Source organism: Cupressus sempervirens, chromosome 9, assembly GCF_028749045.1.
Source record: "Cupressus sempervirens isolate cs-2001-9-10 chromosome 9, ASM2874904v1, whole genome shotgun sequence".
Classification (NCBI taxonomy): domain Eukaryota; kingdom Viridiplantae; phylum Streptophyta; class Pinopsida; order Cupressales; family Cupressaceae; genus Cupressus; species Cupressus sempervirens.
Window position 1 is genome coordinate 131,752,126 of NC_143126.1, and position 237,464 is coordinate 131,989,589.

General features: G+C 36.2%; 2 protein-coding genes and 1 pseudogene across 3 annotated transcripts; all 3 read left to right on the forward strand.

Moving 5' to 3' along the window:
• Positions 1–59,749: 59,749 nt before the first annotated feature.
• LOC149537875 (uncharacterized) lies at positions 59,750–60,232 on the forward strand. Its single transcript, XM_089802392.1, has one exon. The coding sequence runs from the start codon at positions 59,750–59,752 to the stop codon at positions 60,230–60,232; it is 483 nt and encodes a 160-aa protein (XP_089658518.1).
• Positions 60,233–60,459: 227 nt separating this feature from the next.
• On the forward strand, positions 60,460–61,164 carry LOC149537876 (uncharacterized; annotated as a pseudogene).
• Positions 61,165–87,382: 26,218 nt separating this feature from the next.
• On the forward strand, positions 87,383–210,927 carry LOC149537877 (Peptide chain release factor 2). 2 transcript variants are annotated; one of them, XM_089799273.1, is made up of 7 exons: positions 87,383–88,196; positions 114,071–114,283; positions 135,790–135,891; positions 136,392–136,529; positions 160,410–160,714; positions 209,857–210,010; positions 210,116–210,927. In XM_089799273.1, exons 1-7 carry the CDS (start codon positions 87,783–87,785, stop codon positions 210,245–210,247), a joined length of 1,458 nt encoding a protein of 485 aa, XP_089655399.1. In that variant the 5' UTR covers positions 87,383–87,782; the 3' UTR covers positions 210,248–210,927. The 2 variants fall into 2 exon arrangements, with proteins under 2 accessions (XP_089655399.1, XP_089655400.1); XM_089799274.1 differs by lacking the exon at positions 114,071–114,283 and having other exon boundaries at positions 87,402–88,196.
• The last annotated feature ends 26,537 nt before the right edge of the window (positions 210,928–237,464 follow it).

Sequence of the window (237,464 nt, forward strand, 5' to 3'; positions counted from 1 at the left end):
ATTCCATATGTCATGGTCTTAATTGCAAGTTATTTTGCAAACACTAGGAATCCTTCTAGGAGGGAATATAGGCTTTTGGGGTTGAATTTGGCTTTGCCCTAACAGTTGAAAGATATTTGTTGACTGTTAGAGTATTTTTAGAGGAGTCTAGAGTTAGTCATTAGGTTCATTATGAGGTAGTGGAGTTTTCTCAGGGGTAGGACTTAATTTTGTGAGTTATTGAGTCCTTGTTTTTATGCTATCTTTCTGCATTCAACCCAAGGGGTTGAGATTGTACTTAATGAGTTTTACAACTCATTTTTTAGTAGTTCTAATTATGTAGAGAAGTGGATGTGACTACTAATTTGAGTCCTTAACCTTTTTTGCAGAATTTGTAATTCATCTTGGGAAATTCAATATAGGTGACAGAATTTGTGTTCATGTTATTTTGGTGTTAATTGTTAAGCCTTTTTTCTTCTTGCAGTTATGTGCGTGTATCAGAATGATTTGATGAAGTAATTTGTGAGCTATTATTGTTCCTTATTAGTTTGTCTCATTTCAACACCTGGGTGTAGGAAAGTAAGTCTACCTATAGGTTGTAGTTTGTGTTTTTAAGGGTAAAATAAGTTAAAGAGAGGCATCTGTATGTATTCCTCCTTTTGTTGATTTACTTTTGAAACCTTATTACAAATTATTTATGCGGGTCTTTACAGAAAGATGTGTTTTTTGCATGTACTCCAAGTAGCTATCTCATCCTTCTCTGTTAAGTGTGATTGAGTTTTCATCATCATTTTGGTGTATCACCATCTCCTAGTTTAGGTTATAGATTTAGGTTCATTTTTAGCAATTTCTTCCCTTTTCCCTGAGTTTAAGCTAGATCTTGGAAATATCATTGAATATCTAATAGGAGATGACCTAGAATCCAAAGGTCTTGTTTCATTTGCATGTCCCAAGAAATGAAGTGATTCCCGTGTTAAGTCAGAACTACTAAACTTTCAAAATTCAGTATTGGGTGCAAATTCTAATACTTAACAGTTTTTGCACACCCGATGGGACACGAAGATCATAAGTTCTCATAGTTCTCATAGTTCTTGTTGGTTTTCATATGCATCTGATAGGTTGCATACCTTTGAGAGGTTATTATTTTGCATATCTGGTGACTCTAAGTTCATATCTACTAGTTTTAAGCAGATTTAGATTTTAAAATGGATTAACATCCTCTATTTCATGAAATTCTTCCTCCATTACCTGAATTTCAGTCATCTCAAGATAGTTGTACTGTTGGTTTTAAGCTAGGATTCAAAGGATAGCATTCATCTTATGCTTACCACCCACCCAACCCTGTTGAAGGATCTTATAGGCATCAACATGCATACCAGCAGCCTCATGAACAGATGCATTTTTTGGAAGAGCAACACAGATTTTTCATGCAGTAGCAAGAGTTCAATTTTTAAGCTCATGACCAATAGTAAGAGGTGTTGGCTATTCAATAGCAACATCATGAAAAGATGGAAGAGAAAAGAAAATACTATGAAGAGCTATTGGAGACACAGAAAAGACATGCAAACACAAGAAAAGGAGCAATTTGATGCCAGATGGAAGCAGTATGAAGAGGTCATTATAGGACAACAACAAAGTCAGGCCACCCTTACAAGCAATCTGACAACATTGCAGCAAGTTTATGAGGAAGAGATGAAAAATATTTTTGCTGCTGTAGCTGCAAAAGAAGAATATTTTCACAGAACATTAACAGCCAATGAAGAGTTTCATGCAAGAGAGTTAGAAGCACAAAAGTTGCAACATGAGAAGAATGTTCACCAAGCATTAAAAGATAATGAAGAATTTTATGATAAAAAGATAGAGGAGTATAGTAAGAAAATGGAACTCTTAGTTAATGAATTCATAAAGAATGAGAAGGCTCATCAGATGGAAATCAGCCTGCTTGAACAGGCCCTTTGCGAAGAAAAAGAAGGAAAATGTAAGCACAAGGCTATAGTTGAGATAAAAGTTGGTTCATTCAATGAGCTACCTTACTTTGTTGAAGAGGACATCATACTTGAAGTATTTCCCATATTTATTTCAGAACATCAGGTTGAGAGAGTAAAGATTACATAAGTTTTGTTTTTTCTAGATTTGGACAATCAAGGGATTGTTCAGAGTAAACTAGATACCAATTCATTGCCCTTGCTTCAAGAGGTTTCCATAATTTCTCATGTTGTTTTGAATACATCAACTGTGCTAAAAGATGAAGAAGATTTCAAAGAAGACCAATTCTAGAATGATCTGGAAAAGTTCTGTTCAGAACTACATGCGAAGCCATCCTTAACAAGAACAGTGGAGTATGAACAGACTAACAAGATAACAGATCAGATTTTATCTCAACCTGAGATAGTTGTTTTAAATCAACAACAAGATGTTTCAACAACAGGCCATCGTCCTAAAATAATTAATCATGAGCAACTAATCAGCGAACAAAACTCTGAGTTTGTTTGTTCTAGAGGCTGTCCTATTAGACATCTGGCATATGAAATTGAGTGAAGGAGGAGCTGGTGCATACACACCTAATATCAACTTCTCATCAAATGATGTTGTTGTAGGAGTGTGGTGTATTGCGGAACCATCCAAAAACAATGATGCTTTCAGTTAGCTTGATCAAGTAAGCACAATAATTATCAAGCTAAAGGTGGTTCATAAAATGGTTGAGATTTTATCATTGTTTCATCTCTTCATGGCTATCAATAAGCATATTTTTCATCAAGGGTTAAGGAGGAAAGGGAATTATTTCTCACAATTTGTTAATGGTTTTGTCCGACCGATTTTCACTACTGATTAGTTTAGGGTAGGTTAGGTGTCTATATTTTCATTTTGTTTTGTTTTTCCCTTATTGTTGTCCAAGCACATGTAGTTTTTGTTTTCTGTTCTTGGTTAGTTTCTTGTCTCATTTTGTAATTTAGGTTAGTCAAGTTGCTGGTTTATGTTGTTAAGTAGTCATTATCCATCCATTTCATTCATGCAAGCATAAATGTATGTGATTGAATGCATACTTGTATCCAGTACACACATACATACACACATATATATCACTACAAATAAATATGTCCAGTTGCCAGCCATACATGCATGCATATCCATGCATCCATTCATCTCATACATAAACTAAATGGTCGACTATGATGGTTTTGACTCCTAAAGTTGATACTTGAGTTTTGACCCTACATACCCGTCAACCTAATAAGAGTCCTACTAAGCTCATGTGCTTGCATCCAAAATTAAACCAATAACTTTAGAAGTCGCTTTGTCTCAGGTCTAGGTGCTAGGGATGCATAATTCAAACTCTGTGCCCAATGAATGAGAGCAAATTGGTCAAATGTCAAGCAAGCAGACATATAGAAGAGGTCACCAAAAATGTTACTAAAATTTTACACATGCTGAAATTTTTACTATAAGTAACATCACAAAAGAATTGCAGAAGAAAACATTCATTTTCTATTCACATTTCATCATTTTGCAATCATATATAAAATCATGAGAAAAAGGAGATATGATGTTTATTGTATAAATCATCAACTGATATGTACAATTTTTATTTTTACAAAGTATGAAATGAATGGAAAAGTGCTGGAAATGAAATATCTCACACAAACTGTGAGTCTAACTACTATCTTTCATACATATTGAGAATAAGAGAAACACAACATAGGAAGATAGAGTTAGAGGTAACCAAACATTGCCTTTTCAGCGTTTGATTGGTTAAGTGTTCTTTGATGATGCTCTTGGTCCACCTCTCGATCAAGTAGCTCTGGGTCTTCATTCTCCTACATGGGAAAAAGTGGGGTTAGATCTTTTAAGATCTAGGCAATGACTAATTATTTGCAACTATTTACCCACATATGCAATATTTTTCTCATTCTGAATACATATCAAAAATAGTATTCGAAGTGCTCAAATGGAAAAAGTTAATTCTAATATGAAACCTTTCATTATAATCAAAGACAAGCATACTAAATGAAAATCATAGAAAAATAGTTTATGAGTGTCATGAGCCCGTGCTCGAACCTCATATATGATATGCTATAGGAGAGGCTTAGTGCATCAAGATGTATTGATAACATTGAATGCAAGAAATATTAATAATTATCTTTGTGAGATGAAATCAATGGGAAGGATCCTGATAAAATGCCTTTCAATAGAGAGAAGAGTGACAAGTCACTATTAAGTAACAAGGCTATAAATTTTCCCAAGAAGATGTTATCAAGGAATATCAAAACAAACTTATAGAGTTTGAAAATCGGTAAGCATTAAATAAAATATAGTGATGTTGCACAAAGGTTTTTAAATCAAGAACATGTATGTTAATATCACAAGTAGTAGTAAGGCATCACAGTTGGTCTTGAAGGATTTGACTGAAAATGGGAGCTGATTATATTTATCATAAGCATATTTACTACAGGTTCATTTGCCACTTTTGCTAAACTACACCCGAAGATGATACCTTATGAGTATGGATTTAGAGTGTTCCTAATAATATTTTGTTTCATCTTAGTATCTAGATATAGAACCAAGGCATTCATTCACACGGCAATAACACATTATCTTCTCATTATTCTGGGGGCTATTGTTGCTTTTCTAAGTAATGGTTGTATTAACCCAATTTGGGCAGGAGAAGATCTACACAAACTGATAGTGAAGAACTTATTGGATGTTGCAAATTCCTTTGAAGGTTGCATGGTTGTATACTCTCAGAGATACAGGCCTCTAGTGAACTTTATCATGTTTTCAAGAATGAACTACAGCAAGTGAGTGTTGAAGGTGCAAACGTTTTACATGAACTGGGCCATAACCTCAATAACATGATTAAATTGAAGAGTAAAGATGTGTTAGCTGAACTTCACAAAGTAGCGAAAGAGTTGCAAGCAAAGATTGACACACACTCTTATCTTCTGGTAAATTTTGCAAGATGGTGCATCCACATGTAAGGAATATATATTTTGTTCACTGAAAAACAACAAGCCCTTCAAAGTTCTAAAATTACAGCAAGTTCATCAATGGTATCCAACAAGAAAATACCTCAAAATAAACAATTACATTAAAAACCCCACTCGGGTTTTGTAAGAAATGAAGTATAATTTCTAGGAAAAGGAAAAAACCATATGCAACTTTTGTAAATATCAAAGGAAAGTAACCTTCAAGTTGTTGGTCAGGTAGCGGCCATGGCAAGCAATGTGATTACAACAATGCATGGACCACAGCTTTTGGGATTATCCTATTATATTCCTATCACAAATCTTCAATCATTCTAGAAATTTTTTGTAGATCATCTAGAGATTTATTGGTCACTTATTTTAAGGAATTATCAATTATGGAGACAGTTTCGTTCCCAAGGAAATTGCAACTCATATTCAAGTATCCAAAGCAAAGAAGATTTTTACCTAGCCAAGTCGTTGAATTTGGAAATTCCAAGGCAATTGTGATCCCTGTTGAGGAGAAATTAGAAACCCCAAACAATAGGAAAACAAATATTCTTGAAGATTACAACTATACATTGAAGCCCAAAAGGAAACAACAAACTCTAATGGTGGCTCGAACTCTTCCAATTCAACAAAGAAAAATGAATGGAAAAGAAACAAGAACACTGCCATGTTATACTGAAACTTGTCAACTACATCAAAACCCTTGCAGCGGCTTGAATGATATGTAAGCACCAAATAGAAACAACTAAAAAACTAGTAAAATCTATATATAAACATTTCAAAAATTGAAATGTATAGGAACAACAGTTAAAAATGTGTTTCCAGCTTTACTGTTAAAAATGGCGACCAAAAGGAACAGCAAACAATTAAAATACTTTGAAGTATCTTTTATGCTCATGGTAAAAGGAACCAGCAAGTTTACCTTCAAGCTCGGTGGTAGCTCAAACACTTGCAAATCTTTCCTGTGGTGGGTGAAGGAAATCGTGCAACAAACTCCAGCATAAAAAAACTCATGGCAGTTGTTCACCAAGAAACCCTCCTTGCTCTTGAAGTTTCTAGAATGCAAAATGAAAGAAAAGACCAACTTTAGGGTATTCGAATAATTTCCATGCCTTTTTCATATTGTATATGGTTTGGAGTCCGCAGGTCAAATAATGGGATTGTAATCCCTTTCATTTGTTTTATCATGAATATGGATTGTGGGGGGGTTTTATGTTTGCACTTTAAGTTCCTTTAAGGGTTTGTTTTATTTAAAACAAAATATTACAATGATTAATCATTTTAATGTTTTTGCTCATTTAAATACAAATACAAGAAGTATTTTTGTTTTATTTTCTTTTTGCATAGTCTAACATTGTAAAGGGAATCTTTAAATGATGAAACTGTAAATCATTTAAAGAATTTTCCTTCTTTTTTGCAAAAAGAAAGTGGCTAGATTAATTCCATATGTCATGGTCTCAATTGCAAGTTATTTTGCAAACACTAGGAATCCTTCTAAGAGGGAATATAGGCTTCTGGGGTCAAATTTGGCTTTGCCCTGATAGTTGAAAGATATTTGTTGACTGTTAGAGTATTTTTAGAGGAGTTTGGAGTAAGTAATAGGGTTCATTATGAGGTAGTGGAGTTTTCTTAGGGGTAGGACTTAATTTTGTGAGTTATTGAGTCCTTGTTTTTATGCTATCTTTCTGCATTCGACCCAAGGGGTTGAGATTGTACTTAATGAGTTTTGCAACTCATTTTTCAGCAATTCTGATTATGCAGAGAAGTGGATGTGACTACTATTTTGAGTCCTTAACCTTTTTTGCAGAATTTATAATTAATCTTGGAAAATTCAATACAGGTGACAGAATTTGTGTTTATGTTATTTTGGTGTTAATTGTTAAGCCTTCTTTCTTCTTGCAGTTTTGTGTGTGTATTAGAATATTTGTTGAAGTAATTTGTGAGCTATTATTGTTCCTTATTAGTTTGTCTCATTTCAGCACTTGGGTGTAGGAAAGTAATTCTACCTGCAGGTTGTAGTTTGTGTTTTTCAGGGTAAAATAAGTTAAAGAGAGGCATCTGTATGTATTCCTCCTTTTGTTGATTTACTTTCAAAACCTTATTACAAATTATTTATGCAGGTCTTTATAGAAAGATGTGTTTTTTTGCATGTACTCCAAGTAGCTATCTGATCCTTCTCTGTTAAGTGTGATTGAGTTTTCATCATCATTTTGGTGTATCACGATCTCCTAGTTTAGGTATAGATTTAGGTTCATTTTCAGCAATTTCTTCCCTTTTCCCTGAGTTTAAGTTAGGATCTTGGAAATATCACTAAATATCTAATAGGAGTTGACCTAGAATCTAGAGGTCTCATTTCATTTGCATGTCCCACGAAATGAAGTGATTCCCATGTTAAGTTAGAATTACTGAACTTTCAAAATTTATTATTGGGTGCAAATTCTGATACTTAACAGTTACTCCTTCAAAATAAGATATAAAAGAGAGGAGAGTTTGTTTCAAATTAAAAGGAGGAAGAAAAGGAAAAGAGAGGATTTAAAGAAGGATCATAGAAGATGAAAGGAATGTGAATAAAATAAGGAATTGAATTTTTTAGAAGACAACAATGATGAAAGGATGCGACTTTTTGAAAGAGTTGTAAATATGAAGGGTTGTGACTTTTCACGTGGATTGTAATTATGAAGGGATGTTACTTTTTGAATGGATTATGATTACAAAGGAGAATATAAATACAATGAGATTTCTTCAAAAGGAGTAGAAGGAAATAAATAATCTTATACGACTCTAAGATATAGTATATATATATATATATATATATATATATATATATATATATATATATATATGTATATATATATATATATATATGTATATATATATAAATATATATGTATATATATATAAATATATATGTATATATATATCATATATCGATAAGCATAACTGTTTTAGTATTAATATCATTTATAATAATGATATTGTAATCTTAACTATAATAGCAAATATATATATATATATATATATATATACATTTCAACCCTACTACTATTTGACTAAGAAGAGTATAGAATTACCAAGGAGGGGCTTGCATAAATCCAATTCAATGGATTTTATCTATGATACATCAAAGTAAAGATAATCACATGGTACACATGATACATCATCATAGATGACATATACATCCATCATAAAGATCAAACATAATAAACTAAGTGCACGGTTCCTCCCAACCGTTAATAGCATCATTAGACCATCGTGGATCCTAGCCATCCCTCAGTGCATAACATTCCAAATCACCTAAGAGATCATCGGTATTAACATAGTAGGAATGTCACTCCTAATATATACAACATCATATGTAGAAAGTAATCTAACATGCAAATAAAAGCATAAGATAACATCATCTAACATATGCTAATCATCAATGAAAAGGATACATATCCACCATCACGAAGGACGCATCAGTCACGATGTCTTAATGAATCTCAAATGATAAGAGTGGAAAATACACTACCACCCAACCACATGGTACCTAAGTGGTCCACTCCCACCGTGCTGAGGAGACAATCTCAAGTCCCAAATAGGCTAAAAAAATCACATAGCACAAATCTCTATAAGTCCAGGAATCCTAAAAGTATACTAACTCAAATGTTCCAAACACAAAATCTGACATCTAATCCCAGAGGCACACAATGACATGTAGGAATCTACTATGCAAGCAGGAAAGTGTCATCGCAATTATCATGTACAAGTTACCCTGGCAGTTAGGTAAACTCCACGGGTCCATACTGATTTCATGCGACCACTAGTATCCTCTCATACTGACGAGGCATACTACGGAATGCAAGGTCGCAACCATGCATCTCACTACTCCCATCCTAGCCTGTACAAGCACTCAAGGCATGGGCGAGAACAAAACGCTTATCTTTTTAGGTTCATTCAATTAGTATTAGGTGTGAATGTTATCACTTATTAGTCCAACTTACAATGAGTTACCCTGGAAGCCTCTTAGGGCCCCGACCCCCATTGCAAGCCACTTCCCATCACTACATGCAGATATCCTACCCTAATGCTCATGGAATCATAAATCTCAAAATCACAAAAGATAATCCATAATAAAATCATCAAATATGCATAAAAGCATCAAATCTCCATGAGCAAACATCCATAAAAAATCATGAACACAACAGCTCTCTATTGGCAACTGAAGTATCACTGATAATCAAAGTATCCAATGGTTCTCAATAACCAAAATATATCTCAATCATACTGATCGAAGACTCCAAAAATGGTTGAGTCAAACATGTCACAACATGACATCATCAAGAATAAATCCACATCACAGTCTCATCATGGTGACTAGAAAATAACCAAGGATAACTGATCGATGAACAAAAATAATGGTTAAGTCAAGTATCTCATACATAAGAATCTCAACTATAACAATCAGTAATGACATCCAATACATAGAGCATTCCATCACATAACCATGGTTGGGTTTATAAAGATCGAGATTAAAACATCATCATGACATCACAATCACATAACCCCCCCAAGCCTCTGGTAGACATCCTATAACTGGTCAACACTAGTCAACCCAAAACCCAAACAATAGCATAACGTATACACAATGTAAACACATGTTTTGGTTTTGCTTTATTTACAAACTTGAGTTTAAATGCAAAAGTCTTGGTTTATGTTTCCAAGTTTAGAGAAAGAATTTGGAGGAACATTTATACGTTTTTGAATGAATAGAAATCCATTCTTCAATTATAATTTTAATCTAAACGTCCCCCATCAATCTAAATTCAATATACTTAACAATTAATTTAAACCATGAGCCTTCAATTATCAGTTATACAATTATAAAACCAATTATTAATAATCATATTTACATATTATATACATACTTATATATATATATATATATATATATATATAATTTTACCATTAAACAAAATTGAATTAACAAATTCGATTAATGCCAAAAATTTTAATAACAATTAAAATCGATTATGGCAAACGTTTTACAAATAACATTATAAAATCGGATGCAATGTTTTATATAAGCAAACGTTGCATCAAGCAATATGTAAGCCTCGGCACGCATGCAGATACCCTGCGGTTGCAGGCCCTGCGGCGGCAGCGGGTACGTGGTACCTACTGACGCCGCAGTTCTTGCAACTGCAGGTACCCTGCTTTGAACAAGTGCGGGTGCACGGGCATCCGTTCCCACTGCGCATACGTTTTTTATTTTTTATTTTTTTTTAATAACATTTTTTCATAAAAACATTTCCATGCGATATGGCATTTTATTAATATGAAACTTCTATCGCAATTTGGCATTCGATTATTAAATAAACAAATGCATATATATATATATATATATATATATATATATATATATATATATATATATATAAGGATATATATTTGTATATGTGTGTGTGTGTGTGTGTGTGTGTGTGTGTGTGTGCGCGTGCAGATAAACAGTTTATTTAGAAATTTTAATTTTCAGAATTTTCCTATAAACTTTTGATCTCAAATTTATCCAATAAATAATCTAATGGGTATGGCTATGAATTTAAACCCTAGCCCCATGTTCTTTTTAGATTTATGCATATAAAATTCTCAAATAAATTAAACTACCCACATAAAGAACCCATACAATAAAAAAAATATGAAATTCTTCAAAAGACATATGGAAGACACGAAGAAGACAGGGAATGCATGATGCGAAAATAGCATAAGTAAAATCACAAGAATCTATCCGGATTCTGATGCTATAACGCTCTTCCTCAGAAAACCCACAGAGCAAGCTTCTCCCTTCTTCAGAGTTCTCGAGTCCTCCAATGCTCCAATTGCACTCCAACCGCTGTGTCTAAGCCTCTATGAATGCCTGAATCTAAAGAGCTTTCAGGAAACATCTAGAATGCTTCTAGAAATAGCTGGAAGGTGTCACCAACTAAGCATGAGTCTTTTCCAACCTTCAAGATGAGCCATAGGGTTGTAGACACCATGTGCTTAATTGATGCACTAACCCCCGTGTTGTTGACACTTTAGAAATAGAAAAGTGCGTTAACTCCCATGAAAGCTTATAACTCCAATTCACTTTTTATATAATTTCTATTTAAATATTTATAACTTCCATTTTAATTTTTATAACTTTCATTTTAATTTTTATAACTTTTATTATTATTATTTATTTGTTACTTTATTATTATTTTATAATTATTATTAATTTTAATTTCTAATTTTCTTTTATTTAATTCTTTTTCCTCAATTAATTCCCATCCAATTAATTATAATCAAAATATCAAATAACATGATATTTTATATTAATTTTCTCAAATAATTAATTTATTAATTAAATCTATTTATTAAGACTTAATTAATAGAAAATTCACCATAGACCTCCAAAATAAAATATGAAAACCCATCACAGAGCAATTCACACAAAATCAGTCTAACGGGTTAAAAATCATGAATCATGTCATCCGACACATTTGGTGGGTAAAATATCCAGATACTTGTCCTACCTCACTAGGACAATTGGCTTAAAGGTTTGGGATTTGGACTTGAGAATTTATCTCCCTTCTCTTATCATTGAGATTGTATATTAGGGTACGCTCATCCTGGCAATTCAGGGAAGTCGATACCCGATACCTGCAACCTGCAAAAAAACCATGCATGTACATACAATATATAATGCTAAGCTAAACAAACAATGGCAAGAAGTAGTGCATCGTGTAGATCTTGACTAAGCAGGTGACTTGACTCCCTTCCTTAACCACATCAGAAACGCTATACAATAAGAAAACACGCACACCATACACATGCAAGTATGGGGTAAGTATCCATAATAAAACACATGAGATAATAACCGTCAACTAATCATCAACAATAGCTGAAAACAATATAATGATCATCATGTATGCATGAAATGTAAAGTCTAAATGATCTCATCACATAACCTCTGAATCCATAACATAATGTCTGATAGTGTCAAAACAATACCACTAATCCATCAACATAAAACTAGTCCATCATAGTCTGATAATAATAGCAACAATATGTCCAGAAAAGATGTGAACGAGGGTAGGCACTACAAATTATTCCTTCTAGATTATCTCAACTCTATATTTACTTTCCAAAATTATTCACTTTCTAATTATAAGGAAAGGAAAAAATATACTTTTTGTTTCTTCTTTTCTAAGAGTCACAACCTTTCATAATAAAAATCTTTTGAAAAGTCACAACACTTCATAGTTATAATCCTTTCGAAAAGTCACAACACTTCATAACTAAAATCCTTTGGAAAAGTCCAAATACTTTAAAAGCTCCAATATTTGTGAAGAGTCATAACTATTCATAATCATGATCCTTTCAAAGGTTCGCATCCTTTCAATATCATTGATACCTTTTCAAAAAGTCACTTTCTTATTTTCTTCATACTAGTTTCCTCTTCCATTTTTCCTTTTTGAACTCCTCTCTTCTTCTCTTTCTTTTTTCCCTCTCTAAAATAAATTCTCATCCCTTTTATATCTTAATTTTAAGGAGTCGTGTCCATTTGTTAAATCTCTCTTGATTTTTAATTAGATTTATTTAATCTATATTATTCTATGTTATATTATTTATTTACTTACTTATTTGTGTTTATTATTATTTATTATGAAATTCTATTTAGAAAGGTAACATACTTTCTACAATATTGTCTCTTGTATTTAATTTTATTTCTTTATTTACTTTTGGAAAATTTATTATTTTTTAATTATTTAAAATATCATACTAAATATTATTTCATTAATAATATAGATTAAATAATTATTATTTCTTAGTTTTATAAATATAACTTTATTATTATTATTTATTTAATAACATTTTATTATCTAATTATTATTAAAATTTTATCTTAAAATGGGGATACAACAGTCCGCCCTTCCTCAAATTGTTTGTCCTCAAGCAATTATATAACTTCTTCTGTTGAGTTGAGATTTATAAATTTCTTTTAGTCCAAATGTTTAGGTTGCTATCATGGATATGTTTGAATCATTTCTAATAGTCATTAAATTTATACGTTAGTCTTTCATACAAATATTTTTTATAAATCCCCTTTAACCCTACAGGATGGCAAGATCATGCTCTGATACCACTCTAATATCCCCACTAATAGGGTTAGTTCAGGACAAGTAATACTTGCAAAATAAATGTTAGAATCACAATAATAATAAAACTAAATATATTATTCTACCCTCTAAGTTAACCTCAATCTTAAGGACGTCTCCAAATCAGGCTTCTTAGCTTATAGCTACCTTGTCGTCATCTCGAGAGTGCACCCCTTAAGATTCTTCTTGGACGGGCATCCTCTATCCAAGGCCAATGACATATGCATATGTTTGACAACATTAGAATATTCTGGTATGTCAATTATCAGCCATGGTGAACAATGGAGATCTTAAATATCTCACATGCTCCATGCTTTGATATCGACTCTCAGGCATGGTAGACAATGGAGATCTTAAATATCTCAGATGCTCCATGCTTCAAATTTTATTAGTATCCATAGTAGTAACATCATAGGTTAACACAATATTATCCACAAGTATGATTCATTAATATAAATAAATTCATAAATATAATTAACCAAATATAATCCATAAACATATCTTTCTTACCTTCTTTTCTTGGTCCATGTGGCTCTATCCTTACTCATCCCTTCGATGAATTATTCCTTCTAGATTATCTCAACTCTATATTTACTTTCCAAAATTATTCACTTTCTAATTATAAGGAAAGGAAAAAAATATACCTTTTGTTTCTTTTTTTCTAAGAGTCACAACCTTTCATAATAAAAATCTTTTGAAAAGTCACAACACTTCATAGTTATAATCCTTTCGAAAAGTCACAACACTTCATAACTAAAATCCTTTGGAAAAGTCCCAATACATTAAAAGCCCCAATATTTGTGAAGAGTCATAACTATTCATAATCATGATCCTTTCAAAGGTTCACATCCTTTTAATATCATTGATACCTTTTCAAAAAGTCACTTTCTTATTTTCTTCATACTAGTTTCCTCTTTCATTTTTTCTTTTTGAACTACTATCTTCTTCTCTTCCTTTTTTCCCTCTCTAAAATAAATTCTCATCCCTTTTATATCTTAATTTTAAGGAGTCGTGTCCATTTGTTAAATCTCTCTTGATTTTTAATTAGATTTATTTAATCTATATTACTCTATGTTATATTATTTATTTACTTACTTATTTGTGTTTATTATTATTTGTTATGAAATTCTATTTAGAAAGGTAACATAGTTTCTACAATATTGTCTCTTGTATTTAATTTTATTTCTTTATTTACTTTTTGAAAATTTATTATTTTTCAATTATTTAAAATATCATACTAAATATTATTTCATTAATAATATAGATTAAATAATTAGTATTTCCTAGTTTTATAAATATGACTTTATTATCATTATTTATTTAATAACATTTTATTGTCTAATTATTATTAAAATTCTATCTTAGAATGGGGATACAACAAAGGACATTACAATGGTATCAGGGATACGATCTTTGTATCTTTAAAAGATTCAAGTAAACAAAACACAATAACAATAAAATCTTTAAGAAGTGTATACATATGCTTTGTCTTTTCAATGTGTATACTTTGTATCTTCATGCATCTATGCATATACTTTGTGTGTGCATCGTATATAAAAATATATTTTTGGTGTACTCCATGATGCCAAAGATATGAATTTCTAGGCAAAGTTGACCAAAGATCAAAATCAATTTAATATAAGGAGGATTATGTTGTAGACCTCATGGGCATTCAATTTGCTTGAGGGCAAACAAATTTAGGAAGGGTAGACTATCATGTTCCCATTTCAAGACAAAATTTTAATAATAATAATATAAGATAATATTATTAAATAATTAATAATAATAAAATAATATAAATTATAATTAGTATTTATATATAAAAATAAGAAATTGGAATAAAATATTATTATAATATATAAAAATAAATAATAATATAGTCTATTATCAATGAAATAAGATTTAAAAATAAATAAAATAATAATAAAGTTACAATGGATGAATAAATAAATAATATAATATGTTAACTAAATCTAATGAAAAGTCAAGAGATATGTAATAAAGAAACATGACTCCTTCAAAACAAGATATAAAAGAAAGAAGAGCTCATTTCAAAAAAAAATGAGGAAGAGGAAAATAGAAGAGTAAAAGAAAGATCATAGATAAGATAAGATAAGACAAGATAATGATATTAATGTCCAACAAGAGACCAAAAATGGTCTATGGGACTAAAAGATACAACAGTGTAGAGAAGAATAAACTAGCAGGGGCACCAATCGACGTCCAAGGAAAAAACACTAAACAGGAAAGCAAGAGAAAGGGAAGAAACAAGAAGAGAGAGAGAGAGAGAAGGATCATCAATCATTTCTTAGTACAAAGAAATCTTACATAGAGGGATAATGTCATGTCCCCTTTTCAAATAATAAAAAAATAATAATCTTTGCTAAGGCAGGCAGGCCCAAGAAAGTGAAGTTTTAGAAAAAGGGGATTAATCTTTGGAAACCGTTGGACTAATAAATGAAATTATTATTAAAATATGTTTCATTAACCTCTCTTGGACGTGAGTTATGGTTATGCCCTCTTTTAAGGGGTTTGGAGGCATTTTGGGCTGATTCCAAAACTTGATTTTTGCTCATTCTTTGTTATTCTTCAGAGGCTGCCAAACCTGTGGAGAAGGAGACCCAAGAACGGGAGTTTGCAGGTTTCCAGGGAGACCCAAGAATGGGAGTTTCTAGGTTTCCAAGAAGGCTAAGAATGGGAGTTTGAAGCTATTCCATGTGCATGCTCATACAGAGTTTGCCTTTGTGCTGAACAGTGCAGATTTGTGGGTTTTCGGGTGTGTTTTTTGTATGAGTTTGGTGTTTTCAGTTGAGTATTTCATATCAGTTTGGGTTGCTGTTGTATTTTAGACTTTAAGATGTTAAAATAGAGCTCAATATATGTATTGGAATGTTATTAAACTTCTGAGATAGATTATTAGTGTTTTTGTGGTGTTTCCGAGCATTTTGGTGTTAATTTCGGGAGCCCAATGAGCATAGTTTTTGTCCTACATTTGTGAACTGTTGTGTAAAGGCTATACGGATATGGAAATTTCATTTTGTATGCTTTTATGTTGCTCAAATTTCTGTAAAAATTTCCACTTTTAGATTTATTAATAATTTGTGAAGTTGTGAAGCTTTTGGCACTATTTCTAGCATACCCGATTTGGGGTTTCTTGAGAAATTTGGTGGATCTTTGTGATATTAGTTGTTTGATCTTAAAGATCTGATTAGAGGCATGAAATATCATGTAAAATCAGAAAAGGTAAATTTTAGTGGTATCAGAGCCATGATCTTGCCAGCCTGAGGGTTTGTAGAAGTTTGCATGTCAGTTTTGACAACTACCTAGATCTTGCATTTCAGTTTTGAGAACTACCCAAATCTTGCATGTCATAATTTATGGTTGCATGTTGCTTCTAATCAGCTGCATGTCAAAATTTATGGTTTCATGCTACTTCTAATCATTTTCATGTTAGTTCTTGGTGAATTTGGTGGTTATAGAAGTTTGCATGTCAGTTTTGACAACTACCCAGATCTTGCATGTCAGTTTTGACAACTACCCAGATCTTGCATGTCAGTTTTGACAACTACCCAGATCTTGCATGTCATAATTTATGATTGCATGTTTCTTCTAATCAGCTGCATGTCAAAATTTATGGTTGCATGCTACTTCTAATCATTTTCATGTTAGTTCTTGGTGAATTTGGTGGTTGCATATTGCTTCTAATCAGTTGCATGTCAAAATCTATGGTTGCATGCTACTTCTAATCATTTGCATGTTAGTTCTTGGTGTTTGAAGAAGTTATATCCTATTGGGGTTACACTCTACTTTATCTAGAATGGACAGGTGTAGTACAGAGTCTCAGAGGACACGATCTTGGACAATTGATATCCAGAGTCAAAACAGTAGAAAGGATGGTTATTTAGACATTTGAGATAAACTTATGAAAATAAGCCATGACATGTCTGAACAGTTGGTTGAGCACCACCATATAATGAATGACATGTTGTCCGACCCAGCTAAGGTGGATAAGTTGACTGGATTTCTATTTGGCAAATTTTCTCACAGGACAGATGACACAATTCCCAAGAACTTGCATGAGGAGTTTGAGAAACTAACTGATAGCCAGGTAGAGGTCTCAAATTCTACTCTAGCATAGGAGGTGGTGGTAAAGGATATTACACAGATTGATAGTAACGGTTAATTTGATACTCAAATTAAGACAATTGTTTACAGGTCATCAAAGGGTGATGCCACAGGTATTCATGATGGTATAGTTACAACAGGCAGTGACTACAGTGTAGTGGGTTCAGATGATGATTATGAGGATGTTGTTGTGCAGGATGGTGAGATACCTGGTAGAGATGAGCAGACATTGAGCATTCATGACTTTGCTGAGAAAGAGTACCAGGCATAGTTAGATGCTTCATTACATGAGGTTGAGGCTGGTAGTACTTCACATGATTTTTCTAGCCAGTTGAAGGTGAACAAAGATAGTATTGTGACTTCATTATCTCATCATGACAGGTATGTGGAGTTAGTTGGTATTGGTCATATTACACAGGTGAGGAGTTTGCTTGAGTTACCAATTGATTCTAGTTTACGGATATGGACTCGAGATTGTTATATTAGCATTTGGGATTCAATTGACTGGAGATCTTTAACACTTTTTGGTAGCAGTGTTTGTTTGGGTGCTATCATGGATTTGATTAGCAGATTACATGGTGTTGTCTTTTCTTGTGCCAGTATCTTGTCTGATGTTGGTATTAGTTTTTATACACCGATGTTGGGCTTTGTTCATATATCCAGTCGACCATACTTGTTGGAATGTGTTGATGATATTTCATATTTGGCAGTGTGTATAGATGAGTCTCAGGATCATATTGGCATTGATGACATCCAAGAGGATGTAGTGGGCAGTTTTGAAGACTTAGTTTCCTTGGGTATAGAGGAGTTGGACAGCAATGCTAATGTTTTTGATACTTCGTATGTTGATATGAGTTTTAGATTTGATTCACAGGATATGGATGGTAATACTCTAGAGACTAGTAACTTTGAGGATACTCCTTTAGATAGTGCGTCAGAGGAGGTTTGTAGGAGACAGTCAAGCCAGTGCCATCATGTGTCTAATCAGTTGAGAGTTAGTGACCGAGAAATTGCTATCACTTGCCAGCATTTCGATGCTGCTCGTCAGTTGTTAGCAGTTTATGGATGGGGTTCTCCTACTAGTGATGAGCAGGGAGGCAGTTATCTTTCCTTGACAGAGTTCCACTCTTTATGGGAGGCTATCCAAATTCTGAGACAGGATTATATGCAGTTGGTAGCCGACAGAGATTATCTTATGAAGTGGGGCAGTACAGCATATGATGCATTGTTGGCCAAGGAAGATGAGGTGAGTGAGCTTACTGAGCAGCTTGAGGTGACTTCTAAGATTCTTGAGAGTACACAGTTGGCTTTCAAGGAGTTACAGTTTCATTTGGCTAAGGTGACCATGGAGTTAGAGTGACTACAATCTTTACCTGATTCTATCCAGTCACAAGCTGTGGTGTTTGGTGATCCGAGGATGTCCATGGCCGAGATTGTCAGAGATAGTGGAGATGGGGATGCATCCATTCTTGATACTAACATTGGCATATCAGGTTCATTCCCACTAGAGTCAGGTTCAGTTGAGTTGGGTGTTGTAGCATATTGTTGTATGCCTAACATGGTGGTGGCCTCTAGTATTGATGGCACAGAGACTAGAGATGTATCAAAGATCATGTGTCATGTTGTTGAGTCGGCAGTTGGCATGGTTCCTGCTAGTAATACTACTCCCTTGGTGATATCTTCAGAGGTAGTAGTCAGTTCCAACATGGTTAATGATCAATTGCAGTTAGTTTCATCTGGATTATAGTCTGAGCCACTGACTGAGATTGGTGCATTCTATCGGCATTACACTGTGAGGTACGCTCATCAATTTACCTTTGATGACCATGTTGATGAGATAATGATGCAGAGATGTACTTTGGTTCCTAGTGCTTATCATCAGTTATGGGACAATTTGATGCCTCAAGATGAGAGTTGTGATGGGCATGACATGGTGATAGGTTCTGCAGTTGACAGCTTGATAATATGTGACTTAGAGCAGGAGTTTGGGAGTGATGCTTCAGTGGGTGTTGTTATTGATTCTACTCCTTTGGCTATGACATCTCCTAACTTAGCTAGTGATCAGTCACAGTGGGTTGTATCACTTGTTCGTGGTGAGCTGTTGACTGAGGTTGGTTTTTTTAATCAACATTATATTGCAAGGTATGTACATCAGTTAGCATTTGATCCTTGTTTTGAGGAGTTGATGGCAAGAAAATTTGGTTTGGATTCCATTTCTTACTCTTTATCTTGTAATGTCTTTTCACCATCAGCAGTGCATGGGAGCTATGGTTATGAGATAGTGGTCGGTGATTTGTAGAGTTGTGTTGACTGCAGGAGTTGTATAGTGTGTGGATTCTCCATACTTGGTACAGTTTCATTCGAGAGCGTTCACCATTGTTGCAGAGTTGGATTGTACATTCCGTATAGGCCAGTGGGATGCGTTGATGGTATTTACTGTGTTGGTAGTTTGATTTGTCCACTTTACTTGGGTTCTGATGTTCTAAGAGTTTGTGTCTTATGGGTTTTTGACTATGGTAGTGGTGATTTTGGAGTTTGGTTGAGCTATAATTGTCATTTTGATTATGGATTCCTCTTGGTCATATTGCAGAGGATATTGCAGGAGCCTATGTTAATTGGTAGTAGTATAGTTCATGACTACATTTGGGATCCAGGTGGATTGATTGGTTTATTTTTCAACCATTGCTTGAGGACAAGCAATTTTTGGGAGGGGAGGACTTTTCATGTCCCCTTTTCAAATAATAAAATAATAATAATCTCTGCTAAGGCAGGCAGGCCCAAGAAAGTGAAGTTTTGGAAAAAGGGGGTTAATCTTTGGAAACCGTTGGACTAATAAATGAAATTATTATTAAAATATGTTTCATTAACCTCTCTTGGACGTGAGTTATGGTTATGCCCTCTTTTAAGGGGTTTGGAGGCATTTTGGGCTGATTCCAGAACTTGATTTTTGATCATTCTTTGTTATTCTTCAGAGGCTGCCAAACCTATGGAGAAGGAGACCCAAGAACGGGAGTTTGCAAGTTTCCAGGGAGACCCAAGAATGGGAGTTTGCAAGTTTCCAAGAAGTTTAAGGATGGGATTTTGAAGCCATTCCATGTGCATGCTCATACAAAGTTTGCCTTTGTGCTGAACAGTGCAGATTTGTGGGTTTTCGAGTGTGTTTTTTGTATGAGTTTGGTGTTTTCAGTTGAGTATTTCATATCAGTTTGGGTTGCTGCTATATTTCAGACTTTAAGATGTTAAAATAGATCTGAATATATGTATTGGGATGTGATTAAACTTCTAAGATAGATTATTAGTGTTTTGTGGTGTTTCCTAGCATTTTGGTGTTAATTTCGGAAGCCCGATGAGCATAGTTTTTGTCCTACATTTGTGAACTATTGTGTAAAGGCTATACGGATCTGAAAATTTCATTTTGTAGGCTGTTATTCTGATCAAATTTTTGTAAAAATTTCCACTTTCAGATTTATTAATAATTTGTGAAGTTGTGAAGCTTTTGGCACTATTTCTGGCATACCCGATTTGGGGTTTCTTGAGAAATTTGGTGGATCTTTGTGATATTAGTTGTTTGATCTTAAAGATCTGATTAGAGGCATAAAATATCATGTAAAATCAGAAAAGGGACATTTCAGATAAGGATCAAGATGAGTAAGGGTCAGGGATGACTCTGTCTTTATCTTTGAGTAGCAATGGGGATAAGGTGTTGCTATCTGAGGAATCCACGCTGAGGTCTAACCAATCTGGTGTGTCTGGAGATGGGCATATGCGGTCATTTCCTACCCTTGGAAGTGGGCATGGATGGAAAGAAGTTAGTGATGAGTTGATGCAAGGTCTGGTTCTGAGGGAACAAGGGCTGTAAAGTGTGATCTTTGAGCTGGGAGGTCTCCTAGAGGTAGAGCGTTAAACACCGTTGGTCTAAGTAACTAAAAAAAGTCGAGAGGGATCTACAATCTCTAAATAGGCAGTGGAATCTACCTCTAATCTCATAGTATATGGGGCACCTAAAGATAAAATGGATTTCCATATTCATCTTGGATATGGTGCAAAGGTAGCATACATGTTCCTCTTTGGTCAAGTGGTGATAAGTTTAGTAACAAAGTCAGTGGGATTTAACTCTAAAAGACACCAAGGTGATATGAAGAGCATGGATCCAATGACAACTCAAGTAAGAGGGATGAACAATAATACAATCGTGGGTTTCCAGAAAGTGCTCCAAGTAGAAGGCCATCCAAGGGTGTAAACTGCGAAGAGGGCCAATCTAAGTTGCAAAGATGTACTGCTTATAAATGTCGAATCTAACGTGTCCATTCAACTCTTGTTGTAAGGGGAGGAGGTTGGAGGGAGCATCCAAGGAGAAATGGCATGGCCGAAGATGATCAATGTCAATCTCAATCGAGCTTAGTAAGATAGTAGCCTGGGTATACTAGGAATGAGCCCTAGTCATCCCCACCAAGCTAGCAATGTCCATAGAGGAACAATAAGCAAGGTTCGAGTATCTATGTCGGCCCTCAGTCAAGTCTGTGAAGCCTCTGAGATGGTGAATGAACCAAATCAAGTTGAAAATGATGCAGAGTCTGAAAGAGTGGGCTCTGAACTCAGCCAAAAGAATACTGTGTGGAGTGTAATAGAGGCAACAGATAATTCAACAAAGGAGGAGGATATTCACCTACTTGATTGAGGCCCAATCTGAGTCAAGGAGAGATAGTCCCCAAACCACAACACCATAGAGAACTATGGGTCTAACCAGAGATTCTAAGAGAGATAACTTCGACTTAGTGTCCTAGAAGTGGTGTCGGAAGCATTGTCTCTCTAAGAGGGCAAGGGAGCCCATGCCCTTGGCCACTCTAGGAAGGTGGGTCAGTCTCATGCTAAAATGGGGATTGGAGAACTAAGCCTCAAGATAAGTGTATGAGGAGACAATCTCAATCTGCTGATCCTGGAAGCTAAAGTAAAGATGTGAAGTCTTTAGACAATTGAAGACCATAACCTGAGTCTTGCTCAAGTTCACCGCCATTTGGCGCTGGTCACAAAATGAGGCCAGTCCATCAATAAGCATCTAGAGCCCCTCCTAAGAGGAATCCAAAAGGACCACATCATTTGCAAACAAGAGAATGGAGATCAAAACCTAGCGCAAGTAACAACCATCCTTAGGGAGCAAAGCCTCGTGGAGGGAGGCCTTGAGCTTATCAATATAAATGCCAAATAACATGACTAAAATAAGAAATTAAATTTTTCAAAAGACAACAATGATGAAAGGATGTGACTTTTTGAAAGGGTTGTAATTATGAAGGGTTGTGACTTTTTACATGGATTGTAATTATGAAGGGATGTGACTTTTTGAATGGATTATGATTACAAAGGAGAATATAAATACAATGAGATTTCTTCAAAAAGAGGAGAATGAAATAAATAATTGTATATGATTCTAAGATATATTATATCTATATGATATACATATTTATATATATGAATATTGATCATATATCGATAAGTATAACTATTTAGTATTAATATCATTTACAATAATGAGATTGTAATATCAACTATAATAGCAAAATATAAAAACTATATATCTACATTTCAATCCTACTACTATTGGGCTAAGAAGAGTATATCATTACCAATGATGGGTTTGTATAAATCCAATCTAATGAATCTTATCCCAATAGAGGCTAGGTGTTAACGTCCATAAATCTTTGTGAAACAGACTTGGATAATTTTGAGGGGGTCCAAAGAAGGTGTCTAGGCAACTTGGATAACATTTATACCCTTGATTTCATGAACCAAATAGTAATAGGATTTGGATATGTTGGAAGGATAATTATTTCCTACTTTTAAACATAAATTATTGAGATGCCTATAGTGCTAAATGACTCAATTGTGTAATTTTTATGTCCAACTTTAACATGTCACATTACAAGTGGTATCCAGATCTTGAGAATGGAAATACTCATGTCCCCTTTCTAGAAAGAAATAAAAAGATAACAATTATAATAATAACATAAAATATTATAATCATACATTAATGTAATATAAAATTCGAGTTACATAAGATTATAAATATCATCATTGACAACATACCTTGAAATAGGCTAAACAATTAATAATTTTTCTAACACATACAAAACTCTTCCTAACTCACCAAGTAAATGATTAATGCTAATGTGAGTAGTATTGATAAAAATAATAGTGTAGAGTTTATAAATAAAAATGAATAATAATGTTAGGAAATGAAATGAGCAAGAAGCAATTGACCATCAGATTTAATAGAGACTTCTCACAATACGCAAGTAATGCTCATATACAAAACACATTTATTTGACTGACAAATGAATAATTATTATTTATATTATGAATCACCTCTAAAGAAGTATTGTAAAGATTACTTTTTTTAAAGAAGAGATCAGAGATTGAAATATTAAAGCCATGTAGATATATCAGATATTCATGAATGCTTTAAGCAAGAGAAATTCTTACTTTAAGGAAGAGCGATCATTATAGTTACTTCAAAGAATTATAAAGATAATTTACCAAGCATATCGATCATGGTATTGAGCCAAGTAATTAGTGCCACCAAAGGAATGATATCGACTAGCTAATCCATCATTAGTTATTCAAAGAGATGCTTTATTAATAATGATGCGATGAAAAGCCTCCCATTTAGGCTACGAGGAAAAGACGCCTCTCATACTTTCCTCCACATTGATACTTAAATTAATCAATGAATATAAAATGGGGAGATTGGAGAGGAAAAGAGAAAGGATCAAAAAACAAGAAGATAGTCACAGATGAAATAAGCAATGATGGAACATAAATAAGAGATAGCACGTGGTCATCGAAGGTGGTAGACTGATAAAGAAAAGAATGTCAATATATCCTTGTCAAAAAGTAGCAAATAGAACAAAGGATAGAAACACCAATAGCTTTGAATACAAAAATCTAATTGCATTCATCGAAGGACTCGATAGTCAAATTAATGTCATTATATGCAACAAGTTAACAAGTAGTGGTAAGGAGATTCTTAGATAAGAAAAACATAAAACACAAGTGCCAAACAAAAATCCTCGAAAAAGTCAAAAGAACCAATATATCGAAACTATGAAATTAAATAAGCAGGGAGGAAAATCAAATGTGAAACTGAAAACCATGATGAGGGATAGGGAGTATGATACATTGATGTCAGAAGAAGCCATAGACCATATACAAAAGGAGCAGTGTAGAAGATTAGAAGAGAGGAGCAAAAAAAAAGGTATGACTAAGATAGGGAAAATAATGATAAATTATGATTGAATATCCAACAGTGATAAAAGCTACGTGACGGTGGAATTCTAAATATAATCAATATCTTTGATACCTAAGGAGTAGTGAAGTGCACAAGCGAAAAATTCTATACATTAGACAATATAGAAGATAATGCAGAAGTGTTGGGAATATGGGAGGAAGTTAACAATAAATATAATTGAGGATCAAGGAAGACAAAAAAACACATGAAAGGATAACAATATCAGAGAAAATGATTCAATGAGGGGAATATAAACATAGAGAACTCAAGATAGAAAGTAAAATAAACAAGAAAGATCCTAATGACCAAAAGGTAGTATTTAGTAGTTGGAACGAACATGAGAAACTATTGTTGCAGAGTTATTTTGTATAAGAGGAAGTAGAGAATAAAGTAATAATATTGAGAAGAACATATAGTTGCAGATTTACCAGATGTATGCATCCTTTGATGATTACATTAGAAAATTAGAAGTTATATAGAGACTACTGATCAAGGATTAATAGTCATACATAAGAGAAGAGTTTTACAACTCCCATAGAGACCAAGTAGATCTTTGTAGAGGGTATTCGATAAGAATCTCAAGTTTCTCATAAGGGGGCTCAGAGACTAGAGGGCATTCTCAATTGAATATCAAAATCTAGAGAGAGATTTGTAGAGAATCTCTTAGAGGTAATATATTGTAGTGGTTAATCATTTGCATATGTTAGAGAAGAGACTTGGTTAGAGGTGAGATCTCTACCAAGTAATTTCTAAGAGATCCCAGAGGCCTTAGGGAAGCACTCCTTATATGGCGATTGCCTGATCGAGAGTTAATTCTCATTAGAGGGTTAGGTGATCTGAGAGAAGTTTTTTCCTAAGGATTGGGAAGGTTAGTCAGGTATATCATTTAAACCTTGTAATTTATTAGCTTATCATATTTTCTAACCTATTTTAAGATTTGGATATACATCTTATATTGTTTACTAACATTCTATCATAGGTTTTGGCACTATCCCTTAAAGCTAGTACCAGGGACATTATATAGATGAAGCTTAGATGAAGAAATTCTATCATATCATGGTTTCCAAGGATGCCCTAGTAGATACTAAATAGACAGATGTAATGGAACATGAGATTTCTCATGAGATTTGGATAAAATTGCAATCACTTAATGAAGGAGACAAGTTTGTGCAACAAGCAAGGTTACAAAGCTTGAAAGAAAAGTCAGAATCTAGGAGGATGAGTGAAGATGAGAACATCAGGACTTATGTGAAGAAGATGTTAAAGAATGAAGGATCTTTGCAAATGTAATGATACCATGTGTTTTATGTGTTTTCCAAGTGCAGATCCTGAATGTATATATATAGGAGTAAAAGAGACATGTCTCTATGTTAATCAATATTGGCTATTGTAAGTTAATTTCCATTAGACATTAGTAACAACAATATGCGTGTGTGTGTCTATGTCTAATTGAAAATTAATCAAATGCAATAATGTTACCAATAACCATAGGGGATCAACTCTAGATCAATTCAATCCGACTAAAGCTACAACATCAACTCTCCCTCTTATCTAGGGAAGATAAACACTTGACTTAGTATTACCTCAATGTAATATAAGAATATATTTAATTAGAAAATATCCAACATTTTGATATCGTTTATGATATCTAAAGTAATAGCCTCTTAATTGTCAAGTCACATGACATTCACAAACTACTCTTTGAATAAGGCCTCATGAATGTCAAGTTGCAAGATATTCACCAAGTACTAATAGTAATGGCCTCCTAAACATCAAGTCGTATGATATTCACTATGTACTATAAATAATGGCCTGAATATCAATTTGCATAACATTCACCAAGTACTCAAAATGTTCATAAGATATGTGCACACACATTCTCAATAATGCTTATCATATGATACATTTATGGTCTATTTAAGGAACTTAATCCACCATGCAAGATATACTCTATTATGGTATGTTTCAAACTTCATAATATGTCTATCACAATAGAAAACTATGGTCTATTAAAGGAACTAAATCCACCATATAAGTTATAATCTATTATGATCTGTTTTAGACATCATAAAATGTCTATCACAATAGAAGATTAAGCTATTGAAAGATCGTCACCTTTCAATAACTTCTACAAATAAAAGTGATAATCACTTGGAAGTCGTCACTTCCTCATGATGTACACAAGGGTTAGGCCCATTAAAATCATAGAGATACACACATGGGTTTTTAGACTCCCTCTAAATATCAATCTTCAGAGCTCTTCATCCAATGTTGCCTCTAATGAAGTGGCAGACTTCCTCTGAATTTGAAATCAATCTTCCTTTTTCTGCAAGGACATCCTTGAAAGAAAGGAAAGGATAAAAGCAAATAGCTCTTATAGCAAGTATATAAATACAAATAAGATATTTAACCATAGTGAGTAGATAAATTAAATACTTAAGGATAATAAATACTTATCTACACATCAACATCCTTGACTATTTTTGTCAACACTGATGTGTTCATCTTATGGCTTTATTTGAATTATTGATGCCATTGTTAGATGTATTATTTGCAATAAGGTATTCCAATTCTCCTCCCTGTATCGTGATATTGTTTCTTCTCCTTGTACTCAAGTATGAGCTTTTTCATTTTTTTGAATATCAAAATCATTTTAAAAGTATATTATTCCTCTCCACTTTGGTATGGGGTCCACCTCTTTATCCATAAATATTCTCTCTTGGCTTATTGCGGTTTGTATTTGTCCTACATGGCTATCTCTTTTCCATGAATCTTTTGCCGACATTTTGATTTTTGTGTTTTCTTTTATGGTGGGTCCCCCTTACCTTGTGTGGCTTGTGAAATCATTGAGGAGGGGTCTTACTTGTATCCTCATAGATCCAATGATTCCTGATTTTGTAGTCCCTTTACTAGTGAGTCCCTTCTTATATAATGGATTAATGCGTCGATGAAGGATTAACCAATCCTAGAACCACAATGTTGATGTGCCTATTACTTGTGTTGCCTATGTGATGTTCTTATCTACACATGACATCCACTTGTGTTGACTGTGCCGATTTAGTAGTTTATTGTATTTACTCTGTGCTGACTATGTCCATTTGCTAGTCACTCTCACCCACTCCATTGGGTATGAGTCACCACCTTCTTATCGAGTTTGATATATAATCATTTTCCATTGATAATATATCCTTATTGATAATATAACAATCTCTACATAATTGATATGTATATGAATCTTTATGAAACCTTCCATATGTGACATTGTCAACAAAGGAAGACCCACTCAAAATGATCCTTTTGATCGACAATGTACCATGTCTAAAAACACAAAAGACACATTCAATATTTTTGAGATAATGGGAGGCACAATAGGAGTGATAGTAATCTTGAACCTCTTTATTGTCTCCACTAAATCCCCAACATTGTTAACCTTCCACATAGGACTAACTCTGAGAGAGTAAAAAAACACATGATCCAATGCATAAAATATGAAACAAAGGTAACCAACATAGAACATCGCTGCTATGAAAGTAATAATTAGGATTTTTCCCCTTCAAACAAGGTAAAGAACAAATTAAAAACACTAGCAAGGCTTTTCTTATATGCCATTAAGGAACCACATAAATCTTATTGTAGGTTCCAGTATTTATTCATACTATGCTATTATTCAATCTTCATTTTTATACTCTCAAGTTCTAAAATTCTTTCTCAAGACAACAATCAGATGTATTTCTTACATTTATAGTTTGGCTCTAATACCATGTTAACAAATGAAGGATCTCTACAACCGTAATTGAACTATGTGCTTTATGTATTTTCCAAGTGTAGATCCAAATGTGTATATATAGGAGTAGAAGAGACATGACTCTATGTTAAATCATAATTGGTTATTATAAGTTAATTTCCATTAGAAATTATTAACAATAATACATACACACACATACACAGATATGTGTGTGTATGTCTAAGTGATGATTAATCAAATGCACTAATGTTTAACCAATAAACACAGGGGATCAACTCTAGATCAATTCAATCCAACTAAATTTACAAAATCAACGGAAGATAAAATAAGTTTATTGTGGAATTAGAGTTACTGGTGGAACCATTATCGAAGATGAGGTTGTGTCAGATTCTTATATTATTGTCATCTTTCTATGACACCAAGGTTGCAGCTATTGAGGAGATCAAAACATTTTAGAATGTGACAAGAGGACTACTTTTTGGTAAGTTATCTTCTTTTGAAATGAATAAACTTGAAGATGCTTTACTTAAGGGAAAGGATAAGATTGATCATGATGTTTCTACAAGTTCTACTAGTTAGGCAAGATTTGGTAGACATGCTAAGGAATAAGAAGAAATTAAAGAAGAGGAAAGGAAACAAGAGGAATTGGTAGCCATAATTGCTAAGAGGTTACTGAGAGGTAAAGGTAATTATGAAGGAAAATTTCCTTTGAAATGCTTTTCATGTCATAAGATTTTCCATTTTGCATCTAGATATTTGTAGGGAGTTGCTAAACATAAGCCAAGGAAATTTAAGCCCTAGATATTAGAAGAAATGTTATTATGCTTCTACTAAAGGTGCTACTAATGATGAATATCAAAACAATGAGGATGAAATTTTCTTAATTGGTATAAAGGATGAAACCCCTATGATTGACCTTGAACTCTTTTTCCTTCGTATTCACATGTACTAGAATTTTCATCCCTCATTCCTTTTTTCCCTATTTATCTTTCCATGTCTTTTCTTACCTTAGTTTCTCAGTGCATTCATATTAGGGGTTACCCATTAATCCTTCCATATACCTTTCTTCATTACCTTGCATTCACTTTGCCTCATATGCTTATTTAGCCTTAAATGTCTTGGTCATTTTTTTCATATATGGAGTAGGAGCCATTAGGTTCCCAATAAAAAAAGTACTTAAGACTAAATTAACATAATTATGTTAGATTAGGTGAAAAACTAATCTGATACCATGTTGGAGTTGAGGAAAGCCAACTCCGAAGACGCCAAGATCACCTACATGCAAATCTGTCAAAGAGAAGCCATAGAAGGGAAGAGCATGGAGCATGGGCAAAACCCGAAAAGGGAAACTAAAGCCTAAGAAAGCTAGGGTTGCACAATATAATTAATAAAATATTAATTATATGCACCTACAAGATAGCTTAAGAAAACTAGAGTAATAGGCAACTTAATTAATTAAATCAAAGTGATTTAATTAATAAGTTAGAACAAATAATTACTCTAACACCCCCCCTTAAGCGAAGCTTGGGAGGAAGCTAACCTAGCACAGCTATGAAAGAGAATTGGGTCCCAGCAACAAGGTCAGATCAAGTACCCAATCACAACAAAATCTCTATAAAGAGGAGAAATAGAGAAAACCACATGGGAAAAACCCTACTCCAAAAAGAGATAGCAAAGAATGTTCCAGAAGAAGGAACAAAGAGATCAGAAGAGAATCATTGAAGCATGAAGAACCGCAAAACTCTATCAAAATGCTAATCTGTAGAACCTCCATGGAAATAGAAGGCACGAACCATCAACCAAAGGAACCTCCATGGAAATAGAAGGCACGAACCATCAACCAAAGAAGCATAGAATATCAATATAACCTCCCCTTAAGGCAGGTGAGGTGACAGGCAGCTGAAAAGATGGGCCAAAAATCTCCTACAACACAGGAGCCAAACACATTGAGAGTGAGGTACAAACACAAATAAAGGCACGTGTCATTGACACTACATGAGGAATTAGAGAAAGAGGGCCTATAAGCGGCAAACAACTATCCCCCCCATGGCACTTTATATAATAGTGCGAGTACAACGAATCACAATGATGAAAAGGATCCCGAAACGCAGGAGTGGCACTTTATCTCAGTGCGTTGCATAAAAATGCTTACAATGAATATCAACAATGATCAAAAAAGACATAAGGCTGAAACAACAAAAGGTAGAGCCCAAAATGAAGCAACTAAAGCAACAAAATCGATCTCCGGAGCTAAAACAAACAGAATATCCACCAGAATGCTAAAATGCAAAAGACTGAATAGGATGTGTCTGGAATAGAATCTGGAACAACAACTAGCATCAATGGAAAGAGCATAGAAAGAGCTTTCCAACGATATAAAGAAATCCAAAATTGGATATCTGAAGCTCAAGATACGCCTCCCGGAGTGCAAAATAGAAAATTCAGCTTTGACTGCCAAAATAGGCAACCAATCTGTATCAAAAGTCCAAATAACTAGAACCATCATGACGGGCTCGAAAAGAGCTTTCCGACGATATAAGATTCATCAAAAAATACCTCCGTATGACAAAGATACGGCCAAAAAACCACAGACAGCTTTTAAAACAAAACAAATTTAGAAATGATGATTTGAAAGCCGTCAAATTTCAGCCCAAAGATGGATGATGTCAGCACCTGCGGCTGTTAGACCTGCTTCAGTACCTTGCTGATGTCACTTCTCTGTCATACTTTGCTGATGCAGCATCCTTTTTTGGAAGATTTTGAAAATGTTTTTTTAAACAAAAAACAAAAAACTTTGAAGAATTTTTGCAAAAAAAGCAAACGCTTTTTTTAATAAAAACTCATGAGCCTTTTTTTAAAAAAGCCTTTTGATTTTATGATTTATTTTTTTAATAAAAAAATAAATATTTTCTTCGGAAAGCGTGCCCAAATCTGGTAACAAATTTTTGCATCAAATTTCAACTGTGTCCAAATTGGACAAATTTTATATGGAAACAGGGGTTTTTGGGTGCTACGAATCCAACGGTGAGGTCCATTTGGGCTCAAAATGCACCAAAAAAATGACCCCTCCAAATCCAATACAAAATAACTCTAAAAATTGAAACCCTCTGAAAAATGCAACTTCTGAAATGCTTCAACAAACCACGAACACCGAGCAGCAAGCTTGCTCTGATACCATGTTAGATTAGGTGAAAAACTAATCTCCCAAGAACACTTGCATGCATAAACCTGTCACATGGATGAAGCAAAGAACAGAGGCAAGGAAAAATCAAGGAGGCCAAAAAGCCAGATCCATCTTATGGACATGCAAAGAGCAATATCTCATATAATCCAATAAGTGAATGAATAAAATACAAAGAGGTGAATCCTTATAAAGGAATCACAAAACCCGAAAAGGGAAACTAAAGCCTAAGAAAGCTAGGGTTGCACAATATAATTAATAAAATATTAATTATATGCACCTACAAGATAGCTTAAGAAAACTAGAGTAATAGGCAACTTAATTAATTAAATCAAAGTGATTTAATTAATAAGTTAGAACAAATAATTACTCTAACAAATTAATATTTTGGTTTCAAAATTGGGAAATCAACTAAGATTAGGGGAACAATTCCATAACCCAAAGGCACAATTGACTCCAATGACCTTTATATAATATCTCATATAGATTATCATTAGTGATAAAATAAGTGGAAAATGTAATGCCAACATGACACAAGGAGAAATGATAGCTAGTGCCAAAGGCTAACCTAGTTACCATGCAACCTCATAAAGATAAAACAACAGAAATGAAATAACCAAGAGACAACACTAGAAAGAGAGGAAGCAATAGATATTTATTGATTCAACAATTTACTTCATACATGTTGGGATGTAAGGACTTTCTAATTATGGCCAAATATAAAGATTCAATTATAGAACATATTCCTCATACATCATGCATGATCTACGATCTAGAATCCATACTCTAAAACTCTACCGAGCCCCTTGCCTAAACCTAAGACTTGACCCCCTTATTTATACTTGCCAAAAAAACTTACAAAAGATTCTAGATCTATATTAGATAAAGAAATGGCCCAAAATAGCTCCAATTTCTTCCCAATGACCAATCCCACACATTAATTCCAGATCACAAATTAAATACATAGGTCAACTCTCAAAGAAGAATCAAATAACCAACTCAATGAACAAATAGAAAAGCATCACCAAAAAAAATTAGACAAGGCACCAAATTAATGCTTGGTGAATGAAGAAAAGGATCACTCAATGAACATGCACACCAAGCCAAATCACATGAACAAACCAAATCCATCGAGCCAATTGCAACAACAACTACCAAACAAGTTCAAGGAAGTAACTGAGCACATAGAGTCTAAACTAATTAGGATAACCAAACAACCTAGGATGCTCCTTTATCTATTTTCTAAGTTCTCTTTTGAGACAAGTCACATGAAAGATATTGTGCATCTTAGTTCCTACATAAAAATCCAATTCATGTAGTAAAAAATTCTCATCCTTCTTATAATTTTGTAAGATTCCTTAAAATGTGGATTGAACTTTTCACATATCCTTTCCATCAAAGATTATTTCTTGTATGACTATAATCTTACAAACATCATGTCTTTAACCTTAAATTTCCTTTTAATCCTATAAAGTTTGCATACATTTGTTGTGAATTTTGAGCTTGCTCGTGATTTCTAAATATTTTGGATCTATATGACCAAATCACCCACCTTAAATATTGTGCTATTAGATAGAACAAATCTAGTAAAGCTTCAAGCTTTGTACTTGGAAAAATCTAGGAATGATGTTATCTCTATTTAATGTGTGGTATCACTAGTTCATTAAATGGAGCCATTTGATCCATTTTTTAAAAATTTTAATATAATTCTTAGATAATATGTTTCCTATTTAATCTTTATTATCTTACTCTAGACATTTACTTATAGGTGATACCTAGTGTTGTGTGTGAGCTCAATTCTTAATAAAATGAATAGATATTTCTTTAAAATGATGAAATGATTGTGAAGAGCAAGGGTTTTGATAACACCAAAAGATCAACCTATCAATGACTGGTACAACCACTAGACTTATAGAACACAAGAGGTAGTTAAGTGATGTCACAAGTCCCAAAGGGGAATATTGGGGGTTAGTCCAATAATTCCTCCCTTAGCATTACCCAAGGAGAATCAAACCCATGACCAAGCTCTAATACCACTTACTAGAATAGCCAAGGTTGTCGTTGCACCAAAAATAACTAATTAATGCCCAATATAGCCACTAGACTTATAGAACATAGAAAGCAGTTAAGCCATGTCACAAATGTTAAAGGGAAACATTGGCAGCTAGTACAAAAATGACGATCTCTATCACTTATGATTGTACTTGGTAATTCACAGAGCTTAAAAAATTCCTTAATTATTTTTTAAGAAAATTAGGACAAATTAAATTTTGAAGAGAAAGTTTCATAGTGCACGAGTTTATCTATAACAACATGTATACAATATTTACCTTGGGCTATAGGAAGTCTAATCATGAAATTCATTAAAGCACTTGAATAACTCTTTGATATGATTGAGGATATTATATTTTAGTCACTTCCAAGTGAATCTCTCCTTGATATTCTTGTAGGTATTGAAATAGGCTAAACATCCTAGAAAGGGAAAGTTATGAAACATCTTCACTAACTTTCCTAAAAGATATGAGCAATACAAATCTATAGATCCCGTAGAACACCTGCATACAAGAACCTATCATAGAGAAGAAAAGAAAAAAGAACGAGTGTTTGGCTCTAGAAATATGCAAGAATGTGTTTATCAGATAAAAGAATAAGTAAAAAATAGAAGAGATCAATCCTTGTAGAAGGAGATCATAAACCCTAAGAGGTAAATGAAAATTTAATAATTAATGTTTAATTATTAAATGACAATGCATTTGTATAAAATGAATCTTAAGAAGGGAGTAAATATAATTTAATTAATATAATTATTTATTCATTATTTACTCTAACACCCTCTCTTAAGGTGAGCAATAATGCAACTAAAAATAATGAAAGGAAAAGCAAAAAAACTACAATACTAGCATAAATGAGTCTTGATAACATGGCTTGATGAGGTACCCAACACAACCAAATCTCTATAAAACAAAGAAATGGAGAAAACCATGTGGGAAAACCCTACTCCAAAAGGAGATAGAAGACTACTAAAATAAAAATAGAAGGAAAGAATGACTCATTACTGAGACCCCCTAAGGACAACTTCCTTCACCCCAAACATAGAACACAACTAAAGATATTGTTGGGATGCAAAAGGTTCAGCGAAGATGTCAGCAACCTGCTTTGAAGTGAGAATATACTCCAAGATAAGAGAGCCATCCTGAATCAAATGCTCAATGAAAGGCATATGAAGCTTTATGTGCTTGGTCCACTAATGCACAACTGGGCTATGGGAAATGTGCATAGCACTTTGATTGTCACACCAAAGAAAGGTGGAACTATCAAGAGGAAAACCAAAATTTGTCATCAACTTCCAAAGCCATAAAACCTCTTGAGTAGTTAGTACAAATTCCTTGTACTTTTGCTATGTAGATGATAATGTGCGAGCATGCTACTTCTCGCAAGATCATGTGATAAGACTAGAACCAGACAAAAAAACAAAGCCAAAAGTAGACCTCCAATCATCACTATCACTAGCCCAATCTAAGTCTGTGTAACAAAAATGTGAGTATTCCTTGATGTATAGTGAATGCCATAACATTTAGTACCCCAGATGAACCTTAAGATACATTTGACAACTTGACAATGACCCTCATGAGGATCATGTGAGAATCTAGAGACAAGTCTAACTACAAAGGAAATATCAGGATTTGTGTGTATCAAGTACAAAAAATTGCCCACAAGGTATCTGTATAAAGTGGAATCCACTATAGGAGTAGAGCAAGTGGTAGATAAAAGAAAACCTTACTAAAAATTTGTGGGAGAAGGCTTGCAATGAAGCATGTTGAATCTCTAAAGTATATTATAGTGCCACTCATGTTTGCAATCTATATCTTGTTTATTTTGATTAGAGAATACTTGTACTCATGTTATTTTTACATTTGAGATAACCTAATGGTCAGATGTTATATTTTGATTTCAGTATCATAGATGCTAGATTTATATGTTGTGGAGTTGATCATATTTGCATGATGATGTAATTTTGAGATGAAAATATGTTTTATGATGATAATTGGTTATCCGGTATTTGGATGTATCCCTAATTAGGTTATATGTGGATTTAATGTTATGGTAATTTACTTCATTCTTTCTTTGTTATGCTTTATGCAAACGTGAGTGATGTAAATGGATTTTTTTAGTATAATTAAATAAATAGTTGTATTTGGATGTTTAATGCATTTATTGCTTCGGTTATGTTATTATATGCAATTACAATTGATCATGTATTTTAGTGTACAAGATTTATATCCCTAGCAATGGCACATGAAGTTAGTGATTCAACCATTCATGTTTACCAATGTCGTCCCTGTGTGATCCATGTATCTTATTTAAGTGTTTAATTTATACCTTCCAGTGATTTGATAAATCCAAACTCATTTATATTATGTAATTAGACCTATAAACTTGTCTATGCATTTAGAGGTTCGCATTGTCATGAAAGTTATTAAGGAATTTTTTATGATTTTGAGTTTTTGGGCTTTAATTTTATTTATTTTAATTTCTGGCAGCTTTGCCATAGATAAATTCCAATTACTTGGAATAGCCTATTTTTGTTTGGGTTGACACGGGATCTAACTAAGTTTCCTGGTTAATTACCCTAATCAGTTATTCACTCAAAAATTGAATAAGTACCCAAAGAGGAAATTAATGTTAGAATCTGAAAAGATTAATAACCCAAAAAACTAGTGCAAAGAGTAAATATCTAAACTATGAATGCAAATAATACAAAATCAAAATAGCAACACAGAGTTAGTCTCCAAGAGAGTAATGCAAATGCTAGAAGCAAAATAGCATTAAGAGGATGCAAAAACAAGAGATGCAAATACAAGCCAGGTAGCATGCTTATATAGGCTAGGAAGAGGGAGGAGGTGGCAACACCAACCAATGAGGAGCAACCATCTATTGGACTAAAGATAGCAAAGTATCTTCCCAAGATAGCTAATGGATGCTCATATGTAGGAAGGCGACACCTCACAACCATTCACCTAATAAGACATGCTTTATTAACCTAAGCGAGATTATTAAAAATGTAGGAAAAACCTAGCAAAATAGGAAAAATAAAAAACTACACTAACACCCCCCCATTACCGAAGCTTAGGTGGATGTAGAAATGGGTCCCGGCAAGTCAAGCCTGATGAGGTACCCATGTACATAAAATTCCCCCAAAAGAGAGAGAAAAGAGACTCCCCAAAGAAAATTAGGACTCCAAGTGAGAGGAAGAGGCCCCCCCAAAAGATGAAGCATCCCACACCCCCAGCAAAGCTTGCAAATTTTGTCTGATAGATCCACTTACATCGAACAAGTTTTCTTCCCTTAGGAAAATGGACAAGATCCCAAGTGTGGTTACTCATCAAGGAACTATACTCTTCCTGCATAGTTGTATCCCACTCAGAAATACCAAAAGCCTCATGAAAGGACTGTGGATTTGAGGCAGTAGCAATGAAGATATGTAGAGCATCTTGGAATTGTGAACGATTCTACTTGGTGTCTAATGGATCTCCAACCCAATCACACTCAAACTGCAAGGTCTGTCTACCCCAAAGTGGACCAGAAGATGGAGAATCTAGAGGAGAATCATCAACCTATAAATGATGACTAGGAGAGGAAGGAGGTGAGTCCTTTGAATCACTCTCTGCATCAGAAGTGGAGGTAGAAGACTGCTCAAGTGAATCTGACCCATTAGAAGATCTATCATGTATTCCAAGTGACTCCAATGTCAAAGTAGAAGGAAACCTTGTGACCATGCTCTGATGGTTAAGCTGATGCAAGTAGTGGAAGTTAAGATGGCCAAACCACTCATGCCATAATCTACTCACATCATTAGAGTGAGTGAGTGAAACAGTCAAAGGAGGATCAGGAACAAAGTGAGAAAACATATAGAGTTGTGATTGATGATCTGCTCTCCCAATTGCAATTGTAGAATCATTGTGCAACTCACGTATCTCCACTAAACTATGAGTGAACTCAACCCGCTTGCCTAAACTAGTGTGAGTGATCTGGTATATCGATAGGAGATTAGTTGACAATGAGGGTACACAAGGAACATCATGGAATGTGCCATCCCCCACATCAACAGACCCTCTCTAACACACCTCAACGGGAGTGTTATCACCCATCAAAATAGAAGGCATAGTACACGGCTCCAAGGATGCAAGTTCTTCCTTAGATGAAACCATGTGGTGTGAAGCACCTAAATCAAGAACCCAAGTGGATGGTGAGGAAGCAACTGCAAAAAGTGCCTTGCCCTTTCCTTTCCCCTTGCTGTTTTCTTTTTCCTTGTTAGACCCTTCATTAGAAATTTTTTTGATAGACTCAGGAACACTGATATTATTCTTCTCAAGAATGTATGTCAAGTGATCATGTTGTTTCTGCAAACATTTATGTTCATCATGACCAGGTCTTTCACAATAGGCACATTTGACCTTTTCTTTCTTAGGCTTATCGCCCTTGGAAGATGGTGTATCAACAGTTGCTTTTGAAGAAATCGATATCTGATCCTTCTTCTCCTCGCTATTCTTTTGTTTTTTGTCCTTACTATTGTTGTTACTACTTTGTCCTTGTTGTTCTTTTGTGCCTTGGTTGGCAGCCAAGGCATGTGACTTAGAGGACTTAAGAGTGCCCATCTGGATTAGCTTGTCCTTTTCTCGAGTGAAATTGAAAGAAAAATCATCTAAAGATGGCATGGTGAATTGAGTACCAAGTGCACCCTTAGTAGCATAGAAGGTAGAGACAAACACAGAATATTCTAAACTTGGCTTAGAGAGAATACTAAGAATTAGTTGTTCATCTTTCTTTTCAATTCCACATTGTTTTAACTACAGCCTTAGTGATTTCAATTTGGTGAAAAAATCTTGGATTGTGTTGAAATTGCCTGGACTCAAACTAATTAATTCATTTTCCAACATATGACCCCTCATTGAATCTTGTGTGCCAAATAGTGTTTCTAGCTTTGTCCATACTTCATTTGGTGTATCCAAAGACTCAATGTGAAATAGCAAGTCAGGAGAAATAGACAAACACAATGTTCTATAGGCCTCATCACATTTGTTAAACCACTTAGGCTTATCTTCATCTTTAGCAGGTCCAGTTTCAAGTCCCATAGTTATCCTTTTTAATCCAACTTTCCTTAAGTGAATTGTCATGCGTGATTTCCACTCAAAATAATTGTATGGAGTTAGGATGGGCATATTTGTTTGATCCATGATGAAGAAATGCAGAGAAGAAATGCTAAAAAGAAGAGAACCCAGCCACGACAATGCCCCCCCTTTTTACTCAATCAAAGAACCCCCCCAAAGAAATATGATTTGGCACTTTGTTTTAGTGCATTTACAACTACCACTAGAAAGAAATACTTAGTGGTCATTACAAACTCTCATGAAGAGCATATGTTGAAAGTAAAATTTAGGCACAATAATCAAGGAAACAAATAGCACCACTTTGATCTACTTGAAAAATCATGCACTTTCAAAAAAAGAATCGCCTCGATACAAGGTCGTATGAGAAAGTTATGATCCTCTGAAGTTTCCAAAACGAGAACTGTGCACAGTCATGACCGAGAATCTGCAATTTTTGAAGAATTAATGCATGAAAATCAAAAAACAACTCCACTAGTGGATAGAGCACAAAAAAATAGGTAAGTTCATAACAATAATCATCAAAATTGAAGTTCGTATGAACAAGAACGAGACATTTGAAAACTGCGTTCAAATCTGTGATTGTTGTAGTGTAAATCAGATGCCTTTAACAGTAAAAAATGGCTCCAAAAATCAGAAAATGACCCCAACAACCAGAATATGATATGCAAATGCTAGATCAGCTTTCTAAATCCATCAATGGCATGCTAGAACCTGCAAAACTGATTGAAAACTCCAAATATGCAAGTTGGTTGTCAGATTTGAGATTGAAACCCCAGAGAAAAATCATTTTTGTCGAAACTTTTCTGATTCTCAAAATCATCCAAAGATGCAAGAGAAGAGCATACTTCATTTTTCAAAAAACTACAATAAAGTTTATTAGCCCCCTCCGAATCTCTCAAATAAGGAAACTAAAATCTATTCTTGCACATAGAAAAGCTCTGATACCATGTTAGAATCTAAAAAGATTAATAACTCAGAATACTAGTGCAAAGAGTAAATTTCTAAACTATGAATGCAAATGATACAAAATCAAAATAGCAACACAGAGTTAGTCTCCAAGAGAGTAATGCAAATGCTAGAAGCAAAATAGCATTAAGAGGATGCAAAAACAAGAGATGCAAATACAAGCCAGGTAGCATGCTTATATAGGCTAGGAAGAGGGAGGAGGTGGCAACACCAACCAATGAGGAGCAACCATCTATTGGACTAAAGATAGCAAAGTATCTTCCCAAGATAGCTAATGGATGCTCATATGTAGGAAGGTGACACCTCACAACCATTCACCTAATAAGACATGCTTTATTAACCTAAGCAAGATTATTAAAAATGTAGGAAAAACCTAGCAAAATAGGAAAAATAAAAAACTACACTAACAATTAATTCCTCACTTCTCACTTTTGGAAATTACTAATTTGAGAGCTTTTTTCCAAAATCTTCTTCTAGAGGATTGCATTTTTGTTCATTGTGAGAGCTATAGGTGTGGGATCATTGCAAGATCAGTATCATTGGGTCCATCTCAAGGAGACCTTGGTTTACCATGACTTTTGGTAGCTTTTGTGGGATATTTATTTTATCTGGTTGTTTTTCATTTTAGCCCTTTTGGTTGTCAGGTAGGGCTCTCCCATTTTTGTGTTTCAACTCCATTTTTTCTTTCATTTCTGGTAGCTATACATTAGGAGGTTAAGAACTAGTGTTCCCATCCATTTCTGATTGTTAGTTCTGCCCGGTTGGACGAGTATGAGCATTTTCCTAATTATCAGGATGAGAGTTTGGGGTTTCACACAATTATGTTGGTTGTTTTCGCATACAATGTTCGAACCTAAATTTTATTGGATTTTTGTGGCATTTGTTCTTAAAAACTAAATGGGTTTTATTTTTTAAGTTTTTGAGTTTTGGGGTTTTTACCTCAATTTTTGTGCCACCCAGTTTTCTCGAGTTTTCTTTGCATGATGATGGTCATGGACTTGGATTATCTGTAGGATGTCAATCAAACCATTGATGTACTTTTATGTTGCATTGGGATGCATGCCACATATGTACTCTTGATTTTGTTATTGATTGTGAGTGATTTTACTTGTGTTCTCATCCAACCCTTGTTTTATGATCTTCGTGATGGTGATGCGCCACACACAAGCACATGTGCATGTATTTATCGGATGTCTTGTGAGGCCTGATCTCTCATTTTTATTTCAATGGAGTTATGTTCATTTGGGGTTGGATTAGGAATATGCATTCTTACAACCACTCATCATGTGATGAGCATGGGTATGTAGGGTAAGTCGGTGGAGAGGCTTCTCTCGTAACTTTTGTAATGTTCTCGATGAGGTGTACATGTAAAAGTTTCTAATAAGTGATAACTTAATTCATTCATAGAAAATTAAATAAGATAAGAAATTTATGGTCAGCCTCCCGAGGGTGGTGTTGAGGGGAATGGTTAGTTATTCTTATGGTACATAGCCTCCCGAGGGTGTACCGAGGGGAACAATTGTTCTTGTGTTTACAAATTTGGTAAAACCAAGTTACCAACTCTCCACTAGAGTCCCTACATAGTTGACCCATAGAGTGTCTAACTAGTACTTGTTATACTTGCATTATCTCATGATCTTGGTTGTAGTCCTCTTTACTCTCTGTGGTTAGATCAATATCTCCATCAGCATGATGAGAGTGGACCTATGGGTTTTGCATGGTTTGGAGGTGTAGCTACCTATACCATTATTGGGGACTAGTGTATAGAGACATTTTATTATTCTAGTGTGATCAGTGCTTGATGATCACTTGGTATATTAGGGATTCTAGAGTATGCTTCCTTGTAATTTATGCTTTCATTGGAATGCTTGGATATCATGTTTAGATGATGTTGGTTTATTTGACGCATTCCTATACTATGATGTTTAGCATATGATTAGATGATGTGATTTTCTTAGATGGAGTATCTATTGCTTATTGGTTTAGCATGTTAGATTTCATGTTCTTATGATGTTATTATGTTTTAGTACTGACATCCTCATAAGACAACTATGACTATCTAGTTGGCAGTTTGGGATGTTACGCATAGGGTATGGCTAGGACCTTCGAGGTCTCATGATGCTAATATGGTTGGTAGGAACAGTGCATGATTTTTGTTATTTTTGTACATTGCAATGTTGCTTTAAGTACTTTCCTTTACTGTTATGTTTTGGATGGTTAGATGAAGTTTTTGTCTTGCAATTTTTGTGTTTGAATGTTCAAGCCTTGACTTGTGGATTCAATACTCCCCAGTGTGGAGGTTCTAACTCTTATTTTATCCCTTTGAATATTCTTGTATCTTTTCTTGCATTTTTTGGGCAATAGTGTTCCTGCGGTGAGCAATACTTATAAAGTATCACATGTCCAAAAAAGGAATATCATGCAGTACTAGAAAGTATCACATGCCTTAAGGCAAAATATTGTGTGATACTGGAAAATATCACACACCCATTGGAGAAATATCGTATGACATTGGAAGAGTGTTATACGCCATTAGAAACTATATCGCTCAATCCCTAAAAGTATCGCATGGCTTCTTGAGAAAAGTTGTATGATACTAGAAAGTATCACCCATGCTATTTGGAAATGTCATATGATTTTGTTAAGAAAATTGTTCAGGCGACTAGCGGGTACCTTTTGTCTTGATCAAAAGTTTTTGAGTTGTGTTTGGGATAACCTTTGTGGAGCTCTTGAACTCCTTGGTTTGACTTTTTTAATTCGAGACGTTTTAGATTTGAATGTGTTTTGTGACTTCTATTTTTTGTCATTTTTGGGTCAGTAGTGATGTTCGGAGATCCTTTGGTGTTTGGATGTTTGTTTAGTCTTCTATTACAATCTTTGTGATCCTTGTATGTTGATTTTCATGTAAAACCATACTTCTTTAAAAAAAAAAAATTGGCTTTTATTTATCCTTGCTCCAAGGATCTCTAAGCATGGCATTACATCTAGTATCAAAACCCATGTTGCAACATTGGGATCTATGTGTTATGCTTCCACTATGTTTTGTTTCAGTGCATGTATTGTTATCTTATTTTATTTATTTTAATATCTCATCGTGGTTTATGCTCATGATTCTTATGCTTCTAACATGTGATTTTGACCTTATCTTGTTGCTCCATAGTGATGCCTCCTACATGTAGACCTAGAGGTTAGGATGGCAACCAATGAGTTGTTAGTGAACAAGAACACCAAGAGCAAGAATGTCAGGTTGGTAGGGGATAACAAGGTAACAATGATCAAGGTGGCATTAGGGAATTGATGCCTTTACTATAGGAGATCATAGCTCGGTTGGGGCCTTTTGTTAAAGAAAACTAACACGACCATGGCCAGGAAGAGGGATCTCATCATGGAGATTCCCACATGTCTGAGCATAGAGAGGAGGAGTGTGAACATTCCTACACATTGCTTAGCAGCCGAAGGCACCATCAGGGTGGTAGGAATTGCGATGATGAGGATTTCATCTATTTGGATATTATGAAATCTCTTCAACAATCCAAAACACCATTCTATGATGACAAGGGAGGTGGCCTTAGGGAAAAGACTTGGTTATTGGACATGGAACATTATTTCTCCATGTATCCATATGCAACCAATCTGAAGGACCACACATCCATTTGGTGGAATATTGAGGTGCAAAAACTTTAGATCAGCATCACAGATCTTTGAGGAGAGATTCAGAGAGAAATCTTTATCTCCTTAATTTAGAGAGGCTTGTGCTAATGAGTTCCATGAGATCAGACAAGGGAACATGATAGTAGACTAGTGCGAGATAAGATTCCTTGAGCTTAGGTAGAACTCATACTATAATCATGATTTGATTTAGGATCTATAAGTTTTATGACTTAATCCCAACAATTATATATACTTTGTCGATCCAAGTAGTAAATGCATGGCTATATATTTAAAACCATTGAAATTACAAAGAAGAAGAATCTGGGAATGATACAGAGGAATTCTAACCAATTATGTAAAATTTATTTTATGCTTTTACTAAGGCAAATCAATATAATTGAAATGTAGAAAACAAAAAACAAAAAAAAAACACAAAATCAACTAACAGAAAGAGAAATGAGAGATAGAAAACACAACAATATTTGATATCGAAGTTTTCCCTGTCAGGACTACATCTTTGAGTCCTACTCCAACTGGTGGACCGATCTAATTAGCTCCAAAATTAAGTACAAAGTGTTACAATATCAACCCCTTCAAGTACAGCACCATTACTCTACTTCAATGTATGGGACTGAAAAAATTTCCCCTAGAAATTTCTCTCTCCTTCTCAGCACTTGGTTGTCCTTCTGATTCCTGAATAACCCCTCTGAATATCTAGGTTCAATGTTCAGAATGACTGAATTCAAAAATTTAATTTTCAATTTTCAATGCCTTGAAAAGGCCTCCTACCCCACTTTTTATACATGAAATTATCCTAAAATAGGCCAAAACAAAAAATATAATAACAAGCCTTTTAATAAATTACATTTTTGAAATACCCCCTTAGCCATTTTTGGAATTTTGGCTTATATCAATTTTAGGGGTTCAATTTTAACTAAAAACCTTATAACAATAAGGTTGGAGGCTTATTAATACTTAAATACAAACTATACCATATATATATATGTAAATGGTAGTGATGGTAGTGATGGCATAGCAGTGGTGGTTATTTTGTTATAACCAACCGATCAGGGGTTCCAACCCTGCCAATGGCCTTTTACCATATTTGGATGGCTAAACTTCAAATAGCAACTCACTAACAATAGTTTTAAATGCCAACTTTGGCATAATGACCAACAGTTAAGTTTGGAGGTCGGTGGTCAGGGGTTCGACCACCACTGACCACCATTAAAAACTCATTACTAGGCTTCCATGTCAACTTCGCCGATGACACATCAATTGATGATGTAAACATAACTTTTTCCCCACTACCACGTGCACTCCTTCGATGCTGCCACATCAACAAACCTTTGTCTTTACCACGTCACCCTCAACCACCTATCATGCCATGTGTCATCATTTGATTGGTTGGCTGACATCATGTTGATGTCATCTGTACAGACATGCCATGTCACTAGGTGATGTCATCATCCCTTTATGTTAATCGACTGTGACTAAGCATAACTTTTTCATTTGGGCTTCATTTTTTATGAAATAAACATCATTGGAAAGCTCTCGACGAGACCTTCAATTTGATGTTGATTCGACCAGTTTTGGAGAGTTCCAAATTTCACCTTTCTGACGGCCTCTAACCTATGGTTTGACCAACCTTTGACTAGTCATAACTTGAGCATACATACTCCTTTTTCGTCCATTCAAGTTGTGTTGGATTCAAAATTTTGAAGACTTCAACATGGTACTAATTATTGGAGTTTTGGAGATACTTCAATTTCAGTGAAAATATCCTCTAGATCAAGCCTCCCTATTGAAAAAGAGCTTTTGAACCTCTGAAATTTTATTGTTACACAGAATGAAAATGAGGGCATGTTTGCCTCACTTGTCCAATATCAACTATACAAACTACTAGAATTTTGAATATTTGAATCATCACACACATTATGAAGAATGACATACCAATACTAATACAATAAACAATATATCCACTAATGTTCATTGTTATGTTCATCACCCACACAATGCCAATTAGTAGAAATAGAAGCAACAAAACTGAAATAACTAATGAAATGGAAAAAATATCAACATTTTGGACCTCTCGTACAGAAACATCATTAGAAAATGAACCTCTCAAATCCTCTTTTACCATCACGGGCTAAAGACTTGATTATGCTTGCATATGATCCTCACTAGCTACTACAAACATGAGAGTCAGTTTACTGCTTGCATTTACTATCATTTTCAAATGTCTTGTGTTTACAATTGATCCTTCATTCTTCCTGCAATAAGCTCTTATAATGTATTCAATTCCATTTTTAAACAAATGATACTTGTTATGTTCCTTGTAGAAGATAGCTTTTCTATCATATAAGTATGGGCCACCCAACACAATCCCATAAATATCAAATGGAACCACATCAAATTCAACCTCATCTATGAACTTAGATGTTATTGCAAATCTTAACTTACATTGCTTAGTGACTCACAATTTTTTATCATTGCAACCCAACCTAATGGATAAGGTCTCTTATGTGGCTTAGTTTCCAATCCCAACTGTTTAACAACTTCTTCTGAAATCAAATTAACTTGGGACCCACTATCTATCAATATGTCAATTTTAGTGTTCTTTGAAATCACCCTTATATGAAAAATTTCACACCTTTTACTATCTTCAAGAACAACATAACTATTGAAAATGGAAGTATATGAAACATCAGTGGTATAATCAACAAAAACCTTACCTTTCAAACCCACAGCCAATATTGTTTTCTCATCACCAAAATCTAATTCAAGATCTTGAACAATAGCTGCAAACTTTTGCTTCCCTTTTTTATCCTTCTTAAACCACTTTAGTTTCAACTCTGGATGCAATTTCCAACACTTTTCTTCTGCATGTCCTTTCTTTTGACAATGTGAACAAGTAGGCTTGTCACCTTCCTCTTTCTTCATAGTGGCTACTTTCTTTCCTTTCTTGATGCTTTCATGAGGAAAAAATTCCTTCTTTGAACTAAAACTTGTGTTTCCTCCACCTACTTCAATATGGGTTGCTTGAACACATACTTCATCAAAGATAGAAGGACTAAACATCAATATTGTATGTTTTAAATAAGAATGCATTCCACCTATATACTTTAATAAAGTATCTTGCGTGTAAAGAGGAATTCCAAAAGTTAAAGCCTTGATGCAAGAGCATCTAGAGGTATAAGGGCAATCCTGTGTCACCGAAAAAAATGTACTTAGACTTAGTTTTTGTTTCATGTGTTTTCATTTCTGGATACCCATTTGGGTCAAATAAAGGTTCCAACTCTCACAGTTCCACTATTAGTGTTCTGGGTTAGAGTTTTTAATCACCTTGGGATACGTGTAAATGCCAAAAAAAAGGAGTATGTAATTGAGCCATCATTTTGGTGAACTTTAAGGTGTAAATTGGTCAGATGATTTTCATTGTAATTTAGAGCATTCCAAAAAAAGAATCAAGACAAAAGGCCCCACGGTTTGAATGTTATCGCAGTTTTTCGATTTCTGGAGACATCCTAAGAATGTTTCAAAGTTAGGTTAGGGGCATTAAATGACCTTGAACAAGGAAAAAAAATGAGGGAAAGGCACAGCTGGTCCATAGGGCTATAGAGCACTTTGAGAGCTTTCTGAAAATGTAAATGGTTCGTCAATTGGAGCTACGGTTCAAAAGTTATGCCTCCCGAAAGTTTGGTTACCATTTCTGGATTCTTCTAATTTTGTGCTGACTTCTAATGCGACTTCTAGAGCTTTCTATTTGGTTGGTGGATGCCAACTAGCACTTTCTAGAATTTATTCCTAATCCTTAACCCTTTGGGGTCTATTTAAGAGCATTTATGGCATTGTAAAAGGCAGTTGGGAGTGGAGTTTGAGAGAAGGTACTAGGAGAAGAATTTATCTCCAGATTTATGCTATTGTAAGCCCTTAGGGCATGTTTTGAAGTCTATTTTCTCTATAGTGAATGTATAAGCATATTTACATCATTAATAAAGTTTTCCCCTTTCCTATTGTGTCCATTCTATGCTTGGGTCGTGTCCCCATCAAGTGGTATCAAAGCTGGTTTTTCTGAGTGTGTAGATAGAGCGCCGACTGTGAGGTAGTTTGCACCAGGACTGTGTGGTTGTGGGTTTCAGTTAAGAAGATGCCTCCACAAAGAGAGCATAATGAAAGGGCCGAAGCTATTTATCCTGAGGAGGTTAGAGCCCTCCAAAGGTAGGTCCAAGCATTGCAAGAGGAACTTCGTAGGGGAACAAATGTTGCTGCAGGTGACGAAAGTGAGGATGACAATAAAGAAGAAGAAATTGGACCAGAAGGGGAATTTGATAGGGAAGTTCTAAATCAAGAAAAAGAAAGGCTTTTTAGGGCCATTACTAAGTTTGGGAAAAGACCTACAATTGATGTGGGTGTATTTTTAGGAAATTTGAAACCAGATGAGTTGATTGACTGGATCAATGAACTGGAAGAATACTTTGAGTATAAGGATATTAGGGACCCAAATAGGGTTAAGTTCGCAAAGGCCAAACTAAAAGGACATGCCAAAATTTGGTGGCAAGAGGTTCGATTGGAAAGAAATAGAAGAGGAAAGGATAAGATCACAAGGTGGGATCGCATGGTGGACAAACTAAAGAAGCAGTTCATTCCTGTTGACTACGAGTTTGATTTGTTTAAGAAGATGCATGGGTTAAAGCAAGCAGGAAAATCAGTCTAAGAATATACATAGAAGTTTTATCGACTTCTGATTAGAGTGGGGCATGCAAAAGCAAATAAGGAGAAGGTTGCTCGTTATATCAGTGGGTTACAACCTAGCATCCAGGAGGAATTAAGTCTAGTAAGAATGACCAGCGTTGAAGAGGCATACCAGTTTGCCCTACGAGTTGAAGAGAAGATAAATAAGAGGTTTGAAGGGAGAGAAAGAGGGTGTGGTCAAGGAGGAAGGGGTAGTGGTAGGTCATTTGGAGGCTGAAATGAAACCTAAAAGAAAAATGAAGATGTGGGTATTAGCAGGAACCAGAGGAACGAGGGTTTCAACCGCTCCCATGATCAAGACTTTGGAAATCAGAGAGGAAGAGGTAGAGGACGTGGACAAGGAAGAGGAGGCTTTCGCGGTACTTGTTTCTATTGCAATGAAGAAGGTCATTATGCGTTTGAATGCCCTCAACAACAAGGAAGGATAGATAGTAGAGCTAAGGGTCAAGCTAGGGTTGTTCATGTGGATAAGGATGCACAATCATCACATTCAAAGGATGCAGAAAGAGGAGAGACTTTAGTAAATGAAAGGTTCCTACTAAGTGGTGAGATTGAACCAAGACAAAGGAGGAGTTTATTCTGTACCAGGTGCAAGTATCAGGATAAATGTTGTGATGTGATCATTGATGGTGGTAGCACTGATAACTTGGTATCAGAAAAGATGGTCTCTAAGTTGAAGCTCAAGAGGGAGAAACACCCCCAGCCCTATCGGATTTCTTGGGTGAAAGATGATCATAAGGTCCTGGTAAGTGAACAATGTTTAGTGAAATTCAAAATTGGGAGTTACCATGATCAAGTTCTCTGTGATGTTATTCCAATGGAATTTTTCCATCTATTGTTGGGTAGACCGTGGCAGTTTGATAGGCATATGGTACATGATGGTCATGCAAACACATACTCTCTAACAAAGGATGGAGTTTGCCACAAACTGAAGCCCATGAAAAAGGAAGGCGAAAAGGTATGTAGCAGTGCTAGGATTTGTCTTGTTGATGGAAGGAAGTTTTTAGATGGCATGAAACATCAGTGTATGTGTTATGCTTTGATCCCTAGGAAAGATAAAGAAGGTAGTAGTGAAATACCACTTGAAGTTCCAGATTTACTAGGTGAGTTTGGAGATATCATCTCTAATAATGTTCCAGAAGGATTACCACCGGTTCAGGAGCTATTGAGGAAGGGCTTGATTTGGGAGAGCCTGAGTCCATGTGCAGTACCTGTAGTACTGGTACCAAAGAAGGATGGAGAATGGAGGATGTGTATAGACTCTCGAGCTATAAATAGGATAACCATCAAGTATCAGTTTCCTTTGCCAAGAGTGGATGATCTTATTGACTGCTTGAGTGGAGCTCAGTACTTCACAAAGATAGATCTCAAGAGTGGCCATCATCAGATACGGATATGAGAAGGAGATGAGTGGAAAACAACCTTCAAGACCAAGGACGGTCTTTATGAGTGGTTAGTCATGTCCTTTGGATTGACAAACGCCCCAAGCACCTTCATGCGGCTTATGAATGAGGTACTTAAGAAGTTCTTGGGAAAAATTGTTATTGTCTATTTGGATGATATTTTAATTTTCAGCAAGACTTTGGAAGAACATTTATTGCATATTCTTAGTGTCCTTGAAAGGTTGAGGGAAGAGAAACTGTTAATTAATCTGAAGAAGTGTATCTTTGCAAAAAGGGAGTTAGTCTAATTGGGGTTTGTTATATCACCTGAAGGTCTCAAAATGGATCCAGAGAAGGTAAAAGCCATCTTGGAATGGCCTACTCCAAGGTTTGCTACTGAGGTAAGATCATTTCATCATCTAGTTAGTTTTTATAAGAAGTTCATTAAGAATTTCAGTGGCATATGTGCACCCCTGACTGACACAATAAGAGGGGATAGAAAAGAGTTCAAATGGACTACGACAGCTGCAAGAAGTTTTGAATTGATGAAGAAGAAGGTGACATAACAACCTGTGTTGGCACTTCCAAATTTTAGAAAGGTGTTCCAGGTGGATTGTGATGCTAGTAGCAGTGCTATTGGAGCTGTATTAAGCCAAGAAGGTAAGCCTATTGCATATTTTAGTGAAAAATTGAATGATGCGAAAAAGAAGTATTATGTTTATGATCAAGAGTTCTATGCAATAGTTTAGGCCTTAAAGAAATGGAGGCATTATTTATTGCCAAAGGAATTTGTTTTATATACTGATCACCAGGCATTATAGTACCTAAATAGCCAAGGTAAATTGAATCAGAGGCATATGAAGTGGGTAGAGTTCTTGCAGAGGTATACATTTGTGTTGAAGCATAGAAGTGGAAAATCTAACAGGGTTGCAGATGCACTAAGTAAGAGATAGTTGTTGCTTACAATAATGCAGGTTGAAGTAGTTGAGTTTGATGAAGTCAAGAATCTGTACCCTGAGGATCCTGATTTTGTTGAAGCATGGAAAGCTTGTAAAGAATCTGTTGCGGTAGACAGAACTAAGTGGTTAGACTATCTGATTTAGGATGGTATGTTGTTCAAGGGCAGTCAATTATGCATTTCGAGGAGTTCTATGAGGGAAAATCTGATTAAGGAGAAACACAGTAGAGGGATGGTAGGACATTTTGGTCGAGATAAGACCATTGCCATTCTTAGAGAACATTATTTTTGGCCTTAGATTTTATAGGATGTGAAGAAGTTTGTACAAAGTTGTTAGATTTGTCAAGTTGCCAAGGGATGTAGTCACAATACTGAACTATATCAGCCATTGCCTATTCCATCAAAGCCATGGGAGCACATAAGTATGGATTTTTTTCTTGGATTGCCGAGGACACAAAGGGGTAATGACTCAGTATTTTTGTTGGTTGATAGGTTCTCCAAAATGGCACATTTCATTCCATGCCACAAAACTCATGATGTTATCCATATTGCAGACTTTTTTTTCAGAGAGGTGGCAAGACTACATGGCCTCCCAAGGAGTATAGTTTCTGACAGAGATACTAAATTTGTGGGGTATTTCTGGAGAACATTGTGAAAAAAGTTGAGAACAAACTTGAAATCCAGTTCCACACATCACCCGCAGACTGACGGCCAAACAGAAGTGGTAAACAGAAGTCTAGGCAATTTGCTGAGATGTTTAGTTGGGGATAAGCCCAAGGGGTGGGATTTGATTCTACCACAAGCAGAGTTTGCTTACAATAACTCTACAAACAGGAGTACTGGTAGATCACCATTCCAAATTGTACATGGAAGTAGCCCAAGGACTGCACCAGAATTGAGGAAGATAGAGCAATGGGAGAGGACAAGTGTTGAAGCTGAAGAATTTGCTAAACATATCAAGCATCTACATGAGGAGGTCCAAGCACACATTACCAAAATGAACCAATAGTATAAAGCTAGGGCTGATCAAAGGAGAAGACATAAGGAGTTCCTAGTAGGGGATCTAGTAATGGTCCACTTAAGAAAAGTAAGATTTCCAGCCGGTACTTACAACAAGCTGAAGATGAAGAAATTTGGCCCCTACAAGATTTTGAAGAAACATGACTCAGGAAATGCATATGAGGTGGAGTTGCCAGATGGAATTCACATTTCTCCTATTTTCAACATTACAGACTTGACAGAGTATCATGATGATGGTGCAAATGAGGAGCTGATGTTAGAGCTATGTCCAATTCTTGCTTCTAAGAAGGAGGAGATAGAAGACATTCTGGATAGTCGTGTGGGTAGGAGTACCAGAAATAGGCAATATGAAGAGCATCTGGTCAAGTGGAAATGATGGCCGATAGAGGACTCAACTTGGATATCAACAGCTGAGGTTTCTCATTTGGGATTTCCTCTACCATTCATAAAGTGACAGGGTCACTTTTCAATCTACCTTGGGTGTCTGATGCAGGAGCATCTAGAGGTATAAGGGAAATCCTGTGTCACCCAAAAAAATGTACTTAGACTTAGTTTATGTTTCATGTGTTTTCATTTCTAGATACCAATTTGGGTCAAATAAAGGTTCCAACTCTCACAGTTCCACTATTAGTGTTCTGGGTTAGAGTTTTTAATCACCTTGGGATACGTGTAAATGTCAAAAAAATAGGAGTATGTAATTGAGCCATCATTTTGCTGAACAAGAAGGTTTAAATTGGTTGGATGATTTTCATTGTAATTTAGAGCATTCCAGAAAAAGAATCAAGTCCAAAGGCCCCATGGTTTGAAAGTTATCACAGTTTTTTGATTTTTGGAGACATCCTAAGAATGCTTCAAAGTTAGATTAGGGGCATTAAATGACCTTGAATAGGGCCAAAAAATGGGGGACAAGTGCAGCTGGTCCATAGCGCTATAGAGTGCTTCGAGAGCTTTTCAGAAATGTAAATGGTTCGTCAATAGGAGCTACGGTTCAAAAGTTATGCCTCCCGAAAGTTCGGTTACCGTTTTTGGATTCTTCTAATTTTGTGCCAACTTCTAATGTGACTTCTGGAGCCTTCTATTTGGTCGGTGGATGCCAACTAGAACTTTCTAGAATGTATTCCTAATCCTTAACCCTCCAGGGTCTATTTAAGAGCATTTCTGGCATTGTAAAAGGTAGTTGGGAGTGGAGTTTGAGAGAAGGTACTGGAAGAAGAAATTATCTCCAGATTTATGCTATTGTAAGCCATTAGGGCATGTTTTGAAGTCTATTTTCTCTGTACTAAATGTATTAGCATATTTACATCGTTAATAAAGTTTTCCCCTTTCCTATTGTGTCCATTTTGTGCTTGGGTCGTGTCCCCATCAAGCCTTCTTCCTAAACACCTATGTATACTCTTGCACAGATTGCCCTTTACCTTACCTAAGATTTTGCCAATCCATAATGGCTTGTTGCATATGACCCAAAGGATAAAATTGTTTCTTCAAAGCAGAAGTAAATTCATAGCACGATGAAATGATTTTACCATGTGTAGCAAGATCATCTTGGATCTTACGCTCCCACCAAACTAATGCAATACCTCTCATTCTGAGAGTAGCTAGCTAGATTCTAGAAGAATCATCCAAAATATTTTGAACCCTGCAATACACTTCAATCTTCTTAAGCTAGTTGTCTAGTCTTTCTACATCCAATTCACCATTATTTATGGGCAAATCAAATTTCACATCAAGCTTTAAGAAAGGTGTCTTCACATGTTTCTTTTTAGAAGAAGTAAAAAACTTTCAAGAAGAAGAGGAGGAGGAGGAGAAAGAATATGAAGAAGATGAGGATGAAGGTTTAGGAGGGTCACTAAGACCTCCTACTCCTTTGCCTTTGTCATATTTTGATGAAGATTTACCTTCTTCCTTCTTCCTAGCCTTGTCCACCTTTCTCAATTGTCGTTCATGCCTCTCTTGAAGAAGAACGTCCACCAAAGCTTTTAACTTCAGAAAAGCTCTCTAGAAGGCTTCTACATCAAACTCGAGATGATTTTGTTCAAATATCATTACTCATGTAAAAAAATTATTTTCCCAATCTCTAGATTGAACTCTACAAGTTCACCTTCTCCTTGTTTCAACTTCAACTTGGTTAACATTCACCACCTATAATTTCACTGCAAAAATAGGCTCTGATACCAAACTTGATCTGATTTAGGATCTATAAGTTTTATTACTTAATCCCAACAATCAGATATACTTTCCTGATCCAAGTAGTAAATGCATGGCTATGTATTTAAAATCATCGAAATTACAAAGAAGAAGAATCTAGGAATGATACAGAGGAATTCTAACCAACTACATAAAGTTAATTTATGCTTTTACTAAGGAAAATTAATGTAATTTAAATGCATGAAAAAAAAAACACATAATCAACTGACAGAAAGAGAAATGAGAGATAGAAAACACAACACAATTTGATATCGGAGTTCTCCCTGTTAGGACTACATCTCCAGGTCCTGCTCCAACTAGTGGACCGATCTGATTAACTCCAAAATCAAGTACAAAGTGTTACAATATCAACCCCTTCAAGTACAACAACATTACTCTACTCTGATGTATGACACTAAAAAATGTCCTCCATAAATTTCTCTCTCCTTCTCAACACTTGGTCATCCTTCTGATTCCTAAATATCTAGGTTCAATGTTTAGAATGACTAAATTCAAAATTTTAATCTTCAATTTTCAATGCATTGAAAAGGCCTCCTATCCCCCTTTTTATACATAAAATTAGCCTAAAATAGGCCAAAACAAAAAAATACAATAATAGGCCTTTTAACAAATTAAATTTTCGAAATACCCCCTTAGCCATTTTTGGAATTTTGGCTTATATCAATTTTAGGGGTTTGGTTTTAACTAATAAACTTATAACAATAAGGTTGGTGGTTTATTAATACTTAAATACAAACCATACCATATATACATGTAAATGGTAGCGATGACATAGCGGCAGTGGTTATTTTGTTATAATTGATTAGTCAGGGGTTCCAACCCCACTGACAACCTTTAACCATATTTGGATGACTAAAATTCAAATAGCAACTCACTAACAATAGCTTTAAATACCAACTTTGGCGTAACGACCAACAATTAATTTTGGAGGTCGGTAGTCAGGGGTTCGACCCCCACTAACCACTGCTAACAACTCATTACCTGGCTTCCACGTTAGCTTCACCGATGACATGTCAACTGATGACGTAAACATAACTTTTTCCCTGCTACCACATGGACTCCTTCGGTGTCGCTATATCAACAAACCTTTGTCTCTACCACGTCACCTTCGGCCACCTATCATGCCACATATCATCATTTGATTGGTCAGCTTACATCATGCTGACATCATCTGTCCAGACATGCCTCATCACTAGGTGATATCATCATCCCTTTTGGTCAACTAACTTTGACTAAGCATAACTTTTGTATCTGGGCTTCATTTTTGATGAAACGAATGTTGTCAGAAAGCTCTTGACAAGACCTTCAATTTGATGCCAAATTTGACTAGTTTTGGAGAGTTCCAAATTTTTCCTTTCTAATGGCCTCTGACCCAAGGTTTGACCAACCTTTGACTAGCCATAACTTGAGCATATGGACTCCTTTTTCATCGGTTCAAGTTGCGTTGGATTCAAAATTTTGAGGACTTCAACATGGTACTAATTATTGGAGTTTTGGAGATACTTCAATTTTAGTGAAAATATCCTCTGAATCAAATCATGATGAGATACTCCTTACTCAGCATTTTATCTAAAGCCTTAAGGATGCCCTTATTAAAGAGGTTCAGATGCATAAACCTAGGACTCTTATTCTTGCTACAAATAGTAATTTGGCTAGAGGGTTTAGTGGTAAATCAAATTCTCAAAACCATAATGCATAGACTTTAGGGTAGGATGCACAATTTACTCAGTCCTCTGGAAAGGGTCAACCCCAATAAGCTCCCTCACAATGTGGTAGCAAATGTCATGAGCAATGATGCCAACATTTTCTTCAAAAAGATGGACATAGTTTAGGTACTACAAGAGGGAAGAGATAAGACCAGGGCCATGGCCAGAAGCATCAATATAATTTCCCTTCTTAGAGTAACCAACAAAACACTAGCAAGGGTAGTGCACCATACTCTAATGCTACCCAGGGTGGTCGTGAGAATAGCTCCAACTTTCTAGGAGAATGATTCTCTTGTGGTAAGCTTGGCCATAAAGCATGGAAATGTCCTATTAAACCATTTATAGGACCTAGTAGAGGTGCAGCCAAATCAAAGCCTATTGTAGGAGAGGCTGGTCAGAACCATTGAGTATTTGTGATGATTGATAACCATCAAGTTGAGCACTAGGGTACCATAGTCGAGGCTACAGATACATTACATGGCATTTCATCTTCAGTATTATTTGATCTAGGTGCTTCATACTCTTTTATTTCACCATCTCTTGTCCAGCGATGTGGGCTAGTGGCAGCACGTCAGGTCAATAGGTGGCAGGTTGAGTTAGCTGTAGGATCCAAAGTTGTTGTAGACTCCTTGGTCAGTGGTTGTGGATTGAACTTGGGTACCTTCACCACCACAATGGATCTTCAAATCCTACCTCTAGGGTCATATGACATTGTGTTAGTCATGGATTGGTTAGTTGCCCATCAGGCGAATATAGATTGTCACTGTAAGTTGGTATAGTGTGTTGATGACATAGGTGGATAGGTGGAAATTTTAGGGGTCCAGAGAGTAGTCTCACTTTGGATGATCTTAGCTAACTAGTTGAAGTGGAGTATGCGGAAGGGATGTTAGATGTTCATAGTCTCTTTTAGTGATCTTGAGGAGGTTGAGAGTCGTACGGTGACACTTGATGATCACCCACTCCTTTGTGAGTATGTAGATGTGTTTCCTAATGAGATACTAGGTATGCCACCACAACGTGACATTGATTTTCAAATCGGTCTCATACTAGGAGTAGAGTGGATTTCATGAGCTCCTTACTGCGTGACTACTTAGGAGTTGAGTGAGCTCATATTGCAATTGGAGGAATTGTTGGCCAAGGGCCATATTCATCCTAGTGTATCCTCATGGGATGTACTAGCCATCTTTGTGAAGAAGAAAGATGGCTCATTGCGTTTATGCATTGAATATCGATAGTTGAATAAGGTGATAGTGAAGAATCAATATCCTTTACCAAGGATAGATGACTTATTCGATCAAATTAAGGGAACACAAGTGTTCTCAAAGATTGATCTTAAGTCAGGATGCCATCAGCTTCAAATTCAGGAGGCCAACATTCATCAAACAAATTTTTGTACACGATATGGGCATTATGAGTTCAAGGTTGTGCCTTTTGGGTTAACCAATGCCCCATCAGTGTTCATGAGCCTGATGAATGGATTATTATGCACATACCTTGATTGATGTGTCATTTTATTCTTGGATGACATATTGATTTATTTGAAGACTGTTAAGGAACATGAGGTCCATTTACGTTAGGTATTGTAGTGCTTGAGAGATCATCAGTTGTATAGAAACTTGGGAAAACATGGTTTCTTCCAGTCCGAGGTTAAGTATTTGGGGCATATCAGCACTAGTGATGATATTGCAATGGATCTAGAGAAAATCTGAGCTATTATGGATTGGTTGGTACCAACAAATGTCTCAGAGGTTGGTAGTTTCATGGGATTGGCAGGTTATTACCATTGCTTCATGAAGGATTTCTCACGTGTGGCTCATCCCATCACTTCTTTGGTTGGACGAGTGTGAGGCAACATTCATTGCTCTTAAGAAGTGTTTGACCAGTGCACCAATCTTTGCAATGCCTAATCTTGTATGCAATATTATGGTTTGCAAAAATGCTTCACTAGAAGGTGTAGTGTGATGTTGATGCAAGATGGTCAAGTGATTGCCTACGAGTCCAAAAAACTCAAGGACCATGAGCTTAACTACCCCACTCATGATTTGGAACTTGCAATTGTGGTGCATGTTGTAGTATGTTGGCGACATTTCCTTTTGGGACGCAGGTTTGAGTTGCATAGTGATCATAGGAGCTTGTAGTATATCTTTACTTAGCCAAACCTGAATGCCTGACAACATTACTAGATGGAGTTTATGTGTGAGTATGAATTTGATGTTCACTACATTAAAGGGAAAGAGAATGTCATTGCAGATGCCTTGAGTAGAAGCCCATGAGATATCAGTCTTGTCATTGGGAGTGGATTTGTGGAGCTATTTTTGAGGCTTTGCCTAGTGACACATGGTATCAGGAGGTGAGGGTGGAGATCAAGTCTGGATGTACCCTTAAGGGGAGGTTTTCATGTTATTTTCTTGAGTATGATGGACTACTACGACACTTGGGGTGCATCTATGTACTAATGTTTGGTGATCTTTGTACCTTGGTTTTGTCATAAACACATCATGCACCATATACTACACAACTCGACATCAAGAAGATGTATGTTGATCTTAAATAGTTGTACTTTTGGGCATAGATGTGGCACGATGTTGTTGATTTTGTTGCTCGATGTCTCGAGTGCCAAAGAGTGAAGACAGAGCATCAACATCCAGTGGATCTTTTGCAATTGTATGCTATCCCAGAGTGGAAACGTGATATAATATCTATTGATTTCATCACTGGGATGCCTATGTCATCACTACAACATGATTGCATTATGGTGATAGTGGACAAGTTATCTAAGGTAGCACATTTTTCACCCATGAGAACTATTACTAAAATTCTACACATGCTAAATTTTACTTGAAGTAACATTGCAGAAGGAAATATTCATTTACATTTTCATCATTTTGCAATCATATAAAAAATCATGAGAAAAAGGAGGTACAATGTTCATTGTATAAATCAAATGATATGTACCATATTCAGTTTTACAAAGTATGGAATGAATGGAAAATGTTGGAAATGAAAAATCTCACACAAGTCGTGAGTCTAACTACTACCTTTTATACATATTGAGAATAAGAAAAGCATAGCACAGGAAGGTAGAGTTAGAGGTAACCAATCATTGCCTTTCCAACGTTTGACTGGTTATGTGATCTTTGATGCTGCTCCTAGTCCAGCTCTTGATCTGGAAGTTCCTGGTCTTCATTCTCCTACATAGGAAAAAGTGGGGTTAGATCTTAAAAGATCTAAGCAATGATTGATTATCTACAACTATTTACCCACACATGCAATATCTTTCCTACTCCAAATTCATATAAAAAATAGTAATGCTCAAACAACAAAAAGCAAAAAATGTAATGTTAAAGGGACATATGAATTCTGATATGAAACCTTTCATTATAATCAAGAACAAGCATGTTGATCTCATAAGGAACGGATGCAAATCATAGAAGGGTAGTTTATGAGTGTCACAAGCTTGTGCTCAAACCTCATGGAATACCATTTCAACTATCAAGAAAATGAAGAGAGTGAGTTGCTGAAAAAACGGAGCACTGAGGGAAAGGATAGCATACAAAAATTTGAAGCTAAAGGTGCATCTAATAATGTTGTAAATTCTAAAAAGCAGGACAATTCGAGGGAATGTAAAATTATGATCATGACAACAAATCATCAGATATTGTTGAATTCTCTGCCTTTATAGCTAAATTCCACACAAGAAAGCATTAGAAAGAAGTTTTTAGCTTGCCTTACATCACGTGCTTCTAGTTTATCAGATGATTTATTGGATAAGGAAACATTCTAGGTAGTTCAGTTACAGTAGAGGAGAAATACACATACAATGTATATGAGCTTGAAATTCATTCATGGGATGACTATCCTCCAATTAAAGATTTACTAAAAAAATTTCATGATGTACTTCTAGGGACTACTTTTGATAGTTTTTTGTTGAATTGGTACAAACATGGGAGTGACTATGTTGGTTGGTACTCTAACAATGAACCCTTGTATGGTCCCTCTCCAACAATAGCATCTCTAACCCTTGGTGTAGAGCATGATTATTTTTAATAAAAAGGAAGAAAAAAAACACATAATACAGTAGATGATACAGCTATGACATTAATGGAGGAAACTCTTAAAGTAAAGGATGAAGAGTTGCACCAATTGGCACAAGAATTTAGAGCAAGAGATTCAACAATAAAAAGTTTTTAGGAGCAGCAAATGGAGGAAGTGGAATTTTGAATGTTGTAGCAGCAACACCTGAGGCATGGGAAAAATTTGAGATCATAAGAAACCCTACCAATTCAAGTCAAGTACACATCAAAGTTTCAAACGGAATGCAAATGCAGGCCATGTCAAAAGATCAAATGACTGTTGACTTCAAAAGTGGAATTTGCTTCCAAATTGGAAATATATGGAGTTATGTGTACTAAAAATGTGCAGGAAGGAAGATTTAAAAATGAACATTACTTACCTTTTCTTGTTAAGTCTCCAAAAAGGGTGGAGTGTTTCCAATGCAAGGATTTGGTGTTGCCGGGAAAGGAAGTAATGTATACAAATTCCAATTGTCAGCAAGTTTATCGTTTGGTTTGTGTCAAACATTAGAGGAAACTCACTGGGTCAAGGAAAATGAGTTTGACCATAGTCTGAGTGACCAATCTAGAAGTGGAATTATTAAATTAGAGGAAGGAACAAGAATTCCCACTCCTGAAACCGAAGAAGGAGACAAGCTGAGATTGGTATTCAATTGTGAGGAAGCCACATCGGACATAAACATTGAAGACAGAGGCCGTGTAGTGGTGCTCATTCCTAATAATTTGCCACTCTTGAAGGAAATAGAGTTGGGAGGAGACCTTATCAAATTTGATAAGGAAGCCATGTGTTCGCATGGGTATTCATCAGATTTAGCATTCCAAGTGACATATATAACTAAAGGCAGTGGAAGGGATGAGATTATGGGCATAGATGGAAAGAGGGTACTGGAGTTTGATTTATAGCATGATTCATTTGGAAACATAATGGTCCTTATGCATACCTGCTGAAGAGGGTTATGTGACAGTGTACTCATCGACTCACAACCACAGTTCTAATAGTTACTGCTATTCCTAATTATGTTGGAAATGTAAACATGCTTGCTCTAAGAGCTCACTCTACCTCTTTGACAAACTTTGAAAGTGTAAAACTCAACACACAGCCTATTGATCACCACCCCAATAAGTCTACCATGGATGCAACTATGGCCACTGAGACATTATTATAGAATGAGATGGATGGGTTAGCTGCTATAGTAGCAAAAGTTGTGGCTCTTGCGAAGGTAGTTGTAGAGGTTGCCAGAGATGCAGTTGTTTTGTCAAAAGGTTGCACACTGCCAGCAAGAGGATACTTGAAAGATTTCCCTTCTGAGGCTTACTTGCTAAGACTTGAAAGGGCTAGACTCATTGAAATGGAAAGGTTGGGAATTATGAAGTCCTTAGATGATTTCAAATTAGAGCACTTGCTAGAGGATTGCAAAAATAAATTGTCAAGCTCCTTTCATCCAGCCAGTCCACTAAAAAGAGATTGCAATATCTCATAGGGAAACTTGACCAACTCCTCTAAATGCTCTTTGTAAAAGACTTCTGAAATAACCATGAAATCTATTCGAAAAAATAAAAGGAGAACTAGAAGGTTAGGTGCATCTAATAATGCTGAAAGTGCCAGAATTGTGCTAGACAAACCTGGTCAAAAAAGAAAAAGATATGTCACCAAATCACATGGATTAATATGAAAAGCAACCTATTCAAGGCTATTAACTTCTGAGGAGGAATTAGTTGTATCATAAGAAGTATAGGACTTCATCAAGTTAAATAAAGTCATGGAAAGTTGTAAAGAAAAATGCAAGAAAACTATTGTTACAGCAAGATCATCATTTTTTTTACATGAAGAGTAAACAAGGAAATCAATATAACAAATATTCACAGCTCGTGCTAGAGAAAACAACAAAAAATCTCTAAAAAATGTTCCAATGGTTGCTTCAAAGTTTTTTCATATTTTCCACCTTCCATTTCTAGCTCCAGCAAATCCCTCTCATGGTGGTGCGTAGAGAACAAGCAAAATAATCATGAAACCCTCATTTTTCCTCTTAGCCTCTCGAGACTTCCATAATGCAAATTGAAGAATGAATATTTTAGGGTATTCGAACAATATATCTTGCCCCAAATTTCTTTCAACTTTCTTTTGGAGTCTGTGTGGGTTTGCATGGGATTTTAATCCCTTTTACAAGTTGTTGTATTTGTGTTTTGGGGGGAGGGCAACTCTTTCTTTTACTTTAGGTTTTGTGAAAGTCTTTCTTTATCTTTATCTTTTTTGCATAATTATGTCATTATAAAGGAAAAATATTTAAATGATGTGGTTACAAATCATTTAATATTTCTTCTATTTTTCATGCAAAAAGAAGGTGAGTGTTTAATTCTGTGTATTATAATCTTTAAGGGAGGAATCAATTTGGAAACATGTGGAAGGAATATAGGGTTGTGAGTCAAATTTGACTTTGCTAAGGCAGTTGAGGGGTCTTTATTGACTATTGGAGACTTTTTGGGGTAGTTTTATGTGAGTCATAGGATTCCTAATGACTTAGTGGATCTTTTTCAGAGATAGGTCATTATTTTAGAAGTTTCTAAGTCCTCATTTCTGGGCTATCTTTCGACATTCGACCCAAGAGCTGGGCATTGTATTTAGTGATTTTTTTGAGCTCATTTTAGGAGGTTCTGATTATGCAAAGTATTTTTTGTGACTACTTATGAGTCCTTAGCTTTTATTTGCAGAAGTTTGTAATTCACTTTGAAAGCTTAATACAGGTGACAGCAGTTGAGTTTATCAATCTGAATAGATTTCCACAATCCATTAGACTTTTTTTACAATTTGCTTTTGGATATGATTGTGTTTGTTTTTTTTTTAGCATCAATGTTTCGGATCACACTCTATGATCCATCATCAGGATGAGAGAATGCAAGAATGAAAAAATGTGTGATCCTGATGATGGATCATAGAGTGTGATCCGAAACGTTGATGCTAAAAAAAAAACAAACACAATCAAATCCAGAAGCAAATTGTCAAAAAAGTTGAGTTTATGCTATTTGTGTCAATGTTTGAACCTTCTTTCTTTTTGCAATTTTGTGTGTAGTGTCAGAATGATTTGATAAAGCAATGGTTATTTTGTCTCATTCAAGCACTTGGTTGTAGAGAAGTAAGTCTATTTGTAGTTTGTAATCTATGTTCTTAAAAACCTTATTACAAATTACTTATACAAATCTTTACAGAAAAGAAGTGTTTTATTTGTACTTTAAGTAGTGAATAGTCCTTCTTTGTCATTTGTACCCTAAATTTTATATCACTTTTGGTGTATCACCCATTTATTAGTTTAAACTATAGGTTTTAGGTTTATTTTCAGTAATTTCTACCCCTTTTCCCACAAGTTTAAATTAGGTTCATGGAAATGTCACTGAATACTCAATAGGAGCCAACCTAGAAATCAGAGGTTTCACTTCACCGCATGTCTCACCAAGAAGTGATTCCCATGTTAGGTCAGAATTACTAAAAAAAAATCAATTTAGTACTGGGTGAAAATTCTGGTACTTAACAAGAACATCCTACACAACTTCTTCTATAGTTGTTTGTCTGCATGGGATCCCTCATCAAATTATTTTAGATAGAGATGTAGTATTTACTTCAGCATTGTGGATGTCTCTCTAGCATGCTTTGGGTATGCAACTCAATTTTAGTTTGGCTTATCACCCAAAGACTGATGTTCAAATAGAGAGAGTGAACCAGGTTCTATAAGATATGCTTCATATGTATGTGATGGATAGGCAATGAAGTGGAAGGATTATTTATACCTCATTGAGTTTTCATAGAACAATGGGAATCATAGTTCATTTGGCATGTCACCTTTTCAAGCCTTATATAGTAGACTATGTCATACCCCTTTGAATTGGGATCATTTGGAGGATTGTGTACTTTTAGGTCCAAAGATGCTTCAGGTTATGGAGCAACAGGTTGTTCGTATTAAAGAGCATTTGGTTACTGCTTAAGATAGGCAAAAGAAGTATGTAGATGTCGATAGGTTGGATCATCACTTTTCTATTGGTGACAAGGTGTTTTTGAGAGTGCATTTGGGGAAGAGCCATATCTGTTATGGGAAAGGCTCTAAGTTGGTGCCACATTTTTTCAGACTATTTGAGATCCTTGAGAGGATCAATCCTATTGCTTATCAACTAGCATTTCCACCTAGCCTATCATGCATCCATGATGTGTTCTATGTTTCTATTTTGAGACAGTATATTGCCAATGTGACCCATGGTCTTGATTGGGTTGTTTAGTAGATGGAGGACGGTAAACTTTCTTTAGAGCCCATTCGTATCCTTCAGCATCAGAGACTGACTTTGAGAGGTTAGGACACAAAGTAGGTAAGGGTCTAGTGGGACCTAAGCGATGAGACCTCTGCTACTTGGGAAGATGCTACATGATTGAGAGATTTTTACCCCTATCTTTTTGCAGGCTTCCAAGACTAAGTCTATGCCTAGTGGAGGAGGATGTAGTGCCTCTCATGTTTGTAGTCTGTACCTTGTTTATTTTGATCTGAGAGATACCTATACTCATGTTATTTTTACATTTGAGATGACCTGATGGTTAGATGTTATACTTTGATTTTAGTATCATAGATGTTAGATTTATATGTTGTGCACTTGATCATATTTGCATGATGATGCAATTTTGAGATGACAATATATTTTATGATGATATCTAGTTATCTGGTATTTGGATGTATCCCTAATTAGGTTATATGTGGATTTAATGTTATTACAATTTACTTCATTCTTGCTTTGTTATGTTTTATGCGAACGTGAGTGATGCAAATAGAATTTTTTGATATAATTGAATAAATGGTTAAATTAGGATATTTAATGCATTTATTGCTTCAACTATGTTATTATATGCAATTGCACTTGATCATGTGTTTTAATCTATAGGATTTATATCTCTTATAGTGGCACATGGAGTTAGTGATTCAGCCATTCATGTTTACCAATGTCATCCCTGTGGGGTCGATGTATCTTATCTAAGTGTTTAATTTAAACCTTCCAGTGATTTGATAAATTTGAAATCATTTACATTATGTGATTAGACCTGTGAATGTGTCTATGCATTTAGAGGTTCATAATGTCATGAAAGTTGTTAAGGTAATTTCTGTGATTTTGGGTTTTTGGGCTTTATTTTTATTGATCTTAATTTTTGGTAGCTTTTCCATAGATGAATTCCAACTACTTGGAATAGCATGGTTTTTTTTGGGTTGATTCAGGATCTAACTAGATTTCCTAGTTATTTACCCTAATCGATTATTCACTTGAAAAGTGAATAAATATCGAAAGAGGAAATTAATTCCTCACTTCTCACTTTTGGAAATTACGAATTTGAGAGTTTTTTTTTCCAAAATCCTCTTCCAGAGGATTGATTTTTTGTTCATTGTGAGAGCTATAAGCATGGGATTGTTGCAAGATCGGTATCGTTGGATCCAACTCGAGGAGACCTTGCTTTATCACGACTTTTAGCAACTTTCATGAGATATTTATTTTATCTGTCTGTTTTTCATTTTAGCCCTTTTTGTTGTCAGGTAGGGCTTTACCATTTTTGTATTTCAGCTTTGTTTCTGCTTTTGTTTCTAGTAATTGTGTGTTAAGAGGTTGAGAACTAGTGTTCCCCACCATTTCTTATTGTTACTTCTGCTCGGTTGGATAGGTATGAGCGCTTTCCTAGTTTTCAGGATGAGGGTTTAGGGTTTCACATGATTATGCTAGTTTTTTTTGCATACGGTGTTTGAAACTGAATTTTATTGGATTTTTTTGGCTTTTGTGCCCAAAGATCAAATGAGTTTTATTTTTTAAGTTTCTGAGTTTTGGGTTTTACCTCGATTTGTGTACTACCCAATTTTCTCAGGTTTTCTTGGCATGACAATGGTCGTGGACTTGGATTATCCATAGGATGTCAGTTAAACCATTGCTGCACTTTTATGTTGCATTGGGATGCATGCTACATTTGTACTCCCAAGTTTGTTATCACTTGTGAGTGATTTTACTTGTGTTCTCATCCAACCCTTGTTTTATGATCTTCGTGATGGCGGTGCACCACACATGAGCATGTGTGTGTGCATTTGTTGAGTGACTTGTGAGGCCTGATCTCCCATTTGCATTTTGGTGGAGTTATATTCATTTGGGGTTGGGTTGGGAATATGCATGCCTACGGGCACTCATCATGTGATGAGCATGGGTATGTAGCTTAATTTGGTGGAGGGGCTTCTCTCGTAACCTGTTTGGTGTTCCCGACGAGGTGTACATCTAGAAGTTTCTAATAAGTGATAACTTAATTACTTCATAGAAAATTAAATAAGATAAAAAAAATTTATGGTCAGCCTCCCAAGGGTGGTGCGAAAGGGAGCAATTAGTTATTCTTACAACAAATAGCCTCCTGAGGGTGTACCAAGGGGAATGATTGTTCTTGTGTTTACAACTTGGGTAATTCTAATTACCAACTCTCTACTAAAGTCCCTACATAATTGACCCATAGAGTGTCTGACCAAGACCTGTTATACTTGCATTGTCTCATGATCTTGGTTGCAGTCCTCTTTATTGTCTCATGTGAGTGTTAATGATGAACATTTGCTTTTCAAGTGTTTGTGGTTGGATCATTATCTCCATTAGTATGGTAGGAGTGGACCTATGGGTTTCACATGGTTGGGAGGTATAGCTACCTATAACACTACTAGGGATCAGTGTACAAAGATTGTCTATTGTTCCAATGTGACCAGTGCTTGATGTTCACTTGGTATATTTGGGATTTTGGAGCATGCTTCCTTGTGATTTATGCTTTCATTGGAATGCTTGGATATCATGTTTAGATGATGTTGGTTTATTTGATGCATTCTTATATTATGATGTTTAGTATATGATTAGATGATGTGATTTTCTTAGTTGGAGTATATATTGCTTATTGGTTTAGCATGTTAGATTTCTTGTTCTTACGATGTTATTACGTTTTAGTAGTGACATCCTCATAAGATAGCTCTAACTATCTAGTTGGCAGTTTGGGATGTTACGCATGGGGGATGGCTAGGGCCTTTGAGGTCTCATGATGTTGTTATGGTTGGGAGGAACTATGCATGAGTTTTGTTGTTTTTGTACATTACGATGTTGCTTTCAGTACTTTCCTTTACTGATACATTTTGGACGGTTAGATGTAGTTTCCGTCTTGAAGTTTTTGTGTTTGAATGTTCAAGCCTCAACTTGTGGATTTGGTACTCATGTGGAGGTTCTAACTATTGTTGTATCCCTTTGAAGATTTGGTAAGAGCACAAAGTTGGGTCGTAATTCTACGAAAGTCAAATCGGCAGAAGTGGACCTCTCAAAAATGGGGTACCCAATTTACTTAGAATTAGGTACCCATTTCTAAAATTTCACTTTGAGCACCCGATCTGCTTTTCAAAAATTGGGTGCCCTATTTTTGAATCATGACTCGGGTGCCCAAACCGCTTAAGAATTGGGCACTTGATTTGTTCAAAATTGGGTGCCCGATTCTAAAAATATCAGGTACCCAATTTTCAAAAACTACAAATGCCCCTTTTTGGCTTTTTTGGTGTCATTTTTATCATTTAGAAAATGGGAGCCCGATTTTAGAGCAATATGGGAGCCCATTTTTTACCTCTACCAACCCCCCTACTGCTATTTTTCGACATACCAGGTATTTTATTTTGTTTTGTACTATTTTATTTAATTGTTTTCAATTTTACGTTTTATATAATGTCAATTTATTGTGTTTTTTTTCAGTTTTAATATACATAAAATTGTAAATTTTCATTGTTAATGAGTATTATCTTTAGATTATTGTATATTTTAATTTAAATAGTAGTTTTGTAAATGTTCATTTAAAATTTATTATTTTAGATGTTTTGAAATATATTTAATATGTAAATTACAATGTTGAATGATTAGATAGATGTAAATTCATTGTTTAAACATGTAATTACATTCAATATTTTATATTTATTTCAAATAAACAGTGATTAATTATAGATCAGTTTGTAAACCATATAACAAAGAAATTAAAACTAACTATATTCGTAAGTCTTTAACCTCAACCTAACCATAATTGTACAATAAAACCCTAAACATATAAATAAGTATTTAATCACGTAACACCCCGCCAAGGGATCCAAACACAAAACTTAGTATTTAATGATTTTACTTATTCTATTGTACTTTGTTTCATGGATCAAAAATGGATGATGTAAACTATTTTATAAATGTATATTCTTTCAGCCTTTCATACCCTTTGACATGTACAATGGATGATTGTGCATTCTGAATTAATGCCAAGTGGCATTCGGAACAAATGTATATTATTTAAATGGATTAAACTTGTAGTTATTCTTTCATGTGGATGTGTTATTTATTTTACTTCTAGTACTTATAATTATTTAAAAATGAAATGTAAATTTGCTCGTTAAGGAATCGTAAGGAATGTAATCTCTTATGTTTTATGTAAATTATTGTACATGTTATTTCTTGCTTAGTAAAACTTTAGGTTAGTTCTTTGGATCCCTTCGCTGGTCATTACATAATGTGCTCCCTTACTTTACATCAAGGTTATTATTATGGTTAGGGTTAGGGTTCAAGTATTAGGCATAGGATTTACACTAATAGTTTTGGATTAAGGGAAAACATTTAGGATTAACTATAATCCCAATTTTAACCAAAACTCTAATCATAACCCTTACTGTCATCCTCACCATAATCTTAATTTGCTAAAATCTACACCCTAATATAAATAATTAAATAAGTATCCTAAGAACCAAGTACTAATTATAAATGTCAAACCATAATCCTAACCTTAAATGATAAACTATTATCCTAAATGCTTAACCCTTATCTTAAATATTAATATTCCTAATCCTAACCCTGTCCCTAAATCCTAACCCTTATACAATATCTAACTTTTATTAAAACACTAACCCTAATCCTAAAAGATTTACATAAATCTAAAGTATTAAATACTAAATTTTAGATCCATACCTAAGAAATAACCCTAAGTTATAGTAAATGATAATTTAAAATGAAAAAATCTAAAGTCTTCAAATACTAAACTATAGTTGTCAATGATATTATAATCTCATCCCTAATTATAAATACTAAAATTGTACTTTAAATGGTAAAACATGTGCCTAATTATACAAAATATTAAACCTTGACATTAAGTTTTAAATTCTAATCTCAAGTCTAACCCTTATCCTAAACCTTTATCCTAAATTCTTAACCCTTAGCCTAACTAAGTTATCCTAAATGCTAAACCTTTATCCTAAAAATAATCATAAATTCTAAGCCCTTCTCCTAATTCTAAATAAAAATATTAAGCTTAAATGTTAAACCCTAATCTTGACCTTAACTATGATTTATATATAAGGTTAGGGTTTAACATTTAACATTTAAGATTAGGATCTAGTATTAGGATTTGTATTCAATTCTAGAATATAAATAGGATAAGTATTATAATTTAGATTTTATAATTAAGGTGTATATTTAGATGTATGATTAAGGTTTATCTCCAGAAACTCATTAAAACACCTTAAGAAAAATGATAATTTATGAAGTTGCTTCCACCTACAAATCAGAATTAGGAAAACAAATTTTGTTAATCATTGAAACTATTGAGGCTAATGTTTGGATGAGCCAAGAGTAGTTCGCAAGTGGAAGACAAGTAAGCATCCAAAAGTAATTATAAAAGATGTGATTAATATAATACAAAGTTTTCTAATAGTAAAAAGACTTTGGTCATAATCAAAAAATGCAATTAATATAACAATTTCCAACATAGAGATTTAGAGGGAAGAAAAGTTTTATTAGCAATTCATAAAAATTGTTAAAAGATAAGTTAAGATTTAAATTACTAAAGAAGATATTATAAGTTTAAGTATTATGATTAGAATTAGGATTATTATGGTTAGGGATAGGGTTCACGTATTAGAATTAGGATCTAGACTTATAGTTTGCATTAGCAAATAATATTTAGGATGAACTATAATCATAAATATAAATCAAATCACAATTCTATCTCTAAGCTTTCATTCTAATTTTAAAATTAACTCTCATCCTAACACCATCTATTATATATCCTTTAAACAATAGCACCATAATAAATATCCAAAACCTAAATATAATTCTAACTAAAACCATAATCCTAGGTAAACCCTAACATTAGTCATAATCATTATAATAATCTTAAGCTTAGCCATCATGAAAACCCTAAACATAACAAAATTCTAAACCATAACCTTGCCATAATCTTAACTTTGTTTGATCCTGAGATGAACATATGATCCATAATGAGAATACAATCCCCCAGTGTCACAAAATAAGTGTACATAAAAATTGATCTAGCTACTTGAATATAGAAAAGGGAAACAATTTTGAGGCAAACAACCCTAGAACAAACAACACATTAGAATTTGCATTCTTAGTCCCCCTGCCAATTTCGTCATACTTTCCTTCCATAATCTTAATTATCCTCATTTTTATCTCATCTTATCCTTATATATCTTAATGATTTTGTGCATTTCCTCACAAGTTTAGTAGGCCAAATAAATGCATAAATAGTGTTGAATAAAAAATCTTATAAGAGTATTTAATCAAGGCCTTGGCCATTCACCGATTAAAAAAAAATTAAAAATCTTATAGGAGTATCAAAATATATTATCCATTTCTATAAGGTCAGTTAGGGGTCTAGGACAAAAACATATAACTGTAATTTTTTTTCAACAAGACTTTAAAAACTAAATAAAATAGGAATATAACTACTCTAGCATTCAATATAAAATATTAATAATAAAAAAATCACTAATATATTTCATATAGTAATTCCATTTAGGATCTAGATCATAATCTAACAAAACAATGGTTAAACTATTGGGCACTTTCACATCCTTTTCCTTAATATCAAAAACATGTTCCCTTGAACTTGCATAGACAAAACAAGTATGTATCTAACATTAAAACCAGATTTATATAGTTGATTTATTAATATAGTTTTTTGGAGTATTATTTTATGATTAGACTTAAATTCGGTATAATGTTCAATTAGCCTTAACATTAAAGTTTACTTAAGTGTTTAACTTTATTTATTTAATTGATATGGTTTTAAAGATCTGTGTGTTTATATAATTGATATTTTAGATTTATTTTATTAAATAATAATTTTGTCATTTTTATGTTGTTTAAACATATATGCAGATTATATTTGATGGGCTCGTCGCCACCCCCCTCCCCCTCCCCCACCCCCACCTCTAACCCCTCCATCTCCACCTCCACCCCCACCTCCATGACCACCTAGTCCTCTTCCACCACCCACTGCAGATGATCTGCAAGAGAGCACGAGGTGTAACCTTAATGACCTCTATGAGATATTGAGGCTATCAGACACGAGGCACACCCCCCTCGTCACCTACTACACCTTGCAAATAGCATGCAAGGCATCATTCACTCCATACAACATCTTGATTGTGATATTGATTCATTTAGATTATGGAGGCAAAACATGTGTGCCTTCTATTATGATGGTTTATCATATAGAGAGGTCCATAACCTCAAAATAGGTAAAGAACATTTTACAAGATATTTTGTAAACCCTAAGATGAGTGAGGAGATTAACAAGAAGAAGTCTTGTATTTCTATTAGATGGTGCACACATCCATGCATAGCAACACACTTTTGGGAGCGATGGTCGATGGTATTTAACCATCCACCACATGCTAATCATGAGGTGCCCATGTACTTCCTTAGGAAGTTATGGGCTGAGTTTGAATTGGGTTTGAAACCCAATTATTTTGATATCAAATCATTTCAAGGGGTTGGTGGAGGGATGCCTTAGGATAGGCCTTGGGCAAAGCTAAGTGATAGAATGAGAAATCACAAGTGACCTCAGCCCCTTGTACCTCTTCTTGCACCCTTTATAGGTCAGCTCCACACCATCATCGAGCAATTTCATCCGCTCTTACCTCTTTGAGTGCCCTTTTGAGCAATTTAGTATAGCAGTGGACACAGGTGACACATGTTCATCCACTTGGACATATTTGTACTAGTTGTGAAGGCATATGTAATGATGTATACGCTGCCCATGGTGATGGTAGTGATGAGATTGATGTGTCATCATTTGTGGACCTCATGCAGGGAGAGCCCGGAGACAATCAAGAGCAGCAGGTAAAATTTTAATTAAAATTTAAATATAAAGTACATAATTATTTACTTTCTACATACATGTGTAATTGTATTAACCATATTAATTTGTACTTTTGAAATAACAGAGGATGCATGATACTGTTCCTCCTAGGAGGCAGTATATTCTTTTTTCGAGACCTACAAATGTTGGTGTCCCTCATACGATATGCACTTTGAATTACACTATAAAAATGTACATTCAAAATTGAATTTAATAATATGTGCTCATATGTTCTTTTTATTTTATTTTGTAGGGATTGTCCGTTGCTGCACAGTTTTATGTCAGTATAGGTCCTGATCTAGTTACCACTGAGGCATAGCCTCAAATACTTATGGTATGAACTTTTGACTGAAGACAAATAATTTGTACTATTTTTATGTATGTACATTGTTATTAACTTATAATCTAAACAATTTTGACTCATGTATATATTTTATGTGTTTTGATTTTATGAACAAGAGATGGATTGTACTCATCCATACAAGCCTCAATATAGTTTATTTTTAACTCCATCTTTTGATCATCATGCTAGCATACCTATTGACACATCTGTGACATTGGCTACTACTGAGGTATGATATATATACATGTTTTTATAGTGTATAAAAAATGTAGTGTACAAATTATGTACTTTTTAGTTTACATACTTTGTAATTATTCATGTATATATAATTTTGACTCAACGTTTATGTATCCATAATTTTAGGACTATGTCACCATGAGTGTTGCTGAGAGTACGGGACTTAGCCAGATGGAGGTACCTACATCATCCTTTGAGGTCAGTATTGTGATTTATGTACATACATAGTTCATTATGCTCTTTATCAAATTTTAAAAATGTATGTATTGTAAATTACAAGACCTCACCACTACTACATTTGGTAGCTTTTACAGTGCACCTCCTCCCATTACAAAGGGACACCCATCTCATGTGGTATTTATTTTATTATGTAGTGAATATTTAATTTATTTGCAAGTTAGATTTTGAAACCCATTTCAATTAAGCATGTACATGATGAGACGTGCCTCGTATTACACAAGATGATCCATCTACCTCACAGGGTGTCCCACATGATGAGATAGCTCATATTACACAGGATGATCCATTTGAGTCCTCTTCATGTGGAGTAAAGAGAACATTCGATCAAATAGATTAGGTCTTGTTGGCACCTTTAGATTGTGTTTTTATGACACACATTTTTTATTTTGATACACTTTGTATTAGGACAATTAACTATATTATATGTATTTTTTGACTTCATACATCATGTTATGACATATTAGACCATGTACTATTTTTTTATGACTTCTTATCATGCTAGTGTATGTAGTATATATTATTATGTTTCATCATGTTTTAAGTATTCAAACCATTTTCTTTGTTGCGACATATTTTATTCATGAACATATGACACATTTTGTAAGTATATATGTTACATGAACAATAATTTTAACTATTTATAGAGCACTAGTACTGATATCAAAAAGATTATTCGATAACTATCACATCAAATTTATGCATTGAGATTTATACAAATAAAATTGACCTACTATTATAAATACTTTTCATCCTAAAAATTCAAATTTATAAAATTTAGGTAAAGATTTAAGATTTTTTTTATGAAATGATGGACGATACCCTTCCTTTCACACATTTTCTCATCAAGGCTATGTACGTATGTTCATACGATTATATACCTAGGAAAGTCATGTACCTAGATGGTTCCTTGTAACTTTGACTTAGGTTTTATTACATCCAAAGTAATTAAATAACCAATTGAGGTAGTTTTAATGTGTCCTAATTGGTCCTAATATATTCTAAGGTTTTGTAATGGGTCCTAGGGCCACTTACAATCCACTATGACCCCTTATGATACATTAGAATCATTAACATCCCATTTGTGTGTCCTATTATAGTTAATGTGTTCTAAGGGATCCTAATAGACCCTAAGATGTCATAGGACCACTAAGAACCCATTATGACCCTTCATGATATATTAAGACCACATTTTAAAATCCAAGAGGAAACATTAGGACTGATTACAACCACTTAGGAACTATCATAATGCCTTTCGACATAGCAGTGTATTGTATGATGGTGAATGTGTTCAAAGGGGTTACAATTGGTTCTTATGAGTCCTAATGGACCCTAATGGATTATAAGGGTTCCTAATGGGTCCTAAAAGGTCATGGGATCACTTAAAACACATTAGAACCCCTTAAGACACATTAGGACCCATTAGGACCCATTAGGGCATATTATAACCCATTAGTGTGTCTTATGCCCCTTAAGATTATCTAAGAGGCATTAATGGATTTTAATATGTTTTAAATGGTCATAATGTGCACCCTAAATAGTATTAATGAATTTTCAAACCACATAGGACCAATCATGATCTATTGTGTGATATTAGGACCACTTAGGACACATTACTATGTCTTTCAATGGTTAATGTGTTATAAGAGGTTTTAATGGGGTCTAATGGGTGCGAGTGGACCCTAATGTGTCCTAATGAGACCTAATGTGTACTAATGGGTCCTAAAAATCCCTAATGTCCCCTTAGAACATATGGCTCATTAAGGCACATTAGACCTCTAAACGGTGTCCTACAATGACTAATATGTTATAAAGGCTCATAATGGGTCATAATGGTTCTTAGGAGGTTGTAATTAGTCTCAAGGATTCCTAGAACCACATAGGACCCACTAAAACTCCTTAGGAAAGAATAGGATTGAATAGGACACATTACAACCCTAAAGTGTATCCTACAATGATTAATGTGTTCTAAGGGTTCATAAAGTGTGTTAATGGTATGAATGGGTTACAAGGAGTCATAATGGGTCCTAAGTTTTCTTATGACCACATATGACCCATCAAAACCTCTTGGAAACATTAGAATGTACTAGGATACATTAGAAAATATTACTTTTAGGACTACAATAACTAATGTGTTGTAAGGGGTCCTAAGAGGTGCTAATTTTTCCTAAGGTGTCCTAATGGGACCCCTTTTTGATAAATTAAAAACACTTATAACCCTCCTCATATCCCTCCCTCCCTCTCTCTCCTTCTCTTCCTCCTTCCCTCCCTCTCACTTAACATTGTTAACATGGTTAAACATACATGTCAATTATCAACATAGCAATAGCATATAATCTATACAATGAGTAATGATCTTTAAATTATCATGTACAAGTGAAGGGTTTAATATTACAATCAATAGTAATTTGAAACTTCAAACAAACATTAATTTAAACATGTTTGAATGTAAAAGTAATGGAAAACAATAGGAGGTCATTACTTAAATTGACAATTAATTTATATTATCAAGTGCACACCTTTACTTTTCAAATAGAAGTAAACTCCTATTTTTAAATTTGTTTGTACAACATATTTCACAATATATGTAAGACAATGTCAATGATAAATTTATAGAAGTGAACTCAAAATATAAATTTGGTTCAACACATCTCTTCAAATGAGGTCCTGTAAAATAAAATTGTAAAACAAAAACACATGTTAATAAATGCATAAATTAATATGAGGTATCTAAACTATGTAAATATATGTGTAATTTGTATGAACTCACTATGTAGAATTGCACAAGATGTTGATGCTCAATCCACTTTAACATTTAAATTTGCATAAATTGTAATTGAGACCTGAATAAGAGGAATATATATAAGTTCTCTAATTTGGTATTGATAGCGCAATCATACATGTAATTAAATTATATAAGTACATATATAAAAATAACACAATAAAGAAAAAACTTACATGTGTTTAATTTAAATGTAGTCATCCCACTATACCATATGCATCCTCTCTCTTTTGCAATGCATCTATTTTTGTCTCGTGCTCGTCCATTGAAATTGTCCATAATACCTTATTGGCGTGTCTCCCTTTGTATCTTTCTAATTTGATATTCGTTGCCACAACCAAATGAGAATAGTGTAAAATCTTCTTTTTGGATTGGTAGTCTTAAAATGCTGGTAAACCATTTCTTCTTGTTAGGTATCTATGTAGCCAGGTGCCAGCTACAATGACAGACCCAACTGGATACTCAAAACCATCATCATCTACTCGATGACATATCAATTTTTTTTTAGGTTCCACACATCTAGCTAGCCAATACTCAGTATGTTCATCATTATTACTAGGCACAATAACAACATAAACATGTCCTACAAGATAAGATAAAGTACAGAAACACTTTAATCACATGAGTACATATGCAAATTATATAAATTGAAGAATGAGATCACAACAAAATCTAATTAAATTGTGCATACCAAGTTCTATAAGGTCTAAAATACGATCATAGTCTTCTGATGCAAAAGTAACATTCTGGCCTTCATTTACTATATCATCTTGAAAACGTGTGTCAATAGGTGCTAATGATTTTTGTTGCCAATCTTTAAGCCATTATGTATTCTCGCATTCTCCCCATTCACCTGCAAGACAAAATTGACAAAAACAAGCAAGCTCCCTAGTCCATATAGTCCAAGTGTTAGAATCTGAACTCTTAAATGAATTCCATTTAGCTGACCAACTAACTATATCACAGTCATATCTTGAAAGGATATTCTTCTCTCCAACTAGGTAGAAGAAACATTTGATTGTAGAGTTCTCACTTGATCCCATGTATAAATATTTGTTACACCATTCAACAATCTCATTTGCATTTTTGAATTTAACTTTTTCCTCAAATTTTAATTACTCTCTACTAAGGGCTTTCCTCACGCATGCACCAGTACCATCATGTTCTCCTTTACCATGTCCAGCCTCAAAAAAACTCCACACATGTTGGATTGTAGTTTGCTTATGTGTCCTACTCAACCAATAGAATATTTTAGCATTCTTGAATTGTCCTGTACAATTATTTGACGATATCCAATGTTGTGTCATTTGAATTTGTCTCTCTTTTAAATTATCATAAAAGACCTTGAAACAATATTGGACAAACTCAGATGAATGGAGTTTATTATCACTCATATAAAAATGGTACTCTCTCAATATTTTTCGATCCTCCTTTGTACTATCACGTGCATGCCTATAAACTATATGAACATAAATTGTTACTTGCACTAAATTGTAATATTGTGGTTGTACCTCTTCTTGCGGTGCAAGTGTGTAGTTCTCTACAAAGTCAACAACTGAAAATATAGTACCAATTGGAAATGTATTCTTACATATGCAAAATTTTCTATCAAGCCATCTAGCATATTGAGAGTGTTTAACATATTTTGGTATGATCTCACTCTTAAACTCATCCATAAATGCATGACAACTAACTTTATCTGTAACTAGATCACACCTTCAATAGTTTTGAATCTTTTTACCTCAACTAATTGTTGTCCAAAAGTAGTCAAAGCATTTTCATGCAAACATTCATCTGACAAAGAAAGATTGTCACACATATCACATGTACCAGAAACACATGCACTGAAAAGAAAGTATTGATCATTAGGTGGCTTACAAAATAAACCTGATATGAAATCCTTTATAGTTTGAGGTGGTATTTTTATACCACATTCCTGCAACATTTCTTTACTATGCACAGTACCATGTATAGATCGAAATACATCATAATAGTAACGAAATTAAATATGAGTTTTACAACAACATGTGATTCTTTCCTTGTTAATCCTTACATACCATGGTTTACACTTTTTAAAAGATCTTTGACTAATGGTAATATTTAATACCTTACCATCTACAAATTTTCTAAACAATTCAAATTGAGTCATGTCCAAAAGGTGTTTAGGATGTGGATCACGTATCTTTGACCCAATTCTCAATTTAAGAACATCTCTTGAGTTAGGTGATACTCTTGTATTATCGTGCCAAAAAATTTCAACCAAACTTTTGACTTTACTAGTAAGTTTCATATCACATCTCGGGAGTCTACCACTAGAAGTCCACAAAATATTTGTTGAATCGCATTCAAAGTTAACCCTTCTCTTTACAGCTCTTTCTAAAGTCTTACAATTCACATTAAGGTATCCACTTATGTTGCTAATCAATCTTTTGTTAGTTGTTGATTTGTTAACTAAAGTTGTTGTTATTGCTCATCATGCTACATTCTTATCTTTAGAGTGACTTCTCTTTCTGATAACATCAAAGGCACAAGCAATAGTGGATACAACTTGTTAAAGACTCATTTTTATTCTTGGGTTTTGCATACATTCCTAACCTTCTCATTACTTTTTGCATTTTAGACATTTTAATTAGTTGCAACATCAACTGACATTGAAAGCCAAATTTCTTATTATAAAAAAAATGTCTATGTAATCTATTAGCATGTGTCCTAATTTGTCTCCATGAAACCAATCCCTCAAGATTATCTAGAACATCATTAGGAATATGAAAATTATGTTCAGACACTTTACTATCATTTTAACATGTTTGTTCAGTAGTTGGTGTTTCTATGTCTACATTCATGCAATTTTTATTTTCAATTGACATTTCATTTTCACTGTTATCTAGGATTTGAATCTCATTTTCAATTTTTCTTGGTATTTCTTTTGAGGCATGCATTTCCATTGGAGTTTTTTTGTGCATGATTGTTTGAAAATTTATTCTCATGAAGAAAATCTAAATCATTTAAATCGTAACCTGCTTCTACAAAATTACCAATTTCATCACGAGAAAAAATTTGAGGGTTTGGAGACACACCTGTATTGAATGCATGATTAGAATGTGCACTTGAATTTTCTTGTATTGGGTTCTCTTCTTTGGTCTCTTCATCCATCGTGGTATCCTCAATGTCTTTCTCCTTTGAAACATTACTCAAGTCTCTAATTCTTTGTCTTCTCTCTTGTTGATGTCGTGCTTCATTCTTTTTATTTGTTGCAATCTCCTCATCTATCAAAACTTTTTTTTTTCTTCTTTCTTCGTTGTTTTGATCCCATATTTGCACCATTTTTTAATTTGAATCAATAGCTTGCAAATTGTAGAAGAAGACAAGAAAATAGAATAACTATGACAGAATTCACTGTTGCAAATCGAAACTGTTATTCAATCTTTTCAATCATTGAAAGTTGACTTGTGGGTCAGCTTTTGGGGCCCAATAGGTACATAAGAATTGGGTACCCAATTGTTTAAGATTCGAGTACCTAATTTTAAAGGAATCAGGTACTCGATTCTTACAACGATTAACGTGCAATCGGGCACTTGATTTTTGAATTACAAATCGGGTGCTCGATTCTTGAGACATGACCGAGAATTTGGAATGGCCGCGACTTTTGCATGGGGTTTTGCCTTGGGGAAAGGCATGGCATAGGATTGGTCCCACCAAGCCATGCCTTTATGATCCATTTTTTTCTAAGGCATTTAATCGACAATTTCAGGGATTGTCATAATTTTTATATAGTCATCCCCATTAAAATTTTTTGATGAAACAAAAACCCATTACAGGTCTTACTGTTCCAATTTCAAAAATGTAAATTTTATAGTGTTATTAGTTTATTTGCTATTTTTTCATTATTTATTAATCAAAACTATCTCTTAAACGTTAAAAAATGACATTCACTAAAACTTTAATAACTTTTTTATTTTATAATTTTTCTTAAATTAATTTATATGTCATCAATCTTTATATAATTCTTTTGAGGTTAATTTTTTTTTTGAAAAAAGTGAAATTTTGATCAAATTATAGTGTCCGTACATGAGAGGTTTTAAAATTTACTTTTATAGCCAATTAATAATTAATAATAATAAAATTATGCAATAAAAAATTAAGGAAAAATATTGTCATCAATCTTAGGTGTATTAGGTAACTCCCTTTAAAAGGATTTATAAAAATTTATTTATTTGTGTCAAATTATGGTGTCCGTACACAAGTATGGTATGGTCCTAAAACAGGCATTTTGAAAAAGTGGTTTTTAAAGATCCATACCAAAAAAATAATCTATCATATGGGTACACAAATAAATTACATATTCAAAAACTAAATTCTGAACACTAAAATTTTTATTTTTGAAGATTTTTTATATTCAATCTCTAAATGCCTCAAATTTTGACATCAATTGACAAAAAATTTCAAAAACAGGAAAAACACTTCCACTTTTTGGCCAAAATTGAGACCCAACTTCTTGCACTAACCCGATTCTTGTATCTTTTTATGCATTTTCTAGGCGACAATGTTCCAACATTGAGCAATACTTATAAAGTATCACATGTCCAAAGAAGGAATATTATGCGATACTAGAAAGTATCGCATGCCTTAAGGCAAAATATCATGCGATACTAGAAAGAATCGCACACCTATTGGAGAAAGATTGTACACAACTGGAAGAGTGTTGCATGCCTTAGAAACTATATTACCTGGTCCCTAAAAGTATCACATGACTTCTTAATAATAGTAGAATGATACTGGAAAGTATCGCCCATGCTATTTGGAAATGTCGTACGGTTTTGTTAAGAAACCTGTTTGGGTGATTAGCAGTTACTTTTCGTCTCAATTGTAAGCTTTAGACTTGTGTTTGGGATACCCTTTGTGGAGTTCTTGAACTCCTTGGTTTGACTTTTCAAATTCGGGATGTTTTAGATTTGAATGTGTTTTGTGACTTCCATGGTTTGTCATTTTTGGGTCCATAGTGATGTTTGGAGATCAGTTGTGTTTGGACTTTTGCTTAGTCTTTCATTACAATCTTTGTGAATCTCATATGTTGATTGTCGTGTGCATCTATACTTGTTTTAAAAAAAAAATTCTTGGCTTTTATTTATCCTTGTTCCAAGGATCTCCGAGCGGGGCATTACACATATAAAGAGAATACTTCTATTCAAGTATGATTATCCCATCCAAAGACTAAACAACATAGAGGACCAAACAATGGTATAGAAGTCCAAGTTCTGTCATCTCAAATTGCTCTCTCAAAGCTTGTTGAACACTATGAATCATGGAGGGTGAGCTACTTGTAATAATGAGATCATCAACATATAGCATAAGTATCCACAGATCAACCCCATAATGCTAAATGTACACTGTAGGATTTGAATGACAACGTGTGAACTGTGATGCAAGAAAAAAGGAATCCATTTTCTCATACCAAGCCTAAGGGGCTTGTTTGAGACCATATAAAGACCTCCTAAGTTTGCACACTATAGAAGAGTCATGCACAAAACCTCAAGGTTGCTCCATATTAATCTCACGTAGGTCTCCATGCAAGAAAGCACTCTTCACATCCATCTGAAATGTTGTCCATCCTTAGGAAGTTGCAAGAGAGAGTACAAGGCACATAGAGTTCATCTTGGTGACAAGAGCAATGGATCTTAGAGTAATCAATACTCTTCACTTGTAGGCTTGGCAAGAAATTGTTGACTTGATACCTACACTTATTAATTTAATATCTAATTTTTTTGACAACATTGCACAAATACTTGGGACTTTAAAGTTGTTGGTACAATGGCCATAGGGCAGAGGAGAATACGCCAGAGACTCAGGGAGGAGAATAGCTACGAATTTCAATGCCCAACAAGTTTGTTCATCTTGGACGCCTCTATGATCTGAACCATGTGATTTGGGAAGTTAGTCCATTCGCTCTAGCAATGACAGATTTTGCATGTAGTGGAACAACACATTGCAAGCATATGAAATATATTGCAGGCAGCAATGGGAACAATAGCAGTGACGGGATTTGCATTGACAAATAGGGTAGAGAAGACAACAAGCCGGGGCCACATAGAGATTAAGCACAGGAAAGGAGATAGGTTGAGCCCATAGGGTGCAGCAGAAAACAAAGCAGGAGAGACAAAACCCTATTATTATTTTATCAAACATTGAGATTATAGGTTGGACTCTAAAAACTATCCTTTGTGCTCAAATGACAAATGTTAATTCTGATATGAAACCTTTTGTTATAATCAAAGACAAACAGATCATAGAAGGATAGTTTATGAGTGTCACGAGCCCGTGCTCAAACCTCATGCAATACTTCTTTCAAGGAACACTGAGAATGGTTAGAAGAAATACAACATCTGGAGTTTATCCTAAATATTTCTGTGATGTGTTGTTGACATATCTCAAGTACTGACCCTCTTAAAGACTACTTTTATTAATAAATGACTTAGTATTGGAAGACAATTTCAAAATTTATGCTACTGCTAAAGGCACATAGAGATCTTTCTTCTAGCTATGGACTCATATGTCAGCACCTAACATTGCAACTATCCTGATGACTGCTGAAACAAGACTGAAAATATGTTCTGCTTACTCCAGTGGACTATTAGAGTTTGTTAATATTGGGTAGAAGGTTTTTCTTAGAAGAGCGAATGCTCGTGCTATTGTGACTGTGGCATTTAAATTTGAGGTTGAATACAGACTAAAATGAGGAACAACAGATAATTCTTATATTATTAAAGGTCCAAACAACATTGATAGATGTACCAGATCAAGCTTTCACAGATGAATACATCAGGACTCTCACGAACACATAAGATATTGACTTACTAAAATATGTTATTATTGGACACTTAAGTCCTAAACGGATAGATAGTTTGATTGCTCTTGGCAAATTACTTGAATAGAAACCTTCATTTGCACTGCCTCTAGATCTGTATTACTCCAACCCTGCTGCATAGTTGTTATCAATGGCCTGATGGAATGTGCACCTATGACCTAGCAACACAGCTCATATTCACTCACAAGTTCTTTAGTGTGCATGTTTGCATAGAAAATGATTTTGATATTGGAGGATGGGAAGCATATGGAGAGGATTGGCGCTTCTTTTATGATTGCATGCTTTCTCTTGTAGCTTGACAGGCTAATGTTGCATTAGAAAAATTACCTATTGTAGCACAAATTTCTAAACCGAGCTATAATGGGAAGATGGGAATCAACATAATGAAGGAAAATGTCAAGTACATCCTTTCTACAGTACTAGGTCCACTTAAACTACCGCTCAACACATCAACTACAATCTCTGGTTCTCTCAAAGCTGAGGGTGTCTTAGTTACTGTAGCAATTTTTCCTATTCATGGACCCATTATTCAATATACCCTCATTGAACTTGTCCGTGAGTATAAAGCTTGGACAAAACAAAGACTAACAATAGGAAGACCATTTAAAGCAACAAGAACTATTTCAACAAAGTCGTAGTTACCAAATTTGAAGCTCTAGCTCGCACAATGGCGGCCATCAATAAAACTTAACAACAGAAAAAGAAAACTAGAAATGACATAGCTTCCAGCAAGCTCATCAATGGCAGCCCAAAGAATAGTGAAACCCTTGCTTCTTCCTTTCTCCATTATTCTTCACCTTCAAATGCATATGTGAAAAATGGAAAATCTCTTAGGGGTATAGGTATATCATTGTAAAGAAAATATATTTAAATGATAAATTATAAGTCATTTAATATATTTTCTATTTTAAATGCAAAAAGAGGGTAATTGAATTAATTCCATATTTCATGGTCTTAATTGAAAGAGTTGGCTTGAAAACATTAGGAGTCCTTATAGGAGGGAATATAGAGTTTGGGGGTCGAATTTGTTTTTACCCTGTCAGTTTGAGGACCTTTATTGACTGTTGGAGTGTTTTGGGGTAATTTGTGATGAGTCATGAGGGTAGTTATGGGTTAGTAAAGTCTTATGAGTAATGAGACTTCATTTTTGGAAGTTTCTAAGCCCTCATTTCTACGCTTTCTTTTTGCATTTGACCCAAGTCTTGGGTTTGTATTTAGGGAGTTTTTTGAAATCATTTGAGAGAGTTCTGATTATGCAGAGAGGTTTTTGTGACTATTTTTGAGTCCTTAACTTTATTTGCATAGTTTGTAATTCATTTTGGGAGTTCAAGTACAGATGACAATAGTTGAGTTTATGCTACTTTGTGTCAATTTTTGAGCCTTCTTTCTTTCTGCAATTCTGTGTGTGTCAAAATGATTTGATAGAATAATTGGTGAACTGTTCATGTTCCTCATTAGTTTGTCTCATTCTAGCACCTAGTTGTAGAAAAGTAAGTCTATTTGCAGGTTGTAATCTGTGTTTTTAAAAGGTGAAATTGGTAAGAGAGAGGCATCTATATTCCTTCTTTTGCTAATTCATTCCTCGAACCTTATTACAAATTATTATGCAAGTCTTTACAGAAAGAAGTGTTTTGTTTGTACTTCAAATCGCTGAGTAATCCTTCTTTATCAGTTGTGTTTAAACTTTCATTATCACTTTTGGTGTATCACCCATTTGTTAGTTTAACTGTAGGTTTTAGGTTTATTTCTAGTAATCTCTCTCCTTTTTCCTTGCAAGTTTAAATTAAGTTCATGGAGATTTCAGTGAATATTTTATACAAGCTAGTCTAGAACTCGGAGGTCTCACCTCATATGCATGTCCCACGTAGTGAAGTGATTCCCACGTTAGGTCAGAATTATTGAACTTTTTTAGTTCAATACTGGGTGCAAATTCTGATACTTAACAGTAACACAATCCTTCTAGGAGATTTTAATGCTGGGATAGTGAGTAACCGAGCTATTCAACTGGGCAACAATCTAACATAGGACAATAATCCCTTGTGGCTAAAATAAGATGATGACAATATCAAGAAACAAACTTCTCAAGATGAAAAAGGTGGTGTGTCTCACTTTGGGGCTGAACTCTTAGGGCTATGTAGCCTCCATGGGTTAGTTGTGTGTGATGGTATGAAGACGTGGCCTAAATCAAACAAATTTACTTGCAAAACATATAACGGATAAAGTGTGGTAGACTATCTAATATGTTTGCAATCAATCATCACCAAAGTAGTTGATTTCAGAATTAAACAATGTCCCATAGAGCTAAATTCAGACCATATGCCTCTCTGTATTAAATACAATATGAAGGTCAAAAGACAAAAAAATGATTAGGCCCTAGATGAAAGCACAAAAGGACATAAATAGGGAAAGATTCTTATAAACAACTATAATAAAAAGATAGTTTGCACCGCTCTTGAACAACAACTCCAAATGCATCATGACATCATGAATATCAAGAAAAATAGTGATAAGAAAAGCCACATCAACAACAATTTTCTAATCCCACTAATTAAGGAAGCACTAAAGGGTTGCAAGAGAACAAGGATAAAGAAGAACATCTTAAACACCTTTTCGGTTAACCCATGGTATGATGAAGAATGCAATGCCGCAAAAAGAAAATTTAAAGGGAGAAAGGAAAATAAAACAATCATAAGAGAATACAAACAACTGATCAAATCCAAGAAAGAAAAATATGTGATTAACTAGAGGAAGAAGCTAATCATGTCAGGAAAGCACAATCCCAAAGATTTTTGGAAGAAGTTACAACAAGCTAGGGAGCAGGTTGAAAATAAAATTACAGATTCTCAATGGTTAGAGTATGCAAAGACTCTTTATGAGAGACTGAAGGACAAAGTTTCATTGCCCACAACCAGCAATTCAAATGAGCTATTTTCCGACGAAGACATTACTCTAGGGATAAGGAGATTAGTAAGTGGAAAAGCTCAGGATATTGATGGGTTGCAGGCCAAATTTCTAAAGTGGGGGACATATTTGTTGACTCCACACATTAGGAACATTTTTAATATGGTCATGCAAGGTTGCTTTCCCACAGAGTGGACCACCAGTGTAGTTATTCCTTTCCATAAGAGTGGAGATGTCAACAACCCTTCCAACTACCGCACCATCATGGTGAACCCTCTATTAAGTAAACTCTACGGGAGTATGGTAGAGTGGAGAATCAGCAGATGGGCAAGAAAAGAAGGGAATAGAGCTATGGGATAGATGGGTTTCAGACCAAAACATTCCACCATTGATCATTGCATTACCCTCAGGTTCCTCATAGAAAAAACATGGGATAAACAGGGGGAAGAGGTGTTTTTCTGCTTTGTTGACTTTAATAAAGCTTTCGACACCATCCCTAGGGATAAGTTATGGAATAGGATGGAAGAATTAGAGGTCCCAACAAAGTATAGAGCTACTGTTTATAAACTTTACGAACAAGTTAAAGCGAAAATCAGAATCAAAGTGGGCATGTCAAAATGCTTTCGCAGTGACATAGGGGTCAAACAGGAATGCTCATTATTGCCTACCTTGTTTGGCCTTTATATTCACAAGTTAGAGGAATGGCTAAACAAAGCCAATGGAGACAGAATTCAGTTGGCTAAATATGCGATCATATTGCTTTTGTATGCCGATGACCTCATTCTCATTGTTAAAACAACATAAGGGCTTAGAGAACATTTGAAGAACTTAGAAACCTTTTGCACGGAAGTAGGGATGGAGGTCAACACTTCTAAGACCGAGATCATGATCTTTTCCTTGAGGAAGAGAAAACAACAATGCACTTTCATATTTAATGACAAAGAGCTAGAAATTGTAGAAGAATACAAATATTTGGGGATAGATTTCCATTATTGGCTCAATTGGGAAACATGTAGATCAAAAAGGATATTGGGGGGATGGAAGGAATCTTATCTTCTTCAAAACAGGCGCAGGACAATAGAGTTATGGGATTGGAAGACTAAGAAAACCCTCTTTGGGTTGCTTGTGATACCAGTTATTTTATATGGTAGCGAGGTATGGGGGAGCAGTGTATCAAACCATAAATGATGACAAATTGAAAGAATTTAGAAACTCTTCATCACAACTAATCTCAAAATCAAATCAACAGTCCCATACGAGATTATTTTAGTGGAGGCAGGCATGTTCTCGATGGAGGCCTCAACAATTGTTAGATTGTTGAGCTATCTAAAAAATGTGAGTAAAATGGATGCACATTACTAGCCTAGTAGAGTGGTTGACGAAGAACTAGCTTGTCGAAAGAAGACATGGAATAAACAAAATGATAAATGGTTCAATAAGTGGAAAATTGACTACCTAGAATGCCTAGAAAATAATTCTAAAATAAAAAAATGGGTGGTAGGAAAAATCAGATCTGTCATGTGGACAAATTAGCTAGGTAGAAAAAAAGCCTATTATGTCAAAGAATTTAATCCCACATGCGAACATGACGACAAAGAATATTTAGGAGCCGAGATCAAAGGAAAGACAAAATACCTAATCCCTCAATTGAGATCTAGTTTCCACCGTTTGAGATGTGAAATTGGTAGATGGAAAGTCCCTAAGGAAGAGTGAGAAGACAAAATTTGTAGATTTTGCAATGAGGGTGCGGTGGAAATAGAGTGGCACCATCTAAAGGATTGTACAACATACAAAGACATTCACAACCAACACAAAGAAACGTTAAAAGTGGACAACATAAAAGACCTTTTCAAAGGACCAAGATTCCTCAAGGGGGGCATTTTACTTATGCAAATTCACAACAAAAGAGAGAGTTTGGAGAAATCACATCAGTTTGACTAGGAGTTTTATGTGGGTCCCTTAGGCGTATGGCCTTGTGGACGTCATTAAAAATCTTTCATTTCATTCATTTAATGATGACTACCCAAAATAGATGAAACGTAAATTCAGTTGTAAAAAATAAACAATAATGTGATGCCACATTAATGATGCAAGTATAGGTACCCTTTTTGCACTACCATTGGTCTCACTTTTTATTTGGGTTGTTTTGGACAACTTGGGACAAAACATGCTGATACATCATAATTGATGATGTGGACTTGAAACCTTAGTTATAAGTAGACGACTCACCAAGTAAGCTTCTGTAAAAAATTAAGAGTGATTTGTAATTTCCACATAAGATTTTAAAAAGCACAAAGTTAGGGGGTTTAAGTATCGGAATCACTCTCGAGAATAATGAAAAAAAGTACCTAGAGGTTAGCCACACAATTCAGGACATATTTTCATCATTTCAAATAGTAGATAAGTAGAAGGAAAACATTGAAAGAAGGGTTGTACAAGATAAGTAAGATTAACACTAATGACACATTAGGAGTCCACAAGGTGTGATTAAATTCCAGCAACCTAAGAACTTTTTATGAAGGCCAACATCAGACTAATTTATTCGACAAAATTTAAGAAATATAGAAATTAGCTTCATTCAATTCCACAGATATTTTTTCCCGAGAAAAAAGCCTCTGAATCATCCGTCTGCATAAGAAGTTCGAATGGATTTCGATTTGTCTATATATCTGTAGTTACCCTGTCCCGTATTTTGGCGGTAGTGCTGTCTCTTGTTGGTGGTTAAGCTGGGCCATTTCATTTTCTCAAATGAGACGATTGCTCACTCCTTTCTTTTACCTGTTGAATCGAAATTTGATAATGAAAGCTCATACAGTGCCAAACAAGGCTTTTAACAATGCCAAGAATGTGCTGAAATCAATTCATTGAATCGTCTGAATAATTTTCGACATGTTTATGACTTTAATAAACAGCGGCAGGCCTGGGTTTAATCTACTGCCCGGTTTGATTATGATAAAGGAGTACTTGGCCGGAGAGAGTTTAAGGTTAATAGGTTTTAGAGGCGTCAGGTATAACACCACATTTTTCCACATACCGATGTGTCGTTCAGATCATAGGTATCAAATTGGGGTGCAGGCAAATAATTTAGAGTTGATGTGCCGGGAAAAGGTGGTGCCTGCAGTGACATTCAGACATAGCTACTCTTCATCTCCTGCAGATTACAGAGAAGGAAAGCATGACAGATTGACAGCAGAAGATATTGTTGCTCGTGGGTGGGCAATACTTGATGAAAGCGAGAGCGATTGGAGAAGTCATGCTGCTGTTGTAGCTCAATCCATACAGCTGATGAAAGTACGCTTGCAGGTAATAGAACTCAACCTTTTTACCCTCAATCATATCTTGCTTCAGAATTATGTTTATATAATGCCAGTGAAAGTTTTCAGAGAAAGAGTGAGTTGTGACACAATCTCACAAGCTTAGTATTTTCTACGCTTCCTTCTAAAATAATGATGGTAATGCATAGTTTCAAACTACTGTGACGCATCTTAACATGTTACCTATACCATGCATTGTTAAGGCAGGAGCCTTTGTCGTTATGATAACAAGGAGCTTTGCCGGGCTTCTTGTCTGACTAATTATAATGATGGTATTGGTGCTCAGGTCTTTTAATGTGTCTTCGTATGTAGGACCCATGAATCTTGTTGGTAAACAGATCTGTCACTGGGAATGTTTCTTTGACCATGACTTTGTTCGTCTGAGGAGCAGTGATGACCATACCAACAGTTGGATGGATTGGAGTTCGATCACTATTAAACTGCAACCTTCCCTTGCATTTGAGAGGGGCAGTTCTCTCGTATGATAGTGATATTTGTATTTATGTATATTTTTCACCTGAAAGTGCAAAAAGGAGACAAAACAAAACTAAAGAAAATGGTAAAGATAAATCTTAATAGCAAACATATGAATACTAGTTGAGATTCATAATGTAGAATGATTACAAAGGGGTAGCAACACAAATTATGTTTGAATATGCAATGATGAACTAAGGATAACGAATCTCAATACATGAGGAGAGAGATTATCTTATCACATTTGAGCCTAGGTACCACGACATGATTGATCTTCATCAATTACATGCTTCCAGGTAATAGAACTCAACCTTTTTACCCTCAATCATATCTTGTTGCAGAATTATGTTTCTATAATGCCAGTGAAAATTTTCAGAGAAAGATTGAGTTGTGATACAATCTCACAAGCTTAGTATTTTCTACGCTTCCTTCTAAAATTATGACAGTAGTGCATAGTTTCAAACTACAGTGACGCATCTTAACATGTTACCTATACCATGCACTGGTAAGGCAGGAGCCTCTGTCGTTCTGATAACAAGGAGCTTTTCCGGGCCTCTTGTCTGACTAAATATAATGATGGTATTGGTGCTCAGGCCTTTTAATGTCTCTTCGTATGTAGGACCCATGAACCTTGTTGGTAAACAGATCTGTCACTGGGAATGTTTCTTTGACCATGACTTTGTTTGTCTGAGGAGCAGTGATGACCGTACCAACAGTTGGATGGATTGGAGTTCGATCACTATTAAACTGCAACCTTCCTCTGCATTTGAGAGGGGCAGTTCTCTCGTATGATAGTGATATTTGTATTTATGTATATTTTTCACCGGAAAGTGCAAAAAGGAGACAAAACAAAACTAAAGAAAATGGTAAAGATAAATCTTAATAGCAAACATATGAATACTAGTTGAGATTCATAATGTAGAATGATTACAAAGGGGTAGCAACACAAATTATGTTTGAATATGCAATGATGAACTAAGGATAACGAATCTCACTACACGAGGAGAGAGGTTATCTTATCACATTTGAACCTAGGTACCATGATATGATTGATCCTCATCAATTACATATATCATTTGAATAAGAAACTAATGGATTACACGAATACACAAAGACATTACCAACTTAATATACGATAAATCAGTAACGATAATAGAAGAATACATGTAGACATATGGATAAATGCCTTCTTTATTATCTTTTGAGAATATACAAACTCAAAAACCCTTACATACGATATGAAACTAAAATTTATTTAAAGTTCCTCTAAAATTTTATCCAGAGTTTCCCCTTTGCAAAAAGTCCTTTCCCTTTTTACATAACAAATGGCCTTGTATATATAGGCTCAAGGAATAACTAACCCATAACAAATAATATGTTACAGAATTTTAGTGCACCCTTCTTTGTGAAACATCATATAAATATTTTTGATAATTTTCACATTCTTCTATATTCCATCTTCTTCACCATAATGACACAAATTACCCAATCATCCCACTTTCATGTGATCTAGAGCTTGTGAAGCATTTTGTAACAAATCCTTTCTTTATTTTTGCACAATACACTAGTGATAAAGCTCCTCTTTCAATACAAATGTGTATATTGGAAAATGATTTGAGATCTTATTGCATTTCAAGAAAGATTTTGAATCCTTTTCCCACATATCTAGGTTTTATGCAAATCGTTGAGACGAGGGTGGCACAAACCCAATATCTAGCATAGAATTCCCCTACTAATGAAAGTCTCCTCTTTATTGCAGTGTATGCAAGCCTCTGTTTCCGATTGGTTTGTCTAATGTCACTAGTACAGTGCAAATGCAATTGCTATCTTTGAACTATGTTCACAAATAATGAAATATGCTGCTACATCCATAAGTTCAATTCACCGATATACTTAGTATCAACCTGGCCTGGCCTGATTATTTAAGACGCTTCACAACTTTTGATTATTATAATCAATGAGATATCATCCTTAGAAACTTCCCATCTAACAATCAGGCACACTGTGAAATGGTCTATACATTCCACAAACACAGAGAATGCTGACATAGCTAGTGGCTTTGGCATTTATTTTAACATCACATTTGCTTGAAAGAAGTTTAAAAAAAAAAAAGTCTTATCAAGAAATTCATTTTCTGCGAACCCTGTAATTGTTCAATTCATTTCCTTAAGATGACATCTTTTGAAGTACTCTGTCAAGTTGTCTGCATACCTTATCTTCCATTCCACATTTTGCATGCATGTTGATGTCTCCACAGTTTGCTTGAGACCATGCTTTGAAGAAGCATCTGCAATAACATATCCATTTGTGATATCCAACAAACTCCCTTGATTTGAATTATTTAATGGATGTCCACATACTGGTTTGAGTCAGAGAAAGAGAACACTTGCTGAGATTGTAGGGTGTGGATTTACACCTGCCAAATAACTTTTCTTCCGAGTTCCATATTCTTCGAACATGACCTCCCACATTGACCAGCTTGTGATTGGCTGTTGCATTCTATTCGTGCTGGTTGACACTTTTATTCTTCAAACATGTCAACTTGGGCATCCCCATGGATAATAACAGTTAAGCTTTTTCTTACAAATTTACAAAGATGGTATAGTATACATTTTTGCATGCCATGCAACCACTGCAATCCATGATGTGTTATAGTTCCATAACCTGTTCCAAATCTTTCTTATCCATCATCTCGGCGACCCATATTTTCAAATATTCATAGGCATGGAACATTTTGTTTTTGTGCATGTAGCAACTCAGGAGTTTTGAAAACCTTTCCAGCCTATCAAACAATTTGGTGTCATTGTTTATAAGGTCATAGGCCTTATTTTAACTGCACATGTCTTCTCAATGAGTTATGAATACTTCTACACATGACAAAAACCATATTGGGGATGATATTATTGTTAAGTCTGCATCGTGCGATCATGCTTTCTATGAGATGGTAGTCTATCTTCATATTATCTCATTCCCTATGATGGCGCCACTGCTTTAACATTTTTGCATGCACGTTAACTAGGGTTTATGTAACTTGAATGCCATGGCTTTGGAGATGCTGAGGCTTTGTCTTTTTGTTATCGATTTACATTCGTTGTCCATGAGTGTTTTTCAAAGTCCCTGCATTAGAATGAACATGGTTCTGTCATGCTTCTTTACACCCACAGATTGCACTTATTTGAAAGTTTCTAAATCCTCTGCCTCACTGGATGAACTTATAAGATGATATTTAAAGCAGTTATAAATCAGTTATAATAACTAATTTTCATTGTGATCAAGACATCATTGCGGGTTACTGAACTTTGACAAGTTCTTTAAACTGCCGATGAATGGATGGTGAGAATACACCAGCTTCTTTGCCAACTTGGCCAACTCCCTGATCAACTTAAGTTTTCTGATACTCTTACTTTTCAATTGGGTCTTTCGTAGTTTTAATAAAGTTTTTCAACTTGCCAAAGTGCCCACTGCCATGTTGAAAGCCTCATTAATTTCATTGGTGTTCAGTTATATATATAAACTTCCCTAGATACTTAGCCGTGGCTTATTGGTCTGGGAGGAAACTTCTTCAACTTTTCAAAGGGTCCAATCTTGCTGGAAGTAAGCAAGTGTCGCCAACTTGCTTTTGCCAACGTATAGAACTTTATTAAATTGCCGCTCAAGTATAGGATGTTGCCACCACCTACTCATTGAGATTTAGAGGATTTCGGCAATCAGATGCTGATATGTTCCTGCTTAATTAAGCCAAGCTCCAAATATTGAATTCCGCCACCTTCATCAAATCATTGCTGCCAACTTGGTTCATGATGCTTTTCAGTATTTTCTTAGAGGCAAATGCCCAGTCACTATCATTACTCATCGGGATATAGCAGATTTGAGTGACTTTTAAAACATGCTGATATGCTTTTAATCTCACATCACTTTCAATTTGCTTTGGTGGTGTTATCATTATCAGGTTCTTGAATAAGTTTAACAACTCTGTAACTTTCTCAAATTATTGATAAACATTTAGGGTGTCAACTTTTGGATGCTCAACTTCATCCGAGATACCAACTGCACATGATTTGGATTAGTGAGATATTGAATTCAATATGAAAGTTCAAATTTGGGCTAGTTCAAAACTGAGGCTAACAAATCTCTATGAAATGAATCGTTAAAGTTGTTTAAGAACATGGAATGGTTTTGACAATGTTTAAAATAGAATTGATTTTGAGGATTGTGCTATTATTAGTTGATCTGATTGTTATCTTGAATTTTCGATGTTTGATAGAGTTATTAACATTTTGAAGTAAGAATTATTGTTAAGGGTAAAGAAATCGGGATTATTCCAGAAAGAGGACGTTACAACTTTCCATATATACAACCGTATTGATTCACCTTTTCCCATGCTGCATTAGATACCGTCTTGATGGATAACTGTTTATCGAATAAGCACCAGAAATGCCCAAAGAAAGCATCTTGGACTCTTCTGTAATGAAATTTACTATTAGCCAGAATGATCTAGTCATAGTAATCCAAACTGGAATCTAAAGAAGATCTCCTTTGGTTGAGAGACCAGAGAAAGATCACATAGCAGCAATGATGTAGACAAGGTAGGAGTTCATGTAAAAGGGCACTGAAGTTCCCACGTTGAGCAACTACTAGCAAAGTGTAGTGTTAATCAACTCTCCCCTTATCTCCAGAGGGGGACTCTAGTCATCCACTGCCTCGGGGTCAGTAGCAAATGAAAGTGAGCACGAAAGGAGGAAGGCTAAACCAGCGGGTGTCATTCCAATTGTCTTCTCTGTTTTCCATGATTTGGAAGATGAACTTGTACATCCATGGCTTGAAATCAGTAGAACCCTTGAGACGGCAAACTCTGCTGAGTAGAATGATGAGATCTTTGTATTCTTGTTTTAAGTTAGACCGATGAATGGTCTTTGGCCATCTTGAGAAGTTATTCCTTTTATTGTCTAACCAGTATTGGTTAACATACTTCTGATAATCACCTTTCTTCGTATTCCAGCTTACCAAAGATGATTCTTTGGTTAGATCTGCACACTCTGCATTACGTGGTCCCTTGAATATTTGCTCAATGACCTCTGGATCAAGACTAATGACAACCTTGTCGTCAGCATCCTTGATAGTCTTTGATTTTGGAATGAAGCGTCTTGCACATCCAATAACGAAATCAGGTTCTGTGGAAGCCATAGGAAATGCAAACACCAAGTGAATGTGACTTCTTTTGATGCGCTTCATCTTGTAACCAACAGGAGTTTCAACTCTTTGCAGAAAATCGGCCACGTCCACATGACCGATCTTTGTGTCCATCACATTATCAAGAACATATACAATTGATGATGGAGTTGCATGAGCCAATTCTTTATCAAATTGATGCTTCATCTTGCCTTCAGATTTTGATTTCAATGGTGAGGGCATCTCTTTCGTTTGCGCTTGCATTGCAAGACAAAAATCCCAAAATATAAACATATCATCAGAGGGAATCGCCATTCAAGTTGATTCTCGATCAGCAACAAAGATTTGAAAATAGATTGGAGACTTTGTAGATCCGATGAAATGATCTCAAAAAGAAATCATATGCAATGGATGCGGGTGAAAAGTGAATGGAAATGGAATGCGGAATGAAGTGTTACGAAGGTGGAAAATGGAAGATGGAAGAAAATGAAATGAAATGAAAATGTGTGAAGGTGGAATGCATGGGAATGTGTGCGAATGAAGATTGCTGATTTTCAAACGTGACTAGGGTTTTCAAGACATTATTGCGTGAAAAACGGATTACATATAACTGCAACATGCAAAGGGGGATGGAAAGTGAGATGAGATGCGAAGGCGAATGGAGGATGAGTGTTACATGCAAGTGCAGATAACTGATGAGATGTGAAGCATGCAAAGATGTGGAAAATGGAAAAACATGTATTTGCTCATGAAGGCGTAAGTGCATATGGAGCGATGGAAATGGAATATGGAAGAGGGACAATGAACTTTATAGTCATATTTGGTGAAAATTTGAAGTCAAAGTACATAGAAGATGAAAATGGAATATTTTTGACTTTTCAAAAAGTGACTTTAAGTCAAAAATGGGGTTTTGAGAGGCAATTACACGTAAGGCTTTCTGTGTAATTGTGTCGTGTGAGTGAATGCGGAAAGTGAGATAAGTGAAAATGGAAGCAGAAAATGAGATTACCAGCATGTGCGGATGGTGAATGAGATGGAAAACATGTAATCACATTTGTCGGATGAGATGTGAAGTGTTGTGACATGGAAGATGGAAATGGAATGTGATGATGATTTCACATGAAGTAAAACAATAACAAATTTTTGGGAAAGAACTTGTAACTTCTCCAATGTGGAGAAAACCGGAAAGCAAGCACACAAAACACAAAAACTCAAAAGAAAGACGTACCTTTGGTAAATGACTCAAACATGTCAATATGCAAAGCACTTCAACACACAATTTCGAATTTGGAGTTTGGGCAAAAGCCAAAAACATGAAAACGAACAATTTCTTCCTTTTTAAAGGAAAAATGCACTTTCCATGGTATCAATTTCAACAAGTGGCAATCATCAAGCAATAATGTGCATAAAATCAGCAAGATAATCACAAATTAAATAGCAAGAAAGAAATTGTCAACTTACATGAAGATTAAGTGCCAAAAATGGTGGAGGGAAATCCTCCAGTGTTGAAAACTTCTTCAAAAAACACTTTGAATCTTTCGAACTTTGCAAATTGAAATGGAGAAGGCAGCAAATAAGGCGTTTTAAATGGAAGATGCCAAAACATGCCCTATTCTTGCTCTAAAATCCAACATTTTTGATATGCACCCATGGGACCTTTTTGGTAAAAAAGTTTTTCTCAAGATGTGAGATCAAAACGTTTTGGCTTCTAAAAGCCAAAACATTTACCAATATGCAATGTAGAACACATATAATGCCAAATCGATTCCTCTTGGATAAAAACGTGAACCATAAATGGATTTATTTGAAGTTTTTACCAAAAATATGCCCTTGGATGGAGCTTGAAAAATCGTTTTTAGCAAGATGAATCCGTTTTCAATGTTGGAAAATCCATTGATAGGCAAAAACGACCCTATTGGAAAAGATCTCATGAAAAACTATGAAGGAAATCTCCCATAATCTTCAAAATCGGGTTCTTGGAGGCTCTTTACACGTGTTCTTCCAAAAACGGGTTTCTTGGGAGCAAATACATGAACTTCAGTGCAAATCGCACTTTTTGGTGTCCATAGCATGTTTTAAAATATGCATAAGATGCAAATCGCACCTTTTGGGATGGATTGCATGTTTTAAAAACTCTCATGGTGCAAAGCACACCTTTTGGGAGGCATTGTATATTTTAAGTGAAAGCTCATGTTTTGGATGCAATGACACATTTTACGTGAAAGCTCACTTTTTAGATGCAATGACACCTGAAAGGTCCACCTTTGATGACCTTATGCTTTTAAGTTGAACTTTATCTGCAATGACATGTAAAATGTCTACTTTTGATGGATTTTACATATAATGGCATATAAAATGTCCACTTTTGATAACCTAAAGTGATTTAATAAGTATGTCATTTTAATTTCATTAAAATGTTACGTGTCTGGGTTGATATGGGGTATTAACTTCTAGGTATTGTCGGCTTGTGGGAGAATGTTAATTGCAAACCTTTATAAACCCATCTATTTGCTCCATTTTGCATCCATCAGTCATATGCACAAGCAATCCATCCATAATCCATCAAGTTCATGATCAAGCATTCACATGCTCTAGCATTCAAGTTCTCAAGCATTCTTCAAGCCTTCAAGGCATTCAAGCAATCTCTTCATTGAAGATCAAGGATTCATGCATCCAAGCCATTGGAAGAGTTTATGCAAGATCTCTCATAAAACTCAAGATCTCCCTTCATACATTCAAGATCCTTTGTTGCATCTTCTATATTCACCCTCTCAAGATCTACATTCATTTCTAAGGTGGATTTCAAGCACATTAATTCATGAAAGTTTTGGTTTCACTTTGATTTCTTTTCCTAGGGTTTTTGAAGTTGAGTCAAGGGTGTTGCATCTACATACTCAATTACATTTCAAATTCCAGAGCATATTCATAGATTTACAATGCTTCATGTTAGATCTATCACTACTACTTGTTAGCATTCCATTTCTATTCCAATTGAGGGTTAATTCCTAAACTGGGGTTTCACCGAGGCAACCTCGCCACCCCCCCAACAACAAACAAAAAAACCTTTATTTGTGCAAGTTTCAGATCTGGAAAAGATGAACAAGTTGCAGATTTAGATATCTTTTCCATCATTTGTCGGAAATACAAAATCAAAAACGAAATTAGACAAATTGATTAGGAACGCATTGCTCCCCTGCTTCAGGAGAAAGTCACCCTCGTGCAAAAGTTGACCTTGATTAGGAGAAAGTTGAGCGTTCTAGATTGCTGAACAATTTTTGGGTTTTGTAGATCTTGTAGGTTTCGGCTTTGATCACGGGAATTACTAATTTTGGATCCCATTTGACAACCTGTTTATTGGTTTGTATCTTGCAAGGTTTATCATTTTCGCGTCTTCCATTTCAATACTCTTTATCATCTTACCATATCTTTATATTTCAGTCTTACATTACATATTTACTTAAAACCTTAAGGTGGAGGTGAGGGGGAAGTAAATCCAAGCAATTCATCTTTTTGCATTAGGTTATGCATTGATACTTCCTTTTGTATTGATCGAACCTATCTTATGAGGTGAATTTTGGTTTTCCCCCTTAATTAGTTGGTACAATGGTTGATTCTATTTCCCTCTATACACTTTTTGATTTAAAATTTTAAAATACTAATTCACCCCCTCCCCTTCTCAGTCCAAGTTCTCTCTTCCAAAAGCTTAGAAGCCTGAGAATAGGTTTGTCATATGTGACCACAATGGCTTTAGAAGGTCTTGCCACAAATCGTGCTCCTTTTTGATGGAACAAACTTATGCCTTTTGGAGTGTTAGTATGAAAACCTACATTATGTCTCTTGGATTTGACATACATATGAGTGTCCCATCTCAACTGTGTAACGATGTTGATGCTAAAAGGGCCTTTGAGAATAATGCTAAAGCCATGAATGCACTTCTATGTGGTCTATCTAAATCAGAATTTGTCAAAGTTATGCATTGCGATTTTGCCAAAGAAGTTTGGGATAAGTTGTTCAATGCTTATCATGGCAATGATAAAGTTAGGAAGACAAAAGTTCAAATGCATAGAACGATTTTTGAAGACTATGAGTCAATGAAGTCGTGAATGTTTTGAAAGGACTTGGTGAGAGAATTGATGGAAAGATCATTGTTCAAAAGATTCTACGTACTTCCTCCTTTGAAGTTTAATGCCAAAGTCTTTGTTGTTGAAGAGATGTCAGATTTGGATACTCTCACTGTGGATAAGTTGTATGGTATCTTGATTGCATATGAAATGCGAACCAACGTTGAACGGTTGTCACAAAGGAAAACTGCCTTCAAGCAACTAAAAGTGGAAAGAGAAGGAGCAGAACTCAAGTGAAAGTTCAGAAGGTGACTCAAATGATGAGATAGCTTATCTTGTAAGGAAGCTGAAGAAAGGACTTAGCAAGACCAAGCTAAGTTGGCTTTAAAATGCTTCAACTATGGTAAGTTTAGTCATTTAAATTCAAACTGTCCTCATGAGAAAGAAGAGGACAGCAATGATGAAAGAAGCTTAAGGTTTAAAAGAATTAGAAAATTTGTAAGAGGAAATAAGAAATCTGATAAATCTAAAAGGGTACTCTACTTTAAGGATGACAACAATGGTTCTTCTAGTAGTGAGGATGATTCTCAAAATGATGGAATATGGTTCATGGCAATAGATGAGTTAAATTTGGAAGAGCATGTAAAATGTGGGGTTCCTAAGTTTGATGGGACAAACTTTATCATTTGGAGTTTTAGAATGCTAATTTACATTAATGCTCTTGGTCTTGATGCATGGGAATGTATTTCAGCTGATTATGTACTTCCCATAGGACTCACAAACTCTGAAAATAAGATGTCATCCAATGCAAAAGCATTGAGTGTTATCCTAAGTTGTCTAGCTGATTCTCAGTGTGACGAGTACATGCATCTTAGTACAACCAAAGAAATTTGGGGGCAACTACATGCTACACATGGTAATGATCTTCAAAGAGACATTGCATGTATGGCCAAGGAGGATTCTCAATGTGACAAGTACATGCATCTTAGTACAGCCAAAGAGATTTGGGAGCAAATACATTCTACATATGGTAATGATATTCAAAGAATAAATTTACGTCTTCTAGGTCACCACTATTTTTAAAATATATTTTCCTAATACGTCCTGCCACAACCACACCTTTTTTTTCCAACAAACAAGTATGAATAATAGAAATAAGTAATTCACTAGTTCTATTTCAATTTTTTATTCCCCACGCCTTATTCGTACCTAATCCTGCTTCAGCAGTTCCCATGCATAGTATGAATAATCAATTCAGTGTAGCATCAAGAGACTAAAAAAAAGAGGCACTAGTGAGTATGGTTCTGCAAATGCCACTTCACTTCCTAAGTTGCACATTTTGGAAACTGCTTAATTATGGAAATTGTTCATCATGTAATGCATTTTCTATCACTATTTCGAATGCCTTTATTACTTGTCGAGCAAGAGTAAGTCCAGTGATCACAGCAAAAAGGGTTGGCAGTTATGGCTTCTTCATTGAAACTAAGGAGGTATTTATGCAAGGGAAATTTTTCTTCATTTTCTTTTTCTTCTCCACATCCTTTGCCTGATACTCTATCTCACCCTTTGCTTGAAACTTTATCTCGATTACTACAAATGATTACTTAAAGAAAAACCGTTCATATTGCCACTGTAACGAATCACTACATCATTCTTTCCAATGAATTTTCTGCAACAAACAAAGCATCATCTAGTGCAGGCTTTTATTAAAGATTTTTCAATGTCAAGAGCAGTCAAACATCCAGGCACTGGAAAATATGTTGCTCTCGTACCATGTTAAAAATGGTAGAGTAAACCATTGCTGCAAACTTCTTAAGATAGAAATAATGTTATTGATGTTCACTGGGTGATTTTGCGTTGAAGTGTGTTGGCTATGTAAAGCCACCATTTGTCCATAAAACTAACCCACAAGAATATAACTTCCCACAACTAACATACCATCTAATTTATTTTATTAAACTATTAACCTAAAACTAAGCTAAGTAATGTAAAACTCCAACAGCACACACACACTACTTGATGCAGTACAAGGCAGGAGAATCCCCAAAGGAGATGTCCTAGCCCCCAACAAATAACCACACAACGGAATATAAACAATAACACAGAGATTTAGATCCAAAGCAATGCCAATTCTCATAATAGTATCATAAGATTTTCATTCAACATGCTAGACTGTAAGGTCTTTCGGGTTACGGCCAAATACAAAGCAATTACAATAGTAATTCTGCAAGATCTTGCAAGATCCAACCACTAGCTAGTCCAGATCCACAATTGGATAGAAAACCTCAAGAAGAATCTAAACTTGTGCTCGCAAGCCACCAAGCAACCCTCTTGTTTCCCAAGCCCATACTTAGCTACTAGATTTGCTCAAACTTTGCTCCTCTCAGCTACTCCTTCTCCATGCTGAAATGACAATGATTCAAGACTCTACAAGATCCCCTTACTTATACCCGAATGCCTTTATTACTTGTTGAGCAAGAGTAAGTCCAGTGATCCCAGCAAAAAGGGTGGCAGTTATGGCTTCTTCAATGAAACTAAGGAGGTATTTATGCAAGGGAAAAAATTCTTCATTTTCTTTTGCTTCTCCACATCCTTTGCCTGAAACTCTATCTCACCCTTTGTCTGAAACTCTATTACTACAAATGATTACTTACATCTTAAAGAAAAACTGTTCATATTGCCACCATAACGAATCACTACCCCATTCTTTCCAATGAATTTTCTGCAACAAACAAAGTATCATCTAGTGCAGGCCTTTATTAATGAATTTTCAATGTCAAGAGTAGTCAGACATTCAGGAACTGGAAAATATGTTGCTCTCATACCATGTTAAAAATGGTAGAGTAAACCATTGCTGCAAACTTCTTAAGATAGAAATAATGTTATTGATGTTCAGTGGGTGATTTTGCGTTGAAGTGTGTTGGCTATGTAAAGCCACCATTTGCCCATAAAACTAGCCCACGAGAATATAACTTCCCACAACTAACATACCATCTAATTTATTTTATTAAACTATTAACCTAAAACTAAGCTAAGTAATATAGAACTCCAACAACACACACACACACACACTACTTGATTTAGTATAAGGTAGGAGAATCCCCAAAGGAGATGTCCCAGCCCTCAACAAATAACCACACAATGGAACATAAACCATAACACAGAGAATTCTCATAATAGTATCATAAGATTTTCATTCAACATGCTCGACTGTAAGGTCTTCTGGGTTACAACCACATACAAAGCAATTACAATAGTAATTTTGCAAGACCTCACAAGATCTAATCACTAGCTAGTTCAGATCCACAATTTGATAGAAAACTCCAAGAAGAATCTAAACTTGTGCTCACAAGCCACCAAGCAACCCTCTTGTTTTCCAAGCCCACACTTAGCTACTTGATCTGCTCAAACTTTGCTCCTCTCAGCAACTCCTCCATTCCAATGATTCAAGACTCTACAAGACCCCCTGACTTATACCCAACTAAGCCACAAGTCAGCCTAGCAAGTTACAAAATTAAATAAACCCTTGCATTAAATACATTATTAAGCCACAAGTTGGCCTACAACAGATATTAAATACCAAATGCCTTACAAGGCTTACATCACCAATTAAATACACTCAGGACAAATAACTGTTGTCTAGCAAATTGGGTAGTTAGATGGTTACCGGTACGGTTGTGTCATTTCATGAGCACCGCATCAAATATTATAAATGTGGCTTTAACTTATGTATTTGGCATCATTGGATGAAATATTGTTGTTATGTACATAAAGCATTTGATTAATGAATAGTATTTTACTATGTTAAGTTATTATATGTTTCTTTCCTTTTCACCTACAGGTTGAACATTTGGCGCCATTGTCAGTTTGAATCTGGAGTAGTAGTGAATGGAAGACCAAGGATAAATGGGAATAACCATACCAGATAATCGAAAAATGAATGAAGATTACAAAAAAAAAATCTTGGAAGGCGAGCATGAGGCACCCTAGAACTTCCACATCCTGTACCGCGTAAGCCTTGAAACCTCTGTACAAAGAGAAGTTGTAGAGAACGAAGTTACACCAAACAATGTGTGGGATGCCATGCACATAAGCCCAACTATGAATAGATTCTTAGACCAACTTACCTGTCTAATTGCACAAGCATACTTGGCACAAAAGAGATGCAGGGAAGAAGTGGAATGAGAGGAACATCGTCAAGAAACCCTCAAGAATTTTATGAGAGAGATGCACGATGTCGCAAAACTGAACCATGAGCTTTTGAGCCGTGGTGTCAAGAGCACTTAGGAGTCTGTAACCGTCGCATGAGTCAACACATGATGTATACAGATTAAATAAATAGAAGTGTTCTATTTTGTTTTTATATAATGGTATATGTCAAATGCCCAATCTCATAAATAAAAAATATGAACTTGAGGGAGGATGTTGATGACTTACAATCTGTGCAGGGAGATTTAATCCAAGCCGAACAAAAGCAGCGACTAAGACAACTTGCCAAAGAACAGATTATAGGGCAGTCAGAGGAATCACCGAGTGTAGTAGAAGGCAATTGTGTGGGAGGCATAGGAACCACTGAAGGGTGCCATAGTTCATTGGAACGACAAATACAGAGCAACGAGGATTGCTCGGCGAAGCACGACACAGATTAAATGTGCTCAAGGAGACAAGGGAGCAATTTCTAGATTCATCTTGTACACCACTACGAGAGGGAACCCGTGAAGAAGTAGGAAAGGAGGCGAGGCCAATAGAAGATAGTTATGGTATACGATCAAGTGGTCATCAAAGGACGAGAAACACAATGTCTTAAAAGAAAAAACTCCCAAAGTCCACAGGCAATGGGAATGAAGACCCCGTACAACGTTGTCGTACATGCAAAACCATATGGACAGCCCACTCGGTCACCGACGCGGACAAGTGGTTGAACCAATTTCCAACCAGTGTATGGGGAGTTACAGTGGATTGGTTCTCTGACATGGACAAGGCAAAGATCATCACATGGGATGATCTAAAGAAAGAATTTCAAGTAGAATTTCAACTACTATTGGACAACGACGAGGTTGTCACAGAGATTTACAACTGTAAACAAAGAAAAAAGGAAATTGTTCGAGCCTACAGTCGAAGGCTCAAGGATCTTCTTAGCTGGATGGGTACTCAACTCGCGGATGAACTAAAGAAACGTTGGTTTGTAGAAGGACTCCGTGGGGCATTGAGAAGGAAGATGAAGATAGTCCCACCCACATCATACACAGATGCCTATGACCATGCCATGAACTTAGAAAGTGAGGGCAAGACGACAAAGAAAAAGAAGAAGAAAAGTAAATCCTCATACTCCTCTAAGAGCGACGAGTCCTCTGAAGACGAAAGCAGTGCAAACAACTATGAGGAACCCAACAAGAAAGTACAGGCCCTCCAAAAGGACTTGGAGCGGATGAGGAAGGAGTTCAAGTCCATGAAGAGAACCACTAGCCATACGAAGGAGGGAGAAATCTGGTGTACGGATCGTAAAGAGAAAGGACACATAAAGGGAGAATGCCTTAAAAAGGCAATGTGCGATATTTGTCAGGTCTTGGGTCATTCTAAGGAGTGCTCGTTCAATATGAAGATAACAAATACTGTTCATGTTCACATAGGAACAACCATCCACCTCTGGCACTAATAATGAGACCTAGGGCAACAACAATGACACATCTAGCGGCTATAGAAACAACCGTTGAGGGGGATGGGGCGAAAATGACAACAGGAATCAAATATAGTATGATTCCAAGGGAAAGCCAATAATCCAATGCTGTGCATGTAGCCAACGGGGCCACTTTGCTAGAGATTGCCCGAAGAATGACACCTCAAAAATTGTGTCGATGGTGTGGTCCGGGGGACCACGAAGATGCCAACTGCCCAAAACAAGTGAACCTCCAAACGTTGACAAGGAAAAAATATTTGTTCTCACTTGCAGCCAGGCCAAGTAGACAACGTATCTTGATCCTCGCATTGAGAAGTAGAGACTGTGGGAGACATGAGAAGAAATAGAAAGGGTAATGAAGGATACAAAAGATATCAAAGGTACTACCCTTGGACGATCGAAGGGGGAGAACAACTTGGTGAACTAGATGTTGCAAATGGAGGTGCCCATTAGACTTCAGGACCTCTTACAAATGGTACCACAATTAAGGATGACATTATTGAATGCCTACACAAACTTGTTGGAGATGAAGGAACAACAAACTTTACTAGGAGGGTTGGCCATAGATTCCATGTTGCTGACGATAAGCAATGGTTGTCACCTAGCAGTGGTTGAGATGGGAATCCTCGGAATCATCGCGGTGGACACCATTTTAGATGGTGGGTCTGGGGTGAACGTTCTCCCCTAGGAGACATGGAAGAAATTGGGCAAGCCTACCTTGTGGCTGCCCACATTCAACCTGCTCGACACCGACCAACAGGGCATAAAACCCCTAGGGACCTTGGTGGCTCAACAAGTAACCATCAGGACACAACCATTTGTGGTTGATTTTGTGGTGATTCCCTTGAAGAAAAAGGGATACGATGCCATTCTTGGAAGAGGATGGCTAGTGGCAGCCAAGGTGAATTACAATTGGAAGAAAAATATTATGTCGATGGAAAGCAGAGGGCAAAAGTTATCCATTGATCTCCGAACTCAGATGGTAAGTGAGGAAATGGTGTCGTCGTCGAAGTTCGAGTCAGATGGTGAACATCAGATGGATGAGCGAAGAGCTCGTATGGATCTAAACGACGAAGGCATTTTGGAATTGGAGGAATGTTCAGGAGATGAGACAAGTTCAATGAATGAAATTTTCCATTGGTGGATGGAAGACTTTGAGCTCTTCCATTCTTACATGCTTGACATCGAGGAGCCTAAAGATGAGAAGGTATTCCCACCAGAGTTTTTGGAATAAAAAGAACACAATGTGGATATCAATGAGAGTCCCGCCCATTGCTTTGAAGGGAAATTTATTAGATATTTAGAGCTGTCAGTGGAGGCTACCAATCTTGGCGACGAGGAGAATCCGAGGAACATACTTGTTGGATACGATTGGAACCCTGTACTGAAGGCGACAACATTTAAAATCTTTATGGAGTATAAAGATTTATTTGCCTGGAGGTATAAGGATTTAAAAGGGGTCCTGCCAGAGATGTGCATTCATCGCATACCTTTGGTACCCAGAGCCATACCTGTGCGGAAGCGACCATACAGAATGAACAAGAATTATGTAGCACACGTAGATGAGGAAATACAACGAATGCTAGAAGCCGACATAATATTCAAAGCCCAAACAAGTGAGTGGGTGTCACCAATTGTGATATCCATGAAGAGTGAAGGGATCCAAATCCGAATATGTGTGGACTTTCGGTGCCTAAATGCGGTCACGATAAAAGGTCCCTTCCCCATCCTATTCACGGACACAATTCTGGAAGAAATGGAAGGACACGAGGTGTATTCCTTCATGGATGGATTCTCTGGCTATAACCATATCTCCATTGCTGAAGAAGATAATCTGAAAACTAACTTTGTGGTGGAGGATGGAGTATATGCTTACAACTGAATGCTCTTCGGATTATGTAACGCACCTGCTACATTTCAGAGAATAATTTTACACATATTTGACAAAATGTCAGTAGGCAAATTCCAAGCATTTTTGGATGATTGGTCCATCTTCAGTGGACAGGGCAACCACTTGAAGGCACTCCAAGAATGTATGGAGAGGTATCGGTGGGCAAGGCTGGCATTGAATCCTAAAAAGTGTTGATTCATGGTTCCTCAAGGAAAATTACTTGGGCACATTGTTCGCAAGTCAGAATTAAAGACCGACCCAGACAAAGTGAGGGTGATCGTGGAAATGGAAGCCCCTAAAGAGGTAACTGGAGTCAAGTCTTTTTTCGAGCACATTGGATACTTTAGATGGTTCATAAAGAACTATGCCCGAATTGCTCTTCCGCTGGACAAGTTGACACGGAAGGGAGAACCGTATGTCTGGAGCTCCAAGTAGGAGACTGCCTTCGTAGAGTTGAATAATAGATTGTTGGGGGTGCCCATCTTGGCATACCCAAACTGGGACAAGGAGTTCCACGTCCATGTTGATGCTTCTAACTTCGCCATAGGTGCAATGTTGGCGCAAACTAGCGACCATGGCTTGGATCACCTAGTATATTTCGCAAGCCGGCTACTTTCAAAGACCGAGAAGAATTACAACACCATTGCAAAGGAGGCCCTCAGATGGTGTACTCGGTAAAAAAATTTCGAAATTACCTCTTGGTTGCACCATTCACCTTTTACATGGACCACTAGGCATTGATGTACTTGGTGAACAAACCAATTATTCAAGGCAGGATTAGTAGATGGTTGTTACTACTGCAAGGTTTCACCTTCACCATTATTGTGCAACTCAGGAAGAGTCATGTCATTGTAGACCAGCTCTCTCGAATCAGGTTTGGAGAGCCATTGGAAGGGGGGTCAATGATGATTTTTCGGATGTACACTTGTTCAGGACCACCATTCTTCCAGGATGGTACAAGTCTATTGGGGAATATCTATCCACATCTCAATTTGCGAGGGAGATGCCGCTAGGTGAACGGTTGAAGCTAGTGTTAAGAAGCTGGACTTTCCAACTGATAAATTGTCTCCTATATAAGATGGGCCCAAACCAAGTGCTAAGGCAATGTGTGATGGAAGAGGAAGTGCAGAGTGTTCTATGGGAAGTACATGAAGGTCCGGTAGGCGGTCACATGGGACCTAACACAACGGCACGAATAGTCATGCTTGCGGGATTATGGTGGCCCACACTTTACAATGACGCATGGGAATGGGTGTTAAGCTGTGATACATGCTAGAGAGCCGACAAACCACACGAGGGACTTCATGCCTTAAACTTGTCCCACACCCTGGACTTGTTTGAACGTTGGGGACTGGACTTTGTGGGTCCGTTGAAGGCGAGTAGGGTTCGATGTTGCCGATACGTGGTGGTGGCCATTGAGTATTTAACAAAATGGGTAGAGGCACGGGCACTACTTGACAACTTTGCAATAAGTACAACAAAGTTTTTGTATGAATGGATCATCACACAATATGAATGGATCATCACACAATATGGCATACCCATCTAGTTAACAAGTGACAGAGGAGGTCACTTTGTGAATCATGTGATTAGATTACTGACAACAGAATTCAAGATTTTTCATTTGTTGTCAAGTCCGTATTATCCACGAGCCAATGGCCAGGCAGAAGTGACAAACAAAATTCTCGTGGCTATCATATATAAATCATGTGGAGTAGAACAGGTAGACTGGGAGGAGAAATTGCCCTTGGCGTTGTGGGCTACCACACAACATTCAAAGTTACAATTGGACAGACACCGTTCCAGTTAATGTTTGGCCAAGAAGCCATGGTACCAGCTGAATTTATGGTCCCAAGCCTCTGGATTGCAATTGAAAATAGACTCGGAGATATCGAGTCTACGAGAACACCTATATCAACTAAACAAATTGGATGAACGCAGATTAACAACACAATTAACAACACAATGGGCGATGGAGGTGACGTAGACCCGTCGAAAGGCATGGCATGACAAACATTTGAAAAGAACAAGGTTCTAGCCAGGCCAATTGGTGCTTTGGTACAATGGCTGTAACAAGATAAAACTGGGGAAATTCAAAGTCAAATGGCTTGGACCGTATAAAATCAGAGAAGTTGGCGACAATGGTTCTATAAAATTGTGGACCTTGGATGGGCGAGAAATTCTTGACGCCATCAATTGATTGAAGCTAAAAATTTATCATGAACAATAAGAAGGCGAGGCTAGGGGTGATAATAGCTAAAATTTAGACTTTGAAAAAAATAATTAAAAAAAAAAAAAGTCCCACGGGTAATGTCCCCGCGAACAACTATCCCGTGGGCCATGTCCCTGCAGATAAGTGTCCTGCAGGCCATGTGTATAAGAGGCTACCACGGCGAAAGACGAAAATAAAAAAGGCAAGAAATCCCGTGGAACAATTTATGAAGACTTTTGCGGAGAAAGGAAAGACAAGGGCAATCATTGGCTATTTGTGCTACAATCCAGAATCAAGATCATATGAAGTAGTAGCTGGGAAATCAAGTGTCCTGCGGGCCATGTGTATAAGAGGCTACTGTGGCAAAAGATAGAAATAAAAGGCAAGAAATCCTGTGGAATAGTTTATGAAGACTTCTGCAGAGAAAGGAAAGACAAGGGCAACCACCGGCTGTTTGTGCTACAATCCAGAATCAAGATCATAAGAAGTAGCAGTTGAGAAATCAGAGTTTTCACTAAATTCAATCTCAAGGTTGCCAATCGACAAATTTCATGAGGTCTTTTAGAAGAGCAAGTTTCAAGTAAAGACAAACATCCACGAAGCAGCATGAGAAAACTTGTGAAAGGAGCTTTTGTAGAGAAGGTCTAAGGAGTGGCCATGGCGAACGAAAAGTAAGCGGAAGAAGTCTATGGGAAGAGGAAAAGGGTTTGCGGAGCAGAAGAAAGGGTGTTTGCGAAGAAGGAGAAAAGGGGTTCGCGGAGAAGGTAATTGTGACTGTCTAAAGGAATAGCATCCACAAGAAATCATAAGGAGAGTATCTGCGGAGTGAAAAAGAGCATTTGACAGTGGATGAGACATACAATGTGGCTGAGGGAAAGAAATAGAGTGAAAGAAATACAAAAGGAACCATTGCCGTTTGGACAAGTTGAGGAGTAATAGAGGGAAGCATCCCACCGGTGCTAGAAATAATAGGAGGGGCTGAAACAAGCCGCGAAGAAGTGAAAAGGAGAAACAAAACCTAACCGTTTTTGTTTTGTACTATAAAGACAAAACAAGGGATGGTTAATCAGTTAGTATGTAGTCCACAAGGAAAAGAAGATAGTAGGACCAGTTGAAGGGGCATAGTGTTGGGATGGACAAAAATGCGTGAGTGTTGGCCTCAAGAGTCCATGTTGCAGGGTTGGCAGCATCAAGTAGTAAGAAGCAGAAGGTGAAGGCCGACTAGTCACACCTCATAGTTCAGTTTGAAGGATTGAATGGCAGTGAGTGCCAGAGATGGTGGCAAGAAACAACGGACACAGACCTAATCAAGCAAATTATGATATGTGTGCAAGTACATTGGGCAATACAACTCCTGGTGTTCTCCATTCGGCTATTTGAGACAATCTTACGAATTAGGATCGAAACCTACAACAGGCACAACAGAACAAGCAAATTTGTATAGAAGAAGCATCGTATGACAGTCTCCTTCAAATTTCGAGATTTCAGCAGGGTTCTTGGCATTCTTGGCCAAGGAGGTCACAAAGTGGTGACCACGAACCACAAATTGCCACAAGAATGCAATGAGTATTGGGTAAAGTTGGTGGGATGTGACCTTTACACCGGAGGAATTTGAGTCCGTGGTAAGGGGTACTAAGAGTCAAGGACTACGGTGGGATTTCATCCGAGAGGGCCATTGGATATGTATTATGGATGTAATAAAAAACAGGTTAACCGAGGTGAGTAGGGCCTTAGATATCACCCTACCTCAGATTACCTTCATGAATGGCATCATGAATGGTACGGTGTATGATTGAGTCACCGTCCTCATGGATAGAATGGAGGAGTTCATGACATTGCAGCATCAAACATTTTATATGCCCCATCATGCCATTTGTTTGTTTTTGGAAGCTGTGCTCTATCAAATTCCAACCAACGATTTTGAAGTCCCACCAAGAGGAAAATTGGCCCCAGGCGAACCCTCAATATTCTACTGGAGGCATTTGGACACGGGTAGCACAGTGGCCGATCACAAGAGGGTATTGTAGGGTTTAGATGCGTACGGTGACATAGACAGTAGAAGGGAGGAGACCATAGAGGGTAGTGGGACCAATTCAGAGGAAGAGAGTACCTCGGCAGAGGTTAGGAGCGATGCGACAGTTGGAGGGTCCACACTTTTCACCCCTCCCCAGTTGCTGACTTCGACACACTTAACAGCCACTACCCTGCTTATTCCTTTATTTGGCTAGAGGCATGCACCAGTTGTCATGACTCCACCCATGACCATGACAGAAACCACAGATGTTATGATTCCACGAAACATCTTAGTAGATCCGGTCGCACCAGAGTTATTAGCAACAGTGTCAACGATAGAGTTAGTGGAGATGCAAGCGCCAGAGCTCGAGCCTCAAGTTAGATTAGATGTGATTGGCTCTAAGGCTGTTGTCACCATAGATTCATCTTTGTTGGCTGAACCTGTGGGTATGGCCCAACCAGCTTACCCAACACAGCCAACCCAGCCAATCGAGAGTATTGGAATGACCCAGACAACACAACCAGAGAATGTTGAGGTGATGGACCGAGTAAGTGCATTCTTGAGATAGTAGTTTCGACTCATTTCTGCAAATGTCAGTTCCTCTATTTAGTCCTCGAGGTGGGGAGAGGTATCCTTAGGAGTAGCTGCCATGTCAGCGCCATAGGAGTTGAGAATACCATAGTCTGAAGATGCACCCAGAGATGAGGAGGTTGTACCGAATGTGGACGTGGCTACCACAAAAGAGGCAGAGATGGATATAGATATGGAGCAGGATGATGGCACTGAGGATAGAATGAATTATGGGTCAGATGAGGAGAGATGTAGGGAATACATCAGAGCCATGAAGGTTGTGCTGGAGAGAGGTCGAATAGTTGGGCATCAGGCTTTGACCTGTAGGAGGGAGTTGCAGCTAGTTCGAGCCTATATTCAGAGGGTCTGTTCGAAGCGTTTTTGCTCTTGCTCTACTATTCTCATCGGCTTGGAAAGGTAGATAGGGAAGCAAAGAGGCTTGTAGTTGTGAGGTCCAAGGTAGTTGAGGTGGAAGCTCGAGAGAAGCTAGCTGTTGAATTGGTTAGCCAGCAGGCAACATGGGCAGCCGAGCGAGTAGCGATCTTGCGAGACAAGGAAAAGGTTGAACAAGGATTGCAGGCAATTGAACAAGGGTTGCAAGTGGCTTGGACTCAAGCCATGGAGGCAACACTTCTCTTGAAGGAGGCGGTGGAAGTTAATACACGGACGCAAAAGGACTCACAAATATGCATTGATCAAGTTTCCAAGTTGCGCTAGCAGTTGAACACTCCAGGGACGCAACCTCCTCCCTAGTCTATGTTGTTTCTATGTTGTCTCCTAATTTTGTTAGTTTTGAGTCACCAGGAGACGACTTTTCTTTTTTGGGGGGGATGTTGTCCAACAATCTGGGTAGTTAGATGGTTACTGGTATGGTTGTGTCATTTCATGAGCTCTCTATCAGATATTATAAATGTGGCTTTCACTTATGTATTTGGCATCATTGGATGAAACATTATTGTTATGTACGGAAAGCATTTGATTAATGAATAGTATTTTACTGTGTTAACTTATTATATGCTTCTTTCCTGTTAACCTCTAGGTTGAACAATAACCAAGACCCAAATAGGCCCACACAAACTCCCATGATTGCTCCACATCATGATCACATGCTAGATGCATTAAATGCACCAAATTGGCCGATTAGACCGCAAGAACTTGATACGACAAACCAAACTGCCGAGCATCAGCAAATACCACCAAGCATGACCGAGCTCCTACAAGCATTGCCGAGTTCCTCACATGCTGAGAAACATAGTATATGCCAAGCTCCTTCAGCGACCGAGCTCCTCGGCCAACACTACACCTAGTAACGACCGAGCACTACTCCTTTGGTGATCAAGTCCACAAACTCCAAAGCCAAAATTTTCTTCAACATGCAGGATTGCTAACTACCCTAGGATGCTCCTGCATCACTACCATCCCTCGACATCCTCCCAAAATGGCCTCTTGGACTGCCATCCTTAAAGTCTTTTCCCTTCTGCCTCATCCCATGTCGAACATAGGATTTATGCTACATGTATATAATATTTATAATTAACATCATTATTCTAACAAGATTGCTAACTACCCTAGGATGCTTCTGCATCACTACCATCCCTCGACATCCTTCCAAAATGGCCTCCTGGACTGCCATCCTTAAAGTCTTTTCCCTTTTGCCTCATCCCATGTCGAACATAGGATTTATGCTACATGTATATAATATTTATAATAAACATCATTATTCTAAATGCAGTAGTTTACAAGGACATGTAAAAACTTAAGAATTTTTTTACTATTTAAATCTGGAAACTCTTTCTTACCTCTGATAGCATTACATGTCTGCTAACAGTTGTTATATATGAAAATTGTGTAATTTTTTGGAAGAAGCTAATCTTAGATTACTCTACAAAACAGATGTAACTCATGTTTATAATTATCAAATTTTAATTCATTAATTTAAGTGCAAATTTTGTTAAGTATGGTCTTGTAATCTTTTTGTACTTATAATAGCTTTGTATGTCTGCTAATAGTGTCACAGTACATAAGGAGGAATATCTTTTGAAGAGATGAATCTGCTTATATTCCACACAACCAATAAGTTACATCCCACAAGTACAAGGATCAAAAGGCAAATCTCTTCCCTACACAGGCAAGGAGAAAAACATTAGAGTGTGCATCCCAATGGACTGATATAGACTACCCAAACCACTCAGGCTTATCCTGCATAATTGAATCCAAGCTATTTAACACTATGGGGCCAAACTGCATCAGATATGCATAAAGTTTTGCAAATGTTTTCAGATGGTCTGGTGTTTACTATGCAGTTCTGGTAGATTGCTGGAATGGTATTACAAAATTCACTGCCTGATAAGATGACTTGAATTATGAGATCCACATTCTTGTTGCATTCTTTATTTTGCTTAGAAAATTTGTTTTTGAATAATGTTCGATAGAAAAATTTCTTCCAGTAAAAAACTTGACTGATTAATAATTCTTAATATTTTAAAAGAACTCATTATATTTTAGCATTACCTATAATTTTCACATGTTCCCCCAAAACTTCGGTTTTTATTGTCTATTTCTTCAACTCATTTGTTTTAAAAATTCACTAATATGCTATGTTCCCCCGAGTTTCTGGTACGGGGATGGCCGGACGGATTTCCGAGACGGCAATTTTTTTTGGCGATTTTGGGGACACTGGGGGGGAGGGGCGGCAAACGGGGACGGTTTTATATATATATATATATATATATATATAGAGAGAGAGAGAGAGAGAGAGAGAGAGAGAGAGAGAGAGAGAGAGAGAGAGAGAGAGAGAGATTTTAAAATAATTGAAATTTGCAAATATATGTCATTCATATGAAACTAAGCACAAAGCATGTCATTTAAACGCTATAGAACCATAACATACAACATTTGAATTTCATCTAGGAAATAATATCCGATTTTAGAACTCAATTGTCAAAATGCATATCAATATCAGTGAACAATATCATGATGATAAACATGATAAATCTGAAAATCTAAATCTAAATATGCCTAAAGCCATACGCCCAAAGGCTAGAGGGCTGCCATAAAGTAATAAGTATCAATGTATCATAAGCATGTTGACGTTCAACATAAAAAACATAACATTGCAAAATGAAGCGGACTGCTGCTCCTATTTTGCTTCTACTGAATTTGGAGGGCTAGGGCCCACCTCGACGACCTAGTAAGGAGCCTTAAAATTATGTTTTAGTATTCACCTTTTAATTATTTTGCATTAAAAAAAAAAAAAAAAATGGGGACGGCTGGCCATACCCAGTACGGTTGGGGGACATCTAGGCGTCCCCTTTCCGTACTGGGGACGGCCAGCTGTCCCCCTTTTTTTCCCGGCCATCCCCAAGTTTCGGGGACATCCCTTGGTAATTTGCCCTTTTTGGGGACGGTTGGGGGACATCCCATACTCGTCCCCCCGTTCCCGGGACGTCCCCGTCCCTAGGGAACATAGCTAATATGTGCCACTGCTTGGCATCATGAGTCATTACTTATGTAAACAGAACAAGTGTGGTTATTCGGGAATTTTCTCTCACTTTGTCAGCCATATGAACTTATTTCTCTTTAGTGTCCATTTTCAGGATAATGACACATGTCTATAAAATAAACAATTGCCATTTCTCATATATTATAGCAATATAGAGCATACTTTAATGCATGGATTTTCTTATTCAAAAGCATTTCCTCTCAATGTTTTTGAAATTTTGTGGTTCAGTTTATCTTCATAATTGATTTTCGGTTGATAAATCGATTAACTTTTTATCTTTATATCTTTGACAGTGGAAGAAGGTTCTGTTTAGGCTGGAGCAGTTAAAAATTGAACTAAATCGGCCTGACTTATGGGATGATCCAATTAAAGCTGGTCAACTTAGTCGTGAGCATGGATCTGTAGCTGGAAAAGTGAAATCTGTCCAGGATATGGAAGCAGAACTCATTGATCATATTGATCTCTTGGAGCTTGCACAGGAGGAAAATGACAGAGAACTACAAGTGGTGTGTGCCACTTTCAGGTTTAGGTCACTTTCGATCATGGAGAGTAACAAATCTGTTTAAGTGGAATTGATTAGGACATTATTGCAGGCTTATGTCTAGGATATTTTCAGATTTTCCATTGAGTGACTCTGTCCTTCATTTGTTTCTTCCCTACTGGCAGCTCTTTTCTTCTGCATTGAGTGTAATCTTGACCATCCTACAGATCAACTCACTTCCTTTCTACTTTCTGGCTTTAGCTTTTTTATTTTAACTATATTTTGCCTTTCAAAATTTTATTATTTGGCTGCCAAACCATAGAGGCAGGGAAAGTCATTTCCTACATGGACAGGGAATGGTTCACACAAACATGGTTTTGATCATGTCAATGCTGCTAATAAAATTGGTTCACTAGATTTATGAGCACTTACAAAATGGATTCTGGGATGGACATTCACTCCTACGAGATTTACACCAGCATCAGGTGTTAGAAGAGAGTCTAGAGGGAGTTCTTTGCTTCCTCCTTGAACGATCATGCCTGCCTACCCTAGCCTTAGGCATTCCCCAGTGAGCTTTGCCAGACTGTGCATCTGTCCTTTCAAGTGATTGATGGTGGCACCGATGGTTCCTCCCTTTCAGGCCCTTGTAGAGATATTTGATCAAGTTTTCATTCAATCCTTCCAATCTTCATCAGCCCTTGCACTTTGTGGATTTTGTTCCCTTCACATGGCTAGTTGTATTGTATTGCTTTATTTTGCTTTGAACATTTTCATTCCTTTACTATATTTTCATAGAGTGCACTCTTATTAGAACTCTGTACTGTACACTGACATAACCTCCAAGCCCATTTACCTACTTTGGGGTGGTCACAGACATTGTTATACTATCATTTGCCACTGACTTTGGGAATCAAACTTAATATATGCACCATAAAAGTAGGATGGAAACCACACACGAATTAGCCTCCAAAAGTTTCATACCTGTTGTTGGATACAGACTAGAGTTATATCACTCGTAACAAAACAACACAGAATTTTGAAGCAGAGCTCTTCATTGATATTATGTAATGATGTAAATGTGTTTCTTCAATAAAAATCCCTTGGAATCCTTGGTGGTTCCTTGTTTGCAATCCAACTAGATAGAACATGAGATTGGGAGAACTAAGCAACCTGCTCCGTAGAGAGATCCCATAATAATACAAATTTAGTACCCATAACATGACTAATCTTGTGCATCTCACTTTTTTATGCACTCATGGTCTATACTTCTATGATTGGTGGTTAAGAAGGTTTTGACACCCTAGGCCATGACTGCAAACAAATATACAGCCACCAGAGGAGACTTGGCTGCAAAAGAAATGCTGCCAAGCCTTGCAAGTTATTGACACCCATGTAAAAACCACTCCTACATGAAAATGGGCATTTCTAGCATGTGGCAAATTTAATCTTCTTTCATATTTTGGGGGTTTTGAGTTCTTTAGATGAAGAGTTCAAGCACTTTTTTGTTGATGAATGTGTTTTAGTTTACAAGTGTTGATTAGATATTTGTTTGCCTCTAAAACTTGTACAGGGACAGGCTGCTATTCTGCCTTAAATGTTTCTCTTTGCCCATGGGTCTCCGTTAGCTCTGAATTTCAACTGTTTAATAAGTTTGGTTGTCTGAGTCTATTGTATATTTTGATACTAAAATATTTCTATATATGATTTGAGCAACCTACTTTTTTAAGACATTATCTCGTTGATTTTCTAGTAATATGCTCCATCTGTTTTCTGTAAATATACATTATCACCTTATGGATTGTGGGGTTTGCACGGAGTTTTAGTTCTCTGTTTACAGGCTTCCTTTATTACATATATGTCTCTTCTATCAAAAAACCACATTAATGATTCATGACTTTATTTGAAATAGAGACAAGCTGTTTTTTTAATAACCTCTGTTTGCATTCTAGCAATCCTCCATTCAAATAGGCTTCATCTTCAATTATCTTATCCTTCAATTTTTACGTTCATCACAATTATCAACAACCCTCTACTTAGAGTTCTCCTTACCCATGCCACAATTTGTTTCATTTGCTAATTTCTATTCATCTTCACAGTGAATGTTCTCTCCATTGTTCATCTTAGCTATTGTCATCTGTCACTTGACATGTCTGTCTATACAACTCAATGATGGATCATTTGATCAATATGTTATGTAATCATTCACCTACAATTATAGCTCTGTTTAACTACAAATAATGTGGGCCACAACTGTGTAGTGCTGAATAAGCCCATACAGAAAATGAAATTCATTTGCATTCTCCGTTGTAATTGCCAAGCTGTGCTACCACTGCACTGCAGCAATGCTCTGAACTTCTTTGTTCAATATTTGTTGGGTTTGGTCTTTGCAGCAATGCCTCACGAACACGATAACTGTAAGCGCCCAGCTCACTGCACAGTCCTTGCACTTAAGAGTTTCATCTTTGAATCTACTGCCCCTTACATTCAACCTCAGGAGAAGTATTATAAGTATCTCAAGGTTATGGTTGGGGATGAAGTACGAAGAATGAAAGAGATATCATTGAGACAAGTATTTTGAAATAGATGTTAAAATTGATGACTCTCAGATTTGCCATTGTCAACGAGTAAAATGATAATAGAAAAGTAGGATGATGAGTTTAAGGAGTTTGACAGAATTCTGCACACCTACAAATATAGGCTTCAACTTATTTCTAACAATTTAGATGACGAATGGAGATTGGAAAGATTCAGAGAGTATGTAGACAAGGAGAAAACAGTTGGAAGGAAAAAGTTGTCTGTTTTCACTTTTTAGAGTAATTAAATAGTATTCATACATTTTTGATACCTTGGGAAGTATGTAGATTTTGTCCTATATGGGGAATAGGAGAAACTATTTTGTTTCCTAGTGGGGATTGGTATGAAATAATATTTTTTAATCCTGGGAAGTTTCTAGAGGGTAAATCTTGGCCCTTGAGGGGACTTAATCTTGGCCATTGATTCAAATTGTAAAAACTATAGGAGGCCTATGCATCTCCTCATTTTGTAAGCAAGGAATTGTTTCTGTAATGGTGGAAATGCAGATTTCTCATTGACTTGGTGAAAAACTGTGTTTATTTGTGAGTATGCTTGGTTCTATCGTCCCCAAAATTTATTTCCATTTTAGTTAGTTTGTCAGCATAAGTGCATGTTAAGAAACAGTAATGTCCTGAATTGGGGACATTACACATGACCTGTTTGAATTTCTTTGACTAATTATAAATGTGTGAATGAATTACATATTTTGAGCGCATTGATGGATTCAGTTTGGCTTGAATTTTTTTTCCCGGACATGTCCACTGGTTTTGCTGAGCATCTTCCAACAAGTGAAAAGCTACCTTCTAACTTGTAAAATTGGATCAACATGCTGTAGAATGTTTTTTTGTGCCTTGACAAGTGATTTTAGATAGCTTCCTCAAAAACCTCTAATAATTCTGCTTCTTTAATTTTATTTATTTATTTTGATAATTTTAAACACTATACAATGCCAGACATGAAACTTTGTTTTGACTTGCCATCCTTCCATCATTGCTTAGTGTCAGCCGACTGGATGGTCCCGGCGGTGTTTCTGTAGCTGACGGAATGACTGTCGTCGGTGTTTTGTATTTTGTAGCCGACGGGTAAATAGTTTGTAGGGGACATAATGTTTGTGGCCGACGAACTCCTTCGGGAAGGTTCGGCGAATAGTATTTATGTCCCGTCTGGGATCATTGTAAATCATCTTTTATCTTCTATTACGGATCTTATGAAGCATAATGTATGTCTGGCATATGTGAATATAATTCTGCTATTCTGTTCCATTGTCTGTATGCGTTGATTTCTTTACCAGTACGGTAAACATTTGGCACCGTTGCCTTATGAATCTGGAAGGTGGGAGGAATGAAGATTAATGCCAAATCAGCTTAACAAGGATCGAAATAAGGCCAAGGGAAAAGATGGAATCCGTACTGCACAAGAACATTTAATTTTGGCACAGCAGGCAGACTGTCGAAGGAGATTCCAGAAGATTGCCGACGGAAACAGGAGTGCAGAGGCATTGTTGGAGACTCGACAACGGGTGGAATTGGTGGAAGAAGTACGAGAGGAATTTTTGAATTTGTGTTCCCCAAGGGAAGAGAATCCAGACGGAAGAGCATTGACTCGCACGGCTCGGAGTGCCGACAGAGCAAGAGCGTGGAGTGAACTCTTCGTCTGGGATATACTCCCGCGGGAGACAACTTTAGAACACCCTTCTTCACCAAGGTTCGTAGCTATTGAGTCTGACGGTGTGGGAAAACAGTCCGCCGGTGTGGGAGACCAGTCTGCCGGTGTGGGAGTGCAGTCCGCCGGTGTGGGGGTGCAGTTTGCCAGTGTGGGAGAACAGTCTGTTGGTGTGGGAGAATAGTCCGCCGGTGCGGGAGTGCAGACCGCCGGTGTGGGAGTGCAGTCTGCCGGTGTGGGAGTGCAGACCGCCGGTGTGGGAGTGAAGAGCGCTAGTGTTGCAGGACTGAGCAACGCCTATTTGCAGAAACCAATTGTGATGGCGGAACCGAAAGAGAAATTGCCGAAGTTCAATGGTGATGGTACGGCCGATCCCATTCGACATTGTAAAACATGTGAAACGATCTGGAAGGCAAATGGGATAACTGATGAAGACGACTGGATCAGGCAATTTTCGGCCACCCTACGAGGCGTAGCAATTGATTGGTTCACTGATACATATCCACAAAAGCTAAACAGTTGGGATAACATTAAAAAGGAGTTTCTGGCAGAATTTAAATTGTTGCGGGATGATAATGAAATTGTAGCAGAGATCTTCAATACTAAGTAGGGGAAGAATGAAACCATCCGCGTTTACGCTAGGGAATTAAAAGACTTGATAAACAAAATGGAAAGTAAGCTGACAGACAGACTTCAGAAAAGATGGTTCGTGGAAGGCCTACGCTCGAAGTTGCGGAGGAAAATGAAAATTGTGCCACCGTCGTCATACACGGAAGCTTATAACAGAGCATTGGACCTTGAAAATGAGCAGAAAACAAAGAAGAAGAACACTAGCTCATCTGATTCTGATGACAACGAGCTTGCCGGAGAAGATAGCAGTGACGATGAAGGCAGTTGCAAGAAGGTCTGCGCTTTATAGAAGGACATGATCCGTATGATGGAGTTTAAAAACATGCAGAAGGAGCCAAAAGGTAGTGAGCTGTGGTGCACGGAGTGTAAGACCGACGGTCATACTAAAGGATCGTGTCCAAAGAACCAATTTTGTGACATTTGTTAGATCATGGGCCATTCGACAAAAGAGTGCCCCTTTAACATGAAGACAAGAGGATCTCCGTAGGTGCTTCTTACACAGGAGGCTTCCCTGTCGGGCAGTAGTGGAAATACGAATAGTGCAGGTGCCACATCCGGAGGGTACGAGAATAATAACAGAGTGCAAAATAACAACAATGCGAACAATAACAATAATAATCAGAGCCGAAGTCGAACCCAGTATGATGCAAACGGACGACCAATTGTTCAATGCCGAGCATGTAATTTATGGGGTCATTTTGCGCGGGATTGTACAGCGGTAAACACACCGAAATTATTATGCAGATGGTGCGGACCTGGCGATCACGAAGATTCCAAGTGTCCAAAGTCTGGAGTAAACTTGATCACTGTTGGCACGGATGAAGAGGAGGTTTTGGCAATTACGCGGAGGCAAGCAAAACTGCCGGTGGAGGAAAAAAGAAAATTGGGGGAAGCGCAGGCGAAAATTGGAAAGGCATCGTCGGCAGGGACATCTCAGTTGAAGGACATCACCGGCACCTTGGCAAGGAACTTCGCAGAACAAAACATTGTATGATAGATCTTACAAATGGAGATACCGGTCAAGATAAGTGATCTTCTCACAATGCCCCAGTTACGGATGGCCATTCTGAATCATACACCGTTTTCGAAAGCAACGGAGGAGACAGGAAGGGACAGCAGGGAAGCGACAGCAGTAGACCCAATGCTTCTGGCACTCACGACGGGAAGACATCCGACGGTCGTCGGGATGGGGATCTTGGGAAATGTTTTGACAGACACAATTGTTGACGGAGGGTCCGGCGTGAATGTCTTACCGGAGGATACCTGGAAGAAGTTGGGAAAGCCGACGTTGTGGCCACCTGCATTTTAATTGCTCACGGCAGAACAACATGGAATCAAACCGTTGGGAATCTTGAAAGCGCAACTGGTAACTATTGGAACACAACCATTTTTATTGGATTTCGTAGTCATTCCATTGAAAAGAAAAGGATATGATGCTATTCTGGGATGGAATTGGTTGGTGCAAGCAAAAGTAAAACATGATTGGAAACGAAATACTCTATCAATCGAGCGCGGAGGCAAAAGATTCATAATTGACCTACACACACAAATGGTAGGTGAGGAGCCAGCATCGTCAGACTCAGAAGGTGAAGGCGACAGTGATGCCGAAAGAAATAACGATGAAGGAAAGAGGAGAATGGAACCGGACGACAAATGAGTATTGACACTAGGAGGATCGAATGATGACGACCTAGACTCGATGAATGGCCTTTACCACTGGCAAATAGAAGACTATGAACTCTTTCTGAGTTGTAATATGCTAAAGGTCGATGAAAGTCAGGAAATAAAGGAAAATGAATGTTCGAAGGAATACAGAGAAGCAGAAGAAGGAAAGGCGGCTATGGCTGAAGCTGAGGGGAAGAAGGTACAGTCCAAACCCAGAACAAAGGAAGATTCCACCATCCGATATACGGTGAACGGACCACACAGAAAGAAAAGAATGCATCGCACCATAAAATTACTTGAAGGGTACCGACAGTAAGGAAATAAGCTAGATGCGCGACGACTGCAGGCACAGTGGGCGACGGAGGTGACACAAAACAGACATAAGGCATGGCATGACAAACTCAACAGGTTTCAGCCAGGGCAGTTGGTACTCAAGTATGATGGGCGAAATGAAAGCAAGCCGAGGAAGTTCAAAGTCAGATGGGTCGGACCATACCAGATCCAAGAAGTCGGCGACAATGGAGCAATTAAATTGTCAACCTTGGACGGGGAAGAGATCCCTCAGGCGGTCAACGAGTCCAAATTGAACACATACCGCGCTTGGAAGATTTCATCACCGTTGCTGTTGCCATCGAAGAAATCGTTGCAGAATGATTCGACGCTGTTGCCGTCGCTGAAGAAGTCGTCGCTGAATGCTTTGAGGGCTCCTTCGTCGTCGTCGTTGCAGAATGGCGACGCTTGGAGGAAAAATTGAGGTACCTCTGTATTTTTATTTTTGAAAAAATAAAATAAAAATTGAAAATAAAAGAGAAAAAAGAAAAGAAAAGAAAAAAAAAGTGTGTAGGCCGCGGGAGAATGTTCTGCGGGCAACTCTCTACGGGAGATGGCCCGTGGGCACATCTCTGCGAGAGAATGCCTCGCGGGCAACTCTCCGCGAGAGATGGCCCGCGGGCACATCTCCACGGGAGAATGCCTCGCGGGCAACTCTCCGCGAGAGATGGCCCGCGGGCACATCTCCGCGGGAGAATGCCTCACGAGCAACTCTCCGCGGGAGATTGCCCCGCGGCCAACTCTCCTGTCCGCGGAAGCAGTCCGTGGGGCTGTTAAAAACAAAATAAAAAAATGGCGGCGTTTTCTTTTACTTTTCTCCATTATATCTACCGCGGATGGAACGCAAATTGTCGATGTATTCTATGACATTTCGCTGCCCGCACAACTTCACATGGACAGGACAGAGAAACCACTGGTAATTGGCCGCCTTTACCAACATTTGTATAGGTACTGTAGGCAGTCGATAGACGATAAAATTGAAGCCACTTGGAACAGAGGCACCCGTCATGTAGGCGGACTTGCACTTGGGCGGATCGACTGGCAAGGCTCGTTTCAAACGGTGGCGTCAGTAGACTCGCTTCCTTGAATCGAAGTCAAAGATGGAGAGATGGAGCGGGGAGATTTTATTTGGAGAATCTGCGGGGTTTAATTTCAGAGTTGCGAATAGAAGGTATTAATGCGCAACTTCGATTATTTACGGATTCGCTCGCAGAAGGATCTGTGGAATCATCACCAGTCAGGCAACAGAGCAAGTCTCATGGTTGAGGAAGGAAGAGACGGCTTCGTCGGAGGCAATGATAGTTGTTTTCATTTGTTGGGTTATGTTAGGCATAGGAATTTTGCAAACCCAAAAAAAAAAAAAAAAAATGACAACAAATTCAAGCAGTGTGGAATGAGTATCGGATATTGCCACAAGGAAGGGGAAGTATCAGTGATTGCCAGAAAGAGTGTGGAATTGGCAGAAAATGACAGAAATGGTGTGTTTCATGCAGTTTTGTGTGGGTTTCAGAGTGTTAATTTGGTCTTGGCGGTGAGGGGCGCTGCCCCTCGACCCCGCCGAGGGCATTGCCCCCTAGACCCCCAATTGTTGCGGATATCAGTCGTGGGAGTCTGACCAGTTGAGAAGAGTTGAAGTTGCTGCAGGCGTGGACTGTCTGTGTACCAGAGGCACTGGGAGTAGGTGTTGGCCGGGAGGCTGTCTTGGTGGATGCGTAGAGAGCTCGGGAGGAGCTGATCATCCAATTGGAGGCAGTGCAGCGACACTTAGCTCAGTGGACCCAGTGTTGGAAGCAGAGAAAGCAACATGGGTGGCTATCAAGGTCAGCTTGAGGAGACAGTATTGTGTTATTAGAAGCTACAGATGTAACGGGATGAATGTGGAAGTGATATGACAGAAGCAGATTTTTCTTGTTGTAGTCACTTTGATAATGTATTTTGTTTGTTAATTTGTCTTAGATATTTTGTAATTGTCGTCCGGAGACGACTTTTCTTTTTGGGGGGGATGGTGTCAGCCAACTGGATGGTCTTGGCGGTGTTTTTGTAGCCGATGGAATGACTGTCGTCGATGTTTTGTATTTTGTAGCCGATGGGTAAATAGTTTGTAGTGGACATAATGTTTGTGGCCGACAGACTCCTTCGGGAAGGTTCGGCGGATAGTATTTATGTCCCGTCTGGGATCATTGTAAATCATCTTTTATCTTCTATTACGGATCTTATGAAGCATAATGTATGTCTGGCATATGCGAATATAATTCTGCTATTCTGTTCCATTGTCTGTATGCGTTGATTTCTTTACCATTACAGTAAACACTTAGCAATTTTGATGTTCTCCACTGTGGGACTACGTAATCTCTAAATATTAAAAGGGTGGAGAATTGGATGAGAAACCAATTAGATATTAAAATACATGTTGTATAGTGAATGTGAAGTACAACTGACTTCACTTGTTATTTGTAGATTTAAAAGTTAGTAAATAGAATGTTGTATATTAGTTTTGTTTGAATGGATTGTTATTGGCAAATGCGAAAAATCATCATCAAACACACCATTTTGGTGTGGTTGAAGGCTACTCATACAAAGAATTCACCTTCATGACATACAACTTTGGTGTGTGTTGATGAGGGTTTTGCACACCAAACATAAATTTATAGTGTATATTCTATCCTCTCATGAACAGGCAAATCTTGGGTGCTATTGGATGTGATTAGATGAGATAACCCCAAGGTTCCTAATGTCAGGGACTATGCATGGATAAGCTGGTGGTAAATATATTAATGCTAGTTTCACCTAGGGAATTGTACAATTGTTCTTGGATAGCAAATAATATCCTTTCTCACATCAAGATTTTGCTAGTTTAACTCCACTCTTTTGATATAAATTACAAAGAAGATAAAGGTTTTAAAGAAAGCTAATCCTACATAATCCCAACGAAGAATATATGAGAAACTCAAACTGGGCAGTGCCTTGCTTGGTCAATGAAACTACACATAATCGGTGCTTTCTTCCAAGATGACATGAATAATTTTCAGATCTCTAAGCATTCATCAATCCTATAAGACATGCAGAAATGATAAATACCCACAGCAATTGAACTAAGTTTCTTAAATAAGTTCAAACTAATCATGCATTGCAACATGCATCAACAAGCAGCAAATGGTATGAACATTGGAATTCCAGCACATCAATACATATTACCCACTGAGAACCAAGACATATTACCAGCCATGCAAACAATAAACTGGCAGAATCCAAAAGTAATTAGAAAGCTGAATGGCAACTTCTTGAGATTGTGATGTTGTTAAAGCGACTCCTTATCAATACCTCCAATGGCAACTTCTTGAGATTGTGATGTTGTTAGAGCGACAAAGTTGTCCATTGTTTGGCAACATACAATGAAGTGAAGAGGATAAGTGAAAAAGATCAAGGTTAATGCAGTAGTGATGAAGTGCCATAACATAAAACCCAGCGAGTGTCTGAAGAATACCAAGGGATTGATATGAATTAATGAAAGGATCATTAAAGAAGGGAATATGGAAGTCATAAATACCCTCAAATATTATAATAAGTATGATGTCTTGCCGATGATTAACTAAGGCATACAACAACATTGAAGATCAATTTTGATAGCATCAAATAATTCAAGGACATCGGCCAGTATCTATCCCACAAGGGGACACAATAAGAATAATGCTGTGTAATGATTCTAGCCAATCAATGGAGCAATTAACAGGCGTCGAATTCCCAAATTGGATACAAAATGCTACCACCAGTGATTCGTACGGATGGGAGAAGTAAACTGGAGGTCACGTACGGTGGCTGGAGTGGTGTTATAGAGGCTGTACGGTGACAATATTGTGTCTTTAGCAGTCCGCACGGGAGATGACAATAGTATAGTGAAAACAAGATTTTCCGTACAAGACTTAGAAGTTTGTACGGTGTGTGGATGGGCACAGAAAGGCCGTACGGTATATTGCCGTACGGTGGTAGTGTTTGAGGAGTTCGTATGGAAAAACACTGAAGCCGTACAGTAGGACAGAGTAACCGTACGGTAGGAGTAGGGGATGGAATTTTAATGTCGTACGGTGGAATAAGGATGCCGTATGTGAGCTATTAGGAGAGTATGGAGACGAAGTTGGTAGGGGCCCGTATGGGTGTGATTGGTGGCCGAACGATATCACCAAGGGAAGAATTTCAGAGCTGTACAAATAGATTGAGGATGAGGAAAGATGGTATGGAAGGGTAGATGGGTGCAATATGGAAGCACAATGAACACGAACACAAAATATCATTCAATCAATGGTAACCACTATAGAATTCAAACACCAAGTAATGCTTGAATAGGAATGAAGAATAATCACTAGAGTATTTGCAAAGCACTCCAAATTGTCGGATACAAACTAGATATACATCGACGGAATAGGGTGAGGGGAGAAATCTCACCAAAACCGTGCAAACCAAATAGGGAAGGTCTTTCACTTCTGAAATGGCGAACAATGCCGAGCTCCAACAGGAATCCGCAGTACAGAGAGATAAAATCCAAAAACATACCTACAGACAACCTATAGCCATGCTTAAATACCCATCGAGAAACATAGTGACACAATCAACTAAGACAAAAATAAATTTGGGTCCAAGTTAAATTAAAATAATTGGCTCGTTACACAGATTAATTGAATACATTTAATTTTTGTCAGGAACATTACAGTCCTCCTGTCCCAGAATTTGCTTGTCCTCAAGCAAGTACAGTACCGGGTGCTGAAGGATGTGTTTGCCTTCCCACGTTGCGCCATCTAGCGGTAGATGTCGCCAACGTACCATGTATCCCTGACGGTTCAGTTCCGCAAGACCCTTTCACGCACTTCAAGAATCTCCGCAGGTTCCAAAATGAGTTTCCCTTCCTCATTGAGTGGTGGAAGGTCAGTAGTGACGGTGATGTTTTTCCCGATAGCCTCCTTCAAACAGGAAACATGAAAGACATTGTGAATGTGGCTCCCCTCCGGAAGCTCCAGTTCATACGCTACCTCACCAATGCGACGAATCACGCGGTACAGACCATAGAACCGTGGCTTCAATTTCTCCTTCCCTGTTCCCTTTAATGAGGATTGCTGGTATGGCTGTAGCTGAAGATAGACCAGATCCCCCACTTCAAAACTCCTCTCTATCTGATGTCTGTCAGCATACAACTTTTGTCGGTTTTGTGCCTGCTGCAAGTTTTCTTTCAAGCTCCTCAGAATGTCTTGTCCCTCCTGAAGCCAATCCTTCGCCCTTGGAGCCCAGCTATCACTCAGAACTGTATCGATGAAGGAGAGTGGCTCGTGCCCATACAGAGCTTTGAACGGCATCATCCTGATCGACATGTGATATGTGGTATTGTAGCAGTACTCCTCGAGATGGATCCATTTCACCCACGTGCGTTGTTGTGCCGAGACGTAGCTCCGTAGGTAACCTTCGAGGAATTTATTCACAATTTCAGTTTGGCCATCCGTTTGTGGGTGGTAACTCATGCTCGGTGATAGTTCAGTCCTTGCCATCCGAAATAGTTCTGTCCAGAAGTTGTTGACGAATCGTCCATCCCGATCGCTGGCGATGTTTTGGGGTAACCCGTGTAGGCGGAAGACTTCTTTGAAAAATAGTTCAGCGACCTGTGTAGCCTGAAGGTCCGAGGGGATGGCAAAGAAGTGAGCATACTTTGTCAATCTGTCAACTACAACGAAGATGCTATCCTTTTCGTTCACCTTGGGAAGACCTGTTATGAAGTCCATCGATATACTTTCCCACTTATGTTCGGGAATTAGCAGAGGCTGTAACAGTCCGACAGGAAGAGTGTGTTTGGATTTGTTTTGTTGGCAAACAATACATTCTTTGACATGCTGCAACACGTCCCCTTTCAATCCCTTCCATGAAAATCTCTCCCGAATACTTCTGTAGGTCTTAAGGAAGCCAGGATGTCCAGCCAGAGGGGAGTTGTGCACTTCCTTCAGGATCTTTTGCTTCAGCTTGGATTCTGGCACTAGATAGATCCGATCCTTATAATAGATGATATCATTCATCACCTTATATCAATCATCGTGGATGTGACCATCCATTATCTCACAGGCAAAAGTATTTTTGGAATATTCCACCAACAATTGTGCCCTCCAGTCGGCTGAGATCTGTTCTAGTGAGCAGATGGTGGGTTTTCTGGACAAGGCATCTGCAACAACATTGTTTTTCCCTTTTACATATTCAATGTTGAAATCAAAAGATTGAACTTTGCTTACCCATTTTTGTTGCCGTTCGTTCAAGTCCCGTTGCTCCAGGAAATATCTCAGACTATTGTGATCCGTACAGACAACAAACTCAACACCAACTAGATATTGCCGGAACTTGGTTAGAGTGTGGACAATGGCCAACATTTCTTTATCATAAATAGAATACAGGTGTTCGGCTGGTGTTAGCTTCCTGCTCTCATATGTGATGGGGTGTCTGTGCTGCATCAAAATTGCTCCAATGCCTTACCCTGACACATCGCATTCCAAAATGAACGGTCAGGTGAAGTCGGGCAGTGCCAGTACCGGACAATTGCTCATGGCCTCTTGAAGCTTATCAAATGTGAGTTGTGCTTCTTCATTCCACTGGAAAGCCCCTTTCTTCATCAGATCCGTTAAAGGTGCACTGAGTTGAGAAAAACCTTTGACAAATCTTCTGTAGTTACTGCACAATCTGAAGAACCCTTGCAGATCCGTGAGTGATTTTGAGGGAGGCCAGTCAAGGATAGTCTGAATCTTCTCCTGATGCACTTGAACCCCGTATTGATTGACGACATGCCCCAAGTACAATATTTCTGTCATTCCGAACTCACATTTGGACTGTTTGGCGAACAGGGACTGTTCTTCCATGATACTCAGAACCTCGTTCAAATGTTTCAAGTGCTCTTCCCACGTCTTGCTATAAATGAGAAGATCATTAAAGAATACCAATAAATACTTACGCAACTGTTTGTTAAACATGCAGTTCATGCACGACTGGAATGTAGTAGGTGTGTTGGTCAGACCGAACGGCATGACTAGGAACTCATAGTGTCCGTAGTGGCAGTGGAAGGCCGTTTTCTCCACATCCTCTTCCCTCATTCGGATCTAATGGTATCCGGAACAGAGATCTATTTTTGAATAATAGACCACGCCATGTAGTTCATCCAGCAACTCATCTATCCTCGGAATGGGGTACCTGTTCTTTATTGTCCTTTTGTTCAGTGCGCGATAGTTCACACACATGCGCAACGTTCTGTCCTTCTTGACCAACATTACGGATGATGCGAACGGGCTAGAACTGGGACGGATCCATCCCTTCTCAAGCAACTCCTGAATCGTCTGCTCAATCTCATCTTTAAACTTCTTGGGGTGGCGGTACAGTGTGGTTATGACAAGTTTCACCCCTGATTCCAACTCTATTGTGTGTTCAAATCCCCGATGCGGTGGTATGCCAGGAGGAATATCCATGAAGACTCTTTCATGCCTACTTAACATATCCTGAAGCTCTTTATCCTGTGGAGGTGTTCGGTGCCCCTTTATAGGTTCTGCCGAGATAAAGCATTGCGCAGTCCACGCAACGTCATCGTGCCACAGGATTGCCTCCATCCGATGCGCGGACACTTCCCTCGATCCTTCATTTGCCATCCCTCGGAGGACTACCTTCTTCCCATTAACCACGAAAGTGAAGTCCATTCGCTTGAAACTTTGAGTGTACTCATCAAGCGTCTCCATCTACTGTATGCCAAGAATGACTTCCATGTCGGTGAGGTCCATTATGAAAAAGTCCTCCGTCACCATATGATTCACCATTGTGATGCTCAACTGAGGAACAAGGTGCGTGCAGGGCAAGAATGTCCCTCCGGCAACCTTGACCTAAAAACCTGCGTGTGCCTTCGTTGGAAGATTTCTTCACTTTACCAAGGAGGAGTTTATGAAATTCAATGTAGCTCCGCTATCCAACATCACTGTGACCCTTTGTCCTTGAAGGGTACCCCGCACACGGAAAACTGTGCACCTCGGATTGCCAGCCAAAGCAATGGATCCATCGCGTTGTACCAAGGCGGCAATCCTCTCTGTACGGTTTAAGTTGGCCAAGTTGGTGTCACCGCTAGGTTGGATATCTTCCACTGGCATTTCCTCTTGTTCCTGTTTGTCTTCTTCATCGGACATTACCTCAATGTAATGAATTTTTCCTTTCCCGAGGCATTGGTGGCCAGGTTCCCAAGGCCCCTTGCAATTGAAACACAACTTCTTCCTTCAAACTTCTTGTCGGGATGCTTCATCCAATGACGACTTCTTGGACGGTGGCTTGTCCCTCGGAAATGTTGGCGGTTTCGGATGTGAGTGACTCCTAGAGGACGAGGATGATGCTGATGACAAGGCCATGCTACGTGCCTTACTGATTGCTTCCGACAGGATTGATGGATTGAATCCCTTCACCCAAGCCTTAAATGGTTCTGCCAACTCGTCCATAAAGAGCACGACACACCTCCTTTCGGAGATATCCGTGACCAACACGGAAAGTCTCTGAAATTTTGCAATGAACTGATCTACCGATCTAGTTTGCCTCAGTTGCGCCAGATCTTTGAAATTGAGCTCAGGGTCTTTTCCATCAAATTGTTCTATTAATCTCTTCGTAAACTCCGCATAGGTCTTTATTTGATCATGCCCTAGTGTGATAGTGCTGTGGTGCCACCATTCGTGTGCAACACCCTCCAAGTGCAACGCAGCGAATTCGATAGCTTCTTCTTCAGGCATAGGATTTAGCTGGAAGTAGGTATCGGCTTTCATCACCCACGCCTGTGCTGAAATGGAGCCCGATCCGTCAAATGGAGATAGATTTTCCTTACTCAATTTTCTCTTGAGATCATCGTTAAAATATCCTCCTCTGTTTCCGCCTCTTGAGTATCTCATCCTCAAATCTATGTAATCTTTGTAGGAAATATCCTCTTCAAGGTTTGCATTTCTCAAGGTTTGCATTTCTCTAGTCCTCTCTTATCTCTTTAAAAGTTGATAGTCTCTCCCCGTGATGTGCTTCCGTTCGTGGTGGGAAAGTCGGCATGGACGGTCGAGAGCGTGCTAGCTCAGGGTGTGGTTTACCCGATACTGAGTCCGTGCTATGCCCATTTTGTTCACAAGATATTTTATTCTCCGCCAACTTCTTGAGGGTTTCCTCCATGAGTCGCTGCGTATCCGTGATCTGTGCCTAATTTCGGGCAAGTTCCCTCAAAAGTGTCACAAGTTCGGCACCGGTTGGTTCCCATTCGTTAGCCATTCGAACAACGGAATGTGTCCTTCTTCTCTTCCGACTATAGACTCTCATTCACTGTCCACAGGCTGGCAAGACTGAAAGCTCTGATACCATTGTAATGATTCTGGCCAATCAATGGAGCAATTAATAGGCGTCGAATTCCCAAATTGGATACAAAATGCTACCACCAGTGATTCATACGGATGGGAGAAGTAAACTGGAGGTCATGTATAGTGGTTGGAGTGGTGTTACAGAGGTCGTACGGTGACAATATTGCGTCTTTAGCAGTCCGTACGGGAGATGACAATAGTATAGTGAAAACAAGATTTTCTGTACAGGACTTAGAAGTTCGTACAGTGTGTGGATGGGCACAGAAAGGCCGTACGGTATATTGCTGTACGGTGGTAGTGTTTGAGGAGTCCGTACGGAACACATTGAAGCCATATAGTAGTACAGAGTAACCGTACGGTAAGAGCAGGGGATGGAATTTTAATGTCGTATGGTGGAGTAAGGATGCCGTACGTGAGCTATCAAGAGAGTATGGAGACGGAGTTGGCAGGGGCCCATACGAGAGTGGTTGGTGGCCATACGGTATCACCAAGGGAAGAATTTCAGCGCTGTACAGATAGATGGAGGATGAGGAAAGATGGTATGGAAGGGTAGATGGGTGCAATATGGAAGCACAATGAACACAAACACAAAATATCATTCAATCAATGGTAACCACTATAGAATTCAAACACCAAGTAATGCCCGAACAGGAATGAAGAATAATCGCCAGAGTATTTGCAAAGCACTCCAAATTGCCGGATACAAACCAGATAAACACTGACAGAATAGGGTGAGGGGAGAAATCTCACCGAAACCGTGCAAGCCAAATAGGGAAGGTCTTTCACTTTCGAAATGGCAAACAATGCCGAGCTCCAACAGGAATCCGCAGTACAGAGAGATAAAATCCAAAAACATACCTACAAAAAACCTATAGCTGTGCTTAAATCCCTGTTGGGAAACATTCTGAGGGTGTACAAACATAGCCGATGGCGACACAATCAACTAAGACAAAAATAAATTTGGGTCCGAGTTAAATTAAAATAATTGGCCCGTTACACAGATTAATTGAATACATTTAATTTTTGTCGGGAACATTACATGCTGCATGTTACTGATAACAGCAATTAAGTCTTAAAACACCATCGACTTATCAAGTGACCATCTGCATTGGCCAAGTGGATTACGTGACATGTCAGCATGATAGGATAATGATGGGTGATTACATTTATTGGAAGGATGTATATATTTGTTGACTGCAAGAATGTCTCGACATAAGGACCAAATTTTACGGTGTGCTTCATCTATAGCCATCAAGATCAGTAATATTTAATGAGTGTAAGAGATGAATTCATAATGATTACTTCGAAATATTCAGAGTGGTACCCAAACTAATTGATGTAGACTATTTGGTGATGCTGACAAGAAACAACAATATGATTGGTTAACAACGATGAAAACATATTGATATCCTAAGAGAAGTAATAAATTAATTCCTTAAAGGTATTGACTGGCATCGTATTTCCTAGCATCATCAGACATCTTCACTTGATAGGGAGGAAGGCTCATCAATATTATGCAATATTAAGTTAATAGTTAATTAAGTCAAGGCTGATCAAATGGTTATCTTAATGAAGAGGTACGATGCTGATCAAGTGTGCTAAGGTATGGAGACAGCGATTAAATCAATTGATGGAGATAATATAATCAATATTCTTTGTAAACCAATAGTTATACTATGAAGAGAGGAGCTCATCATTTACCAAAGGGGTGCCATCCTTTTGGTTTTAAGGATATAAGAGCAAGCTCAATATCCCTTCAAAAACATGATTGGACATTTTCTTCTTTAATACATATCCAGTAGCGGATCTGCTCTTCTAAGTACATTGCCTCTTGGCAAACCAATGATCCATACATTATCAAGATTGTTAATCAGACAGCCATCATATTGCACATTCATCAAGACTAGATCAGACATAGCAATACTATCACTTTAAGTTATAATTGAGACATTGCAGGCTCTACAGTATAAATCAGTCAATATTAGAGTTGCAAGATTATAAATACTTATCAGAAACTGCAACATATTGGTGTTAAAATGATATCAACACATTGCATATTTCAGATTCATAGTTTAGACAAAACAATCAAATTGGTAAAAGCAATACTTACAGGTCGCACAAGCATATAGCCTATCAAACATTGCATCTATACTTATCACCATAAGAGATGAAGCAAATAGATTCATAGCAAATCTATTAAGTTTATATATCAGAGCTTGCTATACATTTTGTTGGAATCATCGCTGCCATTAACGTCACAACAGCTGGAGACAAGGATCCACGGGAGGCGGTTAAGCACATGTCACAAATCCATTGGTCTATGCTGAACGATACCTTCACCTAGAAGGGATGTAGTCACCAACTTCCCAACAATCCCCCCCTCAGCATGACCCGAGGGATTTGAACTTGTAACCAAGCGCTTTGATGCCACTTGTTGGAATCATTGCTGCTGTTACAACAAAAGCTCGATCTGTCAACAAATTTCATAACACCCAGAGACAAAGATCCTTGGGAGGCATTTAAGCACATGTCACAAATCCATCAGTCTATGCTGAACAGTACCTTCACCTAGAGGGGATGGAGGCACCAACCTCCCAACACATTTCATATCAGTTTTGCATAGATTCATACACATAACAGAAATAACAATTTATATTGTGGGCCACAACTTTACTTGGCTTTCATTGCAATTATCTGACAAGGTAACAGGATAGAATCAGGTACTTTTCCCAGCTTCCCGATTTGGCCAAAAAGGGGATGTTACATCATGTGAGTTAGTAATAAATCAGGAGCTAAGATATAAATCAGGAAGCTGATCCTTGTACAAGTAGTATGACTAGAACTTATACATTTATCTATTGCACTCAAGACAAGCTGCTACAACAAATCTGTTTGAAAGCCAGAGGTGTGGAATCAAATATTGATGTTCTTATAGTGGATCAGGAATGAAAATAATAGTATTTTGAAGTTTTTGCTATACTCGGGCATTCTCTAACGGATTTTCTATGCAGTCCTTTCAAAGTTTCTGGAAAGACTGAACAATAATCAATTGTCAATTCTTGGAGGATCATGTAACTCTCTGATAAATGTTAAAATGACTAACTCATTGGATAGATTCTCAAGAAACCTGTAATCGATATATTTAACCAAATTGGTTATAATTCATTTGATACACAATGCCTTTTCTATAACCTTCTATAGTTCACAATGAATTTATGATACCATAATGCATTTGAATACATCAGATTCTGTTGAGTGGTTCTCTCTTAGTCTTTCATAACAGTGAATAGATACAACCGATACACTACCGAAACCTTTCCCATTCAGTGGTTATGGATGAATATCACTTGTTGGCTAATACATACTTAGGTGATCTGACAGTCCGATCCAAACTCAGGCAGTCGTCGTCTGATGGGTCGATGAGTAGATCTAGCCAATTATGCAAGTCTTCATCCTCCAATATATTGTCTTCATGCTATCATTCCCATGCTTCACAAATAAGTTTGTTTGAAAACAAAACTACCCCTCATAATAGGATGGGCCTCCCATCCACTAGCCACTCATGAATTATAATTGAGAGAAGTTTTCTCAATAGAATGTTTGTGTCAGAAAAAATGAACAATTTGACTGTGCCATGCCATAGTAGCATGCTACATATGGAATCTTGCAAAGCCCTACAGCAGAATTATAGTAATCAGGCTATAAGAGGCAAAACACAGCTCTGTCATACATGTCACCACAACTTTTGGTCAGGCTGGCCTAAATTCATATCTTTCTTTGAATTTCAATCTATGACCACCATTGGTTTAATTTCATGAATAGGATAAACGAGGTAGGTCAGCTGGCTAGAACTGATACCTTTTCTATCTTCGTAGTGAGAACTGGAACTTAGTCAAGTAGATCAATAACTAAATCTCCAACCATTATCTATGCTTCCACCTCTGCCTTCAGTTTAAACACATCCTCTATCCTGAATGACCCCTGCTTCCATATTCTTAGCCACTGCTTTTTTTGTTGCTTAAGGAGCCCCTGCCCCTGCACCTTTTGGTCATATCACTGTCTTCTCTTCCTATTTCCTATTACTCTTGCCTGCACATTCAGTGCTGAGAAAATCCTCCTCCTCATCCAACTTCCTACGCTGAGTTCCTATCTCAATTCAATATATCTGCAGAGTGCACCAAACATTTTGTGAATAGATTGCAGCTTCTGTGAATGGCTAAACTTAAGCATTCTTGGAGGGAATAAAAATGACACTCTAATTGTGAATGACGTTATAATCACTCAATCCATTGATCACTTAATTCTAGACATTGCATGTCTAAGACCTCCATTAAATAGTTTTAGCAATCCCTGACAGAATAATGGAAAAGTTTGGGCTTTACTTATGTTGAATGGGTGGAACCATACAAAAATGATGTAGTGTTACGTGGACAATTTTTCTGTTACCCTCAGTGTTATGCCTGTGAGACCTTAGTCTTTTAGAAGTCTAAGGAAATGGGACCATCTATTACCTTATCTCTTCAATCATAATGCCATGTGCTTGAAGTAAAGCTCTCCAGGCTGCAAAGAATGAGCACCAATTTATAAAATCATGAGCAACTGGCCTGAAAAGATGTTTAAATTTATCTCTAATTTGCATGTCATGCTCTGTTTCTTAGCAATGGCCATTACAAGGATGTTGTCTGTTATCAAATAATGGTCATTAAATTTGAGGAAGCTTTGGGGCTCATTGTTACAATGGAGTGCACAACAATTAATGTCGCTCTTCCTTTTTCATTGTTGCCAAGTGTCCCCTTTAGTATTTTGAAATTCCTGTCATTGAGCTAAGGTACCTCACAAGGCATTGGAAAGGGATGAAAGGAGGGATAATTTTAAACAATAACTATGGAACAACATATTGCTCAACTTTTCAGGCATGACTCACTTTAACAACTCAAAAGTATTGGCCTTAGTAATATGTTAGTCGTGTACTGAAATAGAATCCTGCAGTGCTAGACACACACACACACATAGAGCACATAAAGTCCCATTGAATTTGGTCCCAAAATCCTCAAAAATCACCAATCAAATCCTCGGGATAGGCTTCATCAGTGTAGTTTCTGCTTGTTCATATATTCTATAAAGTATCCTTCAAGCTTGCGTAGGTCAACTGTCATTTAGGTTTGCTTTTACTTTTATATTAATGGACATAAATAATTTATTTAACTCTCTAACAGATACACCTCAGTGTGTATTAGTGATATCAATATGTAAGACATTTTTTAGAGTGATACTGATATTTTATTGGTTACCTGGACAGGAAACTACAACAGCTCTGCTAAACATGCGCAAGATTGCAAAGGAAAACGAGATTGCTGCTTTGCTTTCTGGAGAGCACGATTCATGTTCTTGCTATATTGAGGTGATTATGAGACTTTATCTTGGATGAGGATAAAATATGGATTCTAATTCATTGATTTGATAATAAGATTGGTGCATAGCCAGAATTGAACAGTTATTGGTTGATTAGTTTTTGAGCATAATGAATCGATACAAATCCTAATGTCAAGTAGAAGACACTTCTGGGATTTTGTTTTGCAATGAGTGAACAATTTGATTTATCAGGAATGTAATATTTTTCAACTCTTAAATCGTAAGATTTTGAAAAGGTTAGAAACAATGTTTTCTTTATAAACATGCTTATAGTCATTGATGGGAGCTAAACCGACTTTGTTCAAGGGAAATCTAAAGGGATGAGAACTTCCAATCGATGGTTTGAAATAGGTCACAAATTTGTAACTATGGTAATACAATGAGAAAGCATATAAAAGGATTGCAATGCAAAATGATTAGGCAGTTATTTTGAGTTAAGCAAATGTCATAATCAGATCCAGGAAATTCTTAATCCATTTTAATATGCAGGTCCAACCTGGAGCTGGTGGAACAGAGAGCATGGACTGGGCAGCTATGGTCTTGCGTATGTACAAAATGTGGGCTCAACGCCATGATTTTAGAGTCACGGTAGTTGAGGAGGTGCCTGGAGAAGTAGCAGGGATCAAGGTTCCTCATTTTTTCTTGGTCAATTTGTTGAATCTTAACAGGCTTTTGTGTAAATTTGTAGTGAAAAGCTACCATACAACCTAGTCAGCATGTCAAAATTTCTGAACAAGACCCTTTTCGAGGCACATTTACTCTTCCTTTTTGCAATGAGTCTTTTGTTCTCTTGAAAAAGATAGGCAGCAAACTGTCCCCAACAATCTGCTTACACTTAAGTACCTGTTGATGTATAGTCTGAAAATGTTTGGGCATTTATGAAACTTGGAAGGAATCATTAGTTTTAGAATCTTAATACTGATGGTGTTTGAAAGAAAGATGCTGCAATTATATCCTGTTCCTGGCCAGGCATAATTTTGAACATAAATTTTTATGGATAGCTTTTCTTTTGGTAATTAATTAAAATTTTTCACCCTTCTATGCTTGTCTTTCAACAGCTATTACAATATGGTATTGTAGTCTTTGAAGGTTAACAATCCCAAGTTTTGCATAATGACCCTAAGAGTTTTAGTAGTGCATATCAGAGGATGACTTTGTGCTTCATTTATAAAATGGTTGGTTTTCTCAGCTCTTGCTAATTTCAGCTATTTGCTAATCATGTCATATGTGACTGGAGATTCGAGGCACTAATTGAATTGGGAAAGCAATTTCTATGACAAGTTCCCTTGTTAGCCATAATGATAAGCAGAATACAAAATACTCTGAACTTCATTTTACAAATAATCCAATCAATGGCATATCAACAGATTATCCCATGCAAAAACACTACTTAAAGCTCATACACATTTTAACCATTTATCTTATTATTATTAATGTTTTAACTGACTGAAATTCATGAAAGTGAAGAAATTATTGGGATATACCCTATTTTCTGACTTAAAAAATTGGGACGTTGCTAAAAGGAAGCAAAATTTTGCTTTCCAATACCTTGGCAGAATGTTCTTTTCTTCGAGTAAATTCTGATAATTGCACATCAGATGTCCCTTTTGCGTCCCTCTTACAGTAACCATTGCTTGTAATGTTGCATCTAAGAATGGTTATTCTGTTATGTCATAATTCTGGGGATAATTTGCCGATATGATAGCTAACATATTTTAAAGTTTGTTGGATTGTAATGTTTCATGGAACATTGTGGGAGTAGTGAAGGGCAGAAAAGGCAGAGAAGTAAAGGGAAGGAGACATTAGTGGATTGCAAAGCTAGACTGAGGACAACATAGAGCACAGTAAGGAGCGTATTGCAAGAAGTGAGCTGACAAAGAATGGCGAGTTGAGGAAAAATGTCAGGAAGGATATTAGAAGTTTGAACCATAAGGAAATATTTGGGAATAAGGAGAATCTCATGAAAAAGGCAACCAAACATGAAATAGGTGAATCCCTTGAAAGTATCCCATCAAAGGGAGAATCATAGAAGACCCAAGAGAAGATTGGGATCAAGAAAGTTGGAAGCTGAGAAATCTTTCCAGCAAGTGAAGGATATTGCAAATAGCTGAAATAATGCCTGAAATGAAGATTGACGATATTCTCTTGAACAACAAAGTTGAATTTTTATCAGCAAACTATTTATAAAATTTGAATGACTTTGATCAGTATCAGAATCCCTAAGAATTTGAGCAGAGGGTTTTTTAGAAGTGTTTGATTTTGTTGAGATTCAATATAAAGATGAAGAGTTTCATGGCCGTTTTCACCTCTGAAAATCCCCAAATATTAATAGTATCATATAGCCTATAGCTCTTAAGACATTTGAAGCTTGTGGTAAAATGCTGGAGATCCCATTGCAATCTAGACAAAGAATAGTAGGTTGCAACCCTTGTATAGTATGTGAATATGGCCTTATAATGGAGTATTTACATAAGTAAATCCTCACAAGCAGAAGCAAGCTAGTTGAAGATTTAAAATATATTAATGGGTTGACAACATAGAGGAGTTTGAACTTATTAGATTTCCAGTCCATTAGTGATCGCAAGAAAATATTGATGCAAAAATCTAAGCAAAGTTGAATCCAGAAATACTTTTTCGCAAAATAGAGGAGATAAACCTATTCCACATATATGGATATTAAGGTTATCATGGGACTTCAAAGAGTGGGAATCTTTTTGTAAGTATCATTTTTATAATTTTAAGGCAAATGAAGCTACAATTATTCCCAAAGAAGATAAATTTTAAGCTAAGATCCATGCTATCTAACATTAAGGTCAAGAATGGTAGTTCCCATCCTTGGGGTTTCTGTACTATTTGGAAGATGATATTATTGACTGAGAAATATTGAGGAGATATAGGATTGCAGATAGTATGGAAACAAAGAAAATACTCTAGATTGATGAAAGGATATATTAGAAGCCAAATAAAGCTACAGCTACTCCCATCAAAGATAAACTTCAAACTAAGATCCATTTTATCTAACATTAAAGGCCAAGAGTAGTAGCTCCCATGTTTGGGGTTGCTGTACTGTTTGGAAGATGATATTATTGACTGAGGAATATTGAGATATAGGATTGGAGATAATATAGAAACAAAGAAAGTATGTTAGTTTGATGAAAAAAAAAAGGATATATTAGAAGGCGAGATGCCAAAGTTTGAAAAATCTAACAAATTTCCCAACAAGCATCACAAATACAAAAAAAAGGCGAAGAGCTAAAGTAAAAGAAGTGATTGGGATAGGAACATGAAAGATAGTAAAAGACATATTCACATAGCAAAATGTGGGAGAAGCCTCTATTTAAATAATTAATTATAAATGTAAGATGGTAAAGTTCTAGTTTCAATCAAGGAAATCAGATGTGGCATCAATGCATGAAACCAAACTTCTAGAGACAAAGTTGAAAGAGCTACTATGAACACCTTTGTAAACATGGGGAGGCAATATATGTTGGAGGCAAGTTGGATTTTTGTTGTTTAAGGAGGAAAGGGTGAGGAGGCTTGGCAATATGGAATCCCAAGATGTCCTACTCTAGGAAAAGACAAAAATTGGTTGGTCTAGGAATTTGATTCCCTGAAAGAACATATTTTCAGATATGTGAATGTACATTGACCTAATTGTTTTATTATACAATGTACCACAAGGTGCCTACCCCCCCCCCCCCCCCCCCCCAAAAAAAAAAAAGAAAAAAAGAAAAAAAGGAAAAATCCCTAAGCGTTCTAGGAACAAAGACATCCTCGAGATCTGGGGATGACTTCCCCAAGTTTTCAGTGGCACCGCCAAGTCTACTTAGTCGTCAGATTATAGGGACATTGCAGCGTTCTTGGGACGCCAAGGCCCCTTGAGCATTCTAGAGATGTTTGGGAGTCCCCTGTAGTGGCAACTTCAAGCACATGTTAAATTTATACATTTTATAATTATTTCTTTGGTTCTATTGAACCCTAAGGGTATGTGGGACCCATCTATGGCCTTTCATGCCTTCAAAAGGCCCTCCAAGATTCATTTGTATTTAACATTTTCAGTCTAATTGTTTCTACAACAACAAGAAGAGTAAATAGCATTGAGTATTATTATTTCAAATTAGTAATTCAATATTGAAAACTTCAGTGCTTATTGTGTACAAGTATTTTCTATTTAGTATATGGCATTTGCAATTTTGCTATTTCACTTCTTAATGGTCTTATACAATTTTTCAGACTATAGATCACATTATCAGCAACACAGTTGGGCTAGGGGTCAGGCCAACTTTCATTTAGATTTTCAGACCATGGACCACATTTTGACTCTTCAGCCATTATCAAGGAGGCTCGACATTGCTTTGCGAAAGTCTACTATTGTTTTGTAGACTTTCACAAAGCCTTTGAATATGTTCCTCAAGTGGCTTTCTTCCAGAGACTTAGTGTGATGACCCTTAATAGGATTCCCCTTTAGCTCACTTCGAATTTTCCAATTTTAGAATTAGAATTGAATTCTTAAAGGATATTTATAATATTTTCCGTAATAACTTTATAATATGATTATCTATTGTAATACATATTTTCTTGCTCACTATCACCCTTAGCTTTATCTACATAATTTAATTATTCCTTCTTAACCTTCAAATGCATTTATTATTCTTTAATCCTTGAATTCTTATTAAAATCTAATACTCACCCTTTAAACTAATTAATATGCTACTTTTAATATGTACCTTTGCACACCTCTATCTTGTGTTCGTACTATCTCTAGTCAACAACTATTATTTGCAATAAGACGTTTCTTTCTTCTTTTAATACAAGGGCTTCTTGATTTTAAACACTCGACCCTTTCATTTCACTCCCCTCTTGCGGTAGATTCGATGGTTTCTTTTACACACTTGTGTGATCACAAGGTGGGACCTGTAGTATAGTGCTGAGTGGGTTACTCTTTTTAATATCTACCCTTACTTTACTCAACGTCGTTGAAGTGTCCTTTGTTATACTTATGCTATTCGCTTTACCAATGGTTGGAATGTCATCTTCTTCGAATATGTGATCTGGTCGGGATCTGCTTCTTTTTCTTTCTTCACTATTTGACTTTTTATGCTTCTTTTATATCATCTTCTATGCCTCCCATAACCCTATTTGAGGGCACATATATATGCATTGAAAATTCGTTAAGGGGATTGACCTGTCATTGTAGGTGGGACCCACCCAATCCAAACAGAGTGGAATTTGTTAAATTTTTGAAATGAATGTATGTCATTGGGATAATATGTTATTGTTAATCATTATAATTAGATATTATTATTATTATCTTTGATATATATATATATATATATATATATATATATATATATATATATATATATATATATATATATATATATATATATATATATATATATATATATATATATATATATAGAATTGTCAATAATATTATTACAAGCACTCAACTTGAGTCTTTTTGATCATGTAATGGCCCTTATTATTATAGGGTTTGCTTATTATTACCAGAGCATCCTTGAGAGTTATTGTTGATTCATTATGGTTCGGTGATTTTATTGTTTTATTAGGGTAATTATATATATGAGTAATCAACATTTGTATACCTAAGATATATTAATGACGATAATGTATTTTAATCATACAATATATATTTACTATATATATATATATTTATTTAGTACAATTGTGGAATTCCATTTCAAGAGGGTCATGATACTTAGCGTCATCGAGATTTTTGAGATTCTCTTGATGACTATTATGAGATTATACGAGAGTGTTATTGGCAGATTCAAGATTCCTCAGGGATTTTCGGATCCTATCCGGAGCACCATCAGGGTGAAGCGGGGCTGTTCTCTCTTTGCCATTGTTTTCAGCATGTACATTAATGAGCTCGAGTTCTTCCTCTGGGATTTCTCGCTCCCTGGCGATGGTTGCTATCTACACCAGGTTTTGATCTCCATTCTATTATTTGTTGACAATGTAGTTCTCCTAGCTTCTTGCCTCGAAGGGCTTTAGAGGCTTTTGGATAGGTAAGACTCCTTCTGTGAGTCATGACAGTTAGTGGTAAATCTGGGCAAGACCCGAGTTATAGTCTTCAATTGTTTGAAGACCTCGCGTCTCCATTTTCAGTTTTAGGGCAGTGTGATCGAGATCACATCTTCATACACTTACTTGGGAGTCAAGTTCTACGGACCTCGTTTTAGCTTGAGACCAACCATGCAGCCTCGGGTTAGTAAGGGTCTTGGTTCCCTTGCTATGCTTGAAAGACAGTGTTTCTGTCACCACTTCCAAGATACCACGACAAAGATGTCCTTTTTGGACTCTTTGGTTAGGTCGACTGTCCTCTATGGCTCTATTGTGTGGGGTCCCTCCCTCTTGGAGTATGACTTGGCTTTAGTTGAGAGAGTTTAGACTTTTTCTTTGACGCATTATTAGATGTCATCGACCCACAACCCACATTATGGTTTTGGTGGAGTTTGGGGCTTACCCTTTCAGATTGGGGACTATTTTTTATTTGATTTGGTTTCTTCACCGGCTTCGAAGCTTCATTGACTCTGCAGAGGGTCGCCATAGATATTTTTACCTGGCCTACTGTTCTTCTGAGGGGATCACAGGGTTCGATCCTGATGGAAGGTCTCGTTGGTTCGCCTAGGCCTCTACCCTTCTTGGTTCAATTGGTATTGTGATGGATCGCCTTCCCCCTTCTAGTTCTCTCTGGATGCCCCCGCTCATCTATTTCCGTCTCAACAGGAGTTGAACGAGCATGTCACACTTGACATCTATAGATAGTATATTTGCACGACTTGGAGTAACCCTCTGGGGTGGCTCTGCTCGAGGATGGCTTTCTATGCTGAGAACTTCCTTGATATCCAGGACGGGCTCATTATGCACCCTTGGTACCTTACCCATTGCTGGAATCATGCCCTTCGCATCTCCATGGGATCTTTTAGAGTGGGCTCTCACTAGCTACGTATACAGACTGACCACTAGATCGATAGAGAGGATAGGATATTCCACCTTTGCCCCCTTGGGGAGGTGGAGACTGAGAGACATTTAATTTTTTGTTGCCCCATCTACTATGAGGTCAATGGGAGGTTCTACTACTTGTTCAGGGAGTGCAGATCCCTTCCTTCATTCTTCAGATATACTGACCAATGATGTCTTCCACTTTATCTTCAGGAGACCTTGCGGCTCCGGGATTACACTCTCCAGCTTCAGTTCCCATTGAGACAGACTCCTGAGCATCTTATCACCTCATTCTTCACACCCATGGCCCCTGCCTAGAAGATGAAGCAATCTCTTTGCCTTATTTCGAGTCACTAGATTTGTGAGACCTCGTGGAGGACACATTCGGCAACAACATCCTTCTTCTAGCAGCCTTCAGGGGCGGTGATCAAGGGCACCTTCTTTTATGTGAGGAGTATTTAGTTCTTTCCCTTTTCTATTCTTTTGCTTTCATGCTCTTTTCGTGGACACCGTTTGGTGCTCCTCTTGTTGGCATTTTCCCCTTTTGTATTGTTTTAAGTCCCTTAGACCCTTGTTGGTTTCTAGTTGGACATTAATAAATTTATCTTATATTATCTTATACCCTGCTTCATCTTGAAACTAGCTATTCAGTCCAGAGTTAGTAAGGGTATGGGTTCTCTGGCCGTGCTCGAGAGACAGTGCTTTAGACACCATTTTCAGGACATCTTGTCTAAGTTGTCCCTTTTGGACTCCTTGGTTCGACTGACTGTTCTCTATGGCTCAGTGGTTTGGGGACCTCTTCTCGCATTCAATTGGGCCTCTATAGAGCGTGTTCAAATGTTGCTTCTACGTTGTATCATTAGATGTCAGAGACTCACCCCTCACAACATTGTTTTGGTTGAGTTTGGAGCTCATCCCTTCAAAATTGCTGCCATCTTTGACTTGATTTGGTTTCTACATCGGCTTCGAGGCTTCATAGATTTGGTTGTCGACTGGCACAGATATTCTCATTTGGCTTATTGTTCCTTTGTTACAGTTATGAGATCCGACACTAGTACTAGATCTAGATGTTGGTATGCCTAGGTCACCTCTTTGTTGAGTTCGATCAAGATCGAGATTGATCGTCTTCCTCCTTACCAGTTCTCACTAAATGCTCCTGCTCACCTCCTCCCCTCTCGTCAGGAGCTGAATAAGCATTTCAGACAGGATATATAGACAGTACATTATCACTAGCTGGTATAATCCTCCTGTGGATTACTTACAAAGATGGCCTTTTATGCTGAGCATTTTCTTGAGATTCAAAATGGTATTATTATCCGCCCTACTTATCTTTATCGGCGCCGGAATCACACTCTGAGATTCCCTTTGGGCTCCTTTAGAGTTGGCTCCCATCATCTTCGGATCCAGAGAGATCATCATATAGATAGAGAGGACCGTATCTGTCGACTGTGTACTTTGGCGGAGGTTGAGACAGAGACTTTATATTTCACTATCCTATCTACTATGAGATTAGAGGAAGATTTTACTGTTTGTTCAGAGATTGCTTTTCTCTTTTAGCGTTCTTTAGCTATATCGACCATAGATGTCTTGCACTTTATCTATGGGAAGTCACACAGCTCCATGAACATACACTTCAGTCACTCATACCTTAGGGACATTATTTAGATCAGTTCATCACCGCTTTTTTCTCCCCCCTATCTCCACCATAGGGTGTGAAGAGGTCTTCTAGTACCACTCACTCTAGATTAGTTTGACATTGCACTAGTCTTTCTAGGTAGCGACATTCGTCCAATGGTTCTCGATGTGATTCCAAGACTCCGGATTGTTCACAACCTTATCCTTCTGTGACAGATTTCTTTGTACTAAGGAAGGACCCTTAGTCCTTACCTCGGTTTTTTTGGTTTTATGCCTTGTCTTGTTCTTTTTCTGAGTCACCATTTGGTGCTTCTACTTGGTCGACTCTTTTGTTTGTATGCTCAGTCCCATAAACCCAAGTGGTTTCTTCGTTGGACATTAATACTATCATCTTATCTTATCTTATACATCTTTTCATAACTAACATTTAAGTATCATATGTATAGTCTATACTTATAGTATCTACCCCCTCCCTCGCCATCCCAAATTGAGGCACTTTGTCCCCCTACCCTAAAAATGCGTCCTCGATCCCGAGGGTGGTAACTACCATTTTATAGGACAACTTGCAAGGATGTAAAATTGTGCTTTGTTGGGACTCAATTGTGTTTTGGCAATTACATAAAATAGGGGAATAAATTGTGAGATCCAACCCTAGTTGGATGTCAAGCTATTTTTCTAATGGACTATCATGATGGATATTTTTTGCAAGAATGTTACTCTTGTAGCTGTTAGGATTAGGAATTGTACACCTAAATGCTTGTAACGATATAATATTTTTGATGTGTTGTAAATTGGGTGTCGTCATTGGAGGAATTTATGAGATTTCTCCTTTTTCACTTGGCTTGTTTGATATCATAGTTACACCACCTTGGGGGACAGGGGAAGACAAAATGTGTGGACATGTTTTAGGGATGGGAGGACGAAGGGGCCTTAATTTGGGGACAACATAGGGATGGTGGCGGGGGATGGGAGGTTATATATACCATATGTATGGTACTTTAAACACTAGTGTAATGTCCCCACTTTTCGATTAGGTTCGAATGCTATGACCTGCAACCATTTGTTAGTACAATATCAAAAATTGTATGTAAATCATATTAGCAATATTAGATTTAAGTAAATACTAATCTAAATACTACCCAAGCTACCCTTCCTAATCCTTCGGGAGAGATCCTTTCTCCAATCACCTAACCCTCTGGTGAAAACTACGTCTCGATTAGGTAATTGTCATAGAAAGAGTTTCTCCTTTGGGATCTTTGGTAACACTACTGGGTAGAGATCCCACCAAGTCTCTTATCTCTAACATATGCATATGTTTGACCACTACAATATATATTGTCTATAAGAGATTCTCTAAAAAATCTCTCTCTATATTCGATTAAGAATGCCCTCTAGTCAACATTAGCAAAGAATGCCCTCTATCAAGATCTTATTTGATCTCTATAAGAACTGTATGGTTCTTATCTCATATACAGTTATCAAATTTAGTTGATAATTTTCCATATTGCATAATTCATATTTGTCACTGACATGTAATAAGTTAAACATACTTCTAGCTCTTTGGTCCAGTATTCCTCTTAATAGTATCGCTCCATCTATGGCCTTTTCTTATTAAGAATTTATAAGTCTGCACTATAACTCTGTTGCAACCTTTACTGATTTAGTATTCCCGTTGTTGATCTATATTTTAATTCTTATCCTCTTGTCTATATATATATATATATTCCACTGCATATGTTATTCAAGACATAGCTATTTCTTTAGGGATCACTGACTTATAAACTCAAGCCTCTTATATTGCTAGGTAACTTGTTATTTCTTCAGATTAATCATCCGATATCTCACTATTATCTTAGTACTAAATTGTTATAGATGTCCTATCAATGTCCTCTTTTCCTATGTGCTCTCAACATGTCTTATGCAAAGTTCAACATGTAAATAACATACTCGCTTGCATATCGAATCTGATAATCTTCCCTCTACTATAGTGATTATCTTCTTCTTACACTTATTTATTCATTTGTCATTTTCTTCACATCAGCCTTGACTGGTCAACATTCGTGTAACTACAGATGACGGTTTCAATTACCAAATTTGTAATATGTGGTTCGTTGTTCTTTTGAGTTCAATAGGATTCAATGGTGAAGAATCGATGAAGCTCCAAAACTCTTTGTGGCTATACCAATTAATGTTGAGATTACTATGTTTACCTTGTTGCTTCCTCCAACCACTCACGATGCTATTTTGTTAACTATGCTGGCAGATTAGATATGACTATTATATCTCTTCTCTATTGCCATAGGTGCATACGTGGAGTTCTCTATTCCCCATTTGCTTCTTGGTAATAGATTGTGTTTACTTCGTGGCTCTTGTATAGAATCCCTTTCCTTTCTCGTCACACTGTTTGTGTCTAATACATTTTATCCATTCGTCCAGCTACAATTGGTTTCCTCTTACCGTCGATACCAAACATGCCTCTTTCAGCGGTGATCATACTTATCTTTGGTTATTTCCTTTGTCACTGTACTATTTGTGTCCTATTCGCAACTGATTGGTCACACATCTTAATGTATTTGTAGTCTGCATTGATTGTGCTTCAATGTTTCTCGCCTTCCATTAGAGGAGATTATCCCATTACTTGATGATCAATTGTCTCTTCAGCATGTTTGTCTATTTTCTAATGATTTCTTATAAACTTCTTGAAGGTACACCCTTCCAATTCTCTAATTTGATTTCTGTACATCTTTTCCTCATGGCAGCTATGTCTTTTCATGCTTGTCCTTTCATGCCCCTACCTCCAACTGTCTTTTGCATATTAATATATCTCCTTGTAGAATAGGAAGAGACGTGTCCATTTGTAAGGCTTAATATAATTATTTTAGGTTATTATCATATTCACAATCAATAAATGTATGATATATATTATCATTTTTATTATTTACTAATATATTCATTGAGATATTATTTATCTCATAATACCTTTCTTTATTATAATAAGAATTTAGATATTTGTTGTTTATAATGTATAATTATTTGTTTAATATAGTTAATTATTGATCAACATAGATATATATTGTTTAATTATTTGGTCTTGTATTTTTAATTCTTATTATCTTTAAATTTCATCTTAGGAAGGGGATATCACAACTAGTCATGAAAAGATGTATTGCAATAGAAGATATAAAGATGTAAAAGAGTAAACACTTGAACATTGCATTGAAATGGAACATCACACATCAAACATAAATATTCGAATATGTAAATAGTCAACAGTGGGACATCCCTCCATATTCAATGGAGGTGGCAAAATATGGTGATACTGCTGGGGATGGGGATTGAAGTCCCCAAGTTCTTGGTGCGTCCCCATCTTTGAGATGTGGGGCAAAAATGGGGGGACACATCTCTGTATTACTATGTTTGATATGATAGGTATAAGAGAATGTTGATAAAGGGGTTACTTGTTGATTAGCTCGAGCATTTTTTTATTACTCATTTGGTCTAGTTGTAAGAGTAACTTGTAAGAGGATTGAAAACCATAAGATGAGGCATTTTGATTAACTTGTTGACTCCCTCATTTTTAGGAGTAATGATTTTTACTTGGGAGTTATATTCTATCTTGTGAGGAGCTACATTGGAGTTGGGTTTTATCATTATGTGATGCTGGGGCATCCTTGGATTGGCATAATCTCGCATCACCCAAAAAGTCTACATGTTCCCCAAACTAATTTGTGCATACATCATGTTTGTATATATCTTGTCCACAAGTCTAACTTGTACGTGTGTGCTATTTTGCTTGTCTTGTAGTTTTGATGTCCATGTTTGTTGGCATAGGATTGTTTAGTCTTCTTCATACCTTGTTGGTTTGGTCACTGGTGCTTGTTTGGTTCACGTTGTTTTGATTGCATCCTAGCTTATGTGCAAGTTCCCTTACATTGAGTTTGATGCTTTCCTTGCTCCGAGATCTTGTGCATCCTTTGACATTTGCACAATCTCGCATGTATTAATTTCATTCAGTGTAACTTAATTTTCTCATAGTCCTTGCACATCAAAATGTCATAGTAGTTAGTCTTCATTTTAGCAACTTCTCTGTATTAGGGTGTTTAATCTTTGCACCTAGTGAGTCATTGTCTTAGGTTCTGACACTCATGTTTCTTAAGTTTACTTAGGAACGGCATGGGAATATTTATAGTGGCATTATCACATTATTAGTTTTCCACATTTGGTGGATTTATCACTTTACCACTTTTCCACCTTTTGTGGATGTGTTGCACAGACACCTCTCCACATTGGAAGGTTGTCCACCTTTAGTGGATGTGTAGTACAAACATCTTTTGACTTTGAAGGGTGATCCACCTTCAATGTACATGTGACACATTCACTCACTTTTCACCTTATGTAGGTGATAAGTTCTCACTTTAAGTATCATGTCATAAGATTAATACACTTATCATAGTCTTATCTCTTATGTTCTCACCTTGGTTTATTTAACCAAGGGTCTCCTTTGTAATATCATTCCAGTTGATTCAATGAAGTTAATTCAGCCAGTTCAATTCAATCCAATTGATTCTAATGCATTCTTGATAGGAATATAGTTTAGTCTTGTCATATTACATCTATTGTTCTTGTACGTTCCATTAGGCAAAACTTTTCAATCTTGGTGCTTCAGTTCTTGGTTCCTATCTTCCTACACTCTTTAATAAAGTTGTTTGTACTGGGTTTTTTGAGTCCTGGTCGTGACATGTGATTTACCCTATTCATAAGTCTGAGACTACTTTCGACCCTGTCAACTACAAGACTATCATGATCGGGTATACTTTTGCCAAACTTTATGCCATTGCTCTGAACACTATATTGTCTAGGGAGCTTGATAGGAAAGGGTGTAGAGCAAGAGGTCATTTTGGTTTTTGGGCGAACTACCAGACTATGGATCATGTTTTCTCGATACAAGCTATTATTGAGGAGGCTAGATACCACTCCGAGAAGGTCTACTACTAGTTTGTGGACTTCCGCAAGGCTTTTGATTCTGTCCCGAGGATGGCCTTATTTTGGAAACTTAGAGAGATTGGGATTTCAGATATACTGTTGGCTGCTATTATGCATCTATATGAGAAGGTGACTGGTTGTTTTAGGACTCCAAAGGGCTTTTCTGTTTCGATTTAGAACACCATTGGGGTGAAACAAGGTTGCTTCCTTTCTCCCACACTTTTCGGGTTATATATTGATGAGCTTGAGGATTTCCTTGTGATCTCTTTGCAGCCTGGGGATGGGTGCTATCTACATCAGGTTTTGATCTCCTTTCTTTTGTTTGCTGATGATGTTGTTCTCTTGACCTCTTCTCTTGACAGTTTGCAGAGACTCCTTGATGGTTTGGCTTCTTTTTGTGATCTGCGTTAGCTCATGGTCAAATTTAGCCAAGACTTGGGTCATGATCTTTAATTGTTTGAAGACTCCTCACCTTCATTTCTTCTTTCAGGGTTAGGAGGTTGAGATTACTTCTTACATGTATCTCAGGGTGAAGTTCTTAGGACCACGCTTCAACCTGAGACTGACTATTTAGTCCAGAGTTAGTAAGGGCATGGGCTCTTTGTCCATGCTCGAGAGACAGTGTTTCAGACACTATTTTCAAGACATTTCGTCCAAGTTGTCCCTCCTCAACTCCTTGGTTCGGCTGACTATTCTCTATGGCTCGGGAGTTTGGGGACCTTCTCTTATTGTTTCCAACTGGGCCTCTATTGAGCGTGTTCAGACCTTGCTTTTATGGCGTATCATCAAATGTCACAAACTCATCCTCCACAGTATTGTTTTGGCCAAGTTTTGAGCTCATCCTTTCAAACTTGCGGCCATTTTTAACCTGATCTGGTTTCTCCATTGGCTTCGGGGCTTTGCGGATTCGACTGTTGACCGATACAAATATTCTCATCTGGCTTATTGTTCTTCTGTTACAGTTATCAAATTTGACACTAGCACCAGATCTCTTTGTTGGTATGTACAGGCCACCTCTCTCTTGAGTTCGATTGGGATCGATATTGATCATCTCCCTCTTTGCTAGTTTTTGTTGGATGCTCCTGCTCACCTCCTTCCTTCTCGTCAGGAGTTGAATGAGTATGTTAGACAGGATATTTATAGACAGTACATTATCATTACCTGGCATAATCCTCCTGGCGGATTACGTCCGAAGATGGCCTTCTATGCTGAGCATTTTCTTGAGATCCAGAATGGTATTATTGTTCGCCTTGCTTATCTTTATCGACGCTGGAGTCACGCTTTGAGATTCTCTTTGGGCTCATTTAGAGTTGGCTCTCACCGTCTTCGGGTTCAGACTGATCACCATATTGTTAGAGAGGACTATATCTGTTGTCTGTGTATTTTATCTAAGGTGGAGACCGAGACTCACTTTACATTTCATTGTCCTATCTACTACGAGATCAGAGGGAGGTTTTACTACCTATTCAAAGATTGCTTTTCTCTTTCAACGTTCTTTACTTATATTGACCAGCGGTGCCTTGCACTTTACCTATGGGAGGCTACCCAACTCTAAGAAAATACCCTGCAGTCACTCATACCTTAGGGCCATATTTCAGACCAGCTCATCATTGCCTTTCTCTCTCCCTTGTCTTCTCCACGAGGCGCAAAAAGGCCTTCTAGCACTATTCACTCCAGATCGGTCTGGCATTGTACCAGTCTCTCCAAGCAACGACACCCATCTAGTGGTTACCGATGTGGATCTATGGCTCCTGATCATGCACGGCTCTACCCTTTTGTGGCTGACTTCTTTGTACCAAAGAAGGATCCTTAATCCTTACCTTGGTTATTTTGGTTGTGTATCATTTTTTGTTTCTTCTATGACACTGTTGGTTGCACCTGCTTTGATCGGCTCTTTTGTTTGTATGCTTAGTACCATAAACCCTTGTGGTTTCTTGTTGGACATTAATATCATAGTTGAAAAAACTAGCAGTATATCGCCAAAATTGGGGATACCGTGGGTTGAAAGTGCAAATGAAATAAACGGTCAATATATCGGCCCCGATATTATATTAAATTTGTAGTAGTTTATATGAGTTTATATCGTGCATAAAACAAAAATCCGGCCAATTAAATCATTGACTGTGGTCAACAAGAAAAAACAAATTAGGTTGAATGTTTAAAAGTTTTATTATATCCACCGCAAGTGAGGAGATTCGGGTAAGACACCATGCAGGAAAGACATAGGCGAAAGAGAGCAAGGGTAGAAAATTTTGCAATCGGGAAAGACAAACGTAGGCTTCATTGTTACTAAGGAATAGAGGATAGTTGAGCAGCTAGGAAAGACAGATGCTCCATCGTTTTAATCTCCTCCATTCTTTCTCTCCGTGATAGCCGGGTGTTTGGGTCTTGGACAACAGACACCATTGTTTCCCAAAGTTTTTGCTCCAAACTTTCAAAACTGTGATGCCAAAGTGGGACATTTTTTTGCCAAAGAGGTGTTGATGCCAAAGTGAAAAGTTTTTTGCCAGGTCAGGATTCCATTCTCTAGAGTGAAGTGCTTTTTCCAGGTTGGGGTTCCTTTTTATTCTTTTTTCCTAATTTTATATTTTGCATTTTTTGTTTTTCATACTATATTAATATATTTTATTATATTTAGTTAAATAAAAATCGTTACAATAGTACTAAGCAGTATTAGATTTAAAATACAGTAATTGTATTTTAAATTTATAGTAATATTGTTTTATATATAAGTATTCAGCTTCATTGTATTTTTTAATTAAGAATTTAAGAGATTTATAATTTATAATTTATAATTTTATACTTTAATAGTAAAAACTTGTGTACTAGTAAAAAATTGTATTATAGTTATTAGTTATCACTCGTTAGTAAAAAAAGTATTTTTTATAATATTACTATTTTTGTATTTTACTATTTCACTATTTTACTAAATACTAAATATTAATAACTGTAGTGTAAAATTGTAAACTGTTAAATTTTAAAAAATTTAGCAGATGCAAGATAAAATATAAAATCTAAATTTAAATAAAGATATTTATTTAAATATGATTTGTGCTTTCTAGATTCATACTATTTTAGAAATTGCTACAAATTATGTTTGATGTCAAACTTATCTAATATTTGATTTTTCATTCTTGTATAGTGGACTTGTGTGTCACTAAAATAGGATGATTGGTGGTGGCAAAGCAAAGGACCCTTTATGGAAACATGGTATCCCAGGAGCAAACAAAGGAAATGTCCAATGTATTCATTGCTTCAAATGCATGACTTCAGGCATAAGCCGATTGAAATATCATCTTGCAAAGATTCCATGCAATGATATTACATCGTGTGACAAGTGTCCAGAAGAGGCTATGCCAAGCCTTCAAAAATATGCACAAAGTAAGGCAGCAAAAAAGAGGATTTTCGAGGCCATGGCAGCCCTAGTGGTGACTTTTAGTTCTATAGGATGACAAACAAGTGGAGAAAGTTCTTTTTCTATTGGGCCTCGGATATGAGGATCAGGAAGTGTGAGTGGGTCTTTAGCAGATTTTTGGGTTCCACGTAACACTCTTGGTGCTCAACCCGGCTTACTAGGTACTGCATGGAACAAAGAGATGCATGAAAAGACAAAGTTGGCAATTATGAGATTTTGGGTCCGGATGATCTTTCCTTCAATGCTTTATGTAGTCCATATTGGGATCAAGTGGTAACTTCCATTTCTTTGCTTGGTAAGGGGTTCAAGTGCCCAACTCCCTATGAAGTGAGTGGGCCGTTGTTAGATGACGAAGTAAGAAACATTCATCAGCTTGTGGAAGAGTAAAGAAGAGTTTGGGAATAAAAGGGTTGCACTATTATATCTGATGGGTGGACTGATGGCAGGAATAGGACGCTCATCAACTTTATAGTTGCTTCAGGGGGGCGGTTGGTATTTCTAAAATCAGTTGATGCCTCTGATCAAGTGAAAAATGCAGAAAATTTGTGTAACATGTTGGGTGAGGTGGTAATAGAAGTGGGAGTGGCTAATGTTATCTTGATTGTGACTGATAATGCAGCTGCGTATGTGGCAACTGGTAGACTTCTAATGGAGAGACATCCCACATTGTTTTGGAGCCCTTGTGCTGCCCATTGTCTCGACTTGCTTCTTGAGGATCTAGGGAAACCGAGCTAGGTGGAGAAGGTGGTTGAAAATGGAAGGAATATTGCAAAGTACATCTACAATCATACATGGGTCTTAAGTCTTATGAGAGAGCACACTAGTGGTAAGGATCTTGTACGAGTAGGGGTCACACGCTTTGCTACTAATTTTCTAAACTTGCAAAGCATATCAGAGACATTGTTAGACCTCAGGTGCATGTTTCTTGATAAGAAATGGTCAGAGAGTCCTTATGCCAAGAAGCCTGAAGCAGAGAGGATTTTGAGGATTGTATTTCATGGTAGCTTTGAAAAGCTAATGGAGGAGACCTTCAAAGTAAGTTTTCAAATCTTAATTGATGATGTAGTATTTAATTTTGAAATATTTTCATTGGCTGATTTTGTATGTTTTATTATGTCCAGGTATTAGAGTCGTTGGTGAAGGTTCTACGAATTGTAGATGGGGATAAAAACCCCATGGGGTTTCTATATGAGGCTATGGATAGCACAAAAGAGGCCATTCAACACTTGTATAGGTCAAATGAGACCAAATATAGACCCATATGGAACATCATTGATCGTAGGTGGAACTGACAACTCCACCAACACATTCATGTAGCTGCCTACTTCTTGAACCCTAAGCACTATTTCTCCAACACTTTTAAAGCAGATGCAGAGGTTCAAATTGGCTTGGACACATGTATTCGAAGGTTAGTTGTTGATACGGACCTCCGAGACGTCATACTTGATGAGTTGCAGAGCTACAAGAGGGAAGAGGGGCCATTGTTTTCTTCTCCTGATTGCAATCGTAGGAGATACACCTTGCAGCAAGGTAAAAAAGAACATTTGTTTATTTTTATCATACTATTTATTTCGCTCGTGAAGTTTATTGGAAGTTTTAACACATGATTTTTTTAAGCCTTGCAGATCTATGGTGGGAAGATTATGGTGCCACAACGCCTAATCTTCGACAGCTTGCCATCCGAATTTTATCGCAGCCTTGTAGTGCTTCTGACTGCGAGAGAAATTGGAGTACTTTTCAAAACATACACACAAAGAAACGTAATAGGTTGACTCAAAAACGCCTAAATGACTTGGTCTATGTGAAGTACAACCTTCTCTTGCACGAGAAGAAGGTGAAAGGGAAAGCTTCATATGCAGCACTAGACTTGGATGACATTGATCCATATTCAACAGATTGGATTGCTTCTCTTGATGGTGAGGGTGTAGATGCGGATGTAGGCGAACCTTTATTGATAGATGAGTAGCTAGCTGAGTTTGAGATAGAGGCAGATGACTGGGATGCAGATGTGGCAGCACGTGAGGTGGAACCTGAGCTTGGTCATCCATTAGAGGCTTCTGTGGAGCGTGAGGCACCTACTAGGGCACCTGTTGAGGATGCTGCTATGGCAACTACTTCAACACCACTCACCTAGCAACAACGATCTTTTTTGAGTTTTACTCGTAGACGTAATTTATGATTGCTACTTTTAGTTTTCATTGATACTAAAACTTGAACTTAATATGTATTTAGAAGTTGCAGTTTCAAACTTTCATGGAGTTTGATTGCTTTATGTATTGAACTTATTTATATTTTGATGTTATATAGTTATACTTGTTTTTCAGTTTATGATTCTATTACTATGTTAATCCACTAAGTTTTAATTGCTATGAAATTATGAATTATTGCTTAACTCAGAACTTTGCTTCATATATGGTAGATATCTCAAATCATTATATATTCTACAAATTTAGTGTGTATGTATGCATTTTAAAGAATATTATAAGAAATTGTATATTTTCAAATGTTCGATAAAAGTGTCAATTTATTGCCGAATTCTTTGTTGATTTTTTGCCGATTTCGATATTTTCAAAATATTTGGGTCAGCCAAGATATTCCCGATACCAAATTTTTAAACTATGATTAATATCATTATCTTATCTTATCTTGATCTTGGGTGGCTATCTCCATAGCCAAATCTTACACATTCAAGCTGCATTAATTTTTCTATTTGCAAACGTCAACCATTTTGATTAAATTTTCTCTTGGGCACATATTTATTGCAATTAATTGTATCGCACGCCCATGCTAATACAAATAAGATTTGTCTCCTTTGTAATATCATCCAAGCTTATTCAAAAATGTGAACTCAGTTTAATTCAATCTAGTTGATTCTAATGCATTCTTGATAGGAATATAGTTTATACATGTTATATTATTTCTCTCTTGTTATTGTACTTTCCATTAGCCCTCTTGATCTTGGGTGGCTATCTCAATAGCCAAATCTTACACATCCAAATTGCAATAAATTTTTATTTGTAAGCGTCAGCCATTTTGATTAGATTTTCTCTTGGGCACACATTTATTGCAATGAATTGTATTGCACCTCCATGCTAATGCAAATAAGATTTGTTGTTGGCACTATTTAGTAGGATGCTTGGTCATCTATAGGGTTGTAGTTTTGGAGGTTCAATCATTGAAGTAGATTTCAAGTTGGTGGATAAATAAATTGGCCTTAGAGGTTTTGAGTAGAGCTTAGATTGTATTACTACAATGCAAAGAGTCGTTGTGCATATTTCTAAAGACTTTGGTTTGTGCAATTATTTTAATTTGCACTTTTAGTGCAACATAAAATGAACATGTGAGGATGAACATCTCTTAAATTTGGAAGGGGGACCTCCCCATATCAAAGATAGAACAAAATTTAAGAACCTATGGATATGAATTCTACCTTTCTAAATATATACAACTAGAGGGCTTTTGAATATTCATAGCAAACAAATTAAAGAGATTACCATATTTTTATTCTCAGTTAAGGGAAAAAGGCATGTCAACATTGCTACTCAATGCAATAGATTTTTATGCACTTTTCCTTAATGAAACAAATTATAGAAGCCAATGTCTGCTCACCCTTTTGGTTGAAAATAGAGCCCAACAACTTTGAGTATAAATGCATGGATTGAATTGGTTTGACTTTGAACAAAAGAAGCACAATTCAGTAAGAATTGAATTGATTACAAAGGCAAATCACCAAGTCTGCAGAAATATGCATTACAAATCCTACAAATCATTAAATTCTATGCTACTAAGTACAACATTAAGACATCTTGCCCCATACCGCGTACATCTGGGTATGGGTTCGTGCACAAGTTTGCTTAGCCATGCCCAAGTGTACCCAAACATGGTGAGCAACAAAAAATGACAAAAACAAATATTTTATGACTTTTTTGCACCCAAAAACTTTCAAATGCCCCCAAAATTATCATTTCACTCAATACAAAGATCGTTGGGTTTTTTTCACATTTAACATCTTGTCCAACTTATCATTTCTACCTTCCAAACCCATTAGGGTCTCCACTCCCAAACCTCCTCTAGTTAGTGGGATCTCCGGTCACGTAAGAAATTTGATCAGGAAGTTAGACAATTAAAATTGTCACTCTTAAATGCCAATTGATTAAGATAATTATTTAATTTTTACTATCCACTGGAATTTAATATCTATCTTCATTGCTATCATACTATCAAATATATTAAGTAATACAATTTTGTACACACACACGTATCCAAGGGCGGAAATAATTACCTATACCCATACTGGCAACTTAGATTAAAATAAAACTATTCATTATCTTTTCTATTTTTCTTTCCTTCTTTCACATTATCAAATTTATGTATGCTCTGCTTATTATTATTCAGGTTTGAAAGAGTAACCGATTTACCTTTGACGCTTCACTTCCAAATTTTGCTTATTTTCATAGAATGTGTATTGTCTTGTATGGAAATTTTGAAGGGACTTTTCTAAAAGGGAAATTTAAATTAAGGTATTTTGAGGGATCAGAATCAAGTCTGCAGCTATTGGGTTTTGAGACAATTGTTCCTGTTTTAGGAACTCCTGAAGGACTGATGCAATAGATTATATGCTTGGTGTGGAGTATATTAGTAGAGGCATTAGTATTCAGTCTCTTCAGGAATGTTAATAACCGTTCAATGGTACAGATCACCCTGGGATCTAAGTTAAGGATTCTTTTTATAACTACCATAGTAAAAAAATTTATTTGACCCTCTGTACTCATTTATACCACACAATAGGACCATTCCACAAGGAATTCAACTGATGCATCCCCCAGGTCAGTAGGTTGCATGATAAATAGAGAATTGCTTTACCTTGTATGAATAATTCACTTATTTGCTGCGTTATCTCTCCCTGCCTCTTAGGTGCAGGAGCATATGTAATGTCCCCTTCTCCGCACTAGCTATAATGGTGCCTAGTTGGTCTATCTTTCCATCCGGATAGGCTAATGGCATGTGATTTAGGATGCCAGCCAGTCATAGGAGTTTTGGTTTCAGTTGAGGAGATTTTAATGGGAAAGTCTAAGGTTAACGTCACTTTATTTTATTGAGTTTAAATATAATGTACTTTATGTTCAAAGTCACTTTATGACAAAAGGACTTAAGTGACTAAAAGACGAAATAGTCTTTTATCCCACATTGCTAAGATGTTTGTATCTCTCCACACTTCGAGGTTATTAAAGAAAGCATTTGCTTTGGGATTGCCACCATGAATATATAATATTTGTACAAAATCCTAAAGGTTTCTTAGATGTGACTGGATACTTCCTAAGGACGAAACCCCTTAAGGAAAAAAGGTGAGGCTGGATGCAAAACTGGCACTCACATGGTACTTTCAGAACTAAGGACTGGAGCGATACATTGATATCAAGAGATTATTGCTCCAGGGCGGAAAGGTGATTGAGGTTCGTAGAGTCTAATACTACACAAAGGTTGTTGTCTGCATAGTTGGAGTTTGGGCGGCGAAGAGAGACATCAGTCATTCCATCACAGAAGATTAACTTCATACGTAAGTGCATTTTCCCTTCCAATTGGTTGTAACAACATCGTCTAGCATCAGATTATAGAGCTGAATGCGTAGCAGATAGGAGGGACTAGACTGCAATCGGTTCTCTTCACAGTAACTTCTACACGTGATCATCTCACCCAGAAATAGCAGGTCGGGGTCACAGCAGTAATAACTTACGGAGTTTGGGACATTTTCAGGGATGTCAGTATATGTATTGGCAGTGAGTCGGATGCAGTCACGGGATACTGGTAGACACCACCATCATTCTGCAGGGTCACACACCAGTAATACTTAAGCCACAGTGAATACTGGAGTGAGAATGGAGGTGAATAAGTTCAATCGGGGTTGGCATATTTAAGGTGGCAAGCGGCATCTAAAGTCAGAGAACTGGATGTGGGCACTGGGAAGACATTCACAGAGCATATTCAGACTCCCATATTGATACTCACACTGCTAACAGATCTGTATGTTAACTACCCATTCCGCAACCTAATCACTGTTCCTGTTATATCTGAACTCAAAAATTTGTCATTCGCATATTGTATATCTGCTGTTGGTTTATTAGTCTGGTTATAATTCATTATTGCTACATTTTGTTTTCAAAACACCATCTTGAAACTTGTTGAAGGCATGATTTCATAAGTTCATAATAGTTATTTCATATAATTTATGTGAGCAATCAGCACAGTGGCATGACAGTAGTAAGTTTGCTTAAGGACTTATTTACATAACAACTGTTTGACAAAATTCTCGTTAGACCAAGTCCATATTTTCTGATCAAACTTAGTGGAGATTATTACAGCATATACATGGAACTAATATGTAGCTTGGGAATTTGAAAGAGATTCCTTGCCTTCTGAAACAAGACATTGTTTGATATCTTTTAAAGGTGACTAGCTTGAGTAATAATAAGGGAGCAGATTGGTTGCTATAAATACTCTTCTAAGTTTACTTCCTTGGACCATATTTCAAAAGTAGTTTAAACTTTAATAATAATGTAGTTGATATAAACTTATCTTCTGGAAGGACGTAGAAGAAAAGTTGATTTTGCTAATGTTCTACATTTTCTTTTAAGGATATTTAAATCCTTAACTCCTGACTGTTGCATCTCTAGATAGACTGACTCTACAAATCTACGATACTTTTATTTTCTCCATTGCTACTCCCCATTTATGGTGACATGCTTGGATAAGGGCTGAATTGCTTTAGGATTGTCTAATGAGAAAATCGTAGAAGTGTGCATAGAATGACCTTTTGTATTAAATGCTGATTGAATGTTAGGACAACCTGCTTTACTTTGATATCAGCTTGATTATCGGCACCTGCTTATGTGGCAAAACCTAAATTCTTTCCAGGTCATCTTTCAAATTCTTTATAGACAGTTGCGCCTGCACCACAAAGATACAAATACAGTTGTGCCTCTTTTCACCTTTTATCAAAGCCGTTATACATATACTATATGGAATGTGTGAGTTGTAATACTATCTTATAGCTACACACATGTTTATGATAGACAACGTTTTAGATATTGATGCATTCACATTCTATTTGGACAGGCGTCTTGTACCTTGTAATCTGTACTTTATTACTTGAAGTATGTGTGATTGCTTATTAATTAGTGCAATGATACAAATGTGGACGTAATGAATAATGCGTAGCTTTAAAATATATTAAGATAAATTTCCTTCCGCAGACATGTCCCTCATGAGATACCTTATAAATAAAATCATTCATTTCCCTTGGGAGACCATTATTGATATACTACATAAAATTTCCTTTTTAAAGACCTTTTGTTTTGATATCTTTTCCTGATGTAATTTTATGCTAAGCTTGATCTTGTCATATATTATGCACGAGTTTTGAACTTTAGCTTATTGTGAAAGCATGCAAAGTTTCTTGATATGTTCTTTAATGCTAACCCATCAACAGAAATTTGCATCTCCAGCGAGCAACAATGAGATTGGATGGAGATTTCGCATTTGGATATGCAAAGGCAGAAGTTGGTGTCCACAGATTAGTGCGGATCTCTCCATTTGATAGTGCGAAGCGGCGGCATACTTCATTTGCTGCTGTAGCTGTTATTCCTATCCTAAGTGATGCTTCTTCTGGGTTCCAGATCAACAAGTCTGACCTTCGTATTGAAACGTTCCGATCTGGAGGCCCAGGTGGTCAGCATGCTAACACAACAGATAGTGCTGTCCGCATTGTTCATATTCCAACAGGAATCGCAGCTACATGTCAAAATGAAAGGTATGTTGTGATTCAGAAAACATTTTTTTATATATGCAAATCTTATTTGGGAATAAACACTTCAGCATTCTAAAGCAAGAGAATAATATTAACCTTATATTTTTTATAAATCTCAAAATCAAGATGCATAGCAGGATTAAGTTGTTGAAAATCCATCAGTTCTCAGCATTTCTTATTTTTGCACTCAGATGCGTCTGCCAATCAATAGTAGTAGGAAGAAATCTTAAAAATTGATAACAGATTTGTCAGAATTGGGGGAATTTTATTTGGGATTTGGGATAATCTATGTACTATAAATTATCTGACATTTCTATATTTACTTTTTTCCTTGAATGATGGCTGGTAGGATCTAAATCAAGAGAGCAAATACAAAAATGTCACAATAGTGTATTGTAAAGAGTGTTCTTTTTAATTTACCCTAGTGATGCATCCCTAATGTAAAAAAGGTAGAATCCAAAGGGGGAGCATGTGAGGGGTGGCGGTATAGGGATGAAATACCCCACTGCTATCTTTTGAAGCACCACCTGTATAGGGGGCTGCTCCTGGGACAACCCTGCAATGTAGGTATGTAACCCTCTGCAGGAGGCATTCCGTATGCTTTAAAAGTTATGAAAAAAAAGCATTATTAAGATTTGTTTGGCGAGTTGGACTTTAAATCAGATACATGCAGTATGATATGTTGTCCATTGGTAGCAATCCATATAGCATTTCCTTGCCAATCACTTCTGTGTGATCAACGCAACTTCTTTTTTGCATTGAAACGTTCTGATCTCAAGGCCCAGGTGGTCAGCATGCTAACACAACAGATAGTGCTGTTCGCTTTGTTCATATTCCAACAGGAATCGCAGCGACATGTCAAACTAAGGTATGTTGTGATTCAGAAAACTGCTATGCAACTTCTTTTGGCTCCTTAGAACTATGCACCTCCATTCGTTCCTATGGAGGGTTGACTACTAGTACATGGCAGTTTCACAAGCATCCTAGCTCCTTGAGAAGTTTTTTTGCTAACATCACTTTGCTATTTCTTATGAACTTCGCTTCTGATGGAGCCCCAATTTTTTCAAAATTCAGGGCCTCCAATTGAGTAATAATATTGAAGATTCGTGATGGAAAAGGTCATTAAAATCACTGCATTACAGTTCAAGGTAGATTAAGTGCAGAGATATAGAAGTACAAATCTTGAATGCATATTTTGAAGCACATTAGAGCAGGGATACAAGATGAGCCTCGGCAGATTATATGAGGAGATTATAATCACTATGGCATCTACAAAAGCAGCTTGATTTGGAAGTATGGATGCTATTGTATTAGTGAATAAAGCAAAGCCTTACATGGAGAAAGGGCACTTCCTGCATGTATACTAGGTTGCAATTGTGATGATGAAAAAAGCACCTGAGGGAGTGATTATAAAAAGATTGACATATAGGCATAATCAAACAGAATATGCTGGGTGATGTGAATATGAACAAAGTTTATTTATGTGAGTGAGAAACAATAATACAGATGAGGAATGTTAATAAGTCAATGAGCAGAAATAGAATAGTGAGTCCAAATTGGAAGAGGCTAAATACAATATAATGAGGCATGGTGAACTTCAGCCTTTTAGACAATGGAAGATCATCTCTGGAGAATAAGATAGCAGAAGTTTCCGATTTAATTTCAGAATCTACATCTAATCCTGACGCATTTATAGATTCTGAGTTTCATGGCCAAGGGTGCTTGCAGTCAGGATTTCCATCTTTAGCAGATGATATATTCTAGTTCAATAAGGGAATGCCATTATCTTGGTATTTACCAAAATAGAAATATATAGTTGAATCTTCACCATCGAATCATCTAAGCATTGTGCAGAGTCTTCAGCAAGGAGGAAAGTATGGTTCATCAACTACATGGGACAGAAACTCTTAATCTTCTTTAATTAATAATATTGGAAAACTTCTGCTGGAAGCTTACCTTTTAAACAATAGGATGATGTCTGAACCAAATCGTAAGAATGTACAGCATACTGGCTCAAGTCCCCCTAGCTGTCAAGTCCCCTAGCTCGTGGACACAATTATGGAGTGAACACATCCACATTCAGCCCTGCAAGGATCCAATCCTTTAATAAACTGTCATCAGCTACAAAGAATTATTTTGACCATGATCTCACTTCTTCAAGGTCTCCATTGCATGTGGGAGACACTTCAGGTTATCCGTTAGTGGAGGATAATCATCTAAGAAAAGTGACGGATTCTCCAGAGGAAGGGTTTCCATCACATTCTACTAACTGGTAAACAAGTTTGTCTTATACAGTGAGAATGCATCCAGTGCACCGGAATTCCATTCAACAGTCCAGGTCTTCTCTTGTTAAGATGTTAACTAGTTGTTAAAAATCAGTTGTATCGAAAAGCTTTGGAACTAGCTTGCACATTATCCCCTGGCATGTCAATTATTAGGCTCTTTAATTTCTCATGGCAACACTTCTGACACAATTTTAAAATATAAGCAGCCGAAAGCATTGTCTCTCAGATATTGCGAAGTCAATTCCTTCCTTGCAAGGAATATCAGCTTATGGAGAAAGAAGAAAGACAGAGACCTACAAATGAATGTAAGGAGATGTCATTTAAAACCTACAGTGACACTCAAAAGCAATGAAATCTAAGCGTGGAGACCACATACGAACTACAGAAAGAATAACGGTGATTTTATGCATTCAAATCAGGAATATCTGGATATGGGTGCGAAGTTACAAATAATAATATCAGATGCAGATGAAGACATGTGAGTATGAATCTTGAGGGGGAGTTGAACCATGGGTGTCATATGCCTGTGGAGACAAGTCCTGAAAGAGAAGTTTCAGATGCATAACATAGATTAATGACAAGCAAATCTTCGCTATATGGTGCCGTCGGGAGCTGGAGACCAAGTAATTCATAATAAGCAAGACCATACTGTCATCGTGGTTGCAGGGCGAATCTATGGTGCTTAAGTGAGAGTAAATATTTTAAGAGATATAAATCGCAGATAGATAAGAATATTGGTGGTAAAAAACCAAGAAGCAACACCCGATAACACCTTTAGTTATCAAAATTTTTGATTACAAATGAATCATCAGCATAAGGAAATATGAGCGGATGAAGATAAAAATAAGACCGATGCCATGTAGGCATGAAGCCTTTGAGAACCCACGACAGGAGTTGGATATAGAGATGAAGTGGTATACTGTCAATGTTCATTGAATGAATATTTCTCGATGGTTCAAATAGAGACAAAACAAAAAGACACATGGTTGCACAAATTTAACATAAATAGTGATGATTATGAAATTTATCCAGTGTTTGAATCAAAGGGATATTGTGAATTAATACTATGGCAATATAATATATAAAAGGCTGCGATAATTTGAATATCAAACAAAGGGAGTAATTCCAAATGTTCAAATCAAAGGAGTATCGTGAATTAATACTATGGCAATATAATATATAAAAGGCTGCGATAATTTGAATATCAAACAAAGGGAGTAATTCCAAATAAAAGATTTGTCTTCATTTGTTAAGAAGGGTAATAGCCTATTCTTAGAGTTGTGACTATTGGTAAAATGGGCTTTGATTTTTGAAGAAGTATTTGAAAATATAAATAAAGAGATCTATTCATTTGCAACAGGATAACAAGACATATTAAAAAAGTAAAAAAGAAAAAGAAGAATATTTTTTAGGAGGAATAAGGAGCTTAACGCATGGCTTTGTAATATGAATTCAAATATTTTATTTTAATAATAAAATAAAAGGCCTTTTCTTTATTTTTATTAAAGGCATGGAGATTTAAATTGTAGTTGATTCGTCCTTTATAATCATCTTTGAAATTCCATAAACAATTTAAATGTCCGATAAGTGGACAGGGTCATTTATGGCATTTTAAACTCGATCATTATAGATACAGTGAAATATTGAATTGTTTTCGTGTCTATATCTAGTTTGTCTCCCTACCCTAGGAGTCAAAGTACAATTTGGACTAGTTTAAAATTGCGTAATATATACTTGATCCGCTGTGTCTGGATTATTAAATTGTTTCTGGTATGTGCTTAGAATTTTATAAAGTTGTACGTGAAAATCTTCATTGTAGTTGACTCTGTTGCTCGAATAAGCAAAGACACTAGTCCTTTGAATTATTAAAGTATTATTGGATTTATATTTAAAGTCAGAAAATCTATATTTTCCTTCTTACAAGCATTAAATTCATTATTGACAAATATTATACAAAACATTCATTTAGTTCAAACATTCAACATTCAACTTTGTTTTGATTGAGTTCAAGGATTTTGCCAATTGGAGAACTCATCAAGCTTAAATTCGCTATATGAAAGCTTTGAACCAGGTGATCGGGTCTAAGGTGAAGGTCTATCCGCCTAGGCATAGTGCAGCTTGAAGTGCAGGGTAATCAAGGTCATTCCCATTCATTGGCCAAAATTGATTGTGGAACCCTATTGGAGAAGTGAAGGCTCGTGGATTTCCAATCTGCGCTTTTGGGAACCAACAACTTCATCCTTCATGTGAACCAATGTGAATTTTCTTCCCATTATTCCTGATGGTGAAGGTGCTCTTGTGCACATCATGTATTAGGCACCTATTGCACTGCCATGATCTCAAATAAATTAGGGTAGGCATCCATTGGGATCATGTCATACCATATCTCATTTGCATATCCTCCAATGAGAAATGCAACTTTGCATTGCTTTGTCACTGCGAGTTGTTGCCCCTTTTGCAACCTAGACACTTTTTGTGTGGTGGTGTACATTACATCCTTTAACTCAAACTTTCACACCATCTTTGTGGAAGCTAAGTTAGTGGCGCTACCTTTGTCAATGATTAGCTTGTAATTGTTTCCTCCTAATCTACACTTAGATTGGAATAGTTTCATTTTCAATCACAACTTATCATCCTTGTTGGAAAGTTTCAACAAAGTTTTGAACATTATCAAGTTCTCTCTAGCTTATAGGGTTACATTTTCTATTCCATTATCTAATGAACTTTTTTGTTGAAGCTGCACAACATGCACAAGCATTTTGGATTTACCTTTCTCTCACTAAGACATGTGTTGACTTGCCTGTGTCCATTAAAAGAAAGTCCCTCTAAAGTGTTTCTTGTAACTGTCTTATGTGCTTAATGTGGTGCCATTGGTTTTTATGCTTTTCTTTCGTGTTGAGGTATACCTTACTACACTTTTCGTGTATCCATAGCATTGTTTTTGTGCACTTTGTTATCTATAGTACTTATTTACCTTGAGCACTAGTTGGTAGGCCTCCCAAACAAATTAAACTAAAAGCAAGTGTGTCTCATTCAAGATGGAGATGCTTAATCCATTCACCTACTTGGATTATTTATCAATGCCTTCTTCCACATGACCAATGTGAATACATAGTTTGTACTTTGTAGAACTTCTCCATGTACTTCTTTTGGACATCTCCCTCTAGTGTAGGTTTTGGAGCTTCTTGTGCAAATATAACACTATTTCACCTATCTTGTGAAAATGATTGAAAAAGCATAAAAATTGAAATTTGACGACACATGAGTGATCCTGATGAAGAAAAACATTGAATGAACCTGACAGGTTGACTTACTAAAAATAGACGTTCCCATCAAAATTCTTGGAGCCCAAACCAGAAGCCTAAAATAAAAACTAAGAGTATCATTCAACTCCTCTAACTCAACTGAGCTCATCGAAACCAATTGTTGACTTAGTATAAATAGTAAGTCCCTCAAAATGAAGCCAAAACACACAATAGGTCACTGGAAAGCCTAATAACTCCACAATAGACACCCTCAAATCCCACTATCAGCTCATGAGGGTCGCAATGATGAACTAACCAAGCCAACTGCAAGAACTTGCTAAAAATGGGGACATTACATTGATGTTTTTATACCAACTTTTGAGTTCCAATGACGAAGAGTTTGCGTTGAGGGATGATTAGAGGCCTCCCTACACTACATTTTGATAATTTGCACTTGTTTTGATATCATGCTACTCATTGTAATCATTTATATGATACTTTTGATATAATAGAAATCTTCCATTTGCTAATTCGAATTAATTTGTGAAATTGAAATTTTATCTTGTATTCTAATTTCTAATTAGTAATTAATAATTTGATAGTCAATGTTCATTGTTCAATATTCAAGTATTTAGTACTTTACATTTCCAATTATTCTATTTCAGTTATTATACTATTATACAACTTTTCATAACTAGCATTTCAAGTACGATATGTAAAGTATATAGTTTATACTATCATAAAATTGAAGCACCCATCATTTAAGACCTTTTAGCTCTCCCCATGTAGTAATTTTATGGTATATGGATGCATTTGTGCTCAAACGACTCCTTTTCCTACTTTATTTCTTTTTTTCCATATGTTTTTGTACCATCCTCGAGACCCAAGATTATCTCTCCTTGGGATAATCTTGATATGGGTTCACCAAGTCGACCTATACTGTGACCTTTTTTAGTCCTAGAGCTATTTTTGCCTTAGGTGTTTAAATTGTTAAATGTTGTGCTTTTGTCGGCTTGCTTTGTTTTCGATCTCGAAAACTAGTATATAAAGAACATCCAACATCATGAAACTCTTCCTAACAAGATTTTTCAAGTAAGGTTAATCATTGCATTTGTCTAGTTTCTTGACATGCTTTTACATACTTGTCTCTATCAAGGTTAATCCCTTAACAAGGGCTCGACCAAGGCAAGCCCCTCCCAACAAAGTTTTGATTTTTTTTGTGTAAGAAAACATTATCAGAATTGCGAATTCAAAATCAGAAACATACTGCCAGAAGCTTTCAAGAGATCTTATTACGACAATAGATAATTTCAATTTCTATTTAATGGTTATGTATTGTAATATGTTGGCTTTTAGTTTTTTCTTAGCTAGAATAGTATGTTTCTGTTGGGTGGATATTTTGCAACTGACAGTTTTGGGTAAAAATCCAATTGCAGAATAGGATGACCAGCCACGTGTGAGACAAAGTCTCTCCTACCTTAAAGGGAAGGCTCCCCCTTCTCACCATTCCTTGGATCAACTTAAGGTAAGCAAGAAGTCGAGAGATTTTATAAAAGGGGTGTTACCAATATTCTTTCTTCTTATCTTTCAAGAAAGAATCCACTTACTCATGGGGCAAGTAATGGGCAGAGTGAATCTCTAACTACACTAATATCTAAAGTTGGAACCGTGATACCAATAAACTAACACTAACTCAAAGGCTAGCTGAAAGTGTACCGGTTTGACTCTAAGTGCGGTCATACTTCTATATGGAAAAACTTTACAATTAGGGCACACAGACTCCTAAAAGTAAAAATAACTTGATTATTTCGTGAATTAAGAAAGAAGTATAAGTTACAGACAAAGCTTCTAACTATATATTTTCACAATTGCTCCTAGTCAAAGCTTCGACTCTAGTTGCTTCTTAACTCTTTTATATTCAATTACCAAGAACACAAGATAACATGAATCAAAGATAACTTAGACGAATTATAGACAAAGCTTATAATTCACACAAGTAACAATCTCACTTAATCAAAGTTAAGTCTCAAATGCTCCTTTGTATTCACTTTTCTCTCAAAATAGTGCTACGCAAACAAAGTTATAATGGCACAATTTCTCCAGAGCTCTCTTGCATAAAGATAAAGATGATTTTTACAATGAGTGGGCACTCCTTTATATAGGCACAGGCGTTGAGAAAAAGATGGAGGAAAAAGTGGGAGCAACTCAACCAACTTTGACCTAGTCTAACTAAAAGCGAAATTATAGGGTTACATCCAACTGCACATGCAACTCTCGTTACATCTTTTTAAGTACGTGTAACTCGCATTACATGTAATTACATTTTATATGTAATGCATTCTCTTAGACCTACAAACAGAAATAAAAACAAAAACAATAGTGTAATGGATACCCCCAAAATTTGCTTACAAGTATTCACAGCTATATGGTAATTTTATCAAACACTTAGCTTGCAGTCTCTAATTTCCCGTAATGTGCTTCAACCCTTATGGCTCTAAAAGGGTTGTCTATATTGTGCTGTGTTTGGCATGTGACAAATATAAGAATTGAAAAGCATAACATATATCGTAGAAATAACCAACACACTATATTTATATTGATTTCCAAAATTAATAAACAAGTGCAACGCTCACTAAATAATCTATCAATTAATCGGAACAAACATTGTTTATGTCAAATAGTTGAGGGCGTGGCCCTTGCATTGACCTGTTGCAAACAATATGTAACTGCTACAGTAACTTGCTACAGTAATTCGGCTGCTACAGTGACGTGGTTGCTACAGTGATGCACTGCTACAGTAATGCGGTTGCTACAGTATGCAGCTGCTATAGTAACTTGGCAGCTACAGTAACTTGCTATAGTAACTCGGCTATAGCTAGAAATGCACCCAATTTGGTTGATATAAAGCTGAAGCAATGAATTCCAAAGGCCAAACCCCAAGGGAATGACGTCTATAATGTCACAAGAGAGGATAGACGTCCTCTAATGCTAAAAACGGATCTGCAACTCATGCATTGGTGTCTTCTCATATTCAACTTGCCTAATGAAGCCACTCACACTCCCTTTTATTCTTTCTCCAAGGGTCAATTCCACTCACATGAGTAATGCGAGATAAAAGATGTGTCATATAAAACATATTAAAATAATCACTTGTGTCTCCCTTAGGCACCCCTTTTGATTTGCACACATTCCCATAAAATTTAATATTAAAGTAACACTTTAATAGTTTACAATTAAATTAGTTGTTACTTTAATAATACTTCAGGTATAAAAGTATATTAGTGTAATGTCTTCATTTTTGGCCAGTCTGTGCAGTTGATAGAGTTAGCTCATCATAGCGACCCTCGTGAGCTGATGGGGTGTTTTGGGAGTCTCAGTTGATTACTGACTATTTTTAGTAAGTCTTTTTTGGGCAGTTGCTATTTTCGGCAGCGCAGTAGATAGCTTGGTAGTTGGTCGTCACCTATAGTTAATCAGATTAATAATTGCATGAGCTCTTATTTATTTATTATTCATTGAGTTGCATTATTATAATAATGACTTAAAGAGATATTTCTAAAAAGCAAGTTGGAAAGTTTCTAGTGTTGATTTCTTTTGGGAAACTTCTACGATTTCTAAAGTGAATTTTTATTGGAACATCTGCCAACGAAAGCTTATAAATGATAGCTCATTTCATTGGGAAAGACACGCTTGATTATATATTTGATTTTGTGCCTAAGTGGCTTTTTTTTCCTGGGTTCTTAACTATATGCCCTTGCTGTTATATAAGAGTTTGGAAACTCTTTTACAATTTAATTGTTGAGGTTTAACTAAGTTTGCCAAATTTCTCTACTGTTCATCACTGTAGCCGAGAAGTGTTTTCATTCCACTGTTGAAGTATAGTGAATTTGATATTTGCTAGATATTTTCCTTACTGTAGCATACTGTGGCTAAGGAGGATACTACTATAAAGATTATTGGTTTGGAGAGAGGATTGATTTGTGGATGCTGGTATTAACATTCATATCTAGAAAAATTGGCCTGGGGACTTAAAGATGGGTAGGGGATAGGCAATTCTATGCGCCCTACCCTATTGTTTCTATAGGTAAGGGCTAACTATAGTTCTTTCGATGCTAGGTTGGTGGCGGGTGAGGAATATGGGACTGGGGCCATAATTTAACTGTTGTTCTTCACTCTCAAGTGGAATCTCCTAAGTCTGGAAATCACACCTGCAAGTAGAAGTCGTGTGCATTGTAGCAATCATTGTGTTGGGCCTACGTTTGGAAATTTGGGCCTGTAATCATAAATTGCAGATTATTGTGCATGTTGAGAAGCTTGCGGCTGAATCAAGGTGAGCTGTCACCCATATCTAGACCAGCGTTATTGCTCTTTATGACCTGCGACAACATTTGGGAGCCCTGCGATTGCTATAGTAGGTGGTAATGTATTGTTCAGGACGGTTATTTTATACTGGAGGGTCTGCACATATCCCAACTGTGATCTATAGTTCAATTGGATGTCATTTCTTTCTTGGCCGTGACTTGCAATTGGGAGTAATGCGGTTTAATACTAGTCATATTTATTAGTATCTCTGGCTTGCGTTGAAGTTGATAATGGAGAGGCTGTGTTAAGGGGCCGTCTCTGACTTATTTCTTGGTTCCTCCTTCTATCGGCAAATCCAAAGAATGGTGTTATGAAGTAAATCAGGTTTCATCATTGTTCAATTCTGGAAATTTGGTTTCTTGTTATTTAATCAATGCTGCTTCTCTTTCCTCTAATAAAGTTATATGTAATTCTGGAGTTGAAAGGTTAGATTTAGTATTTACCATGTACTCATATCTATTAAGAAATTAAATAAAACAAAGGCATAGAAACACTGTTCTTGGCATCAATAATTCTGTAGAATTTTTACAGTAGTATCAAATGCTTGCTTGGGAAGTGTTTGATGTAATGTTAGATCGTTCAATGTAAAAGAAATTGATGCTTGATTTAGCTACAACAGAGAGGGTTACTACAATTAGCTATTGGACTCCGCATAACACGAGTGATAGCTCATCGAAAAGCTCTCGCTGCAGAGTATCAAATTCAATCACCAAAACTAGACTCCCTTGTGTCCTGCTGACTTACTAAAAATAGTAAGTATGCCTAAGACTGGGTAAATCAACTCCGTTTTGGCCCAAACTGGAGATGACTAGGTCAAAGCACTCTAAGATCCCTTTAAACCCTTTGTTAGCCCTCGAGACCATGTGGAATTAGGCTAACGCACACACACTTGGTCGACTGCTAAAGTGGGGACATTACAAACAGTCTTAAAGATTGTTTCTTAGTCCCTTGAACTTGACAATGACATCACGCATTGTGGAAAGATCAACAATTTCCATTGTCTTTGATATGACTTCAATCCTCACTGCATCTACATACATTGATTGTACAACCTTGGAATTTGTTGCCAGAGAATCTAACAAGTGCTTTTTCGAGGATTTATACAAGACAAACTTGTTCATTATGTGTGAACCAAATTCTTTAGAATCTACATCAGCATTGATCCTAATTGTATATTTTGAGCTTACCCTTTCAATTGCAATGAGATTACCATGTTCATCAAGAACCTGGCATCCCATTTGTTCCAAATCAAAAGTAATGCCTGTTTCAACTGCTTGACAATCTCCAAGGGCTGCCTACAACTTTGTAATCAGCTTCCTCAATGTTTTTGTAGCAAATAGGTCCTTGAAATTTAAAGAACATTTCATATGATGGAAGAATGTCACATGAGACCAAGGCATCTAGATCAAATTTTGCCATTTCATCCCAATCATTGAGGATTTCCTTCAAATCATCTACTTCTCAAGTCAAAGAAGAGATCAAGTTTTGCTCCATTTCATTCATCTTGTTGGGTGGATATTTTGCAACTGACAGTTTTGGGTAAAAATCCAGTCGCAAAATAGGATGACCAGCCATAGCGTGTGAGACAGACTCTCTCCTATTTTAAAGAAAAGATTCCCCCTTCTCACCATTCCTTGGATCAACTCAAGGTAAGCAAGAATTCGAGAGATTGTATAAAATGGATGTTACCAATATCCTTTCTTCCTATCTTTCAAGAAAGAATCCACTTACTCGCGGAGTGAGTAATGGGCAGGGTGAATCTCTAACTACACTTCTATCAAGAGCTGGAAATAATGATACCAATAAACCTTCATTAACTCAAAGGCTCACTGAAATACTAGTTTGACTCTAAGTTCGATCGTACTTCTATATGGGAAAGTTTTACAATTAGGGCACAAAGATTCCTAAAAGTAAGAATAATTTAACTATTTTGTGAATTAAGAAAGAAGTATAAGCTATAGACAGCTTCTAGCTATATATTTTCACAACTGCTCCCAATGAAAGTTTCGGCTCCAATTGCTTCTTAAATCACTATGCTCTTTTATTGAACACACAATAATAACATGAATCAAGAAAATAGGCACAAATTACAGTCAAAGTTTCTAATTTGCTCTATCACAATTGCTTCTTTTATTCACTTTTCTTCCAAATTTGTACTACACAATCAAAGTTATGCTTGCACAAATGTGACAGAGCTTTCTTGCATACAACAAAAGATGATTTTTACAATGAGGGGGCACTCCTTTATATAAGCACAGGAGTTGAGAAAAAGGTGGAGGAAAAAGTGGGAGCAACTTAACCAACTTTGACCTAATCTAATTAAAAGAGAAAATATAGGGTTACATGTAACTGCACATGCAACTCGCATTACATCTTTTATATAGTAACTCGCATTACATGGAATTACACATCTTCATGTAATACATTCTCTTCAATTATAAACATGAAAGAAGAAGAAGAAGAAAGACGGAAGAGAAGGAAACAATCCTAGGGATTGTTTTGAAGGGCCTTGTATTTGACGATGCAATCCCAGATGATCATAGGATCGGAAGTTCTTGTACTTTGTACCGTTGCATTCACCTTGATAACCATGGTTTTGCGTCTTTTGATAACCTCTGACGCTCTGATGAATTGTTCGTTGTCATTTGAAAACTTTGACATGTTCAAGCTTTCCTCATTGAAGTTGTCGTGAATTCTCCTTTGTAGATTGACACATTCTGGATTCTCTGACACTTTGGAACCTTCTTGATGATGTCCGGATGTAAACTCGGTACAACTTTCCATTAGCACCTTTAATTTTTTTTTTCCTTTTTTTTTAATTAAGCTAATGTGCTTGGCGCATGGGAATGCATGCAAATGGAGATTGCTGATTTCCAAAATGTGACTTAGGGTTTTCAAGACGTTATTGCATGGAAAATGGATTACATGTAAATGCAACATATAATGAGGAATGGAAAGTGAGATGATATGCAAATGTGGATGGTGGATGCACTTTGCGGGTAATGGGTGAGATGCGAAGCATGGAATGATACGGAAAATGGAAAAGCATGCATTTTCTTATGGAGGCGTGAGTGCATATAAAGAGGCGAAAAATGGAATGAAAATAGAGGAAAATGAACTTTATAATCAACTTGGATGAAAAGGCAAAGTCAAAGCTCATGGAATGCATGCATATGACATTTTTGACTTTCCAAAAAAGTGACTTTTAATCAAAATTGGACCTTTTGGATGCAATTACACGTAAAGCATTTTGTGTAATCGTGTTGTGCGAGTGGATGCAAAAAGTGAGATGGATGAAAATGGAAATGGAAAATGGGATTACATGCACGTGCAGATGGCGAATGAGATGAAAAGCATGTAATCACATTTGATAAAAAATATGCGAAGTGTTGTGACATGGAAGATGGAAGTGAAACTTGATGATGCTTTCACATGAAGTGAAAAGAACTTGTAATTTCTCCAAAGTAGAGAAAACTGGCAAGCAAGCACAAAACACAAAAGAAAAAGCATACCTTTAGAAAGTGACTCAAACATGCCAAGATGCAATGCACTTCAACACACAAATTCGAAATTTGGACTTGGGGAAGAACCAAAAACATAAAAAGAACAAAAACTTCATTTTTAAAAGAAAAATGCACCTTCCATGGCAAAGATTACAACAAGTGGCAATCATCAAGCAATTACATGTATAAAATCAGCAAGATAAGCATGAATTAAAAGCAAGAAAGAAAGAGTCCATTTACATGTGCCAAAAATGAAGGGAAAAAATGCTCCAATGTTTAAAAAATTCTTCAAAAATGTTTGAATCTTTCAAACTTTCCAAATTCGAATGGGAGAAGGCAGCAATCAAGGAGAAGTTGGTAAAAGATGCTAAAACGTGCCCTAAAATCACTCCAAGATCCAACGTTTTGAAGAACATATGCTTGGGACGTTTTTGGCAAAAAACATGTTTCACCATGATGCAAGATCAAAACATTTTGGTGTTTAAACACCAAAATATGCATCAATATGTAATGCAATCCCAAAAAGAAGCTAAATCAATTCTCTTTGGAGCCAAAACATGGACCAAAAATGGATTTATTTGCCGATTTCTTAAAAAACGTGCCCTAGATTGGAGCTTTCAATAACATTTTTTGAGCTTGCTAAATCTGTTTTAAATGTAAGAAAACTCATTGCCAATCAAAAATGCCTCCAATGGAAGAAATCTCATGCAAATCCATTGAGAAAATCTCCACTTATAATCAAAATCGGGTTCTTGGAGGGCCAAAATATGGAGTTCTTCAAAATTGGACTTTTTGGAGGAGGATGCATATTTTAAAATATGCACATAAGCAAAATTGGACCTTTTGGAGGAGGATGCATGTTTTAAAATATGCACATAAGCAAAATCGGACCTTTTGGGGGAGGATGCATATTTTAAAATACATCTCACTTTTTAGATATAAAAGCATAAAAACTTCACTTTTGATGTAGTAGCATCAAAAAGGTCCACTTATGGTAGACCTTTGATGTAATGACATCAAAAAGGTCCATCAAAATGAACTTTATATGTATTGACATGTAAAATGTCCACTTTTGATGGATTTTACGTGTAATTGCATATAAAATGTCCACTAATGATCACTTTAAGTCATTTAATTCACTTAAATTGTCATAAACAATATTTATCTATCATATTAAAAAATCTAATATATAAACATCATTTAAAAAGTAATATTTAAATAAGCATTTGATTTAAAAAACAAAAATTAAATTGGAACTATATAGTTATATAGTTACTTTAAACAAAAAATTAAAAAGTAACTCAACTTAAAATTATAACATAAAGTGCACTATAGTCACTTTAAGTTAAAAATTTAAATTTAAAGTAAGTTAAAAACATAACAGAAACTGAATATAAGTTATATTTATCAAAAAGTGAAAGTCAAATTAAAAATATACATCATATTTTTAATTTGTGCTGTTGCACCAAAAAGGTCCACTTTTGAGGTACTAAAACGAGCATATCTCATGACTGATAACTCCGATTGAGCTCTATGTTAGACCGAATCGAAGGGAAAAATGAAAGACATGACATGAACAAAACCGAAGGATAGAAAACCAACAAACGCAAACTCAAAAGAAAAGAACAGACGATGAAGGCTTCAAAAATCAAGCAAAGGCTCAATAGAAAACAAAATGAAAAAGACTTGATGAAGGCCTTCAATAAAAGGATTTGATATATGAATTGGAATGGATCGATCGATCAACATTAAACAATTTAATATCAAATTTAAGCTTAGAGAAACACAAAACTAGCTTGGAAAAGTTTCGTACTGTTACCAACATTTTGTGGTGACAAAATGCAGGACAACACCTCTTTGATGCGCTTAAGAATTCCAAATGTTTCCATGATGGCTCGAACTCCTTTAGAGATGATTTCCCCTATCCAAGACTTGGCAGCTTCAATTAGCTTCCTTTCCTTGGATGTTTGAGACATAACAACACTTTGAGAAGATTGTTGCCGAATGACCTCATTCAGGCGAGAAACCTCCTATTTGAGTCGATTTTCCTTCTCCCATAGCTCATGATTGCTTTTTGGTACATTAGCTAATGCATCGTGAGCATCTTGTAAACAACTTAGACGTGACTGTTTTCCGATTTCAACCTTAGTGAACTTGTAATCAGAACGAGTAAGTTCTTCAACAGGTTTGTCCACCAAGGGCTCAACAACTTCTACAATTTTGGTTTTATTTGAATCAATCAAAATTCTTGAAACAATCTTATCTTTCAAAGATTTGGATTTGGTTTTCTTGATAGGGAGATTATCTGAAGGTACAACCACTTTTCTTCTCTTTGTTGTTATTTTGCTCAACCATGCAGGCAAGTTGAAACTTTCATCATTGGAAATCCAGATTGTATCTCCATCGTGACTGTACAACATTCAATTTGCACAGCTGAAGGCATAGGAGCATGCTAAGAGGACTCCGTCATGAAAAGCTTAGAACCCATCAAAGATGTATCAAGTTGGGAAACTTGACCACTTGTAAGAGTTGGAAAATCCTCAAACACATTTCCCAAATGCTCATATTGTTCATTTGCCAAGATGAGAGGAGAAAAAGAAGAAATAGGAAGGGCCATTATATTGACCTCCGAGACTAGAATAGTTGTCAAAACAATGGAGAATGAGTCCACATCATCATCTACTTAAGCCAGAAAAGATGCTTCATGTATGGACGGTGCACGAGTTTGTGCAGGCCTTGGGGGAGATATGATCATGACTTCCCCTTCTTCTGTATCTTCTTCATCTGATTTTGTCTCCAGTTTCTCCTCTAATTCTTCCTTTGATTCATGAACTGGTTCAGAGATCTGAGATGACTTAGATCCCTTTTCGCCCTTTAACTTGAATTTGAGGTAATTCTTAGCATTAGAAGAGGAAGCACCATCTTTCCCTGTAATTTCCAATTGTGACTTCCTTCTAGGAGGGCCAAAACTTCCACAATCCAAACCCACCATAGGATTTACTCTTTTTAGGCTTTTAATCTTTACTCATTTGTTGGTATTTACCAAAATGGATTGAAATCTATCCAAGATAGATGTACCTTCTTTCTGTTGCCACTGAATAGGAAAAGGGCACCTCTTATCAAAATCGACCCGATGAAACTCTAAATCAAGGATGTTGTCGTCATCTTCAACTTGAAAATCTGAAAGAATCTCTAGCATGTTAAGATCGATTATCTACTACAAGGTTAATCTGCAGTAGTCCATCTTCATTATATCCAGCTCCGTTCTCATATCAATCCAGACATCCTCAATGTGATGAACATGTATGAATGCCCTTTTCATTTGAGAATTCATTTCCCAATAATCAAAGTGAAATTTGGCGTTGAACTTCTTCAAGGTGATCAATTGTAACTTTGCTTCCATATTCTTTGCTTTGGGTATAGAATTGATTGAATAATGACCAATCCCCAAGGGTTTGGTGGAAGAAGTACCGAAATCAGGCCTATGCATAGTATGCTGATCACACTGCACTTCCATGAGCTGTCTAGCTAGCTTGATTAGGATGATTCCATCTGTAGCATATCTAGGCAAGGTATACGGTTCGCCTTTAAAATACTCAACTCTCAAGTATGTAAAAGTTGGAAACAGAATAAAATTACGACCGTATTAATTCACCTTTTCCCATGCTGCAATCATATACCCTCTTGATGGATAATTGTCTATCGAATAAGCATCGGAAATGCTCAAAGAAAGCATCTTGAACTCTTCTGTAATGAAACTTACTATTAGCTAGAGTGATCTGGTCATAGTAATCCCAAACTGGAATATGAAGACGATCTCCTTTGGTTGAGAGACCAAAGAAAGATCCCATGGTAGCAGCAATGTAGACAAGGTAGGAGTTCATGTAAAAAGGTGTTGAAGTTCCTACATTGAGCAACTGCTGGCAAAGTGCACTGCTAATCAACTCTCCCCTAAAGATGTGTTCCTTTTTTCCATGATTTAGAAGATGAATTTGTACATCGACGACTCGAAATCAGTAGAATCTTTGAGACTACAAATTCTGCTGAGTAGGATGATGAGGTCTTTGTATTCTTGTTTGAAAATAGACCTATGAACGGTCTTTGATCGTCTTGAGAAGTTGTTCCTTTTATTGTCTAACTAATATTGGTTAACATATTTTTGATAATCACCTTTCTTCTCATTCTAACTTGCCAAAGATGACTTTTTGGTTAGATCTGCACACTCTGCATTATGTGGTACCTTGAAGATTTGATCAATGACCTCTGGATCAAGACTAATGACAATATTGCCATCAACATCTTTGATAGTCTTTGATTTTGGACTAAAGCATCTTGCACATCCAAGAACGAAAGCAGGTTCCATGGTAGCCATAGAAAATTCTGACACCAAGTGAATGTGACTTCTCTTGATGCACTTCATCTCATGGCCAACAGGAGTTTCAACTCTCCGCAGAAAATCAACCACGCCCACATGAACAAACTTTGTGTCCATTACGTTATCAGGAACATATGCAATTGATGATGGAGTTGCATGAGCCAACTCTTTATCAAATTGATACTTCATCTTGCCTTTAGATTTTGATTTTGATGGTGAGAGCATTTGGTGCGCTTGCATTGCAATGCAAAAATCCCAAAACATAAACACATCATCAGAGGAAATTGCCATACAAATTGATTCTCAATTAGTCAACAAAGGTTCGAAAGTAGATTGGAGACTTTGTAGATCCGATGAAATGATCTCAAAAAGAAATCATATACGTATGTAGTGAATGGAGATGAAATGTAAATAGAAACATAATGCGGAATGAAGTGTTATGAAGGTGGAAAATGGAAGATGGAATGAAATGAAAATGAAAATGTGCTAAGGTGGAACGCATGGGAATGCATGCAAATGAAGATTGCTAATTTTCAAACATGACTTAGGATCTTCAAGATGTTATTGCATGAAAAATAAATACATGTAAGTGCAAAATGTAACAAGGGATGAAGGATGAGATGAAATGCGAAGGCGGGTGGAGGATGAGCATTTACATGCAAGTGCAGATGGAGGATGAGATGCGAAGCATGGAAAAATGTGGAAACATGTATTTGCTCATGATGACACGAATGCATATGGAGAGATGGAAATGGAAAATGGGAGAGGGAGAATGAACTTTATAGTCATCTTTGGTGAAAAGGTAAAGTCAAAGTACATGGAAGATGAAAATGACATATTTTTGACTTCTCAAAAAAGTGACTTTTAAGTCAAAAACAATGTTTTCAAATGCAATTACACGTAAGACTTTTCGTGTAATCATGTCATGTGAATGAATGCGGAAAATGAGATGAGTGAAAATGGAAGCGGAAAATGAGATTACATGCATGTGCGAGTGGTGAACGAGATGGAAAACATGTAATCTCATTTGTCGGATGAGATGCGAAGTTTTGTGACATGGAAGATAGAAATGGAATGTGGTGATGTTTTTGCATGTAGTGAAACAACACGAAGTTCTTGGGAAAGAACTTGTAAATTCTCCAAAGTGGAGAAAACCAGAAAGCAAACACACAAAACACAAAAAACTTCAAAAGAAAAATATACCTTTGAAAAATGACTCAAACATGTCAATATGCAAAGCACTTCAACACACAATCTCGAATTTGGTTTTTGGGGAAAAACCAAAAACATGAAAATGAACAATTTCTTCATTTTTAAAGAAAAATGCACTTTCCATGGTGTCAATTTCAACAAGTGGCAATCATCAAGCAATGATGTGCATAAAATCAGCAAGAGAAGCACAAATTAAATAGTAAGAAAGAAATTGTCCACTTACACGAAGATAAAGTGCCAAAAATGGTGGAGGGAAATGCTCCATTGTTGAAAACTTCTTCAAAAAACACTTTGAATCTTTCAAACTTTGCAGATTCGAATGGGAGAAGGCAGCAAATAAGGCGTTTAAAATGGAAGATACCATTACGTGCCCTATTCGTGCTAAAAAAATCCAATTTTTTTGATATGCACATGCTATGGGACATTTTTTGTAAAAAAACGTTTTTCTCAAGCTATGAGATCAAAATGTTTTGGCTTTCAAAAGCCAAAACATTTACCAATATGAAATGCAAACACCAAAAAAGACCAAAACATTTCCTCTTGGAGCAAAAACATGATCTAGAAATGATGCATTTTGAAGTTTTTACCAAAAACATGCCCTTGGATGGAGCTTTAAAAATCGTTTGTTAGCAAGATGAATCCATTTTCAATGTTGGAAAATCCATTGACAGGCAAAAACGACCCTATTGGAAAAAATCTCATGAAAACTATGAAGGAAATCTCCCATAATCTTCAAAATCAGGTTCTTGGAGGCTCTTTGCATGTGTTCTTCCAAAAACGGGTTTCTTGGAAGCAAATACATGAACTTTAGTGCAAATCAGACCTTTTAGGAGACAATGCATGTTTTAAAACATGCATAAGATGCAAATCACACCTTTTGGGATGGATTGCATGTTTTAAAAACTCCACATAATGCAAATACCTTTTTGGATGGATTGCATATTTTATGTGAAAGCTCATGTTTGGGATGCAATAGCACATTTTAAGTCATAAAACTTACCTTTAGATGCAATGGCACCAAAAAGGTCCACTTTTGATGACCTTATGCTTTTAAGTTGAACTTGATATGCAGTGACATGTAAAATGTCCAGTTTTGATGGATTTTACATGTAATGGCATATAAAATGCATAGTTACGGGACTCAGACTCGCCTTTGACTCGGAAAGTCAAAATTCGACTCGGACTTGGACTTGGCGACTGGACTCGAAAAATTGGAAAACCCATGAAATTAAAAGATTTAACGATTTTTTCATACATCATTTAGTCAATTAACATCAAATACACAATAATTGAGATAAATAGAAGCTACTTAACACTCATACACAATTTTGCATAGATCACATAAGTATAGCAGCAAATTTCTGAAGGAAAAAAACTAAATAACATAATATAAAGTTGAAGATTTAAGATTTAAGATTCAATCCTTAATACATTCGTGACATGTCACATACCACAATATCATTTTCAAAATTAATATACATTGAAAAAAAAACACCTTCTAGAAATCTCTATTTTTTTAAATTGAAAAAAAAATTAAAAAAAAAATTAAATTTTTTTTTTTGGAGAGTCGAGCTCGGGACTTGGCAGAGTCCTTGGACTCGACAAGTCCACGTGGACTTTGCCAGGACTTGGCCGAGTTCGAGTCTAGAGGCAAATTGCCTCGGAAAGGGCGACTTTGGCTCGGACTCGGAGAGTCTTGGTCAGACTTGCTGAGTCTTGTTACATTGATAAAATGTCCACTTTTGATAACTTAAAGTGATTTAATAAACATATGTCAATTTAATTTCATTAAAATGTTACTTAAGTGGGACATAAACCATATTTACATATCATATTAAAAATATAATATATAAATATCATTTAAAAAGTAACATTGAAATGAGTATTTGATTTAAATTTCAAAAATTAAACTGAACTATATAGTTAATATAGTCACTTAAAGTGAAAAATCAAAAAATAACTCAACTCAAAATTATAACATAAAGTGCACTATAGTTATTTTAAGTGAAAATTTAAATGATAAAGTAACTTAAAAACCTAACATAAAATGAATTTAAGTTATATTTTTCAAAAAGTGAATGTCAAATAAAAAATATAACATGATATTTTTAATTCGTGCCATTGCATCAAAAAGGTCCACTTTTTGGGCACTAAAACGACCATATCTTTTGATTGACAACTCCGATTACGCTTTAGGTTAGATCAAATCAAAAGGGAAAACGAAAGCCATAATTTGAGCAAGACCAAAGCACTAAAAACAAACAAACGCAAACTCAAAAGCAAAGAAAAGGATGATGAAGACCTCAAAAATCAAGCATAGGCTCGAGACAAAAAAACAAAAAGGACTTGACGAAAGCGTTAAGTAAAACAATTTGATAAATGAATTGGAGTTGATTGATCGATCAACATTAAGCAATTGAATATCAAATTCAACTTAGAGAGATGCAAAACTAGTTTGAGAAAGTTTTGTACTGTTACCTATATTTTGTCACCACAAAATGCAGGACAACAGGACAACAATTTCTATTTTTGATGATTGTTTCCTAAGGAAACATCGTTTATTCATTTGTATACATTGATCATTTGATATCTGTTAATAACAAGAAAGTATTTTACCAATTGATTCCCATAATATGGTATCAGAGAAAATAATTAATTTGTTTTTTGAATAAAAATTAATAATTTCATTTTGAAATTATCAGTGCCATTTTTGTTCGAAAATAATGTTCAGCCCAATTTTCCTTCTGAAAATCACACCTTTGTTGGTCAATTTTTGGTCTGAATTTTTTTTGGATCATTGAAAAACCATTTGCAACTTGCATTCATTTTTTTGGAGTTTGGATTCATTTTTTTGCTTGTGTTTTGGCCGCATTTCCAGATCTTTCAGTTTGGTGTTTGGACATGGTTTTTTTCAGGCTTTTTTACAGCTGCACAACCAACAAAAAACTACATTTTTGGTCATTTTTTCATGCAGATTGTGGTTGTTCTTTAGTTATTTCCAGCGTCTAAGGTTTGTTAAATCCTCAATATTAGATCCATGCCCAGAATCTGCCATTTTTGAATCCTTTTTGGAGTTGTGTACATTTTTTTCAAAATCCTAAATTTTTGTACTAGATTCAATTTTCTATAATAGATTCTTGGTGGGCTTTTTGTGCCTCAATTTTCAAGCCAATGGATCTAGAATTTAACAACACTTCCAGGTTTTTTGAGCTCTCTTCTGGGTACCTCTTAATTTTTTTGCATCTTCCAACATTTTGCTTCAAAGTACACGCCTTATCAAATTTTCACTGAAAAAGTGTCGTGGCATCATTAACAAATATTTTGAGCGAGGAAAATAAGAAATTCAATGGTTGGAATTATGGCACTTGGAAACAACGAATGCTAACTGTTACATTCCAATTTTTAATGCTCCTTTATAATGTTCATTACAATTTCATCGAGGATGATGAAACGCAAGGGGAATGGTATGTTACATCCCAATTTTTGACCTAATTTAAAATATAGCTATTGAGGTTCACATGAAGTCAGTGATAGTTAAAATTGTTATAATCTTGTGAAATGGTAAGATAGTTAATCGTTATAATTATTTATTATGAATTCATGGAATTGAATAGGTGGTTAGCCGTTATGAGTATTTATGATTAAATAACTTGTTATGGTAATATGATTTAACTGCGAAGAATTTCCTTGTAGGAAACACGTCAAAGGGGTGAAGCATTTTCAGAAAAGAATTAGGCATAGGAGCATCACAATCGCTGGGCAAATGGGTTGAGGACCTAGCTACTTGAACAGTAGAATACAATTGATGAAACCGCATGAGCTATTTAAATAAATAATTTGAGAAACATAAAATAATCGAGTTAAAACATAAAACGTACCTCAAAGAATTTTAAACGATCTTTCATCATATAATTATAAAATATATGTAAATACATACATATAGCTATAAAAATGAAATGACACCATTATATTATAATAATTTAATAAAGTGATGTCACTTCATTAATATATTTATATGTATATATATATATATATATATATATATATATATATATATATATATATATATATATATATATAAAATTATAATAATATTCAAGATATAATAATATATTCGAATTATAATCTTCCAACTCTATTCTTTCCATTTTAATATTCTTTGCTTTTAACCGATTAACACTTGGCATGGTAAATTGATAATAATCTTTTATGTTTCAAAAGCCAAGAAGTCGCGACTAGTTCTTTATAATGGAAGTCGTGAGAGGAGTTGGACAACATAATCCATGTTCCCAATTTCATTCAGGTGCTACGTTTTCAAAATCTCTTTGCCTTTATACACCCAACTACCTTCGGCTACGTTCTAGTCTCCTCTCCGCCCATCATACACCCTTTTTCCAATTATTGCAGGAGCCGGATTCACTGTTAATTCAACCAGTATATCCATTCTTAAGTAGCGTTCATTATTATTTCAATCTGTAGTTTCTATTCACAAGCAGCGCCTTAGAACCTTCTTGTTGTTGATGTATAGCATTTGTAGAAGTAATTTGTTATATGCAAACTGTGTCATACTTATCTGAAAGTTTTCTCTGTGGTTCTCTCACACACACACATATATATATGTGAGTGAGTTATATATGGTTTCATGAACATGCGATTAAATCCATTGACAAAAGATTATGTATTGATTGACTACCATATTATATTGTCGGCGGCAGTAGTATATATATACATCACCGACTGCATGTATTAAGCGGTGATTGTTTAATTGGTAACAAGTCATTAGTTGTGCCCCGTAGAGGCATGACTCTATGGGTCATACCAATTACTCAACATATATATACATATTGCAGATTGATGGGTAAGACATCAATCCAAGGCATCTCTATCCTAGCAATCTGCACTACAATAATTATTAAGTATTGTTCAGTACTTCTCTTTGTCATCACAGGTCCTAGGATCATTAACCAATATACATTTCATTTGGATCTGCACATACACAAAGAAGATTCAGCAGATCAGCAATTCAAAGATAATCATTATTTGAAGGACTACTTCTGCACCATTGTGGAACAAGTAAGAGCATCTATTGTTATCAAATTTACTATAGTAGTTTTATCTATTAGAGTTTCATAAAACTAATAGCTGTATGTGAATCGATCATCACAAAAGACTGAGTATCTCGGCAATCTTTGGATACATTCTTAGCAATTGAAGGAGAGTTGGATTACCAAGTCATTTTTGCAAGTACATAAGGACAGACCCAAAATTAGATCAGGTCATGTGTAAATCATTTCCAGTTAATGTTATTCCAATATTTATTACAATCGATTTCTATATCTACAGCTGTAGATTATCCTCATTTCTAACTATATAACTCTAGTTAGTTGCTTACCAATAAGCATAGTGAAGTGTCCATAACATGGAATGATAAGTTATCTTGCCAATAGATTTTGGAACCGGATGATAATTAATTCTGCAAGTTTTTAAAGAATATAATCTCTCAAATCATAGATTGTGAATAGCTGGAAGTAAATAATCAATCATGTTCCAAGCATAACTATATACTTTTTCGGATTTCCATAACAACTAAACTGTAGATACAATCATCAGATAGAACCTCTTGAGAAAGAGTTATTGAAGATGCAATAAAATCATATTTAAATATACAATTTGGAAATCAGAATCAATGATATTTCTGCTAGTTTTTCTTTCAAGTCACAGTTGTGATAAGTTGGAAACTTATAATATTTTTTTTACCAGTTAAGGATTAATAGAAAGAGCGGGTTGCTCTGAGATTTAAAACACCTAGGACTCACTAGCTGCATAGCCATGGAAAAGGTGAAGAGGTGAGATAGAATTTGCAATAACATGAAACAGAATCAGATGTGATATAACAATGTTTAACATTTAAAAAAGGAATCATTCAATAGCTCATGCATAGTCATGTTTATTGTATTTTTCTACTGTCAAGTTGAGTGGTGTGATTAGATACCAAGATGCTTAGTGGATAACAAGGCGTTACCTATCTATTCCGAGTAGGGAGGGCCTTTCTTGTTAGAGATTGTGTGGGGATAAGTTATGGTCTGAGGTTGGGTGGTTAAGCCGCTGACAATGTTTCACCTCTCCCCAAGTTGTCGGACGTACAACAGACAAAGATAAGCTATACATTCAATTGTTTGCCAGAAACAGGTATTTTTACCTTTATGATGTATATGCAAGAGTAAGGTAAGATTAATTGAGTTATATCATCGTTACAATTATTTTACATTTAGATGTGAGAGATAGATTTATCTGATGGTTTATTATATCAATATTTCATTTATATGAATAATAAATATGAGCATATCTTTTAATCTTAAGTTATTACCATAGTTAAGCAATCAGAAGGAAAGGAATGATATAGTGGTATCTGGAGCCTAAATGATATAGTGGTATCTGAAGCCCTAATTGATTTAGTGTTATCTGCAGCCCTAATTAATATAGTGGTATTTGATGTCCTAAATGATCCAATGGCAATTGATGCCCTAATTGATATAGTGGTATGTGATGCCCTAATTTTATGTAGTGGTATTTAATGGTAATCATCATTTGATTTTGATATAGCGGTATTGGATGATAGTTGTTTTCTGATATTATTATAGTAGCATTTGTGGACTAACCTGAGTGGTTGCAGAAGCATCCCTAGATTGATTTTGGTCTCAAATTCCGTGGTATGTAGATTTTAATTCCTATAGTAAATTTATTATTGGCATTTTTAAATTATTAGTTAAGAAATTTGTCTAACTGATTTTAGTCGTTAATCTCATTCATATGAACGAAACTGATTTAACTGTCTTCCTATGAAAATGAAGTAATAACTGTATTTCTTTGAGAATGTTAGTTGTTAATTAAGACCCACGAAAATTGGTTGTTACACTTACAATCTTTGAATATCAAAATACTGATCAGATTGTTCTGGGTGTTACACAATGTCCAATTGTAGCTAGTAGTGACTAGGATACATTTGATCAAAATAATCGGACAGAGGTTATGGTTCTCAAATTATTTCATGGCCAACATTCACAGTATGTTTGAACCTCAAGCATACTCCAAGGCTAAAAGAATTCCAGAGTGGGAACATGCCATGAAGTTTGAACACTAGAGCGTGATGAAGAAAAACACATGGGTCTTTTCTGATCTTCCATCAAAGAAGAAACCCATTGGTTGCAAATGGATCTACAAAATAAAATACAAGTCTAATGGTACTTTGGATAAGTACAAAATTCGTTTAGTTGCGAAGGGCTTTTCTCAACGTCAAGGCATTGATTATGATGAGACCTTTAATCCTACATCGAAGATGAGCACTATCAGATTAGTGCTAGCCATGGTCACACAATTTGGCTAGAAGGTCCATCAAATGGACATCAAGAGTGCTTTCCCAAATAGTGACCTACAAGAGGAGGTCTACATGATGCAACCTCCTGGTTTCAAGGTTGCTGGTAAAGAACACCAGGTTCTTTGACTGGTCAAATCTCTCTATGGTTTGAAGTAGGCCCGTAAGGCATGCTACATGAAAATTGATAAGTGTCTTAGTGATCAAGGCTTCTAGAGGACTTCATGTTCAAATTTGTACATCAAGACTACTAACAATGACATCATTGTTCTGGTCATTTATGTGGATGATTTGATCAACACTGGTAGTTTAGCATCTTTGATTCAAGAATCAAATAGAGTTTATGCGAATTTTTTGATACGATTAATCTCAGGCTCATTCATTATTGCCTAGGTATTGAGATTTGGCAGCAGTCTTCTGGTACATTCATTTCTCAATCCAAATATGCTAGGGCTCTATTAGAAAAGTTTCCTATGCAAGATTGCAAACTTGTGTCTACACCCATAGAGAAAGGTCTGAAGTTATCAGCAAAGTCTGTCCTCCATTCGATGATACTACATACAAGCAACTAGTAGACAACCTCATCTACCTCTCTGTTGCTAGACTTGATATCATCTTCACAGTCAAATACATCTCACGCTTTATGACAACTCCTAAGGCTCATCATTGGATGGCAACAAAACATGTGCTTTGTTATGTAAAGGGCACCATAGATTATAGCAACAAGTTTAATCTCTGAGCCCTAATTCTATACTCAGTGGGTTTAGAGATTTAGATTGGGCTGGTTACTATTGATGACAACAAGTCAACTTCTAGAAATGTGTTCAGTTTGGGATCCAATGTTGCCACATGGACCAGTAAGAAGCAGTGCATAGTTTTTCTCTCCTCTACAAAGGCTAAATACAGAGGGATAGTTAAGGCATGTTGTAAATTTGTTTGGCTTCGTCAGATGCTTGGGGATGTGCAAATGTGACCAGCAGGACCAACCACTTAGTTGATAACCAAGGCGCTATCAAGTTAGCATGGAATCTAGTCTTTGATGAATGAGCCACGCATGTGGATGTTCACTGTCACTATATACCAAAGCTAGTTGAAGATGGGACAATAAACTTGAATTATGTTCCTACAACAGATCAGACTGCAGACATTCTCACCAAACCTCTTGGTCCAGATAAGTTTGTCAAATTCAGAGGACAATTTGGTGTGGTGGATAGATTAACCATTCTATTTTTATTTAATGGTCATCTATTGTAATCTGTTGTAAATATTAGAATCTTTATAATATTTGGTTAACTTTTAGTTAACTGTTAGTTTTCTGTTAGCTAGAGTTGAATATTTTTATTCTTGATGATCGTCTCCTAAGGAAACCTCGAATATTTTTATTCTTGATGATCGTCTCCTAAGGAAACCTCGTTTATTCATTTGTATATATTGATCATTTGTTCTTTGTTAATAACAAGCAAGTATTTTACCAGTTACTTCCCGTAATAGATCTAATTCAAATGGTCTTCTACCTTCGGGGAACACTTTTTCTTGGTGGAACATACATCGATATAGGTCGACCAAGTTGACCTGTACTTGGAGATTTGTACTTTTGTGAGGTTTTTGGGTTTCTAACCTGATTCTAGATCTGGTCTAAGTTCTTGTTTTGCAGTTTACAATCTTCTAATTTCCGAGCATAAAGGTGTCTTCTTCTACCCTTTTTCATGATCAATAACTTTCTCTCTCCTCCTTGTGTCTTATATCTGATTTCTATCTTGTGTAGTGTTATATTTGCGCTTCTTGCATTTAAATCAATTAACCCTAGGCAAGTTAATCAATCTTGCACTTAATCAATCAATTCAATCTAATTATGTTGCAAATCTAAACGTTAATGAACATTGCACGAAAGGACTTGCTTGCTTTCTTCCTTAATTTAATTTAGGCTTAGCATTGACATCCCTTCACCTTATTTGGGTTGTGCTATAATCTAACTTGATTTATATTGAGAGTTATGTTTGGAAGCCCCTCTTCTCTTGTATTGAATGACTTAGGGTGAAGATATTTAATCAAGAAACTTTTCTCATATAAGTTTACATTAACAAATTGATTGCTTCCGTTTCCCCTCCAAATATTTTGTTGAACCCAACGCCTAACACTTCCTTCTTTACATCGGGTGTTCATCTTCTTTTGGTGAACCCAACTTAAGCCCTTTTTCTTCTTTGTGGAGTTGGATTGATCTATATATTTTTGTGCATCTAGATCTACTTTGTATGCTCGCGTTTGCATTACTAGTAGTTAGATCTTTTTCATTCTCGTGGTTAGATCCCATTAGTTTATCTTTGTGCGATCATCTCTTTTATGAGCTCTATCACATTAAGTCCAACGACTCTTCTCATCCAAGATTACATTAACAAATTGATTGCTTCCATTTCCCCTCCAAACATTTTGTTGAACCCAGGGTGTGACACTTCCTTATTTACATTGGGTGTTCATCTTCTTTTGGTGAAGCCAACTTGAGCCCTTCTCCTTCTTTGTGGAATTAGATTGATCTATATTTTTTTGTGCATCTAGATTTACTTTGTATGCTCTTGTTTGCATTAGTAGTATTTGTTGTCCTGCATTTTGTCACCACAAAATACAGGTAATAATACAAAAAATTTTCAAACTAATTTTGCATATCTCTAGGTTTGAATTTAATAATCAATTACTTAATGTTGATCAATCGACCAATTTCAATTTGTATATCAAATCGTTTTGTTGAAGACTTTTTTCAAGTTTTTTTCATTTAGCTTTCTGTCGAGCCTTTGCTTGATTTTTGAAGCCTTCATCGTCCTTTTCTTTGCTTTTGAGTGTATTAGTTTTTAGTCCTTTGCTTTTGCTCATGTCATGGCTTTCGGTTTCTCTTTTGATTTGATCTAACTTAGAGCTTAATTGGAGTTGTCAGTCAAGAGATACAACCATTTTAGTGCCCAAAAAGTGGACCTTTTTGATACAACAACACAAATTAAAAATATCATGATATATTTTTAATTTGACATTCACTTTTTGAAAAATATTACTTAAATTCACTTTATGTTATGTTTTTAAGTTGCTTTATCATTTAAATTTTCACTTAATGTAACTATAGTGCACTTTATGTTATAATTTGAAGTTGAGTTACTTTTTGATTTTTCACTTAAGTGACTATATTAACTATATAGTTCAATTTAATTTTTAGCATTTAAATCAAATGCTCTAGTAAATATTACTTTTTAAATGGTATTTACATGTTATATAATTAATATGATATGTAAATATAATTTGTGTCCCACTTAAGTAATATTTTAATGAATTTAAATTGACATGTGCTTATTTAACCACTTAAAGTCATCAAAAGTGAACATTTTATATGTCATTTAATGTAAAATCCATCAAAAGTGGACTTCTTACATGCCATTGCATATAATCTTCAACTTAGAAGTATTAATCCATCAAAAGTGGACCTTTTTCATGTCTGCATATTTAAGTTATCAAAAGTGGATTTTTTATATGTATTACATGTAAAATTCATCAAAAGTGGACCTTTTACATGTCATTGCATATAAAGTTCAACTTGAAAACATAAGTGGACCTTTTTGATGTCATTACATCAAAAGGTAAGTTTTTATGTCTTTGCATCAAAACTGTGAGATACAACTTCAAATATGCTAGTCACTCCAAAAGGTACGATTTTCATCACTTGTATATTTTAAAACATGCTATGCACTTAAAAAGGTCCGATTTTAACTAACAACATATTTTAAAATGTGTATTGCCCTAAAAGGTCCGATTTTGAAGAAATGCATGCATTTGCCTTTCAAGAACCCAATTTTGATCATTGTGAGAGATTTACTTAGTGGATTTGCATAAGGTCTTTCCCATTAGGCTAATTTTTGCTTGGCAATGGATTTTCTAACATAAAAAATGGATTTATCTTGTTAAAAAATGTTTTTCCTAACTCCCTCCAAGGGCATGTTTTTGGAAAAATCTTCAAAAAACACCATCAAGTGTTTGTCATTGCATTGCGATACACATTTTCAACTTTAGAAGCTAAAACATTTTTGTTTTATGTTTTTTTTTTAAATCACGTTTTTGCTAAAAATGTCCGAAAAATTGGGGTTTTAATCCACTTTTATGTGTTTTGAAGCCACTTTTTTACATTTGGATCGATGTATTAGCATTTGGGGAAGTCGTTTTTGCATTCACAAGTCAAAAATGACTCAAAAACATGCATTTTTTGACCACGTTTTTGCAAAAACGACCCAGATTTTTGCATTAAAAAGTCATGCTTTTTGTTAAAAAACCTCAAAAATGGCATTTCAGCCCATACATTTGGATCAAGAGGGGTCATTTTTGAGTTTTAATGTGTGCTCGTCTTTGGAGACCACATTTTTGGCCTTATGTCAAAATCGACCATTGAATGTCCATTACATGCAAGCACGGAAAAAGTCAAAAAGTTGTTTGAAAATCCGGATTTGAGGGAAAAATGGTTATCAAGTCTATAAAACTTGCTATTGTGGCTCTTTAACCTCCAAGTAAGTGGACATTTTTAAACATGCTTATCTTGCTATTTTCATGCATATTATGGCTTGTTATTGTACACTTGTCCATATATATGCCATGAAAAGTGCATTTTGCTTTTAAAAATGATGAAAACTCTCATTTTCACACTTTTGGAATTTTTCCAAATTCTAAATTCGAATTTGCATTTGAAAGCAATTTGCATATTGACATGTTTGAGTTTAAGACCAAAGGCATGTGTTTGTTTTGTGCTTGTTTTTCGTTGTTTGCTTGCTTGTTTTTTCGTTTTTCTTTTTTTGGAAGAAATTGCAAGTTCTTTCCCAAGAACTTGAGCACGTTTCACTTCACTGCACATTTTATTTCCATCTCTCCATATGCATTTGCACCTTCATGAGAAAATACATGTTTTTCCATTTTTCGCATCTCATCCGTTATCCGCACTTACATGTAAAAGCTCATCCTCCATCCGCATTCGCATCTCATCTCAACTTTTATTCCTTGTTACATGTTATACTTACATATAATCATTTTTCATGCAATAACGTCTTGAAAACCTTGTCACATTTGAAAATCAACAATCTTTATTTGCACGCATTCCTATGCATTCCACTTTCATGTTTCAAGGCATTTCCATCCTTCCAAGCACTTTGCTTCAAAAATAAAAAATAGAGTTAAGGGTGCTGATAGAAAGTTATTCTAAGTTTACATTTGGACATCGTCAAGAAGTTTTTCAAAGTGTCAGAGATTCCAGTTTGTGTTGATCTACAAATGAGAATTCACAACAACTTGAGTGAGAAAAGCTAGTACACATTAAGTTTCCATATGACAATGGACAATTCATCAAAGCCAGAGGTTATCAAAAGACGCAACACCATGGTTATCAAGGTGAATACAGCGGTACAAAGTATAGGAATTTTTTATCTTGTGATCATTTGGGATAGCATCGCCAAGTACAAGGCCTTTCAAGACAATCCCTAGGATTGTTTCAATTCTCTTCCATCTTTCTTCTTCTTTCATGTTTGTAGTTGGAGAGGATGCATTGCATGTACATGAAAAGATGTAATGCAAGTTGCATGTACATGAAAAGATGTAATGCGAGTTGCACGTGTAGTTGCATGTAACTAGTTAGACTAGGTCAAAGTTGATTGACTTGCTCCCACTTTTTTCTCCACCCTTTTTTCAACTTTTGTGCCTATATTATGAAGTGCCCCCTCATTGTAAAAATCATCTTTTGTTGTATGCAAGAAAGCTCTGCCACATTTGTGCAAGCATAACTTTAATTGTGTAGTACAAATTTGGGAGGAAAGTGAATAAAATAATTGATTAGATTCGAAGCTTTGACTGGAAGCAATTGTGATAGAGCAAATTAGAAGCTTTTATTGAAATTTGTGCCTGTTGTCTTTGATTCATGTTATTATTGTGTGTTCAATAAAAGAGCATAGCGATTAAGATGCAATCGAAGCCAAAGCTTTGACTAGGAGCGGTTGTGGAAATATATAGCTAGAAGCTTTGTCTGTAGCTTATATTTCTTTCTTAATTCACAAAATAGTTAAGTTATTCTTACTTATAGGAGTCTTTGTGCCCTAATTGTAAAGCTTTTCCATATAGAAGTACGATCGGACTTGAGCTAAACTGGTACATTTTCAGCTAGCCTTTAAGTTAGTGAAGGTTTATCGGTATCATTGTGTCCAGCTCTTGATAGAAGTGTAGTTAGAGATTCACCCTGTCCATTACTTGCTCCACAAGTAAGTGGATTCTTTTTTGAAAGATAAAAGAAAGGATGTTGGTAAAACTCATTTTATAAAAAATCTCGACTTCTTGCTTACCGTGAGTTGATCCAAGGAATGGTGAGAAGGGGGAGCCTTCGCTTTAAGGTAAGAGAGATTTTGTCTCATACCTTGTGATTGGTCATCCTATTTTGCGACTGGATTTTTACCCAAAACTGTCAGTTGCAAAATATTCACCCAATAGTAGTTAGATGTTCTTTTTCATTCTTGTGGTTAGACCCCATTAGTTTATCTTTGTGTGATCTCTTTTATGAGCTCTATAACATTAAGTCTAACCTATAACATTCTCGTTAGAAGATGTCGTGGACTTATGGGCTCTTTTGATCATGATTCTTCTTTCTTTCCTAGGACCCATGATGATACCAGTATTCTCCCTCATGAACTTTACTCCTATCATAGAACAAAATTCTTCTCACTCTTCTCATGATGAAGGTGAAGCCTTAAGAGTTTCTCCTTCCCAAGTTAACGAATGTAATGTCTCCATGTTTTACAGGTCTTTGCGATTGATTGAGTCGGTTCATCATGGCAACCCTCGTGAGTTGACAGGGTGGTTTGAAGGTCTCCGTGGTTGATTTACTATTGAGCAAGTCCAATTGGGGCAGTGGAGATGGTGGCGCTGCTAGGCGGTCATCACCTGGAGCAGATGGGGTTATTTATTGCATGAGCTCATATTTATTAATTAATTATTAAAAGTTTACTTTATTATAATGATACTTTATTATTATTAAATGTGATAAAGTGATGTTGTTTTGGAGAAGCTTCGTAAGTGATGTTACATTTTGGAAACCAAAGGCCATTTAGAGATTATAAATATGAGCTCGTTGTGAAGTAAAATACATCCGATTGAATATTAGTTGCTTTGTGGTTTTCTGAGTTTATTGATTTCAAATCCCTTACTGAAGTATAAAGGTTTGTAGTTCGAGTTTGTATTGATTCCACAGGTGAAGTATTGTGGATCAATTTCTGAGTTTTCCATCTTCCATTTCTGTGAATCCTGTTGCTTGGAAGAGGTCCTTGGAGAATTCGATTGTTTTACTTCTCTACTGTGATAACTGTTTTTGATAAGTTATTTGCAAAAGTAATTGACTGAGCTGAAGGTACTGGCTGATAAGGAATTATATTTCAAGGCTGCGATCTATATAGGGAATTTATTGTGCATAGACTGGGACTGTCACCTTCAATTTGTGGCAGTGTACAAGGTTAATTTGGATCACATTATTCATTCCAAGGGCGAATGCTTGTTCAAATTGTCTTGTGCACCTAATTGGGGTCTTGCGACTGGATCAATTGCACCAACATTTTTGTTACAAGCCCAACATTTTTCCTTAAGGCTCCGTGATTTTGCATGCATGGCCAGCACATGGTAATTCACAGCCTGCAATTTGAAAGTTTAAGTTGCCGAACATTTTTAGTGACCCATGTCTGGGGTATAGAGTACCTGTGATCCAATTTGTGGCATCTGGGATCTAATTCATTGATTGTGGCGACCATTTCCAGGGCTGTGTCTGATCTTACAGAGCTTTCTTTGCTTCTACAGTGTTAGCTGATTGGATGGTCCCGGCAGTGTTTCTGTAGCCGACGGGGTGATGTCCGGTGGTGTTACTATATTCTGTAGCTGACGTCGTCGGTAAATAGTTTGTAGCGGATAGAATATTTGTGGCCGACGGACTCCTTCGGGAAGGTTCGGCAGTAGTATTTATATCTCATCTGGGATCATTGTAATGCATCTTGTGATATGATATGCTCTGTATGTAATGTCTGGCATATGCGAATAAGAATATAATTCTGCTATTCTGTTCCATTGTCTGTATGCATTGATTTCTTTACCAGAACGGCAAACATTTGGCGTTGTTGCCTTATGAATCGGGAAGGTGGGAGGAATGAAGATTAATGCCAAATCAGCTTAACAAAGATCGGAATAAGGTCAAGGAAAAAGATAGAACCCGTACTGCGCAAGAGAATTTAATTTTGGCACAGCAAGCCGAACGCCAACAGAGATTTCAGAAGATTGCCGATGGAAACCGGAGCGCAGAAGAATTGTTGGAGGAAACTCGGCAGCGGGTGGAATTGGTGGAAGAAGCACGGGATGAGTTCTTGAAATTGTGTTCGCCGAGGGAAGAAAATTCAGACGGAAGAGCATCAACTCGCATGGCTCGCAATGCCGAGGGAGCACGAGCGTGGAGTGGCCTTTTCGTCCGGGATAGACTTCCGCAGGAAACAACTTCAGAAGATCCTTCTTCTTCACCAAGGTTCGCAGTTGTCGACACCTCCGGTGTGGGAGTGCAGTCTGTCTGTGTGGGAGTGCAGACCTTCGGTGTGGGAGTGCAGACTGTCGGTGCGGGAGTGCAGACCTCCGGTGTGACAGTGCAGACCTCCAGTGTTGTGATGGTGGGACCCAAAGAAAAGCTGCCGAAGTTTGAGGGCGATGGTACAGCCGACCCCATCTGACATTGTAAGACATGTGAGACGATCTGACGGGCAAATGGAATCACAGATGCCAACGAATGGGTCAGGCAATTTCCGGCAACCCTATGGGGTGTGGCGATTGATTGGTTTTCGGATACGGATCCACAAAAGCTGAATACCTGGGATAACATTAAAAAGGAGTTCTTGGCGGAATTTAAACTCTTGCGGGATGATAATGAAATCGTAGCAGAGATTTTCAATACCAAACAGGGGAAGCACGAAATTGTTCGCGTCTACACCAGGAGATTAAAAGACTTAATAAACAAAATGGAAAGCAAGCCAGCGGACGGATTGCAGAAAAGATGGTTCGTGGACGGCCTATGCTCGAAGTTGCGGAGGAAAATGAAAATTGTGCCACCGTCGTCATATGTGGATGCGTATAACAGAGCCCTGGACCTTGAAAGTGAGCAGAAGACAAAGAAGAAGAAAACTGGCTCCTCTAATTCTGATGACGACGAGCCTACCGGAGATGATAGCAGCGACGACGAAGACAACAGCAAGAAGGTTCGTGCCCTACAGAAGGATATGGTTCGCATTATGAAGGAGTTTAAAAACATGCAGAAGGAGCCAAAAGGCAGTGAACTGTGGTGCACGGAGTGTAAGACCAACAGTCATACTAAAGGATTGTGTCCAAAGAACCAATTTTGTGACATCTGTCAGATCATGGGCCATTCGACAAAGGACTGTCCCTTTAACATGAAGACAAGAGGATCTCCGCGGGTGCTTCTTACGTAGTAGGCTTCCCCGTCGGGCAGTAATGGAAATGCAAACATTGATGGTGCCACATCCGGAGGATACAGGAATAATAATAGAGGGCAAAATAACAACAATGCAAACAATAACAATAATAATGGAAGCCGAAGTCGAACTCAGTATGATGCAAACGGACGGCCGATCATTCAATGCCAAGCGTGTAATTTGTGGGGTCATTTTGTGCGGGATTGTACAGCGGCAAACACACCAAAATTATTATGCAGATGGTGCGGACCCGGCGATCACGAAGATTCCAAGTGTCCAAAGTCTAGAGTAAACTTGACCACTGTCGGCACGGATGTAGAGGAAGTTTTGGCAATTACATGGAGGCAAGCGGAGGAAAAGAGGAATTTGGGGAAGCACAGGCGGAAATGGCAAAGGCATCATCAGCGGGGACATCTTAGTTGAAGGACATCACCGACACCTTGGCAAGGAACTTCGCAGAACACAACATTGTACGACAGATCTTACAAATGGAGATACCGGTCAAGATAAGTGACCTCCTCACAATGCCCCAGTTACGGACGGCCATTCTGAATCATACACCATTTTCGAAAGCATCGGAGGACATAGGAAGGGACAGTAGGGAAGTGATGACAACAGACCCAATGCTGCTGGCACTCACATCCGGACAGCATCCGGCGGTCGTCGAGATGGGGATTTTGGGAAATGTTTTGACAGAGACAATTGTTGACGGAGGGTCCGGCGTGAATGTCTTACCGGAGGATACCTGGAAGAAGTTGGGGAAGCCGACGCTGTGGCCACCTACATTCCAGTTGCTCATGGCGGACCAACACGGAATCAAACCGTTGGGAATCTTGAGGGCGCAATCGGCAACCATTGGTACGCAACCATTTTTATTGAATTTTGTGGTCATTCCATCAAAAAGAAAAGGATATGATGCTATTCTGGAACGGGATTGGTTGGTCCAAGCAAAAGTAAAACATGATTGGAGACGAAATACCCTATCAATGGAGCGCGGAGGCAAAAGATTCACAATTGACCTGCATATACAAATGGTCGGTGAGGAGGCAACATCGTCAGATTCAGAAAGTGACGGCGAAAGTGACGACGAAGGAAAGAAGAGAATGGAACCAGACGAAGGAGGAGTATTGAGACTTGACGGAGGATCGAATGACGACGACCGGGACTTGGTGAATGGCCTGTTACACTGGCAGATAGAAGACTACGAATTGTTTCCGAGTTGCAATATGTTAACGGTCGACGAACGTGACAAAACATAGGAAAATGAATGTCCGGAGGAATGCAGGGAAGTGGAAGAAGGAAAAGCTGCCATGGCTGAAGCTGAGGGGAAGAACATATAGTTTGAACACAGAAAAACGAAAGATCCCACTGTCCGGTACATGGTGAATGGACCGCGCGGAAAGAAAAGGTTACACCGCAGCATAAAATTAGTGGAAGGGCACTGATAGCAAGGAAATAATCCAGTTGCGCGACGACCGCAGGCACAGTGGGCGACGGAGGTGGCATAGAACAGACGTAAGGCGTACGACGGTCGGAATGAAATCAAAGTGGAAAAGTTTAAGGCCAGATGGCTTGGACCATATCAAATCTCGGAGGTCGGCGACAATCGAGTGGTAAAGTTGGGAACATTGGATGGGCAAGAGGTACCTCACACAGTCAACGAATCCTACCATGCCAGGAAGATGCCGTCACCGTCACAGAATGATCAGATGATTCCCTTGTCGTCGTTGTTGCAGAATGGTGACGCCTAGAGGCAAAATTGAGGTGCTGTTTTTTAATTTAATTTTATTTTTGCAAAAAAAAAAAAAAAAAAAAAAAATTGAAAAAAAAAAAGGACCCCGCGGGCAGAGTCTGTCCGCGGGTGGAAAAAGCCCCGCAGGTAGAGTCTGTCCGCGGGTGAAAAAGTCCCGCGGGCGAAGACAAAGGCCTTGCGGGCAACAGCCTGTCCGCAGGCGTGAAAGAGAATGGCCCCGCGGGTTAATAAAAGCTCCGTGGGCAGCCTGTCCGCAGGCATAAAACTTCTATGTTCCTCCGCTAGAAAGGCCGTGGGTAAAAAACATTTCTGCCAGACTCCATTCCCTCCTCCAGCCAGATTTCTCCGCGAGGAAACAGAGACATAAAGAAGAGTGCTTGTTCTGGCAGAAGGAGAAGCTCAAGGTTTTGTGAGGAGTGGGAAAAATATGGCATATTTAGTTTGGGCGCTTTTGAGTTTAGCGGTAGCACAGTAAAATTGCAGGAGCCAAGATGGAATCTGTGTAATGGATTGTAGAGGAAGCAGTAAAAAATAAAATAAAAAATAACGACAGAATCAAATTGTTCAGAATGAGTTACAGGTGATGCCAAAGGAAAGGGGATGCATCCGTGGTTGCCAGAAAGAGTGCAGAATCGGTAGAAAATGACAAAAATGGTGTGTTCCGTGCATTTCTGTGTGGGTTGCGAAGTGCTAATTTGGTCTTGGCGGCGAGGGGCATTGCCCTTCGACCCCGCCCTGTACGGCGACACCCGGGGCACTGCCCCTCGACCCCGCCAGGGGCGTTGCCCCCTGGACCCCCAGTCGTTGCGGATATCAGTCGTGGGAGTCTGACCAGTTGAGAAGAGTTGAAGTTGCTGCAAGCGTGGACTTTCTGTGTACTTGAGGCATTGGGAGTAGGTGTTGGCCGAGAGGCTGTCTTGGTGGATGCATAGAGAGCTCGGGAGGAGCTAATCATCCAGTTGGAGTCAGTGCAGCGACACTTGGCTCAGGGTACCGAGGAATTGAAAACAAAGAAAGCAGCACGGGTGGCTATCAAGGTCAGTTTGAGGAGACAGTATTGTGTTAGCAGAGGCTGCAGATGTAACGGGATGAATGTGGAAGTGATGTGACAAAAGAATTTTTTTTGTTGTAGTCACTTTGTTAATGTATTTTGTTTGTTAATTTGTTTTAGATATTTTTTGTCGTCCGGAGACGACTTTTCTTTTTGGGGGGGATGGTGTCAGCTGACTGGATGGTCCCGGCGGTGTTTCTGTATTCTGTAGCCGACGTCGTCGGTAAATAGTTTGTAGCGGATAGAATATTTGTGGCCGACGAACTCCTTCGGAAAGGTTCGGCGGTAGTATTTAAATCCCGTCTGGGATCATTGTAATGCATCTTGTGATATGATATGCTCTGTATGTAATGTCTGGCATATGCGAATAAGAATATAATTCTGCTATTCTGTTCCATTGTCTATATGCGTTGATTTCTTTACCAGAACGGTAAACATACAGGACCTGCGCCTGCAAGTTTAGGGCCTGTGCTTAAGTGTTGAAGGCTGCATTATTGGATCTGCATTTCTCTGTTTGAGGTCATGTTGATTGTGCTTGGAGGTTCAATCAGGCTATTATATGGACTCCGTGATTTGGGCAAACACCTATGAGTTTACTGCAATTATAATGAGGCTTGATTCCACTTCCAAGTTCTTTTTTGCAAATTTTGATATATTGATTGCTTCTGAATTTTGTATGGTAAATGCACATTTGATGTTAAAGCAGTAAACAAGGTGGAATTATTATTTAACGGTATATTATCATTCTGGAATTGAAATCTGTTTCAAACTAAATTGAGTAAAGCATGAGCATTTGATCTACATTTATTCTTTAGATGATCTAAGTATCCACAATACACCCAGCCAACATTTCGAGGAAAGCTATTGTTTGGTTTCAAAAATTACAGTATTATATTTGTGATGACAGTGAAGCCTGCCAACTGTTTGAGAAAATGTCTAATTATTGATTAGTAAAGAAATTTGGATGTTTGTGAAGTTATAATCTTGTCAGGGTTCATTACAAAAAACTCATGAATTTGACGAAATGAAAAATCGGCCTGTGCATGAAAATCAAAATCTCAATAGTTTGCCGCTATTGCAGCTACAAAGAAACTTTTAAATGATGATGTCAATAACATTTCCATTTTGTGTGGCATTTGTCATCTTTTTGATGCTCATGCTAAGCCTTTGACAAAATGTGCTCAAGACTTAGGATAAAATCCTCCTTCCACAATTGTTGAACTCAACTTTCGTTCCTAGCGTACCCACTTATGTGCCACCTCTAATGACAACTTCGACACAATTCTCTAATCGTCTAAATGTTGGTCCTCTTAATCCCTCAACGCCCACAAGAATTCCTTTTACTTCGCTAGCTACTTCATTACCTTCATATCATGCTATTCCTTTTACATGTTCCATTCCTCTTGCCACTTCTATGACTCTTCCACCTACCACTTTTAATGTTTCCTCTACTTCCTACAATAACTTTGCTAACACATCTAATGTGTTTCTGCCTACTATTGCATCTTCCAATCCTACCTTTAACTTAGTCTAGTTCAAACTATCTCGGCTGTACAACAAGTTGCTCAATTGACTCAATCCAATACAACATTCCTACATGTAACATTGCTAATCCCTGCTCTTTAGACATCCTTCATGCTGCTATATCGCAACATGTTGGGATACCTCATCTTGAGACTTAGAGTAGTAAGGGTGATCATGTGATTCATGTTAGGACTTTCCAAACTATATGTAGTGATTTTGCTTACGACTATAGACTCATGGCGAAGTTGTTCACACTGACCTTTAGGGACAAAGCTTTGCAATGGTATTTCTCTTTACTTCCTTATTCTATTAATTCCTTTTGAAAACTTGCCAACACTTCTATTCAACGGTTTCAAAACAATATTTGTACTCAAATTTCTTTAATTGATTTAATGCGTTGTAAACAAAATGTTAAGAAAAAGTTAGTGACTATATTGGTAGATTCAAACATTTGTATGCTCAAATATCTCATCCTATGCTTGATCATGATATTGTATTTTCATTTCTAAGTTGCAAAAAAAATTAGAGACGAGACTATCCTTATTGAGTATAGTTCCTTTTCCCAACTTTGTGCGGTGCTACACCATTATCAATTACAAGCGAGACGGTTTAAGATGACTACTCCAATGGCTCTTGTGACTGTTGATAAGAGTGATGCTGCCATTCATCAAAACAATTTCTTCAAACTCACTAACTACAAAATTATCAAGACAACAAACACAATAGATGATCAAGTTGTTGCCGTATCTAAAGGTATTGCTACTTTTTCCTCTGTATATCGTCTTAATTGTAAGTACACTTCTTTGTCTAATCCTTTATGTGTGGTGATTGCAAAATTAATTAATGCTAATATTATTTAACTTCCTCCCATTTGACTTGTGGATACTAGCAAACCAATGCCCAAATCATTTGATCCAAATGCTTTTCATTAGTATCATCATCAGCCCAACCATGACACTGAAAAGTGCTATTCATTGAAAAATGCTATCCAAGACCTTATCAATTCTATTGCTATATCCATTGATGCTAAGGTTAATAATGTGAATTAATCCATTGCACCTCCTAATTAGAACTTGCAAATTTACACCAATTCTTTACCCTCTCATTTGACAAGTGTTAGTTATCAACTTTCTTCCCCTGTTACTAGTATCACTTATGATGACAAGGCGGAAGAAGCCAATCACGTTGTTAGTCATGTTGAATATCAACCTCAACCCTTGAATTTGCCTCCACTTGGACTTAAACATTCACTTCCTATCACCTTTGGTCATTTTGAGACGATTAAAGCACCCAATGGTCATCTTTACATTACCACTAGTGTTGTTCGTATCGCTTCTCAGGGTGTTTTGGTTGATCTTTCTTCCACGGTTAATGTCATCATTGAAGAGTATCTTTACAACAAATAATTGCATAAGGATTCCTATGACACATCTGAAGTTTAGATTCATGTTGTTAGTCATGTTGAATCATGTTGTTAGTCAAGAGGCTAATCACATTGTTAGTCATGTTGAATCTCAACCTCAACCCCTGAATTTTCCTCCTCTTGGACTTAAACCTTCACTTTCTATTACCTTTGATCATTCTAAGATGATTAAGGTGCCTGATGGTCGTCTGTACATTACCTATAGTGTTGTTCAAATCGCTTTTCATGGTGTGTTAGTTGATTTTTCTTCCATGGTTAATGTCATCATTGAAGAACATCTTTACAACAAATAATTGCGTAAGGATTCCTATGACACATCTGAAGTTTGGATTCAAACTTGTAATGGTTTCCTTTATCGTCCTCAGTGTTCTATATCTCTTCCAGTGACCCTTTGTGGTAAAGTTGTGGATACTACCTTTGATGTCATCCCTACTTCGGATCAATTTCAAGTTAAGCTTGGTATCCTATAACTTTCCTCCATACAAGCTATTGCTTCTCCCATTCATAGATGCCTTAAATTTCCCCACAACAGAGAGATCGTTGCTATTAATCATTCTCTTTATCAAACTTCTTACCCTCGAGATTGTGGTGAATTGGGTAGATGACATGTTTGAGTGACTTTTGTAGCATGGTAGTCTTTGTATGTTTTCTTGTTGTATTGTGTTCCCCATGATACATTGCTTGTCATATGTTTTGTCTAGATTTCTTGAAACGACCCTTGTTGCTCCGTTAGCATAAGGTGATAAAGTGGTTTAACATGTTGCACACATTCCTCTATTTGTATTTGTCTTCCTCTATATGTTGTTACATGTTATGTCGTAAATGTGCCAGTGTATTTCTCTTAGATGCTTGCGACATGGTAGCATTAATTCTTTTTGGTCTCTGTGATGTTAGCCCAAAAAGACTTCTTCATACCTCCTGTGCATTTTTCCCCCATTGTGTTGTAGCTCTACTTGCTTTAGGAAATGATGACATTTCATATTTGACATAATACTATAAATATTATCATATGATCATACTGGCCCTGAAGTTAGTAACTCCATCTTGTGCTCTCTCTTTTGGCATGTGTTTATTTCCCTTAAAATGTTCTCTCTTGGGGGCATTTTGTGGTGGAAACGTGTCTAGTGGATGCATGCATGCTTTCATTAAAAGTCATTGCTGACATTCAGGCATTTGCAATTGCTTTAACATTCTCTTGTGCACACACACACTTTGATAATTTTTTCATTTACATCTTTCTTGATCCTTATGTGGGTTACCAAATAGTCTGGGAAGCCTAATCCCTACAACTTTTGGATCCCTCTTTGGATTACCAAACAGTTGGAGAGGCCTGATCTTTGCTTTTGGATCCTTCCTTGGAATACTAAACAATTTGGGAAGCCTCATCTTGGCTCTAGTGCTTTTCCAATCCCTTGAGGGCACACACATCTTTAGGTCATTTTGTTTTTTGCAGATTCCCCTTTTGGGACACAAGGTCTCTTGAGAATGAATCTTTAATGCATTGACTAGCATGCAATAGACACTTGCTAGACCATTCAATTCATCTGCAATGGGTTGACTAGCATGCAACATATATCTGCTAGACCATTCAACACCATCTTTTGTTACAATGTGGCTTTTTTGTGTGGTTCACAATAAGGAATACAAACCTCATGATATTGCTATCAAGATTCAACTGTGTAGTTTTTGAGTGAAGCTTATTGACCCATATTTCATGACTAGTGGTTTAGACAAATCCATCTCTCATGACAATGAATGGCACACTTAACACACATTGGATCTAGGTGATGCTCACAAAGGTGAAGCATCGGGACTTCCTAATGTCCCGAAAGGTTACCCATCCCATTGCTACTCCAGCTCGAGTGTGCTTAACTACAAAGCTTACTCCATGGTTAATCTTACTTTGCTTGCAACCCCATTTGCAAAAACCTTCACCAAGTACAAGGCACAACACTTGGTGAAGGTTTTGCAAATGGGGTTTCCAAACATAGTGGGTTTAACCATCGAGGAAACTCTATAGTTAAGTGCACTCGAGCTAGAGTAGCACTAGGATGGGTGAGCTCCCAAGAAGTTCCAGTACTTTACCTCTATGAGCATCACCTAGATCCAATGCGTGTTAAGTGTTCTATTCATAGTCATGAGAGATGGGTTTGTGTAAACCACTACTCATGAAATATGGGTCAACGAGTTTCCCTCAAAAACTACACAGCTGAATTTTGATAGCAATATCACAATTTGACTTGTTGTGGAAAACATCTCCTACTTAACACAAACCTTATCAAGCGAGTTGATCACACTTTCTCTCTTTGTGTTTTCTCTTGTTAATGACTTCTCTCTTGTTATGATTATGGAAATGGCAAGGACTCAAGTATGTTGGGGGCTTGGTAGTTTCTTTGTCTCCTTAGTCATGATAAAATCAACTCTTGCTTTTGATCTACTTTGTTTTTGGCAAAGTTTAACACAAGCCAACAGAATTAGTTAGTATCCAAAAGGTTGTGTGACGATTGAGTCACCCCTTCGGGATATATATGTATATCGTTCGATTGAACTATGGATCATCATTATTGTACTTGTGATTGTATACTCTGCTTATATGAATAAAGTACTATCTTGTTCTATTGTCATATTCTAGTCTTTGAATGCAATAACTATCCGTTTACCCTGTACGGTAAACATTTGAACCCGTTGCCTATCGAACCTGGTATCAAAGATGTGTTTTGAAGATTGATGCCGAATTTACTTAATAGGATCGAAATAAAAGAAAAGAAAATGATGATGTACACTCAACACATGAAGCACTAATTTGCACACAAGCAGAATGAAGGTATAGACATCAACAACTTGCTGACAGGTACCAAGGGGGTGTCACTGAAAGTGGCCATGGTGCCACGGGAGCACTGATTGACATCCACGAGACGACTTGATAGAAGAGACAAGGGAAGAGTTTCAAAGATTGAGTTTGATTGAAGAATCAAGGGAGGAATTCTCGGAGTTGTATATGCCAAGGGTGAAGAATCCGAATGAAAGCGAAGGAACTAACACAGCTTAAGGTGTTGAAGGAGCATGAGCGTGGGGTGAACTCTTCATCCTTGATACACCAAACGAACAGATACAATTTGATAATCGAACAACTTTGTTGTTAGAAGAACTCATCACACTAGCACACAGTAATGTGATTGTACAGAGTAATACGGTTGCGCAGAACAATGATGGGTACTGAGGTGGTGTCACTGAAAGTGACCACGGTGCCACAAGAGCATTGATTGACATCCACAAGACAACTTGATAGAAGAAACAAGGGAAGAGTTTCATAGATTGAGGTTGATCGAAGAATCAAGGGAGGAATTCTTGGAGTTGTATACACCAAGGGTGAAGAATCTGAATGAAAGAGAAGGAACCAACACGGCTCGAGGTGTTGAAGGAGCATGGGCGTGGGGTGAACTCTTCGTCCTCGACACACCAGATGAACGGATACAATTCGATAATCGAACAACTGGGTTGTTAGAAGAACTCATCACATTAGCACAAAGTAATGCGATTGTGCAGAACAACATAGGTACACAGAACAACGTGGGTGCGCAGAACAATGCAAGTGCGCAACAAGCACATAAGTCAAGCGAAGTGAAGAAGCTAATGATGGCAGGGCCAAAGGAGAAATTGCTTAAATTTGCTGGTGATAGGACAGTCAACCCAGTTTGACACTGTAAAATGTGTGAAATGATATGGACTGCAAATGGCATAATGGATGAAGATGACTGGATCCGTTAGTTTCCAGCTACCCTAAGAGGCGTAGCAATCAATTGGTTTTCAGACATTGACAAGAAGAAGATAGCCACATGGGCGAAACTCAGGAAATAATTTACAGCAAAATTCCAACTACTCAGGGATGACAATGAGATCGTAGCGGAAATCTACAGTACAAAACAAGGGAAGAATGAGATAGTTCGCGGATACGTGGGGAGACTAAAGGAGTTGGTGGGAAAGATGGAAAGCCCACCGACGGGTTGAAGAATAGATGGTTTGTCGAACGGCTACACCAACACTGTGGAAAAAGATGAAAATATGTTGTCCTCAATTGTGGCATCACAAAATTGAGGCAACCCTACGGAATTTTCTCATGGATTCGTAGGTGCATCCTCTTTGCTTCAATGCATTAATAAGACATGATGAAAACAATTCATTATCCTCAAGACTAGAAGTATGGCAACATGCTACCGAGATCATTCTAAATCAAGGGAAGTATACAATGGATATACTAAAATGATTTGGAACGACGGAAAGCAAACCCATGAAGACTCCTATGGAAACAAATCTGTAAAAACTAAAAGAAGCAACTAAAGATTCTAAAAATGCTTATCCTACTCTCTACCGACAAATTATTGGGTCCTTAATGTATTTAGTGAATACAAGACCTGACATTTGTTATGCAGTAAATGCACTAAGTCAGTTCACGTGTGAACCCCAACAAGTTCATTTGTTAGCAGCAAAACACATTCTCAAGTATCATTGTGGAATAGTTGAATATGGCTTAAGATACACAAATGTTGAACTAAGTCAAAGTGGTTATACAAACTCTGATTGGGCGGGAAATTTATTAGATCAGAAGAGTACATTAGGATGTTGTTTTACCTTGGGATCAACAACAATATCATGGTTCAGTAGAAAACAATAATCAATAGTTCAGAGCTCCATTGGAGTAGAACATATAGCAGCATCCATGGGAGCTCGAGAAGCGGTATGATTGAGGAAGTGTCTAGTTTGATCGTTTGGAAAGCCACTAGCACCCACAACTATCTATTGTGATAACTAGAGCTACATCAAGATCTCCCTGAATCCAGTATTTCATAACAAGTCAAAACACATTGAGATACCATATCACTACATACAAGAAATGGTTGAGAAGAATGTGGTCAAGTTGAAATATATCAGTAAAGAGAATTAGATTGTAGACATTCTTACCAAACCACTTGCTAAAACAAAGGTGGAACACTTTCATAAGGAACTTGGTATGATTGTAATTTCTAAGAAAATGTCTTATAATAATTGATTATTGTACATTATATATTATAAATGTTATGAATTCATGAAACCTATGTACATCATAAGAAAGTGATGACTTTCAAATGATCATCGTGTACTTGCAAAAGTTATTGGAAGGTGACGACCTTACAATAGCTTAAATCATGATATACATTTTATGTAAATGTTGAAATAGATCATGAGAGACCATATCTTGTAAACCAACAACTAAGTGTTAGATGTCATTCAATTGATGGTCTATGAGTTGTTTGTATAGATATATGATAGGTGTTTGGTGAATATCATGCCTTGATATTCTGGTTGAAGGCCATTCTACAGATATTTTGATAGGCCAATAATCATGTCTTCTAATATGATATCAAGATAGTATTTGGTGAATATCATGTGTTGATATTTTGATAGGTCAATACTCATATGATATCATATAATCGAAGTCTTCTGATCAAATATTTCCTTGATGTGTCATTCCTAAATATTGCCAATGGTGTACTATCTACTTATGTGTTTATCCTTCTAAACTAAGAGGGAGTGTTAGTGTATAGTTTAGTAGGATAAATATTAAATATATATTAAATTAATATATTTCTATTAGTTTTCATTTATTAATATTATTGCACTTTGAATATATATATATATATATATATATATATATATATATATATATATATATATAAAAACATAAGTACAAATTATTAACTTTGCAGATAATATATAATAAAAGCACTTGACTGACTTTATAATATAGGTCGAATGATAATACTAATCGACAAATTGCCGATTACCTTTGAACAGGCACAATGTAAAGTGACTTGGACCCACATCCACGATAGGCGTGACTCCACTAGGGGTTCATTCCTATTGGGACGTGACTCCACAATCCCTTATACTAAACTGCTGCTTGCAAATTCATCATCAAACACATACATTAATCATAGTCTTCAGCATTGGAATTGCAGCGTACTGTCTTCAATAGTGACCAATCAGAGTTTGATCCATATCATCACCTACAGATTTTTTGTAAATATATGAAGTTCTTCCAAATTGCATTCCTCCAGCACATTGACGTACCAACATTTTTCACCATTATATATATATATATATATCTTTGTTGATATATACATATATTCATGAGGATTTAAGATTAAAAGAAATAAACATTTCTTCACTAATATAGTCTGATATTTAACACATGGAATTCAATTTTGTTTAGAGTTAGCACCATCATCATTCTCATGGCAATGTGATCATTGCTTACGGGTTTTTGAGGGCTGTTGATCTCAATTATGATTTGACAGTCCTTGGTGTTGACTTGGTGGGCAGCATTTCCTTGAAAACTTGTATCATGCCTCAACCGCCTCTCATGGGTGAGGTTAAATTCGACACTTGCATTGGGCTTTGATAGTTTGAGCTTTTGGTGCAACAGCAAATGTTTCCAACAGTTGGTCTCTGAGCCTTGAGCCACGAATTCAAGTCTCCCTTTAGTGGGTGCTGAAGGCTCAGTTGGTGTTGAGGGGAAGATTGTTGACTTGGTGGTCAGCATCTCCTTGGAGACTTGTGACATGGCTTATCTGCCTCCCATGGGTCGGGTTGAATTTCCTGTATGTATCAGGTGTTCATAGTTCAAGCTTTTGGTGCAATGTAAAATTATTCCAACACTTGGACTCCATAGGATGTTAAAAGCTTTGACACCTTGGTAAGTTTCAAGTGCCATTGATATGAAAACTCATCAAACAATCATTGGAATTCCGATTCGCAGGAGCAGTTTTTGCTATTAACGATCACTGTTCTACTAGTTTGCCCTGTCTATATGGATGCTTTTGTGGACCGGCAACATAGGAAAACCAAATGACATGATGACATTTCCCTATTGGTTACACTGGTATGGTGGAACCTGTCTTCTGCATTGCACTGGTTTTTCACAAGGCTGGCATGTATACTTCTGACCCGATTAAACCCAATGGTGCAGACTCTCTCTCTTCGCCGTCTATGAAAGAGAAAAAATTGTTCGAGTAACATTTGATGGCCTTGCAAGTGATCTTTCTCCTGGCCAATTAGTGGCTTGAGCTGCCAATTAATAATATATTAACAGGCCACATAGTTATCAATTTTAGTTACAGATGTTAAAGAAGGAAAATCAAGTACCTTCTTTGTAATATTGTCCTGGTAAATTGCAAATGAAGGTACAATTTATTTGAATACCAGTACCAAGGAATAATTTTAGATCGTCTAGTCTGTAAGGTTTTGGAGAGATGTATGAGGTTTCAGTATTGTTCAGCAATAAGTAACATAAATGGCATGAACTTTGAATAAATTAATCTTGCGAAGTTCCGAAATTGAAGTTCTCTTTCAAGTCATTTTTTAGTTATTGTATCATTACATACCTTAAAATGAAGAAATCATGATATTGAATCAGAACAAAAGCATGCATTTAGTATCTCTCTAATAATTTAAGGTCATGAACATTTTCTTAAGCAACAAATCTTCACAGGTCTCAACATCGGAATAAAGAAATGGCAATGTCAGTGCTGCAATCACGACTTGATCAGCTAGAAATGGCTCGACAAGCACAATCCAGTTCGCAGCATACCCAATCACTATCAGATATCACATGGGGAAATCAGATACGCTCTTATGTCCTACATGTATGTTTTTCTATCTTTTTTCAAGTTTTAGTTGTTAGAACTATCCAATTCTTATAAAAATGACATAACACCATCCATATTTAATATGTTTCTTATTTGTGGCAGCCATATCGTATGGTGAAGGATTTGCGAACAAACTATGAATTTTCTGATCCTGATCTAGTTCTTGAGGGAGAACTTGATGGCTTTATTTTTAGTTTTCTAGCTAGTTCAGTTGATAAAGATGTGGAGAGATGAATGGTCATATAACACTATCCTTGACATTTTCCTTATGCTTTTAGTATGAGAACATCTCAATGGCCCCTTTTAACTACATTTCTTTAGTTGCCATGTATATTACTAATGTCCATTTTACAAAACAGAAAATTTTCTTAAAAAAATGATAACTTCAGAATTCAGTAGACACTTAAAAGTACATTTTTATAGGAGATCCATTCAAGATGCTTAAAATGCATGACATTTCCCACAATTAACTATTGGAATACAACATCAATAATAATCTTATGTAGCCAACTGCTGAGATTTTGGTTTGACTGATATCTCAGTTGTTTGTGCATTAAAATCCACTTTGGGTCAGTGTAGTCAAATGGCAAATAATATTCTTTTTTTATGACCTATGAAACAGTAATGAGTCAGTCAGTGTAGAACTGGGGTGAATTGCTACAAATTAACAGGTATCTATTGTAAGTGTCCCACCCCTTCATAATCTGGTGGAACGTAAAATTTGAATCTATCTTTAGTTGTCAGTTATCTGTAGATGTTTGGTTAAGTGGGAACTATTAATTTTATCATTGTAATCAGTTGCTGAGAGGTGTTAATCAACCTTCTGAATCCTAAAAAGTTTAGAGCTACAATGCATCAACCAATGTTTTAACATGTGACATACTTCTTTATAAAATATTTTTTAGAGTTTAATATCTTAAGAGTTATTTCGTATTTGTTGTAATTAACTGATAGTGGTTATATATTATGTCTTCTCAATTCTCAATCTTGAAGTATGATGTACTGACATTACAAGCTGAGACTGTTCATCATGAGTATAAAGAGATACAAGGAAACACATAAATTTGTAAATATCATAATTAAGAAGAATATAACCATTTTGCATTGTGCTATCTGAATGTTTACAGAAGATTGTAACAGTATCTAAACAAATATTTTAACATGTGACCAGTGTACTGCCTGGGATTTTTGCAGTGTCTGATTATGGCAGGAACACGGATATAACATTCTCTCCATCCCCAATTCAATTCTTTTTCCGGAGGATGTCTCCCCAAAGTGGCAGACATTTCCTGGGACATCCCCATTTTTGTGGACATTGTGGGGACGGTTTGTCCCCATTATTTATTGACAATATCACTCGACTATTTTTCGATGACAAAAAATAGTTCTTTAGCTTTACTCTTCTCCACATATTGTGGGCGAGTTGCCTTCTCACCCCTGAGCTGTGCTAATTAGCTCTTTTGTTAACGTGTTGTTTATTTATTGTATTTGCCAATACCTTTACTATTAGTGTGTAGTTGATCATATTTACTCCTTGAGGATTGTGGTTTTGTAACTTCTTAAATAAAATATATCCATTATGTTAGCAAAACAACCACTTCCATTGTGTCATTATTACTATCAGCATAAGGATCCAATCATATTGTACTGTAAATGTTTTCATGGACCAAGCCTTACAGTCAGTGGATTCAGTTTTGGAAGTAGATAGGAAGATTGTTTTACTCATAGAAGCAAATTTTAAGATGCACAATGCTTGGTATGAATATTTGAGAATGTAGGGCTCCAAGGGAATTGGACAAGTGAAAGCCCTTTCATGCTCTTGTTCAGTTTGGGTGAAAATTGAAATCTCAGCTGAGGATGGAAACCCGCTAAATTGGGCTAAGAATTGGAAGGACATAAATCCATTTGTGTTCTTTAGCAAGTTGAGGATGATGATATGATATGATATGATAGATTTTAATGACGTCCACGAGACTAAAGTAGTCTATGGGACCCATGCGATCACCCTCCCGAGTTAGGAGCGGAACTAGTCAGTTGTAAAGTTTTGGATAACTTGTCTCTGCTTCTCTGAAGTTTGGTAATCAAATCCGCTGCTCTCTTCACTTGATCTTCCTCGAATAAATAGTTGAAGTCCTTGTTCTGCAATATTTTTGTATAACCAGATCTGATGTCATTGTAAGCCAGGCAGTCCTTGACAAAGTGCTGCTCTGTCTCAACTATTCCCATATTACAAAATAAACATGTTCTGTCTGCCCACTCTTCCTTTGGAACTTGCCACCGACCAGTTTCACATCGCAGCTGATGTGAACTAGTTCTAGTTGTGCCATCAACATTTTTGCTTTCCAGTTAATAGGTGCTCTTATATAGGCCTTTTCATCATGACTATAAGTGGGATTAAATTCTTTAATGTAATAAGATTTTTTCCGCCCTATGCGTTTTGTCCACAGAATATTGTGAAATATTTCATTGACAAACTTTTTTATTTCTGTAATGTTATCCGGGAAAGTTTGGATGTTGATATCCCATTTTCGCATCCATTTGTCATTTTGCTTCATCCATGTGCTTTTCCGCCTCACAAGTTTTTCCTCTATGATCAACTTGGGCCACTGTATCGTCAATTTTGATCTATGGAAACAATCCTCTAATTACGTGTATTTCTGATTCATGATTTGATAGTTATGAGTATTGTACAGCAATTTATTGATATGAATATAGTCATAAATTCTTAATCTTTGATACACTCTTGTCAATTTTGAGTAAATATTATTGTTTTATAGAAAACAATGGTAATATCCCAAAAATGGACGATTAATTTAAATATAGATATTAATTTTTTCTAATAATAGAAACAAAGTTCAACACTTACAATTGACTGGCACATCCAATTAAGGAAATCATTTGCTAGACTTGATAGAAAAAGAATTTAAACATGGACTTCAGAATTAAAATTTTGAATGAAACTTTACAAAAAAATTATCCACATAAAATGACTTTTAAGGAATTTTTCAAAGGGGAATTTTTTGAGTTGTAAAATAGAAGTGACTATTAGGGAAAATAGATTTAGACATTTATTTTATGTGATGGGAAATGATTAATAAATACATTTTTTAATTGTAAAGTAAATTTGTACAATTGCATTTTTAAGTGTACTCACTCTAAATGTAAGACATTTAGAAATGTATAATACATTTGAAGAGGTTGTTGTACTATAACTCAAAATATCCATTTCTCAAATTTTAAGGCATTTTAAGGCATGTACTATTGTTACAACACCTATCATTAAAATGCAATAATTTTACCTTATCAAATGTTGTTATCTTATGTGCAACATTATGATTGGTATTTATTCCTATGACTTTTGTTCAAGTACTCTAATGTATGTATTATTTTACCATCCTTGTAGAGAAAACACTATTCTTGCAGGTTGTGAGCTCACAAATAAATGTAAACACCCCGTAGTTGTGAAATACTTCCAAAATTGTAAAAGTATTCAATTTTCTCATGAAATACTAGTGAAAACTATCAATTGTGTAGCCAGGCAATTGAATTATTTAAATTATTGTGTATCAAATACTTTACATTTTAGGTTATCTCTTTCTCCTTTTCTAAAGAAGTATGTAGGTTAGTGAGGTGAAGTACCAAAGGGAATCAACCCACTTTAGAGGGTCATTCTCATTGTATTTCACCTCAACTTGAGATCAATACCATGTATCACTAGGTTGCTGAGTTGAAAGCTCAAAGGTGTGAAATTTAGTGACAATAAATATATAATAAACATTTGTTGATTGATTCAAGTAGTTTCTATAGTATGACTCCCCGTAAGGAATTGTTTATCACATATGAAAAATATGATGAAGAAGTATACTCATACCCCTTTTGTTTTAATGATGAGAGGATAAAAACACTACTTGTTTTACATATTCTAAGATTAGCTTAAAATATATATTTAAAAAAAATATTAAACAAGAATTGCATGTAATATTTGATAAGCATGATGACAAATCAATGAGGGATTTTGGCAATAGTGAAACTACATATAAAGATATAAACTCAAATCAAGCAAGATGCTACCATTGTTTTTAACTCTTTAAGTACAATCAAGAAAATTGTAAATCAGTGTTGTGATACAATAGGTTAGATTATGTAAGTTGAACTACTTTAGAAACTATCTTAAATTATAATTTATTAAACAATTTTTCTAATTTTGATTTTTATAAATATTTTGTGTTTGTTAAACAAAATAGGCAAAAACAAATTAGTGAAAAACTTATATTGATGGCCCCAGTGATTGCTCATGCTCCCTTTGTGAATTTAAAATATGTGGCCTTTGTAATACATCTTTTTTGTGGATGGAACCTCCATAATGCTACCACTATGGGCTTGTTGGGTGTTGGTGCCATCGATGGGTGCAACTAGAGGCATCATTGTTCACCCAACAGTTGTCTCCAAATCCTCTCTAGGCTTTATCAACTACATGGGATCTCTACTTTTGTTACCATTTTTTCACATCCTATTATTGTCTATACGAAGCATCAAGTCGGGGCTTTTCCTTAGTCGCTTGGCCTTTATGTTGCCTATGTTGGAGGCTTTAGCTAGTGCTGTAGATCCTAGAATTGGAGTTGGAGGGATTTCCCCCCAAATATTCTACTGGTAGTGATCAAAGCTATGCTTATGCTAATACTATTCCTCCAAAGGTGAAAACATAGTCCATTGCTTGTGCCAGAACCTCTTGTGTTACTGTGTGTGGCTCATATTTAGATTTCTACCGACATCATTTGTTGGTATGTGGATTCATTTCTTTCTAGCATTTTCTTTTGGATCTGCATCGTTGGGTAACAAGTTCTTAGCAACCTTGAGTCTTTGGTAACATTGAACTTCTCCCTTTTGCAAAAGGGCTTTTTATTGTATCATTTTCTTCCTTTGAAGGTTGTGATTTGGTGTTGAATAAGTCGTGGCTTTGGGAAAATCACTATATTTTGGCCAAACCATGGACTATCTCCAACCCTCTTACTAAACTGCTCAATGCGTGCTCTATGTGAGTTTGCCTCCCCAATCTTCTGTTCCATTTTTGGAAATTTCTTTCATTGAGGTTGTCAAGAACTATATTGGTTGTTTCTTAAAGGTGGACAAGATTACGACTTTGGTAGGCAACTCTACTTTTGCGCGCATTTTGGTTTACATGGATATTTCCACACCACTTTTGAGGGATGTTATGCTCACAGTTGGGGTCATGCTTGTGGCTCAATCACTAGATTAAGAGGGCCTCTCCTTTTAGTGTTGTGATGCTTATCTGCTAGTCATTTGGATTTATATTTTTCGTTTTTGCATCGTAAAGGTGATGCTACTTGGCGGAAGGATATGAATGATGATCATTTGATTGTTTGAGGTTTTGATTCTCCTACCGAGGACTCCTCACAAGCATACAATAAGGATGAAACTTGCTACAAATCTAGATTACACTCCTACTACAAATCTAGGTGATGCTCCTAATTCTAATCTTGATGATGGCCTTCTTACAAACAATGGAAGTATCACTCTTGCTTCTACTAGTGCAGTTCCCACAAAACATGAGGACCATTCTTTGCCTTTTACTCCTACTCTACTCTAAGCTTTAACTAATAATGTACAACTTGCCTAACACCTTGACAATTGTATTGACAGTTGTCCAAATAGAGTTTTATTAGTTGCTCCCCCTTATGGCGAGGTGCGTAAGGAAACATCCCCTTGATAGTCATTTGAAGGTGCCAAAAATATAGTTCCTCAAACTCACATTCTTCTCCACATGTGGTGTTTATTTGTTGTATTTTGTATTTGATAGCACCTTTACTATTATGTGTTGTTAATAAGTTGTTGATGGTATCTACTTGTAAAAGTCAACACTCCCATTTATATATTGATGTTTTCTGACACCTTCAAGTTGTGGTCATGTAAGGGTTAGCCCACTTTTATGGATCTGATTATACAAAAATTAAAATAGAATGTATTTTCCTTGAAATAAAAGCTAAGAATAAATAGGAGATTATTCATTTGGGTAATTTTTGTCTCATAAATATCAAATCTATTTACAAATATAGATATTTTGTCTCCTTTACTAACAATATTTTAAGATTTTTATATATTTATTTTATGAAATATAAATTTGAAGCTTTTACTGAGGTTAAAGAATATAAAGCCTTAAATGAAAAGAAAAGAAATTGTAAGATAAAACTTTTAAGTTTTGACAGTGAAGGAAAGTATTGTTTAACGAATTTAAGTATATTGTAATCATGTAATCATTGTAAGGTAGAAGACTAATATGGACACTCAACAAAATGGGGTGACAAAGAGGATGAACTGAACAATTACATAAAGACCTAGAAGTATATTAAGTGACTCATAATTAGATACATGTTTTTGGGTAGACATGGTTAGTACTATTTTATAATTTTTAAGTAGATATTCTTCTAAGGCTTTTTATTTAACATATTATGATTTGTGGCTAGGTATCTAAGTTGGATCCAAAAGTAGAGAAGTGTGTTTTCATTAGAGATGGTGAGAATGTTAAGGGCTATAAATTGTAGAATTTGATTTAAATATGAAAGTTATCTATTCTATAGAATTATAATTTTTAGGAACATTAAGTTACTTTGTCATTGAATGGTGAAAATATAAGAAAATGAAATCATAGTACACTTTGAGACTAAGTTCAAGGATGTACCTTTAGTAGAACAAATAGATGCATTTGAAATTGAGGTATAGATAGAAGAGGGCTTAAGTGAATATTTTAAGAAAACTAAATAGGATTGGGAAGCTTTGTTATCATTTTTTTCTTTTCAAGTACTAATAATGAACCTTTGTCCTACAAGGAATTTATTATTGCAAATGATAGTGGTTCTTGGATAAGATTCTTTCTAGAGGGGATGATGAATTCAAACTCTTGTTATACCTATAAGCTCACACATTTTTGTAAATGAATGAATGTATTGGTTTTAAAAAGACCTTTTCGGAGAAATTTGCAGTAGTTGGTTCACAATAATGGTACAAGCTTACTAGGCTAGATTGTAGTCAAGTGAGTGGTGGGAGGGTAAGATTTTGGTGAAATGTTTTCTTCTATTGTTAAAATCTCTCCAAGTATAATTCTTTTATCCATAATTACCAATAATTATTTTAAATTAAGTCAAAAAAACATTAAAATACATTTTACATGAAAATTAGAAGATTAATTTTATATACAATATCTTAAGATATTGTGGTAAAAGGAAAATAACAATTGATATATAGGTCAAAATTGTCCTTCATTGTTTGAAAAAATCACCCTAGATGTTATTTTCAAGAGTTTGATCCATTCAAATTTTGAAGATGTGTTTATTAGGAAGCAAATAAGATCATTGGGTTTATATTATATAAGTATCAACATGATCATTTAGTAATTATTCTTCATATGTGAATGCTAGGTTATTTTCTAGTCATACCAAGGGTATGATTAGTGAGCTAAAAGATCCACTTTAACATAAATTTGAGATGAAAGATTGGAGGACAACCAAGTAGATGCTAGGGATGAATATTATATCATAGAGTATGTATGTTAATACTATTTTGAACATGTTTTGTATTCACCGACCCACTGTAAGCACTAACCCCCACTGTCATCTTCGTGAGCACCAACCCACTACACACGATCTTCTTTTCTACCTTATCAATGTTGCTTACTAAATTGATGATGTTCTATTTAGAACACTCATTTATTTGTTTATGTATATTTCCTCTTTCTAAGTTTCATCTACATATTCTTCATTACCAGCATATATATCACATTTATGTCTGCACAAATTCATATACATATGCCTCTTCTATATCTGCATATGTATATACCTTTATCTGTGAATTAATCTTACACACACAAACACACACACACAAAATCACACAATATTAAAATCTAGATATTCTTTTTTATCTTATACACTTAAAAAATAAATTAAAAAATGATCTTTTTGCACGCACGCATGCCAATAAAATTGAATTTACATATTCTCTCTAGGCCTTCAAACATACTATCTTATTATTTTTTATCTCATACACATTTTTTTAAAAATTTAAATCTTTTGATATGCTCTTCACATTCTCTCTCTCTCTCTCTCCATATATATATATATATCTTCAATTGGCATGTTCTTTGCATAAGGAATTGTACCTTTTTTATTTATTGTTAATTCTATTTCCTTATCGATAACTAATTGATCAAACCCTCCTTAAAGCAATTAATATTTCTTTCATGTTGATAAATTATATCCCTTTAAGAACTAGCTTTAATGGCATGGTGTTCATCCACGTTGGACCATAGATAAATTGATACATATATCACACCATCCAGGATCTGTGGAACTATAAAAGAGAGTTGCCCTATCGAGTGTTCCAGTTTTGAATTAACTTGTTCCTATATGTTGCTTTACTAGTAGGAGTCCATTTGACTCTTTCTTTCTTCATCCGTTGTAATGCCTAGTTCATAATTTCATTGTCTTGTGGTGTGGAGCAGCAAGTGTAATCGTATTTAGGCATGTTTTTAATTAAATAAGGAAAAATGGGATGTCGAGCCTTCTTGTAGGGTGTTTTACACACCTGCATCCTGTGCAATCATTGCAAAACTTTTAGCTTTATATATAAGGTAGTGTTCCCTAAGTTCAGTGTTGAACCCAACGCTCTAATACCATATGTAACAAACATATTTTCATAACTAAATCTAAGACATTTAAAACTAATAATCCCCAACGTTCATAAAAGTAACTAATTCCATTTTACATGACAATGACTTCTTTTAACAATAACAAAAGGTAGCTATAACACTATTCAGGCTCAATTAACTAATCTACATGTAATTTCTTGGTCAGCTGAAATAATAGAATAACGACGATCTATCAGGGGAACAAACATAAACACATTCAATGTAAACAATTTAAACGTTCCTAACTATAACCATGTTCAACTAAAATAGAGTAACAACTTTTTATCTTAACTAAAATCATGCTTAACTGAATATAAACATATTCCTATTCAATTTAAGTGAAAAATTACTATTCTAACTGAAATGAAATGACTTTCTAACATATAAGTAATCCATGACAAATGATTAACAAGTAAGTAACAAGAGGATCGAAAACATACAAGTATTATTGAAGGATCTTTTTTTTGGTTGTGCAAGCCTTGGCATTGGTGAGAGGAGAAGCAAAGACATAGGCTTAACCTTCCAACCTCAAACCATACTTACCACCACACATCCTAACATATTAGAATGAACCTCCCTACCTTAGGATCGAGCTTTAGATGTCCTTTAGTCTAGCCATCCGAGCTACTGGGTGTTTTGAGTGCCCACCCAGTTATACCTAGATAACTAAGGTTATAGACATCAAGTGATCATTGGATGACACATATGCCTATAAACTACCTTGGCCAAGGATTTTTGATGGGTGCATTAACCCGATCACCACCACTCGACTTGACAACAGATTCTATTACAGGGATAAGCATGAGCTATTAAGTTTCATTATTAAGATATTCAGATCTAATTTCATTCTTGTTTCCTTAAAGGTTCATTTCACATCTTCACCATCTCTTAGCTATCAACTAGTGAATCCTAGGTGCATTAGAATTTATGAGCTCACTGCCCGTTTTCCACCTCATCACCATTGTGGCTTTATTGCTGGTGATTCCTAGGTACATTAGATGAGCACACTTCTCATATTTTATATGTGTCATGGTTAAAAAATAGAATAATTATTGTTGTTGATATTCATATTGTTTGTGATGGTTCTTGTTTTATTTTGAGATCCCTAAGTTACCATCGACTTATTTATTGATGGTTTGAGATACAATGAATAAAAATATTTATAAATAAATACAAATATGGAAGGCTCTATGTAATTGAAGGTGACCAATAGCAGTGCTACAAATGATAATCTCTGTCCTAATACTAATTTATCATGCCTAGTTGGCTGCAGTATGTATTATATTATGGAAAATGGTAATAAATAAAATGTTGGAAACATCTCATAACATGGTTTATGGAAGACCTTGGCTTGGATTTGGCACCCTTATGACTTCTAGCCGAAACTCTTGCATGGCTTATTTGAAAAACCCAAATTCAATCAAGCTGGATACATCAAAGTGCAGTGTACGAGCGCATATAGGTAAAACACTATGATAATATGGAACTCAACTTGTTGCAATGTATACAAAAATGATAGCAGAAGATTGTAAGGTTGGTAGTTGCATTTTGCGACTTCTATTATGGCTTGTATATAGAATACTAGCCATGGCTTCTCAGCTTCCTGTAGTTTCAAAGAAGTCCATTCGAATTCCAATCATTAATTCGATTTGAAAAAGAAAGAAAATAAAGAAGGAAAAGAAATAAAAAAAGGTTGTAAAGAGAAGTTGAAAAGATTATAATTTCATTTATTATAATAATATATTCTTGTATACGTTCACGTAAGTATATCGATGAGGTGACATCATTAAATTATGTTATTATAATTTATTGGTGCCATTTTATTTTTATATTTATGTGTTTGTATGTAAGTATTTATTATAATGATATGATGAAAATCAATAAAAAATCTCTTGAGGTGTGTATTATATTTTAAATTAGATTATTTTATGTTTTTCCTATATTGTTTTCGTAATAGCTCATGCAAGTCCCACAATGTAACCCATGGTCAAGTCATCATATCCCTTCCAAGGAAGTTTAAGGTCATACTTGCCAATCCTGATGAATGAACTAAGTGAACATCCCATTCTGATGATCCCATTTAGCAATGTTTCCCATCTTTTCAATCTTCTCCTGCAATCACCCATGAAAACAATTTTTCCATAATAATAATTCCATAGTAATTCATAAAAAAATATATTAATCGTTATTTTAAATCAACAACTATTAATTTTCTAATAACAATTATATGTTACCGACCATTTCATCAACAATTAATACAACGTATATAAATAACTAACTATTTCACATGATCATGAAAATAATAATTCATTAAATCCAACAGTTATGAACAAATTTAAAATTTAGGCAAAATTTGGGATGTAACAACATTGGGTTATATCATTCTTAATATTACGATTGCCATCGATACACATCAAATTACTTTCAGATTTATTTGTCATCGCTGATAAGGGATTAGGCTTTGTTTGTATTACCATGTATAAATATTAAGATCATTATTGAACATGTTATCAGGTATGATTAACCTTTGAATGATTATGGTTAACAAACATTTGTTTATGACCACCTAGGATCATGACCCTACATGGCCTTTGGCCAGGTAGAGTCACGCCCGTACAGTGACATAACTCTTCACATTTGTATATATAGTTACTCTCATCGATGGACAAGGCAATATGAAAGACATAACATACTTGCAGTCCTAGGATTAACAAAGCAACATTGCATATTACAAACTACATTTCTATCAGCATTTGACATTCCAATCACAACATATCAGAAGCATTATGAAGGTATCTACCTATTGCATTTAAGTAACCCAAATTAAGTAAAGTCTAATATAAATCTGTTATCATTTCTATCAGAGATCCTATAAATTAACATGGTATCAGAGCCATTCTAATAAGAAATTTTATTTAGAACTTATATATAAAAAATTTCTGACTTTACCATTTTTTAATTTTTTAAAAATAAAAATGGTTAACCATGTAAGGTTAGAGGATAGATTGGAGGGGGCATCAAATTTTTCTTCATGGAAAATTCATGTCATGATAATCCTAAGAGAAATGGAATTAGAAGAATATGTAGAAAAAAAAAAACTATTCCAGAAAATGATCTAGACAAAACAACGTGGAAAAGGCACAACAATAAAGCCATGAAAATAGTTATAGACTCTATTAAGGATCATATTCTCCCACCTATTTCTATCCTTTCTATAGCATTTGAAATGTTCTCCACTATCAAAAACACCTTTTAAATCAATAATACTAGCAGGCTATTGACATTAAAGAAGGATTTATATACATAAAAAAGAACATTGGGGAAACTATCACTTTCTATTTTCTAAGAATCTCTAAACTTAAAGATCAACTTACTACAATTTGAAGTCAAGTTGATTGTAAAGAACTTTCCATGATTGCCCTAAAGGGACTTCCTCTATCTTGGAAAAATTTTATTCGAGGACTAAGCTCTCGACCTTGATCTTCCAAAATTTGAATTACTCAAGAATGAATGCACTCAAGAGGAATCAAGATTATTCTCAAGAGAGATAAGCCTCAATCAAGAGGGATACATTCTGCACTTCAAATAAGTTCCAACAGGAAAGGAAAATTCAATCCAAATAGGAGAGAATCCAACAAACCTCATAATAAAAGAGATTGGTCAAAAGTGAGATGTTTTAAATGCGATAAAATTGGTCACTCTCATAATGTTTTCCCTGAACGTAAAATAATTCAAGATGCTCTAGCAGAAATAAAAGAGGAAAAGGAGCAAGTAGAAGAAAATCATGCATTTTATCTACCACTCTCCAGTGAGTTAAACTCAAACAAAAACACTTGGATCATAGATAGTGGAGCATCTCGACATATAGTAGGTTTTAGAGACAAATTCAAAAACTTCTTAGAATGCAACTGAGAAGAGGTAACCATCGAGGATAACTTCACACATCCAATTAAGGGTATTGGGTCTTGTTCCATTCATCTGTATTCTGGCATTACTCTTCAACTTAACAATGTTTTATATGTACCTTGAATTAAAAGAAATCTAGTCTCTATATCTAGCCTTTTTGATCAAGGATACAAATTTTATTTTCAAGAAGACAAAGTTTTGTCTTGGCCTAAAAATGCTAACATTAAGAAAGCCACCACTATTGGTGTTAGAGATGGGAGTTTATATAAACTTTGTAATCAACAAAATTTTGCAGTAAGTCATGAAATCTCAGAGTCTACAGAAATATGGCATTGGAGACTAGGTCACCTACATTTCCAAGCATTATCATCTATAGGGAAAATTGTCAATGTGTTACCTAATCTAAAATCAAATCACTTAGATGTCTACAAAGGTTGTGCCCTAGGTAAAAATGTCAAGAAAACCTTTCCCTAAAGTGTTCATAAATCTAAAGCAATACTTGATCTCATTCACTTTGACCTATGTGGTCCTATGTATGTACCCTCTCTAAATGGGTGCCTCTATTATGCAATCTTTATTGATGATTATTCTAGGAGAACTTCGATCTATTTCCTAAAACAAAAGGAATCTAGTGAAGTACTCTCAAAAGTCAAAGAATTCAAAGCTCTAGTAGAAAATCAGTTAGGAAAGAAAATCAAAACTTTAAGATCAGATAATGGAGGAGAGTACATCTCAATTTTTTAAAAAGATTTTTGCATTACTATTGGGATTAAGAGGGAGTTTTATGTACCTTACAATACTCAATAGAATGGAGTTGTAGAATGTAAGAATAGATTGGTTGTCAAATCAACCAAAGCTATGATGCATGATCAAAACCTTCATACTTTATTTTGGGCTGAAGCATCTAACACTGTTGTTTACATTCAAAATCGATGTCCGCAATTAGTCTTGGAAAATACCACTCTAGAAGAAGTATTTACAGGCATCAAACCAAATTTAAGTCACCTAAAGATATTTGGGTGGCCCGACTATGTGTACATCCCTAAAGAAAAGAGAACAAAGCTAGAATCATCTGAGAAGAAAGGAATTCTCATTGGGTATAGTGAAAACTCCAAAGGCTAGAGGGTCTATATTCTAGGTCAAAGAACAATTGAAATTAACAGGGATGTTAAATTTGAAGAAGACGTTTCCTTCAACCTTTCTAAAAATAATAATGAGATATTCATAGAACCTACCATTGAGACGAATGAATATCATTTCAATAGAGAATGAGAGGGAGAACAACACTTCATCTCCTATACCTACTTCATATGATGTTGAAAATAACAACAATAAAAAGAGGCCACTTTGGGCCAAAAAATTCCTAGAAGAAAATCATGTTAAACCGGATGAAGTATTAAAAGAAAGCAAGAAAACAAGAACTCTTTGTTATGTTGCATTAGTAACAGAACTTATCAAATCATAACCTTCTAACACTAAAGAAGCCTTATCAAGTCAACCTTGGAAGGAATCTATGATTGAAGAATACAATTCAATATTAAAAAATGATGTATGGGACATTATACTTAGACCTAAAAATACATCAATAGTTTCTTCCAAATGGTTGTACAAAATCAAGCATGCACCTAACGACAACATTGAGAAATACAAAGTTAGATTTGTAGCAAAAGGCTTCTCATAGAAGGAAGGTATTGCTTATGAGGAAACTTTTCCTCTAGTTTCTAGGTACACATCAGTTAGAACCATCTTGACCATTGCAACATCTAAAGGATGGAAAGTCCATCAAATGAATGTTAAGACAACTTTTCTAAATGGTGAAATTGAAGAAGTATACATTGAACAACTCAAAGGGTTTATTACTCACAACAAGAATACTCATTTATGCAAGTTAAAGAAAGCACTATATGAGCTAAAACAAGCTCCAAGAGCGTGGTATGAAAGAACACATAGTTATCTTACAAAGCTAGGGTATTCTAAAAATGAAGCTAACCCTAATCTATATTTCAAAATAGATGGAAATGACATGATTATTCTTGTGTTATATGTTGATGACTTATTAATTATGGGTAAACAACATTTAACAAGAAAATGCAAACAAGAATTGACAGTTGAATTTGACATGAAAGACTTAGGTCTTCTTCACTACTTCCTACAACTAGAAGTTTGGAAAAAGAGAAACTACATCTTTCCAAAGGAAGGAAAATATACTATTGATATTCTAACTAAGTTTGGAATGATGGACTATAGACCAACTTCTACTCCTATGGAACTCAATCTACATAAAATGAAGGAAGACATGTATAAATTTGAACCTATTGATCCTACTCTCTATAGATAGATCATTAGCTCATTGATGTATTTAGTGAATACTCATCCTGACATATGCTATGCTACTAACACATTGAGTCAGTTCATGGTTACTCCAAAGAAGATTCAGTTGATGGAAACTAAACATATCCTAAGATATATAAGAGGAACTATTGGCATGGGAATCACATGTGATCAAGTTGAAATAAATCTTCATGGTTTTTTAGATTCATATTGGGTAGGCAGTTCTACTAAGCATAAGAGTACTTCAAGATTTTTCTTTAGTCTTGGGGTTCGAGATGATTTCCTGGTTCAACAAGAAACAATCCTTAGTTACACTAAGCTCTATAGAAGCATAATACATAGCCACCTCTTTTGGAGCCTAAGAATTTGTATGGCTATGAAAGATTTTATTTGATCTATTCAGAGAAACCTTGAAGCCTACTATGATTCATTGTGATAACCAAAGTTGTATTAAACTTTCAACTAATCTAGTGTTTCACAATTGATCAAAGTATATTGAAATTCCCTATCACTACATCAGAGATATGGTAGATCGATATATCATTAAACTTGAGTACATCAGTACTAATGAATAGACAGTTGATATTTTTACCAAGCCTCTTGCAAAAGTGAAGTTGGTATACTTCAAATAAAAACTTGGTATGATTAAATTGTAAATTTTGAACATTGAATTTAATTTCAAATCATATGTGTTTATACTTCTATGATTGTTGCTTCAGATATGTAATAAAAGATGATGATCTTTCATGAGCATATATATTCAAAAGGTAATCTTTGCAAGGTGACGATCTTACAAATGATAGGCATGTTGTTATGAATGTTGGTCTGGACATTTCAGAAGTCATGAACACCAAATACATTATGATTACTCTAGATATTGTTTCAGACAATATAGATCATAATTTATGATATGATAGTGTTTATAGCATTGTGATTTATGTTATTTGACGAGTCTCTATTTCTTAAGTGGCAGTGTCAAACAATTTATTATGTGTAGATATTATAATATCTAGATTCTTTATTACTTCTCCCCTGCTAAAGAGGGAGTGTTGAAAGTTTAGCTTCAGTCGAGTAATACTGAGAATTTGAATATATTATGCTCTATCATATGTGTGTGTGTGTGATAATATGTATATGTATACGTATAAATTAGATAGATGTGATTTATATTGGGCATATATATATATACATATACATATACATATACATATACATATACATATACATACATACATACATACATACATACATACATACATACATACATACATATATATATATTACTGCTATTACCGATTCACATTAGGTTCTATCATTCTTGATATTATGATTTCCATTGATACACATCGGATTACTTTCAGATTTATCTATCATCATTGATCAGGGATCAGGCTTCATTTGTTTTGCCATCGATAAACATTGAGATCATTATCAAACATGTTATCGAGTATGATTAACCTTTGAATGGTTATGGTTAACAAACATTTATTTATAACCATGTAGGGTCATGACCCTACATGGCATTTGGCCATGTAGAGTCATGCCCCTATGGTGACATAACTCTTCACACTTATATATATAGTTACTCTCATTGGTGGAGAAGGAAATATGAAAGACATAACATACTTGCAACCCCAAGATTAACAAAGCAACATTACTTTTTACAAACTACATTCCTATCAACATTCAACATTTTAGTCACAACATACTAGAAGCATTCAGAAGGTATCTACCTGTTGCATTCAAGTGACCCAAAGTAAGTAAAGTCTAATATAAATATATTTTCATTTCTATCAGAGATCTTATAAATTAACGTTGGCCTCCCATAATATCAATGATATTCAGCAATTAATCAAAAGTGTTTGATATCACATCTGATATCATGAGTATTTTCCTCCTGGAATATCAATGATATTCACCAAATACTGTTTGAGTAATGGCCTTCCAGAACATCAAGTTGCATGATATTCACCAAGTACTTTGTGAGTAATGGCCTTCTAGAACAACAAGATGTATGATGTTCACCAATTACTCTATGTAATGGCTTTCCAAAAGAGCAATATGTATAACATTCACCATGTACTCAAAAAATGTTTATAAGCTATGTGAACACACATTCTCATAATGCTTACCTTATAAACATCCACCATACAAAGTATAATCTATTATGATCTACATAGACATCATAAGATATCCATCATAATAGAAAATTAAGTTATTGTAAGATTGTCACCTTTCAATAACTTTTGCAAATACAAGTGACATCATTTGGAATTCATCACTTCCTCATGATGTACATAGGGGGTAGGCCTATTAAAATCACATAGTCATAAGATATATTCATGAATCACAATCCTCTTGACTACTACAGTTTATTCATCGCTAGAGAATCCATCTTAACATGTTTTACTCCCTTTGAATAAATATGATCATGATCACTAAAGGTTGACTCGATCATATCCTGTATCTACTCCCTCTCTTTCAAGGTTTCCTGAAATGTCAGTCTCCCTCTGAATCTCAATCTTCTGAGCTCCTTTACCTTTGAAGAAATGTCAAAGCCCCTCTGAATTTGATCCCCTTTTCTACAAGAACATACTCGGAAAAAAAGGGCAAGGAAAGTAGCTCTTATAAACATAAAAATAAGAGAGAGGCTATAATAATACTCAAGAATAATAAATAATTCTACATAATACTAAGACCATTTTAATAAAATCTATAGATCAAATACATTTTGAACATACATGCATATATTCAAACATCTACATATACATATACATATACATATACATACACATACACACACACACACACACACACACACACACACACACACACACACACACACACACACACACACACACACACACACATAATCTATATTAATGTCACATACAAATCTAAGTTGTTGAAGCTTTTAATACATATAAAAAAAATATCTTTGTTAATAAAGAATTTCTCATACCTACCTTACCAAAGGCCCACAATATCATTTTGATAGTGGATAAATAGGAGAAATTTGAAAATAATGATCTTCCCCTTTATTGAATGCATTTGACTTGTCAAAGTGGGGCCTCAAGCACTCTCACAACTGTCAATTCATAGGGTGTTGAAAGATCAATGGTTTTGACTGTCCTTGTACCTTATTTAATGTAAGAAATTGCATCATACCTTATCTTCTTTTCCAATGTATTCAACTTTGTCACTCTTCCTTGTTCCTTTACTTTGCCAAGATCAAATCCCCTCTATGCATGAGATTCCATACCCATAATAAATGAACCATTGGCCAGTGTACTCAATTAATCTATGAGGTTCGATAGTGAGTTAGACCAATAATTTAGTTGCCCATGACATAGTGTGAATGCATTTCAAAGTCTTCTTTTTTTATTTGGTTACCCTATATGTGCATATCATTGGCATGGATTTGTGCAGTGAATAATTTTTGTAGTGATTGATTTCTTATGGATTGATACCTGTTCACCCTTATTGTGAATAATGCAACACCTTTAATATTTATTGGTTTGTCCCCTTCATTGATGAAGGTACACTCTAATACCACTGATGTAGGGACACAAAACCATTACCAACGCACAAACTAAAACAAAACAATATAGAGACAAAGAGAAGACAAAATTTTTCACAAAGAATGCTTTTATTATATTTGAAAATCCTTACAAAATTCTCTAAATGAGAGAACTCCAAATTCTTACAATATGAGAGACCTGTTAAGTTTCAGGATTTGCACCCTTTACTGAACTGGAAAATGTTCAGTAACCCTTACTTAACATGGGATTCACTTCACTATATGGGACTAGATAGTGGGATGAAACCTCCGAATTCTAGGCCGGCTCCTATTGAATCTCTCAGTGATAACCTCTTAAAACTTAAAGAAAACTTTGAGGAAAAAGGGGAAGAATTTACTGAAAACCAAAACCTAAACCTAAAGTTTAAACTAAATGGTGATACACCAAAAAGGGGTATGGAAATGTAACCCACATGCAATAGAGAGGATTATATAGCTTTATGAAATGCAGATGAAGCACAACTTCCTATAAAGGCTTGCACAAAATGATTTATAATAAGGTTCTCCACTGAAACTACAAAAAGAAAGATAAACTGATATCTCCCTTTGACTAATTTCACCTAAAAACACATGTTATAACCTACAAACAAACTTACTGTTCTATACAGAGGTGCTGAAATGAGATAGAAGAACAAGGAATAATGAAACATTCACAAGTTAACCTATTCAATCATTTAAAATGCACACATAAATTGTAGAAAGGAAAAGGGCTCACTAATAACTTCACCAAGCATAATCACACTGTTGTAACCTGTATTATATCTCTAGAAATGAATTATAGATTCTGTAGAATGAAGTCCAGGACTCAGAGAATAGCAAAAAAACTTCCATCCACCAAATTCAAACCCCTACAAATGAGCCTTCAACTCATACTTATGCACAAAAATACCCAACTACATTTAGAAAGTCATAAATGCTGGGTCGGATTCAGCCCTTGAGGCCAATCTTGAGTCTTTTCAAAGACTTCAGAAAGGTGTACAAAATAGTCCAAAAGGCATGGTCTAATAATATCATCAACTGCCCCTCATAAATGTAGCCCAAAACTTCTGCCAGACTCCAAAAGTCCTTCAAAAGCAATAATTTCTTGTCCTGACAGAGTCAAATCTGACCCAGACATATAGAACTTCCAGATATCCAAAATATCTAACATAAGGACCACACATAGGAAAAGATGGCCTACCTCCTTTTGCATTTAATGATAGAAAGCATTAAGTGATTTATAATTTTATCACCTTAATATTTTCTTTACAAGTAAGCTCATGCAAAGGAAAATAAATAATAACCTTATTCTTTCATTTCACTATAGGAATTAACATTAATGATTTATAAAATATCATTAAATATTAATCTTTTACAACGAGTTATATTAATGCAAGAAAATAATTTAAAAGATCCCCTTGAATTTTGCATTTTAGAAAAGAAAATAATATCAAATGATTTAAATTCTCATTAAACATTATTTCTTATAACAATGTATCATGCAAAAATGTAGAAAAGGAAAGCACTACTATGTTAAACCTTACCTAAGGTAAAACATAACACCCACCCCCCCTCCCCATGCGACATATTTAAACAAAAATGAAAAGAGACTTAGGGATTAATATCCCATGAGATATCCATGGATTCCACAACGAAGTGAAATATTGAAAATGGCAAACAAAAGCTCAAATACCCTAAAGCACTCTTCACTTAGCATTTTCACTTTGCCTTTTGGAGCTCTGGAAGGTTGCGGATAAGGGTTTCTGGTCTGAGGAGCCGCCATGTCTGGATCTTTGTTCAGTCTTTGAATCATCATTACTTGCTGCGACTATGCACCTTTCATCGTAGTCATGGAGGTAAGAAGCTAGACCATGCTGAATCTAGATTTATCTGATGCCGCTGTGAATGATAATGAGGTCTATAGCTATTTTTTGGATTTTAATTTGTTTCCATATCACATGGTTCACAATGAATTTTGACAGTTGCTTTTGGTGAGAACCCGAAATGGTTGCTTTCCTGAATTCACCATGGGTATTTGTCGTGTTTGAATTTGTTATTGTCACTCATCCTTTTCAGAGTTTTGGAAGGTAAAACGACCATGGCTCCCTCTGCTTGCTTGTTGGGACACCCATTTTATGGATTCAAGTTTTTTTCCTTCCTTTGTCGGCGGCTACCACATATGCCATTACTGCTCCTAGAAGATGCATATGATGTCTTATCTATCACTGCATCCTATAGATGCTGGCTACCATAATTGAGATCTCATCTCTGTTGTATTATCAAAAAGAACTCGTTTTGGGTTTTTGTATTTGGATTTCATTGCTATTCCATGAATCTACATGCATTTCATGGTCAAATGCATAATGTTAATGCCGCTGTGTAGGGTTTTCTTTATCTGAATCCACCATGGGTTTTGCTGGAAGTTGTTTCTATGCATATTATGCTTCATGTGATCTTTTGCTTGGTGTTTTTATGCTATAACATGCTGCAATTGGTGATATGAACTGGAAATTTTACCAAAGATTACAATTTGAACATTTGGTCTACCATTATTGAGCTTGAAGGTATCCTATTGCACATTCAAGAAATAGGTTATGATGAAGTGGCCCATCTGGATTTGAAACAGGTGCACCACGTCGATCAACATCTCTAGCTATTCAAAACCCTTGCCACACCAGCAGACCATATACGTCACAAAAATGATAAAATTTTGGACACTCTGCCAGTCTTCTACCCCATCATTATACAAAATTACTCTGCTTCTTCTGTCCTATTATTTCTCATGGTAGTACACATGTTGTTTCTGTGTCTATAGTGCATATTCATGAAATTTTGTTGGTTGAAACAGATTGGGCGCATAGCAGTGACTACAATCTAATAAAAGGTGAATATAACACACATTGATGGCTTTGTCTTTATTGTTGACAGTTGCGCTTCTCCACTTAATGTAGTTGGCTTTTCTTAGACTAAAATGGACTTGTGTTGGAAGAGTTCTCCATTTCCTCAGTTCATATTGAGCAACACATTATCTTTTTCATTTATTTGTGCTCTTTGCATCATAGATGATCAAAACAAAGTTGAAAAATGACTATCGTTATCACCATTGGTTTGGCATTTGTTCATGTTGTGCTCTGTTTTGGCTTGTATTGATCTTCATTTCTTTCTGCTCGGCATGCTGTTCGGACATCAGATCTGTTATTATGTTCTGCCTGTATATTTGTCGGTATCTTTATTATTGTATTGCTATAGCACATTCCTTTTCTAAATAACAACACCATGAATTTTTGAAATATCTGTAAGGAACACTCCTCTTACTGTGCATGAGTAGTTCCTTTATAATTACTGAAGGTGAAGCCATCATTGTTGTCTTTTAAATGCAACTGTAGATATAAACTTGTTGGATCTTTATATGCTGTTTGGAACTTTCTGAAATGATTGATTTGCTATGAATTCTTAACAAGTTACAGTACCTCTATTATTTACCACACTTTTGTCCTTCTAACTTAGAGCTGTAGTTACATAACCAAGCCGCATATCAGCACCATGTTTTGATTGATATTTTCCCTCCATATTTCTTTTGTTCAATTAAAATCCGAAACTTGAATTCCCATTTGCATGTTGCACATGTTCATAAATAAGTTCATAATACAGATTTGTTAGTCTGTTTATCTTTTCAATCCTCCTGCATATCTTATGAGGTTCGAGCATGGGCTCATGACACTCACAAATGGTTTTATTTCTTTTAGCACTAAATTTCAATATCACAGCTTGTTTTCTTTCATGACGAGATGCATTGATAGGTAGAATATGTAGTCATAGAGATATGTAGTCATTGCTTAGATCCCTCGGGATCTAACATCAGTTGCCTTATGTTTTTTGTAGCTGCTAGAGAGCATAGGGCTCGGAGCTGGATGAGTGCGGCAGGAAAAGGAACCATGACTAGTCAAAGCAACAGGCAATGACTGGTTATCTCTATTCCTATTTCTTTCATGTATATATTTATCTGTTAGTGTATTTTTTGATGAAAGAAAATTAATCAGTTATCCTCATGACTTGTGTGAGATTTTCTTCATTCAACACATTAATTTATTTTATATTGTAAAAATGAAAATTGTACGTATCAGTGATGATCTATACAATGAACATTGTATCTCTTTTGCGCATGGTTTCATAAATGATTGCAAAATGATAAAAATGAATAGAAAATGAATACTTTCTTTTGCAACGTGTTCTGTGATGTTATTTGAAGCAAACAATCAGCATGTGTGAAATTTTGGTAATAAGAGCTTCCAAACCAAGTGCTTCCAACTATCTTGCATACCAAGAGATCGTCCGCACAGAAGAGTTTACAACCAAAGAGCTTGAACCCAAAGAGCTTCACCAAGAAGAACTTCCCAATTAAGATCTTATACACTAAGATCCTTCACCTCCAAACCTTCTATCAAAAGATCTTCCACTAACTAAGATCTTTCACCTCAAAATCTTTCTTACAAATGCTCATATGCCTTGTTTATATAGGCACTTATAATCCAAGATATTACAAACTCAACCAATGTGGGATAAAAGGTAAATGCAACTACCTTACAACAAATATTAAATCCCCACCGCATTACAACTAAGCACCACCAAGTGGGCCAATTAGAAAATTAAATTTCCCTTGTGGATCTCAACAAATATTAAATGTGTGATTTAAGAAACTTTCCACAAACTTCTAAAATCCCACCTATACACCTCAATTAATGAAATAACACCTTTTAAAAATGTTTTTTCTTTTATTGCCACCCATGCACTTTGGTAAATTTAATACCATTTCCCCCTTTTTCCCTCTTTTAAAAAAAAATTATTTTTCCTCCAATTTTTGTCACTTTCTCTCTCCTTTGTTAAAACAAAAAAACTATCATGTCCCCTTTTATTTTGTGATGCAAGATGCTCCTGCATCAGACACCCATGGTAGGAATTTTTGTGTGAATATGGATTCACAAAATGAAGTAGCCACTGCTGAAATTTGTTTTCTTCTCTTCCAACACCTAGTTGGAACACATATCTATTGCTGATATATTTCCTTTTTTCATATTTTCCAGCACCTAGCTAGAACAAGTATCTATTGATGACAATACTCCTCTTCAGTTAACTTTCTCCAAGTGTAATTCTCATTCTCTTCTAATCTTGTTGGATTAAGCACACCTATAATAAATTCAACAACACCATATCAATATTTCTTTGCATACCACACATCACTAATAAGATCCACATGTAAACCATCATTATTATCTTTCAAATTCATCTCAATTTCAGAATGCCACAATTAAAATAAATTTACCTCTTTCACATATTCATCTTCTATTGCTTCTTTCATGTCATCACCAAGGCATGTAACCACTTCACTTGTTTGACCTCCAACCAAAGCATTGTGCTTTTCCTCTACTTTGTCAGTATTCCAATCATCTTCATTTGCTTCATGTTCACAAATCTTGTCATCTTCACGATCTTCCTCTTGTTTAATCTTCTTCAAATTCAGGTTCACAAATATTTTTATCTTCATCTTCTTGCTCTTCTTTCCTTTCTGCATCCAAATGATTATCAACATCTATTTTCTAGTGATGCGCTCTTCTCTTTCGCAACTCTGCTTCTAATTCATTCACTTACTTCTACAGATCAAAGAATGCAACTCATGGTGCCTCTTTATTTCTTGCTCTAGTTTTCTCAAGTCTAGGAATCCTCAAAATCCATCAAATCACAAAAGTCATCTTCTTCTTTCACTACCTCACAGTCAATGATCTGTCTACATAATCAATAACTCCTTGAAAAACTTCACCCAACCCACGGTCCTAAGGAAAATTACCTCATGTTTGGTGATCTATCCACATGCTCAAGAACTTCTTCTTGACAAACTTCACCCAACCCAAGGTCATGGTGCAAATTGCCTCACATTTGATGATCTGTTCACATGCTTAGGAACTCCTGCCCTAATACCACTAATAAAGGTATGCTCTAATACCACTAATGTAGGGTCACAAAAACCTTACTAACTCAACCAAAAATAAAACAATATAGAGATGAAGAGAAGACAAAATGCTTCACAAAGCATGCTTTTATTATATTCGAAAATCCTACAATATTCTCCAAATGAGAGAACTCAAAATTCTTACAATATGAGAGATTTTCTGAAAAGAAAGCTTCCAAACCAAGTGCTTCCATCTATCTTGCACACCAAGAGATCTTCGACAAATAAGAGTTTACAACCAAAGATCTTGAACCCAAGGAACTTCACCAAGAATGACTTCCCAATTAAGATCCTTCACCTCCAAAGTTTCTATCACAAAAGCTTCCACTAACTAAGTTCATACCACTAAGATCTTTCACCTCAAAATCTTGCTTACAAATGCTCATATGCCTTGCTTATATAGACATTTACAATCCAAGTTATTAAAAACACAACCAGTGTGGGATAAAAGGTAAATGCATCTTACAACAAATATTAAATTTCTACCCTAATTACAACTAAGCACCACCATGTGGGCCAATTAGAAAATTACATTTCCTTTGTAGATTGCAAAAAATATTAAATGCATGATTTAAGAAACTTTCCACAAACTTCTAAAATCCCACCTACACACCTCGATTAATGAAATAACACACACACACACACACACACACACACACACACACAAATTCTTTTATTGCCACCCATGCACTTTGATAAACGAAATACCATTTTTCCATTTTCCCTCTTTTTAATAAAAAAAACATTTCCTCCAATTTTAGTCACTTTATCTCTCCTTTTTTTTAAAAGATATCATGCCCCCTTTTATTTTGTGATGTAAGATGCTCTTGCATCATTCGTTCATGGTATTGCAAAGAGGATTAAGTTAATATATATTATCCCCTATATTTCACATTTATTCTTCCTACTGATATTAAATAGGTATGATCAATTCCTCTACTAATCTAAGAAGAAGACATGACTTTCCCACTATGGAATCTCCCACAAGCAATTTCTTGAATAAGTAATCATACTTGATGCCCGTCTTGCATGGCCTAATCTGCAAAACATGGTGATCTAGTCCACAATTTGGTAAACAAAGAGAATAGTTGGTAGCATGAGATGTGATAAGACATGTAGGAATGTAAGAACATCACATGTAATCATTATTATAGATAGGACAGGGCCGAAACAATCTAGTATCACAATGCAATATCAAAAGTGTCATATCAAACATTTTTATATAATGAAATTAAAAGTAAATGGATGTGACAGGAATAGAGATTTGGAAGCCTATATTATTTGAAACAAACTAGGCCCTCTCGATGGTCCTTGAAGGGCCCAATCTTGAAAATGGTCTCCTATAGATGTTACATTGTTTTCAAATCGTGGGAACATTTTTCTCAATTTTCTCCTTAAACTATATGTAAGCAATGTGACACGAATGAGATGTTGTTGTCAATTGAAATTGGTGCTCTTTATCAAATGTATTTGAACAATTTGTTACATTTGTAGTTGGCTCTGATACCATGTTGGTTTTTTGAGATCATTGCAAATGTACTAAGCATTTCCATATTGTGGTATGCATTTTTCAAATGCAACAATCACTTACATTTATATTGAATATAAATCATGAATAGACATGTCCCTTCATGAGACATGTCTATTCAATCAAATAATTAATATAATAATATATTTAATATATCTCATATAATTATATATAAGTTTATATGACAGAAGCTATCAAACATCAACACCTTTGACCAAAATTTAAAAAATAAAAAACACAACAAAATTTTCTGAAATTTTCAGCATTTGTTCTTCATGATCTGCATGTTTTGTAATCGAAAAAAAATAAAAATTTGAAAATAAATCATTGTATTTTCAAAAATCTGAACAAAAGCATGTTTAACATTTTGGTACATTCCGTCTAGAGGATAGTCGGTACCCTTATTTTGGTTCTTATCATCTTGGAGGATTGTTGAAATTGGCATGAAACAATCTCCGACTGACTTTGACCCTATTTTGCAAGACTTTCTTCTACCGTGATTTATCATTTTTCATGTTTGCTGTAAAAACTCTAAACATGGTTCCCAATTGCTATTCCATTCAAAGCTGTCACAAATAGTCACTCATCTCTAAAAACTTATGATGGCATACAATTTGTTCTTAAAAAATGATGATTCCCAATGTTAACGTGATCCTTGTTTTATCATATATTTGCAACTGCTACATTGCTAATGTTGCACCCTTTATTGCACTGACTGAGATGTATTCCAAACACATAATCAGATGTTTAGATATATCTTTCACTAAGAACTTTAGGCTTCTTCATGCATGACTTTGTTGCCAATAGCGCTAGTGTCATCTGTAGCATATACACAACATGGTAATGATATGTTTTCATAATCCATTGTCTTCATTGGCTATTAGTGTATCCTGACTGGATATCGTTGATTCTTCTCTAGTGGTATCAAACTTTATCCAATGATATTGATATATATTTATATTATTTCTATCAATCATACATTCTCTCCATTTTGTAGTTGTTTCCTTTGTCTAAAATTTTATAGAGATTTTGAATATCTTTTGTCTACAATAGCCATACTATATTATATTGCCTTCATTATGTATATATATCATTAATTTATAGCCATATTTCTATCAACAAAATTTTTGACATCAATGATAATACTTCCATCAAATATGATTTGATGATGTCTAATGTGTCTTATGCTAGTGCTACACAAATTTAATGTAAGCAATGCTTTTTACTAGATAAGATTTTATTAGAAAACTAATATTTCCTTGGTTGTATTATATAAGTGATATTCCAAAGATTCTTACAACTTGTTTGTCCTCTTATTTATGAGTGAGGACATGTCATTTTTGTAATTCCTTTAATGAGAAAATCAATTTATCCTCCTTAAGAAGATGTTAACACTTTGCACACATTTATTATAAATGGTAGTAT

Coding starts and splice junctions, on each gene's coding strand:
- LOC149537875 (XM_089802392.1), top strand. CDS start 59,750: ATGCAAGGATTTGGTGTTGCCGGGAAAGGAAGTAATGTATACAAATTC.
- LOC149537877 (XM_089799273.1), top strand. CDS start 87,783: ATGTTTATGACTTTAATAAACAGCGGCAGGCCTGGGTTTAATCTACTG. Junction 88,197..114,070: donor TGATGAAAGTACGCTTGCAG/GTAATAGAACTC, acceptor TATCTTTGACAG/TGGAAGAAGGTTCTGTTTAG. Junction 114,284..135,789: donor ATGACAGAGAACTACAAGTG/GTGTGTGCCACT, acceptor TTACCTGGACAG/GAAACTACAACAGCTCTGCT.